Source organism: Neodiprion lecontei, chromosome 2, assembly GCF_021901455.1.
Source record: "Neodiprion lecontei isolate iyNeoLeco1 chromosome 2, iyNeoLeco1.1, whole genome shotgun sequence".
Taxonomy (NCBI): domain Eukaryota; kingdom Metazoa; phylum Arthropoda; class Insecta; order Hymenoptera; family Diprionidae; genus Neodiprion; species Neodiprion lecontei.
The window spans coordinates 3,865,142-4,108,934 of record NC_060261.1 but is presented as its reverse complement, the minus strand read 5'-3'; the positions used below and the strand labels follow the sequence as shown (position 1 = coordinate 4,108,934).

Below are 243,793 nucleotides of genomic sequence, written 5' to 3'. Positions count from 1 at the left end.
AATGATATCGTAAAGTAGAAATCAGTCGCATTTCTTTGAAGCAAATTTATCAAATCGTAAAATGCTATGTGCTGTAGATAAATATATATTTCATAAGTGACGAATATCAATCCAAAAGAGTTTAGAGCAAGAACCTCAGTCTTCAAATATATAATTTTCACTTGTACGTATTTAATTATTGGTTTCAACAATTCGATGATGAATCAGAAATAAATTTTACTTCATGTATCCAGTGAAAACTTCTACGACTGCACTGCACATCTAGAAGAGAACGAGGTTCCAGAACGCAACGCATTCAAAATCGGTTCAATCCTCAGCGTTGTGAAAAACTTGACATTCCTTAAAACGTAAAGAAGCCGCCGATATCGGATCACGATCCACGTCTACCATGAAAAGCATGGTCAGCAAAACAACCAGCAGTGTTGACCAGAAACAATAAACCAATTATATTATATACCAATCATGATGACTTCAACCACATAATTTCAATGCTTGCTTCAGCTGAAACGCATATTTGAAATTTTCATCAATATTTCTACGAACAATGATAGAATTTTATTGAAAACGGAGTTCAACCTTCACCAATGAATGGCATTCGTAATCGGATGAAGACCCAATGAATTCTACGATAATTACGCTCCTGATGGATGACTTGCAGTAATTCATCTTTGTGGACCAATCGAAGAGACTAACTCAATGCAATATCATCACAGATCCGTGTTTCACGAAGCACCAAATCAATTGACGAATCTCAACATCAAGACGCCGAAATTTTTATGGAAAAAAGAAACTCTTGAGACTGATAATATTGTCCATTATTGAAGGAGTGTCCGTTGTTCAGAACAACATTAACGTGTAAATTGTACCGGTGGAGATTTTTAGACTGTCCGTTGTAAAGTGGAATCCATTATTGGGAGGTGTCGAGAGTTAAGAGAAGTTTCACCGTAAACGTGCGTACAACATTTTAAACTAATGGAATCAAGAAGTGTCATTTTCCTATATTCAATGTTTTCGCTTTCATTACCCAATTTCTATTTCTTTTATCGATTTTGGATTGATATTCACTTAATTCTACATTCTATCATTATAAATTAATCTTTTCTAATACCTTGTGTGTTTTCGTTAAGTTGTCTTTTTGTATCGTGAGTTATCCAGTCGAGTTCAATGTGCTGCAATAAGGGCTACATTTTATTAGTGAAACGATGAGGAAATTCAAAAATTTCCAGTTTTTGCGAATTTATCTTCTAACTTATTATCACGTGACGTTGTCTAATGGACCCGTCCAAGTTATTGAACTTTACCTTCTCAATTTTCTATTGAGAAATACTTGATTTTCTTGCGACTATATAGTCTATAATGCATCGCTGTTTATTAGAGTTTGCGTTTTATTTCATTAATTTTGAATTGAAGCGAGCAAGCAAATTGAGCAAATAACAGAATAAATTCTTCAATTCCTTACTTATTCGGCATATCCGGTCTATACTGCTTATTTTGATTGGTTGCATACCATCAATTACGTTCTGCTTATATCGCCTGTTTCGCATATATGTTACAAATTTCGCTTGCTGTACATTTTCTTTTTCTATATATCTAGTCGTTAGTACAGTATCTTCTTTTTATGGATTACGCATCTCACTTGAATAGAAAAATAAGGTCTTCATCAATGGAAGGTTTCTGTACATTTAATATTGCCGCAGTAATATCACTTCGGATATCACAGGGAACACTAATATTTTCTAAGAGAGTTTCCAATGCGGGGTTGCTAAGTTAGTTTTAATATTACTTATAATATCGTCTTTTTTTTTAAGGATATTACGAATGATTTTCGCAACTAGCGTACCGAAATGTTTAGATTATCTGTACTTTACCTTACTTTCGTTCTGTGACTGTTTTAATTTATGTAATTTATGGTATTTTAATTTTCTTTATTTGTTATTGTTACTTGTACTATTCTTTTTGCACTGTCACGGCCGTTCAAACGATGCGAGACGTGTTGAAGACATTCTTTTCTTTCATTACGTTAATCAAACCGGAGAATTAAAAAAGACTGTGATTGCTATTTGAAAAAATTCCAGAAATAAGTTACTATCTGGTGAAGAACAAACAGTTTTTCTTTTTTTTTTTTTTACTTTTGGTCGCAGGCAATTAGAGCATTTTTTAATTCTCTTTAATTTCTTGTTTCGAATATGCCTTACTCTTATTATTTATCTTGCCTAGTGTTCTACGATCTTTTTCTGTTATTTATTTTCTTTGTCTTATGTTAACTATCGCCTTTCTCTTGCTTTTGTGAATTTCGTTGTTTAGCTTTAAACTTTTTTTATTGTATCGAGTCGCTCAACTGAGTTTTGTTTGTTTTGTTTATTGATAATAATAGAATTTGCTGTGGTATTTAGTGTTTTGTCTTATTAAGATACATTATACTGTGTTATATCATACATCGTTTTCATACACATTAGATGCGTTATTGTGAAATATTTTATTGGTTGTTAAAATTTTAATCTTTTATCGTTGTATCTTGAAATGTCATGTCAAAATATCGTCAGAAATTCTCATTATAAATTGCGCAAGGTTCAAATATACGGATTAATATTCGCTAAAGGAAATAATTTGTCTGATTACTTAATCTATTGTTTTATAATCCCCTAAATCCCTCTTGTCTGCCATAAAGCAACGTTATCGCGTTAGCCGAATCGGCCCGTCATGAATTTTCTGAATTATCTATTTTTACTTTTTGTATCGTTAATGTATGCTGCATCTAGTTCCCCAAAAATCGAGTAGTTTTATTTTGTAGCAAATTCTATCGCTAGAAATTGCAGGTCAACAGTGATAATATTTACGACCTTTTTCAATTAAAATTTCAAAGCAACTGTCATCGGGGTAGTTAAGTTTTGTTCATTTAGCCAGATACAATAATTGTGAGTCGAACATTTTAACCGTTTTATTAAGAATCGTTTTTCAATAGAATGAAATATTATTACAATTCGATTCGTATTGATATATTGATGGTTAACACGCCTTCAAATGGACTTAGGATCAGTTACCGGCCGAGTACTAGTTGCAAGCTATTCACTATGGTAAGTATACTCTGTATTATCCACCACTTTTGGGGAGTTTGCACAGAAGGATACCAGTCGGTAATCGATCTGCAATTACCGTCCGGCGTGTCTCGAAAATTAATTTCTAAAACTCACACCTTCCCAGGCAGCGCTATCAAATGAGAGGGACACGTTAGTATAGTTGTATAGAGGTCAGTGTTAGCGGCGCGTCGTTTTGTTGATTCCAGGGTGTCCGAAGGTTATGTGTGTTGACGTTTTGCGCGAAAACTTGTTATATTTCCATCTATTTATGTGTTATTTTTATTCCGTTTATACCAAGGGTTAGCGTATAGTGATATGACAAAATGGTGTACTTACACTTTCCGTCGAATTTAACTGAAGAGGAATTAATGCTGCAGGCTAAATACAACAAACTCAAACGGAAGGTAATTTTTCCCTCGCTTTGCTAGTCCGTACGCAGTACCTAATTTATATTCATGAAAACTTCACTTGCGACTTTTCGTTCTCACGGCTTAATATCAATTAGCTCTTAGACATCGAAGTTACTTAACCTAACTCTAAACTTACCGCTTTTGACGCGGTCCGTGTCGTCTTTTCCAACCTCAAAACTTACGTCAAGGAAGTCAGTTCTTGCAGTCTGTACCTATCTTAATTATATCATTCGCGAGTTGAATATATTTCTGGAAAACTATCTACCCAATGTATCTTTTACTTCTTATGCGAGAAATTAGTTTTGATATCTTAATTCATATAATTATCTTAAACTCTAACCCTGTCTGCTTTCTTTATCAAGAAAAAAGCCTTGCAAGCTCTGAAGACACCTAAACCGGAGCCGGAGCGCATACCTCAGTTACCAAAGAGGCCTACAGAAGCCAGGGATGCTCGGGAAGTTGCTAAAAAATTAATCAAGTCAGGAATCATCCCTGCCATTACGAAGACGCAAAAGCGTCCGGAGCAGTCATTTAAGAGGCCGAGAGGATTGGAAAGGAAACTTAATAGTACAGAAAAAACTATTTGTTCTTATCAACCATTTTCGGCGACGCAACCAGAGGAAGACGATACCGAGGCGTCGAGACCAAGAGTAAAAGACCTATATGATAGTTTTGTCAGTGCTCGAGACCACGAGGAAAGAGGGCTGCCTGACAAACAATTAGGTACGAGGACCGAAGCCAAACCTCGTGCTGGTAACACGATATTTGTTTGCGGACATAAAATATCAGAAGATTTTCTGAAGAAACACTTCCAAACGTTTGGACCGATTGTAAATATTTCTATGGAAACAGAGAAAAAGTAAGCAATACCATTTTTAATACGAATATTCACCTTAATTTGATGGATAGCATAAATATCTTGGATAATTTTGAAAGTGGTTACATTTCCAAGCTTAAAAGTTAAATTTTAAACTTTATGTACCTTTCTTTTTATAAAATTGACAAGTTTTAATGTGAATGCTTGTGGTCGGAAATCTGGATTCGATACAATCATTTTTAGTTTTGTGTTTACATTTTTTGTAACTAAATTCTCAGGGGGTTCTAGATTTTTTAGGTAATAGGTATCTGGCAAATACAAATATATATTATATTTTGAATTCTTATTATTTTAGCCGAGGATTCATAACCTTTGACAAAGCTGAGGTAGCGGAAAGAGCCATCAGTGAAATGGATGGCAGCATGGTATCGTCGATACAGCTGAAAGTGTCTTTAGCGCGAAGGCAGCCTGTGATAGATCCTATTAACGACACGACATCGAGTTCGATGTGGTCATCAGTAGCAGCTAGCTACTCCCAAAAAAGTTCGCATAAGGACAGACGAGATTTAAAGGTTTACGATGAAGATCTCTTTGGATAAATGGACTAAGAAGCTTGATGGGAGTTGTAATAGGACTTTTATAATTGTGCGTTTTACCTGTGAAAATTGAGTGGAGCTGATACCTGGACTTGTGGTGTACAGGTACTCTAGAGAAACGAAGGTAAATTTTTAAATAGCAAAGCTAAATATCGTCAAGTCTACTTGGATATTTACGGAAAAGGAGATTGTTAAGTTTGCCTAAAGTGTAAATAATTTACAGATTTATTAAAACGTAGGTAACCATCAACAATATAATTAATAAACAATAATAATTTGATAAATCAAACTATAGGGTTGCGTACAAATCCACTATCATCATTATATCAAAATAATAGTGCATTAATCTGTTTCGAGGGATACGTGTGGCGTATATATACGAAGCCGTTTTTGTCACATTTTAAATGTTCATGTGCTCTGATAGATTTCTTCATAAATTCGTGCACTGATGATCTCAGCCTCATTGCGGAGGGTTGAAGTAATCCCAATGATGATGATGCGTCACGGTTCTCGGTGACCCAAAACATAAAATGAGGAGGCCAGCTATCAATAGCAGCAGCGCGCATATCGCAAGTTCAATTTCCTTGATCTTTTCGCCACGGTCTTCAGTGCTTACTCTGGAGGCGACATAGCCAACGAAATGCCTCATTGCTCTGGTACCAGCCAATCTAAGAGCCCTCAGTAGCTGCTGGGTCATGTCCATTATACTCGGTTCAGACTCATACCTTGAGTCGATCGGGGATGCTAGGGAGAAGAAGTTTGCTGGAATTTGGGATGTTGGGAACGCCACGAACTGTGTGACTCCGGCAACCTGCTGCCTCAGAGAGACCTCCTCGTCTATGCTTTGAGTGTAAGACACAGTTGCGCGCTGCGGCTGTGCCTGGACTTCTGGTACTGGGCTAGGAACTGGATCGGGTGTGTCAGGTGTCACCGAGATCAACGGCGGTAGCGATTTCACTGGAGAAGCTGTCTGCCTCACAGCTTTTTTTCCGTCTATCGTCGGGGAGGACGACCTCGATCTCGGACACTTACGTTTTTCACATTTGCTCTCGTCTCTGAGAGAGGATTGGCCTTGAATCCGAATCTCTTCTTGGTCAGTGTTCAAGCTGGATACTGTATTAGGTTCGGAAATATTCGGTGGTGCGGAAGCCTTGGCCAGTTCAAGATTTTCGATAATCGGTGGTGACAGAGCTGATTCAACACTTGCAGTTTTTACTGTAGATACCGAGTCGCTGGTGCTTTCAACTTCGGGGACTTTTTCGGGAGTCTTATCGGGTTTTACCGCCATGATATCTACGGATGCGGGTGATTTGTTGAAAACCTTGGTGTCTTCTGTAACCTCTGTCTTTCTCTCGTCTCGCTGACTAACTTCCTGAACAGTTTCAGTTTTACTTATCGACTGATCCTCCTCAATGGGTTTAAGCGCTTCGAATAATGTTTTTTCATCATTAGTTTCAACCTGTTCATCAATTCTCTCACTCTCTTCCATGATTTCAGTTCCCTCATCGCTGCGGTCAGACTTCTTCAATGCCTCAATGAGTTCGTCGACTGCGGACAAAGGCTGGTCTTTTACCTTCTCGTCGATAGTCTGGACCCGCGAACTTTCAGGAGTCGGCTCGCGTCCCTGACGAGCCAAAGCGGCTTGTTCGAGGTGACTCCTGATCGCAATCAACTCCCTGAGTAGCGACGGATGGATTCCACCGTCCTCCGCGTTGGACGTATTCGAATTATTCGACATCTCCGAGGCGGAAATAACGATCGCATCTACTTCAGATGCCGATATCTTGTGGGCCTCAAGCTGACTTACATTCAGCCGTTCCACCTTAAGGTCTCCTACCTCCAGACTTGCGATCCTGATCCTGTCGTCGTGCTGAAGAAGGAGCGAACTCGCGGGTCTAGCCGGAGTAACCGGTCTGTCCGGTCGCTCCTCGGATCCGCGAGGATCCGGCGTTCCGGTCTCGGCCTCTTGAGACGGCTCGACGAACCTCTCGGAGTGAACTGACTGTGGCAATGGTGGCACAGCAGGTGAATTTCTCCCGAAAGTCGGTGTCGCGACACGCTCGGTGGAAACCAAGATCTGAGATCCAGCCCGCGACGGTGTCATAACGAGTCTCGCCCTGGTCACCTCTTCCTCTATCACCACGTCGTCGGGCAGCGGGTCTGTCTGGGTGGACGCGGCAACCTCGCCGAGGCCATTCGAGATTGTGCTGGCCTGATCCGGAGCATCGCGACGCGATCTGGGCGGTCTTGGCGGAGCGGGAAGTGGCCGGCCTTGAATCTTGTTCAGGACTTGACCGCTCTGCAGCTCGTTGCAGTCCGGGTCGTCGGAGTCGAGCTCTGTGTACGGCGTAACGTCCATCTGGTTCACCGACCTGTCCTCGGAGGGCGACCGCCGTCTCGCTGCGGGTCCCAAAGTGCTGTAGGCACGGGTGGGCCTCACTGGGACTGTTGGAATCGCCGTTGTCGGTGGGGTTCTGGGCGACGTTGCGAACTTTTCGCGACGTCTTCTCGGCGGCGGTGGTCTCGGGGGCTTTTCCCGTTTATCGACAACAGCGTAACCCGGAAGATCACGCGAGTCCGTCTCCTGACCCGCTGCGTCCTCCTCGTCGAGGTAGCTCACCTCTGGTAGCGACTCAGCTCCTCTCGATGTTCTGTCGTCGTCTGCCACCGAGGTTCCCCGCGACCTTGACCTACGCTTTGGCGCGATCGGAGCTGGCTCTATGTACTCGTGATCCAGACGGTTCACCAAGGTCTGCAATTGTTCGCGGTTCAAGTTTTCGGGCTCGTTAGAAACCTGGAAAATTTAAATGTAAAGACGTTGCGTACAGGGTTGTTGTGAAAATGTGGCAAGATTGGAGAATAGAATATAATAGAAGTCCTATTAAAAGTATGGAAAGGTAGAGTATAGAAGACCAAAATATCGTAGTGTCAGAATTCTGACGGCTCTACGTTTTGGCCTCTCTATATTTTAATTTCCTACATTTTTACCCCAGCTATAGAATTTGCACATGATGGGGCGAGATTCTTTTCTACCAATTTGATATGTTCGGACGTTTTATATTAATTCTTGCTTTATTTTGCTTTATCAACTACAATTTACTTGATCCAGAAAATTGGTGTAAAATTGAAAAATAATCTTTCTCTCACCTCAGGGGGATAGTCGATTCCCTCCGACCACTCGACGTCCCGACGATGTCCGTTGCAGATGGTGGTTGTTGGTCCGTGCCCGTTAAGGTAGGGCCCGTTTCCATTGGCGCCGAAATTACGACGGCCGCGTTTCCGGCGCCTGGGTGCAACAGGGGGCGTGGGGGGCGTAGGAAGTGGCGGAAGAGCGTCAGATCCTAAATCCGAGCAGCTCCTGGCGACGGACCTGGACTTTCTGCGAGCCGGCTTGACGACCACGATATCATCCAGAGGTTCAGCGGCTCGGGGAACAGCTTCAGTCTGATACATGACGCGGTGTCGAGACCCGGAAACGCTCCCAGCTTTCTCTGGCAAATAGCTCTCGTATTCCTCGACCCTGACGGAGTCCTCGCTGCGTCGTCTGTCCCTCTTTGGACGGGCCGGTGGCGTTGCGTTGTGCGATTCCGGGGGTGGCGTTTCGTCCCACCGTTTCTTCCTGAGGGACCGGGTTCGGACGGGACGCGTCGGCGGACGGAGGTCCAGTTCCTGATCTGCAAGGGCGTTTGGCGTCGGCCTGAATGCGTCGCGGATTTCGTTAGCCAGAAACCGGCCCAGGTTCATGTCGTCCTGACTTATCCCCTTGGCGCGGAGGAAGAACTCGTCCGAGTCTATTTCTTCGAGGACACCGCGGCGTCGACGGTCACACGAACTTCCACTGGACTGCTGTTCCCGGTCCGACCTCATGCTCGAATCCTCCGGCGTTTGCTCCCGCTCCAAAACGTACTTCATCGGTGGATCAATCGGCATAAACCCACGGCCGTAACTGTCTCCCGGTATCATTTCCCCGGAGTATTCATCGTGCCCGTAAGGATCCCGTTCCCCGACCACCTCTTTCTCCGCTCGCTCCCCAGTCATCTCCTCGTCCGATTCGTGTTGCCACTTTTCCTTCGCCCCCCGCCTTCGCATCTCCTCATCCAAAGAGTCGCCACGCAGTCCACGAGGATAGAGCCTCGGGTCCGGAACATCCTCGACGACGTGAGCTGCCAGCTCCTCTTCGGGACTAGGCAGCAAGCCGTGGCCCAGCGGAAGTGCGACTATTATTCGCCGGTTCTCGATGTCCGCGGAGTCCTCCTCGTAGTCGACGTCCTCGTCCTCTTCTCGGTCCCGGTTGGCGCGTTCTTCGCGGGATTCTTCGTCCGCTATTTCGTCGGGAAGTGGAAGCGGCGGTGCCGGCGGCTCGATCGAACGGTCGTCGGATTCCTCCCAGGGCAGTCGCTCTCTGGATTCGGTCGCCTCGCGTCGAAAAGCGACTTGAGGTTCTTCTATCGAGGGATGGCGCCAGGGCTTCGAACGCTCAACCGCACTCTCCGGTTCATCGTCCGCGAATTTTAGGTCCGAGAATTTTTGCACCCATCTTGCGCCGATCGGGGCCTTCTTCTTGACCCGGGGAACGGTCGCGACTTCGGGCGATTGGCCGCGTGACGCCTTCGGCGATGACGTCGCGTACTCGCCGCGGTTCTTCGACTTCTTGTCGAAGAGTCTTGGATACGTTGAAAAGTCGAATATGTTGCGTTTTGCGCTGGAGTTTGACTCGCTCGAGTTCTGTCGCTCCTTCAGTGGTTTCCGGACGCGGCCCAGAGTTGGCAGGTTTATATTTGGCCGTTTTATGTTGAACTTTGGCCGCTCGGGCATCGAGAATTTCGCCCGGTCTGGAAAGTTGAATTTCGGCCGTTCCGGCATCGAGAACTTTGGTCTGTCCGGTAGCGAGAACCGCGATTTTTCACTCTTCGGCTTCGCCACCTTCGGCTTTTCAACTTTTGTCGTTTTCGTCTTGTTATCTGTTTTTTGTCGTTCCGGCAACGAGAAACTCGGCCGCTGTATTCCTCGCAGACGGGAGCGCAGCTTTCCTGCCTGAGAACGCAACCGCTGGGGAAATCCCCGAGCGCCGCGACGGAGCGGAAGCTCCTCCAGGGCCGATGAGTCCACCTGAAAGTAAAGCGGATTCTCATTTTTTGCCTTGCCTTATCTACCCTTCCCTGTTCAAGCATCTCCGTTTCACTCCGGAATTTCACAAAAACGCAATCCACCGCGTATTCCCGATTCTGTGATTTTTCACAAAAATCCCAGCAATCCGACGAGTTTATTTATACATGTAATACAGAGGCGGCTTACTACAGGTATACAACTCGCGTTTATTAAGCAGTTCGTAAACCGCACACCGACGTAGTGTGGCTTTTGGTTGTGGGCGCGGCCTATTTTCCACACGAAATGCTAATATTACCTCCGTGGTTCTTGAATAAGTTAGGTAACAGAGAGCGGAGACGACGGAGTTCTCGAGTCGAGGGCGGATGGTAAGGCGAACGATGCTGCCGCGGGTAACGTTTTTTTACCTCGCCAAGTTTACAAGAGTTTCATTTAGGTCAGAGATTAGCCTTCCTGCAGTGCAAAATACATTATTCTTAATTTTTGCCAGGACATTATCTACATTTAGAATACGCAATGTATAATTAAAGAGGAGACTTAAAAAAGGTCGAAAATTCCGTTCATTTATTTATATTTCTTCCCTTCAGAAAGTAGGTATGTATATCCCAAGGCCAATGTTGTCTAAACATATTTTTTTTTCTTTTTTTTTTCACGGCACCAACAGGGTTTTTTTATTTCTCCTCTTCGATTAATCAGATGCGAAAATTCGTACCACCGATCAGATTTTTCTCTCCTATCTTTGGAATTTGTTGCATTGGCACTACATAGCCAGATTAATTATTCTCGGCAGGTGTCAGCAACATCTAATTCGTATTGAAAATTTATCGATTGTTTACTGCGAATTTAACCCTCGCTCTTTGTTCTTTTCTATTTTAGATCTAGATACCGAATCGATTTGCGCATCGACGCGACTGCATTTCTAAGTGCACATTTTTACGTCAGCATTCTATATCTAACAATAAGCCTGTTTGTTGAGATGATTTATTTTCATACTTGAACGTGTCGCGCGAGTCTTAAATCGACCGGGCACAGAGACAAACATTTGTTTGCGCTCGGTTCCGGACTGTTTTAGAATCCTTTGCGTCATAGTCTCGTTGAATCACGGCTACTTCAAGTCTTCGCTGTACAGATACGAAAAAAAAAAAGAAACAACTACACGCACACACATACCGATAACTAAACATTCGCTCGTGCGCAATTAGCGTTTAATTTCTTTTTGGAAATTCGATAGTTTCAAGTGCGTTTGTACCAGTTCAAATTCAATTGTTCCGTGTTCGATAATTAATCGCTTCTACCTCGATATTGCGGAAAATTAGGAACTTCAGAATCCGATGATTCGAACTTCTAATCATACGAATAGATACGAACTTGAATTCGATTATTTTGCATCCATATACGTGTATATACCGTACTTGGTATGTATATTCCTCGTGTTCGGATTTAAATTCTGATTTAAATTCATACCGTATCATTGGTCGTGAAACGGCAACGATATGGGAAATAAATTACCGCCTATGATTTCATGTTATAATTACACGAGATTTTAGAGTCGGGAAATATTGCCGCGTAGTATATTCGCCGATAACAGCTGGGCAGAAACGCCAAACAACGCAACTTAAATTCCCCCGACTTATTAAGACTCAACGTCGTTTCAAGCCCACTTTACCAGGATTAAAGTCACAAAAGCTTCTCGTACAATTTCAAACTTTCTACACAACTTTTAAATACTCAAACGAAACAGTGTGCGTTTTGCGATTGCGTTAACAATACAACCTTACACAAGACTCGGAGTATTCGTGGGAATAAAAAAAAAAAAACAACGAATGATATTATTCCACATCTATCTATGTTTCGGACCAAGTATACCTCTAGTTCCGGATCTGAAGGTATATTAAAGAAATGTAATTAAACGCTTTGAAAATAATTAATATCGTATAATTTCAGTTATCGGAACTACATTTTTTGGCAAAAAATAAAAATTATTATTCAGGTGTATATATTTTTGTAAAGAGTTGGGATGCTCGACGATGCGAGTAAAAATTGTGCACCCCGCGCAGCCGTGATGAAAAAGTGCATTTCTCCCGTAATTGCGGTGCGAGAATGAGAGAGAAAGTACGTACCTATCAAGAGAATCGAGGAACGAGTGAGTGAGAAGTAAAATGAAGGTGCATAGTGGGTGCGCTACCTGACTCGTATTGATCTCAGCATCCGTTCTGGACTCGGTGCAGGGTGTTGCTGCGTTTAGGAAACGCTCCTCGAGACGATCCTGGAGCTGTTGGGGTGTCTCCTGGTCCTCGGACGTGTCGCCGTTGTCGCCGAGTTCTCGTGCCTGCATCGCGTTGTCCTCGATTTCGCCGTCGAGCGGCACGACGACGTCCCCGTCGAGGACCAGCTTGTTCGAGGTGTAAAGTCTTCGTTCCTGGGCGTCGATGCTCTCGTCGCTATCAGCGACGTGTACGACGTCCGTGTCGTTGATCCGCACCACCGGTGCAGTGGTTCCAGGTGTGCTGGCGTTGCTCCGGGCCATCACCAACGCCGGAGTCCCGATCGGCTCGTATTCGTGCTCGCTGAGGGCAGACGACATCTTGGTATATGCAGGAGGAGACCGGGCAGCACCCTCGGATCGTGATGGGGGTGAAAAGGGAGTACTCGAATCGAAACGAACGATTTCAAAATCGAAAGTACAATATATTTATAACGGGATGGATCGTGTCTTTACCGATACCAAAAGAGAACTTCGCGGGCAATTGGCCTGACGAAAAATGTTAAAAAGGAACACTAGCCTTCGGTTTATCTTTTCCCCGGCACAATTGAAGCTCCGTTTTCCACGGTTCACGGTTTCGGTCCCGATCAGTTGTTGTTGTTTTTTTTTTTTTTTTTTTTTTCTTTTTTCGCTTTACAATCGAAATTTTTCCCTTTACACCTGCACCGCCCCGGTATAAGGTCCCTGGTGTTTTCTGGTTCGTTTTTTCATGGCTGTGCAGAATTGGCGCGTATAGAGGAGATTCGGAGGAAGGTGAGAGATGGAGATGCCTCGTCGCCGCTGGACGAGGTACTGCGAGCTGACCGATGATTCTATCTATAGCCAGCCGGGCGGACCCTAAATAGCTCGGACACTAAGCGAGAACGCGATGGCGATGGTGTCCCGCGATGACGAAATCGCGGTTCTCCAATCCGCGATTGAAATGACCGAGGATAGGATACGGCGAGATTCTCTCTTCTTACACACCATCCGCGCTTTATACCCCAATCAAAACAAAACGTCGTCGGATACTCACCATCTGGCTCCCTGGACCGTATGACCGGAAACCATCGGCGGTGGTGTCTGCATCGCTGTCCTCGAGGACGGTCGGCCTATCATCGCCTTCCGTTCAGGGAGCAAAGAATCGCTCTGGTAAAACTGACAGCCGCAACGCACTTCGCGGCCCAAACTCGAGGTCGACGAGGCCCTCGAGGCGCGGCCCTTCTCCCCACCGCGGTCAGCCATTTCCGATTCCGGGTATCGCGAACCCTGAACACCAAGCTCTTCACCGTCTCTTCGGCCAGGCCGATCTCAAGGCGTCACGCCATGGCGAGGAGCCGTTAACGCGGCCTGACCCCTGCAGTTTAACTGCAACTTTCGAACGGACCGGACCCGGTCAGTGTCGCGTCGCGGCGCGCACACCTCTGCAGGGTCGAACCTGATTACATCGGACTCGGCCAAGAAACGCTCGGGGATCTCTCTTTCGGCGCCATTATTTATAGCCTTTTCTATTCTCTTCGGCGAGACTGATCTTGCCGGCAAAGAGTGGATTGACCGGACCATCAACCGGCGATGACCCTAACGAGTTACGCAACCTGCACCGGGTTCGAGGCCCCAGCGATCAGCGAAGGGTCCCTGCACCCGGGATTACGGATCGGCGAAAAAACCGACGTTTAGTTTTGCCCTACGCGGCCCACTCTTCCTACTGTCCCAGCTACATAAATAGGAATCAGTGTCCACCGAGCGACGCTGATGCACCGCTGACGTCACGCGGTGCCAAACAGCGTGGGCGTATGTCGAGGAAATCTATAGCTAATGTCAACCGAGCCAGTGTGCCTATTTCTCCCAAATTCTTATGTGTGTGTATCCAAACCGCCTGGTATCTTCTTTGCTATCATGTCGTATTATACGAACGTTCGTTTATTTTAAGATGTACACAGGCTGCCTCTTCTTCTTCTTCTTCTTCTTCAGTTACGAATGCGTCTGTTTAATAACGGACATACAAGTCCTGATTTAATACCGAAAACGTAAATAACGCGTGGCGAACCCGTGTCTCTGTTCGAAGGTACGATCCGCCGAATCTTTGTTTATTTATAAACGTGAATTTCGTGGGTATACCTACGCACGAGAGTGAACCGTTTTGTGTATTACAGTGTGTATACCTAATATTTCTCATGTTTTTTTTTTTGAACTCTTGTATATATGCATGTGTGTCTGTGTTTTATTTATTTATTTATTTATTCATTCATTCATTCATTTAGATTTTTCAACTTCCTCATATTTTGCTTTACTTTTCATGCATTTCCACCATCATCACATCCCTCCCGTGTATACACTTGCGCGCGTTACTTTTAAGCTTTTCTAAATAATTTACTACCTAGAGATGCAAAGACGAAGTTCGGCCAAAAACACAACGTCATAAATTATGTACAGAAAAACGGCCATCATCGGTGACGGGAGGCCGTTGTCAGTAATGAGGGTACCATGTACTGGACGATAACAAACCGTCGAAACTGTCCAACTGGTCAGTCTCTGCATATCGGTCAAATTTGACCGAAAAATTCAATTCAGGATGGGATCTGACGGTCGAGTTGACGAGGGTTTCTGTATGAAGGATGCGGACTGAATGGAATATGCATTATCGCGGAATCTAATCACGGCTCACATATCCCTCTAGACATTGTCGAGTAAGCTGCTTGCCGTGGCTTCTGCACTTATTACCGAGTTAAACTGACTCATTAATCTTTCTTATGCCGGTTATCATCATCATTCGTTTCCAAAGATGCTCACCGGATTTAAATTGACTAAAACCTCACTTCGCATTAACGATCACCGAATGATTGACTGATACTTGGTATCCATTTCCCAAGTCGCGTTTCTCTATAATAAATATCCTCGCGAGTTTTTTCGTTCACTGAGCTATGTATTTTGATTGAGGACACGTTTTTTGGAGCTTCGAGTGGCCTTACCTATAAATTCAGAGGATCAAATAGAAACTTGACCTACGAAATGGATATATAGGCTTCACATCGTGCAGTAGCATGTATTTCTTCTCTTCGTCAACTTGACAGTCAGTTTACTTGAGAAACAATGTTTATGCTACAGCTTGATTGGTTGATAAGATTTTCGATCATTCGTCAGTTATATAACCCCCGTTCAATTTCGAATGGTGTATTGACCTTTGGAAAAAGAACTTATCTACTGCAACCCGTGACGTGACCATGCCTCGTGTTAAGCTTATAACATAAAACTGATAACCGAAAAAAATCTCGCATTCTGAATTATGAACTATATAATCAGTATATGCGTATGTAAGTATATATATATATATATATGTATGGATGTATATATATATATATATATATACGTATTATATATATATACGTATTATGGCACACTGAACAGACACAAGTCCGAGACGCGTTTTAATGAGGTCTCAATGTAACGATTTTATTGTAGTTGTAATTGTAATTGCAATAGTTATAATGATCGTGGTAGGGAGGCAAGGAGGTGGTTGTGTTGATGGCCGGGTAGGAGGGACGCCGGGGTCAGGCGAGTTCGCTGCTGTCGGGGAAATGGTCGCGAGCATCGATGCAGGCCGCTAGGTCTAGAACAAAGTGGTGCAGGGTTGGATGCTCGAGGACTTCCGCTTCCGGAAGGGGTGGATGACACCGGGGCCGTTGTTGGCGTCCTCGGAAGGACCTGTGCAGGTGCAGGACCACGTCGCAGAACACATAGCGGACAAGGAGCAGCCTCAGAAAATCATCACCGAAGAATTGCAGGACGCTGGTTTCTGGAATATAACAATTAATTATTGCCGATAGCGAAGGGAATTGGACAACGTGTCTTTTTACGTATCGAGACGTTACGGGACATTGGCATTTCTGGTTAGGCGCTGCTGAGAACGTGACGTTGGGACTGCGGGGTTTAAGGATTTATCGAACTAGCGGGTTCGTTCCGAATAATTATAATTCATGTTTCTCGGTTGAATGGCTGGGAAATTATTCCCTCTCAATCTGTCAGTTAGCTACTACTTGGTACAGTTCTTACGAGCCAAGTTTATGTGGTGGTAGACAGGCGACGTTATGCAATAATGAGTTCTCGTGTCTGGAAACGATTTCCGTTTGGTCGTAATTAATCCTAGTCGAGTTAGTCCTGCTTCGACTCAGTTTTCGTGATATTGTGCTTGTTTGACTGGCAAGTATATGGATATTGTATACGGTAGTCGCGTTCTTCGAAATATTTATACGAATAAAATACGTCGCGGTGTGTTATAAAGGTACACGATCGTGTTTTACCGTTCACAACGAGCTGTTTTTACCTTGTTTTACCCACGTGCAATTTCCATTTTCGAATTTATCAAACTACGATACCTAATCGCTTTGAATACACGCTTGATGGGACGGATGATTCGACCTTTTCCATTCTTGGTCAGCTGTGCTCGTGTGATATTCAAAGGCAAAAGCAAAGACGCGGTTACGGATTATAGACATTGTGTTCGGTTGACTGGCATGTTGGATCCGTATCAAGACTTGGCAGACGGTCAAGTTTTGAAAATGGGTCGAAAATTCGTTGAACCCAAGTTTGGCGAGGGGGAAAGTGAAAAAAGAGAAGACGAGAAAAAGAAGGATAGTGGGGAAAAAAGGCAATGTGAAATCCGGACGATCATAACTCATCGGAGTAAGGAGAGACGCAGGATCTTACCGCATCGCGAACGCGTAACCAGGCGGCTAGCCTCGACCAGGAAACGCTCTACGTAGGTCTGGCATCGATCCCAATGGTGAATGGGAAGGCTACCCACGTTGCAAATAAGGCAGAATGCGGCGAGAGGCGCGTGGAGGAATAGAGTGAACAGGCTTCCCCCGTGGCGAAGGTCCCTCAAGGTCGGCGGTGTGTCTTGAGGCGACATCAGGACCATCAGCGGTTGTCCAAAGTACCGAGGTATCTGTTGGAACACGAAACTGTTGTCCGAGTCTACGACGACGAAAAGAGGTTTCCGTGTGAAGGGGTAGAGGTCACCGGGGTAAAGACAGTGGGGCTCCTTGCCCCCCGTTGGCCTCTTCCCGTGTTCCGGATCGCGTTTACTGCTCGTAGAAACTCCCCCCAGGTCGTACCCCACTGCAAGCAAAAGGCGAACAAAGTTTATTAGGCTTAGAGGAGGGGGGCTGGAAGTACGTAAAGTCTTTTTTCATCATGGGGGAGTTAATGCTGCATGTGCTTTTTTCGCCTATACACCTTTATGCGCTCTTTGGAACTCGCGATAAAGGTGCAAAAGAAAATAGAACTTCAACTATCTGTCCGATATTAACAACATGCCTGCAGGTGAAACTTTAGCGTGCATATCGATCGAAGTCTCGTACAGTGCAACAAATAATTACGATTAAATCGATCAAAGAGTGTTCAAACTGAGATTCGTTGTATTATAAGTATAATGCGGTGGGCTTTCGATTCTCTTACATTTTCACCCTGCGTGCACGTTCAGTGAGTGGCGCATGGAAGATGTCGTGGAGCATCTTAAAAGAGGCTATAGCTCACCGCGTATACGATTGCTACAAGTAGCTTGTCGGAGCACGGTCAGGCTATCGAACCCCTATTTTGTCGTGAAAGGGCGGATGAAGCAAAATCGCGATCACACTATAGGAGGAAGCAGGGTAGATCAGACCACCAAGCGAATTGGATGGCTTTACACGAAGTACATCTCAGTCCAATTTGCTTGGTGATCCTACGCATCTCACTTTGCAAGGTGCCATGCTACCAAAAAGTCCCACGTCAAGCGAAGAGGGTGTTGAAGCAACTTACTCTCTTCCGGCTGTTTGACGGTCGAGAAGCAGCCGTCTGCCGAGAGGTAAAGAAGCAGGGCCCCGTTCGCGGGCAGCTCCTTGAACCCGCTCGCCAGGAATACCTGGACCTGGCTGTAGGTTGGCTTGTAGAGTAGATACTTGTGGGGGTTGTCGCGGCGCGGGGCCCCGTTTTCGGCGGGGTAGGGTCCCGGCCTGAAAGGCAGCCTTCCGGCGGGCGAGGCGTCGTGGAGGTGGGTCGGATCCTCCCTGGGTTCCCTCTCGAGGGTCTGCAGCATCCTGAACATGTCCATTGACAATTCGCTGAACTTAACTTGGTCGGAACAGTTGCCGACGATCAGGATCTCCTGCAGAGATAGGCACATGGGTGGTGAACGTTCTACGGGCGGCGAGGTCAGGGGGCCGAGTCGGTGGGTCAGGACGACGGGGTTCGCGTCCGCGTGGAGAACCCCGACCGCCGCCTCCGCCTTGACGAAGGCCTTTATCTCGTCGAGTACGAGGTTCCACTCGACTTGGTCTTCGGGCTCGTAGGTGCTGGTGTAGTCCGCTATCTGGGCGTCGAGTTCCTGCACCAATTCCCGGACCAGCTTCATCTTGTTTAGCAATAAGCACACGACGATGAACCTTGCGTAGTACCGCAGCTTCTTTACCATCAGGTCGGACCTGTCCTCCTTGGCAGCCCGACTGTAGTAAGCGCGGCCCCTTATGGCCGCGTAAAACGAGTAAGCCTCGTGGAGGTAGCTGGTCTCGCTGGTCCTCAGATAGTAGTGGTAGTACAGCTGTCCGATCTTGCTCGCTATCTCCCCGATCTGCCAACGCTTCAATCCGTACTTCGTGTCGAGAATTATCCTACAACAACGATCAGCTATTGGTCACATGGTCATGGTGGCATCCGCATGGTGGCCGCCGATCACCCTCATGCATCTACAAAAACTCGCAGGGCCGCGTTTTCCTCATTAAAAATACCGTCGTTACCACCGAGCTGAGCTTTCGAGTCCTCACCGAGCGACTCGTACTTAGGGGGACGAATTAACGGGCCAAATTACTAACCTGTGCTGCTGCTGGAACTTCCATAGTTTCGTGTAGATGTCGAAGGTGCGCCCGAAGTAGGCCTGCCATTGCTTGTGACCGTATTGGGGCAGGTCGCGGAGCCCGTTGAACAACTGTTTGCTCTTCTCGAGGAGGTGGCAGAACTCGACGACTACTTTCCGCTCGTGATCGTCCATTCCAGCCATCATGACCATCTTTTCGGTGTTCGCGGAAAACCTACGGTTACGTCGGCCCTGATGCGGTGGCCCGCGGGATGGCGCCTGACTCCCCGCTGCCCCCAATCAATACTGGCGCTCTCCCCCGCATTACGGGGGCGAACAACGCCGTCGCGACGTCCTCTCGAACTCGACCGCTGATTTCCCCCTCCACTCCTCTTTTCGGTCGGCAACTTCAGCTTTAATCGATGAGGAACCGCGTTGATAATCCACCGTGGAGCTTTTCCAGCAACCCCACTTTACTTTCATCTACCCTACCGCCAGATGGAAGCACCAGCTCAAACCACTTCATCCCTTAGGACGGGGTGCAAAATTCTCGAACTAAAAAATCGATCCTCTGCAATGTTTTTTCCGGGGCTGACTGCACATGCCAACGCAGAGGAGTCGAGAGGATTCATCTTTGTCAGGGATGATTATGGCCAAACATTTCAACTAGGGATAAATGTCGTATATGTCGTTTGTTCGTTATTAGTAGAAGCTAGAAAAGACTCGGACTTTTGACGAAAGTTAGAGTTTCACTGTTTTTTCACAGTCGAAATAATAATAATTGTCATAGTAAAAATTTGAAAACAAAGTTTTGTCTCAAGTTTGAGTTTGTATAGGATTAAATTGGCAATGAAAATACACACTGCATAGATTCAACAGCTGCAAGGTGATATTGAGCATAATTCTTGTGTTTCTTTTTGCATTTGAATCTATGTCGGAAGGTACAAACTGTTAAATTTACAACAGATATACAAGCCACGAAACCCAAATGGGACTCTCTTTTCTCTGCCCGTAATCATTATACCCATTGCAACATAACGTAGGTTTTGTTAAACCAGAACATTTCGAAGATCTTTCAAAATTCACCTTACAGACTATAGTGGAAAGTCCTGGATCCGAGTTCCATTGAAATTACATGGCGAAGAACAACGAGAAAAGCCTACACGTTGAATATAGGTATAGGTATATATATATATATATTTATTTATTTCCATTTCCATACACAGATCGCTGCTCACCATGGCACGAGTTGAGTTATGAGCTAGAAAAACTTATACTTTTTTACATTCGTTTGTTTCTACGTTTGCGCATGTGTGTGTCTTGTATGGTATAGTGTATGCTTTGCCGGATCGAGAGACAAATGTATCCAATCGCATCCCTCCCCCGAACGTCAAAAAGGCTTATATAAATTCGTTCTCGCTGATATTAATCAGCCCCCACCTGATGGAAAATTTTTTTTTCTTGCCAATACACGTAAATCGATCGACAAATTCATACGCGGCTGATGGTGAAACGAGAGATTAATTCTGGTCGAAAAAACAACAAAATTTTTGCTCATCGAATAGGACTTATACTTTTGCAAATCATTTCCAATCTACCTGTGAAAATGGAATTCAAATATGTAACAGTCCGTGCTAGTATATAACGATGATCTGATCAATTTCAATTCATTAATTGAAATGAAATATTCTCTCACAAGTAGTCAACTACGTGGGGTTGACAAATCAAAGACAATTTACTATGTCACTTTTAATTGGCACAGATGGAGTAATTTTATTGAATAAAATCATGCAATATCATCTCCAGGAATTTTCCCATCATTGTCATCATTGTCTGATACGCAAATGCGGATAAAAGTGGTTCTTCTTCAGTCAAATGATCAAAGCCAAAGATCTAAAAAGTTCATGAAAGAATTTTCCTGGACCGGAGAAACTGGTCGAGTCAATTACCGTCAAGTTGTTACTGGGAACGTGTGTGTTTTAGTTCGTCGATGAACCGAGCTGCCGATCATCTCAGAGCAAATCTCGCGGCGTCACAGACCGGAACGGCACCTGGAACTGGATCACCGATATTAAGCAGAGAAGTGATTAAAATCTGAAGCCTTTTACCGCCCGAAGGTACGATCAGCAGAAGTTGAACCCCGTTAGTTGCGGGGGCTGGCAGCCGTCGTCCTTCATTACGGAGTTTGTACAGGCCCCGTTCAACCCCCGGGTTCCAAACCCTCTCCTCTCTCCTCTCTCCTCTGGCACTCGGCAGCCGCCACCGCCGGCGAAGATTAATTAACTAGATTACGGGTGGTAATACAGCGTCGGCTAGAGACGGTGGCGGTTCTCCGCTAGCCGGCTAGATGACATACAGCTGCGTGGGCGTTTCGCTAGGGTGGTGGTCGCGGTGCAGCTCCGGTTGTATCGACGCTCGTCGCAGCTCTCTCGCCTCATCTACAAGTCAATCAGGTTCGCGTGCCGTGAGACCGTCAGGTCCGTTCGCGGGGCCCACGCCGTACGCCCCAAGCCCCAATCCAGAATTCCATCCACTTCCACACCCCGAGCTGGTTCTCCTTGGTAATAACCCTACAGACGTTCCTACCGAACGCTCGAGTGAATATATGAATGCTTATGGAAATCTTCGTGCAATCCTCAACCGATCGACTACCGCTTCTGCAGGAATAAGATAAAAGATACCCTGGCACCCCGACGCCCATCTCCTATCGCCCCGATCGCCAACCCCCGTCATTCCTCCCCGTATTATACAATAATCCATTCACCGCGTCTTTCATCGATTCTTTGATACAAGATTCAGGCATCGATCCCACGTCGTTCTTTCCTCGTGGTTTATCGCTTAGTCTGACCTCGATGCGTCCTTTTTGGTACCACTGAAAAAAAGAGACTTGTACGTGCAGAGGATGACCAATGGTCAACGTCTTCAAGGATATCCTCGCATCGCACGCGTGCTTATTAGTGTTGTTGATTGAGGTAGGTACCTGCGACGATTTTCGGAATTGGGTGAAACGACCGTTTGGACAAAGTGAAACCCTTGAAACGAGGCACACTGCACTGTAGCCTGGAATACCCAATAATCCAGCGTGGGTAGTTTGAATCGTCGATGATTCGAGGAAATTATCGACATCGCGTGATTTAATTTGTTACAATTAAGGCAAAGGCTGCAACGGTCTACATGCTGGGAGGGGGGTTTGACCGAGGGGGCGCGAGAGCCGAGTTTCTATACCGCGCCCTGCTATTAATATCAGTTAACAAGCTGATATGATCGCATCGCTTATTCGTCTACCACTCGCACACCCATTGCCCCTGCACGCGGCCTCTACACGGTTTATCCTACACTCTCAAAGCGTGGATCGACCCCCTCAAAATGCCCAAACCGCCACCCGGGGCTCCACGAAACTTTACTCGCAGCTGAGTCACTCTGGAAACTCTTCAGACAGACAAATTTGACTGGTGATCTTGTCGAAAGTGAATCCAGAAAAGTGAAAATCATACATCGAGTTTCCAGACCCGTATCGATCCTGATTGGGAACCAAGAGTGTACAACACGTGGATAAACTATTCCGCCAGTTGGCCTTTCATCCGAGCCGAATGTCCTTTCGACTTTTTCCCATTATATCCACTGGCGGCTGGTAATGTCGTAATAAAACCTGTTGAGCGCGTTGCCTTCGTGACAACTGGTAATTATAATATGAATATACATATACACTTATAGTTTATTATTTTTTTTTTCATCCATTTGTCTTTTCCTCCTCTCATTCTGTTCTTGTTTCTACTCTTCCGTACCGTACCACGCATACAACCGACAAGGTACCTACTATTTATTTCCAGACATACACAGGCTCACACCGACCCTGTTATACCACATTACTTAACAACGTTACATGGTACACGATTTTCCCGTGCGTTTACACGCCAGGCTTTTGCACCCGTTTTTTTCTCCACCCTTCTCTTCGCAACCATAAATCTACCGATGCTTGCAGTTGTATTTCGCCGTGCAGTTAGGTATGCCCATAACGTGAAAGGCCGCAAGTCGGTGGAGTCGTAAAATCGACCATGGCAGTAAAGTTTGCTGGGAAATTATCCAATCTTTGAAAGTCAGAAAAAAAAAAATAAAATTGACCAACGAAAGATCGAAGTAAGCGACTTGCAGAGACTCTCAGCGTTAGAGGGGAAAACAATTGGACGCGTATTACGGTAACCGAGTGAGAATCCGCGACGCGTCTCGACGGTAATTAACCTTGAGGACGAAAAAAGAGCGTGTAAGGTCGAGTGGTCCCATTTAATTCCCGAAACACTCGGCTTTCCAAATACCACCATCATTATCACGATCATCATCATTATCATCGTTCCCAGGCGCTGGTGCAGAGCGGGAGTTTCTCTGGGGGGTAGGTACCGAGGGTTTGGAGCCGGGTACGATAGTAGCGGGATGCGGTGGGATGCGCACGCGGAGAAGAGCCGCAGGAAGTCCTAACTCACGGGGCGAGGGTAAACCGGCTCCAGACCCCCAGGGTTCACCCCAACCTCACCCCGCCTCCACCATTAACATTAACCACTGCGCGTAGGTACGGGGTGGGTGTGTTTAGCACGTTCACATATTATCAGGTTATGTACACACCCGTGCACGCACCTATACAGATCGATTCAAAAAAGAGCAACGTCAACATCACGCCTCGTGCCGAAGTCACGCGTGCATCCGCGCTCCCATCGTAGTTACGCTGCACAGACAAGTCATGCTCTTGTATATACATACATTCCGCCCAAACGTCACACCGCGATCTACAAATATTTAGTATCTAGGGGAAGGTCGATGTCGACGCACCGTGCTTCGCGTTTAAGGTTGTTTAACGGTGAAACTGTGCGATTTGATGAATTTGTTCAGTGTGTTTCGATCCAGAGAACTGCAGGAGCGATGGATAGACGTTGTTCCAACTGGGTGGTGCAGCTGAAGATATCGTTCGACATGGAGGTCACAAGGGAGAAAGTGAAGGGAGAGAAATTCTAGGAGGTTTAGTGTATCCTCTGAGTTAATTATCCTGAATTCCGTACTTTGACGACCTAGAATCAGAACATTCGTTTCGTGATCAACATCGTGGAAATGTATATATACTGTAGTGTAAAAAGCTTGACGGTCCCGACAGGACTGGTGTCTGGGTTCAAGGTGTACACCCGTTACACTCGGCTCCCCTTTTTGAGGGAGGTGATTCCTGCAGGAGGTGGATTTTCTGCACTGTATCTAGACGTCCTCCTCTCGGCTGAATCCCTGCCATAGAGGAGGAGTAGGGGTCGAGCCCATACAGCAGTCCTCGGGGGATGATCCCGCCTCTAGGTAAGGAATATCTCCTTCGCCGTTGCGGGGAGAGAGAGAAAGAGAGAGAGATAGAGAGAGAGGGAGAGAGCGAGAGAAGGAGCTGAAACCAGCGAGGGATCCTCTCGGCGCAGACTCCACGATACAGCCAATCGTTGGTCCCGGACTGATAACGGTGCCAAATGTGCGTCCGCCGTTACAAGCTGCAGAACCAAGCGGTGCCGGCGGTCCGTTTTCTCCCCCGCGAGCCTCTGACGCCCCGTCGCCATCGACGGCACCCCCGTTCCCTTCTTCATCCCCGTTTTCTTCGTCGTCTTCTTCTTCTTATTCGGTCCCGCGACTCGAGTAAACCGACGACGTGTGTCCTCCGGGACGTGTTTTCCGCCCTTCCGCCGCGCTAGTTTCTCCTCGATGATCTCTTCTCGCTGTTCACCCGAAGACCTCGATACCTGATCGCGCGCTCATCCGCCCCTCAGTTACAACCCCGGTTTACACGGCGAAAGGGTTAACTTGTTGTGAGGCATGCTTGCCTGGTGTGATTAGAAACGTGCACATCCCGTTCCTCCTGGGATCAAATCGTCCGTCGGCATCCATTTGGTATACTTCTAATCACGACACGAGGTCCAGTCTGGATCCCCGCGCAGACGGTGAGTCTTGTTTTCAATTTTTCTAATACATTCTCGACTTCTCGTGGGTATACCGACCAAACAAACCCGAAACTTGCCAAGTTATTCACCTCCACAGAGGATTTCTTCTGTTGTATCAGTTCACTCTCAAGTTCTTCGATATAAATATGTCAACAAGTCCTCGAGCTCAAGCTCCAGGTTCACTTTCGACCCTCCATCCCAACTTCCACGTACAATTCTTTGAAGAATCTTCTCTCACCGGTACAGTTAATGAAATAGATTTTCTTTCGCAAATTACATTTCACTGAGCTGCGAGCACCACTAGGTATATAAATAATCGTCAAGTACAAATGCATTCACATACACATAGAAAGTGAAAACGCGTGAATCAAATTGCGTAAACAGATACAATCAGGTACCTATATACCTCCTCCGCCTATGTGTGCTCTGGAAGTTAAAAGTGTGATTATTTTTTCTATCCACTTGCCATTTGTTCTCGATATTATTATTATTATTGTTTTTTTTTTGTATACTCTTTTTCCACGCGATCTGGATGTGCCACGGTTTTGCATCCGCGTTAACACGCGCGTGGAAATGTAGTAGTGCCAGTTTGTTGTGGCGATGTGCGATATGTGAACGTACACGCATGCAGAGGCGAAGAAGAGGACTTGTATAGACGTGCGGCGGCAAGCGGAGGGGTTTCCGGCGAGCGTTAACGGAGTAACAGAGTGATGTAATGAGGCCCGGAAGCAGTCAATTTGCTAGCCGTGCGGCGAGCGCAGTTGTAAGAGTGCCGCAACCTGGGCGGACCACCGCGCGATTGCGCTTCGTTGGTCTCAAAAGCGCCGACCGTTCTCCAGGTGAATCCTCCGCTAGCGGTGACGTTAACGCCGACGGAAATTTCGGCCTGAGACTAGAAGAGGGGACGGACAAATAATCGGCGGGAATTCCGGAACTTACCGCATCACGATTTTCGAAAGCAATGGAATTCCTTTTCCCTTGGCTTGCGATGGTGATACGAATAGGCGAAAACTGATCGATCGCACGGACACGTATTTTGCAGGACCCTGCGATCACCGAAGGATTATACCTGGATCGGTGATTAATATGTGCGCGGTGTTCTAAAAGTCAACGCGTTTTTTTTTTTTTCTAAAGTTTTTATTACCTCTTTGAAATTGAAAACATTATGGTGACGACGTTTTACCTGTGGTCGTTTGAAAGTATAAAACGGGTCGCGAAAGTGTTGGATAAAATACAAAATATTCCTCTGTATTAATATACGAATACAGATAGTACGTATAATATTTTTGTGTTAATATTATAATATTTTTTAGACCGTACAACATCGAGGACTGTGCAACGCTTAGGGTTTCTCATGTATAAGCGGTAATCGCGACGGTTGAATATGACGGGATAAAAATAACTTTGATAAGGATACAAACCGCGGTGCGGACCGGAAGCTTTAATTCCGTAATGGACATCTTTAATTTTATTCGTCGTTGACTGACCGCCAACGGTTATTGCATCATAACAGCCGACTGATAACAACGTTGCGGTCTCAGGCTGCGCGAAAATACACGCTATGCGACAAAGAGTTTAACGTCACGTTGGGAAGAAGCTTCCAGCAAGTCCTCGAACAAGGATAATTTTATTTTATAACAGTTTTCAGTGTAAGCTCGAGTGCGCTTCAAACACTTTCAACAAATGCGGTCTCGCGACTTTGGCAGTGTAATCGTGCGTTCATTTGGAGCACGAGATATCGGCCACCTTCCGTTCATCTCTGCTTAGAAAGTGGGAAAAGGACACCCTTGCAACCTACACCGGCCGACGCGACGGTGAATTGCAAAGTTCGTATAATGGGATGATTCGACGGAATATACAGTCAGGGGTTGATAATAGCTCTAAAACCGTTTATCCCATCATCGGGTTGGTTTTCAAAACTTCGGACTCGAATGGTTCACATAAAATCTAAACAAATTTCTGTGATGATTGGTGGGGTAAACTTAACACGTCTGCAGATATGTTAATTGTGACTGGTTATACGAGCGAAGGAGGAATTCAGGGCCGAGAGGAATTGTGAAAAATCAATGAATTAGTGCTACGCTGTACGTGCACAATATACAATACGCTCTTTCACTCTGGAAGGAAATACCTCCTTTGTGAGTGACTTTCGAAATTAAGACTGACTTACGCCGGCGGGGTGGCTTTAGGGTGAAAGACACGTTGTTAACCTCGGTAAATACGCTGCTTTAGCTATCAAACGTGACCTGGTCACGCGACGCTTACTTTTTACTTCATTCCGTTTTATCGTCCGCGCTCCAGTATGCGATGTAGCTCGTCTATACACGCCGACGTGATATCGTCGATCGTCCTTTTGACAAAGACGAGAAGTTATTTTCAGCGATCGTAATTCATCCCATCGTTATTGAGGAACAGCTTGTAATACACTGTATAATTAAACGGACCTTCGAAGAATCGGATCGCGAAACTGAGCCAGGATCAACGATCGAGTGGAGATTCTTCGAATGAGAAGCCAGTTCGTACAGGCTTCGTAGGTATTACTCATATCATACCGTTTTGCTAGTTGCAAAATTGACCGCCAATTTCCACCGTCTGCAGGAAGTTGTCCCTTGTATGTTGAATATGCACACAAATCCAACAACTACACTAGCAGACACGTTATAATGTTGGAACCGCGATTGTGCTTCGACTCATGAGTCATGAATTTGCGGTTGTCAGTTATAGTTCGCATGGAATTAATGAACCCAGAAGCTCCTGCAGATACATACTCGCATATAATTACTTCATTACAACAGTTTATATACGCGGCGAGTTCAGGCTATCGAGATTGAGGAACCCTCTGAAACAGAGAAACGAATTGTCATACCAATACGTGGATGCTTTTCTTCCACGTCGTATCCGAAATGACCGGTCAACTTTTTCCGGCCCATAAAAACGACGCGGATTCCTAAAAATTCACCCTCGAAGTCCACCCCTGGCGCGGAATTGACCGATTATCATGCTCTGACCGAGAGAGTCGGGTCGGGATGAGGGGTCTTGATTTACGTTCCAAGTTCAAGAAACCCGCGGTTGACCTTTGCACCGTCTTTACTTTTTACCCCGGCGTGATTTCAGGGGTGCTGTGGTGATGTACGACAGCACAAGCTGTTCGTACGCAGGGGCGCTAGATCTGAAGGGAGCTGGATCTGGCACGGCAGTCGCCACCGCCGGGTCAGGGGTCAAGCAGGAGAACTGGCCTTATCGGGGTCTCGCCTGTGGAAGCACCTTTCAGCAGCTCAAACAGAGCGTCGAAAAGGCGAAGCAAGCCTTGGCTGATCGAGGCGGTTACCTGGCCGGCGCTTTCTCACCACCACCGAGGGCTAATTCTGCTGCCATATCACCGACCACTTCCATCACCGGTAAGTCTGGAAGGAAATGTATTATCACCATTCTAACCTCAAAATCGCGATTTCGGCGTGATTTCTTGGCTTTGGTGATAAATAATACTGATCGAAACTCGTGTGGATAAGGTTTTTTGATTCGCGTGTTACGTACGTCTCGTCAAAAAGCCTCATCCATGCTCGTTACGAAATGTACTATTATTTAACGCAAGCATGTTTTACGCGTTTTTCCATGCGTGTTTTCCGTACACAAAGTACCCGTTTTTTATACAGTGAGTCTGCGAATGCGCATGCGTGGAGTGCGGAAAAGACTACTTTTTAGTTCTAGGAGTTAAAAGTGGTGTTTTCTGTACCGCGAGCATGCGCTGTCGCGAATAAATCTGTCATTACGCGACCGTAACCTCAATTTCGTGCTACATGGAAAAAACGTGTAACATACTCTTGTTATATAAAGAATAGCCTGCTAGAAGGAGGCAACGGTTTTATTGCCTCGCGTATTTGAAATATTCGTCTTCGACTCACTCACGACTTTTATTGCAAACTTACGCCCGGTCCGAAAAGACCGAGCTTGCTTCCTTGTTACGCAATATACTATTTATTTTATTTTTACTCGCTTAGAAAAATGGATGATGGAAATTGACCTCAACCTTCCTTCAGCTGTTTATAAATACTACAGCGTGTAGACTATAAAAATGTTAAAAACTACTAAATTTTGAGGATAACTGAAACCATAAATTAGGGCTGAGGCATGCGCCAAGTTTTTTTTATCTGTGTACTCGTATTCTTCATGGTATAGAGAAATATTGTTTTGCGTAGAACTCGAAGATTGTATTATAATTTATGAGTTGACTGCTCTGAAATTTGCAGGATTTAATCGCGCTGCGTGAGCTTTTTTGAAAAATTTGATTTTTCAAGATTCAGAATATACGAAGCTTTGATTTCGGTTCATTGACCATTCGCAATTGAGGAGAAATCGATGAACTATTTTCACAATTTTTAAATAGTATGAAATTTCATTTCGCAACTGTTGGGATCTCTGAAGATGACTCTTCGGAAAATAATTTTCCATTTTACGAACTGTCCGAATTTGGATAACAGAATATACTCTAATCTTAATAAAAAAAATTAATTTTTTGCAAACAGGTGTAATAAGTCTACCGAAAATATTTTCCACGAACATTACGAAATATTTTCACCAAAATTACTTCTATCCTGAAAAGTTTTGTACAAGGAGAAAAGATTGCAAATTTCGCTATTTCAAATAACAATACCAATGAAAAAAGAAACGAAGTCCTGTCAAATACTAGAATTTCGTTAGGAACAAACAAAACTCGGTGAATAATTAACCGAGATTATTGTGTTTAACCGAGATTAGCTGTATAAACGAAAGTTTATATACATAACATCCGTACAAGTTTTACCGACGAATATAAAACAGTCTCTATAAATAATATAAACGGCTCGCGACGTCTGTCGATGTAAGTTCGAACGTTCAAACTCTGCAACGATCATCACAAAAGCAGAAACAAATCGGAGGATTCGACTTTGAAAATGGGCGGGAAAATATGATGCACGTATAATATATTATATTCGATAAAATTTCTATCTCCAATCTCCATGAGCTAAACGAACTTATAAATCGGTCTGTCGTGTAGTGAAAACAAAGGGCAAATTCCGCGGAGCAATCTGCGTTTAGGTCGAGATACATTTTTTTCGATCGGTTTCTCGTCCTTTTTTTTTCCTCGCTTTTGCGGTAACGGTTATGGCAAGATGGTGGGTCGATCATGGCGGCGAGGCTGCAGGGAATGTCGGCGACGAAACGTCGGGGTGTGGTTTGGGGCTAGCTGTGCCCGTTTCCATGACAACCGACCGCCCTCCGACCCCTTCAGGGGCGAAAACCACCCCTGGGGAAGGCCGGATGCTGCCTTGAGCATCCCGCCGCGGCTATCTCTTCGCAGCTTCGCTCCGTTCTCCCTTTTAGGTATAAACCTTCCATCCCGAACCGGCCAGGGTTCTTTCAAACGAATCACGTAGTACAGCTACAGCGAAAAGTTTCGCCTCACCCTGCGCGAACCGCGTTTTTCCCTTATTATACATATTCACCAAAAACAAAACCGACCCTCTTTATTTATTTTGCAATACCTACGCATGGAATTTATTTTTACGAAGAGACGCGGTATTCGTTATTACTAGGATTGGTACAAAAGTTCTACCGCGTATTTTAGAATTGTGAAACTCTGCAGATAAGTCCAGGTAATGGTACCAGTTATTTGCCTGTCCCAATTATTGACGTCTTTTTGGTTCTCTCTGTTTCATCCTTAGTTACAAGATTACCGAAAAATAAATCTGTAGTGTTTAATCCTGAGAAATTCACAATTTGTGACGTCAATTTATAATTTTGGAAAATATTAAATATGCTATTTAAATAGTACAACCATGAAAATTTGAGACTGATCAGCTTGGAGCTTATCACAGAGATAATGCGTTCATTCATGGATCACGTTTATACACGAGGAACTGCGATATTGATTTAAAATGTAGGGCATATATATATATATATATTGAGGTTGAAGTATTTTGGCTAATTTCTATTTATCCCTTTCAAAAATGTCAATTTCAAAATCAAATTTCCTAATCGAATGAAAAGTTGACTTCGAAAAATTCAAGTGATCATTGCTTCATCTCCTACAACTTTAAGAAATAAAGAAAAGTATAGGTGAAAACGATTTGTCGTCACGCAATATTACGTCCCATCATCTGTAAACGCAGTGCCGTCGGTCAGGTTTCTCTGCATAATGTATAACTAACGTGGATCGGTCTTGTTTGCATTGGTAATTGATGTTTGACAAGAACGCGCACGGTTGTATATTCGCGTTGACTATCGTGTTTGTTCGTGGCAACGACACGTGGCCTTGTCCCCAGTAGCACGATAGATTTCAATTTTTCAAGCCAAAGTCACACGCGTATGCATGTATATTAAAGGCTCACCTCACATATCTAAATAGTACGTGTATATACGTCCTAATTTTTATCAACGTTGAGTAAAAAAGAATCCGCATTTCTCTCTACTTTTCTCATTGCTTTTAAACGCGCCTGTGTCATAAAATATATGTATAATAGGTATACGCTTTGCACAAACACGAAGGGAAAAGAAGCTTGGACCAAAGTAGATATATGTATGTACAGAGGGGATTTTCGGCCAATCTGCCTTACCATGCGAGCGGAGGCTGCAGGTGAGACACACCTTGCAACCCCTGCTCGTATGGTAAAGCAGATTGGCCCAGAACACCCCCCCCCCCCATATATCGACTAACCAATAAAATAGATTTGGTTGGAGTCCATTCACCTCAATCTAGTATCCCTTATTTGTTCCAAATACGATGACTTCAATTCAACAATTTCGATTCAGTTAGTTTGTCAAAATGATTTAGTCAAGCGAATTCCTTGATTCAAACAAAGTTTTCTTATGGGTGAAACCCACAAAAATTTGAGTGAACAGAATTATAAATGACATTATTCGGAGAATACGTTTTGTACGCTGGAATAACTCTAATGTTCAATCAATGCAAAAGAGTTTTGTACCGACAAATTTAATTATCTGATTTTAACCATTGATCTCTCGGCTCAAGGAAACATGAATCAGAAGAAGCTCAATTTGTTTTCATACAGCATTTGATATTTTTAAAACACAAAGTTTAAGGTGCGTTCGATCAATTTTCTCCTAGTCATTTCAATCACAGATTTTCTTGATACTAAATTCACATCATGGCAAGGAACTCACGCCGTGTTATCCTGATTAAATTGATAGTCAGCATGGTCATTCAAAGGCTTGATTTAGTTCTATATTAAGTTGTAACAAGTATTTTGTTCAATGAAGTAAATATTGTGTTCAGTGTATTTGACCATAGCATTTAATTGAATCAAACGAATGCGACTTGACGCAAATAATCCTTTACCACCGTGTAATTTGTTCTTCACGATCTTTGGCAGTTGCAGTAATATACAGAAAAATTCTTTTGCGGTAAGAATTTACCGGTTAAACGACGCGTGACCGCAGTAAAACTGCACAAATTGCACGAAATGCAACGATTCGGATTCTGCACCGCTTCGCCCGCAGTTAACCCCTTCGGAAGAGTTTATGCCGTTAGTTTTCGGCTCGTTGAGTCCGTTGTGAAAAACACGCGTTAACAACGGGCCGCTGTCTAGGTGCGAGATAAATTTCTTTTCGGATTAAACGAGGCGGTTATGCACTCGCGATTCAGTACCTTTTACATGTACAATACATGTAACTTAGTACGTGTGCCATGAAACAAAGCGAAGTATGAAATTCCCTCGCGTGTCGTTGATTGCCCATAAACCGAGGGTAGGGGTGTACGAAGAATATGAACCCAACGCCTGTACGGTTAGTTTTATGCCAAATTTATTTCCAGAAATTTAGCACCTCGAAGTTAAAAAAAAAAAAAAAAACCAGCTTGTTAAATGACTTTACAGAGAAAGCATATATCTTCAATTTATCAAATCACCATCAAATTCAGTTAAAGTGAATCTTTTTAAATAAAGCGAGTATCTTTTACGCATTTTTTCCATACGTGTTGTCCGTGCACAAAGTACCCGATTCTATAACGGTAGAGTGAGTCTGCGAATGCGCATGCGTGGAGTACGAAAAATACTACTTTTCGGTCCTAGGAGTTGAAAGTGGTGTCTTCTGACCGCGCGCATGCGCTGTCGCGAACAAATCTTGACATTACGCGACTCTAACCTCAATTTCGTGCTTCGTGGAAAAAACGCGTAACATACTCTTATTTTATGGAGAATCGTGTGCAAAAAGGAGGCGACGGTATTTTCACCTCGCGTGTTTGCGATAATTGTCTTCAACTCACCTAAGACTCATATTGCAAATTTACGCTCGGCCCAAAAACACCTAGTTTACCTTCTTGTTACACAACACCCTATTTTCATCTGAAGCAATGTTCCAGAACATTGATTGGGGTTGTTTCATACCGCCACATTTATTTTCGTAAACAAAACATTTCTTTTGTGCATATTTGATCGCGATACTAGGTAAATGGAATACATTTTTTTCGTTTATACGAGAATTAAATTTTCAACGCATTCGCTTGGTATAATAAGAGATGAAATATACTCATGAAAAAAAATGACTAGCATGAGGAGGGTATATTTGAGAATGATATATGCGAATAACATCATATGCATTCACATTGATATGCATTTTACATATTATATATAGTATAATAGTCAGAGGGAATAAATCCTGACGATGATTATCATTGTTATTATTATTCGTCCAGTGGCGCTTTGCGCGTTATATCTTCGCGAAATCTCTCTCTCTCTCTCTCTCTCTTTCTCTCTCGCTCGCTTTCTCTTCGCCGGGGTGTTTCATCCCTCCTCCGTGTCCCAGCGAAGGGTGCAGCAGGGTGAATCCAGGGTGACCCGGGGCAGTCGAGGGTGGCCGCGACGCGTTGATAATTGCCGGTATCGGTTAACCCGGGCCTCTGCCACCCTTCCCCCGCCCTCATTCCTCATCCGTGATACCCGCAGGTCTCGCAGAGACCCGCAACATTTTCCTTCCCCACACCGCCCCTCATCCCCTCATCATCTCACTCTCACCCTTCGCTTCCGCAACCACCGACTATCGCTCCAGGGAAACAAATTCTGTTTCTAATTCATCCTTGGATTGTGTCCAGCGGGATCAAAAACCGAGAAACGATTTTTAGATCCTCCTTTGACTGGTCTTTGTGCAGTTTTTGAAAAAAGGTTCGCGGTGCGAAGAGAAAATAATCGATCTGAAAATTAATTACTTATACAGATGCAGAATTATCGAGGTGAAAAAAAGAGACTTTGAATCTAATTGACAAATCGGGGATCGGTGTAGGCAAAAAGTTTGCAGAAATATTTCTGATGCGAATGTAAAAATGTATGGATGCGTGACCAACGGCCAAATCCTCAAAATTTGTGATTTAGAAATCAGTACAGGTTTCAAATGATCACCATTCTCAAAACTAGAATTACCAAAATTCAGACGAAACTATTTCTATCAAGATCAGTCAAAATGACTGGTCTTCAAAAAATACTTAATGATTGAAAAATTTCATAACATATTGACATAAACAATTCCGATCAATACGATTTATTCAAGACCAGTCAATTTTACTGGTCCGGTAGTTCTAGCGTTAACGAAATCCTCGATCTTGCACTCCATAAATTTGTCTCATATTAAATACATATTTTCGTTCAGAATTGTGTATATATATGTATGCACGAGTAAATTTTTATCTGCTTTGTGTGTATGAAAAAAAATTCAAATATCAAAAATTCCAAAAAACGCTTCATGCTGTATGTGTACCTACAACAAAAACAAGTGGCCAAAGATTTCACTTACATAGATCAGAGGAACGATCAAAGGACGAAGGACGTTAAACGATGCTTAAAAGTGACCCCGATCCTCTGCAGGACCCCAAGCCTGAAAATCAGATATGGGGTCTTTTGAAAAATATGATTGATTTTTGGTGGAGAGGGTTGCATATTATTCTGGGGTGTTTAACTAAAATAACTGCTCATTAGATGAGATGTGTTAAAAAAAAAAAAAAAAAATAGGAACAAACATGGTTATTCCCTGGACAAGCAGATTTCAGTATCAATACAACGATTCTAAGATAATTTGTAGCGACATTCGATATTCGGCAAGTTTAACTAAATGGGTTTGCTCGTACACTTGGAGCCAATGAATCTGAGACGGCTAATTTTTTACACTAGACAGTTACGTTGGCAACACAGAGAAACCTACAGCGCCACAGTCGGTTGAGCGCGAAACAAACTCAATCTCAATAAACATAACATAACTCGCGGGAATAATGACTTGTTGGATTGCACGTCATTTTCGACGATTCGACGGTCATGGGTTATGTTTTGTTTATTGAGATTGGGTTTGTTTCGCGCTCGGCCGACTGTGGCGCTGTAGGTTTCTCTGTGTTGCCAACATAATTGTCTAGTGTAAAAAATTATCCGTATCAGATTCATTGTCCCCTTGCTTTTACTCACAGGTGTACCAGCACGATAAAGTTTGCTGGTTGACCGAATTACTTTTTTCCGAATTTGACGCGGAGACCTTTGTACGTAACTTACAGTAGACGGTTCGAAATGCGGTGCGTCGTGGACGTAAGACGAACGTGGGGCAAAAGTAACGCGGGGGGCGGTCCGTGACTAATCATGATAGTTCCGCCCGGGAACGGCTGGGACACACGACTCTCGAGGTTCCGGTTCCGGCGCGTGCCGGTTCTCCCCCTGCCGGCCTGCGGGAGGCACACTCCCAAGCAATTATTACGCGATGCACAAAGCTCCGCCGTGCCGTGACGAAATAGCCGCTCGCGGGATCGACGCGGAATCAAAGAGCCGATCGGAGAACGAAACTCGGAGACCGGAACGCGGACCCTGTGAGTGCAGCAGCGCTATCTCTCCCGCTGATCTGACACCCCCAAACTCTCCCGCGATCATTATTCACCCGCCAACAAAATGCACCTCGTTATCCCCCGGAATATGCGCCTTGCACGTGTAAGTCAGCTATGCGTGTATATATGTATAAGGTACGTTGTACGGGGTGGTTCAGGTATTTGTATGTACACGTTAGGGTTGTTTTTGAATTTTTATCATCCCAGGGGCTTAAACATTATCAAATTGATAGAAAAAAAATTTCCTGAAAGTTTCGCTCTCTATGTCAACTCTAAGATAGTCCGCTTCGCGATCGAAGTATCTCATGGAAATAACATGGGAAGGACTTTTTTTACTCTTTGAAGTTTTATAAGCCGTTAACGAATGTACTGACGATATTGGAAAATACATATTTCTGTAGAGAATTGGACGCTCTACGCTAAAGTTCTGATGCATAAAATTCGTAAATGAAAGCGTTCGTATGTTAATTAAGGTTCAAAGTTTAATTTATATAAAACTATCATTCTGTCAAGTATAGCTTCGAATTGAACAATCGTGTTGTAAAATATATTGCATATTTCTTTTAGGTTACAAAATTTGAAAGGAGATTTATTTAATTACATTATTCTACAATAGAATCTCATTATATAATAAACGAATATCTAAAATTATTGTCTACTAATAGTATCGATCGATGTAACTCTAAAAAAATTTGAATACTTCTAGTCTTGGTTGATAATGTAACCTGGTTACAATACTTTACAAAAATGTTTATTTTGCATTATCGTCAGTGCATTCGTCAACGACTCATAAAATTTCGACGAACAAAAAACGCTTAGCCTTAAATGATCCATATTATGCTAAACTGTTTAGTTTAGCTTTAAGCATTTATAATTATGAGAAAACATGCAGTTAAGCCCTTGTCCAAATTCAAAGATATCTGAAACTTCATTTGTGCAAACATGGCGTATGATGCTTCAGAACATGTCGAAAATTCAAAATTGTCTGCAACAAGTGTACTGTACGTATCAGAATTTTCAGCCTTGCAATTCAAATCGGAAACAAAAAGAAAACGTCGTAAGTTCCAGATTTTGTGAAGAGGATCTCTGAATTCGTTGAGATTCTAGAAGCACTTTCGTATACATAATGCAAAAAACAAACGCGATAATATTTTCAACATATTTTTTCAACATCCCAAAAAGATTTTCCTAACCTAACTGGATCATTTTAGCGCTAGATCTCGGTTGATCTATTGAAAAACTCTGAACAAAAGCCTGTCTAAAAGATTCCCAAGTCAGAAGTTATCTTTAACCAGATCATTCACCCCTAACCTAAAAAAGCTGCGTTCCGTACCCTTGGCCGCTAATTATTATCACCGAAAATTAAGGCTTTATATTTAACCGGCGTTGACTCGAAAGATCACGACTTGACCGACGGCCACCCTGCTATCCGAGGGTTTGTTTTCGACACCTTCCGAGATCCAATCAATAATCCGGCATACGGCTCGTTGGCTGCAATTTACCCTTGCAGTGTTTCCGCAGCTGCGAATAGATGGCGCTTCCCGTGTTTCCACCCTTGTTTTAGTTCCCGCATCGAACACCAGATGCTCCCGCGACGCCGGCGCTGCTTCATCTTTTAGTCACACGTCTGATTGTATCGGATTTATTTTTCATACCTTGACTCTACGCTGCTTGATTGCTTTTATTCTTACTTGAAAAAGCACCATTTCAAGACCAACCTCATGTGCAAAAACAGCACTTTTAAACTATATCATTGCGAGAATAGACTTGTTCTTAATATTCCCTCGATAAATTCACCACGATTTAACCGATTCGTAAATTCTACTGTATACGATACAGTAGCTACAAAAGCTTTTTCCACTTCTCCATGTACATATAACGCCGATATAAACTAACAACTCAATTTTCCTTATTATTCTCATAAAATTGCAGTTATCAAATAATATCTGACAATTTAAATTCTTAACACATTGTCAGACGGGGAATGTTTGCCTGGAAACAAACAACGCGGCACATAAATGTCATCGATGAAACCCAGCCGCATGTTTATTTTACCAATTAATTCCTGGCCTGGGTGTATAAAAAATATCCGAAAACCCCAGAGACCTGCGAGACAAAATTTTTATTCCAAAATGTGAACCAAGGTGATGATCGAGGCCCCGTTTTAATTGCCCGGTAATCCTCCTCGTCTAGTCGTCCAGCTTTTCGACCCCCAGATCTAAAGTGCTGCACATCCGGAGTCGAAGGTGGCACTCAATTCTTATCCGTCGTGACTCGGCAAGATTTCCTCCCCGAGTGTGTACGTACGTATGTATGTATGTATAATCGCGACGTGTCGTTAGTACGTACACAGAGGATCCCTGGACGTCTCGGTAATCGATGATTTGTCGCGACGGGGGCTCGACGGCTGTAGAAAGTCATTAGCTAGTTAATCATGCGTTATCGTGTGTGCTTAATGTTGCGTCAATGAGGGAGGAGTGAGCGAATAAACTCGCCGCCGAGTTCTTTGCTCCAACTGCACAGGGGGGGGGGGGGGGGGGGGGGGGGGATGGGGGATGAAGGTTGAAGTATATACGCGGCCAGCTACCCCTGCGATGCATGCACCCGGAGCTTCTTGGCGCGCAGTCAATATTGTTGGCGTTCAATGCAGCGTGAGCAGTCAAGCAACAGATCACTGCTACAACTCCTCCTCCTCTTTCTCCTCCACCTTCACCACCGCGTTGCCAAAGGGCAATGGCGAAAAGGGAAGGGGGGGGCCCTATTCGTGAGCCGTGCAACCCTCAGCCAGAAGCTAACGCGATCACGATCAGTAGCTCTTTTCTTCGGCTATTCCTGTAACACGCGTTCGTGACCTTATACATACATGTGTTATAGGTATGTATTATTAAAAAAAAAAAAAAAGAGAGAAATTTGGTGCTTGAGAACGTAGAATTTGCGAATAAAATCATGATTATATCAGAATGGCTCTGGTTTTTATGTTATTTTAGTATCGAAAGAGGGGGTGGTTCCTAGTACAATCATGATTTCATTCGTAAATTCTAGGTTTTCGAACACCAAAATTTACGGAAAATATCAGGGCGATAGCAAAATTGTTTTTTTAACCCTTCGTGGTCGCACTGGTTTATTTTTCTCCCCAGAAACCATGTATTTATTATGGGACGACAAGTAAGTGCGACCGCGAAGGGTTGAAAGAAAACAAAAATTTTCAATGTAAATATTGCATTTTTGAGACATGTATGAAAATTTCGATAAAATAAATAACTACAGCCAATTTTGATAAACTACGTTTATTCCCCGGGTCGTTGACATCAAATCTTACTAAAATCACTCAGATATCAAGAGCAACAAAACCACTGTTGACCAGTGTAATACATGTATGCACCTATGTATGTACGACGTACGAATCTTCGATACTCTTTTCATTCCTTTATTCTGAAAGAATTGCAATACGCGTGTCGCTCGGTTTCGGCGATTTTTCTTCTGCACGATGCGTTTAAAACTTTTCTAGCAAGTTCCGAACCGAGGAATAAACTACGTCTCGGGTCGGGAGGGTTGTATAAGAGTAACGTCAAATAAGTTGTCTTTCGTTTTGGTCTCGTCTAGGCACTTATTCAACCCTCGTCTCTGACCTTGTTTATTTTTATCTTTATTCTTTATTCTCTTCGTTTCTTTATCTTTTTTTTTTTCTCCATTTCAAAGTCAAATGTCAGAAAACGATATTGACTTTCGTCAAGACTTATCTGCAGGTAGGTGTCGACGTCTTTTGACACTGGTCAGAGCTTCTCAAATTACAGTTATCGAATATCCAATACATTCGGTTCGTTGTACAGATATCGGAATACTTCGACCCTTTTCAAATTACAAGAAGATCGGAGAGTGTATACTCGTGTAAATTGTTCTCTAACCTTCGACGGATGAAAGAAGACAAAAAAAAAAAAAAAAAAATCGGAAGTTATAATCGATTAGCGAATAAGGGAAACCTCCGGATGCGATAAAACGAAGGTACGAAAATTTCAAAGAAAAACGTACATAAAACTCACGGTTCTATTTCGATTTACAAATCGCACCTATTTCTCGACTTCGAGGCGTACACGCGAGATGCACGGAGAAGGGGGGGGGGGGGGAGAGGGGTCCGTTGAAAATTTCAGCAGGGGTTCGGTTGTCGAGGGGGGCACGTGTGAGGGATTTGCCGGCGGAGGGAAGGGGAGGGAGGATAGGACCAGCGGCGACGACCGGTGTTTGCGGCGTCCGCCGCCGACAAAAAGGCGAGAGAATTTCCTGAAATCCTTTCTGAGGGGCTGATTGCCATCATTACCGTGGAGTGGGCGGGAGTCGGGAGTCCGGAGCGGCGGCAGAGCTCAGGGAGCAGTTGGGGCGCCCGGTGAGTGGAGGACAATCAGCGGTATTCAGCGCCAACGACGCCGACCGAGGCCTCCTCGACTGCGAGAGGAGAGAGGAGAGAGAGAGGGAGGGAGGGAGGGAGGGAGGGAGAGGGAGGGAGGAGAGCGGAGGAAAAAGGGAGACGGAGAGAATCGATCCATCCGCCGCACGGCTATGTACGGCCAAAGGACGACCGCGACGTAAGTCAACGTCTTCGTCGGCTCTCCCTCTCGCCCTCTTTTTTTTCCATCCCCTGTTTCATCCTAGAACCAGAGGATATGTTATACCTGTGTAACGGTACATGATATAGCTATTTATAGTGGGTAGGGGTGAAAAACTAGTGTTGCTGATTGGTAGAAGAATCGGAATGTCGAATTTTAATAGACGCGAAAATGTTAATCGTGGAATTTAAAAATTTGGAACGCTCAGGTTCGAAGAATTGAAAACATAGTTAGTTGAAGTACGGATAGATAAAGTATGGAAAGGGCAAAACATGGAACAGTGAAATTGAGAATCTTATCGAGAGGAATTCTGACGATTCTATCGTTTGGCATTCTATGTTCTGACCTTTTTCATGATTTACTACGCTATACTTTGACTTTCAAGATTTTCGGAATTCTGTATATCTAGTTTTAGCTTTTTTAAAAATTCGATACTGCGGTTTTTCGATTTTTTCATCTTTCTATATTTTTACCCACACCCATTTACAGTGGACCAGGTGAATTATCGTTGAAAACTGGATTTTTATCTTCAAATTTTTCAAACTTTTCGTACAGGATTGTTTTATTAGACATATATATATATATATATGTATACCAGTTACTATTGAATGGCAAAAGTCTGCCAAAGGTAGCGAAAATTACTCACTTTCGGAGTAAAGACTGCACAAGATATTTATTATCTGTTATACATGTTTAGTCTTTCTTTTCGTTATCTCAGCTTTCCAATCTCGAAATTTGAATATTTATGACTGACAGGTTGTTACTGTGTAATTAAGTAAAATTTTGATATCAATCACTCTCAGACAGATTCTTCCCACTTAAAAATCCTCCGAAGTTTGATTATTTCTTTCTGTATACTCCAGATTCAACCAGTTTTGTAATGTGTATCCTGTAAAATTTTTCACAGTATCAACTATCTTTATTGAAAAATACTTGTCAGATGATTTGAAAAGTACAAAATTTTCGCGTCCGTTAATTCCAACGATTTCTTTAACCGTTCCAAACAAACGAACGACAAGAATATCATTTCCGTGGTGCCAAAATTTAATGATGAATTTCGTATTTTCGAGTCGAAATAGACAAAAATTAAAGAGTGCTAAAAATTGATATTTCGATTATTTTACAAGATATTTATTACTACACAAATATTGTTATACGGCTGCCAATCTCATGATGAAAAAAGGCGTATTTCGAATTACCGTTAAAAGCGCTTTTATCTCCTTAAGGAAGACGAAACTGAAAATTTATTATTCTTCAAATTCTCATCATTTCGGTTCAAATATTAAGAACATATGGTCAAATTGCCATTTAGCTGACGATTTCAATTTTGTGGAACAAATCAGGATAGACAGATCAAATACTGCAGTTGATAAAGAAAAAACCAAAAAAAAAAAAAGGAAGAAACTAAAACATACAAAACACGCCTATCACACCCCATGATGACCCTAAATTCGGATTTGCGGGGTTGAATCGCGTCGCGACGATCAGCTTACAATACTGAGGGAGTCCTTCGGAATTCCTGCACGGCCGTGGAACGGAATGCGGATACCCTCCTCCGAGTGATAAACATGCAAGGTATTCCAGATGCAGACGCGTCGACGGTGGGCAGGTTCCAGAGTCGAATCGTCGAGGCGAGCCGGGTTTCCGCGCGGTGGCGGCGGCTGATCGATGTGTCGCCATGACGACGCTTCCGTCGGGAGTCGGCAGCCACCCCCGGGGGGCCGCTTAGGTGCCCGACGGGCCGTCGCTGATCTCTCCGGGGGTAACGAAGCACCGTGAGGAATTCGGAACTTCACCTCACTTCAGCGGACCCGCGAGGAGGAAAAAGAAGCAGGCCTATATCGCACGACGTGCCGCGAAGAGGGCCCTTCGCCTGCCTCCGCGATCTCGACGAGGAGGAGATCAAAGACCGGAAGTATCCGGTTCCTGATCGCTTCACGCTCCCGGAACCAAAGACCCGGGGGTCGCCTTCCGAGGCGTTGAAACCCGCGGCGAAGACGCCTAGCGGATCTCCGGATGGGTCTCGTCTCTTCTCCGATCAGACTTCGTCGTTTGTCATCATTTTTTTCATCAAGGCTAATTCGCGTCTTCGGTTATAGGCGGACTGCGTTTTTGATGAAACTTTATTACACTGATAATGATACTGGAGTATTGACTTCGATTTTTTATTGCTAAGATAATTCTGGGATATGCGGGTCGTTGAATAAAAAATGCGGTAGGCTACATTTCGATGTTTCGACCGCAGTTCTGGATCATCCTTAGAGGAACTGTTTATTTCTGTACACAAGGGCAAACCAATTTTTTTTGCATTCAAGTTCAACCGTAACACAGAATATAATCCAAGCCATTTTTCTCAAACGAAAGGAAAAGTAAAAATATGTATACAAGTCATGTCGTTTGTAGACTACACGAATTGAATTCCAGCGTAAAAATCAGTGCAAAGTTTATTGAACTGATATTACGGTGACTGTTGACAAGAAAAATCATTCTAGAAATGAGGATTTTGATGCATTTCAATCGGAAAAATGTCTCGTTGAACTTTTACAAATCTTTGAATTATAGTTTCTCTCAATTGATCAGAGTTCTATTCGTTTTACAACATTTATAGCATTTTTATTCTTTGGTGCCTACAATTTTTGTGGCATCATTACATAGGTTTGAAATAATTTTTTAATACCAGTAAAACTCTATTGAACTTGATAAAATTATTCACTTCCACGTTTATTGAACATGGAACGAAGTTTTCTTCGTGTAGGCAAAAGAAAATGAAACTATACTTTAGAATCAAAAGATCACGATTTTTACCATGGGATATACAAAAACCAAGAAAAGGGTAAAATAAATAATAACATGAAAAAATCACCGAAATTAAAACGAGAACAAAAATATGTAACAGCGTATCAAAATGGCGATACACATTTGTTAATTCATAAATCCAAAGTTCTGCGTATGAAAAATTTCATGTTTCACATCATTTGGTCAAAGGTAATGAAACGATTAGCGGTGAGAAAATTGGTGGACCAGATGACTGAGAAATCGAAGGTATCTTATTTAACTTTGACTTCACTTCGGAATAATCTGCGCCCTGCGGTACAATAAGCGCATGCTATGAAGAAGAAAAACAAGAAAAAAAAAAATATCGTGCTTAAAAAATGTAGTCTTGAAACGGAGTCGACACTTGTAATAAAGTGTCACGAATTTGTTGACACATCCCACCGCTGACACCATTTTCGATAAATAAGCGTACACGTGCTTGAAAAATACGGGAAAGAAAAAAAAAATTGACAACCGGCAGAGTATTTCTGCACAGCTATATACGACGAAACGAAATGAAATCAGATATTAATGAGTACACCGTATTTCATACGACATAACAGCACGCGACGTAAGCCCGTTGAATATTTGCCATGAGAGATTGAAGGAGGCGGAGGGGTTTCCCCGCGTGACGTAAATAATCATTTATTGATTAACTGTTTGGCTGCGCAAGTTGAGTTAACTATGGCTAATCTCTGATTTGCAACGCCTCCCCCTCTCCTCGCCTCCTGGGGTGGGAAGTGGCGCAGGGTGGGCCGGGGGACGGCAGCCCTTCGCGTAGTTTTCGCCCCAGCACCCTTCCACGGCGCTAACACGGAATTAATATCTCGCGAGTTAGCAGCCCCCATTCCCATCCCCGTCCCCCTCCACCCCCCCAACGACTACCGCCCGACGGCCCCAAAACGGAAATGAGCGCGCGGATGCCTCTACTGCCTCTCGTCTGTCCTCGTCCTCGGCCGCCTCCACTTCGTTCTCCTTCTCATTGCTATCCAAGGTTTCGCTCAATGCCAAAAGAATTAACTGTCATCATCAACCTGCGCACGCACACCTGAAGTTACCTCTTGGACTCGTTTTCACTATGATTCAAGAATTTTTCTTACGATGTTACGATCCCGCGAAGAGCGTTTCAACATTTCGCAAAACTGGAATTTGAACTTTGATCAAATCATTATGGTTTACGGGTACTTTGGTCAGAAGTTAGACCTTGGATGGAACGGAATAGTAAAGCTGTATCTGAAATCATTCAGAGATACTCAGAAGGTAATTATCGCTTTAATTAGAGCTTGAACTTGGAGCCGGTTCACTGACTTGAACTTATCAGGACAATTCCAGCAAGTCTTGGGAGCTTCGACGTCGAGTAAAAATTCCTGGAACGAAATTCTCTGACACGAGTACCCGTGTCATCCGTGTGCATGCTGATTTCGAGTTATCCCTTCGATATGAGAGAAGCAAAGAACAAAGGAACAAAAGGCTGGGAAAGACGGAAAATAAAACCCGGAGTAGGGGGTTGGTTATATAGCAGCGAGCAAAGCAAGTATGGGTATGCAAATTTCGGATAATTAGCGGTGTTATATGAAGCGTGGGCGATACAGGGCGACGTACAACGTTGGCGAACACACACATGTACGGCTTCGTAAAGGCAGAGCAAAGTCCTGCGTGTATTATTCAACATATTATACGTATGTAGCCCGCGCCGCGGTTGAAGTGGGCGCTGAGGCAAAGAGAGAAGAGAAGCACCTAGAGACTCGCGGAGTCCTTTGTTTGAGACAACGACTGCGTTCTTCCGTGACGTAATTAATGGCTTTCAGTCCTTTTGGGTAGTACCGCGTGAGCAGAGGGAGGGTCGCCGAGACCTCGAACCACCCACGAACCATCCATCCATTCCTCTATCTTCCTCGCCCACTTCTCCAAACTTTTATACCGCTCGCTGCACGCACCTATACACTATACCCATACCATTTACGTGACTCGCCTCATCAAAAACTGGGACCAAGAGGTCAGAGGAGTCCGAAGACTCGATCAGGAGCATTTGGATTCGGCATCACGTCGTGTCACAATGGTTGTTCCACCGTTGGACAATCCTGATCGACCAATTCTAGGCTTGGAATAAATGTTTCACGAGTGAACCAGGGGTCGGTTCATCGAACTATGATTTCTTTCTAACCCCAGTGGACCAGCCAGCTAAACGATCCCTTGGGCGTAGGGGCTGCAACGATACGTCAGATAAGCATCGGGCGATTTGAAACGGGTTCTTGGGAGTTGTCCGAAATCGTGGATAATCAGTGACCATTAGTAAGACCGCCAGCTTGGAATATGTATGTTTCGGACTTTTAATCACGGAGATTGGTTCGGAGAGGTGGACACTTTTTTGGTACACACTTTAAAATTGGCTCTTCTTCACAATTGAATTGTCATTCACTCGGTTACACCGACGGTTGACAAAGGGTTGTTGGCACTGCAGGGCAAAACCGATGCACTGTATTATGTCGGTGTCATACGCACCTCGACAAACAGTCGCGTGACGTGGTTTGGAGTAAGTAACGCGTCGTAGAATGTGTGAGCTGAACAAACAGGGTGTTTTCGTCGTTGGCAGAGAAGGAGGAGGCGACGAGGAGGAGGAGTTTAAACGGAGATTCAAATTTTTTTCGTATAACGACACGCAGAAAGAATGTGCGAGTTGTCTGGAGAAGCGAACGTGACTCGAAAAGCAATTCCGTTTCGATTACTATTACTGGCGGCTTCCAGGCTTTCTCGGGCTCTCTGTTTACGAACACCACTTGAAACAACACACGTGACAACCACGTCCCTCGTCCTCTATATACTATCTGGTAAATTAGCTGGTACAGTTAGCTGCTCAGCAACGTCCCTCTCGTCGTCATCGGATAAAACGCTTTGATTCGGGATGATGAAAGCCGAGTGAGAGGTAGATCAGCCCCACTTAAACGACGCGGTGGATACGAAGTGACTCGAGCGTCGCCAAAGTGCCATATTTTCAGGATAAAACCGTGTTTAAAGAGCGGTAAAGAAGAAGAGCATCATCGGCACGAGACAGTCGAGGGAACTCGCTCTCAAGGCACTCACGTTCCCGCCTCTTTATTATACGCATCTTTCATGTTTATGCCGGAAGACTCGAGTGCCTCGGGAGTAGCTCGAAAATACGTTAACTGTCCGTAGGTACCAACAGTCAAAAATCACGGACAAGTACATGTCGGAGATGGGAAAAGTGGTGGAAGTTTTTGGTCGTTGAAATTCTTCATCCAACGCGAGGAGATCGCTGTCAAAGAGCTCCCTTCACGAAGAAAGGGTTCTTTTTTTTTTGGGGAGGGGGTTGGCTTGAAAGATTTTCAGTCGCGGGTTATCTTCTCCGTTAGTCAATCGGCCGGGGTAAAACGAGACCAGACGATGATGATCCGGAGGATGGCTGGTGCGCCATTCTGGATTAAGCATATTGTACAAATTGAATACACCGAATAATCTGGGACTCGCGATTCGTATCGTCTCGCACACTTAACCGTCCCCTGGTGTAACAAAGTGGTTACTAGGTGCCCCCAGCGCAATGCTGCAGGCTTATCGCACAACGAACGCGCCCTCGCCTCGAGTCTCTCGACAATACGACGTCGCCCCCTTCAACCCCGTAGCGATTCGTACCCGGGATACGGACAATGTGATACCGACCCTGAACGCCGGCTGCAGGCTGCCTCGCCAATCTTGTAACTCTATATTTTCGCGCATCGAGATAATGCCGGCGACGATAGCTGCCGCCGATCGCGATCCTGACAACGCGAACTGAATTTCGACGATGTAACCAATCGGATCCCGTGTACATTGCTGCGATAACGAGTCACTGTGAAGGAGAACGCGGATCGAGTTACCGTCAGGGACTATTTTCTGTTTTCATTTACCGAGGGGGTCTTGGATCTTACGTCATAAATTTAGAGTCTTGAAGTGAAGTTGACGCTTGGAATAAAGCGTCAAGAATTTGCTCGCACATCCCACCGCTGACACCGTTTTGTGTGACCACACGCTTGGAAAACCTGAAAAACCTGAAATTGTCAGGGGATTTTTAATTTGGTCATGGAAAAGACTAAAAATATCAGTTTTATATCATGGAAATTAGAAATGATTTTTTGAGGTGAACAAATATAACTTAAACTGACTTTTTTGTACATTATATGTTTCTTCAATTCGAATCGAACTTGAATCGAATGCAGAGCTTATAAGCTGAACGATTTAGGTTTTAGTAACTTGATAGAACTAGGAAAATTTCAGAGAAACCAAGGTTTTAGGCCCCGGAAATCCTGAAAATGCCATGGAATTCTTTTCCATAAAATTTTTGGCCACCCTGAAACACGTAATTGTTCGTTTGAAAAACTTGGCTATAAGAAGTTATTCTAATCAGTGACGCTTTCAAAAAACAAATTTCCAAACAATTCGTATTTCGATACTTTACTTTCGCATGTTTAAAATTTCGATAAATCGGCCATTCGCAATATTGACCCTTCCAAGTTTCGACCCCCACCCCCATCTATCTCTCTAAAAAAAAAAGACATCTAGTTCAAAGCAAAACTCAACATTAAGCTCGGACCTACCGTGGCCCCGGTGATTCGTTCCATAGTTTCAATTAGGCCCCCCGTACAACGCACGTATGTACATCCATACGTCCATACACAGACCAAGTTATAGGTACCTTATAAGTACGTTACAAAGCCGCGTGCAGCGTTACACGCGGTATCCATATCGTTGCCAGCTCGGCGTGACCGCGACGCAGACCGGAAGGCCAGAGTAAAGAGCGCCAAGGGGGTTCAGGGGGTTCAGGGGGTTCAAGAGGGGTCCCAGAGTCGGAGGGGAAAAGGAAAGGCCCCTTTCGCGGGCTGACGGCCCAGGGCAGGAGACCACTCGAGAGCGATCGCGCGTTAAATGCGACGACGGGCGTCGACGAACGTCGGTGGTCGCGTGGCCGGCGCGTGTCTTCCTATCTGGGGGATCCCCGGGGTTCCGAATAGGCGAGAGAGAGAGAGAGAGAAAGAGAGTCTCTACTTACCTACCGTGAAGCTAGACTTCGCCGGGCATGATACAACGATACAAACTATATTTAATCGGAAATAGGAACTGGCTTCGAACTTCCTGCGTTGCGGGGAAGCCGACATATATTCAAGGATTTTCGGGACGGAAATTTGGGGTAAAAACTATTGGTACAAAAAACACGATTATACAGAGGTTCGAATTATAAGATTGACCAAAAACAATATATTATTCTTCCTTGCAATCGGTTTTTGTTTTTTTTACTACCATTAACGACGCAATATAATATCAATTTATGTCATTAAAGTATCAATTATTATCATTGTCTTACTTAGTTAGTACCTATTTGATGTAATAACTGAAAGATAAATGAATATTTTCACCTAGAATCGAAAATTATTTCAAATGAAACTAGAAAATCTTGAAAATACTTTTACCGGTATTAAGACTACCTACTGAAATTTACGAAATTTTGATTTCGAATGCGATTGAACGAGATATAGCTCATTTTATTCTTTAATGAATCATCCACAAACATAACTATGAAAAAATACTATTCAATTTCACATTTCGCATGTTCACGTTGATTTCATAACAAATCTCTTGAACAGTGAATTCCTCTTTTTTTTTTCTTACCAAACATCGCAAATTTCACCGCAATTCAAGATAGATTTCTTGAATCCAACATTAATTCTTGACCGGATCTTGCCACGTTACAAGCTCGCAATTACTTTTCGTTTCAAAAAGCGTATTTTCCGACCATTTTTATACATCGCCTTCCCCTCATTTCCCCTCAATTATAATATTTCCTTCTCCGATCGTTCGTCCACCTCTTCACGAACGTCACCTTCTTCGTTCTACGGGTATTTATTCAACCACGCAGGGGCTTTAATGAGGTTAAATGGGTTCAGTGTTATATCGTTACGGTAGCGATTGGTGTCCCCCCCCCCCCCCCCCCAAGCTCCATGCTCCTGCAGGGTATGAACTCCACGTGAATCACGGGTTAAAGGAATCGGCCACTTGCAGCCACCGGGGCGATTCGTTGGCTGCAGGCGGCCGACGGCGGCACGGCAGACAGCCTGAGTCACCCCTCGTTTCCGGATGCATTATTTTTCATTTTGAATAATGATAAATCGGACAGTAGCTGGTACATATGCATTATGCATACCTGCGTACACGTGTGAACGAGCCAAAGTGGCAACCGGCCCTTAAAACGCTCGACGATTCCATGCACCTAGCGCATATAATTTGACATTTCATTTTTTTATAGACGATTTGAAAAAAAAAAAAAAAATTTACCAGCAGGTCTGCTAATATTTTTTGGATTTATTCAATCATTTTTTCAATTCATTACTCGTCGAAAGAAAAAGTACAAATTACATGTTACATGTCGATATGACAATTCACATAAGTTAAAATTACAAAAGTTTGCGTTATATTTACTGACAGAAATGTAACAAATAACGTAATAATAATGCGGATCTGGTGGGATATTATTTTTAGTCAAATTTTTCTTATGGTGCTCGAGGTACAGCTACGCAAAAAAAACTATTGAATGCGACAAATGTGGCAAAAGATATATTTTGTCAATACAAACACCTAAATGTTGCTTCACGGAATGTCTGAAGCAAATTGTTTTTTTTTTTTTATCAATTTTTACATCAAGATAAATGAGAGTCATTTTCTTTCTTTCATTCTTTAGTTGACAGTATCGAAAAAAATTATGATATATACTATTTTTCAAGTGGCTGTATCATCTCCGTTATTCAAAATCATCGTTTTAAAATTCTCAGTACACGATGATATATTTTTTATTTCGAATTATATGAAAAACATACACATCGACCCCGACTTCAAACCAAGCTGCATTTCTTTCTATAAAAAAAAAAAAATACACACACAATGCAAACATATTGTCTAGAGAAAATGGAAAGTAGCCTAGATCACCTAATTCATAGTATAATTATATAGTTATCGTGCAACCGAGAATCAAATAGTAAAAGCTGACCTCGTGGCCGGCAAAACTTCAGTGTAGAATCTAACGCAATGATTTTAAACGTATTGAATCAGCCTGATGTTTGAGATCCGTTGAAAAGCATGAAACCGATCTCTTTGTTTCCTCGAAAAGAAAAAGTGAAGAAATTTAATGAAGACGCTTGGATCAGGGTTGAATTTAATGCGCAGTCTTTGGATTGCCGTTGTTTCAATTTACTTATCGTCAGTATTTATGCCAAATTTTCATGGATTCTCGTTGCAAAGATGAATTCATGACGAATCGCACTCGGTAAATAAAATCACGGGAATTCTGTAATTGGAGAAAAATTGATAAAAGTCAGTGATGGTCTCGGCCATGCGCAGTGAAATGAGTCGCCGTTCGCTCAGGCAGGCAGTAGAAGCTGTCGTAACGGCCAGACGAAATTTATGACCGAGGCTTGACTTACGTATTTATAGACTTTCACCCAAGTTCAGACTTGGTTTATTCGGTATTAACGAACAAAGTTATTAAAATCAATGTTTGATTTCTTTACTTTAAGTTTCGCCACCAAAACGTTCAAAATTAGGCGCTTTCGGAACTTTTCAAATTCGGAACTTCAACCTCGCCCCAAATCGAATAAAACATTCAAGGTACCTCAGATGCGACAAATTGTGATGATATAATTATGTCATTTTACCCTGTATTGTGAGATACTGTAAAAAAAATTCAGATTCAGAACTTCAACTGTTCGTAGAATTTATAAATAATCATAAAGATTTAAGAATCAAACGAAACGAATCGAACTCACCGTTTTCCGTCATCCTAGGTAAACGATTTATTGCTTTCCTAAAAATTCGAATTTCAAATAATTCTTAATCAGTAAAGTCACACTTTGCAGCTTACGGAACAATTCTCTGCATTATAGACTCGCACATGCAATGCGGAAATAATTACACGTGGCTCTAATCCAAGCGAATTGATGCTCGCTGCAAATTAACGACACGGAATTCATTACCATATAAAATTTCGCTACTCGTATACACCCCGACCTACAGCAACACTTCGTAGAAATCGATCTGTCACAGTTCCAACTGTTATTAATTCTTGCTGAAAAAAGATAATTCAAATCGCTTCATCGGCCTTTCCAGCTCTTATCGCAGCCTCCGATTTTTGAGTACATTGTACAGCTATATGAATTATTATATGAGAACCAAAATTGGGACTCATTTAAGAATATTCCGGGTTTTAGTCCTCAATTAATCCTTAAACTTTTCTTTTCTCGAATTCCATGTATTCGAGATTCTGTAATTAATTGCAACTGAGATGCGAGGATCTCGAAGTTGATTCCGATCTAAAAATTTTAAAAACTTCAAGACTGATTTGTCGAGTCAAACTAACAATGAGCTGTCAGAGGATCTTGAGGGTATAAATGAGGCCTGAATTCGAATCGGCTTAGCTGAAATACAAAGAGACGAAGAGCCAAGATCGATTCAAACTAGCTGTAAAATTTCGACGCGGGATTATAGATCCGTGATTTCTTGGTTTTATATCATGGTGTAAGCCTAGTTAAAGACCAGTATAATTATTTGAAACTCAACATCCCGTTGATAAATAAAAATAATAAAAAAAAAAAAAAAAACAAATGATCTCACCCTGTCGAATATATACTCGAAATTTACGATGAATTCTCTTTTTCGCGAATATAATATGGAATAAGGTGAAATATCGTCAAGGTATATATTATAAATGAACGAACGAAGCAATGAATATGAATATACCAGATCCGTGATTCGACTTGGGATCTAAAATGATCGTATATCTACATTACCTACCGCTGATAAGCGGTATCTCTGTAAGTTTTCCCGTACTTATTTGAGATCTCGGAGTTTTACTTTTCCCTGCATCGTCTTACTCGGATCGGAGGGGCGACACGTTGATAGGTCGCTTCGGTGACTATAGCAACTCCTCTCCCCGTCTTCCGTCCCGTCATCGGGCAGGCTGCATGGATTCGGTCCGTCTTGCTCGTGTTCCATGGGGGTTGATTAGGAAGTAGTTGGGATGCGCGCGGCCGCTTCGACGGGTGTGAAACCCCGCCTACGTTCGGCGTCGCGACGCCGAGGGGGCGGTCCGGGTTTCCGCGGCGCCAGGCAACCACGGGGTTAACTTCCAGTGTCACTAAGAGCGGGAAGCCACGATCATGTCCTCACACCTACGTTGCCGACTGGGCTCAACCTTGGCCCGCTGCAAATGAATTGTGCTGTGCACGTGAATTTTTTCTTTATCCTTATTGTACGTGTCGAAACACCCTTAATTCTCATGGTTTTTTCTCAATTCTGTGTGCTTCGGGATCATCGTACCGCGTGATTAATTATATATTATTATTATTATTATTATTATTATTATTATTATTATTATTATTATTATTGCGGGTTCGTTGATTGTTGTTGTTATTGTTATTATTATTGTTGTTGTTTTTTTTCCTGGTGCGGTGCTGCGTGACGGAAAAAAAAAAAAAATAAAAATAAAAAAATTATTATTGTGAAAATTTACACACGTACATTAAGGGGACTGTTTTGAGTATAATAAAGAGACCGTCAGGATTCCCCGAGAGGACTGCGGTTCAACTTTGACCTTCCGGTCATCGCGACCGCGATGCTGGACCTAAAAAGCAGCGGTACCACTGCTGCGGAATTGCCAAGGACCACGGCCTTCACCAATCTATCGATGTTGTTCGCAGGTGAGTATTACGGATAATCAAGGAACAACCGGGGACGAGGGTTTAAGCTTGCAAGCTTATCAGCGAATCGTAGAAATTATTAACTCAGGGTGAATTGCTGACGCTTCTTATTTTCGTGTTAAATATTTTTTTTCTTCTTGTAAGAGTTGCGTGCGAGATGAATTTCTTGATTAATTATTGAAAAGGAACGCCTGTAATAAACATCTTACAAAATATATGTTAGTAGTAGTTGTAATATACATATGTAAGTTTGAGACTAATCCAAACTACAGCGCGACTATCAGAGGTCGTCCGCTCGGCACACCTACCAAGCCAGAGACAGCGGTCGTCATGCTGATTAGTCGAAACTGCGTAATTCAAACAGAAACACGCAAAAGGCTCGTAGCGCTTGGCGCTAAAGTTTATAATCAAACAAAGTTAATAATTATAAGTACTAGTTGTTGATTCAGGTAATCCTGGGCATAATTCCATATTGTAATTATCTGAATCGTTTGAACATGTGTAAATAGTGTAAATATATTTCAGTTATTACCAGCATCAACCGCAGTACTTTATTGAAAACAAGATAGCCCTTAACTACGAAAGATAAGGGATTGACTTATACATATATATATAGAGAGAGGCTTATACACTGCACGGGGATGTTGCATTTTGATAAGTGAAATGTTACTGTCACCGGAATTTCGCAAAGCATTAAAATTTCGTGATGAAAAAAATTTGATGATTCGAAGCTCGGACTTTGGATGAATAATTTTTTATGTAAGCAGAAGAATCTGAGCTCAGAGATTTTCTTTCGTATAAGTAAGAAGAGTATATTATTTAGATATTTCTTTACTGAGGACCTATACGTAAGGACCTACAGGAGGCGTAAACATGCCCGTAAATAGGTTGGTCGTACAAAATAAAAAAATTAGAAACAATGTTTGTTATAATTAATAACAGACATAAAGTAAAGAAATTAAGATAAAAAATAAAAGACAGAATAGGCGGATATACTTCTTGAGCATTTACAAAAATTACTTAACAAAATAACAATTTTGCATAACACGATAATAGAAAGAAATGTTCACTTGACAGAATATTATTAACAGTATATTATTCAGATATTTTTCGTTCTGATAATAACGTTTAAATTCTATTTGTTTATAGGAGTATTTTACACGCTCTATATTTTGTTCTTTCTTTGCGGCAATATATTAGTAATTGAATATATCTCTTCGTACCTTGCGTCTCAAATTAAATATAAAAGTAGGATAATTTGGCTACACTTAAGTTTCTTCACCTACGGAAATATTAATATGAAACGTTGTGGTGTAAAAATGTTATCTTTTTACTCTGAATCTGCCTTATTAAAATCACGAGTAAAGAAATTTCAGACAAAACGGTTTAAGAACGGTTTTCAGTACCGTCAAGGTAAAAAAATTTCCAAGTCATCGTGACGAAGCAAAGGGTGAAAGGTAATTATTCAGTAGAATTGAATGTTTGAACTTGCTAACCGCCACACAATATTTTCAACGTGTAGTTTTAATGCAAAATAGTGTAAATCACCACATAAACTAGCACGTGTCGTCACATTTACGTTGATACATCTTCGTAACGTGAAAAAAAAAAAAAAAACTTGGGGGAGAGTTTAAAACCAATTTCAATAATAATTAATAATTATATAATATTTTTACAAATATTGGATATCATTCTATATCTTATTTAACATCTCACTCGTATTTACAGTCCCGAGTTGTAAAAAAATTGCTTAATTTTCAAGGTGTACCTACAATGTTAATGCATACAGTTTCATACTTATTCGGGTATAGTTTTGGTATTAGATACATAATTTTACGCAGCAATCCTCGTTCCCACCGGACAAGCTGCATAGATTTTAACATATTACCATACAGCCACACGTGATCGCGATTCGTATCTGACGTGAGATTTGAATTTCTAGGATAAGCTAACTGAAATTCAGTGACCGATTATTTCTGCAGATTGTTACCAAGATAGGACGAAAAAAAAAAAAAAAATTCCTTCCCTTTGATCATACCAGTGAATCAAATTACGTCGGTTCTCCAGATCGGATGGCGATAAACGGATTCCCGTATATAATACCGGTTAAAATAAAAACCTGAAAAAATATTCGTTACGGTACGTACGATTGTAATGCACACGCATAAATCTCAGAAACTTGAGTTTGAAGGTAAAGTTAAATGGAAAAAGAAGAACAGGTAAAAAAAAAACAATGAATCAATAAAAATATCAAAAATCACACGCGACCGAAGCTCCCTTCTCTGAAGACATAACTATCCAACTCGCATGGCGAAATTATTCTGCGACAGTATATATATATATTTTTTCTCAATACACTGAGAAAAATTTCATTTGTTACAGTAACCAGAAAAATTGAGTAAAACAGGTATCGTTAAAAAAACTGTTTGAATATTGTTGGAATTACAAAAAACGAGGCACGCCTAACCATTTTGCGCTATCGTCGATCCTTTTTTTGGTTATTGCAACGCTGAATCAGTTTCTTCGGTTTACTCTACTTTTTTAGTTAAACAAGGCTTTAACGTCAATTTATCGTTGCACGAGCGTTAAATTTTCGCAACAGTTACGCGAAAATATATCAACGGCGATCGTAATGATAAAGAATAGCAACGGATACCAGACTTTCCGGTAACGGCTAGAAAACTAATTATCATTTTCTATCTAAAACTATATTTTTCGATTGTGGTAAATAATGAAAATAGTCAAGGACCGAGCGGTAACCGGAACTAAAAATTCCTCTCAGTCTATGTAAAAAGGCGATCATTTGTACACATAACGCTTATTAGCACACGGTGATCGAGGCTCTGATTTTCGAATTAACCTTTTAAGGGGGTTAACGCGGATCAGTGAGTTTTCACACTGGACCAATTTATGACTTTTCCGGACGACGTAGGCAGCATAATGCATCATATGCGGCGGTGGCGGCATCGAGACCCCCAAAAAAGCTGCCCCGACACACGACCCTCTGAATTCGGTCGTTAGCCGACGCTTCATTCGCTCATAGATAGGCGCATACATATGACATCTGGAAGGTCGTTTGACCTTGGCTTGACCTCTGCAGACTCGGTCGTCTCCGTCGTCACGAATGCCAAATTAACGCTGGGTCATCTCGGCTGTAATAAAATTACGTTCGCGGAATAGTTTCTGTCCAAGGAGGAAGGGGGGAAATTTTTGCCACGTGATTTTATTTTTCACGATGGAAATCAGACGAGGCACGAAATTTCTCTCGTCAATTCATTGTTCTCCCGTCATTCTGTGACTCGTGGTCGGACAGTCGTTACCATTTTGCGATTCTTTGTACACATGTAAGGGTTGACTTTTACCGCCGGCCGAAGACAGGCCTTCGATTTTTACGACCCCATACGTGAGCCGTAAAACTGGCCTTTTGGCCTACGTGTCGAAATAAAATACGCAAACACCATGCGAGAAAACCAAACATCGCTCTTTCGGCTTTCATCTTATACGTGCAGAAGGGGAACGAAATCATCAGTCTTATCTTTCCGGTTGGTGTGTTATGCGTATCTTACACCGACTATGCAAATCGAATTTCCAAAATTATTTCTCCACTCGACGATCTCGGAGAAATTCTGCAACCGTTGAAAAAAAAATATCGAATGGTTTTTTTCAAGCAGCTGAATATTAAACAACAAACTCTTGACTCACAAGGAAGGTATCTCAGGTCGATCTCATCGATTTGATTCCCTCTTTAATATGTTTTAGTAGACTAAAAAAAGCATGTCAACGGGCTATTTGGCAGTTTCTGTTTTTTTTTTAATTGACAAAATTACCTTTTTTACTTCTCGTTATGAGAAAACTTTTCCCAGTTGGATAGGTTGAAAAAAAAAATTATATTCTTGTGGGTGAAACTGCCAAATCACCCCTCGACATGCCTTAGTTTGGAGGGTGGTTTCACCCCCTTAAAGTGTTTAATGGCGGATAAAAAAGAAATACGTGTCGCTTAATTTTTAGTCTACCTTAACATGTTGCAAAAGAAATCAAATCGGAGATATCGACCTGAAATGTCTTCCTTCTCAGAGTCCATTTCATATTGCTGATTCTAATCCTGTTCAGCGTATACCGCAACGATCATAATCCTGCATACCTTCTGCCCGAAGATTTTCCCCTGCCGTAAAAAATCTTTCATCATCGCGAAACAATCGGTCGATCATACCCTCCACTACACATATCGTAATCCCGTAAGTCCGCGAACCCATCGAGGAAAAATGTCAAGTGGACCACTCGAAAATATTATAACCGCAAGGATTACCCGGATTTTGGTATTCCCCGTAGGGAATAGACAGAAAGAGAGAGAAAGAGAGCAAAGAAGGGGAAGAAGAGGAAATTTCTTATGCCGTGGCCATGTATTGTTATAGTTGTCGAGTAACCTGCACCATCCCCCTCGTCGCGACACGTGAAATTCGAGGCTGTATTAATGGACCGAAAGAGGCGAACTCGGAGGGGGGGACGGATCGGAGCCACTGGCGGACAGTGTTTGCTCCGAAGGTCACCCTGGACTTTAGCCGGGTCTTCGGTAGCCGGGAAGAACTCGGCGTTGTCGTCCTGGCACCGCGTATGTACACACTGGGGTACGAGGGGACATCCCCGGCGCGCCAATATCTGCCAAATGAAAATATATCTGTTGGCAAACATGCCCCCCGGGCTGACGAGCTCGAACCTTGGGAAAATTCATAGATAGAAATTCCCCAGACGTCGGCACTCGCTCCTATTTTACCCATCTCGACTTATGCTCAGCTGAATTCACATACGCGGAAACAGCGATAACAATGATCTTCCAACACTTCGGAGACTCCTTAAAGTCTTGACCAAGCACACAGTCGACTGGTTGGAGAGAAGTAGAAAGGCACTTTTTAAGCCAATGGTCGGGACCTTGTGACAATCATGAGTACGCAAAGTCTGCTAGTTCGGTAACTCAAAGTAACCGATTATATGTAACATACAATCTGTCTGTAAAATGACTTCTCATTCTAGTCAACCAATGGTCAAGAGTAACTGTAATATTGGGGTAACTATGATTTCGTTGATCCTGATTTCCAATGCGCTATTTCAACTTATGCGACTACTGTACGATATCTATGTTTTATTGTGAATTTGATTTGATCTCAACGTTTTCGAGGACATTTGAGGTCGTAAAATTGACGGTACTCTGACTCCAGGCTTGCCAATCGTCGTGATTCGATCTCAATTGACTAGTCACCACTGTTGAGAAGCTTGGATCGAGCTTTTCGAATAGCAAAGGTATTCGCAAGATGTGGAAAGCGTGTCATGTCTCATGTTTGACTCCAAGATTCAGACTTCTTTTAAACATCCTTTCGACATAATCGAATGGATATATCAATTAGTCTACAAACTGATAAATTATCGTCAAGTCCAATTTTTAATTATTTACTGATCGGTCGAGAAATTCACTCTAATATTGTCAACGTAAGAATATTTTATTTTTACCTATTTTCAGACGGTTGATTTTGATACAGAAAATTTTACACTCTAGTACATTGTTTCTATTAATAATTCCATTTACTTTTACAATGTTTCAGATGCCAGCAGTTCGTACAAAGGCGGCTGGAGTCACGCCGCTTCACCAGCCCCTGGCCAGGGTGAGTTTATTTATCAACACCATTATGAGATGCATTTTAATCCCTTCAGACAGGTGATTTTAATCATAAAATTTGGTTCAACCCCAGTTCTGGTATTGTATAAACCATTCGAACTAAAAGAATGTGTTCCAAATTGGAATCACGCTCACGTCTCGACCGAGATCGTGCTCTGCGACGAACGAATTCTCCTTCCCATTTTGCCAATCTGAAAAAAAAAATCTAGTAGATTTTGAAGTTCATCATCGTCGAGAATCAGGAAAATTCGTACCATATCTTACGATTAAAAATACTCCGAAAACCATGTCACAGAGTCTTGAGGTCGAATATGAACGGTCTGGGAATTGGTTCGCGAATCGAGTTCGGGCGTCGCGACGTCGGGCGGGGGCGATAGGAGTCTCGGGGGTTTCGCCGAGTCGAGTAGGGCGTGGGCGTCGCGACGCTTTGTGGCGCGTTCAACCGCGACCTCTTTGTCGCGGAGTGCCCGAGGCATGCAAACGGGTGTGGAGAGTGACGCCTCGACGGGCGAGGAGCGCCGGAGGCAGCGCTGTGCCCTGTTGAAGGCACAACTCGCAATCACGGTGGAGAGATCAGAGCTGCAAGCCGCGGGGCAGTTTGTTATAAACAGCTTCCACACCCCCGTTCCTCCTATCCCTTTGCCGCATGCATCGGAGGAGCGAGAAAGGGCGAAATCGCGCCAAAGGACGTACCTCATCCCGTTCCCTGGCCTTGTTGTTGTCTCGCTGACTGCGTTTACACTTTGCAGAACACGCCGTTACGCCGCCCCCATCTCGCGGTCACTGAGCTTATGAAATTAGACCCGTCGCGGTTGCCCGGGGCGTTTCCATCCCCCTCCCCACGATTTTACACCCCGGTGACGGGTTCGACGGTTGGTTCAATCCAGAAAAACAATCGACTCTCAAAGACAAACACCGACGACCTTTTTGAACGCAAACGGTTTTTCAACGGAGAATTTCCTACTGAGAAATTATGTTTGATGGGGCCAAGAAGCACCTCAGACCTTCACCCTTCTGATCAAACTCGTTGACTGAACACTGTTTTCGGATTCGATGACACTTTTGGGGACGAGAACTGACCGACTTCAACAATTTGATGAATCGATTTTCCCGGTAGTCACTCAATTGGATCAGCAGCTCGGTGGTGCTCATTGGAACTAGAATATTCAGCCAGAAATCGACCACGGTTGTAGGATCACATCAAGATCGGCAGAATCATTGAGCTACCGTTTCAAGAAGTACTTAGATTCGCAGGATGTTCGTTACATGATCAAAGAAAACCTGGTGATTCTGTAAATATCCCGTACATCAGGAGGATAACACAAATATTTTTTCATTGGTCTCAGGAACGGCAAAGTGCATCGGATAATTGAATAGCAAAATCATAGTTCAAAATAATCTTCTCCATTAATGACTACGCGGAGTTGTTGAACTGCAATAACGGTATAGACAACAACTAATGCGGGTTAATTCACTGAAATTTTGGTTTGCCCATAATAACTCTGTAGAAATCTGGTACCAAAAATCAAGTTGGACCTGCTAGTTAACACGGTGAAGTTTGCGGTGTTTAAACATCGGAGGTAAATATGCACCCCAGATTGTGTGGACATCCGTATGCAGGAAGCAGGTATCCGGGTGTACAAAAGCGGGGTGTGCAAAGCGTTGAGCAGTACCTACTGCAGGTAAGAGGGCGCCTAAGGTCAGGAAGTTGGTCGAAGCAAGCTCGCCCCGAGTCAGTGGTGTAGAATGAAAAATGGTTAAGAGTGGCCGCGGAGCTGCTAGGGGTCATTCGTGGGGTCAGAATCGAGGAGGGGAAAGGGAGGTTCGACTACTAGCGTGACTTTTCGACCCAAGTCGAGGCCCCAGAGACCAAGCAAAGTCGGTTCACCGTTGTACGATAATTATACGCCCCACGTCGGCGCGTGCCTCGCTGACGGCTTACGCGCCTCATCGCGTATCGCGTGACTATCTTACCAACTCTTGGGTAACGATCGGCCCCTCCGGAGTACCACCGACACGGAGGAGAACAGCCTTCGTTGGCTAATCACGCTTTTCGACTTCTTGCGAGGCGAACGATTTGTCCCCGCTACCGTCGCTCCATGCCATGTATGGCAGACCATTGTGCCTCCGCGTGATCCTTTGCTCGGAATCAGGTGCCCGGGTCACACCTCAATTGCATCACACCATCCAGCAATAAGCTCTCCACTCGACCCGTGTTAGCTGAGATTGTTTGTCCCATTGCAGGTGTAACCCAACATGGTCACCAGATTGGCGAATCGAGAATAGGGCATGGATTTAGGGAAATGAACACAGCGTTCAGTGCTCTAGTTCCAAACGCCTTTGTGAAATATTCTTTTACACGCGTACCATGAGATAACCCGGTTTTATTCTTCTCCCGTTCTTTGCTCCTTGATGTAGCGACTTTGATCGACGCGCATGAAGTTGTTGACGAGGAGGCTGTGGATGCCTTTTTGAGAGAAAACAGATTTCTCGGCTTTTACAGAAGCATCGCAAAAAGAAGTTGAAACGACAAACGTTGTATACATATATATGGGAGGCAATTTCGAAAAGAACCCCTCTGTTCAGCCAATCGAACGAACCAACCAGGAAAGTAGGTATATATGTACGAAAGTTTCGGCTTGATTCGTTCTCGAATCGTACAACAGTCCGAAAGATTCATCGCTCTTACATGCCTCTCTGAAAGTGACACGAGTGGCGGATATGGCTGGGCTTTTTACACGCACTTAAGCACCTACGTATCGCCTCATTTTCATGATCAATCAGATGCGGAGATGGAGACCGTACCGAATCGCGATTCATGGTTTGAAACGTAATTCCAGGCTCATGACAAGTTTCATCGACAAGTATCTACTTGCTGGATGTTTCACACTCAGCGATTCCTTTACGCAAAAAACTGAAGACTGTAACTGCCGATGAGGGATGGAGGTAGCTATCCGAGTTCTTCGACCCGGGGTTGGTTGGCTGATCCTTCCAGGAGGAAGGAAATCGTCGGAGAACAACACCGTGGAGTGTAACTCGGGGGGATGACGATCAAGTCGAAACACAACCGACGATGCGTGAACGTGTCACGCATTGGCACGTGGCCGTGTGTGTACTGGTGAAGACATAATACAGTCTCTCCCCCATATGCTCACGCATTCGAGCCATTCGAATTGGGGGATGGCGACGCGTTTCCTTCGCCGTTATACGTCACGCGCGTACCGCTAGCTCTACGCACCGTTTCCCACTGACTTGTTGCCCGATCCGTGTCCCCCGACTCCCTCAGGATCGCGTCGGAGCCCGGCAGTTCGGAGCCCGCACTTCCTGCCCGAGGGATGGGAATGGGGACGGGGATTGCGGACCCTGATCGAAGGGTGCAGCGTCGCGTGCGTTTCGTCCACCCCGCCTCTATCTCCTCGTCGCGTGCGTTGAGTCTAGTTACTCACTTAGCTCTGTACTTATTGCTTATATGTACCATGCTTCTACTGCACCGTCGTGATTTGCACCCTGTAACCGGGGGTCGCTTATGGGTCCTGGTCATACAGCGTCTGCTCAGGACTCTGGGGTCGAAGGTCGCCGGCGTTTTTTTTTTTTTTTTTTTTTATTCCATACATTTAAAGTTCGGTATATCAAGTATCAAAATTTTTAACAATCGCAGTTTGTCCACGGTAATAATTATTATAAGATAGAAAAAATCCAGTGATCCTACAAGTCCTGGAAAGCTTCTGGAGAAGTTCTCCCCATTTTATACGTTAAAGGTCACTGGATGTCCTGTTCAGTTACCGTAACCTTAACAAATTAACCCACCCAATTCTTCACTTATTTTATTTTTAAACGCTCCAAGGCTCGCCTCGAACGCAGCAGCAGCAACAACCTGTTTCAGTCCGCAAGAGCAATTATACCAGCTCGGGCGTCTCTGCCTAGTAATTTTCGTTTTTCATCGCGGCTGCACAGCTAACGTTTTCACAGTATTGTTCAACGTTTATACACATTATACACTAGAGCGTCATGATTTGTACAGCGGATGGCTAGCGGGGGGTGTAAAAGCCGGAGGGTCCGCCGATCTGGAGGTCGAAGTTCATATAACTCTGGTTCCCTCCCCCCGCCCCCCCCCCCTCCTGCCCCCAGCAGTTAATTTGAAATTCTCGCTTTTTAATTAGTCGCGTTTTTCATTCTGCTCGTGACCCTCACCCTCCTTTTTCGCGCTTCGATATATTTTCATCTTGACTCTCTTTCATATTTTTACTTTTCTCAATTTCGTGCTACGGTTTTGTTGCGGGTTTTTCCTGTTTCTCTTTATACAGACGTCCGGTTATCACGTGTCTTGAATTTTTCACGTTCATTTCATCCTCCTCGTTGTATACAATCGTACCTCATACATGTACACGCCGGCTAGCCACCTCACTCACGGTCTTCGTGACTAGTTCAAAGCCCCTTTGACTCACGGAACAAAGATTTCAACTCGTCACAATAGCAATCGTAAAGCGGAATTGCGGCTCGCGTTCTAAAGGGGTTCCCTCGAAGTGGATCGCCCCCGCAAACCCGCAACCTTCCATTCCCCCAAAGTTTCGCTTCGCCACTGACGCGATGTCAAATTGAACCATGTAATAACTAAATTTTAATAGCTCTGCTTTTTGTCCAGTTTCAATGGAGACGTGATCGGTATATTCATTCCGGACCAAAATCTACAATTCTAGAAATCGCCGCTTTAATCATTGTTTCATCTCCGAGCCCGCGTGTATCACTTTTCAAATTTTGGAAAAAGCTATTCCACGTGCGGATCCGTTCATGGTATCCAATGAGTCTATATAAAAGAAGTGTCAGGTTGGATGCTTCAAGAGCGGGTTCAGAACAGGTCCGGGCTTTCGAAACACTCGAGTGACATGCTCGGCTGAATCTAAGGTGATCGAAGATGGTGATATTCTCCGATACGAGAGTGAGCCAAACGAGCTAGTTATCTCGACAAGAGAGGGAGCTTGGGTCATTGTGCTGTAGCAAGCGTCGTCTCGAAAGTCGAAGGGACGGCATTCGCGCGGAAGGACAAGGTCCTTTGATCCTGCGGCGGTAGGAGGCAAAGGACGAATTTCGGAGGAAAGAGAGGATGCAGGGCGCGGATCCGTCCGGGTCCCAGACGCGTAACCGGATTACTCCGCCCCGCGTAATTGCTCGTGAATGCACTACGAGGATCCGAACGACAATGGGAATGTCACGGGAGCTCGGGGTGTCCAGGAGTCGGTGGTGCCCTTGGAATGGGGTTCGAGGAAGCCCCGCGGCTGCCCTGATTGCGGCAGACCCCCTAGGCGCCGCTCGACCTCGAGGAAGACGACGGCGTTCCACCCGACCCCCGAATTCCCAATCACGCCCGAAATCAAATTGTTTAACATAGCGGACACCAACTGCTACTTAACCGTGACATCTGCCCGTTTCAATCCCCTCGAATAGAAACAGCGCGATTGTTTTTACGTTCGGCGTGTTATTTTCTATTCAATATATATATACATACTCAGCGCGCTGCTGTACGGAGAGAAAATAACGTTAGGTTATAGGTACAGTCCTGATAATTACCGCCCGTGTACGTATGTAGAAGCAATTTCTTGTTCGATATTCTTGTTACGATCTTCTTCCGGAGTTTCTTTTTGTCCTCCAATTCCAGCCGGTAATGCAAATCATCGTCCGGCACATCAACCTCCCCGAATCGAAATGTATTGCCTGCGTTTAACCCTACCAAGGTTCATGTAAACCTTCTTTGAAGGTAACTGCACCTAGAAATCCTACGTTGACCCTCTAAGTGCTAAAAATTTAAGAAAAAATCCTACACCGAACCTTCTATTCCGAAAAATTAAAGTACCAAATCCTACTTTCACGCTCTCAGTAGACGATTCAACCTATTTTGACGCTATTCGACCTACAGCTCTTTCATTGGACCTGTAACTCCTCCTCTATGGATATATTATTACAGTGAAATTCTAGTGCTCACAAAAAAAAACTTCTGTAGGGTTGAAGGAGGTTCTAATCAGACTCTATTTTTAGTATTAACTCGGTAAATCGGTGAATTTTGGATATTTTTAGCGTCAAAGTAGGGTCTGATACTGCATTGAAATAGAAGCTACTTTCCTATCTTTAAGCCCTACGTAGGAGCTCTTTTAAGGTAGGCGCAAAATTTCGACTCGGGTCGTCAGAAAACCGCCCGTTTCCCCTCTTTTGAATCATACCACTTCCTCGACGTTGAGAGCAAGGTCTGATCATTCGACCGTAGCGCAATCATCCTTAATTAAATTTAGCTCGTTTTCTCGTACGTGGCCAGCGGCTTACGGCAGAGTTGATTTGGTCCGACCCCGATGACTCGGCTTGACTTGAAGAGGTGCTCGGTTCCTTCGGATTCCCCAACAAAGAGAGAGAGAGAGAGAGAGAGAGACAAAGAGAGGCGGGTCGGCTTGATAAGGCAGCTGTAAGGCTGTAACTGTAGAGACTCGAGAGCAATCGGACTCCTGGTTGTATATACGTGACGTCGGAGGGTAGGAGAGAAAGAGAAAGAGAGATAGAAGCAAGGAGAAAAGCACTCAGCCGGTGTTTGCCTACACGGAAATCCTCTCCGGCAAATTCTGCCGCTCGAGTGGGTCATCTCTTCATCTTGGTCCTCACCGTTTACCTTAAATCCCCCGGCTTCTCTGATTATTCCCAGTTCCTCAGGTGCTTTTAACCCTGAAAAATATCGTCGTTACCTGAAATTTACGCGAGGCACGTTTCGATGAGTACTGATCACTGTTTCGGTGACAACACTTCGAAATCGTAAGTATCAAGATGATATTCTCAGAGTCTGGTGAAGAAAATCGAATACATTATGGTTATGAATTTTGAATTCCGTTACCTGTGTTGAGTGCGGCTATCTTATACCAGTAACATTCCATCTCAAAGTTGTTCGCATAACGTGATCACTGGGATATATCAGCCTGCGCGTATCGCCGGAAGGTACAGTTTAAACTAAATCTCGACCAAGGGTGTTGACCAAAGTTATCTCGACTGTTTCGCTCTGTCGCTTCGGTATACATACTCTAGAAACCATGCAGGCTATGTATGAGGCTACGGACTCAGCTGCTGTCAACGGATACTTACGACCGATTGCACCCAAACAAAATACATTCTTCCAACCCAATACCGCTCCAGAATTCACCTCGAAAACCCTCGTGTACTCTCTCTCCGAAGTGAACGCGACACGCTACCAGTCCCAGAATAATTCCCCCGTCGCAGATTGATCGCACTCGTTTTGTACGTGGAAATTCATTTCGCAGATTCATTCCTCTCATACATAATAAAACTGTATACATAGGTATAATCGACATTAAATTCGAGCACACGGACATTTGTGAAACTCATAGTTTGCATGGGCTTGCCGTGCATGTAATTGCCTCTTATCCTGCACCTGTAATTTTCGCTGCTCCGTGTAATTTTTTCACCGTTCATTCACGATTCATTCAAGCCGTGAAAAATTGACCGCGATCCGTTAATGTTTCGGTTCGGCATGTATTATTCGCGATGGCGGATGACGATAATCCCGAGTTGTCGAAAGAAGTCGAAAACAGCCTTGTCAATGTTCTCAACGCAAGTTTTTTTCTCTCCTTTCAGGATACGGCAGTAGTCTTTCAAAGTCTGCGCTCGACACGCATTCGCACCTCAGACAACCCGGTGAGTACACTCAAGTAGTAAGCCTGCATACACAGATTCGCATATTTCACCCAACATCCAGGGTTAGCATGAAGGGGGTGGGTAATAGCCACAAATCACAGCGGTGAAAGCAAAGTGAGGTAATAAAATTCCGTTACACAAAGATGGTCTCCTCCCGCGAAAAACGCCTCCGAATACGAAGCTCACTCGCACACGAATTCTTCGACATTAGACACGCGCAAGGGCGGGTATTGGAATCGATATATTTCACGGCTATTGCTTGTGTAAATGTGCAGCAGTCGGGCGGTAGTCGCAACTCCGAGCTCCCCGGTGCTCGAGACGATCATCCTGCAGGCCTTGTCCCTCCTCGTATCCAGCAGATAAATGGGAATGCCGCCCCTCGATCCCCGCCACCACCCCCCCGTCCATTATTAACTTGTAAGTGAATTACCGTTCGATCAAAAGGCGATCAAAAGGCGATCACTGCTCGCATTCACGGGGAACGTCGACCCGACTAGCTCGCCGTTATACGGCTAGCCGACCCTCGGCTTAATCCGTCCTTGCATCATGGACTGCAGTTTACAACAATCTCTCTAAAAACTTGCAACAGTCAATAGTTGGGCACAATGGACAAACTGGTTGTGCATAGGAACTTATTTCTCGTCTCGCAGTGTTGCCGGCTTGATGATTTTTTCCCTAGGTTTGGTGGTTTTGCAGGGTTTTTGGTGGAAAGATTCTACCGTCCAGCGGTTGGTGGGAAAACTGGTGATTTTATACTGAGTAGTACTTTAGTGCGTAAATATTGTGCATGGATCACAAAAATTGGTCTCAGTTGCTCGTGCTTGACTTGGAATAATGATTGCTGCTCTCTCTTTTTGGGGAGCGCGCGAGTTATGCTGACTTGAGGATTTTTTACTTAGGTTGGTGGTTTTGCAGGGTTTTTGGTGAAAAGATTCTATCATCTAGCGGTTGGCGGGAAATCTGGTGATTTTAGGATGACAAGTACTTTAGTGCGTGAATATTGTGCATGGATCACACTGAAAACCTGGTCTCTGTTGCTCGTGCTTAACTTGGAATTATGTTTTTTACTTTCTCGTTTTGGGGAGTGCGCGAGTTAACCTCCAACGTGGTACAAGATATAACCCAAAGATGTTTTCCTCGTCGTCTTTCCAATTGAAATTATTACGAGCCAAATGAAGTCCATTCTATTGTAGGGCTGCTATTATATCCTTTGTGTAGACTGTAGGGTGCTCGTCGAGCTCGTCGAGCCACTGCACCGCGCGCTGATGACGCATTGTAAAGCTTTTAAGGGCGATAGCCACCAACGGTGGCTCTGCGGAACTCTCTAGCTCCGAGGGGATTTCGCTCGGGTTTCGCGTGCCACGGAAATGTAAGAAATATGTCGCCGTTACGCCGAGAGAAACTTTGAATCCTAATTCGACTGAAATTCCCTAGACTCGTCGTTACAGGTTGATCGGTATAGGGAATTTTTCAAATAATCGAACTGTTTCTTACTTTCAAGCCAAACTTATAACGGGGTTGCAGTTTCTTTATTTTTTGCGTTTCCAGGAGTTTTTCTCACGGTCGACACTATGTCGGTATCGGTTCCAGATCCGTACCAAATGTTCGGAGCGACCAGCAGTCGTTTGGCGAGTTCGGGCTCGGGGCAAATTCAGCTGTGGCAATTTCTGCTCGAGCTATTGTCCGACTCGAGTAACGCTGCCTGCATCACGTGGGAGGGTACCAACGGTGAATTCAAACTGACAGATCCGGACGAGGTTGCCAGGCGGTGGGGCGAACGGAAGTCGAAGCCAAACATGAACTACGACAAGCTTTCGAGAGCGCTCAGGTGAGTGACGATCAACCGATTGAGTCTATATCAGTAACAGTGCATGCGAATCAGACGTATCGTCGTTGAAGATTTTTGTATTCGATGTCGTTGCATAAGAAAGTGAATTGAGGAGAACGGTCTAGACCTAATTTTCATTCGTCGTTGCTTCAGAATTATTAGGCACTTCAGTAATCGATAAATGCGCAGATCGATTGAGTTGACAAGAAATTGAATCGGTCGAATCGAAGAGTGCAGTGAAAGTTTTGATTACCTCAGAGGATTACGCGAGTCTCCCTCGGTCGAAAAAAATTATAGGTTTGATTGTTTCGAGTCGTGAAATATTATATTGTGTAACAAGGAGGCAAACGCGGGCGTTTCGGGCCGAACGTAAATTTGAAATATGAGTCGTAGGTGAGCCGAAGATGAATATTGAAAATACGCGAGGCGAAAAGACCGTTGCCTCCTTCTTGCACACGATTCTGCATACGACAAGAGTACGCCACGCGTTTTTTCACGAAGCACGAAATTGAGGTTAGGATCGCGCAATGTCAGATTCGTTCGCGACAGCGCATGCGTGCGGTATGGAAAAGACCATTTTTAACTCCTAGGACTGAAAAGTGGTATTTTCCGTACTCCGGGCATGCGCATTCGCAGACTCACTTTACCGCCATAGAAACAAATACCTTGTATACTGCAAACAGGAATGAAAAATCGCGTAAAACATGCTCGCGTTGTATAAAACGTTTGTTTTTCATTATTAAGGTGGTACCTGCAACTCCACTCACACCGAACAAAAAATCACTACAGCCTTAAGTATCCTCAAAGCGATTCGCCGAGTTATTGATACAATATAGGTACATACTCGAGTTAAGATTGACTTATGAATACCACCGTCGTTTAATGATTCCAGGTACTACTACGACAAGAACATAATGACGAAAGTTCACGGCAAGAGGTACGCCTACAAATTTGACTTCCAAGGTTTGGCGGCGGCGACGCAACCGGCGGCGGCTGATCCCGCGGCGTACAAGTACCAGAGCGAACTCTTCATGTCGGGTTACGGTCACGCAAAATTGAACCTGATGCCACCGCCGGCGGCCTCGGTCTCCGTATCGGTTCCCGGGGGCCTCTTCCAGTCGGCCTCGAGCTACTGGTCGAGCCCCGGGGCGAACCTCTACGCCGGCCACCACACGGCGAGCGGCCACGTACCTCCGCACCTTGGTACTTACCCCCATTACACATGACCCACCGCCGAGCATTGGGGCGCTCTTGGAGCCCCGCGCTGATTGTGAGTCGAGCCCTTGATGGCGCCGCGCCACGTGCCGCAGTGTCCTACCCTGTGCTGTGCCATACCGTGCCATTGCCGTGATAACTCATAACCGCCGGTCGAACCTGCACCCTTTCCACCCTTAGACCCTTAAACCCCCGCCCCATCCCCTCTCCTCACCGCGCTGCTCGTTTTTTCGTGCAGAAAATTTCCCCGCCCATCCAACAACCACCGAAAAAGATCCTCGAGCAGGATCTTGTGCTATGTATAACTGTTATACGTATAGTATTACATATAGTATTATAGCTATATGTATAACGTGCAGACCAAATTCGTGCGATCGTATGTGCACGCTGTATGATAACACCAGAGACTTCGGCTTCTACACGCGATTCACTCGCGGCTGTAAGGACGATACAAAGACTCGTTATATTTTACTGCGCTGTATTCCTGTACGTACGCGTGTAATGCGTTACCAGTGAGAAATTACCGACGCAACATCTTGTAAATACACAAAAAAATCTCTCCGCCGGGATCCGACGGACGTCGTCGACCGTCGCCCCGCGGGCATCGCTAGTCTTAAGTTATTATAAATATATTGTGTGTATTATAAAGTCTCTTTATTTATTTCCGTTGATCGTTTGTATACCTGAATGGGTGAACCGTCGTTTGGTGTTCTTGAATTCGGGGGCTGGTCGGTTGTTCGTAAACGGCCTGTACCGTGCACTCTAATTCCGCGGTTCGAAAATTTCGAAGCAATAATGTATGATTGAACAATTATACAGAGTCAACTTGTTGTTTTAACGAAACTTCCAAACGAATCAGATCTCTGCTCCGTCTAATTTTTCACCTTTTACACGATACGTGTATTATTTCTGTTCAAAAATCGTGTACATTTTTTTTTTATGCAGCCCGCCTGTAACTTGAACAGGGTCAGAAGCATGAAGCTTGGACCTGTGAGAACCAATATTATAAAAACAGTACAGAAAATATCAAGCGACGTGTTTACTTCAGAATGATAAGGAAGGAGAAAAAAAGAGAAAGAAGAAAAGAAGGAAGATGATTATACCTCTGTCAAAAGAAAACCAAAAAAACAACCAAAAAAAAAAAAAATCGTTAATTCTAAGTCGTATATTGTACCATATTACTACCATAAGTATAAAGTGCGTAAGCATTAGCGTAATAATTAGATACTAAAAACAAAAACAAAATAAATATATATATATATATATATGTATATATATATGTGTGTGTGTGAGTCATTTCACGTCAAATCACTCACTTTTAGAGCAAAATTTACATCGATGTTTCCAAATTTCATAAAATTTTGTGAATATGTTATTTTTTTCACGGGACAATTTCCCTAAATATTTATGTAACTTTACTATCAGTATTTTCGACTCCGTGTAATTTCGAAAATACTTAGACTAAACTTCGAAAAAATTAGGAAAATTCTCTCGAATCGGAGGCGATATATTCACATAGTTTTATAAAATTTGAATACCCGACCGTTTCGAGAGTGTGCGGTTTGACGTCAAGTGACTCATATATAAATATTTTAACGCGTTCGGGGAATTTCTCGGGCTGGACTTTTTAGACTCACGTACCAGATGTATTAATTGAAAAATTTATACTCGTACTGCGGAAATGTTCGACTTCCGATCCGGGAAATACCCGTGCGACACCAATGTAGATAGGGTGTTTTCATGTGTAGTGTATTTAAATATAAATTCTATACAATAATAGTAATAATTATTATTATTATAAGCGCGTAGCGATCCTAGTCGAGTGCGTGAGAATTTACGCTGCAAGAACGGTGAAAATAATTAATAAAAACGAGTATAAAAGTTGTGCGTGAGTAAGTTATATAGATACATATAAATACAGGTATGTATATATACACGAGAGTGTGTATGTGTGTGTGTGTGTGGATGATATACGTACGAGTGCGAGTCAGCGATTGCCCGTGGCGTTCGAAATTATAAATAGGATGAAATAATATTATACTTATTATTACTATTATCACTGTATTATTGATACGAGTATTATTTTCATTCTTCAAAATGTGTTAGTTACTATTATTACCGTTACAGTGTATACTATATACCTACATGTAAGATTACGAATCAAACCGCAATAATTATTAGACGGAGACCGTGAAATTACGACGAGAAAAGAATCTATAATGCAGTTGTATAATATACATGTTCGTTTCGTTCTTGTTATCGTTTGTTTTTCTCGACACTTCTGTCATTATTCTCAATTGTTTCTTTTCCTTTTCCTTTTTATTTTATTTCCTTTTTTTATATTATTTTTTTTTTTTTTTGTACGCCGGATGTCCGAGTTTTAAGCGTAGGATACGATACGTTAGGTAGATACGCAGCCCTCCCGAATAACCGTAATCACCGATCGAATGAATTTTCAACTGTTTATTATTTATTTATATTTTTCATAGTTTCATCAGAAAATGCGGGGAATTTCTAACGTCAGATTTCACGACGACGACGACGACGACGACGACGACGACGACGACGACGACGACGACGACGACGACGATGATGATGATGATGATAAGTGTAACTTGTGAAACGAATACGTGGTCGGGTGGGCTTGCCGTTGTTGTTCTTGTTGTCGTGCGCTTGTATTAAAGTCGCCATGTTCTAATTAAATGAGCCGATGGGGTTGTATCAGTCGTCGGCAAAATCAATGCAACCTATATCATGTCTTCTATCGCGTACCTGTTGTAATATTGTGCTGTATAAAATTCTGCGCTTTGGTACGTATGTCTATTAACGTAAAACTCGACTATTTTTTATAGTCGTTCAAAGCTTCTATCCAATGTTCTTTGTTCCAGTTACCGCTGCGTCATTTATAACCATCCACTCTGCACATTACGTGCAGCGATACCTTCGAAGAAATCATAATTTTTCGGTTCAAAAATTTGTTCCCAAAAAACCATCGTTATCTGCTCGTGTGACCTGTAATTGTTTTTCGCAGAAATCTTTGAAAAATATATTATTGCCACGGTTTGTTTCAGTATTGTGAAATTTTTACACATCTATCATTGTTTGTCGCGTACTTACGAAAGAAAAAAATTGCTGGACCAACAATTATGAACTATGAGGGTAGGATTGAATTTCAATTTGTTGGGAAAAAAATATTCTTTCAACGTACATACGTAATTAGTATGCTCCTTATTGAGGGTGGTGAGGAATTTTTTACAGACCGGCTTCCAAATCAATTTTAAATAGTTGAAAAACAATTCCAAAATTTTTTCACATTTTTGTCTTAACTCTAACCCGTGCCCCATAATATGGAAGATTTCCTCATTTAAAATACACTTGTTTCAAGCACATTCTTAGCATATATTTTATTGTGAGAGTAATAATGTTAAAAAAAATCTATAACTGCGAGGTTTTAGTGGGCATTAGTGCTACTATGTGAGAAAAAATTCACATCATCGTACCAGGTAATCTAGACAAATTGCACTTCCTCTGAATGGTAGAAAATCAGATTTCGAAGGTGTGCAATTCGTCGAGACTGCATGGTAATGGCCACTAAAGCCTCGGAGTTACAAATTTTTTTAAACATTATTATTTTTACAATAAAATATACGCCAAGTGTGTGTCCGAAACACGTGAATTTTAAATGCGGAAATCCACCCTCTTACAGGGGCACGGGTTAGAGTTGAGATGAAAATGTGAAAAAATTTGGAAATCGTTTTTGAATTATTTAAAATTGATTTCAAGAGTGGCCTGATAAAAAATCGTCCACGCCCTGAATAAGGACCATCCTAATGCGTGAATTAAAAAAACGATTAATTGAATCGGTATCTCAAGACAAAAGTTCAGTTATCAACACCTTTGACCTTATTAAACAAAGATTTACGCAAACTCATTTGAAAGGATTAATCAAAATAATGATTTACAGTAAAAACTTCCAACATCCGATTAACATATACTTAGAGATGAATTCTTCAGCCGTCAAGTTTGTTCGATAAATTTTCTACATCAACTTGGCGTATCGAATGGCTAGTGCAAAAATTGTAAAAATCGGAAATTACTCCGTCTGCATTCTCCCGTAAAAAACAACGACAAGGTATCGCGGCATCGACTGCATCATCGTCAGTGACGCAAGTTTGCACACGAGTACATGAACCGTATGCGTGTAAATTGTCCTCCTACCTGGCCACACACTCGCATGCACATTATATACCCAGGGAATATTTATGCCTAGGTATTATACACAACGTGGCCACGACCCTCATCGAGAAAAGGATTCCCATTACATGCTGTACCCGGTGACGGTGCGGGGGGAAGACATAGCGAAAGAGGCGCGCAAGCGGGGTTAAATGAGGGTTGCCATGGGAAACGCGACGGTGTGGGACGTGCACCCGGAGGACGGAGGGCTGGGGGCGGGACCAACAGGAAACCTTCGGCCGGGAAATTCGCGGCGTCGCCGAAACTCCGGCGGAGGCGGCGGAGGTGCCTCAACGGCGGCTAATCGATTCCGCTACCAATCAGAGCCTCGCTGCTGGTGCTGCTCCGCGTTCCCTCTGCCTCCATTCCATTTCCCCTGATTTCACAACCCCCGGCTCGTCCTCTCATCCTCTGTCTCTGTCAGCCGTATCCATACCGCGTCTATACCTATTTCTGCGTTGCTTTATTTTCATCCTTTTCTTTTCTCTTCCATTTTTTTCATTCGCCTCGCTTTCTGTTCTTCTGTAACCCTTCGTTTCCCTCCTCGCTATGTTATATATGTGTGTGTGTATATATATAGTAAATTCGTTTTTCCAGCAAGCAACAACGCGTAGGCGAGGCCTCAACCCCCTTATCCCATCCCTCTTATAATACCTTTGTACGCAAAAAAATTAGGCCTGGTATATCACTACATTTCGTGGAAACCATGCGCCGGCTGAAATTTCACGACTGCGTAAATGTATCGCATCTTTTTTCTTTTATTCTTTTTCAACCTTTTCTTTTATTACTTGTCTTTTTCTTACGCTTTTTCAAACGTAATATCGATCCCTTGTGCCAAGTTCCTTCGGTCTGTAATGGTAGACCGTATATTGACGCTCTGATGAAGACTATGCTATTTGAATGTTTAAAGTATAGGATAGGTGTTTACTTTTTGTGTAGGATATACATCTTCAATTTTTTTTCTTTAACATCCTATATATTTGGTTGGACATTATAGAAACAAAATAATTTTCTAATTCCAAACTCAGTCTAATCTCTAGGCGAACATATCGAAATGTAACCTGACAGGCGACAGTAAGTAGTAAACTCAGAGTATGGTCAGACGGATAGAAGAATACACGATATGGACATAGGCAAATAGATAGGAAAGAGTTTTAAGCCTGCATTTATCGATATCAATGTTTAAAATACATAAAGAATGAACCGCTACGTGAGCTACGTCATTATCAATCTTTCACACGTTACAACTTTGTTGAAATGATAATTTTTCAGGTCTTATCTTCATCGACGGTAAAATCCTGCAACGCGGTCGGTACTTTTGTGTCAGGACTTAAAAGACTTGTCAGATTTAAAAATATATTTATTATAATAATTACCTGTTGTATACTCATTTTGATAATTAATTGTTAGTTCTGCTACGTTAACAACGCAATTTTTCATAATCCTATGTACAAATTTTCATAAATAATGTTTTTGCGTTTAACTCATTTATTCAAAGTTCAATATGTACCTCAGCAGAAACTCCTGTTCCAGTTTAGAAAATGTTTTCTCTTAAAAAAATGGTTCGGAATCGACGTAGCGTGGGTACATAAATAATATGCACAATATGCACAAATCAGTTTAATTTTCTTTCTCGTTCAGTGTTCCAATCGTAACTCTGCTCATTGCAAAACCGTTTATTAGTAAAAATACCGGTCATCCTTTTGCTCCTCTTTCACGTTCTCCACTATCTACTACGACGTTATCTTGCCGTACGATACGAACTAACGATTTAGCGATGATCACTGAGCTAAAAATTAATCGAGTCAAAAAAATAATCAAACATGACTCGATTAAATCGGTAAAAATGAATCGATTAATCGATTAATTCGTATTTTTTTGAAATCGTGCATTTGAAAACAAAGTTTCGTGAATTTCAGTACGTAGTCTGAATGGTGGAAAAGTTTTTTTATAATTTAAAGTTTCATTCAAAATACTTGCAATTACAAGCAAAAATTTTCATTTATTTTTCACTTATTATATCAAATAGGTATATACTTGGTAAATAAGACAATGATAATAATTGATACTGTTAATCACATAAATTGATAACGTATTGCGTCGTTCATGGGGATAAACAACAAAAACCGATATTGAAGAGAAATAATCGAGTTAGAAAAATATATTTTTTTTGATTATTATCAACTTAATCAAAAATTGATTATTTTTGGTCATTCCAGGCAATTTGATCGCACAAAATGTTATTATTATTACCGATATAGTCTCACACCGATAATAAATCTCGTGCGACGCAAGTGAATAATTTATTTACCATTATAAAGAATTGACGTACCGCCCACGGTTTTTTTTTTTTTTTTTATGAGGTATGATTTAGATGAGTTTTCTTGAAAGGGATTAAATGCAAATTGTTGTCATAATATATATTGACAAATACATATGTATCTTTGATTCAAATTCAAATGTACAGTAAATATATTACGTCTAGTGTTGTTTAGTAAAAATTTAAAATCTACGAAACTGTTTCTTGAATCGTTCGTAATGATAATCGTCCGTTGCTTTTTCTCCATTATCTTTCCGCTTTCCTTTAGCATCGTCGTTCCGAGCTGCGAGTCTCTTTCTTTCCTCAGCGTCTCGCTTTCCCTTCTGTACTTCGGAGTCTTCAATATTGACTGTAAAAAATTAGTTTGTTTGAAAAAAAAATTATTCCTTATTGTACACCTCATTAAAAATGTATGATAGAAATCATATTCTTATACGACGATAGACGTAAAATTTCACAGGTACACGGAATATGCGTTAATTCTACTGTTCATGACTCAATTTCTTTGGAACTTGCATTCATTGCTGCTAAAATCAAATTTGCATAATTCGGCTGTTCTGTGAAAGTATATGACCTAAATTTCGAAAGTCTTTACATCGATTGTGTTGAACGAAGTTAACAGCCATGTTCGTGGGAACGAATTGAGAAGGTCCATCCTTTTTCCTGTGTCTTTCCCAGAGCAGTTTAAGTTTCGCTTCTTCGGTAGCTTCTATATTCCGTATCTTGGCTCTGAAATACATCGTTTCAGTGACATGCCAAGGTTTGCCAGAGAGAAATACTTGTAACTGTTCACAAGGCGATTGTACTTACTCTATCCCAAGGTCAACTTCTGGTATGCCAGACAGCATTTGATTCGAAAGCATTTCCTCGCTTCTATTAGTTGAACTTTGTCGCAAGTGTTCAGGTACAGCTTGTAGAGCTGCTTCTTCAGGTGAGCAATAACTACCACCGTCTCCATCACCATTGGCATCGCTTGTGCTGGGATTTTTGTTTTTACGCTTCGACAACTGTTCCTCAATGTACTTCATCCTGAATTCAGTTGAAAGTCATTTGTTGAAAATTTTTAAACATTAACTGTCAATTTTATTCGAAAGATGTCTAGCTTGACGCACATTTCTTCATCTTCGTCTCGTTTGTTTGTTTCGGCACTAAACTGTGTTCCGATTCCAGTATCATATGCATCGTCAGGCTGTTTAAGCTTCGTATTTTTCAGTGCTGCCATGTTCACCATTCCTCCATTTTTAACGTTGAAAGGATCAGACTGAAGTATCAATTAGAGTTCAAAAAATGTATGTATTGTGATGTCTGACTTATTCATTGAAACCAACCGAAATCAACTTACCGTCGAATCTGCGGTCACTTTTTCACCAAGCGCTAGTCCAGCAATATTAACACCATGGGGTCGTTGACGGAGTTTCTGGATAGTTTTCATCTCATCTAATCGACCTCTGTAATTTTTAAAGCCTAGTATTAACATCGTTATGCGATTTCTTGCATTTGAACAAACAACAGAACGTTGTTACTAAATAGCTTCGACATTGATTTTATATGTCCTCCTTAACACATCAAAAAATAAAGAACGAATTCGTACCTTACCGTCTCTCTTTCACCGTCAGAATCATCATCATCAGAAGATCCAGCTCGTTTCCTTAACGATTTAACTTTTTTCTTCTTAAATTGTATCTTGCTCGTAGACTCCTCGGTGCCTGACATTGTTTACCCCGTCTTTTTTCCTCAAACCAAACCAATGATCGTAATAGTTTGTAGCTTGTTGTTTTCGGGAATGAATTTGCTCAATGCAATCTGTAATTGATGTATTATTGTCTCTTCACCAGCATTTTCAACACAAAAACATAACCATGCACCAATGTGTCAATTTAGTGTTTCGTATTTTTGTGAGAATGCCCTGTCCCTCTAGTAGTAGCGCACGTCACTGCAAAGTAGGTTCACGAAACTAATTTTTCAACGGCAAAAGCATGTCGGTAATCCATCCACGCTTATCGTGACGGACAGCAGTAGATAATGCAGAGCGACCTAACAAGTGCTGCTATAAGAGAAATACGCCTATCGGAACGGCAATTCTGTTTAACTGCAGGCCGCGTTCCAAGAAGACTAGAGACCCTTATACTTGGGTAACGTGGTACTGCGTAATCAAATGATTTAAAATAATTTTAGTCTCCCTCTGTCCCTTGACACCACCTTGAATCCCCTGAACCTCGATTCCGCCGTTTTTAGTGCAGCCCTTGTCTTACACCCGCAGTTGATACTGCCATCTCCTTCTAGCGGTCTCGGGGTGGGGATATGTAGGATGGCACACCTGCGCCTGCCCCTCACTTGCTTTTCTCTTCCGCTCTAGCATTTGACTTCACCACTATGGGCGGTATTGAGAATGGAGTAGGGCGGAACATCCTCTTTGGGGGGAACAACCCATAAGAGAGAAAAAGACAGCACCAATAACGATAGGCCTTCAGGTGACAAAGGAAACGGCTGGCGTGCTCAGTCTATTTCATATACCTATAAGTCTATGCTTGACAAATGTATGCAGAGATGCCACGGACGTAAGAAATATAGTATACATCCGTGAAAGATGCGCAATATCGGATTGCGCGACTATTCAATGCTTAGCAGCGCCACCAAGCGGCTGCCGTGTGAATTGGCCCACTGGGTAGAAGTTCGGTGAACCAGTTATTTGTCTTTAGTCTTCTTGCTGCGTTCTGCGTATTCGCACGGTCCGAAGTTCGGAATTGTCCACGGTGTAAAAACAAGAGGTGGTCCGACAGGCCCTCGGTCGCTGTGATTATTTTGTCTTGGTATGGTGGGAATCCGCGAGCGGCCTCATGCGTCGATGCGAATGAGGTAAACAATAATGGCGGCGATTTAACCACACAGTATTTACTCTACGTAAAAAAAGCCACGTTAAATTCTAAAAATATTTTAATATAATAATAATAATATTATATATAATGCTTAATTACTTTATTATTAGCGCACACATTAATTATTGTGCATCCTTTGGATGATTGATCAGTGTGATTACCGTTTTCGTTTTATCAAGGAAGCGTACCGATGGAATTTTAATTAATCTTTGGTCTTTCGATTCATCATGCATTTCATTTTCACTAATAGATTGTCGCTATAGTCACATACATTCATCGTACAATCATTTTATTTTGTCAAATATTAATGTACCCATGTAATCTTCAGTGGCAGATTCGATGCAAACGTCACTTTCGTTAATACTGTCTGCTAGATCGCCGCCATTTTTGTTTACCTCTCCTCGCCGACGTACGAGGTCCCTGGCGGATTTTTTCCGTACTGAGACATATTTTTACACCGCGGAAGCACAGAGTAAAAAATATTTCGTAAACGCAGATTTATCACTAAATAATTATCATTCGAATTCTCAGTAATTATGATAATAACCGCCACAAATTATGGCAACAGCTAGTGAATTTGGACCGGATTCAGGTGGAAGAGTCAAGGTAGGAGCCTGGCTTCCTAACCTATATTTCATCACAGACATGACAGATCAACAACACATTGCGTGGTATACCACAGTGCAACATGCATACAAATTTGTGTCATGTTCCAAGGTCTGCGCCGTAACTTAGCTACAAAATCTGCATTTTTTTTACAGGGTCTCACCATTGTGAAGCCCATCGTCTATGGAAATGTGGCTCGATATTTTGGTAAAAAGCGAGAGGAGGATGGCCACACGCATCAGTGGACTGTTTACGTTAAGCCGTACAACAACGAGGATATGTCGACATATGTGAAAAAAGTTCACTTCAAGCTACATGAAAGTTATAATAATCCAAACAGAATCGTGACCAAGCCACCTTACGAATTGACTGAGACAGGATGGGGGGAATTTGAAATCGTCATTAAGATCTATTTCCACGACCCAAACGAGAGGCCGGTATGCTTTTCATATTACCCTATGGATGGCTGACTCTTGAAGTTTTGAAAATGATGACTTCTGTATTGTTTTTGAATCACTGTTGGCCTTGTGTCTTCATTTGCAATAGTCAGTATACTTTATGTTTATTATAGGTGACTATTTATCATATATTGAAGCTATTCCAATCGACACCAGAAATACAGTTAGGCAAAAAGAGTTTAGTTTCTGAATTTTACGAAGAAATAGTCTTTCAGGATCCAACAGCTTTAATGCAGCATTTGCTAAGTTCTTCCAGGCCTATGACACTGGGTGTTTGGCGCCATGATAATGATTGTGAGTAAAATTATTATAGAAATGAATTATGTTATATATTATGTATATTATATGAATTATATTGTTATGTAGAATATTTTGTAATACAACTATTATTTAATTTATAGTCGAAGCCAAAAAACAGTCAACCCTTCAAGAGATTGTGGAGGCCAAAAATAAAATCAGGGGAGAGGTAACAGAGCTTAAGGAAAAACTAACATTGGCTAAAGAAACCATCGCCAAGTTCAAGGAAGAGATTTCTAAGATATCAAAAACAAACGGAGGTTTAAGTATTAGTTGATATTAATAGTTATTTCAATTATCAGATTGAATAACAATTATTTGATAGTTGTGCCGTAACTAAACTAATTGACAAACTCTTCTGTTAAAATCATTTCGTACTTTCTTGTATAACAACAAAAATAAAGGTATAAAATAATATCTACAAAAAAGGTACCTAAAAGATTAAAAAATATATCAACGCCGCAGTAAAGTGCGATTGATTGATAGAAAATGTAACTAAATTTGTTGATTTTATAAAACAGCTACTTACTTGGATATCAAATTAATTGCTCTATTAACAGAATCGCGTAATACATTGTTGGAGGGGTGACGCAACCAAGTTGATCTTGCTACTTGTCTCATAGTTGCACGTCGTGTAACATCTGGTTCCAAGAGATGCCTATTCAAATAAGAAGCTAATTTAATTTAGCTATTGAGATAATTAGAACTTTTAATTAATAATAAAATGACTCACGAAATTAATTTACAGACTGTTGAGCCAGCTTGAATTTTCTCATTAAATTTAATCAGTCTGTTTGTCTGTGCTCGAATCATGCTCGGCATATGTGCATCGTCAAATGGCATTGACGCAGTCAACATAATGAACAAAATGCAACCAAGCGACCAAGAATCATACATCTTTGGATTATACATGGTTCCTTGCAAAATTTCTGGCGCGGCATAAGCTGCACTACCACAGAAAGTGTCTGATAAAATTCTGTGCCCTTTTTCGTCGCGACACCATCTTGCAAATCCGAAGTCTATAAACGCATTTAACAATTAAATGTTATAAAAAATCGACTAATACTAAGAAGAACGTTAATATCGTGTTACCAGCAATTTTCACGTGGTCCTTTGTGGTCAACAAGACATTTTCACATTTCAAATCCCTGTGAGCAATATCCAGCGAATGTAAATGTTGAACTGCAGATACTATCTGTTTGAAGAAATGTCTTGACCTAGATTCAGTCAGAGCACCTTTTGCCCGAATATAATCCAAGAGATCACCTCTCTCACAGAAGTCCATGAAAATGTAAACATGACGTGGTGTGCTCAGAACATTCAATACTGTAACTATGTTCGAATGCCTTAATCCTCGCACTACCGACAATTCTCGAGGTAGAAATTTGGTGACAAATTCATTGGATGCTTTACACTTGTCGATGATCTTGCAAGCAATCTTTTGAATGTGATTATTTCCGACCCGTTGGTATACTGTCTTAAAAATAAAAAACTGCTAATATTTTTCGTGACTCAACAATTAATTTTTTTTTTCATGTACATATGTGAGGGAACGCAGATTCTGATCTTTGTTACAACGTACATACTTTGACTTTGCAGTAGGAACCTTCTCCTATAGTCTTTCCAAATGTGTAACCCTGATCTTTTAGATGCAGGTCAATAGAATTCGAACCAACGTCTTTGAATCTGGAAGATTCTACCTGGGAACTCGATGGCCGTAAAGACATTTCGGAAAGTAATCCACTATTAGCCCTGCTCCTAATGCAGTGCAACATTATTGGTCACTGCGTACTGTTTATGAAATATAAATAATAATATCGTTGAAGTAAAATGAATATAGAGGATTTCGTTTAGAACATGTTTATTTAAAATCAGATCTCAATTATCAAATAACTTTCAATATTCGGTAGCTTATTGTTCTACCTCACCTTGTTCGGACGCTATAACATGAATGTTGTGTCCTGTGCAAGGCCAAACTACTAAAATTTTTTTTACTGAAAGGTGTCAATTGAGACAAAATCTGAGTGCTACGAGATGGTCATTCCATTAAAAGGTAGAGTAATTTCGTGTTTCTCAATAAAAGAAAGCAAAAGACTTTAACCAGAAATCATTGGAGAGAGTGCTTTTTACAAAAAATGACTCTCCATGATTAACAGTTGAATTGATTGACAGTATCGCATGATTCTAGATAGCTTCATGCATCTCAGTTTCTAATTTTTTAAAAGCATATGTGGTAAACAAGTTATAAAGAAAATTGTTAATTTAAAATAACGGATAAGGATACAATTGCAAGGCCAACGAGAAGCTTCTTATAGTATATACATAAAGGAATTATATTTTATTTTGTTATAAAATTTACTGTCAATATAATAATCTCTATAAGTCTATTAGGTTTTTCTAAATTAAAAATTAAAATACTTGATATAACTTAACTCGGTATTATTATCGTATAATATTCAATTAATTACAGCTTAGGAACTGTTAAGATTCTCCATGATTTGTTGCTGCATCCTGCGGCATGATTTAAAAGAGATATATATTATATATATATATATATTTAAATTACCCATTAATTCTCATGGTATTTTTATATGAACTTTTGAACCAGCCTTCTAAATGCGAAGTAATATCGGTGATTGATTCATGTGTCAAAAATACATTTAATAGACAATGATGGAATATCACTAACAAATTGAAAAAAAAAAAAAAATTTTTCGATTAAAAATATATGCATAATTCAACATTATGCGATGAGTAACTTTACTCATATGATTAAAAATTGATTACATTGTATTTATAACGGATTGCAACGTTCCAAACTAAATAGATTCTAAGGCAATAACAAAGACAGGATCAGTTATTTATTTTATATAAATTTGAGAGAACAATGTTATTGCCTTTCATTCGTATTCCCTGCTGTTAAGAAAGGAATTATTTCTCACATAGATTAATACAGGTAACGCAATTTCTAAGTCTAGGCTATTGGAATGGATACATTATACCCAGTATTATGTGTTTGCGTACAATGGTACGCAAGTTTAACATCAAAACTTATGTATCGAATACCGTATCGTTCATATCAGATATAAAAAATAAAACCTAATGGTGATCTGAATTATAAATTATAAAATTTATATTGTATTGCTATAAAACTTTTGTTTTACGAGTCAGAGTCGTATCGTTGATGGAAAATATCTATTAGAGATGCTTAAATAATTTGATAGTGAATTAGTGTCGCAAGAAAACAAATCAATTCCAATTTGCTAGCTAAAAATTGCTTAAATAATTATTATTAACAAAGTGGGGACAAAAGCTAAGACACCTATACTGGGAACAACATGATAGGATTGATTGATATGAATGATATGATTACAGAACATGTATCAGCAACTATTAATACAAATGTTGTCTTCAATTAAAATCTAAAAGTTACGAAAAGGTAGTCAGCGATTGCACGTAGCTAATGTAAAGTACCGTACGTACCCAGCCGTTTGCCGATATAGATGTAAAATAAAGATGACTGAGTACAGTAGCAGCAAAACGATAATTGTAAATTCAAATTGTTGTCAACCATAGTCTACGCTGAGTGCGCTGAGTCCTTTCTTCTTTATTGCTTCAGCAACTGCTCGTTCAAGAAAATCCTGTTGCTGATTATTCTCATCCCCTTTGTCTCCGACCCAGCAAGCATTTTCCTCATCCTGCTTCAAACTTCCGTATGTTTCATCGGAGGAAGCAGCAGATCCAGCCAAGGTGTCTGCTTTGTTTTGCCCAATGCTCAAAGGACACATGCATCGATCTTGTTCAATTACGCTGTCTTCCCGAACCCAATATTCGTTTACCGGATTATTGCGACGGGCGGGAGGATCTGCACTGGGTACATAATTTGCGGTCAGTTGTACCAACCCGTGATTTTGAATGGCCATCGCGACTGCTCGGTCTTCCATATCGTTGGTTCGTGTAATAAGGCGAGGATATATGTCGTTGAATGGTGGAGACATTACATAGTTTTCTAGAACACGGTTTATCGTGTTGTCTACAAAACCTTTGGCCACTTGCCTTGCCTGCCATTTCTTGAGACGTTCTCTGGCTCGTGTTTCAATCTCATTGCTTTCCTCATCCTCGTAATTTTCTTCTCTACTTGCATTCCCTGCAACAATCTCTTCAGTTTCTATCTCTTGTTGATCCTAGGGAAAATGAATACGAATGAACGACACGTGCTTGAAAAATTGTACTTCAAATTAATTATTTTTGAGACATTTTTTTACTTACCATTTGTACACGATCTTTATCGCCAACACGCAGTCGTTTAGTGGGCCGTTCATCGGTGTCCGACTCCTCGGCGTCTGTTGCCATTATTTGTTTACATATAGCCAGACAAGAGAATGTTGAGACAATAGTGGAAGATGCAAATCAGTTTATAAGATAGCAAAACACTGGGACAAAGTAACCGAATAACATTGACCAAGCCCTAGAAAGTTGGAAGAAAAGCAAACTTTCACATACGTCGACACGTTTTTCTAACGCGCTTTATCATTCTCTCGTTGAAACGCGTTTCCTGAGTCCGCTTCGCATCACTTCGTAGAACAAACTATGTAATTGAGGGTAATTAGAAACGTACGCGGTACCGACAGATTGCTGTATTATTGATATACAAGCCGAACGAACGGAACACGGGAATTGGGAAGCCCACTACCACTTTTTGACAGTTCTAAAATGGCGAATCTGGTCATACGATTAATTTATAAATTATACAATCAGGATAACATGTTTCTGTTGTACGGTCAAGGAATTACGGTATGAAAAAAATTTATTTCATGCGTAAATACTTGGCGCAATTTATTCCAAATAGAAATCAATATTCTTTAACAGTAGTTTGACGCGAGGCTATTTTTCCTCAGTCCCAAAATTCAAAATGGCGTGAACATGTGTTCGTGAGTTTGATGGTGCTACCCTTTTGTCGGTTTTTTGATATAACGTTAGAGTTAAATAATTTATTAAGACAACGCGGGGAAGAAATATAAACCGATCACCATGGCCGCTTGTGGCGATTATATCAGGACTGAATTTCCCTCTATAGATGACGATTTGTATAAGTATGTCGAAGGTATGGTTTACCAAGTTAACCTAAAAACGATTTTACATCATTTCTACTATGTACACATTCATTTAAATACGCTGAAATTTTTTAGGCATTCTTGACAGTTCTCGAGATGACTTTGAGGATGGAGACGAGGTTTACGAAGCTATTGGTGAGGTTTTGCACGAGGTAGCTGACAAGCCTGAGAAAGAGGTTAGGTCGGTAAAATATTCCGTTAAACTCGGTGCAAACCACGTCAAACTATGGGTGACTTTTGAATTTTATCGTCAGTGATTTCCAGTTATTTTTTTGTAAAAATTTCAATGTTAAATGCATATTGCATTCAAATTTCTTGACACCAATTGCTATTAGATGAAAAGCTCATCTGGACAAAAAAAAAAAGCTGAGGTCCTTTCCAATTTAGTTGTCTGAGTATCTGAGAAAAGGTTCATATCGCTGACAGTAAAATTTTGAATAAACCCTGAGACAAAATCATAATTTCGATCATCTTGCAGGAAAATATGCAGGAGACTATTGGCAATGTTGAAAGGGACTCCAGATGGGGAATTACATGTTGGAAATGACAAACGTAACAATGGCGTGAACAAAGTATTAAATGCTCCGGTTAATTTAGGAGCAATGGCTGCAACCCTTGAGGATCAAGTTGAAGATATCAAAAGTATTTGGGTTACAACCAGGGATGACGGATCGGTAATTTTTTGAAAATTACACTCAACTGTTTTTAAATTTGTCAAAAAAAGAAAATCTTTCAAATATTCTAATAGTTTTGAATGGATCTATGAATTCTTGCCAGGGCAATTTTATGAATATATACTGCATCTGGATATATTCAAACTCAGTGCTTCTTTACCAATGAATTGGAAAACATCCACATTTCCATGTTTTAGAAAGTGGATGCTAAAAAGTTGGAAAAGGCAGAAGCAAAACTGCAACAAAAACTTGAGAAACGAGTTGGTGGTGATTCAGGATCTGTAAATCGAAATGTCAACGCGACAGTTGCGTTGGAAACTGCCAGTGCTAGTCAAATGACCAGTAAAAAAGATAGTCGAATGGAGGGCAAAGGTGGGGTCAATAGAACACAGGATATCCGAATAGAGAACTTTGACGTGGCGTATGGCGACCGAGTCCTACTGCAGGGTGCTGATCTAACGCTTGCATTTGGCAGGCGATATGGTCTTGTTGGTAGGAATGGTCTCGGAAAAACAACTCTGCTTAGAATGATATCCAGGTAAAATAAAACATCTAGTGGTCCCTGATATTTTGGAAGTATCCTGAAACCCATTATTCTTTGATATAATGTGAAAACACTCATAAGATTTACTTGTCCGATTAAAATTTCTGGTACTCTATCTGATTGATTACCTTCGGAAAAGTTTGGACTTCATTAGTTACTATCAAAACAAGCTTCAAATGTTTGCTGCTAAATCTTTTCTCATTCATTTTAGTTCCTCGAATTACTAAAATCCATAGGATTACTGTTTCATGTAAGTCATAAATTACTTATCACCAACATTTTTGCCCCATTGTTCTCAGCAAACAGTTACGGATTCCTACACATGTACGAGTTCTTCATGTAGAGCAAGAGGTCGCGAGTGACGATACGTCAGCGCTACATTCCGTGTTAGAATGTGACCATGAGCGCAGTGAGCTGCTTAGCCGCGAAGCTGACCTCCAGTCAGCTCTGGATCAGGGGGGAGGAGATTCTATTGGTGAAGAATTGGCGCGCGTTTATGAAGCTATGAGGTTAGCAGAAGTAGATAAGGCTCCTGCGAAGGCAAGCGCCATTCTTTCGGGTCTCGGTTTCTCTGTTGAGAGGCAGGCATGGCCCACTAAATCTTTTTCTGGTGGATGGCGCATGCGCTTGGCCTTGGCTAGGGCTCTATTCTCAAGACCCGATCTTCTGCTCCTCGATGAACCCACCAACATGCTTGACATAAAAGCCATTCTCTGGCTTGAGAAGTATTTGCAATCCTGGCCCACAACTCTTTTGGTCGTTTCTCACGACCGAAATTTTTTGGACACAGTATGTATCAAAGGATTCAATGCACGGAACGTATTTTTATAATTATGCTAATGAACCTTTGTGACACCTTTGAATACAGGTACCGACAGATATCCTGTATCTTAAAGCACAAAAAATTGAAGCTTATAGAGGAAATTATGATCAATTTGCAAGGACAAAAGGTGAACGGGAGCGAAATCAACAGAGAGAATTTGAGGCACAACAAGCTAAAAGAGCCCATGTACAAGAATTCATTGATCGTTTTCGTTATAATGCTAATCGTGCATCCAGTGTTCAAAGCAAGATCAAGATGCTGGAGAAGTTGTATGTTTTCTTCTAACAAATGTTTGCTGTACTGTTTTTGCTTATATTTTCGTTAGTAGATCGGATATTGAATGAGGTTTCAAAAATTTTTAGACCTGAGTTGAAACCAATGGAGAAAGAGGGAGAAGTTACGCTTCGTTTCCCAGAAGTGGAGGCCCTTAGTCCTCCAATTCTCCAGTTGAACGAAGTTTCGTTCCGATACGACAGCAGCGGAAGCAATGCCGATTTCTTATTCACTGGTGTAAATCTCACAGCCACTTTGCAGTCGCGCATCTGTATAGTGGGAGAAAACGGAGCGGGAAAGACGACGCTTCTCAAAATAATTACAGGGAAATTAAGCCCGACACGTGGCACAGTACATCTTCATAGAAACTTGAAATTTGGATATTTCAGTCAACATCACGTGGACCAACTAGATATGCGTGTCTGTCCTGTCGAACTACTACAAAATCACTTCCCAGGTACGTGTTACTGAAGATTATCGTTGGAAACCTGAGTTGTAAGGTGTAAAATCCAAGTTGACCAAGGAAATTTGGTTTTTTATCAGGGAAACCAATGGAAGAATATAGACGAATGTTGGGCAGTTTTGGAGTCAGTGGAGACTTGGCATTGCAAACGATAAACTCACTGTCCGGAGGTCAGAAATCAAGAGTGGCTCTGGCTCTGATGTGCGCAGCAATGCCGAATTTCTTGGTACTTGACGAGCCCACAAATCATTTGGATATTGAGTCTATCGAAGCTCTTGGGAAAGCACTTGAGGTTTATCAAGTACGGTTTACAATGATTTGTAAAAGTGAACGAAATTGCTAGTTTTATGCGTCATAAATCAAATTTAACAACATTTATCGAAATTTCCAGGGTGGCGTTATATTGGTATCGCATGACGAACGTCTTATCCGTATGGTATGCCACGAGCTATGGGTGTGCGGTGATGGTGGTGTGCGATGCATTGAAGGTGGCTTCGATGAATACCGCAGAATTATAGAAAAAGAACTTGAGGCACAAAAGTCGTGATTGGTTGACCATTTTTACGACTAATTACTCGTGCCAACCAAAAACCAACGCACTTTTCAATCTTCGATTCCGTGATTAATCTTTCTCATTGGTTGTTGAAGTTATTTTTCATTGGTGATAAAATGAACAGAATTACAGACAACAGTTCTGCATAGAACCTGTGTAAAAAGCAACACTTGATTATGAAAATTCCGTAAATGAATTCGAAAAAAGTAATACATGGATAATTGAGAGTCATGGGTTCGTGACGTGGACAGGACAAGCAATCAGTCACATTTCATACTGAATTTGGGGTAGGTTGGCTATCGACGAGAAATATATAAAAGGAAAATATATAAAAAAAAAAGTAAATTAAAAAAGTAAACTTATTATATTATCGTTGCTGTACATCTAATTTAATAAATCAATTATTGATCACTCTGCTAAAACAGTCCGTCTAATTTAACCGCCTTACCCAAGGATTTTATAATTAAAATATTGGCAGAAAATGTTCACAATTAAAAACAGGTAAAATATTCACATTGCACGGTTTAAACTAGGAATGAAATAAACTAGAGCATCAAAGTTAACAGATCATTGATTAATCATTTGGTATTCCAAAGTTTTTTTCAATTTTTAAAACTTTACTAATGAACATGAGCTCATTCAACGTAGTGCAGATTAGTGACTAGACAACAGAGTGCATTAGTTTAGTAGTTGCTAATATTGTAGTTAATTTTTATTAAGTTGACTGAAACGTAAATAACGGCGTTTTTTTTTTTTTTTTCAAATAAATAATTTCAACAATACTAAAATAGCTGATGAATTTGTGAAAAATATCAAGATAAGTTTCGACCATTTAGCATTGATATACGTGCGATTCTAAAATTCGAATTTCCATTTAGCGCACTTACCTCTATCCCTCTATAATACAGACTTTAACTTAATATGGTCTATTATTGATTAATACATTCCGTATCTTTCTAATGACCATAACACAATATCATATCGGGAGATAAAAAATGAAAAAAAAAAATGTACATAAAGATCTTACTGTCGACTGTTAGATGAAATAGACGTATGGAAGACTATATTTAGTGAAATATTTAACAGGCGGACGAGGCTGCATCACGTGGCCACTGTCTTTCTCCATGAGTTGAATTAAGTTGAAGCATCGTGTTGGGGGTTGTTGGCGGTGGAGCAGGAGCCTGTTGTTTAGCTGCTGCAATATCCCGACATAGATTCATTGATTCATTCTTTAGATATTTTTTTCCTTATCAACCTCCAAAACACCCATTACAGCTAAATACCCATCAAATTAATTTTAACAGTATATGCAGCATGCAATTGAGTTAAATATACATATATGTGCTCTTTAAATACAGAACAGTTGTTCGGTTAGGTGCGATATAATTAAATTAGTAAAAATTATTAACACAGTTATACATTTATAATTCTTTAAAGTATTAACTACAGTCCATTGAATGAAGCCAATTTGCCGTATGCACTAGTAAATATCCGAAATAAAAATTCGAGTTCCATATACCTTGTATTAGACAAATTATTAGTCGCGTGTTATAAAATTATTTTGTTTGGATAAAGCTGCATTCGGTATTAACATCTGATTACTGATCGAAACACTTTGCAAGAAGAGGGAAGAACGCCTCGAAACGTATCGCGAGAAAAGAGAAGCGTCGCATTTCCAGGTAATTGAGAAATCAGATGTAAATACCGAATGCACTATGTATATGAGTAAAAACTAGATTAATGGAAGTGTTAATTGAATCAGATATGCCGCATGTTATGATAATAATTGGAACCCATTAGTTATTTACAACTTAACAGTGAAAACTGCAGATTCGCTACTTACTTGTAATCTTTTCTGTGGAGATGTGAAATCAGACAACGGTAGTAAAAATTAAAATAGTGATAGTATGGACTTGTTTTCCATATTCTTTCTTATCTACCGATACCAAATAATATTATATTACCATGCACAAAAACTGAAATGTATCAAAAGAAAAATCAGTCAAATACTAAACCTTGATCATTGTAACTCTAAACATGAAGAAAGTGCAGTTTTAAAAAACTCTCTCATTGTACAAGTTTTGTCTTGTTTGTAGTTTAGTGTAACGTACAGGAATGCGTGTATTAAATAGAACTGTATGGCTTCATCTAATATTTATCATTGAAAGAATCAGTAGCATAGATAATATGAACTGTTTAATACTAAGAATAGTAATGGCAACGCGAAGCTGTAAATCTTATTGTTATTTCGATAGAATAGACCAGGTTTGCTTTTCTCTCATAAAATAATATCTTAATAGTTCCCAAATCCACAAATATTTGTGACGAAAGAGGTAAGGCACGTTTAATTTTCTTTGTTTTTTTTTTCATCCTTAATCTACTCGTGGTTCTCGAAATATTTACAACATTTTTTCGAGCACAATATTTTTTCTGTTCAATAATTATCAAGACTATACATTGATCGTTCATTTACTATAGTAAACGCTAAATCTACCATATCTTCTGGCATAATTTTGCATACATGTGTAGTGCGATCGCTGGATGAAATCTTAGGAATTATTGATTGTCCCTTGGATGAAAAATTTCAATTCGGCATATTAGCAGTTTTAATAAAAAAAAAAAGAAGTATTTTCTCTGCTTTCATTAAGATCAGCGATTGAATAATGAATAGAAAATTCTGTCTCAAGCCATACGTATTTTTGTGGACCATGCATATGGACAGTTCTATTACAAATGCAATATCACAAACATTCAATTTTGAATTTTGCTATTTGATTAGTTGAGAGAGTCTAAACACTAAGAGTAGTAAATAAATTTGCCTGCCTTACCTGTCTGTGCAATAGCATGCAAAACGAAGAATAGAATACTAATGAATACATATGAAGCTGGTAGCATAAATTATATATACATATAAAGTGTTATACAAGCTCCAGTGATTAGTCAACAGCAGGGTATTGTAATTCTGATTAGCAGCCAGAGATGAAAGGACAAATCATGCATCAAACTCTGAAGAATGACGGCTAAGATTGAAGCCAAGGATAGACTGAGGACTGAAATTTCTGGGGCTGGTCTCACCGTTTCTGCTGTTGTAGACTTTTGGGAATCCCTTGAAAGGTTCTGGAGGTGGAAATGTTGAGGCAGAATGAAACGTGTCGGCGAATCTTGTCTCAAAATCCAACCAGCTTGAAGATTGGCCGTTACGCATCATCGAAGAACCTCTTGTAGGAGGCGTTGGTGGAGACGGAGGGGGTGGAGCATGTCTTTGATGCGAATTGCCAGATCGATGAATGGGTGGCGGCGGGGGAGGAGGCATGCTTGGTGCAGCTGTTATTCTAGAGGGAGGAGGTGGTGGTGGTCTAGTGATGGGTGGTCTTAAATGGCGAGGAGTTGGCCTAGGAGGTGGAGGAGGATGTGGATCGTTCAAGCAATCTTGAGATTGATGAAGGGAAGACAGGGTTGGTGCAAGAACTGGAGGAGTCCGAGGGACTCGCATGCTTTGGGCTCTTGTAACACCTCCGCTGGATGAATGAAGACTGCTTAAATTAATCTTTTTCGGAGGTGGAGACGGCTTCTGTGGGGCAGCAAATTGCGGCGGAGACGGTTTCTGTGGCGCCACAGATGAGGGTGGAGGCGGTTTTGGAACTAATGTTGGCTTTCCAAACCCTCTTGATTGCTCTGAATTCGTTAAAGCCGAATCAGATACACTCTGTAATGTGAAGGTTTGATTAATTTTAATGCCTATTGATGATAGTTTTTTGTTTCAGATAGGTCACTGAAAAATTATCTGATCAAAAAAATCTTTACTAAATTAGAATTCTACCATCCAAACAACGAACCAAAACTAAAATAGGTTATACCTGGAGAATTTGGGGTTTCTGTGTAGCTGGTGGAGGAATGGGTGGCGGACCCCTTTTGGTATTTGTGTTTGCATTACTACTGTGTGTAATATTGGTGCTGACATTATCACGTTCTGTAACATTTCCTCGTTCTGTAACGTTTCCACGCAGGCCAGTTGGTTTCAACTTGGGCATACCACCAGCGAATAATCCGCCAAGACCGATTGGACCAGTGTTACTATTATTATTAATACTACTGCCGTTAGAGCTGGAGTTGTTATTATTTCCACCAGCAGATGATGAAATGCTAGAGGACTCGCCTCGAATTTTTCCTGAAAATAAAACAACATCAAATTCTCCAAGCAAATAAATAGGATTTGGAAATATTAAACATGATTGAAATAATAACTTGTAGATTCACGAGTGATATAATAACACAAAACAAGATGTGCCATATATTTGTACAGTCACAATGCGAGAGTTTTATTTGCTACCAGATATAGAAAGAGCATCACACGAAATAGACCTGAGGTGTCTCAATGCCTTGCATTAACTGTTGTTGGTTTGCCCCCGATTAAGTGTGATGGGCGATGGAATTTACAAGATTCACTCGGAATGAATGCAAATCTGTGAGTAGTTTAGACGATACCTGCAATAGCTGGAGCACTTTTGTCGACGGTAACGGTTTTTTTTAATGGTTTGCCAGCTCGTATTGATTGTAAGAGCATATTTCTGCCTTGATCGCCACCAGAATCCGATGAGACTGGTAACTTCATCATTGGAGGCGGAGGAGGCGGCGGACCTGACATCGTTGAATTTTGTAGAGTGAACTAAAAAAAAATATGAACCTTTGTGATAAAGATTTTGAGCGGTGGTTGACCGAGAGAAATATTAAGATATCATAATGTTGACAATCTCTTGAATACCGTATGAAGCAATGTGACAGGAGTAATGATTTAATTAGGGTTGGGTCATTTTCCCCCCTACAAGGATATTTAGGTTAGAAGCGATTGAGGTTCTGTGTTTTGAATACAGTGCTTGTTGGGCGTAAATATTTAACGGGTGAATTCGAAATGATAAACTGAATTAAAGGGGAAATATATTGTTGTTGGATAATTACCGTTAATTCAAATAATATTGAACCGCTGCTCCGTCAAGTATGCATAACAATATTATGTGCTAGATAAAACAGCGATTTCTGACAAGCTACGTTGCATGTGTCATCGCCATCGGTAAGAAAGGGTAATCATTTGAATTCCATACACGGACTGACACGAGCCATTGACGCGAAACAGTGGATAGATTATGAATGCATTTTCAGCAAATCACACGTTTGTATTCCGCCCACATATTTTTATTGTTCAATCTATTCAATTATTCTGTTCCACGCGGTAAATTGGATTTATTTTTTCTCGATACAATTTAAAGTAAATTGTTAAATGCGTGTGGGCGTATGTACATTTTTTTAAAGAGACATTTCAGCGGGTACACAAAAATATACGTATATTGAGGATTGGTTTATTAAGTACACTAAGTATATGTATATTTAATTTATATATATATATATTTTTCTTTGTATTAACGTTTTTACAAAAAATAATAACAATTTAAGTGTTATTAGTGTAAAATGGATAAATACACGTAAGAAATGGACAATGCAATTTGCGTCTGTTATCCTCATATCGCAATATACCTTACGTAAAATATCGCTGTATCCTTTGCTTCTTTGCGGTAATGTTAAATAAGACGTGGATAGCGTTTCGAGTTTGTGCTCCACTGAACACTTTCAAATTGTTATTTAGAAATGTAGAAATCACTTAACTACATTGTCCATGATTATAATATTAAAGAGACAGTTTTCGCTTGAAAGGCACTCACGTTTATGCATTTCGTACGAAATACTTGTTTGGTTTACTTTCGACATTACAATAAAATGAAAATTCTGCGCAAAATAAAACCACTGTTTCTTTATACTTCTCTTTTTCGATTTAACGAATCAATGCAGAAAAATAGCAGTGCCTGTATGTATACGTACATACATACTATACATAAACGTCCACCACTGTTTCAGAAAAAATGGTGAGAGGTGTCAAAGTAATACAAAATTTAATGTACTATCATCCAGCCTTATTAGCCACAGCGTCTGACTCGTTGGGTTCTTTTTCTTTTTTTCATCATGGAATGAGATAAAGCCCAACATTTGTGTAGGTGAAAAATGGCACATTTACGGAAATATAACGTAATTGACATAGTAGATTTGTAGAAGAATATATTTCAATATTGTAATTAGTTTCGCTTTTATCCTTAGTGAATCAATTAAAAAAAAATTGTGTAATGTAGCAAAATAATTCTCCTATATTAGGTATATTGGCTATATTACATCAGATATGTATTATTCTCTGTGTGCATACAATAAAATTATAGCATTCAAGTGATTGAAAGATAGACAGTCAGTGACCCGATACATGTATTACTAATGTATTGCTTATTGGTAATACAATTGGATAAAAAGAAGTAATCATCTATAATGTGAGAGAAGAATTTGCCTAATGGCATAAAAATAACAATCGCGAGGAAATGTAGAGTTTGCAGTTTTTTGAGTCGATCATCATAATTAACACGTAACGATGCAGTTCGTTAATTGCATTTATCAAGCCCAACATCAATGTTAGTATTAGATAATAGCGCCAAATTAACGAACTCTTATTTAAAAGCCCATTAAACGAGCAGCAAGAAGGGCGACATAATGTAAAAATAAAATATGTTACTATTTTGTACGTAAAGCTACTGACCTAATTTATTTTAATTTCATATTTAATAAGCGAGGTTAGGTAACTTTTGCAAATAATTGCTTAAAAAAAAGCTGCCTTTAATATATCTATAGCAACCAAAAATAGCTTACCCAATTAGAATTGTTCAAATTCTACAACCACTTTGTATAATAATATTTAAGTGCGAATCACATATGTTCAAATTTCACTTTTTTGACTGAACGTATTTGATATATTGTTACAAGCTGCTATGAATTATACAGGGTCGCGACAATTTTGCTAGAATAAAATTGACTATTCCCGGATTTCCCGGTCAGTCGCCACCCTCTTGTAGATATGTAGCTGTGAAACAGTTCTATATGTGCTGCAAACTGCGGCAGTACTTTTAGCTACCATGCTCGGATATTTGACCTTCATGTTTTTATTTTACTCATGTTATATTATATATACCCTTTCGAAATGCAGCGATTTGAATTTCATTTTTCTTTAGATCGTTTATCTTCGATGGCGACCTAAGTATGCCTTGCACTGTGGACAGCTGTGATGAACATCCATGCATTCATCGATGCAGCACGGAATTAGACAGCAGCCTAACCAGCATCTAAAAAACAATGAGATCATCGTTAAAAAACAGGGTTTGTTACTCAGGTCTTTTGTGTTAAGCTCCATTAATGTTAGTAGCTTCTACCCATAGAACTAATATCCATGAAACGAATGCGTAATCATTGATCATAATCATGTACTATGTTAAAATTCAATTGAATTTGGATGTTGCAGATCGAGAAAACTCCAGATGTTCGTAGGTAGCAGTAACTCTTCATTATGAATACAAGAATTGTCATGACATTTAGAAACCATTTGAAGAAAAGATAACATACCCAAGCAGTGCAATAATGACTCCAGAAATATATGCAATCATTCCAGGTTCTGTTTTGGTAGCTGTATCGATCTCAGTTCCACATTGAGGGCATATCATATGGGTCGGATGTGGTCCAACCGGTACAACTGTTGTAACTATAGTTGGACCTCCTGCAACTGTGAAAGGAAAACATACCACAGGATGTTATAGCCAAGAATCAAGCGTGTTTAAACTTCTTTGTGACATTCGATCATCACAATTGATGTTTAAGTAATTTCAACATTAAAGTATTGTAAGTTTGCAAGTAGTTGAGAAGAGAGGAGAGATATGAGATATCCTATCGTTAATCCTCACAGATGAACAAGGCACGTTACTTTAGTGGCATTTGAAATGCACAGATGAAGTTATAATAATAATTTTGAGGTCATTCCTAATAGTAGCATCGAGGTTACATTATTTACTCACACGATTGTATCGGTGTATAAGGACTGGCAGGTGGCACACCTCCCACACTTTGAGAATAGGTAGGCGGTGCAGTCGGCGGTGGTTCGTATGGAGGCGGCGGCCCATTCTTATTCATTTTGGTCAATTTAGCTGCTGATAAATAAGACGTTATAGAATAATTTCCGATATTATGCTTTGTGCAGCTAGATACTAGGGCCTCGTAAGCTAGGGTCCAAATATAGATGACCTAATTAACAAATTTACATGCCATAGACCTGAACACAGTGTTAGGCTGCAGATGATGTCTGAAGCGAATCGAAGAAATATCCTATTTTTCTAGTTAGAAAATCTTCAAATATAGCGCATATGTATACATGTATCCAATACGTCACTGTTCGACCTTGATTAATTTAACACGACTATTAAATAATTCAATGTTACAAATATAAACGCGGTTATCAAGTATGTATGCGAAATTTGTATAGATTAAAATAGCAGTGTAAAAGGTTATTACTTACTTCAATTGCTTTGCAAAATCTTCAAGCAAAAGTGCAATCATACAGATCAACACGAGATTGCGTCAACTTTCCTTCTTCTTCTTGCAAGTCGTACGCGTGTTTCGCTATAATACGACTAATCGAGTGTCGTTGCGAGTGTGTGTGAGAAAATAAGTACGTCAGTGATCACCACGGTATAAGGATAAGTGGTAGTCCGATTGCCTTATACTCCCCACCACGGTCTTTTACACAGGCCTGAGAACTCCGTCTCGAAAACCGTCACCTCAAAATATTGCCGACGGCGCTAGTGAGGGGGAGGCTTTTATATATTTCTCTTTGTTGCACACCTCTGCACATCCCGGCCGCGAAGATTGCGTTCTTTGTTGCACACCGGCTTACACGCCGGTTTCTGAGATTACACGCTCTCAAAACGGTTACGCCGCGTTCTATGGCAAAGGCATGGCAAAGGGATATGAGTACCCAGACCCGCTGTGGTGATCACGAATGTAAAACACTGCCTAGCACATATTAAGGACTGTAAACGTTATCAAGTATTACATGCGCGGCGTGGTAAATAGTGCCTGCTCCATGATTCTGAGCGCAACGACATGGAAAGTCGGTAAGGCAGAATACTGCGCACGACATATATACGTATTTTTGTAAAAAATGGAGGTAAATCGGATTACAGTGTCACGTTGACAACAAACATATAAAAATTGTCAAATGCTATGCTTGGATTAAATAATGAACTCATACGAAGATTATTATTTTTAATGGGATTTTATTTTTTCGACATGTTTGAAAACCTGTAATTTTAATTACCGACTGTCTAAAAGGCCTCGATAAATTAACGTCATCCACAGTCTAAGTCAGTCTAAGGGTCCACAAGACCATCTACTATCAAGTCAACCATTGGTACACGCTACATGCCCATTGCCCAGTACTACCGGTAGGCCACGTCAAAATATATATCCACTAAAATGGTAAGAATATAATTTGGTATTATTAGGTACATTCTTGTATCGCAAAGCTAATAGTACATCTAATTTAAATATTATGTGTTTTTCTAACATTCACGATGAGAACAACTGAAAACTAAATTTTTTCCGTATGGCGACTGCGAATAACCAAGAGGTTGAACTGTCCATTAGTATTTCTAATCGCTTCTCCCGTTCTTTTGGTTATTCTTTATTTCATATTAACTCGTAAAATTTTGCAGATTGAAATCGAGTCCATGACGAGGTACGTCTCACCGATAAACCCAGCTGTGTTTCCACATTTGGCTGTAGTCCTGTTAGGAATCGGTATATTCTTTACTGCGTGGTTTTTCGTCTACGAAGTAACCAGCACCAAGTTTACCAGAGACATATTCAAGGAATTGCTGGTCTCCTTAGTAGCTGCAATATTCTCCGGTTTCGGTGTACTGTTTCTACTGCTTTGGGTCGGAATTTATGTTTAGGTAATTATTAACAGAATAATTAGGTTCTTGACCATACACAGGAAGATATGAATATTTTATTCCTGATGTGCATTTACTTTCAGTCATGGATCACAACCCATTTTGCTACACCAGACATATTCAAATTTCTACAGGTTGAACACTGACTTGCATGTGATTCTTGTAACTTCAAGGAGCCGTGCTATACATCTGGTAATATTCCGTTGAACCGAAGTCTTTTTTCTAAATATTTATAATAAATATGGTAAAATAGATTCCACTGTGTGTTATGGCACAGACTCTTAAAACCTTGTACAGTGTTCCTCAATTCTGTTTTTGACAAAAAAAAAGAGAAAGAAAATAAACTATGTAATAAAAACAAAATACAACACTGTACATATTCATACTAAATGTAAATATATAGTTTGCAAATTTTATTCTCAAATACATGTCGACTGAGAAATTGAAAGAATCATGAATCTTTGTTTGAAATGTGCGTTATGATCGTTTCGTAAGGACTTTATTTTATTACAGAGTTATTACTTATCATTTCTATTCATTCAATGGTATATCGATAATTTTTTTTTTTATTTAATATACATTGTACGTGGTAAATAAATCTTTGTTCGCATATATTGAAATAACTTGTGTAGGTATAATTAATTACATTTTAAAGCCAACTGTTCATCATCTCAGCACCAAAATCAATTTCTATTCAACCTGCCAGACCAGCCTTCTGTCTGCAACGCAACATTAGTGCTCGGAGCATAAATTGCCGACGTGAAAGCTGTCGAACTTGCTTCAAAAATGCTTCTAAATCAATGATTCCTCCGCGCAGACCTTCTCCTAGATAATAAATCGCATCTTCGATAGCAGCTTCCTCCGCAAAGGCATTCAGCATCCTTGATTAAACAAAAAATACTCATTTTAATTTGCAGCAACTGTATATGGTACATAGTCGTAAGAACAAATGAAATAACATACTGTTTGTACAAGGGAGCAATTGTCGTCACTGCTTCGTCAACATCGATAGTTTGATTGTCAGAAAGTTTACTAATTTCCCTTTCTAATTCACTCTCTTTTTCCTCGAGTATATTTATATTTTTCTCAAGTTCGGATTTCTCCCGATTCAACTTGTTGAGCAATTCCTCTAACCGTGCTGATCCGCTCGCTAGTTCTTGCTCGGTGCGACGCAGAGTTTCCAGTTCTGCTTCTCCCTGAGATAACTGTTCACGTAAACGGCGTCTCAACTTATCACCAACAGCGGATAACAGTGATTCTCTGATATGTTCTTCCGATATCGTATCTGTGTTGTTAGAATTTCCAGGCACCCTTGGCGACTGAAGTATTAAAAGTTTTGAAGTAGAGAGATATTATTTCCGAACAATTAAGCAATCAGTGTATAAATATTTGCTGATAAAACTAGCTGATGCTAATTCAACTTCAATAAGAATTCGTATAACGTACTGGCTGTGTGACTGGTGGATATGGCGGTGGGTAAGAACCAGGGTACACAGCTCCCCCGTAACTCGTGCTACCTGGATATGGACTGTACCCAGGATACGGTATTCCAGGTGTTCCAGATGTTGGGTAAGGTGGATAAACGTTACTGCCAGTTCCGTACTGTGAACCTGTAGGATAAGGTGGGAAACCACTCGCAGATGTTCCACCACCACCGGGAACTGGCATGAAAGCTACAATATCATAATAAAGATTAATAAAATTTAATGAATAGCAAAGGTCAGGTATTTCTTTTACAACCGAACAATAATACGATTGGATATTAAGTTTTTATAGTAACTTACACTGTACAGGATATGGCGTTGAAGAAGTCTGATTGTCGTTCTTCGGTTTAGCATAAACTGGTGGCTGATCTCCAAAGGTTATTCTCATCACTTGAATCAAGCTTAACAAATCTGATTTTTGCTACAACAGACAAGTTGTTTGTATTTTGCACAATTTTAGATACTCTGCTGCTAATGTGAAACAAAGAATAATTAAGTAAATACAATTTTTACTTACAGGGACCCATTCGTGAAGATAAGGAAGGTAAATTTTTCCATTGTGATCCACAAACATGCTGACCTTAATATTCATGTCTGCTGTAGGTTTGACGTAACATATTGGTGCGTTGTTGGGATGGGTATCCATCAACCATACGCAAATGGGAATGTTGTAGACATTTCCTGTGGGAAAAAATGAACAGTGACCATAAATTTGTTACGTGACAACGATAAAATAGCTTTCTATACGTAAGGATATTGTAAAATTATACCTTTGTAAGTAACTGGTATCGTTCCTTGTAAGCTGAATAATTCTTTGCGCGTCCCATCGGTGAATACTGTGAAATTGAATGATAAATGTTGAAAAATATTAATGACAATATATGGCATGTTATTAAAATGATCAAACATTAAATTATTTATTACGATTAGAGATACTCAGCAGAATTCAGAACTGTACAAATCTGCTGAAAGTCAAACTTGTTTAGCAAAATCAAAGAGATCAATTACTCAATACAATTGGAAATAAATTTGAACGTATTGGAAACTGCGTACCATACGGCTCTACTCTATACTGCAGAGCAAAATATTGGCTTAGGACACTGACGACATCGCGATAGGTGAGGTCTGGATGTTGATACTGCGAAAGACGAAGTAAAAAACAATAAATTTTCAAAGCTTAAGCATGCTGTTCAAGAATTTCTTTGTTGAATGAATTTCCACATCTTTAAATCAGATTAGCATGAGTGGTCAAGTTTATGAAACTCATGCAGTATGAGTTAACGTCTGAATCGACGCAGCATAAGGTCATGGGCCAAAACTTCAGGAATGTACTTCGAACTGTACTTCCAGATGATTTGAAAGCAATGAAAAGTTAGTGATTATTGGAGGGCGTTGATCTACGAACGATGAATGTCATTTACTTTCGTTAAGCACTGCCTTATCTTCCCTTCATTGATTTGAGTCATTTTCACCATTTAACCTGTAAATGATGAAACAATGGTGCCTGCTCGGTTTATATACGGCAATTTAATCAGTGCAACACGATATCGGAATATTTTCTTTTCAATAGTACAACCACTTGATAATTATGTTACAACTAATATCGCAGCAGTTCTTCCAATCACTCCCGTTGATATTTTTCGTGCGTAAATTGTGACTGGATTGCCTGAGTGACGTTTCAACTCCAAGGTCCATAGATGCAGTAAATGAGTCAGGTTGGGCATGAACACTCCGTCGCAATTGGTTGTTAGATCTCACTAAACAAAAGTTCACAGGCGAAAATTCAAAAATTCTTTCACTCCGATGCAACTATTATGATAAGATAAGTGACTATCTATTCGGGGGTGAAAAATTTTCGAGGCGTGAGAATGGGATGGCAAATTAAAACATTCTTCGGAGGTGTTTTTTTTTCGGATTTTGAGTTAGAAACAAATACCTGGCTTATAAATACGAATTGATTTTCGATTTCACGTCACTTGTCGTTTGTATGGTGTAGGGTACGATGAGACTGAGACAGTGAGTGGAGGAGAGACAAAGTGGAAGAGTATACATATATGAGATAATTATTATTTTAGATTGAAAGTGTTTTTTGTTCTAGCCAGCGTACAGGTGCAATGCACCACTGCAGAAAACAATATGAGTGAGATTGGATTATTACGATTTGATGTATCATGAATTGGAATGAATGAATAGAGAATCATTTTTTTGTTTTCGTCCGGCCGTCGGTTCTGGTATGATTTTAATGTCCTTCTGAATACTTTAGTGTATAATTAATCTCGTTACAAGCGCTTAACTCATTACTGACGGCAAAGGTTCTTAGCTCGAAGAGTTGCAGGAAGAGTGAGACAATACATATCAATTGTTGGTGAAAATTTGGAAGATTTTCAAAAATGCTGGAATCAGTTCATTGTTGCACTATATCGACGTAATTTTGGGAGAGACATCGATTAAGCGCAGTCCCAATGTGTTGCGATCAACTGATGACAAGTTACAGCCGAAAAACGAAGAATTTTACTCGCCATTTCTCTCCTGTTGGTCAGGAAAGAAAAATAGGCAAAAAAGTAAGGCCAACCCGCATTCTGAGGCTTTTCGTCACTCCCTGACGGTCAGAGGCGCTCGACACTGGAACTTTCTACCTACCGAACTCAGGGTCTGTCTCGACGCTTGCAGTTTTTGAACGCGATCTACATCAGCACTGATGGCGACTAGTCATCTAGTCTTCCCCACTTCCCGTTTCGCACGTTTCTTTGTTGCTGCTTTCTTAGCTTTATTCTGTTTTCTTTTCTTTTCTTTTCTGTTCTTTTCTTTTTCGCTTTTTTTCTGACATTGTCTTCGTCGTCTTTCTCTGTTCTATTCTCTGTTCTAATTTTTTATCCCTAGATCTTAAATAGTAATATAGAACTAGGCTAAGGTTTAGGAATTAAGACTTTGTTTATTTTTAACTTTGCAATGATGTTTTCCAATATTGTCATGAAAAAGATGAAATAAACCATTGAAACCATTGAACCCCTTTGTCTTTTTGGCGAAAAATTTCGAGATTTTGAAAAGTGCTGGAATAAATTCTTTGATGCACTATTCCGACGTAATTTTGCGAGAGAAATCGATTGGGCGCAGTCTCAATACGCTGCGATCAACGCATCGAAAGTTACAGCCAAAAAACGAAAACCGGAGATTTCGACATTTTTCAGCAGGTGGTTTTTCCTTCGTGATTTCAATCCTGTTGATCCCACGCTGTTTTCGCTGCGTTTTCTGAGTTCCTGGGGGCCCAATTGGTCAGAGAAGGGTCATACAAATCGAATCGGAGACTAAAAGTTTTTCGCCCAAAAAAACAGCAAGGCTAACCCCTTTGTATTTTTGGCGAAAAATTTCGCAATTTCGAAAAGTTCCGGAATAAATTCTTTGATGCACTATTCCGACGTGATTTTGCGAGAGAAATCGATTGGGCGCAGTCTCAATACGCTGCGATCAACGCATCGAAAGTTACAGCCAAAAAACGAAAACCGGAGATTTCGACATTTTTCAGCAGGTGCTTGTTCCTTCGTGATTTCAATCCTGTTGATCCCACGCTGTTTTCGCTGCGTTTTCTGAGTTCCTGGAAGTCCAATTGGTCAGAAAAGGGTCATACAAATCGAATCGGAGACTAAAAGTTTTTCGCCCTAAAAAACAGCAAGGCTAACCCCTTTGTATTTTTGGCGAAAAATTTCGCAATTTCAAAAAGTTCTGGAATAAATTCTTAGATGCGCTATTCCGAAGTAATTTTGCGAGAGAAATCGATTGGGCGCAGTCTCAATACGCTGCGATCAACGCATCAAAAGTTACAGCCAAAAAACGACAACCGGAGATTTCGACATTTTTCAGCAGGTGCTTTTTCCTTCGTGATTTCAATCCTGTTGATCCCACGCTGTTTTCGCTGCGTTTTCTGAGTTCCTGGGGGTCCAATTGGTCAGATAAGGGTCATACAAATCGAATCGGAGACTAATAGTTTTTCGCCCAAAAAAACAGCAAGGCTAACCCCTTTGTATTTTTGGCGAAAATTTTCGCGATTTTGAAAAGTGCTGAAATAAATTCTTTCACGCACTATTCCGACGTAATTTTGCGAGAGAAATCGATTGGGCGCAGTCCCAATACGCTGCGATCAACGCATCAAAAGTTACAGCCAAAAAACGACAACCGGAGATTTCGACATTTTTCAGCAGGTGCTTTTTCGTTCGTGATTTCAATCCTGTTGATCCCACGCTGTTTTCGCTGCGTTTTCTGAGTTCCTGGGGGTCCAATTGGTCAGATAAGGGTCATACAAATCGAATCGGAGACTAAAAGTTTTTCGCCCAAAAAAACAGCAAGGCTAACCCCTTTGTATTTTTGGCGAAAAATTTCGCAATTTCGAAAAGTTCTGGAATAAATTCTTTGATGCACTATTCCAACGTAATTTTGCGAGAGAAATCGATTGGGCGCAGTCTCAATACGCTGCGATCAACGCATCGAAAGTTACAGCCAAAAAACGAAAACCGGAGATTTCGACATTTTTCAGCAGGTGCTTTTTCCTTCGTGATTTCAATCCTGTTGATCCCACGCTGTTTTCGCTGCGTTTTCTGAGTTCCTGGGGGTCCAATTGGTCAGAAAAGGGTCATACAAATCGAATCGGAGACTAAAAGTTTTTCGCCCAAAAAAACAGCAAGGCTAACCCCTTTGTATTTTTGGCGAAAAATTTCGCAATTTCGAAAAGTTCTGGAATAAATTCTTAGATGCACTATTCCGACGTCATTTTGCGAGAGAAATCGATTGGGCGCAGTCTCAATACGCTGCGATCAACGCATCGAAAGTTACAGCCAAAAAACGAAAACCGGAGATTTCGACATTTTTCAGCAGGTGCTTTTTCCTTCGTGATTTCAATCCTGTTGATCCCACGCTGTTTTCGCTGCGTTTTCTGAGTTCCTGGGGGTCCAATTGGTCAGATAAGGGTCATACAAATCGAATCGGAGACTAAAAGTTTTTCGCCCAAAAAAACAGCAAGGCTAACCCCTTTGTATTTTTGGCGAAAATTTTCGCGATTTTGAAAAGTGCTGAAATAAATTCTTTCACGCACTATTCCGACGTAATTTTGCGAGAGAAATCGATTGGGCGCAGTCCCAATACGCTGCGATCAACGCATCAAAAGTTACAGCCAAAAAACGACAACCGGAGATTTCGACATTTTTCAGCAGGTGCTTTTTCGTTCGTGATTTCAATCCTGTTGATCCCACGCTGTTTTCGCTGCGTTTTCTGAGTTCCTGGGGGTCCAATTGGTCAGAAAAGGGTCATACAAATCGAATCGGAGACTAAAAGTTTTTCGCCCAAAAAAACAGCAAGGCTAACCCCTTTGTATTTTTGGCGAAAAATTTCGCAATTTCGAAAAGTTCTGGAATAAATTCTTAGATGCACTATTCCGACGTGATTTTGCGAGAGAAATCGATTGGGCGCAGTCTCAATACGCTGCGATCAACGCATCGAAAGTTACAGCCAAAAAACGAAAACCGGAGATTTCGACATTTTTCAGCAGGTGCTTTTTCCTTCGTGATTCCAATCCTGTTGATCCCACGCTGTTTTCGCTGCGTTTTCTGAGTTCCTGGGGGTCCAATTGGTCAGATAAGGGTCATACAAATCGAATCGGAGACTAAAAGTTTTTCGCCCAAAAAAACAGCAAGGCTAACCCCTTTGTATTTTTGGCGAAAAATTTCGCAATTTCGAAAAGTTCTGGAATAAATTCTTAGATGCACTATTCCGACGTAATTTTGCGAGAGAAATCGATTGGGCGCAGTCTCAATACGCTGCGATCAACGCATCGAAAGTTACAGCCAAAAAACGAAAACCGGAGATTTCGACATTTTTCAGCAGGTGCTTTTTCCTTCGTGATTCCAATCCTGTTGATCCCACGCTGTTTTCGCTGCGTTTTCTGAGTTCCTGGGGGTCCAATTGGTCAGATAAGGGTCATACAAATCGAATCGGAGACTAAAAGTTTTTCGCCCAAAAAAACAGCAAGGCTAACCCCTTTGTATTTTTGGCGAAAAATTTCGCAATTTCGAAAAGTTCTGGAATAAATTCTTTGATGCACTATTCCGACGTAATTTTGCGAGAGAAATCGATTGGGCGCAGTCTCAATACGCTGCGATCAACGCATCGAAAGTTGCAGCCAAAAAACGAAAACCGGAGATTTCGACATTTTTCAGCAGGTGCTTTTTCCTTCGTGATTTCAATCCTGTTGATCCCACGCTGTTTTCGCTGCGTTTTCTGAGTTCCTGGGGGTCCAATTGGTCAGAAAAGGGTCATACAAATCGAATCGGAGACTAAAAGTTTTTCGCCCAAAAAAACAGCAAGGCTAACCCCTTTGTATTTTTGGCAAAAATTTTCGCGATTTTGAAAAGTGCTGAAATAAATTCTTTCACGCACTATTCCGACGTAATTTTGCGAGAGAAATCGATTGGGCGCAGTCCCAATACGCTGCGATCAACGCATCAAAAGTTACAGCCAAAAAACGACAACCGGAGATTTCGACATTTTTCAGCAAGTGCTTTTTCCTTCGTGATTTCAATCCTGTTGATCCCACGCTGTTTTCGCTGCGTTTTCTGAGTTCCTGGGGGTCCAATTGGTCAGAAAAGGGTCATACAAATCGAATCGGAGACTAAAAGTTTTTCGCCCAAAAAAACAGCAAGGCTAACCCCTTTGTATTTTTGGCGAAAATTTTCGCGATTTTGAAAAGTGCTGAAATAAATTCTTTCACGCACTATTCCGACGTAATTTTGCGAGAGAAATCGATTGGGCGCAGTCCCAATACGCTGCGATCAACGCATCAAAAGTTACAGCCAAAAAACGACAACCGGAGATTTCGACATTTTTCAGCAAGTGCTTTTTCCTTCGTGATTTCAATCCTGTTGATCCCACGCTGTTTTCGCTGCGTTTTCTGAGTTCCTGGGGGTCCAATTGGTCAGAAAAGGGTCATACAAATCGAATCGGAGACTAAAAGTTTTTCGCCCAAAAAAACAGCAAGGCTAACCCCTTTGTATTTTTGGCGAAAAATTTCGCAATTTCGAAAAGTTCTGGAATAAATTCTTAGATGCACTATTCCGACGTAATTTTGCGAGAGAAATCGATTGGGCGCAGTCTCAATACGCTGCGATCAACGCATCGAAAGTTACAGCCAAAAAACGAAAACCGGAGATTTCGACATTTTTCAGCAGGTGCTTTTTCCTTCGTGATTTCAATCCTGTTGATCCCACGCTGTTTTCGCTGCGTTTTCTGAGTTCCTGGGGGTCCAATTGGTCAGAAAAGGGTCATACAAATCGAATCGGAGACTAAAAGTTTTTCGCCCAAAAAAACAGCAAGGCTAACCCCTTTGTATTTTTGGCGAAAAATTTCGCAATTTCGAAAAGTTCTGGAATAAATTCTTTGATGCACTATTCCGACGTAATTTTGCGAGAGAAATCGATTGGGCGCAGTCTCAATACGCTGCGATCAACGCATCGAAAGTTGCAGCCAAAAAACGAAAACCGGAGATTTCGACATTTTTCAGCAGGTGCTTTTTCCTTCGTGATTTCAATCCTGTTGATCCCACGCTGTTTTCGCTGCGTTTTCTGAGTTCCTGGGGGTCCAATTGGTCAGAAAAGGGTCATACAAATCGAATCGGAGACTAAAAGTTTTTCGCCCAAAAAAACAGCAAGGCTAACCCCTTTGTATTTTTGGCAAAAATTTTCGCGATTTTGAAAAGTGCTGAAATAAATTCTTTCACGCACTATTCCGACGTAATTTTGCGAGAGAAATCGATTGGGCGCAGTCCCAATACGCTGCGATCAACGCATCAAAAGTTACAGCCAAAAAACGACAACCGGAGATTTCGACATTTTTCAGCAAGTGCTTTTTCCTTCGTGATTTCAATCCTGTTGATCCCACGCTGTTTTCGCTGCGTTTTCTGAGTTCCTGGGGGTCCAATTGGTCAGAAAAGGGTCATACAAATCGAATCGGAGACTAAAAGTTTTTCGCCCAAAAAAACAGCAAGGCTAACCCCTTTGTATTTTTGGCGAAAAATTTCGCAATTTCGAAAAGTTCTGGAATAAATTCTTAGATGCACTATTCCGACGTAATTTTGCGAGAGAAATCGATTGGGCGCAGTCTCAATACGCTGCGATCAACGCATCGAAAGTTACAGCCAAAAAACGAAAACCGGAGATTTCGACATTTTTCAGCAGGTGCTTTTTCCTTCGTGATTTCAATCCTGTTGATCCCACGCTGTTTTCGCTGCGTTTTCTGAGTTCCTGGGGGTCCAATTGGTCAGAAAAGGGTCATACAAATCGAATCGGAGACTAAAAGTTTTTCGCCCAAAAAAACAGCAAGGCTAACCCCTTTGTATTTTTGGCGAAAATTTTCGCGATTTTGAAAAGTGCTGAAATAAATTCTTTCACGCACTATTCCGACGTAATTTTGCGAGAGAAATCGATTGGGCGCAGTCCCAATACGCTGCGACCAACGCATCAAAAGTTACAGCCAAAAAACGACAACCGGAGATTTCGACATTTTTCAGCAGGTGCTTTTTCCTTCGTGATTTCAATCCTGTTGATCCCACGCTGTTTTCGCTGCGTTTTCTGAGTTCCTGGGGGTCCAATTGGTCAGAAAAGGGTCATACAAATCGAATCGGAGACTAAAAGTTTTTCGCCCAAAAAAACAGCAAGGCTAACCCCTTTGTATTTTTGGCGAAAAATTTCGCAATTTCGAAAAGTTCTGGAATAAATTCTTAGATGCACTATTCCGACGTCATTTTGCGAGAGAAATCGATTGGGCGCAGTCTCAATACGCTGCGATCAACGCATCGAAAGTTACAGCCAAAAAACGAAAACCGGAGATTTCGACATTTTTCAGCAGGTGCTTTTTCCTTCGTGATTTCAATCCTGTTGATCCCACGCTGTTTTCGCTGCGTTTTCTGAGTTCCTGGGGGTCCAATTGGTCAGAAAAGGGTCATACAAATCGAATCGGAGACTAAAAGTTTTTCGCCCAAAAAAACAGCAAGGCTAACCCCTTTGTATTTTTGGCGAAAAATTTCGCAATTTCGAAAAGTTCTGGAATAAATTCTATGATGCACTATTCCGACGTAATTTTGCGAGAGAAATCGATTGGGCGCAGTCTCAATACGCTGCGATCAACGCATCGAAAGTTGCAGCCAAAAAACGAAAACCGGAGATTTCGACATTTTTCAGCAGGTGCTTTTTCCTTCGTGATTTCAATCCTGTTGATCCCACGCTGTTTTCGCTGCGTTTTCTGAGTTCCTGGGGGTCCAATTGGTCAGAAAAGGGTCATACAAATCGAATCGGAGACTAAAAGTTTTTCGCCCAAAAAAACAGCAAGGCTAACCCCTTTGTATTTTTGGCGAAAAATTTCGCAATTTCGAAAAGTTCTGGAATAAATTCTTTGATGCACTATTCCGACGTAATTTTGCGAGAGAAATCGATTGGGCGCAGTCTCAACACGCTGCGATCAACGCATCGAAAGTTGCAGCCAAAAAACGAAAACCGGAGATTTCGACATTTTTCAGCAGGTGCTTTTTCCTTCGTGATTTCAATCCTGTTGATCCCACGCTGTTTTCGCTGCGTTTTCTGAGTTCCTGGGGGTCCAATTGGTCAGAAAAGGGTCATACAAATCGAATCGGAGACTAAAAGTTTTTCGCCCAAAAAAACAGCAAGGCCAACCCCTTTGTATTTTTGGCGAAAAATTTCGCAATTTCGAAAAGTTCTGGAATAAATTCTTTGATGCACTATTCCGACGTAATTTTGCGAGAGAAATCGAATAATTGCAGTCCCAATGTGCTGCGATCAACGAATCAAGAGTTATACCGCCAAAAGTTATAAATTTCGCGCCGGGTTGCCTGAAGGAAGGGGAAGGAACATAAGAAATTCACAACTGCAAAGTTCAATCTTTAATTCAATTTTTGTTTATTTAATATTCAAGAATTCTAGTACAAGTGTTCAGGTGTCAGTGTTGAGTACTCCAACGAGTTGTTAAACGGGAAAGTGAAATGCAGGATATATTACTTCAAGCAGCTTGCGATAAATGCTATGTGATAATTATTTTTGCAGTATGTTAGTATAATATAAGTTGTGTTATGCGCACAGATGAAATGTATCTCCGCAGGATATGATATGTATGATATTATAATGTTACTATTTCATGCAGTTTGTATTAAAATGAACGAAGAAATTGATTTCCCCATATTATGCTCTTTGTTTTTTCTGAGTTGTATGACGCTATTTCAAATGCCTTACTTGCCATCCTTGGTCATTGCTTTGCTGCTGGTCTTTTACTCTCTTTGATGCCGTTTCTGCGTTCCTGAGAGTCCAATTGGTCTAGGAAGGGTCGTTCTAGGAGTTGATCTTTGCAGCTGCTGATTCGACAAAGTTGTACTTGCACAAGTCGAATTTCTGAGGGTTTAAAACCAGAGACTACAGGTTCCTCTGCCTCGATTTTGAGCCAAGATAATTACGGAACGAATTCAAATTAGGTAAAATATATGTGGCATACAATAATACAGTTATTCGTTCTCTTCTTCGTTCATCGTCAGTTAAAATTCACTGCAACATCTTATTCACTACGTTCAATAACATACGTAGGCATATCATTTCATCCCATTGCTGCGGTCAAAAAATAAAAAAACATTCGCAAAACATAATATTTATTATTATTACGTTTACTCTGATACAATATTTATCAAACATAATACATCGATTTAAGCAGAAGGAATAAAGCATTCAAATAATGTTCCACCTGTTAGCATCGTATTCTTCTCATGTTTTCGGTCGAGATTAAAATCCCGTGTTAAAATCAACACAGTCAGATGTCATAATTTCCAATAGATGCGTTTTATTTTTTTGTTATGACGGGCTGGAGCCCCGATTAACCTTTGCAATATTCATTGGCACAATATTTATTTCGCCGCACAGTTTTCTACAAATTCATAAATATGGGGGACCATCTCGATGAGGCATTTCGCAAAATCGTACGCGACATTACCGAGGATATAAAAAATTACCCAAAAGAAGGTTCGAACCTCATAACATTACAGGATCTTCGAACGCAATTATAGTCTATAAGCTAATGCGTTAACTGTTCGATCCAGATCGGAAAACGGTAGCGGGATGGCTGCAGCAGGTAGGCAAGGAGGTTCAGACGGATGCCGATCGACGTGCTAGAAATGAATACGGTCGTTATTTAAGATACGTCGTACAGTCTGGCGAGCCTTTACCCGACGAACTGAAACCGACTCTTTGTTCGCAAGATCTTTCATCGGCGGTTCCTAAGCCTGGAGTACGAACTTTTCTTATCCAAGTTCTTCATGTTTCCGGAACCTTACAATTGACTCCCCCATGATCTTTTCCCCTATAACATCGAGATACATGAGAAATCGAGGCGAATTGCTTTAAAAATTTTCGAAAACGATTATCATTACATCTCATAGGATACCCCGAGGGGTTCATCACTCGTGAAATCTGACGTACACTTTTCCGGAAATCTTGTGAATTCTCTTGCAATCTTTTGAAATCCGTGAAATCTGTTTAAATCCCTGAATTCTTTCAAAATCTTTTGAATTCCTCTGAAATCCGATGAACTCTCTTGTAGTATTTTGAAATGCTATGAAATCATCTGAAATAGTTAGAAATTTTTTAAAAATCTTTATAATCTTTTGAAATCTTTGTAATCTTGAAATCAGGTGTACATCAAATCGATGAGTGACTAATCGTAACATATATGATATAAAACAGTATGTTGATTATTCGTTTCAGAAATCAGTGTGCCCTAGAAAAGATATCATCGCGCAATTGCAGCCTGGTGTGAGTTGCACATTGTTTAATTTTCTGTCGTCCTTTCTGCACCGAAACGTTAGCCACGATTGCGCAACAGCAGCTCTCTGAATAATTACACAGGGTATAATGCATATACATGTAACATAACTCTCTACATGGCAGACTGACATGCGAGGAATAGCAAAGATTTGCGAGGATGTACGCAACGGCGAGATAACAACTGCTGCGGAATTCGTATATGCTCTTGCACCCTACGTATCTGATCGCGGGATGCTTTTTCGAGATATTTTGGACAGAGATCTCAACTTCTTTCGTCACATCGTCGACGAGACGGTTGATCGAAGGGTATTCAAACTCCATTCATTTACATTCTTTCACTGTAAACGCTTGTTGCCGAACTCTACGGTCATTTTCCCATTGATACTGGATTAGCCGGACGGTTTGGTTTGAAAATTCAATCACTGTTCGATTCGAGAGTCAGCAGCGGTTGGAATTACGGTGGAATTGCAGTTTAGGCCGAGCGAGATTATTCGTTACGAATTAATCGGTTTGATTGTGCGGTAAACGAGGAAATCGCATTTCACGTTACTGAACATTATTTCATCATAACGAAATTGCGATCTCATTATCGAACAGTAGCTGCAATCAGTGATCTCAGGTATTCTTTTGTATTAAAATTGTAACGGATATTGGAAACGAAAGTGGAACCGCTAGGTTCGTTACGCTAAATCCGCGCAATCGATTCCTCTTGTGAATCATCGCGATAAAATTGAATTGCGGAGGAGCTGTAACGGAATCTTGTCGAAATCGACTAATATCATTTTCGTTCAAAACAGGTTCAAGACGAGGCTGACGTAATGATGCACACCCAGAATGATATAAAGCAAAAATTTCACTCGTTAACAGATGCGATGGTTCACAGAACGATGAAAATCAGGCAACGCCTTTTGGAAATATCTCCGAAATTCGACTGGGCAAAACACGGGAAGAACAAGTCGAAAGTGACGAGACTCATCAAAGTTGTAAGCAGATATTAGCAAACTAGAAACAGTAATTTATTAGTTTCAATTCGAAATTTCAAAAATATCGAATTGGTAAATTAGATTTAGATTAGCAATAATGTAAAAACGCCTCTGTACATGATTAAGCCTCGTTCATTGATCATTTCCCGTTTTTTTTTCTCTTTCTTTTCATTTGTTAATTAATTAAACAGGACCAGAGACGTAAGGGAGTTCACGCGGATCCAAACATATTGGACAAGCTACTTCATCAAGTATTTATGCGGGGACAATGGCTTAAGAAAGAGTTGGCACGCCTGCAAGAAGAAAACCTAAACTTGAAAATGTTCCTTGGAAAGTTTCGCGTCCTAGCTGCTGAAAGAAAGGAGCAGGAGAGCCACGTACCCCGGATGCTCTGCAAGGAGAAAAACTTCCTAGAGCAGGAGCTCGAAAGTCTTCAGGAAGAGTATAGTAAAAATCTCGAGGTCGTAAACGCCCTTTACATCGAACATCATAGATGTGTAAAGCCATTACCAAGTCAGACTTCGGTCAGTGACTGGTGTGACTAATTTAGTCCTGAAATATTGAAACCTATTTATTACCATTACTTGATAAAGTATCATAGACGAATGGAGCTGGATTTGAATACAGAACACGACGATTTAACGATTTTAATATATTTACAGACGTAATTAGTGTACTTTCTTATTTTACAAGTAATTTATTAAAACAAAAACTTAAATTTGGAATGAAATACGCTCCCTTGTTTGAATCGATACGTATACAGTCCGCATAATACTTTAATATTTCGAACTGCTCGTATCTCATTGAACCTACTGAATCAAGAGGCGATTCTGTGCTTTCCGATCAAATACATAAACGAAAATCAATTTGATTATTTTCATTTTCGATTTATTTGCGAAAGCGGCAAACCAGCATGTATATATGTATAGCACCACCTTAATGAAGAAAATAAAATTTTTCAATCAAGGTCCAGATTGGTTAAGTACCCAAATACATGGGTCAATTATTTCAGGCAGATCCATAACTCCTAAATCAAACGTTATATGGGAATCTCCTCTTGTCTATAGTCAGTAAACTTGATTGGAACCACTTGTCATTTTATATATATATAAAAAAATATATAAATATATATAAATAAGAGGTTGCCTTGGTAATTCATTTCAAATTGCACTTTATATGGCTACAAAAGTCTTAAAAATATTTTTATATCCAATTCGTTGAGCATATTACCGATACTAAAGTACATAAGTCGAGTACCGTTACAAGTAGAATTATACATACACATATGCATAAGTAATAACAAACAATAGACTCTTAATAGTTATTACAAGTAACAAAGAATAGATTACATTTGTTTCATTTCGTTCTATTTTTTTCAAGTTTTGGCAGTGGGAAATGATTTAGAACTAATTAGGCATAATGATTGCATCTCTGTATCATACCCAAAAATTGTCTACTGTCCATTACGGCATTTGAATCAATGAGCTTTACACGAAAAAAAATACTTTCAAATAGGCATGATGCACGTTAGAAATATTCAAATATAGCCTCTAAGCTGAATACCCATACATACAGCGTCACGAGTAAACGGTATAGACGAACATTTATCGTAGTATATTATATTCAAAACTTCGATTCTGGCAATGTTGCAGGAGAATTTCTGGCAGCTGAGCTAATTTCGCTTGTATTGCTGCTCGAAGCTTTAGATTTTTTATCTGGATCCATGGCGATTGAAATAAATTCTTCAGACATTTTTTTGTCCAAGCCAGTATATGTCTGAGACAAATCAACCTGATCTGTACTTGGCATAAAAGCTTCAGCTTTTCCAACTTCTTGCTGTGACATGGGAGATACTGGCTTTGTACGATGGTTCGGTAAACTGTTCGATTCATTTTCTGGCATTGCGTATCTCTTTCGCTTGATGCGTACCTACAGAAAAATGTTTGTCAATGGTTTTCCTAAAATTACTCTCCAAATGCATGATAGAATACTTGATAAATATATATTTCAAGCACATGGAAATATGCTTACCATTTGTGGATGGTAATGAGGATTTGGTGGATAAATCGGACCTCTTGCCATTTTACAACAAGGTGCAGGCATGGAATGATACATGGAATGTGGAGGAAATGTCCCTGTTGCTGGTATAAGTGTTTGATATTTTTTAGGTATCGTCGCCATGCCGTACGGAGTCTAAAATAGAAAATCAAATAAACTTTTTAAATTGAATAAGTAAAAGTTATAACGAGTAGGTATGCAATTGAATAAAAGTGAAGGGCTCTTCTCAAATGTCAAATTACTTGGAAACACTTTCGTTATTTATATAATTAACTGAGTGCATTCTGGCATAGAAAACACGAAAAGAGAAGAAATTTCCCTCTGTAGAAATATTACACCGTGAGAGATTTCTAAATGGATTAGCTGCAGGCAAAGATATTACAAGTTTCTCCCAAGCATCATTCTCAATCTCAGGATTCATGGGATGAGCGAACTTTCTAGTGTGTCACTGACCTACCTTCCCCCATACGAAAACAAATTCTTTTCTAAACGCTTACAACGATAATTTCTTTTGAAGATTGTATAAGCTAAACCCGTATTGAACGTACATATTGATATTTGTTAGAGAAAGAACCGCACAGCTATACTCACTGGTAACACGGGTTGTACAGACATAATGGGCTGTACCAGATATATCTGCTGGGATTTGGGATGCGATGAAACCCACTGGTGTACCATGTTGTGCGTTTTCAATTGACCCTGACCTGAGACAGGCGGAGAAGATCCTTTCAAGCAGCCGCACAGGCGGGGCGCAAGCTTAACGCAGCTGTACCCAGAAATGAGTAATTCAATGAGACTCGCTATCAGAAGACCAATGCTAGCCATCAATCCTGCCCATCTGTGGTCAACACCCATTACAGAGTCATCGTCATTCTGAAAAAACAGATCTCATAATGACAAAAACTCGTATCACGATTACGAATCATTATGCGGTTGAGTTGTAAAATTGGCAATTCAAGTGATAAACGTTCCGTGCTTTTTATTATACTTTGCTTACTGCCGTAGGTGTGTACACACACGTTTTTGATTCGAATTAAAATACAGAGTAGAAAACGTAGATGCTTCATCTGTGAATCACGACTATTTACGACTATCATAATTCTAATTTGATTCCGCGGATTTTTAACATAATCGTAATAGGCATGTTTTCAATGGTAAATATGCGGACCTTGGCATTTGGCAGTGAATTAAAAGTTACTGCTTCTCCTCCTGGTGCTCAACTTTCTCTTTATCGTTTACACGTGTGTTGAAAAAAGTTTTTAGAACTCAAACCGTTCACATCTGGTTTTTATGGTGTTAACTTTAGCAATAGGCCCCTCAATATTGATTTTAATATTTCCAAGAAGCACAGAGCAAATATTAACCCGCTCCATTACCACATTTGAGATTGGTATCTCTAGAAACCCGTTACATGCTGAACAAACTTGACTGGAAGATCAATAGTTAATCCACAATGAAAGAACGCATACTACGCAGGATGAATTATAGTTTTTTCACCTAAAAATGAGCCGTGTGTGAATAGGTTTCACACTCTGATTCAATGCAACACCTAAATCTAATTTAAAATCAGGGTAAACCATCTCCTGAATATCGCATAGGTATATGAATCAGGCTCCACCAGATATTCAGGCTAATTAGAGTCAAGGCACTTTCGTTCTTAATTAATACCACAGTTTATAATCTAGAATTTAGTGTAATAAATTATTCATTATTACCACAAATGAGTAGAGTTTAAATTCCCAGGAAATATACGTTGCATGTATGTTGCGTGTGTTTCAAAAGTACCAGACTTGTTATTTTTGACATGGCAATGTGTTTACACGCGCGTTTAATTTCTTCAACAGTTGACCCAAGATTTATCACCTGGCCTAAATTATACACATAAAAACTATGCCAACAACTCGCTAATTGCTTACCGTCGTTTCTAAAAGATTTATCTCAGGATTAGACCTCTGTGAATCCCTTACGACGGAAGTGAGCGCCGTGATTGCAGCCATGTTCGAAAGAGCCAGAGCTATTAAACTAGATGCCAAATGGGCAGAGGAGAACCCCGAGTATTGAAGGCTCTCTTTATCAGCTGAAGTCGTCAAAGTGGCAACAACCCCTAAGGCACCTGCGACCAGAGCTCCAGCTCCTGCCCATAGTCCCGCTCCTGAATTTCCCAATGAAGCTCCGTGTACCAGGACCAATACGCCAAACACCACAAGAATAACACCTGACAAGTTTTGTAATTCACAGGCCTCAAATTGTCGATCATAGGTGTGGATAATTTACGAGGTTGAAGTTATTAACGTTGTCGTAGCAAAACATTGGGGAAAAAATCATTATTTTCTTAATTTTACAATGATTTTTAAGCAACTATAAGAATTCAAAATATGAGTGTCTTTTGTTTTATGACAGTTTACTGAATTTAAAATAATTTCAAAATGGTGAAATAACGGTTTTTCCTCGGCATGAATCGTTACTAACTTGAATATGATGATAATTTCATTTTGATTTATACATCTTCTCAATTGCTAAGCTGTACATAAATTTTGATAACTTACCAAGCAGCAGCTGACCGCAGGACATAAGCATCAGTAAATTCGAGTCATCCTTAGTTTCGGTTTCTTCTTGTTTTTTCGAAATTAGAACTTCTTTGGAATGTTTGGACTGCATTGTGCTGCTCGTTTTTGAATCCTTTGAATCACCGGATATTTTTGAGTCGTTTGAATTTTGACTCCTCACTGTTAAGTCTGCTTCCATTGTACTATGATTCTCCGTCATGATTATTTTATTTTACTTTACTTACTTACAAATATTCAATTATATAAAAATACAAGATTTTAAATTATGTTTTCATTGTATAATCGAAAAACATGTGTTATAACTCGATTCTCTCAGATTTTTTTACTCTTTTTAATGTGAATTGTTTTTACAAAACTTTTCTATGTAATAACAGTCAATTAAAATTATTTGTATAATTGTTTACGAGAGATAGTTTATCGGTCAAACAAAATCTGCTGACCTAATTTAGTTCTGACTAAACGACAGCCGGGCATTCAAGTTGAAGCGTTTGATATCACACTGTACTGTTGAGTCTATTGTAAGACAATCAACAAAAACTTCAATAGGTCACTGTCACTTTTCTCTTTAACTTCCTAATAGTTGACGTCAGATATTAAAGTTCCCAAGTCCTGGTTATCACGGTAGCCTGAAGATGAATAAAATTTGTAATGAGGAATTTACGAAATCAAAGTTGAAAAAAGATATAATTTATTTCCTCCCCCCCTCCCCCTCGCCCCTTAATTTCTCATTTAGAATGACCGATTGCACTGTTCACTGTTGAACACAATAAACGGATTCTATTTTGAAATAAGTTTGGCAATATATGTTATAGCTCTTTCGTTTTTATTGTTGAATTGATCCGATCGATTACCCTGATTTCAAATCTTTTCAAATATAACACTGCGCAAGAAAAAAACTCACCAACATTGTCATTTTAAATAAAAAACAACAGTCACATCACTATTAAATTGTTAAGAATAAAATTTGCGAATGATAAAATAGATTTTGTAACAAACAATTCAAATGTTTAACAGAGCGTCAGAGTTGTCTTGGATAAGAGAGAAACTTTGTCTGATTGTGAGGAGTAAGTTAAGTAGCTCGTGGTAAGCCTGGTCAGTGACTGGCAAGGCACAGGTACCAGAGAGGCATGGGCTTAATAAACTATACTTCAAGATACAGCAACAGGTACAGTTCATGCTTACGAGTCTGTAGTTTCTCTCTACCTTTCTACAGAAGCATCCAGAAGAGAAATGTAAGGAGGACCGTTTTAAGCTAAACTGTCCATCTGTAGCTAACTCAAACATTTTGTCTTATCTCAACGATTTTTTTCTCACACCCATTACGTCGAACATAAAAAATAAGACACGATTTATTATTTATTGTCTATTTTAATCATAATGCTGGATAAAAAATTGCAAACATTCTTATTGTAGAAAGTAAAATAGAATAAAATGTTCAATATAGTTGAGTAAGTAAAATTTACTAAATCTAATCGTACCAATGAATCACGAATTTGATTACTCGGTAAGATAATGGTACGAGAAAGCGGATGGAATCGATTTGATTTTAAATTCTGATGGAACAACAATTAGGTGAATTGGATGTTTAATGTACAATTGCTCTTACTTTCATTTATCAATATAAGAGCCGATGTAGATTACAGACCTGGCGTGAGTTGAAAAGGCGTGTAATTTTGCATGTATACAATTATTTGCGTCCTGTATTTTTGTTATTCAATTTTTTACATGCTGTATTTTTATTTTCTCAACGTGATACCTGCTTGGGTCACTTTCATATACGAGTGAACTGGAATTTCAGACGACATTATTTCAACTAGAATTCGTACATTAGGCTCATTTTATTCTATTTTTTAATCTTTCGTCATTCTCTCCATTGCGTAACATCAAATTATCTCATCCAGGTATTCTTTTACAAGAATTACCTGTTTTTAAAAATTCGTTATAGAAAGTAGAGGAGAATTGCGTTAAATTTACAATGTTTCGGTTTGTCGTTGCAAGACAACAGCATGAAGCATTTTAGAAGGGTCAGTGGACCATAATAATTGGAATTAAACAAAATTAACAAATACCGTAACGAAATTTTTTGTGAACTGTAATGACGATCACCTATAAATTACGATCATCAGCTGTATAAAAATATCCTAATAATCGCTAAATCGCGTGAATAATCCAGACGTATAATGAGATAATCTCTGTGTGTGAATGTGCGCTACAACCGTCTAGAAAGCTCTGGACCGTGTCTAGTTGAACATAATGACAGCGAGCTGATAGACAAGCAGGAAAGCGCGAATATGTTAAATAACACGTTGCTGACTGACAATTTCTTGATATATTTTACTACGCAGGTGGGCACTTCATTTATTTACCGATGATGAGATCACGAGAAAGTTGAGAAAAAGGAGAAGAGGTGGATGTATGCGAGTTCTACGACCTCCGCATCTCTCCATTTGGTATACATAATATATGAATATCATGTGCAAGAATATTTCATACGATTTTTGGTTGGAGGGATATTAGCATAAATATTTGCGCGGTGATTTATTGCTACCAGTATACAAAAAATGAATCACAATATAGTAGCCTGTGTTTTGTAAATTTGTCAATTCCTAAGCACAGATGAAGATGAACGGAAGAGTTTAAAAATACAGTTACGTGATTTCAACAATTTCGAAATCAACGATATCTCCACAAGTCCTTCTTCAACAGGTATTAAAATCAGGGAAAGGAATCGATTTACATAATTCACTCTTCCTGATTCCATGTTTTGGATTAAAAAGGACTGATTGAAATTGAATGAAAAAACTAAACCAAGGCATCGAAATGTCGCATTGGAATAACTGTGGGTATGCTCTGATGACGAGAGTTAAAAGACCGGTGGAAAACCATGATTGTGCGAGCCTACTTCTCGTCTCATACTTATAATATATATGTGAATACCTATACATGCGTGACAGAATCTCTGCGATGGAGATGCAATCTCAGTTCGCAATAGCGTAATTATTACAAGATGTGTAAAATTTTATAATCTCGTGTCCGACATGCTCTTACTGTTTTACGGTTGCCCACATTGCGTATTATACAGTTAGCATTACCGTTACAATAACGTATTATTTTGCAACTACGTAAAATAATTGTAATTCTCTCATTCGCTTAACTTCTCGAGTATCAATGAATCAACATCGGAATGTATACCGACGAGTTTTATCTAAGAATTCAATAGTGCACAGAAGCGAATTCGTAATTGACCGTGCGAACCTGCAGACAATTAAATGGTTGCAAGTATATTTGTTTCAAGTGAAAAAAATCTTCAACAAAATTCTTGCACTAATTTTATTCTAGCTTGGTAATTATTCAGTTTCAAAACTGGGAAGATAATATTTACTGTTAAGCATAGCAGACAAACTGTTAGGTATGCTATTAAGATTATTGACAAGACTGAAGTAGATTGCCTTGACCACGCAGCAAACGCAGGAGGCTGATCTCATCGCATAAACATAAGAGGCGACGACATAGCGTTAGAGGTTGAGCCGCTAAATTATTCGATTCTAACTTGAGGAAGCGAGAAATTCCTGCTGCTTATACCATATAGATACATTCTTTTTAACGTAACTTTTTCTTCCAAGTTATCCAGTATCATTCGATGATTTAAAGTCTTCATCAATTGCGTGCTTGTGATATTTTTAAACGAAAAATTTAATTTGTATCACTCTTGAAAATCCGACAAGAAACGGATAAATTCTCTCTACTAAGCTGTACGCTGTTCAATATATCTATACACAACAAAATAGTTTATATTCAAGGTACACGCAGGTGCTCCAAGTTAGCTATTGCCGGACCTGTTTCACTACGTGAGACTTGAATATCAATAAGCTATTGAACTCTCGAATTACAACACAGCATATTATGCTTAAGTGTAATATGGGTCAGTTTGAGATTGTTTCTCAGCGAAATATGCATGCCAAAGGAGAACTTTAAGTCCGTGGGTAATTTGTAAGGATGTATAAACGCGAGAGAATTCATTTCAAGATTGATATTTGAATTTCATTTATAAAGAAAAATTCTAAGAACCAAATGTTGATTGTTGGATCAATTGATTGTGCAATAAATAACAGGTATTGAAATTTCTAAAGTGAAATTAGCTCCTGATATGCATCGAGCTTCGATTATGATAATTCCTGCGGAGCAGAATTCTCGATTGTTGCATGTCATTAATATGCTTAACACAAATAACTCTGCAATACCACGTGAACCTATTGTTTCTCTCTACACTTCCTACATGAAAAATTTCCTGTTAGCTAACCGGTTGATCTAATTTGCTAAGTACATGGCTTTGGAATAGCTAATTCAAACCCGTAAGTACGTGCAGTGATCTACCTATGTCCATTTCTACACGTTCTCGAAACTGTTGATTCTTTAGAATGAATAATATTGCGCTGGCAGAAATGTTAAAACCATTCAAGTATCATCCTCTTACTAAATACATCGATGTAACAAACGGCATGTAAGTGCTGTTACTCAACGTTATTAAGAGGGACATTTCCCGGCTGTTTAACGATAGAAAGTATTAATTTCAGGGGTAGTAATAAGAAAAAAAAGAATGACAGCGCAAGAGACAATAAATGCTGTTCCTTTTCTTACGTTTTTCTCTACGTCTTTTTTACAATAAATTAAATGTCAGAAGGCCACAATATATGAGGTATTGTATGTCCCGTGTTCATTGACTCCACATAAACACAAGCGTATGGTCTTCCTTTCACCGCAGTGGTTCTCAAGCCTACTATTACCGTGTCTAACTTTTGTTTTATCTATTATGAGACTTGAAGTTAAATGAGAACCGAGAGCTGAAATATCGCATGATGTAATACACCTGCTATGTGTGCCTTGGTTTACATAGGCATGCAGAGTTTTTTTTTTTTTTCGTTTTATGTCGTTTTATTTTTTCTCTTTTTTCGTGTCCTCAAGCTCGAATACATTAGAATACATTATCCCGAGGTTGGCGGTCATTCGGTAAAAATGATAAAAAGGAAGACTTTATAACTCACCAGGTTGTTTGTCCTGGACAACAATTTCTCCGAGTGTTATTCGTCCTTCCTTTGATGCTGCTACTCCAATCTCTGTAATCCTTTCAAAATTCGTGATGTACAAACTGTAAAAAAATATTTAAACACATTATTGCAGTTTAAATATAATCAATCACTTTTTACACACGTACAGAAACAGAAAAGATAAATAAGTATTTCGTACTTTTTTTTCCAAGGATAGTCCAATTCCTCCGTTTGGTATTTACTTATCAACTTTAAATTCCCATCATCCCCTGCAACGAGCATCAGCTCGCATTGATCTTGTGCGCAATTCTCCATGCTGTAGACGATGCTAACTTGAATGCCGTGTGAAGAAGTGACTTGAATAAGAAATAGCCTGGAAAAATGAGGTGAATCAATGTCAAATCGTATTATTTTTTAGTAAACAACTAAAATTAATTTCAGGTAATCGCTTAAGTCTTACCTATGAAACAGGCGAGGGTTACTCGTGATTATTTCCAGACACCCTCCGCCATTGAACGAACAACTTCTGCAATACTTGAAGTAATTTAGCTCAGAGTTAAGAGTTGTGCTCGTAAAAGCAATGGATTGGCCATGTACTTTTACACAGCTTCTCTTCGTATCGTACACAATGTCTTCGACTACTTTTTTTAAATCTGATTCCGTAGTTAAAACCTGCCCTGACGCAGACTCGGTTTCATTTTTATTCAGCAGATTCGACTCTGTCACAACCTTGGGCTCTGTTATTTCTGGCTGGTTTAATATTTCAAGGTGCGGCGACGGCGTTGATACTTGAGGAGACTGGACACTCAAATTGAAGAAGGGTTTATCTTCAGAATATTTTGCAGACTGAAAAAAAAATTGCGTATTTGCTGATTTCCTTTGATCGTTTCATACATATAAGTTCCGCATGGTAACCGCTGCCTTCATGCCAGATTTCGATTATGAGAGACAAATTTTGAGTTCAATTAATATTCTAAATACGAAATATTTTCAAGATGTTCAACATATCTAAGCATACTAGACGTTAATTGAATATACTATTAGTGCTAATTCAATAGTTAATGTGATTATTAACGCTTCAACTTTACTCAAATAACACACCTGACCTAGGCGATAATTCGTTAAACCAACTCCCAAACACAATGATGTTCTAAATGTCTCATTATCGTATAAAGGTACGTGGATGTAAAGATAGGGGAAAAGTTGGGCCCAAAACAAATTCTCTGTGTCTATAAATGTTTTTGGGCCGAGATATTCGTGGGTCCATCCTGGTGCGAATATAGCCACAGACAGATGGTGTTCTCTTATCTTTCGCAATGCCTATATTGAATGAAAGCCTGTGTTAGACGAATATCTTAAATTCAATTTGAATCTAAAATAGACTAAAAATTAATTGCGGCATTCGAACAATGTATGTCAGGTGATAATTTATTTGAAAAAATTGAAGATCTTATGAGAGAAGTTCAGCTATCTTGGATTATCGGTAATTTGAAAAGTTACATTCATTCCATAGATTGTTAAATTTCATTTACATATTCAGACTGGAATCCACCTCCGCCAGGACAGCCTCGACCCCAGACATCCAGTCCTACATAAATGTCTCTAACACGATTTCCCGCAATTGCTTGATTGCGGCTACTGGCTAGGCCAGTATCAGTCCAATTATAATTTAAAAATATGCCGTCACACACCTCAAAAAAGCATCTGAAAGTACGAGTACAATAATTGTAGAAAAGAAAAGAAAGAAAAATAGTTAACGGATAGAAGCAATCGACGTGGAATGTACGCCCGATTCCTACTTGTTTAAATCGTTCAGCTCGTTCTGCCACTTGAGTTCTCCTTTCACAGTAACGCTATCATACCAAATAACTTCCGAACCTTCGAGTGCAGTGTGAATAGTGTTCGTAAGGTACTTGACAAAGAATATTAATTTGTCAATATCGTCTTCGTCAATCTTATTCTCCACATTGATCAACCACCCGTCGAATTTGTAAAATTTGGCAAGAGTTATCAGAGCGTCGGCAAACCTCTTTATTTCTGCTTCTGATCTGAATATTTCTTTCCATATTCTCTCACCGTCTGTCCACTCCGTTATAACAGTTCCGAGGACTTTGACACCGTGAGTATGTGCTGCGTTGATCCAACCATAAGGCGGTATAGTCACTAAGTAGTGGCTAAAATATACAAAGCTGTCCACTCCGCTCCAGTGGTAAAAAACGTACGAATCATGGGCGTCCGATCCAAAGATGAACCTAGAAGCAGTCGAACCGAGTTGTCATACAGCAGACGACATGGTGCTTCATTCTGAATAATCAAAGTCAATACCTGTCATCGAGATATCCACCTTTCATGTCGTGGCACACAAGGGTCCTCGGTTTCTTGTTTCGGTTCCACTTGACTAACGGTTTTGTCACATCGTTGATATCTTTTCCCGAGTAAACATAATCCGCCGATTTTCGCACATCTCGGATCTCGGGCCAGGGCGTTAAATTACTCAAGCCGGCATAAAGCTCCTCCAGAGTTTTGAACGGTTTTGAGGTTAGAACCTGACTCGTTTCGTTTTCGGCCTTACTCGACATGACTGACCTATTATTATCCTTTGTAAGGCGTTTCACGGGCTGATTTGGCTTGTGCACTGTATCAGTAGAAAGTGAACACGGAAAATCAACTTATAAAATAAGAAATATAACCTAGAACGATGAACACAAGCGACGTATGTCAAATCATGAAACAGCTGATTTATCGCGTGCTACAAACTGGCCACGCGGGTTGCAGATGTTCAGGCGTTTGAGCACGAATCGATTTAATCACTACACGTGTCGTAATTCTATTTCGTCTTCGAAATTTATATCGATTTGCGTTACACCCAATTACAAAGATGCTCTTTTCAAATCAACGCAGATTATTATATCCGATGCTTCGTTAAATCGTATTTTCGAATGTGTATGTAAAAAGTTTTCATGCATAAAGAAATGGAAATATTTGATGCTCCGGATAACGATCGGGATGTTTGAAAATATTTTAAATCCGTAACAAGCTTTTCCTGCGCTGTATCAACACAGGATTATATCTATATGGCGTATCATTTATTTACGAGTACAAAGTTTTATAATTAATTCAAGGGGGAGGTTTAATCGAGCTGAAATTTTCCCCGTCGTTATGCGATGGCCGCGTAAACGCCAGTGTAATTATTTACAATATTACTTTGGAAGTGAAATAAATAACGCGGTTATAGGGAGTGGGAATTGAAGGGTTGTTTCACGAAAGTTTTTACAAATTATAGGTAAATACGTGTATAATTCAACGATGTAGTATATAATAACACTCTCTCGAGCTGCACATTACAAAACGGAAAGCCACGAATGCTGTCCGTAATGTGCGTGAAATGCAACCATCTCAATAAGACAGGCTTACATATTTGAAACTTGCGCGCCTCTTTAAACGCATTGCACTGTAATTAACAGGCATAAATATATCCCAAGAATACTAATTTCACACATATTTTATCCTTTTGTTCGTTAATTTAAGCAAAACGAATAATGTGTGACACGTGCGTTTACAAAAAAAAAAAATTAAAGGAAATAAATACGTTGATGCTGATATAATTTACATCTTAATACGCAATGCGCAGAGCTCAGAGGTGCGAGAAATGGACGTGCAAGAGTGAGGCGAAGAGAGAAAGAGAAAAACGAAGTAGAAAAAAAAACAACAAAACTATTAGCTCATCTGTGAGTAACAGTTTAAATTGGTTCAAGCGAGCTTTAATCTACTTGAAATACTCCCGCTGTGTTATCCACTTAATGCAAATACGCTCGCGCACTTCTGTGGTTGATATTTCCATTATTTCTAGTGAAACGAATGATGAAAAAAATTGAACAAATACCGCTAGGAAAGTCTTTGTAGTCTCGTGACACGGAGCAATTACGATGATAAAAAGAAAGTGAACTCGCCGCACCGTCCACAAAAGATCTTCATGCCCGGTAAACTTTCGCATTTTCATATTTGAATGTAAGCGGTTGGAGTTAGATATTTATTCTTCTCCACGTGCACGTCGTTTTGTTTGGAATGCAATTTCAGCTTTCAGAGATTATAATTTTATACACAAATAGAAAATGTATATTAGAAGAAAAAAGAAGCAAAGGATGAATTATAGACTAGATCAGGCGTTATGAGACGGTGATTTAAGCTGTAAAAATGTGTTTTATTACATTGCAGCTTGTTTGAAAGGACATGAATTCATATAAGATATAGGACAAACGCGAGATGGAATGAAACAACACTATTAGAATGACTGGAAGACGTATGAGATCATTTATGATGCTTACTTAAATTTTATAACAACAAATTAAAATATATAACACGTGTTATGATTAATAAAAATCGGACTACGTTAATACTGCGTACTACATAACATTAATTTGTAATAATTATTCAGCCGCCAAAATGGTCCCACGATGTTTACATAGCTGCTCGAATCTACTGCGCAATATTTATAATCTTCTCTGTTAATGACCGCGCGTTTACATAAAATCGGTATAATATACATATAGAAAACATAACTTATTCAAAATCAATAAGTTAATGCATGATCACATGAGAATTAAAATTATTTATACAATATTAATATAATCATCTATATAGCTTGTACTGTTCAGTAAAATATATATAAACGTAGGATCAGCACCGACGGCAAATTAAATTTATTTCAGAGTCTAATGTGTGTGTAGCAACGGAAAGGAAGCGATTATGCGTAGGTGTATATAGTTATAGACGCTAATGATCAGATTTGTAAATTGTCAGATAAAAGTTATTCTTTTTTTTCTTCCCTTTTCGTTTTTTTTTTTTTTCTCGTGGCAAGTAGTGTGTGTATATATCACATTTGAGTCTACCTATCGAATACTTTGGTATTTTACTAGGTTTCCTGTTCTCTACAACATTCAACGTCATGTATTATAATATGTAAATGTACATATTACGATAATGTTTCATACGTGTGTATGTAACATATGTGTATGTATGATTTCTTTCATCCACGATAGTCATTTTGATATTGATGAATTATTATATAATATAGTGTATATACTTTATAACTTCCATTTTATAATGTTATTACACCTATCCATTTTTCTACACACCAAATACTATAATACTTTTCTGTGTACGTATATTTATTGAGTATATGAATATTTCGCATGAAACGGATCAGTAATGTTTTATCATATCGGTAGGCATTTCAGAGCTGTAACAATTTTCCGCCGAATAATTTATTTCCTTCTATAGTATGAAAATTCATCGAGTTAATTGCAATTAAGAATTTGGTAAAGTTGGATGGAAAAAAATACCCAGGCTGATCTACTTCATGCAACCAATAGTTAATTATCTTTCATCGTTATTACTGTTAATTTAATTATTATTATTGATAGTTGGTTCTCAGTATGTCTGTATATATTTATAATATGCTATTATATCAATATATATAATATATATATTTAACACTATATAATGAATGTAAATTTCTAATACAACTTTGTTATGTTGGTACTATAATATACTCGTAATGTTATCATTATTGTATACATATAATTATTCTTTAAATTTAATGTCTGAAGTTAACTTTCCAACGAGTATTTCGATCATAAAATGATAATGGTTATTATTACAGAGTTCATGCGGCGTTCGCAGCAACTATAAATATAATAACGAAGTTAACCATGAAACAAAATGCAGATATGTTATAAATATTCAAATCTATTCAAACTATTTTGGATCAAGTAAACACTAATTCGTAAACATAATTCAATATAATACTAGACATACCGCATAACATGTTTTTGTTACACATGTATATTATATGTATACGTAAATGCGTATTGCACACGATAGGTAAATTACGATATGGGATCATGATATGGGTAAAATTTTCATTCGCATCGATCATATTACATACGTATGTATAATATTATAATACATGCTACAGGTCTCAAAAGTCAAAAGTCAAAAGGATTTTCTAAAAATTCGATCATATTATCCTGCACTTGTCTCGTTTTTCTTTTTCGTTTCATCTTTATGTCGTTTTTTTTTCTTGTTTTTTTTCCTGATGTTAAAAAAATCTAGGCTAGACGTTTCTACACTCTACGAATTATCTATTTAGGTATTTACGTATGTATCAGTATGTGTATCGCATATTATTAGACTAGGTTTTAACATTTATTTTCATCAGATTTTTAAATACGTTTCATTATGCGTATTATACCTGTGCACACTCAATATTAGTGAAATTCAAATTCTCGTATCATTTATCCACAAATTTGTTTCAGTGGCTGCAATGTTGCTGTAATACAGTTCCTCATAATTATCGAACAGGAATGGAAAAAGGGCGTTTTTTCTCTTCCTATTTATTACTTACAATTTTCCATACAGATTTCATATTCTGCCGCATATTGAATGCTGATTTCTTCACGGTTTAAAATCTCTCATCATCATCATCAAACCGCCAAAATCCTGTCTAAAAAATCTCGTCCATTCCTCTGGATAGATCGACCCCAGCTCCTGAAGGAGGCTGCAATAGCGGGACGCAGTCCTGCGGGGAACATTCGACCCGACCAGCGGCTCCGCAGCCGCATTGCACGCAATTTCCGGTCGAATGTGGCAGCGCTTCACCTTCCTTGTACTCCACACCTGAACAATTAGAGAAAGAAAAAAAAAATGGCAAAATAAGTTGAGCACATTCGCATATCGATCAACGAGTTTAATTCGGTAATAATGCATAGCATTCTTAAAATCTCCAAATGTAGCAAAGTGAACGCTACCGCAAAATCAATAAGGCCGACCTTTATTCGTTTCAGCTTATATTTTAGCTATATGATCGTTTCTAGGCCCAACGAGTTACCAAGCGCTCTTTCACGCGAAATAAACCGACGGCAAGAATTGCTTGTCACAAATTTTACCCTCGCTGAAAGGCTAGGATTTGCGAATTTAGCTTACGAAATTTCGTCTTTAATAAGAGTGTTGAAAAGGAACACAACAAGGAACGTAGTCACAAAAGCGATGATCATCTCGCCAACTACACAAAGTATACGATTATTTAATATTGACGTTTTAAACCTACGTTTTGCAAAGAGGAAAAAAATCTTGGATTTTGTTGATTTCATAGGATATCGCGGTTTACGGTTTTTGATTTCGTCATATCGCGGACAATTATGCAGCGTTTTTGTAAATTGGATTCTCGTGCGACATAAAAACATAAGATTCCGTAAAAATAACTATTACTTGATCGATTCGCGCGTGTTTAACGGCTGTTGCAGCAATTTTCAACACGATACGGAATATATGAATAGTTAATCAGTTTATACTGTTATACATGCTATATAACGTACTAGCATGCACATAACGCGTCAGCTCAAGATTAGAAGATTTCGCGTAGATCTTCGCCCCAAGCTATGTATGTAAAACTGGAAATGCATACATTTATAACATAATGACAGGGATTATCCAGCGTTTTATTGTCTGCAATCTCAACATACCTATAATAAATTCCTTGGCGCAAACTTTCGCAAACATATATATGTATACATATATATATATGTAATACGTACGTGGGCATACAGGTATAATGTATTCTTCACTCCGACATAATCGCGCGACTCATGAATTTACTATGCAGCAGCAGTCTTATACTTTGGAACTCTCCGTTTCACAGGCACCGTTTGCATTATACATACTGCACAGCTATTACTCACGCGAAAGTTCGCTTCAAGTTATAAGCTAATGCAACGTCGCCGATTATTTCAGCCCCTTGAAGATGGGCGATTATATTTTGCCTTTTCAGTTTGACTGATATACGTTTTCGATCTGATCCCGATTGGAATTTGAGGTACGAATGATGGAATTCAAAATGGCGGATGGAATATGGCAAACACGAACGGAAATAATTAGTTTCCAGACATTTTCGGGACCCCAATTCTGAATCTGGTTTCAAAATTGTGAGCTACGAAAATACGGTTGACCAGAAATCGAAATATTCCAAGTATTTGGAAAATAGAGCTTTGTTATGGGTTTTGGTTAACCATGTTTGAATCGGCATTTTCAATTCATAATTTCGCGGTAAAATTCTAGATCTTCACTTACCCATAACGACGCAGGTCGTCGGAAGTGTGCTCTGGGTGCCAAAGTCTTGATATGTTGAATTTACATCCATGTATCCCTCTTCTTCGATGATTTGAGCCGCTAATTCCGAACTCTCAGTTGTCATTGTTTCGTTGTCATCCGCTTCTAAGGTCGCAGCAGTACCGAGGGACGAGTTTACGCTTAAAAAAGCCCCCGGAATCTCGGTGCTCTTTAAGCTTCCGTCAAAGTTCTCAAAGTCTTCCGGTTCCGAGTGGAGAAGGCAGTCCTGCCACCAGCAATAAACTTCACCGGCAACGCAGAGGCAATGCGAACACGGATCACTCGTTGGTATCTGTGCAGGCACCGACGATCAATGTTAGGCAGTTATATTTTATCGATCAAACGGTTATACTACACCCCGTTTCAAGTTATTTATAGACTCACTCACTGATATGTGGCCTTGAAACTACACGGTTGAAAAAAAAAAAAAATGTTTCACCACGTCCACAAAAATTTTCGGATTCTTGATATAACCATTTTTTACCGCATTATTAAGTAAGAAAAAAGTAAAAATTACAACGTCAATATTGAAATTCAAATGATTTGTGTCATATTTACTAACAGAAACGTAACAAATAATATAAACTTAAAGTGGACCTGCTGGGACATTATGTTTCACGAATATCGGTATGCAGAATACTGCGTGCAAGCTGTCGCAATCAAATTGTATCACGTCGAATGTATTTAGCGTAAAATATGCGATGTTTGAAGCCTTTTATTATTAAATACGACCAAGACGAAGCAGCATATTTCCGTCACAAAATGGCACCTTTGGAAAAATGTATTGCTTTATACTTTGTAAACGACAAATAAAAACGCATAATCGACTGTAGACATTTCAAACGTGCTTTGAAGACTGAAAATTTCCAGTTCCATTTCAGAAATACCGACGTGGTTGTTCGAATGTTGAATTTTTCTGATCCTGCAAGCATCGCCGGCCCGACACCGAGATAGAATTGCGTCTAAGGGGTAAGTAAGGAGTGCAAGGACCTTGCGACTGTACGTGAATGGGACGTGTATAGATATATATGGCACGGCGCAGGGGATTCCCAGGGGCCTTGGAAAGGACGCGGGCACGATGTCCTCGCGTTCCGCTCCGAGTTCATTGACCCGATATATCGCAGGCGAGCGCCAGCGCTCATGACTCTCAGAGTCCCGTCGAGTTTACGTTGGGGTTTAATCGCGTTTCCAAATTCCACGCGTACGAGATCCGCAGGGTCGGCTGAACCGCCGGCCTCCGGGTCTCGTCGGTCCTCGGATAACTAAATACCAAAGCGCGACCCGCAGCCCTAAGTGCACTACGTGCATTGAATTCGCCCCACCCTCCGAAGCTTCGCATATTTTCATTCGAGATTTCAGATTTCAGCTATAATTGCCTAGTCCCGATTACCTACTTTGCATTCTCTCTTCGTACATAGAAGTACTTTTCTGTGAAACTCGCTACTTAACGCCAACAGATAGACTATCACACCTACATTTTAAATATTTAGGAACGCCGCATTCAGCTTCGGGTTGCCTATCAACTGGCGTTGATTGGCTAGTTTGGCGATGGCCGCTAAGCGAAAAATAATCGACGCATCGATTAATCGAGTTTGATAAATAATCGATTATACTCGATTAATAGGGAAAAAATAAACGATATGATCGAGAATAGTTTATTTTTTATCATTCTTACTAGTTTCATCGAAAATTCCCGATACATTTAATTTCGTTTAGCGTGCACTGTATAATTATTACATCGTTCTCGCCTTTTGGTGCACCTTTTATATTACTGTTATTTATTATATTTTATTTTTTCATTCTCATTCTCGCCCCATTTTTTGTTCCTCTTTCGGCGAGGTGCAAAATTCGCGGGCTAATGTGAAATTCTATGTTATGTTGATATAGAGACGGTGGTCTTCGCAACGCACCGGGGGGTCTGATAAGGTGGATGAAAAATATGTTCGAACGTTAGCGGCCGTTATACAGGAGCGGTAATTTAAAAACGCGAGTGAATCCGGCGTATAACTTTCCTCTCGCTCACACTTCATTCTTTTCACAGTTTTCCGTTTGTTTTCTTTCTTTTTTTGTTTTTTGGATTTTTTTTTTAACCTTTTTTTCGACGTTTATTTTTATTCTCACCAGCGGGCTTTTCAACCGCTTCGCCGGTTGTACAATGCATTTGGCCTAGTGCCACACTCATCATTTTTCACCGCACGATAGTTTGGATGGAGAAAAGAAAAAAAAAACGCAAAACAAAACGGGCAAACAGCTAACGGCCGAACGAAAACCAATAATATCATAATAATAGTAGTAGTGATAATAATAATAATAACGATAAATATAACAACAGCAACGATAAATAACTAAAATTTATCCCGAGGTCGTGATATTTCGAATACGCAGGTGATCATCATTCGGATAGTTCAGTTTGTCCATCTATCTACAAACACACTATAGATACGTACGTATATAGGTAATGTACACACCGCAGGTACAATAATTAATATACGGGCTATATCCTCGATATATGCGCATAAAATATGAACCTATGCATATATCCATACTTTAATTATAAGCGACCGCTGCACAGCTCGGCGGGATGACATCAAGAGGTGCGAAAATGGTTTATTAGAGAAGGTAAAAGTCAAGAGGGAGTCGACTCGTTACCGCAGATAAAAATAGTCGGAATAGCTTTTACAATATAAATACATACCTGTACAGATATTACGCTGCGTTTTTATACAATGTACTATATTATACTTTCAATGTTATTGCACACCGAAAATTTCTCTGGGTTATATTCATATACAGTACGTAGAAATCAATTCCATTTTCCCTACTGTATAGTATTGTATAGTAGGATGTTTCAGAAAAAAATAATTTAAGACTTTCCATCGTAACACCCCCCCCAAATAAAAAGTTTGAAAAGATGAGCGTTCTACGTTATGTGCAATGTCGCGCTCAGTTGATTTTTCACTTCTATACATTTTTTTAAATTTATGAAGTACGGTGAATAAATTTTTCTCTTGTTGCTTAGATCAATCACAATATCAATTTACGTCACAAAGAAGATCCACACTTGTAATATCAAATCTCCAGTTGATGTTCGAGAAGTGGATATGACCACTTTTTCGTTATTAATTCAATCTCATAAAATAGTTATAATTTAATATGAACTTTTACTGTAGGAGAATAAGATTCCCGGTTGTGATATATGGTTGTGTTATGGATCGCGATCTTTGGATCAGATATAAATGTCCGGAAAGAAATAAAAATTGAAGTGCTGGAACTTGTTTCTACACAAATTCAAAATAAATGTGTACAAAAAAGTTAAAAATCAAATGAGCGTGATCTTCCACATAACGTAGAAGGCTTATTTTTTCACAAAATCTCTCTTTTAACCTAAACAAACTTTTCAGTGGATGCCGTAGTGGAAAATCGCGTATTATTTTTCTCTGAAACACCCTAATATATAATATATACATTATATATATTAATTTTTCGCCAACTTCTTAAGTTCTCCGCAGAAATTTTTCCTATGCATCACCTACTGAGAATGTTTAGTCTTGGCCAGTGGCAGAGACGTTACATAAAATTGGACAGTAATTTCACGAGATTGCGGAATGCATTTCCGAGTGCATATCTACGCGCATATAGGTACGTATATCTATATGAAGTTGAGTTCAAGGCGTGAGGTTTTGAATGAACCCTAGAATTATGTAAAAACTTTCAAGAAGATTCGCGAGCGTTCGCGCGTACGTGCCAAGTTATTTTTCTTCGAGTAAAATTATGCCGCATCTGCAGGCTGAAGAAACGGGAAATTAAGAATTATTTTTTCCCCCTATTTCGTGGCTTAGGAGATTTGATAGATGTACACGATCGATATTACTGAAAGTGCACGCCGAAATTGCGCAGCTGTACTGGTTCCGAATACTCATTCGTGAATTTAAACTTTCACCCAATGCCTGCAACGTGAACTACAAGGGAAAACTGATCTAAGGTATAACCGGGAAATCTGTATCTCATCCACGTAGAGTAAGTATATCGTCAGAGGCAGTTACCGGAGTCTTTATATTAAATTTACTCGGACTTGCTTCAGTGCTACGGAATCCCACGAGATTTGCCCCAACTCTCACGCTGCAGACTTCATCTGCACCGCAATCTATTTATCTCCAATCCGTTTATTGGGTAATACTATATGACGTGAACTGAACGAGTTCTGGGAAGCATGTACACGGAGTTTTCTGTGAAACACACCGCTTTGTGTCGGCATGCAAGCACCGAATCTACGTTTTGTATTCCTTGCACATTCGAAATGTAGCTTCGGTTGCCTATCTGCTGGCGCCAAGCGGCGAGTTTCACAGAAAACCGACTTTCACAGCTATTATAGGTATAAATTTACGAAAAATGCATCGAACAGACGCGCGGAGGTGTAATAAAAGCCTAACGTAATAGTCGAAAATATTTTCTACGATAGGAAAAGCAGTTATTATACGGGTTACTCTTGAGAAATATATTCCAAGAACTTACTCCCATTCCTGAACTATGGTATGCTGCATATACTTCGTCTTACCGAAGTCCTAGGGTACATAAAACATTCAGTATATATTCTGGGTGAAAACTCTTGAGACTGAGGTTTGCTCGGGTTTTACGACCGCGCGTGCTGTGCAGCGCGAAGACGTCGTTTGGAGTCGGTAAATTGTTACTCCTCAAGGAAGTTTTACTCCGGTTTCGGAGTTGCTGCGCATAAGATAATGCAGACTGTGCAGGAAAGTCGAGAAGCACGCTATGTCTGACCTCGAAGCCAATCATCGGGGTAGGTATCGATGTGTTCGTGAGAAAGAGAAAGAAAAAGAGAGAGAGAGAGAGCGAGAGGGCGGGGAGGGAGAGAGAGTACGGTTCTGACTCGTTTGATCGTCCCGGTGATTAACCTGACGAAAATGACGAGTTTGTGAACCATTTTCAGGACGGTAATTAATTCAACCTCGATCAGACTGCAGGTCCCCAATCAACTCTTTGATCATCTCCGAGACTTTCTCTCTTTTTATCTACAATATACACAGCTTTCAAAAATTTCATTTCCGCACCTTTTACTCTCGTTGTCTCCACGTGCCGGATCAGAATTTTTACTGTTTTTATTCCTTCGCCACAGGTATCGAAAACCGTTAAATCACGTAGGAGTTCCCGCCTGGTATACAGAATTCTAGCTGCAGATGCATGGATGTAGTCCGAAACGATGTGCCGAAACCGTTACGTTAGATGGATCGAGGCGAACTTACCGTTTGACTATGGGTGTAGGTCGTTCCCCCAAAGTAACACTTTTTTGGTACAGGTTCTTCAGTCGATATTTCAACCTCGTCGTCGGTCATTATGTCGATCTCACCCAGCAGGACAGCGTCCGTCACGCTGGCTGGTGCTGAAAGCAAATTGTCATCGGTTGAATAGCGATTGAAAAAATATATCGCAGATATAGAATGAGAGCGCAAGGACGAAACGACAGATTAAAAGTTTTTCGGTGAGACAAAAAAAAAAAACCACTCGCAGCCACGAAACACTTTGCAGCCTAGTTAACGTGACTACAAGCGAGTCCGATAAGCACTTTAACTGCAGCACACATATGTGGTTTTGAACAAATGCGGATTAGGCAAAGCCGTTTAAAGAGTGTGTGTGAGAGAGAGAGAGAGAGAAAGAAAATAAGGGGATAAAAACAGCTAATGCTACATTCGCCTTTCGGCCATCGATGGAAAACAGAGGGACGAATGAAAATACGCAGCGCGAGCGACGTGTGTAAGCAATCGAAAACTGATCGAAAAAACGACAGTAAAGGCTCAACTTTGATCTTGAATTTCGCTCAACGAAACCTGAGAATCTTTGTATTTTATTAAGATAGATAAGTCTCCGTTTTCCGGTAATACGTTCGAAATTCGAAAATTGAAACGCCTTTGTTGCTCAGCGCCGCGCTCGCACGCGCGTAATGCGAAAGGTATCGATCAGGCGTCTACGAGCGAAGATCCGGGAACGTCTTACTACGATTATTGTGCAAGGTGGGTACAATTCGTGCGACGTGAATAGCAACTGATGTAAATGCGACGCACGTGCCTGCAGCGCAGCTACGGAAGGTTGGGATGGTTGGGAATTTATGGAGAGGAAAAAAATTGGTCCGTAATTTATATTTATATATATATATATATGTATAAAAGTGAGAAAATGAAAGGATATATATGGAGCAGGTACGTACACACATAAGAACGTTATATTCTCGGGATGCGAGGTGAGGCATGAACATTTGTAAGGATTAGAATGCCCGATCATTTGTCACGCAGGATGGTTCAGGCCGGATGCTGCTGCACAGCCGGCTGTCAAGACGGCCTCATCATACGTCTTACTTCAACTACCGATCTATCATAAATCTATATTAATTATTCCTTGTGCCTCGAGTCATACGGACAACATAAGTTCATATTTTTTAAATCATCAATTATGGGCTGCACAAACGCGTTAAGTGAGATCCTTTACCTCGCGGACTATCGCAAATAATCATGTTTCAACCGCTCAATGGGGTTTCGTATTTTCTCGATTACGGTAAATCGATACCAGCGTAATTTTAGTAGCGAGTACTCTACGTGATACGTTCAGCAACGAATCCCAGCTGCAGAAAAAATTGATTTAAAAAACTCGCCTCGCTTCCCCATTCGAGTTATTCTCAACGCTGCAATTGCTAACTTCAAATATTTCCCATTCCCTGTTGCTTAAAATATAGAATCTTTTCGCAAGTATAATCGCAACACTACAAAAATTTTATAACGCAATAATCAGTGTTGATTGATTCGATGTTCGATTCATTGACTGTTTGATCCAGGGCTTACCGCCTGGTTTTATCTCTAACCGCGTTATTCGATATTCTATAGAAATTAAAATACGTGTACCAGGAATTTTCTGTGAAATTTATCGTTCAACGCCAGCAGATATGCAACCATAGCTACATAATGAATACGTATAAGGGATACGAAATGTAGCTTTGGTTGCCTATCTGGCGGCGTTGAGCGGTAAGTTGCACCAAAAAACTGCCTTGACATCGACTCGATCAACGGCATTGATATGGATATGCATTATCCAAGCGATTCGGATGAATTCTTTAGGCGCGTTGATCACGCGAATACAAAAAAAGCCCTCGGTGCACGACGTTCTTTTAATCCGCACAAAGACTATGTGACTAAATTGATTTACCTTTCGCAGTGATATACCATGTGCATGTATACGTATACCGCAGGTGCATGTGTACGCATATAGGTACGTACATATGTACAACGAGTCTGTGGATTCTCGGTGTAAAATTAGGCGATAAATCAAAGACGGTCCTTTCAATTGCTTTCACACGTACAATCCGTGTTTGAGTGTGTGGGTTGGTGAACAAACGCGCGGTATGCTCAGCTCTGCATTCGATTACAGAATCACAAGGGTGGCAATGGGGAGATTCGTGAACGGGGTTACACACCGTTATGTATACATACACTTTACATACTTTGGCGACTTATGTACACTCGCCGAAGGCTCGAACCTCTCGGTTCGGCTTAGTGCAGCCTTACTAGCCATTATATACCCTAAACTATCACCCGGTTGACTAACGACGTTAGGCTGTTGAAACCGGTGCAGCGACGACACTCCCCCACCCCCCATTGGCCGTACCAAACTGGTGCCGAACCAGTTACACACACGCAAATACCCACGTAGTTTCGACGCTAATGCCATAACGCCGCATACGTTGTACGACGCGGCTAAGCTGCCTCAAGTAGCCCCCCACCCCTGCCCCTTTGCCCCTTGATGCATGGGGGCGGGATTCGCGGGTCGCCAGTTGGGGCGAGTTGCGGGGGTGGGAATGGGACTGCAACGGACTGTACGGCTCCCGCGGACGGCGTCGAGGATCGATCCTTGCACCCACAATGCGCGGCTATGTGCGACGAAAGCCCGCGTCGTGCACAGCGGTGACCTAAGTTTTTACAACTACGTGGGAGAAAACATCCCACGCGATAGATATTTTCCTCTTAAGTATACCATATTATATAGATTTCTCGCAGCCTGTATTCAGGGAAAAAGTTATTTATTGCAACAACTTCCTATTTATTTATTTTATTTCTTTTCATCTATCGTTATCGTTGCTTATTTATAAAGCGATGATTCAATACGTTCAAAGTGTTTATAATCAATGTTTAATTTGTTTATTTTCACGAAATGGAAAATATAGACTTTTAGCGGAGACTTGGGTTCATTTGGGACAAACATTTTGCAGATTAGATTGGGCGGTTTCTTTTTTGCCACGAAATGAATGTGTTATGCAACTTTGTTAGGATCTATGTATAAGAAATAACGATTTTTATTGCTCAGACAAAAAAAACTGTTGATTTGTAATAAATGAGAAAGGATAAATTACATACGATTTTAATTAACTGTATCGCAATGCCGATATTTCTTTGGTCTTTAACAAATCTTATTGAATTTAAATATTATATGTATTTATACACAATATTTTGGAACTGCTTTTGTTTTCTTTTGGTAAATAATTTGTATTTCAGAAAGTGAAATTCCAATATTTTACGCATTTTTCACGTTTCATTGCACTATGCATATGGATATTTTATTTTGAAGCTCGACTTAGACAAATATCGGATTTCCTGCAGTAAATAATTCCGACTACAGATATAAGGCATCGTCTCGTATGATTATACAACTGTTAACGTACATTAAGGTGTTTTGTCCGGAGGCAGCATTTATTTCTCTTTGGATTCCACCTGAAAGACTTGTACATAAATATATCAGGGAAAGAATCCTTGCGAAAGGATACCTCTTAAATCCAATTTTAAGAGGCCGCTCTCGGGACTCGAAGTTTTCCCATTTAAGTGTACAAAACGGATAAGATGTAATTTTTTTTTTTTAATTCTTACATAATTTTGTTACAAGAATATTTACATAAACAGACATAACTCGTCAGCCGTTTACTGTTTTCGAAGAACTTCATTATCTACAAAATGCTTCCAGGATGATGTCTATATTATTAAATGCGGTTCAATAGTACATAGTTTGAAGAAAAAAAAAAAAAAAAACGACATTTTCCGCGTGTGATTTAAACGGGAAAACTTCGAGTTTCAAGATAGACCTTGTAAAATTAGATCAAGGATATATAGGTATATCCTTCCGTGAATATTCTTTCTTCGTTATTTACAACAATTTTTAAAGCTCAGAGCTGAAGAAAAAAAAATACAAGGCTTCTTCCAAATGAAACACTATACAAGTTGAAAAAAGAAAAAAAAAAAAATGCGGAATAATGGAGAGAAATCGACCACTTCATGCACCGCCATTAAAACTTGCAGACCTTTTAAGGTTAGCGTCGTATAACATTTGATCGGTTTTCCTCGCGTATAATACCGATATAACATATACCCCATCAGTCGGATGTGACATACGCCGAGGCGACATCGTTTTCTTATAAACCGTCCTTATATAAGTATACAGGATATATAATACGACGAAAAGGGCGCGGGAATCTAGTCAGCGAATTTTTAGACTATTGTGCAGATCGCCGGGAACCGTTTCTCACAAATACATATAATATAAAGGGTATGAGACGGAATGCGTATACAGGCCTCGGAAAAACCCTGAGGAAGCTGATTTTCATTTTTTATATTCTTCCGTATAAAGGTTCGTACGTACCGCGTTTTGGATGTGTATTATATACATATTTACCACAGGCGACGTATCGATGCCAGGTTCAGGTGTATCGGTCGAATTGAAACCTGCGTTGGTTGCGGTGCCGTTGGAATAAGAGACGATTCTTCAACGCCGTCCTCATTTTTCACTCACCGTTCTAAAGGGACGAAAAAACTCCGCAGAGTACGGCGCGTCGATGGGGAATTCATTCCAATGAATTTTTATCTCCAAAACTGAACGGTTAAAACAACGAGATTTGAAAATATTTGTAATGTCTACAACTCGTTAGTTTTGCTCGAATATCTAGAAAACTATGTTTGATTATTCTGAGAAATAATCATTCCTGCGCAATGAAATGTTTTTATAGCGATGAAAAAATATTTTATACCCATACCGGGCCTGAAGGTGAAAATAAGTCACCTCGGCGCCTGCGTATAGGCAACCGGAGTTACAATTTGCAATCTTGGGAATAAAATTGTAACGCTCGGTTGCCTATCCTTAGGCGCCAAGGTGGCTTGTTACCACGTTTAGATTCGGTTTATTCAATACATGTAATAATGCAGGTACGAAATAACTTCAGAAGGTAAAAAAAAAGCTTTGCAGCGAAATCGTCAAGAGATGTTAGCTCTGGTTTCATGTATACAAACATGCAAGGCATATAGAGCCCCGCACACCTCGTGCATAAATTATGAAAGGGTAGCGGGTGCAGCGAGTGTGTCTGTTTTAGTGCGACTCGTTTTCTCTCTCTCTCTCTTCCCTCTGTTTCACTTTTTTACGTTACCATCGTATAAATACAGCTTGACTCGTCCGTTCTCAGCTGTAGATACACATACTTCAAACGGAAAAACTTTTACAACTCGGGATAATCCCAGCGGACAATTTTTTTTATCTTCTTTCGGTAGCTCAAACATTAAATTCTGCCTCTTTCATTGTACCCACACACACGAACACACACGCACACACGTCAAAGTTCTGACAGTGTGTATGTTTGTATAATATAACATTACGTAGTATACGATTTCCGCGAAAGTTTGCGCTCACACATATTCCAAGTCGCACTGAACATGGTACGGAATAACTTATTTGCAAGTTCGAAAGCAGCGCAGCTTTTCAGCATGAAATTTCCAAAATTATGCGTCATCTCTTTTTTTTCCACATCGCCGCGGACTGACGGTATATATTATTTTTTTTTTTTTTTACACGTCATAAGAATAAACGTCGCTTGATTCATGGCGGACTTTTACGGTAGCTGCATAACTTGGTAAACGAGAAGAGGGTGAAACAAACAAAAATAATACAGAAAAAAAATAAATTGCCGTAATTGCTATATCACGCCGCTTTGTCTACTTTGAATTTATTTAATTTTCTTTTTTTTTTTTGTCGTCTTCCTTTTTTCCTTTTTTTTCAAACACCTGGCGCCGTGCCGTTTTTCCCGCAGAGATCATACCCTCTCTCCATTTTTCAACTTCCACTGTCACTGATCCTCCTCGAGCCCTTGATCTTTGAGGCCATATTTGATGTCACTAAAGCTCAGAGTGTTCGCCAGCTACGGCCCGCGTAAACTAGGATTTGCCACGGAATCTGGCTGTGCAGCCGATCCGGCGTCTCTCTTTATGATTCCCACGTCTTTTCCGGGGTTTATCGGTGAAATGACGCCGCGGTCGCTGCAGGGAAAAGGGTGGCGGCAAGGGTATCAAAACCACACATACGTACACACAGGCTCACATGTATGAATATAACGAATTCGAACGTATAATACCGCCCAGCTCCGAAGCTTTTCGAATATTACACGTGCATTTCTTCTTTGAATGTTTTTTTAGTTTTTATTTCAAATCAGCCGCTCGTCTGGGTGAAATTATTACGGAAAAGTCTCTGAGATTGCAGATTTTTGAAACAAATATAGCTATCAATGACGGAAGTATTCAAATTACACACGCAGTTTCAATTATCCTTAAATTGATGTGAATTACATTTTGCGAAATTATACCACCGTTCTTGGTAGTTGCAAAAGCACTATGAAAAAATGAAAAAATAAATAACTATAACCAGTCGCGACGGGTTATAACGAGTAAAAGTAATGCCGCCGCGACTATATGTGTAGTAAAAAAGAGAAGAATTACACAAAAAAAAAAAGTAGGAAATATAATGAAGGAGAAGAAAGGGCATCTGGTGTACCTGAATTATTATACCTGCATTCTGCAACGGGTAACAAGTATATGCGATGTTGTGTTCGTATAATGACAGAGATTTAATTATCCGCAGGGCATTGCTGAAAGTTACAATATACGTACGTGACAACTGCGTTGATCGTGATTAAACGTGAATATAGCCGGTAATACATGCATAAATGCATGAGGAGTTATTTTAATCGCAATACGTTGTGTAAAATTACATTTCATAATGCATAATGGTTGAAATTATGCGTTAAAATATGCCGAGCTACAGCTACAAATATGGTAATAAATTTGCTCGATGTATCTATTTTACCGGATTGATATATTTATTGAAATTCGTTGAATAATAACGCGAAAGAGAGCGCCAATCAAGCGGAAAAAAATTGGGTTATATGTATAATGCTGCTGTGATGTAACGTAAAATATTCCGACCATTGGCTCGAAAACCCCATCGGCTTAACTCGCCATTTCCACCCACTGAATTCGAGGTAATGTGTGTACACGTAGATGTGTTTGGGATAGTGTTACTTCCACCGAACAAGTTGTTAGAAACGTTACACTCCCGCCCCCGAAGCCGTAATTGGACCACTAAATTCGTATTTCTCGTTGGAGAAGACTATTTTTCTCAAGAATGTATGGAACATACGCAGTTGGGTCGAAAATTTATCGAAAGAAAACATAAAAAACGGAGCTTTTAAAAGTGCAACTTAAGCTTATAATTTTTAATTTGATTTATAAAAGTGCCTGTGATTGAGAAATAAAAATTTATAAATGTCACTGAATATAAAAAGGAAAAACCTAATTGTTATTAAGAGTGTCGGAGAAATTACGTTGTTCTACTATTTTTTCATCAAAAAATTGAAACCCGTTACGTTTCATTCTACCAGAACATAGTTTTATTCGGCGACAAATGAATTCTCTGTACAAGTCAAATCTGAGAAATTTTGTACTTGAGCTCGTCGGTTCGTAAAAAAAAACCTGAAATATACGATAACAGTGATAATTAACAAAAAATGATAAACTTTTATGATTTGGTAACAAATACATTATTGTTTGTTAAAATCTAACGCATAGACGACTTGTGGAGAATATTATTTTGTTAACCTATTGTCAATTATAGAATCACACAAGTAACATAGATTTTGTGCTCCAATATTCCGAATTTTTCCTTGATCAGGCATCGAATGTAACTATTAATATATTATAGCTTCAGTAAGTAAAACGCTGATATTTTCATATAATTATGTGTAATTTTTGTCACTTTCAGATAAAAGTGATGGAGAAAAAAAATTGTTTTAAAAAATAAATAAATAAATAGAAATAAAGTGTGGAGAACCGGGAAGTCTTACGAGTACCGTCTGAATCCACTTGACGAGGCTTGCGCGACTGCACAGAGTAGTGGTAGGACTACTGCAGGGCGAACCGTACACCGACGGTTTCTACTTATCGCTAAGAGTCCGCAGGTTGTCTGAGCCGGTCCGGGACGTTTCTACTCGCGTGGGTTAAAACCGAGTCGACACTGCGGTCTGACCCAGATAGCCGTTTCCACTTGAGTCGGTGGCGGCAGCCCGCCATACACGTGTGAGAAGGGGGTGGCATATCCGCAGGCGACGGCACTAGACCGAATGAGCCTTCCTAATTAAAAATCCTCACACGGCGTACTGCAGGCAGAGACAATGAAGAGTAACGAATCGGGGAGAAGAGAGCAGGGCTGAGTATCTTCGGATAAGGTGAAAACGAGCCTTTTTGGATAGGTTTCGCGGCGGATTCGAGTCCCACGGTATTTAGGGGCCATTCGAAGATCTAAATCTGAGGTTCTCGGCCGGGCGAAAGGTCGTTACAGGTGAAAAGGGAGCGAGAGGGAGGGAGGGAGGGAACAGCACATTTAGGTGGGCAAAAAGTGACGTTCTATGATGAATGTCCTTGGGGGATAAAAAGAGGCTCAATTCATAAATCTTGAGGCGTTTATATCTGTTCGGTTCGGCCGGCGTTTCTCATCCCGCCGATTTTTCGCCGTTTGCGATGTTCTCGAGTGACGAAACCAGCGCGAGGAATGTTTCGTTACGTAGTCGGGATATTCGACGGGCAACGCTTTGCAGATAGACCTATTTGTCTCGTGGACGCAGCTCATCAGTTCTGCCCGCACCGGCAGCCTTGTTGATTTCAAACCAAATATCATTTTGAAGGGGGGGGATATTTATCACTGGCTACGTCAGCTCCATTGTCTGACCAATGCTCACTCACCCGGCTCTAAACCCCTTTCATTAATCCTCAAAATTTAATTAAGCCACCAGCTGATATTCAGACCCCTGCAATCTAGGTATATCTGGCACACACAAGCAAGACACGCGGCTATATAGCATTTGCATATACTGCATACCTGTGATTCATTTTTGGCCGGTACGATTCTCCGGTACTTGAGCATAAATCCGATCCACTTAGGGAGTTTCCTTCATAGATCTTGATCACTTAGAAAAGTTTTGTAACGGATGAAGAAACCTGCTTCCTTATATGATTGTCCAAATCATTGAATGATCAGATACGCTGTAACAGTTATCGGAAAATCATGCAAAAACATCGGCACGATAAGATTTGTGCAAATTACGTGAATGCATCATCAACCTGAGAGATATAAGAGTAATAGATTTAATCGAATGATTGAGAAATGCATGAGATACAAATAAAATCGTAGTGTAGTTGTACGATTGATAGTAAAGTTAGTCTGCTAGTCTGTCAGTCTAATCGAGGATACGAGATAGTCATCGTTACGCCATATCCATTGAGGAACCCAAATCTGAAAAACTGCACCAAGGAAGACGTCAGCTTCAACTATAACGACACTTCACTTCAGTGAATCTTATATACACGAGAAGAACTTCGGGAAGGACTGATTGGATCGTTTCGAGATTTCTAAACAGTACTAAAGAAGTCTTGGATCATCCGGAATTCAAGAAGATCTATGCACGGCGCAGCGGCGAGAATTTCGACTAGATTTTGGTAAAGATTTTTTACTGGCCAGCCATTTTTGCATACGGGAAGCATTTCGATGCTACGGTAATCGGTAAGTGGCACAGTTTGATAAATAATGTTACATGATTTTTTCGTCTATATTTTTCGTCAAGATATCGCCTCTCAAGAACGGATTAATAACGCTCACTTCTCCGTTGGCAATCCCTTGACGATCTCTCACGAATCAAGTTGGAACCAGAGGCTGAAGAATATCATTGCCGTGTGGAATTTTATTTATCGTTATAATACGGAGTACCTGCAAATAAATCATGCCATCGTACGAAAATATTTAGATAGCGAAGTTTTCGAACTACATGACCTAGAAAAACATAAGTCTGATATTCGTCAACCAACAAGCGACGATTTCGTACGCAGGGCCAAATGTTGAAGAATCATTGCAATCGGTAACTTTCACCCAAACCTGAAAGTCTTCAGAAAAAAAAACCCGAATCATAATGACATCCTTCGACAATTTTTAGTACATCCATCCATAATCAAAGTCACTGTATACCTACATAGCTCTAATTCTTACCAATACACTTGGAATCAACATACTTTGGCTTGATAATAACATACTGGAATATATACGATCACGTTCCTCTGTAACATTCACGCACGAGACTCGTGTATCTTTCAATGTCAGTATCCATTTATAGAAAAAGTACGTTCGAGCTTGAGCTAAAAAATAGGATATTACTGCAATCTCGTATATTATCTGTGAAAATGAACATAACGACCTCGACGGCAGTTCATCACACCGACCACGCAGAAGAAGGGATGAATATGCCGCGTCACGTTCGTTTAAATCAACTTTCAAGTAAATGTAGTACAGCATAAATTCAGGCCTCTTGTACACGTTCCGACGTGGTCAGTTATTGCCCCAGAGTGATCTACAATTTGTGAAAATGACGGGAAAAATCATCGCACTAGCCGCACTGATTTTTTTCATGTCGATTCTGCACCGCGGAAATGCCTCGCGAATACTTTGCGTATTTCCATCAGCCTCGGTAAGTCATCAGGTAGTTTTTCGCGGATTGACCCTGGCTCTTAGGGAACGGGGCCATGATCTCGTTGTCGTGACGCCAAACCCGGTGAGGGACCCGAATCTGAAGAACTACACCGAGATAGACGTCAGTTTTCTTTACGAGGAGAACTACGAAACGGATTATATAGAACTGCGACGAAACGCGCGTTGGATTGACTGGTTCTGGAATGTTACACCTATACTACATTTGTTCGGTGAAAAAACCTTCGACCATCCAGAATTCAAGAAGATTTACGCACCGGACAGCGGTGAAGAGTTCGATTTGATGCTGACGGAGACTCTTTATTGGCCGGCATTTTTGGCTCTCGGCAAACGATTCGACGTTCCGATCATTGGTGAGCGTCTTGTTTTCTTATGTGTATAAATTAAACTGTAGCGTTATTTTTTAGTCAAATCTGATCATGGATATCGTCTAATGTTAAGGTATGACGTCTTTGGGTCTTGCTCTGAACCTTCAATACTCGGTTGGGAATCCGATACTAACTTCTCATCAATCGAACTGGGACCTTGCAATGAAGGAGGTGTCTGATTCGCCGACGCTTTTTGAGAGGCTGAAGAACTTCTACGACGTATGGAAGTTCATTTACAATTACAACACGGAGTTCATGCCTGCGCAGCATGCCATTGCAAAAAAATATTTGGGAAACGAGATCCCCGAACTTGGCGAAATCGAGAGGAACCTTAGTTTAATTTTCGCCAACCAACAGGGACCGATTTCGTATCTTAGACCGAATGTACCCAACGTTATTGAGATCGGTAACTTCCACGTGTCGAAGAAGATCAAGCCTCTGTCGAAGGTATTATAGATTTAGCGATGGAGTTTTCACCTCACAATGCACGCGACTCACATAATTCTTCTCTTACAAAGGATCTTCAGAAGACTCTCGACGAATCCAAACAAGGATTTATATACATGAGCCTTGGGTCGAACGTGAAAAGCACCATGCTGGACAAGAAATCACGGTCCGAGTTTATTGCCGCATTTTCCAAGCTTCCCTACACGGTAATTTGGAAGTTCGAGGACGAATTTCTACCCGGCAAACCGGACAACGTAATAATAATCAAGTGGGCCCCGCAGCAGGCGATTCTAGGTACCTGAATACGCAAAACACCTTTTAAACGAATTATGCGGATCAAATGAACGTCGCCTTACGCATCTTTTCAGCTCACCCAAACCTGAAAGCCTTCGTGTACCAAGGAGGACTTCAGAGCACGGAGGAAGCGATTTCTCACGGCGTCCCTGTGATCGGTTTCCCGGTGATGGCCGATCAGGACATGAATGTTAACAAAATGGTGTCTCTTGGTGTCGGAAAGAAGCTGGAAATTACTGACGTAAAAAGGGACGATCTGATTGAAGCAATACAATCCGTTGCGACGGACGGCAGGTGAAGTACAATTTTGAGCCAAGGAATCCAATACGCGACATACGTGAGTGAAGCATAAATTTCATAAAAATATGTCCGATAATTTGCAGCTACAAGCAGAGGATGCTCAACTTGCGCGAACTGCTGAAAGACAGGCCGTACGATTCACTGAAGAATGCCGTTTGGTGGACCGAGCACGTGATTCGACACAGAGACGTCCCTCATCTCCGTTCTAGTACTGCCGACGAGCCGTGGTACCAGCGTGGCGATATGGATGTAATCTTTCTCATTGCTACCGTGTTTGTAATATCTGTGATGACCGCTTCAGCTGTACTTTATCAGTTGTTAGTTTACAGTATGAAGATATTCGGTAATCAGCAGTCAGTAAACAGAAAAGAAAAACTCAAGTGACAATACATGTATATTCATTGCACATGGAAAACACTGTTTTTGTGATTGTGTTTGCAGGTATTTATAATTACTGATTCATGGAAAAATAAATAAATGAAGCCAACGTGGTAGAAATTGAAAGATATATTGTATTGCAAGTAAGACAAGTACCAGCTGAAAAAAACGCTTGATGGAATCACGTGAAATCGCACGCGTATCTTATTTAGTGACGTAATGAAAAATGATCGGAGTAAAGATGCGGTTTCGCAAATCTGTCTATTCTTCTCTGGGTTATCTAAGAACTAGAATCTTGAAGCAGAACGGTCTATGAAATTAACAACTACTCCACATTGCCTGTTCAACACAGACATTCAATCATTCAAATGAAAGTGTCTTTTCATCATGACTTGCGCGTATTTCGAATTCTCAATATCAGCGTCAAAAGACTTGAGTATGTAGAGTTAACACGATGAGATACTACACGTTAGTTGGCGACGCGGGGAACCCTCATGCTTGCACTAGTGACGAAATTTCGAGCGGTCGAACATGTCGCGACAGTTGGTGTGGCAATCAGTATCACTGATTCTTTTCGTTACTGTATGGGAATTTGGAAATGCATCGCGAATACTCGCCGTATTTCCATCAGCCTCGGTCAGTCATCAGGTAGTTTTTCGTGGATTGACCCTGGCCCTTAGGGAACGGGGCCATGAGCTCGTTGTCGTGACGCCAGACCCGGTGAGGGACCCAAATCTAAAGAACTACACCGAAATAGACGTCAGCTACATCTACGATCCCAATATAAAGTTGGACCTGATAGAACTGCGGAGAAAAATGAACTGGGCTGAATGGATTTGTACAGTGGCAGACGGGTTTCACGTGGTTAGTGAACAAATCTTTGATCATTCTGAGTTCAAAAAGATCTACGAGTTAGGCAGCGGTGAAAGGTTTGACTTGCTGTTGATGGAAACACTTTATTTTCCAGCATTTCTATCACTTGCCAAACGGTTTGACGTTCCGATAATTGGTAAGTCCTTGCACGGTTAATTGTTTTACAGGGTGTTTCCGAGTAAAAGTCAGAGTATATGTTGGGTTGCGTACCACCGGGGGGGACAAATATCGGTCAAACAGACCTCTACCGACGTACTCTTGGGGACAATGAATCTGAGACAGCTAATTTTTTACACTATACAGTTATGTTGGCAACACGGCGAAACCTACAGCGCCATAGCGGGCCGAGCGCAACAAACTCAATCTCAATAAACATAACATAACCCATGACCGTCGAATCTAACCTTAGAATACCGCGGAGATAATGACTTGTTAGATTGACACGTACGTTTCAGTTATAAATAACGTAACAACTGCTAGGCCAAATCTACGCAACTTCGCAACACGGGCATTTCCAGCTCGCTCGAGAGGACTTTAAATGCGCTATCTACCGATAACTCGTACCGATATTTGTTACTCTCGGTGGTAGGCAACCCAACATACTGTGGCATGTACTCGGAAACACCCTGTATAGTTTGAACCTGTAATGTAATTATCTGCATCGAGAGATGGCTTGTAAAGGCCAACTGTGTATATTTTCTTGAAGGAATGACGTCCCTTAGTCCGGCCCTAAACTTGCAATACTCTATCGGAAACCCGATACTATCTACACATCAATCGATTTGGGACTTGCAGAGAAACGAAATGTCTGATCCGCCGACGTTTTTCGAGAGGCTGAGGAACTTTATAAATGTGTGGAAATACATTTACTATTTCAACACGGAATTTATGCCTGCGCAGCATGCCATTGCGGAAAAATATTTGGGAATCGAGATTCCGGATCTTGGCGAAATCGAGAGAAATCTCAGTTTAATTTTCATCAACCAACAGGCGCCGATTTCCTACCCCAGACCAAATGTACCCACTGTGGTTGAAATCGGTAACTTTCACGTCTCGAAGAAGAGCGAGCCTATCTCGAAGGTATTATAGGTACTATGGATTTCTCACCTCGTAATGCTCGCGACTCATTACATAATTCTTCTCTTACAAAGGATCTTCAAAAGACCCTCGACGAATCCAAACAAGGATTTATATACATGAGCCTTGGATCTAACGTGAAAAGCACCATGCTTGACAAGAAATCACGGTCCGAGTTTATTGCCGCATTTTCCAAGCTTCCCTACACGGTAATTTGGAAGTTCGAGGACGAATTTCTACCCGGCAAACCGGACAACGTAATAATAATCAAGTGGGCCCCGCAGCAGGCGATTCTAGGTACCTGAATACGCAAAACACTTTTTAAACGAATTATGCGGATCAAATGAACGTCACCTTACGCATCTTTTCAGCTCACCCAAACCTGAAAGCCTTCGTGTACCAAGGAGGACTTCAGAGCACGGAGGAAGCGATTTCTCACGGCGTCCCTGTGATCGGTTTCCCGGTGATGGCCGATCAGGACATGAATGTTAACAAAATGGTGTCTCTTGGTGTCGGAAAGAAGCTGGAAATTACTGACGTAAAAAGAGACGATCTGATTGAAGCAATACAATCCGTTGCGACGGACGGCAGGTGAAGTACAATTTTGAGCCAAGGAATCCGATACGTGACACACGTGAGTGAAGCATGAATTTCATAAACATGTGTCCGACAATTTTTAGCTACAAGCAAAAGATGCTCAACTTGCGCGAATTGTTGAACGACAGGCCGCACGATTTACTGGAAAACGCAATTTGGTGGACCGAACACGTGATTCGTCACAGAGGCGCCTCTCATCTGCACTCCAGCACCGCCGACGAGCCGTGGTACCAGCGTCAGGATATGGACATCATTTTTGTCGTCACCGCCGTATCTCTGATAGCGTCAACTTTGTCTCTGATCATTGCGTATCATTTGTTGAGTTACAGTATTAACGCTTTCAGTCATCATCAATTACCGGTGAAAAAAAAGAAGAAAATGTGAAAAGCTAGTTATATTTTATCGGAAGTGACGTAATAAAAAATAAGGTAAATAAAATGGCAACGACAATGAAATAACCTGTTGAACGCGTCGGCGGTTCCAGTTGTTTTCCATTTCACATCAACCTCTGTGAATCAAATACTGTGAAAAGTGCAACAATAAATTGCTCGTTTTCAGTTTAAGCCATCCTTCCGAAACTGGGCGATAAATCAATGAACCCCTTGAAGCGAGTCAATCGAGCCGCTAGTCGAGTCATGGCGGTATTAAAATTCATCGCTAAATAATCCTCGCCCGCATTATATAATAATCATATTTCCAGCGCTCTGCCTTAATTCCTCAGGCGTATTTCCCGAGTGTTATTTATTCCTCGTATTATAATGTTATTACCGGTCAAATCCCCCAGAGGTTACACCCCGCGGTTAGAAACAAGCCGTAGTTGCTTTTGCCACGAAACCGTCTTAAGGAATAAGGAATCGTTATTTATTTGGAGGAATGAGGGGAGGCTTTGGAGTTTCGAACTTGCGGTGGTCTGGATTGTTTAAGGAAGGAGAAGTAAGTGCCCCGAGAAGGCACTTAACTCCCGTTCTAATTACTGCAACACTTGTAGCACCCCCTCTCATTCTCAATGCTTTCTGCCCTTCCTTAAAGTTATATGCCTTTTCATTATCATCGTTTAGCAATTGTCCACCACTCCTCCATCGATTGATTCGAAATCAGTGATTACAATTTTCAGAATTTCTTGACAACTCAATTCGTTAATACTCGATTCATTCTTGATACATATTTATTTTTATCGTCTTATCTCTAGAGCCCGGATAAATATGTATTCAAAATGTATGTCCTTATAATTATACATACTTAAAAAACTAAAATATTGAAAAAATATGGAGTAAAAAATAATCACTATTTTCGAGTAAAACACACTTTATTTTGACATAAATCATTCGACAATAGTTGTGATTTTTTACTCTATATTTTTTCCACAAGTCTGCATTATATGTACAATTGGAGACAATGAATCTGAGACAACTAATTTTTCACACTAGACAGTTATGCTGGCAGACGTGTCAATCCAACAACTATTTCAAAGTTAGATTCGACGGTCATGGTTTATGTTACGTTTATTGAGATTGAGTTTGTTTCGCGGTCGGCCCACTATGGCGCTGTAGATTTCTCTGTATTGCCAACATAACTGTCTAGTGTAAAAAATTAGCCGTCTCAGATTCATTGTTCCCAAGTGTACATATTTTGCAATTTTGAATACATATTTACCTGGGCTTTGCTCATCTCACTTTTTGATATATGTCACGGTTTATAGGTATGTGTAATATATATTTGCACTTGATGGACGAAAAAATCAATCTTCACTGATTGAGGATGAATGATTGATAAATACAAGGGTTATTTTCATGATGAAAAAGGAAGCGAAACATTATAAGTATGTATACAAGATTCGATCGGATTATAATTAATCTGCGTAATCGTTTTTCCAAAGACTTTATGGGACAGGCAGCAGACTGTAGGTGAAGTTGAGAAATGAAATACTGAAACAAGGGGATTAGGGACTCTCCTGTCACCAGCAGCTGAGTCCCCGCGCACGTAAAAGACGTTTAATTACAGAAATTACAGGGACGTCGAAAGCTCGGGTGAAAATTTATGCAACTCGTTATTCGAAGGTTACCGAAATCACGTAGGTCGCATCTATTATACCGTGTACGCAACGAGTTTGATCCGTCGACCCTTTCGAATAAGGGTTACCTACAGGACGTGTGCCGAAAATATGGCAATTAATAGAAACCAACAACCCACCCATTTTCACAAATAGCTATATGCAACAATTTAAACGATCGATGCGTGACGCTTTTTTTTCTTCTCTCGTTTCATAACCTGAATATCCAAGATAGTTAGACTAAGATCCGAGAAGAACAAGTTAGATACACACGTGTATGAGACGTCCTCTCTAAATAACTAAACTTCTATGGACGATGTTAACCGGTGCAAGCAGTTTTGCCAACCCTCAAGAAAATTCTTTATTCTTTTAAAGAATATTTGCTATATGTCGTTTTCGCCGGAAGCCCAAAAAAATCTGAAGATCTCTGAGGAAATCTTAATAGATAATGCCGAAATCTCTAAATAATAGTTGGTGAAATCGAAACAGTAGTCAACTAATTGTGTGGTTTCAGAGAAAATATGCACCAATTAGCGTCTGCAATTTTCAAACGAGCTTATTTTACAAGTTTGAGGTCCTAAATATTAATAATAAAAACATAAAAAAGTAGGAATTCCTAATATCCTTATACGTACAATTCAGATTATAGGATATAAATTTGTATGTGTTACCTCGTTCGTTAATTATCATTATATATTTCTAGGAAAATTGTCCATGTAATAAAGCGAAAACATGAAATATATTATGTATTCCTGTATTTATTGAGTTTCAATACCGTCAAACATTACTCTTGAAAATAAGAAATCTAAAGAATTGTTTTGGCGCCATTTAAAGAAATATTCGTCTGACAGGTTGACAACGTTGGGCGTCAGTTCCTAATGAGACGCGTAATGTAAAACAACGTAAGAGCGTATTATTCATTATTAAATGTTATTCGTTGTAATATGAACTCCTGTGGGATTTGATTTGGACCTGATGGACGATTAACGTCTCAAAGATATCCCAATCGGATAATTTTTTTCCTTCAGTTTTGTCTATTCGTATCGTGATATTATCGTGCAAAGGTAATATTGTCTCGAGGATAATTTGCAGGTGTACTCAATTACACCTTCGTGTCTATAAATAATGAAATTGATAAGCGAATCCGTATCGCGGACGATATTTTATTATGACGTGCAAAAGTTGCATCAGTATACCGGAAAGTATCTAAAACTGCAGAGTTACACGCGACGGATATGTATTGTATATAATATACTATAAATGCAAATGATAATCCTCTCGGTCAATATAATATCCTGGAAATCCCCTTTTCCGAAGAAATTCAATAATGTTCTCTTGCTCTTGGTTTAATCAAACCCGGGGCCATTCGTTCGTTCGTTCGTTCGTTCGTTCGTTCGTTCGTTCGTTCGTTCTTCCGACAAATTTCTTCAAGTGTATCGACTATACACGCAGCTGGCGAATCAGCCGATGCGATAGAACGAACGAATTCGAAGGACGCTGCTGCCCTCGAGCAACAAATATATCGATCTGCCCGGAGATATTGGATAGCGCAGTTGGGAACCGCAAAACAAATGAACGCGGCGGTCGGTTCAGGATTGGCCATCAACCGAGATGAAAGGATATTAACCAATCACAACTGCGGCTTACAAGGGCCGATCGAATTCCGTATACAGAATGAGCTGGCTACGGCTTTGAGCACGGTTTAACGCAATTCCCAAAGCCTGAGTAAACCTAATACCGGATGGCCGCACTAAAAGCCACGTCTACGGTGAAATTAAGGCGTTTGAAACAGCTTGATTAAAAACCGTGACGCCTTTGCTCTGTGAACTCGACGGAATATAATTCACTCTTCAGCGTAAAAGCAACACTTGAACAAACTTTAAGAACGATTCATTAGATTCCCCTTATATACCCATCCATCAGTAAAAAAAAACGGTCAGTTCAATTTGACTTTGGTGAGGCAGTGATTCTCTTCACAAGACATAACATGCGATTGTTGCCCAATAATAGGTTGTTTAAAAAGTGTTTATTGCTCATAATAAAACAGTAATCGTCCCGCTAACGCACCCTTCGAAATTCCCACAATTTATGGTACATATACGTATTCGAGAGAATATTAAATACTTAGATCTTGTAGGTACTGCAGTAATCTGCAGTTTTCGCGACATAATGCTTCCTTTAAAGAAACAATTCTCTTCCGTTAGAGGATTGAAAAAATGTTTACCTCCGGCAAAACGCCGAGGCGTCGGTAAACCTAAACGTGACAACGGAAGGGCAAAGAGAGGGAGAGAGAGAGAGAGATAGGGAGAGAGAAAGAGAAAGAGAGAGAGATAGAGAGAGAAGCTGTTAATGAAATACTTTCGGGTAACGGCGGGTCTTTGTACAGCTCGCTTTGAGGTTAAGCGAAAACATTTCTTCCCGCTGTTACGTATAAGCTGCAGTAACGTAAACGTCACGGTAAAGAGGAACGATTCCCCTTTTTGTCAGAGCAATGGAAAGGCGGAAGGGTTTCAGCTGGGCAGCTATGTACTTTCGATTCGCTTCATTCCACCAGCCCATGATGGATTGCTCAGGGTATCTATATCGGTCAGTAACTGGGGATGCGGAACGTTTAGCGTGTCCGAAATCGTTTTGCAATTCTCACCCCTCGACTCTGCACGTATACTGCGTACATTGTTGTCGTTACGTGTTTAAAACCGAACAGTTATGCGAGGGTCGCTCGCGTTGAAGTTACAGGTCAGAGGCGAAACGTGCAGGACCGACCATGGCGAGTTGTAATCTTTGCGATTTACGATCGTGACGCGTATAATTAATTAATGCACGCCCAGAATTATCCGTAATTCCCTACTTCGCCACAATCATCTTCTCGACATAATGGACCGAGGGGATTAACAATAAGACGTTAACGCATTAGCACGCGGCGAGATAACAATCGGAGGATCGCGGAAGGAAATTACCACGGTTCAAGGAAGAGGCTTATCTGCTTAACCTGCAGGGCGAGGGTTGCGTTTCTGTTACGATCTCCGCTCCTGATGCAGATTCGGGATTTTCGGATAAACGTGGTTACAGAGGGTACGAATTATGCGTACATCGTCCTCTACGCACACTGATAAATTCATTTCATGACGTATGAAATGATTTTCGGATAACGGGAGCAGGGGAAAAAACTAATTAGATCAATTCAGATCCATTGAATTTTCCGATAATGGCTTCTTCCCCCTTCTTTTTATTCTTCTTATTCTACTTATTCTTATATCCCTTGTGTCACATGGCAAGGACCGCCGGCAAAATCGATTTGAGAATTTAATTACGAGGCCGAATATATACGCTCTTCAGGCAATATCGCTACACGAAACCTGTACAGTACTTGTATATGTACAAGGAGCTCGTTTTTTCTCGGATAAAACTGATGAGAATGAAAAAAAAAAATAATGAAAAAAAGACAAGAGCGGGTATCCAAGGCTGCAATGATGCCGTGGTGACACCCTCGCTTCGAATTCGGGGTGACGCTAAATGGAATCTTTGATATTCCGTACATTTTACCATATAAATCGATATCCTATAAAGTGCCTATGAAGAAACTATACTCCAAATCCATGTACATGCCGGTATAAATTATTATACGCACACTATATATACATACATATTACTCGAGAATTAACAACGTTTTTCCTCTGTATTTTATATGTAAATGAAAATCAGCATTCTAGTATTTATTATTACATCAGCCTCCCGAATGATTTCCGGCACTTCGATACACGCATCAGAAAAACATGAATAGCAGACTTTCGCTGGGTGATTGGAGTTTCCTTATAATATAAATCCGCAGTTTTTTCTGATCCCACTAACGCTTTGCTCCCTTTTACTATGTACCCTGCATAAAACGAAATCCCCGAAGTGTGGGATCGATGGACGGATGGATTATTATTGGCGTGCACTCGAGGCTGGATGTAAAAACCTGGGAGAAGTAAAACTGGGAACAGAGCAGAGGACGACGTAGTGCGCGTAACGTTACGGAAACAATTTTCATTTCAGCACCTGGCACCGCACCAGGATTTTACTGAAGATCCAAAATCTTACGCGGAACTTGCGCAGACACTTCACCTTTCGGTGTGCACCTGACCCCAGGGATGAAGGCAGGTATGGGGCATTCCGCGACAAATGAGCAGCCTATGTACATTCTTTAGTATGATGTTGATAGCGACCCAAAAAGGGCTCGGAATATTTTTCAGACTCTTTAGCCACCGGTAAAATTTGAAAAGAATCGAAATCAAATTCCAAAAACGCCGTTTTTAAAAATCTGTAACATTCACACAGATTGTTTGATTTGAAATGTGATTTTTATGCACCACCATCGATAATAGGATCTCAATATTAGCTATTCTTACTTCTTCGTAAGATTTTAGTTTATTCATAACGGAATTGAAGTTTTTTTTTTTTGTTATTCCTCTTACATTCCCCGATCTAAATAGATCACGTAATAATGAAAATAATTTGATTCTGCAATTCATTTAGATCGAGGGATATAAAAAAAAAAAAGAAATGAAAAGAAAAAAAACAATTCCAACGTGGAAAAGCTATAAGAACTTGCAAGAAAGAAAAAAGAGTAAATATTGAAATCCCCTTTACCGTGTGGTGCTCAAAAATCTAATTTTGAATCGTAGAATCGGTGTGAATTTTTTCAGATTTTCAAAAACGACGTTCTCGTAATTGGTTTTTACGATTTTGTAGACGTAAATTTCACCAGTGGCTAGAGAAAATCTGTTAAAGATTTACGAGACCCTTTTTGGTTCGGTAAGAACATAATACTAAAAACAAAAAAAATTACCAAAATCGCGTAACCAGTTTCGCGTAAAAAATCACCGCAATTGTCGACGAAATTGGAGAACATGGGGCAAGGATTTGTAGGAATTTTTGAAAAAATGTTGTGTTTTGAGAGTAGGCGAGTTCTTTCCCTCGTTTTGACTTGACGGTTTTTTAGAGTGGCTGGACAGCACTTGCAGGAGGGTCTAATGGATTGGTTTGATATTTTAAGAATCGCCTCTCTTCGCGCCGTTCGCCGGTCTATTGGACCACGGGAACGAGTAAAAGCTACAGGCTGGAAGAAAACATAGAAGGTGCGAGCACCGCCGGGGGTCGTCGAAAGATAAATTACTTCAACAACGGAGCTGCCGCGGCGGCCTTCTCGCCCATTAAATTACCCTTAAACCAGGGCGCCATTTATTCGCCTGGGTCAATCTTAAAACGAACGTCAGGCGTCTGCCGAATGGCCGGTTGTCTAGGTTGGCAGATTTTTTTTATCTATTTTTTTTTTTTTTTGTTATTCTTCGTCACACGAAACAAATGGCTGAACGTACCATAACTCGAGATTTTCCGCGGAGTTTTAGTGATGAGAAAAGAAATGGATAAACGGCTGAAAGTTCGTCAAGGTATATAAACAAGGAACGAAAAGCGTCTCCCGGGGGATTTAATTAAGCTCCTTTCTGAAAATGCACCAGGTGCACGTCTCTCGCGACGAGGACTCAATATTTACGTCAACCGCGTACCGTAATCACCACTTTCCTGCAGTGCTCCAGGATTCCGTATATCATGTTATATAACATAAACCGTGTGCCGCGGACCGATCGTTAGTGTAATTACTATTGATTAACGTTTACTGCCTAATTTCGTGGACAGGTGAATAATTATAAGACGGTTGTACAGCAGGGTACTCGAGAATGGAGTACCGGGGGCAGAAGAAAGCTTTCGGGAAGAAACCGTGAGGTAAGAAAAGTCTCGGACTGACAAGGAAGTTATCCCAGGACGATGTCTGCGATTTGATTTCTTTTGTAACATGTTGTAGTAGACTTAAAACTAAGGGACGCGTATTTTTTTTTTTTATATCCCATTAAACACTTTGAGGTGGTGAAGACATCCTTCAAAGTAAGTCAAGGGGCGGCTTGGCAGTTTTTTTTTTGTAATTGAGAAAATTACATTTTTCATTTCTCGTTACGAAAAAACTTTTCCAATTAGATTTTTTTAAAAATATTATGTTCTCGTGGGTAAAAATGCCAAATCGTCCCTCGACATACCTTACTTTGGAGGGTGGTTTCCACCACCTTAAAGAGTTTAAGTTTTTAGTCTACTGTAAGATATCGCAACGGAAATCGAAGGTATCGACCTGGAATACCTTCCTAGATACACGTGTAATATCTGTAAATTCGCTGAAGGAGGTGTGTGCACAGAATAAAATATACCTGCGTAGATGCAAGATGAAAAATGTCTTCGTCGTGGAGCAAGTCAAAGGATAGAGGAAAGAATCTCAGCGACAAAATCAGGCCGCAGGAAGAGGAATTACGATCGGGAAACACTCGCCCTTATCTCGAATCCTGCAGCAGCAACGCGTTCACTCTCGTGGAATGAATATCCATCCTCGCTCAGCTGGCTTAGGTATTTGCGATCATTCGAAATAACGCTATCGAGGCACTACCGACATATTTTCCGCCCCGCGGAATGATTGACGTCACGGATCCATAACCGTCACAGGGTAGGTACGATATCCTTTCTGTCTTCTGGTGTATGTAATACACATACAGAGTAATTTTGCGCGCACGCGGTGCGTAAGTTTGTCAGAGAAAACTTGAGGGCCCGACCTTTCGGGTTTCTTCGTTTGTTACCTACTGTGTATAGGAGTTAACAAACTAAGTTCCGGAACCTTGTTCGCTTAATCCAGTTCAAACTTTCCCGCTCAGTCACGGTATAGACCTCACACACATTCTGTTTTTAGACGAGAAAATGGCGAGCCTTCGCGAGGGAAAAGTATGTAATCGAATTAATTTACGGTCCTGATGCATCGGTCCGGATTATTCCGAAACAGGCGGAGTTAAGGGGGGAGATACAGCTTGGACGGTCTAAAATCATACCTATTTTTAGAAGTTGTTTTTTTTACAAGAAATTGTAAAGAGTTGAAGCAATTTGAGCTTGAGGGATTTATTATTTATAGTTTCAAGAACATTTTAGAATTGTTTTTATTCAAATTATTAATAAAATGGTGGCATGACGCATTTAAGTAGCGAACGACCACGTTTGCAATCCCAGTGGCGGAGATTCCTCGGTCAATTTTTATACAATCGACTTGAAATTTTGACACAAAATTAAACCTTGTTTATCGATCCGAGCCCGTGGATAAATTTTTCAATTTCAATCCCTAAATTTTTATATAAAAATGAAATTTTTAGTTCATAATCGTATATATTTTACATTTTTTTACATCTAGGCTACGAGGTCGAACCCGAAAAAGTATTTTTAACTGAAAAAACTTTTCCCATCTGTTACAAGTTGGACAGTGATGTCAGGAGATGGGCCACCAAAAAATCCCTCGAGTTCGGATTCGTTTGATACTTATATGCGCCATGCCGCCATTTTGTTATCAATTTCAATGAAAAAATTCCAAAATGTTTTTGAAACTATAAATAATAAAGCCCTCAAACTCAAATTGCTCCCAGGGTTTTAATTTACTTTAAAAAAAAATCCCAATAACAGTTATGATTTTAGACCGTCCCAGCTGAAACCCCCCCTCCTTAACTTTGACGAATGGAAATGAAAAAAGGGTCATTTTCCGACAGTAATTTGTCTTTACAGGAAACTCTGTGACGTTACGAGATGATGATGGGTCTGTGCCACAGCCTATCCGAGGCTCGAAATTTTCACTTTGGAAATTACCCAGAAATAAAAATGGCTGAGTTTTCACCGGGCTTATATTTTTGTGTTGATTTTGATTTCCAGAGTGTTAGAATCGACGTTTCAGATTCCAACAAGAGTCGCGCTGTCCTTGAGTATGAAAATCGGTCGATTCCCGTAGCGAGAGGGGTTTTAAAAAACAGCAAAGCGATTTTAATCAGCACACTTGATGCACAAACTGGGTCCGAACACGGCGACGTAATCCACACATGAGTGCGGCGAGGTTGTTAAAGCGATTCGATTTATCCCTGTTGAGTTTTGGGGGATTCCCATGGGAGCGGGAGGCTGCTCGGGGGTTTTGCGTTTTGATTCCGTGAGCCGAAAAGCCCGGGTATATATGATATTTCGGCTTTCCTGGTGAGTCGAGATTCCCGGACGAAGCTTATTGTGTGCACGGGCGTGTATGCGAACCTTACACAATAAAGTCCTCGCGGGGATTTGGAATTAAGGAGGAGCAGCCGCTCTCGAGATGATCGGCTCATAACCATAATCCTGGATTAAACGAGATTCGAGTCGGACTCATCCCTGTATCACCGAACATCCACCAGTCTCCCCTGATTTACCCCGCCACTTGCAGGCAGCCTCGCGCGCCTTTAATGTTAATCGCGTTATAATTTTCAATGTGTAATTCAATCTGGTCTCATCCTCTTGAACACCCGCACACACGTCTCTTCTACTTGGCACAATACAGTTTCGGGGAAACTTATCAACTCCGTGCTCCAAATTTGACCCTACTCCTCTCCTCCTTCCCATCCTCGAAACATCAAACTACGCCTTCGCCTCGAGCTCTTCGAGGATTTCTCGCCCTTACCGTCACGTGTCAAAATTTTGACACGTACCTTATCGTCTATGTACATTCCGCGGTACCGGTTACAACGGATCGCGGTACACCGAGTGACGCGATTTTCTCTTCAACATTTGTACTCCAGGTCTTCTGTGAAACTGGTCGTTAAACGCCAACAGATAGGCAACCGAAGCTGCGCGTTTTGTATTGCTATGTAATAAAAATGTAGCTTGGGTTGCCTATCCGCCGGCGTTGAGTGACAAGTTTCACAGAAAACTCCCGTTAGTGCAATAAATTACGATTTCGGACTTTTATGCCACGAGTTAAAGATTCAAAATTATTCAAACACAATTTACTGTACTAATTAAATTCTTGCTTCAATAATTTTCATTTTTTTTTTTATTTCAACACATTTCGTTAGAATTTTTAATCGACTGTCGATCATTAATACAACCGCATAGTAATTTTGCTATATATAGTGGTGCAGGGTGTTGTAACAGGGTGACGAGAGTGAAAAGAGGGCGGAAAAAAGAGTGAAGCCAGGTGCGCGGAATTTGTATATAACGAAGGAAAACTATTTGAGAGTTTGAGGGGGTGGAGGCAATGGAGTGGAAAAATTTTAAACGGGAACTAACGAGGTGGGTGGCGGGCGGGCATTGCTCAGGTCTTTATCGCCGCTTTATACATACCAACGGCCTCATTGGAAGAGCTGCATACACCGTAGGAGGGGAAATGAATTTTCACGGGGCGGTGGGAGGTAAAATAGCGAGTCAAGGAATAAAAGTTACATAAGACAGGCCCGCAACCGGTTCTCACTCTCGCGAGTCGTGTTGCGGTACTTCAGGTGTTCGGAGATAAATTCAGCCGATTGAGAAACGGGGAGAAGAAGAAGAATACAAGTCCTTTCGCGTCCTCTTTGTTCTGCACCGCGTGAATCTGAATGGCTTCTCGAAGTACTTCCATCGGATCGGCGCGGTGAACTTTAAGAGTGACTTTAACGCGACCTGATTTCTTGAGTGCTCGAAAGAGGGGCGGAGAGAGGCGCGCTGGGCACCTTTTAACATTTAAAACTGCCCAAGGACCGTTTAACGGAGGAAAAGTTGAACTTTTCACTTATCGTTAGGCGTTTCGGGGGCAGTGACGCGACGCGACGTGACGTCGACGGCTGCGCAAATTGGAAATCAGAAAATTGACTGATCCGTCGGTGCCAGCGCGCTTTCAGCACGGAATTTCACTTCATCGAGGATTCTATTTCTCCTCTGCGGGGGGTGTCCGAGGGTCGTTAGAATTTCTACTCAAATCATTATCATCATCAGCATCACCGTCATCATTATCATCATCGTCGTCATCGTTATTATTATCATGATAATTTTTCAGCCACGAAAAGCCCAGCCGATGAAAATTGCGGGCGCAATTTCGACGATACTCTCGAGGATTTCGCAGGGGTTCCACGATTCGAACGCGGGCTTCGCTTCCTTCGATATATTTCACGTTTTAATATCGCTGCGTTAGTATGGGTATAGGTACAGACACGAGTCTGCAGCTCGCGAGCACGAACCACTCAGACGGTAACTCCTCACTCGCAACGGAGACAAAGAGAACCGAGAGCTATGTAGAAGAGTTTGGATGTTCGAGGGTGTGTTTATCGCGAATGAGGGATGGAGGAGATTTAAAACGAGTCTCTATATGTCGCGGTAAAAGCGAGGCGTTCGACGACATCGCGGTGGATCTCCGCATTCGAAATTCAAATTCGAATTCGATCTTTAGCTCACGGGGCGTAAACTCGATTGTTTGTAAATGATCTGTGCAAGCGTTTAGAGTCCCTTTCAGGCGTTGAGCGAGTTTCATCGCGGTGCGATGGCGTTAAGCGAATGGAGATGGAAAATTAGCGGACAATCGAACATCAGCGCGGCACAGCGAATATCGGAAACCGTTTTAATTGAATGGACGTAATCGGGGGGTGAGAGACATTCATTTGATAAGTCTGCACAGACGTATGTTCCACACAGTCATCGCCGCCCTCCCGATGTGCCAATTCCATTTTGCGATTGCCTTCACGCGTTGCAACCGGCACAACCATCACGCGACTATGCGCTCGCATTTAACGTCGCTGAACGGAATCACGTCACGTCACTTCTTCTCCGACACTCGTGACTGATAGAAGTAGGTACATACCTACCGAGAAAAACGAAAAAAGGAAAGAAATATCTAAAAAAAAAAAAAAATTACCCGAGCATAATAGAGATATAGAGGAGTGGGAAAAAATCAAATGATTTCGAAAGTATTGTTCTCACCTGCACAACAACGAATTTTCTTTCCTAACAATTGTTATACATGGTAAATTATATACTGAGGCGATTAAAATATTGCAATTATTATTATTAATGCGAAAGTTCGAAGAAACTTTTTTCCAATTTTAATTTAAACCACACGATATCGCCATTACGCACGTATCATTATTCTTCGTTTAAATTCATACATAACATACAATAGGTCGTTGAAGTATCGTGGAAACTTTCCTCATATTCCAGCGTAAATGATTGATCTCATTCGGGCGTAAATCTACGAAATTACATCGTCCCGGCTATGCCAGCGAGGAATGATGGGAATGAGAAAAAACGGTGAATAAAAAAAGAAATTGACCCTGGCTGAGTTTGAACATGACGTATGACGAGTTAAATGATGGCGAGAGGCTCGTACATGCAGGATAATCCGTCCCTTCGAATTTTTTTTTACGAAATGAACCTCTCTCACTTATTCGTCATTGGTTACAAACCTTTGAAATACCGCAAGTCTCGCGGGTACGTAATTAATTTCACATGTGTATCGGTATTATTCGGGTAAAGAGTATCTGCATAAAAAAAACAAAAAAAAACGATACGAACTTTATCATTTTCCTCTTTTTCGAAAGATAAGTATAATTATACAACAGCCTAGAAATTTTTTCGTATATTATAGACAGAGCGAAATGCAATAACAATATGGATCTTTTTATTTCATCTTTTAAATCCTGCGAGAACTCTCGCAATTCCCACAGTTCAGCCCCTTCGTCGTTCGGGCTCAATCTGCCGCGGGATATAAGGTAAACATATATACAATCCATACACATACATACTGATAGATAGGTATACGAATTTCTACCCTTCTCCATTACCGTCATTATTCTATACTCCCCTAGACTGGAGATTGTTTCCAACTATAATACGCAGGCATCGGTATACATAGATATTATATCATATATACCTATATATATATATATATATATATATATATATATATATATATATATGTGCGGGTATACCAGATACGTCGAGTATTATCTCTGAGCGGAAAGAGTTTTCTATAAAGGTATAAAGGTAAAAGAATCCTATGTAACCAAAGAGAGGAATTTTCTGAGTAAAAATTCTATAACTTGCAAATTTTTCGAAATTTACATATACACATATATATATATATATATATATATATATATATATTTGGGGTAGTCCAAACGAACGTTAACATGGTTTGACCCCGACCCCCACCGAATTGGTCACCGATTAATTTCCTACTCCTACTCCACCAAATATAAGTTTTCTAATTTTTTCAGATTTTTTCCAACTGTCGTTTAGGAGTAAATAATTTTTTCAGAATTTTCTGTAAATCGTAAGTCATTGTATTCAACGAAAAACGCAAAAAATCGGTTTTCTCAAAAATCGCGTTCTCCAAAAAATTCTAAACATTTTGTGAATTTTCTTTGACTTAAAAAAAAAACAACCTTTTTTACATTTGACGTAAAAAAGGCCCGGCCCCCGTTTGGGAGCTACGGTTCTTTTTACACATCAATGTGCGCGTTATCGGATGAAAAATGGATTAAAAAAAAGTTGCAGCCAAATGTTACAATAAGATAACATGCACATATAGATGTGCAAAAAGAAGCGTAGCTCCCAAATGACAGCCGGACCCATTTTGCGTCAAATGTGAAAAAGTTAATTTTTTTCTAGTCAAAGAAAGTTCGCAAAAAGTTCAACATTTTTTGAGATTGATAAGATTTAAAATACCAACTCCTGAACGGCAGGTGGAAATTTTCTGAAAAAATTAGAAAATGTATGTTTGGTAGATTAGAAGTGGGAAATGAATCGGCGTTAAACCTTGTTCACGTTCATTTGGACTACCCCATAAATTACAAATTCACCAATAGGAAACACGCGATAACGATTGCAAAATATTTTACAAGTGTAGAGAGGAAGAATGTTGGTATCATAAAAAGAGAAAAACAAAGCAGCATTAAATTATTCATTGCGTAATACATGTATACGGTATGAATAAAGAAAGAGGACGCATAATAGGGTGAGACAAACGGCTTTGCTCCGCGAGAATGAACGCTGCAGAAGAAGCCGCAGTTTTTCGTGTTGATTATAGCGCATGGTGCTGTTGAAAATTCATGTGCGGTCGCTTCTAAAACTGAAAGTTAATTTTCCACGATCCTGATATACAGTAAGCGATATAAAGCTGTGATATATATAATGCGGCTGCATAAATTCTGTACGATGGTTGTGATAATAAATTTGGCAATGCGCCGGTGAATTTTCGAGGGTCTTTAGAAAAACCGATTACAAAGATAACACAGGCCTGTGATGGTTTTCCCGTGACAAAACTGATTAATAATTTGGTTAGGTATTAGGAACGAAACGATGAAAAATAATTTCTTAAAATTCTATCACATAAATGTTCGTAGAATTTTTTTTACTCTTTTCTTAGTAATACTCGAGTTAACTTCCAATTTCTGTGGTAATTATATGTATTAATTTTAGTGATAATATTTGAATATTCATATACCCTCGCTAGTTGTTGTTTATGGTGATTTTAATCATATTTAGAGTACGTAAGTACAAGAGAAAAATATTGAACAGGAGTTTTGAATGAAATAGAAAAATATATCATAAGTATTTTTGACTTATCTAGACTCTTAAGTCTTCTTTAAAACTAACGCTCTTCATTTGATAACTACGCATTCACTTTTATATTCGTTATATTTTTTCTTTTTTCATAAAAATTGTTCAAAAATCTGCGTAAATATGTATATCTTGGATAAAAATGAATTTCAATGTGCTGCAAAAAAAGCTAGCGCTATATTTTAATTCAACATACCTGATACCTAAAAAAAAGCATTATTATTTTAAGGGTAAATTAAAAGTTATATGTCGCAGGCTTGTGTTATTATTACACGCGTGCAGAATAAGTCACTGCGTGTTGCCACCTGGCAGGCGTTACAACACGCGTGTTCAAAGAACACAAAATTCAAGCTACAATTGCTTCGTCGGTAAATGTACGTACATACGCTGTTATTTTATTAAAAAATATTTCTTCAACTCACCTCCATAGCAACGGTTTCCCGCCAGCCCAACAACCATCAGTAAAAACTTCACGGTCATAATCATATTTGCACAAAATATGAGCCGAAAAACGAAAATAAATATTGGACACAAAAATAAAAAGAAACTACGTCTTGTTCGGTTTTCGTTTCTTTTGTTTTCAAACGAACAACTTTTCCCGCCGTAAGTTTGAACAGATTTATCCGTACAACGTCAAACAGCACAGATTTCTTTATAATACCGTTTTCAAATCACTCGAATTTATCCATTATCGAATTACGTTCGTAAACCTGTACGTCGAATGGCTAATATTATTCATTTGTTTACTACGTTTTTTAAATAATCGTGCACGCTTAGAAGGGGATTCGCCCACAAGCTCCCCTGACGCGAGTCTAAGCCCGACTGCGGAGACGAGAGCTCGAATCTTTCGGTTCTGCAATACATGTTTCGTCCAGTGTGTTTGTGTGCGAATTCGATCACGTGACTACACAATTGCGCCGCGCAGGCGCTTTCAACCCCCGGTAACGCTGCCTGCTTTACGTTCTCGTCTCCAGAGGCGGCAACAACTTTTTTTTCTCACTTTTTCTCACAGATCGTAGTTGATATGCCGTTTCTCTATAATATGATTTTCGTCCTTTTAACAATATCGGTTGAGATAATATTTTCATCTGATTAAACTAATTTATACCATCCAACGTTGATTAACAAGGACGAAGGCTGATCATGTCGATTTAGAGTTAATTGCAGCATGAGTGGAATTACAATTTTTTTTTTTTGTTTTCACCGTCTTTTGGCAATTTCAATTTACAAATTGCTGACACAGAGCCGCATAGCTTCAAATACAACAGATATCGGCGATGCCTGTGTAGCGTTTCTAAGAAAATAAAAAAAAATAAAAAAAAACCGACAAATTTTGCCGTATATTACAGCAGGGCGAAGAGAATTTGCGGAGACGCGGGGTAAATAAAATTTTTGCACGCTGCTGCACGCGCAGCTCAGCCCAGCGTGAAAATAACTGACTGACCAGGTTATACTTTTCGTGTTTTATAACCGTAAGCCTGGACGAAATTTTTTTTTTTTTTTGTTCTCTTTCGTTACTCAAAACTCGACAATTACTCACGGTAGAATCATTTCGACCCGCAATTGCAGAACAACGTTCACGATTTAATCTGAAAATTGGATCAGCGACCACTCGGCGAAAATGATTGTTTCACAGCGTTGACGGTGTTGGGTGGTTTTTTTTTCTTTTGCTGTTTTTTTTTTTGTTTCATTCCGTACCGTTTTCCGCTTTACGCTTTGATTGTTGAAATTGCGTTCTCGAAATATTCCTATAAGCCCGCTGTCACGCACTTGTAAACTGTGTCGTTTATAACGAAAGCTGCGATTAAATATTCACCGAGTCAATACACCGTGCGTATGTTGTTCTATGCGGTACAAAGCCTCTCGCACCGCATTTATTCCCACGCGACTGCGGAGTTTGCTCAGCAGTTCAATTTCGCTGTTCAATATTTTTGTCGCCGACAATTTTACGGGAAGAGGATTAATTAAATTTTTAAAAAGTGTCGCCACAGTGGTCCCGGCGTCTTAAGCAAACCTCTCACTTGTCGTTTTTTTTTTCTTTTATTTTTTCTTTCTTCTTTTTCTTCCAAACATTTTGTCATTTTCTATTCACTCTCCACCGATTCTCACCTCGTTTTCTTTAAACATCCTGAAGAAGTAGAACGAGAAGAAGAAGAAGAAGAAGAAGAAGAAGAAGAAGAAGAAGAAAAAGACAACGAAAAAAAGATGGTATGGACCCGCGTAAAATGGAAAAGGACTTAGGTAGGAAAATATTATTCCTTCGACGATATGGTGTGAAAAAGTAAAACGCTCCGTAGCATCGGAACGAAATAATTTCTGTAATAAAATAGGTGTGCGAGGGAATAATTTTTCATCGATTTACGAATTACGATTTTTCAATTTACGATACATGAAGTATATTTTTTATGACCGTTAATTAACGCTGGGTCTCAGATTCACCCAAGTTATCAGCGAGCGCGAAACTCATGTATAAAATTTGCACGTGTATCGGTGTGTTTTAATTAATATGAAGAACCTCGCAAAGAGTTTCTATCGGCGTGAAGTCAGCCACCCCCCTCTGCATATATTTCTGCAATCTGCTGATACAAATATATATCCTCTTTATCTAGAACATTGAGATTTAATTAAAATAGCTTGCTTTCAGTTACGCATCGATGCCTGATTCGCGATCGGATGCCACGTTTCGCGGCGCTAATTAGATTTCGTTATTATTCTACTTCGTGTTTTACTTCGACGATTAGGCAGACTTTTGGAATATTTTTTCTCCCGTAAAAATGAATAGTCATAAAAAATGACTATTGCGTGTAAATCATTTTTACTGGCGGTGATAAGAATCCATAGAACGATTCGACAGGTCATTATAGCAGATGTAGAATGACGCGTATGAATTCTTTGGATTCTCCGGCGTATGCAGTGTACGGTATATTCGCTTAATTTATATCCCAAATAACCCCGAAACCTAGTTCATTTCTCGTCTAATTTCTTGCAAATAAAGTTTCCCCGTACAGTCCTTCGAAATGAAGAACATTCTTCACTGGCCCGCGGGATATCAATGTCACCGTAATTTTCCGGCCATTCAAATTAAACCCGTTTTCACGCTGACTCGCATTTCAACCCTTGAAATTTTAGAGGCGAGGGGAACCGGAAAAATGATAGGCTTATATTCTCATGTCTTGAGTGAAATCTCTTTAATGCGAACTGCACATGTACGTACATTTTCTCTGTAGTAAATGAAATAGAACTTTTTAATTCTATTTTTAAAGATACATCGGACTGAATAAAATTAAGGAGAACATCTACCCTCGAGTGAATTCTTTCATTTACCTTCCGATCCTAATTTTTTTCGTTATTTTCGTATTATTCATACTATGGACGGTTGTAAATGCGCAAAAAAATCATTTACAATCATCTGCAAGATTGATATTGCATGCAATCGTTTAAAGACCGTCCCTGATCAACCTTATAAGTAATACTTCTTGCACAATTGCAACGTCATTCATCATTCTAGCGAAAAAATACCAAAGATATTTAGAAGATAATTCCAAATCTTTTTTTTAAATATTCTTACACGTACTGAATGCCTTGAAGAACTAGGCATACATTTTTCTAGGATATAACAAACGACTGCAACGCTATCATTTAATTCTTTAAAAACAGTCTTGCGTTAGTCATTTTCAAAGTGCTGTAACACCTTCCTAAATGAATACAAATAATTGTTTAAGGATTCTGAATAATCGCCTATAAAATGCTTGTAAAGTTTGAAGAAAAAATCCGAAAGTATACAAGTCCATTTTCTAAATTTTTTTTTGTTTTTACGGATTGGGGCTCCTGCAGGCAGACAACTGGTATTACTGTCCGCGTTAATGTATATATGGTTGCTAGGTTCCAGGGGTAGCGACCAACTTCGAACTTTCATAATTCTAATCTGGTAAACTTTTTCTCATTAAATCCAGACCTGATCGTGTGTACACGAGTACCATAAACCGGAGCAGAAAATTACCGGAACAAGTTCGCCTTGGGATGCATTATAATCATTGCAGATTCGTTATTTAAAAATGTCACGTTCGAAAACAGCCGAGTCGCACAAAGAGGCTGCCCTGACAGCGTCCTTTCGCGTTGTGTGTGCGCGTCGCGATCTGCGTTTTACTACCGGTTAAAAAATAAAAGACATAGAAGTTGCAGTGTGGGGCGTCAAGTTTGGATAGAAATTTCATGGTCGGTCCATGAAAGCGTCGTCGTTGCACTTCGCAGTTGCAGGGAGGACTGGCGGCCATGATTTCCTGGCCAAAGACCCTGAAGTCTGAACTTGGCTGCGTATCGCGTCGAGTCGAGTCGAGTCGTCAGTCAGTCGGTCAGATCGTTTCGATTATTACCACCGACTACGGGCTTCAAGAATAAGAGACAAGATAGTAAACGTCTACGAGCGTCAAGACGGCGAAGCATCGTGTGCGAGAGGCCGTTGCGTCTCCACAACGAGGAATCGGCGCCGAAAAATACAAAAAAACTTCCAGTAAACTTAACTCTCGTCATTGTGCGTTGATATTTAGTGCGCGCTTTACGGCGACAGCGTGCGTTTCATATCAACACGTTAAAATATAAATGATGGCGAATTTGAGGCAGACACCGTTAACCTGTAGCGGGCATACGAGACCCGTCGTTCATCTAGCCTTTTCCGATGTTACGGAGTCCGGCTACTACCTAATTTCGGCGTGCAAAGGTAAGGATAAATAACGCCTCGATTACGCGCTTATGCGCTTCCGAATCCACTCATTTCTCCCGTCAATCTGGAATTGAATTATTTCTTCATCGTCATATTTCGCCTTTTCGTTAGACACTCTTAGGTTTTACCTGTCATTTATGCCTGTTTTTTCGCAAAATTCCTCTTCTTCCTCAATTCCTTACCCCTCCTCTTCTCCTCCTCTTCAAACAATGTTTTATTTTTTTTTCCCTCTTTCACGCTTTGGCTGTCCATTCCATTCTGGTTCGCCTTGGCCTAGTTTCAAACGATATGCCCAAGGCCCAGGCTACACTCGTGTACAGAGGCACATGCACAAGGTGCACATGGACGCTGCACGCTTTATGCTACAAGCTTTATCAGCGTGTCGGCGAATTCTTGTTGCCAATGAGAAAAAATCAATAAATTAGAAATAAGTTCGATAGAAAAATTTTACAGCCTCATAGCTGAGCGTACCGATTCCTACCTACCTATTGTCGCCAGACGTGTCGCATGCGGGATCATCCCTCACATCTACGGTGTCTGACCCCGAACTAAACCTTAGAAATGCATGCCTAATAATCCCACTCCCCCACCTCTCTCAACGTCGTCTCTATTTTGTATAGAAGAAATTACCACTATATGGCTAAAATCTAGGATATATCATCGTAGTACACATTGACAAACATTCTAGTGAGCCGAATATTTGTAAAATGGGAAGAAAAATGAGTATATGAATATGTCAGCGGTAACAAAATATGAATAATTATTTACAGATGGAAAGCCGATGCTGCGGCAGGGCGACACTGGGGATTGGATCGGCACGTTTGAGGGGCACAAAGGGGCAGTGTGGGGTGTCGCTTTGAACCCACAGGCCACCAGAGCAGCTACAGGCGCTGCGGACTTCAATGCCAAGGTGTGGGACGCGATAAAGGGTGAAGAAATTCACTCCTTTCAGCACAAGCATATAGTTAAGTCTGTCAACTTCAGTTCTGACTCAAATTACCTGTGTACTGGTTCCAATGAAAAGCTAGTCAAAATCTACGATCTAAACAAGCCGGAAGCAACGCCGCAAGTGAGTATAAATTTGTTTGGAATATAAAAATCCAAAGACAATTGGGAAAGTATAACTTGACTACTAATTACGTATTTTATTACCCTGCAGATATTTTCCGGTCACACTAGTGGCATAAGGCATGTAACTTTTTTCAAAAATGATACCGCTTTGGTTACCTGTGCCGATGACAAAAGCCTGCGTTTGTGGGATAGAAACAGCGGGCAAGAAGTGAAAAGACTCGATTTTCCAGCTACACCCAGCTCGATGGAAGTCTCCAGAGATGGCAACATCATTACGACAACTCATTCTAACGTCGTCACGTTTTGGGATAGCAAAGAGTGAGTATTAACCCTCTCTCCGCCCGACTTGGATTCCAAGTTCAATTATAATTCTGCATCGCCGATTGTCGTATGAAAAAAAGTAAATAATCTCTGAGGCAGTCAACAACGCAAGAAATTCCGATTTGCAGCCGTTGAATATTGTAGATTTCATCGGCTCAGAAAAGATTAGAGGTAACGGTACATACCTAACATGAACTTTCATTGCGCTGTATCGAGTGCAACAGGAACAGAGGTATTTGCCATGAAAGATATCCAGCCATTTATGGATGTACAAGGTCTGGTTCCGTGCCAGAGTGGACAGTTTTTACTTTCAAATAATGAAGACCATTTTACTTCCTGATCAGCAATGTCCCTGGCTTGAACAGCCATGGCCTAGAAGGAAGTTGGGCTCTTGTACATTTATTTTCATCTCCTGGTAAAGAGAACTACTTGCAATTGGCACAGGCAACTTGTTTACAACACGAGGAAGGAGAATAATGCATCGGCATTACTCGTTTTCTTTTTTTTTTTCATCTGCCATTTCTTCCAGAATTAGCAGAAAAAATATTGCTGCATTGAAAAGTTTGTATCCTACTCACCTGACTCGATTTGTTGATTGCAGGTTGACCAAGATCCGAGAGTTTATTGTTCCTACTCAAGTGAACAGCGCAAGTTTACATCCAGACTGCAGCATATTTGTATGCGGAGGAGAAGATCTGAAAATGTACAAATTCGATTACAGCACTGGAGCAGAAATCGGTACGGTATTTAACATTTATCAATGTTCCTACTTTACTTCATAAAATTCTTCCCTAAGCGTATAAGTACATTTTCTGTTTACCTACACTCATTATTCATTCTCGCAGCAGCAAACCGCAATTAGTAATTCTCTCATCAGCCAACAACGGAATGACAATACAGAACTGAGGTCACAGCATGCAGCATGCCTGGGCGTTTATAATATAAGGCCATTCTTAAGAGGCTTCAATCCTGTGCCTTATTTCCCCTTGAACTTCGTGCATTTAACTGATTTTTAGAAAAATTCTTCATAGTTTATAGTGACGAAATTTTTCCTCACGATGTGGTGTTTTTTATTTTTTTATGTTTACAGAATCTTTCAAGGGACATTTTGGGCCTGTTCACTGCGTTCGGTTTTCTCCGGATGGTGAATTATACGCGAGCGGATCTGAGGATGGGACGCTGAGGCTTTGGCAAACTACCGTTGGAAAAACCTACGGCCTATGGCGTTGTATCGAACAAACTCCAATGATTCCAGAAAATGCTGTACTCAATAACAAGCAAGAGGTCTCGGCAAGCTAAACGCCATATCTCAATTCATACCTCAGATGATAGTCTTGACCGTTAGATTATTCCAGGATGAATTTTGACGCGGGGATAAACGTCTGGCAACAATAAAAATTCCAAATTCCGTGATAACAGACGCGCGAAATCCTTCAAAATAAATTTTAGAAGAAAACCAAATTATATATCTAATTAATTTGAAGGTTGGTGTCTTCGGAATTGAAAATTTGCTCGTCATCATCAAGCATAAAAGTGTGAAATAGGAGAATATGAAAAATGAACGTTGAGAAACTTGTATTTGTTGGAATAAGTTTCATAATATTCCAAAGCTCTTGGTTGCGTTTGAATATGTTCTCAAGATTTACAGTTATCGCAATCTTAAAAGTTTATTGAACAACCATCAAGCTTCTTTTCAGATTTTACTCATCTCGATATCGTTTCTATTAGAACGGCTTTTCCTAAAGAGCTGAGCGGAAAAGCGATTAAGAAGCAAAAGTGACCTTACGTTAATTCGTGTCATATCGGTGACTCTGTATGAGAAGCTTTTGAACTACGAGTTTGTATTTATTAATTTTTTTCACTTGAATGAGACATGCAGTATAGTTATAATGCCATATAAACTATATTGTACACCTTTTTTTTCAAAAGCAGAAAAATAAAAGAAAATTAAAAAAATTTCCCGTATCGAAGGATAATTCAAACTGTATTTTCGCTTGGGGAAGCTTATGAAGAAATCTTCTGTACATAATATTCATGCTCATATTTATAAGGTCCCGAAAATATAGTTGTAATAATCGTTCGTCTGTACGTTTTTTTTTCTTAAGCACCTCAATGATCTATAAAAAGATGTGAAATAAAAAAGTCTAATAAACAACTGAATCAGCTAAATCATCCTAATCATTGAATTATATTCGTCGTTATGCGTTCGTTAGGGATCTGAATTTTTTTTTTTCATTATCAAGAATACTGTACGAGAATAACATTACTTCCGAATCGTATACGTCCAAAATACAATATGTTACAGTCGAATGAAATCGTATTACATGATGATGAACCGAATAAAGACGAAACTATTACCTGTGTATTTTAGAAAAAAATAATAATTAAAATTTATTATTAATATACACATACACGTGATATCATATCTATGTGTATAGTGTTACTATGAGAATTTGTAGCGGCTTATAGCTATGCGTGTGTATATGTATATATATATTATCTATTTTTATTTAGAAAAACAAAACAATAATTAGGTACAAATTAAAATCTATACAAACAGCGTTCGTTAGTACAATAGAAAACGCTGTAAATAACATTATTATACATACTTTTAATAACATATATTATATAAATTCTAGCACGTGTAACAATGTCCTTATTATAATTTTTATAAGGATATGATATTCCGGATTTTTTTTTTCTCAACCGGATTAAAAGATTGTTGAAAAATAATGAAACATCATTCTGTGGCAGTATTCTGTAGTAGATGCAGCTTTCCTAACAAGCCGTCACGGCGTCTTTCTATCGTTTCTAAAATAATCACCAAAAATTTAACTGTGGATACAACACTCGCACATGAAAAATTATTGTATCCACAATTTAGCGTGATTATTGCAGAAACAAAATATAATTATTATGCGTAACCACGCGGGGCCGATTTTATACCTACCGTCGATATCGTAATTGATTTATACACAGAAGTATAACATAGGTATTAATTTTCTATAATAACTAAATACCGCGGGATTATCTTCTATATTTACATTTTTCGTACAGGCAACTTTTTTATAGGTATAATATAATATATAGTATGTATATCTATTCATACAGAAATAATCGATCCTCATATCGAGTTGCTTTGCTGTGGATTTTTTTCAGGGCGATGACCGGATTATGAGGGACCAAAATAAAAACATAAAATAAAAAATACACAGCAATATATACGGTAGATATACAAGTCACAGTATCTTCAAATTATCAACGGTTTCCCCAAATTATAACATACTTCTATGTGTCAGTTCTATTGTGAAATGAACAAGTTTCAGGATTGATTGATTTTCAAACATTCCCGTTCTAATGTCAGTGGATAATAATAACGAAATATGGTATAACGATAACGGGCTCACAATCAGTTATATTTGTACTCTACCTTTTCTTTCCGACGTCAAGCAGATGACCCGAACTTTTCGCAATCCACGTCACTGCGTATTGCCGATCTAGATCCTGACATAATCTAACTCGGAATGACGATTCCGTCCGAAGAACAGTATCAATTTGGGACCTACAGCGATTACTACGGTGATGATACCTAACGGACTGAATATTTCCGCGATGATAATAACACAGGAAACAGAATGAATTGTCGCATAAATTCTGAGCTTTTACACGCGTTACGAATCTCCTTTTTCCCGCCTTTGAGTATTCTAGCCTTTGCAGATCCATGATCATATCCCCAAGCATTGTCCGATGCGATTGGTTGCGTTTTTCGCTCCTCACCTTCACCATGCTTGATCTTAAAAATTAATTGAACAAATGCGCGACCTGGTCGCGGCGTATATTTAACCGATAAACTGCGAGAGATCCGGCAGTTTGAAACCGTTGAACGTTGCTGCTGTTGGAAGGTTTCTCAAATTGTTCCCCGGCGAGGGGAAACCCCGGAACGCATTTGAATTCGGGAATTGCAACCTCGCTGATGCTTCCGATGCGGCCAAAACGAAACCGCACTGAGCCGTGCAGACATCGTCTCGAAGAATGGCTTCGCGAGAGGCTTCTCTGAGAAGCTGATTGCAGTCTGTAACACGGAGCGATGCGCACTGGGTCTGAAATCGAACAATTGCACATCGTTAGCAAAGAGGATATTGCTTAGAGAAAAGTGTTTTAAATATCCCGGGCTTAAAAGTACCCGAATCTATTAGGGTGGGTTCACATAGACGCGGTCAGGCGGTAACCAATCAAATTGCTTCAAATCTGGTGAACAATATATGTATTTTAGGCATTGTGATTGGTTAGCACATATGTGAATCGGGTTCCCAACCAGAATCTCTTTTTTCAAAATCCCCCGGACAAAATCCCCCCTTCCCCAATATTATTATACGTTTATTAATGTTCGTACAGTTATTTATTTATTTGTTTGGGGAAATTTTATCCAGAGGAATTTTCTCCTCGAGAATTTATCGAGGATATTTTGTCCGGGGAGATTTCGTAGGTAAGAACTGGCTTATACTCACTCCTTCGGCAGTGCATACACAGCTGGTGCAAGGCGTTGGGAATCCGGATTCACCAACGGCGACATTGCGACTGCCGATTTGGCATCCGTGGCTGGTTTCTCGCCAGGCGGAAAAGTCCATGTGCGGCATAGACGAGCAGGGTACCCTGGGGTTGAGGAAATTGCTCGGAAGATCGAACGCGGCGCGTTGCATATCCTGGTGTTGATCCATGTTCTCGCATATCACCTTGGACAGCGTCGTCTTCCTTATCTCGGCCAATTGGTGCTCCGTGAACCGAATGTTGGGGTCGTCGGTCTCGTACCAGAACCTGTCGCACTTACGGGACTGTCTGAACTGTATGGCTATGATGCATGCGAAGGTGGGTCCGACCAAACCGCCTTGAAGGGGTCGCTCGCTCATACCGCCAGGGAACAGATCGATGTCGTCGACCGAGGCATAGATCCGCTTAAGCCGGGCGATAACTTCCGGCGCCATTTCTCTCGAAAGGTCCTCGAAGGTCGTAGCACGTTTCAGATTGCAGAGTGCTCTGTAGTTGTTGTATGATGGGATACCGTGGTCCCTAGCTCTCTGTACGTTGAGGGCGATCAAATCAACACCCGAGTGGGGGATCCTCCTGTTTTCGAAAAGATGATTGGTCACCTCGCCGGTTATAAACTGATCGAGAGTCTCCATAGGCGTAGAAACAAGGCCTCTTATCATCTCGTCAACCATTCCCGGGTCGTAGAGCATGTCCGGATTGAAGAAACCGTCACGAAGCAAAATGGGCGGATCGATGTTCTGGAAGTTTGAATCCATCCTGGGCAAGTGAGGTCTGAGAAGCGAGTGTCCGATCCTGAAAGCCGCGGCTGCAAATTCGTTCAGTACACTGGGGTTACACGTGGGCGAGTACTCCTTGTAGTATCCCTGTGGCAGTAGTTTCAGACCGTACAGACTAACCGCGTTCCAGCCGAGTATCCTCGGCAGAAACTCGTTGTAAACCAAGTGCTGAAGCATGGCGGAAATGATCCTTCGCGAGTGTTGGAAAAGCTTTTCACCGTCCCAATGCGGGTTCACCTGTCTGAGACCCTCCATGATTCGGTTGTGCTCGCGTACCCAAAGAGTGTGCATAACGGCGAGTGCGGGCTGCTCGGAGACGCGGCCATCACCGCCGATGAAACAGTACCCGGATCTCGTTTTGCATTCCGGATGAGTCGCCGTTTGCGGCAAAAGATCTTTCCCGCGGTTCGGATGACGTGTGATATTCATTCGGCCGTTGAACGTGCGAAGAACCTGGCAAACGCAGTCGTTTTCACCGTATATAACAGAGCCGTCGAGGAAGGCCGTGTTCTGGTTGATCTGTTCACGCGGTCCGAGCTGTTGCTGACCGGGCAGCGACCTCATCGAAGGTATGCAGAGTCTCGCCCCGGAGGAGACGTTCACCGTTGGATAGAAATGATCGCCGGGTGGTATGGGGAACGGATTACACTCAGGATGCACGGTGCGGGCCGAGTCGCAAGATCTGCAGCTCGGTATCGACTCGTGGAAACCCTTGTGGATCGGAGTCATGGTCATATCGTGATCGACGAACTGTGCGAACTGCATTACCATCAGAGTGTATCGATTGTGAAGATTTGATATATCGGGGTGAATAACGGTCGAGATGACTCTGGGGTTGGGCAGAGGTATGCCCGTTATGGAGTTCATTCGCGGTTTCGATACACCGTCCTCGTAAATGGGAGGCAGGAGTCTCGCGAAGGTGGTGAGCGCGGTACCCAGTTTTGGATTGCGAAGATTGTTGCAGTGCCCGCTGAGGGTTCTGAACGGGGAGCTTGGATCGCAGGGACTGTCGTCGGGTGGACAGTCGAGCTCGTCTGGGGTGGTCTGGCTCTGAAGGAAGCTGGATATGTCGACGGTTTGCAATATGTCGCTGAACTCGTTGTTGGGAAAGCCGAGAACGTTGTCGGATGAGTCGAAAATCTGTCGTTTTCGTCTACGTAGACCATGTGCCCCGTTTATAATCTCGTTAGTCGCGAGCTCGAAGAGTATCGAGGAGTTTGCTAGAAGTAGGGCGTCTTTACTGGCCTTCGAAAAGCTGGCCGCGGTACCGATGGGTGATTTGGGATCAGCGGTCTTCTGCTCGAGCCAGGCGTTGTACTCCAGCTGTTTTCGCACCACGAGGTCCTGCTCGGCCTTCCTGACCGCGTTGGCGATCACCTCGGGGGTCAACTCGGAGGTGACCTCCTTGGCAACAACGGAGGCCATCGAATTGTCGGATATCATGTCCGGCGTGGGATGTTCCCGCCACGCAGCGAGGTCGGCTATACCGTGCTGGTCGCAATTTATCTTGACATTCAGGTACGGGTCCTGCTGAATGAAAGCCATCGGTTGAATTTTCGCTATTCCGGTGTTCTTGCAGATGATACCAGCAAGCGATACTCGCCTGACCTCGGCCAGCTGTTCGGCGGTAAGACCGGACGGCGGCAGATCATTTTCGTACCAAAACCTGTCCGAGTTTCTCAGCTTTACGAATTGCTCTCTGAGCAAGCATCCGAAAGTCGGTCCAACGGCAGCTGCTTCGGTTGGTTTTTCGAAGGTCCCTCCGACGAGTAAATCGACATCCTCGGCGGTCGCGTAGAGCCCACGAAGTCCCTCGACGTCATCCTCGCTCATCGTGTACTCGAAGTCGGTGAAATTGATCATGCGATCGTTGCCCGAACAGTAAGAAACGAAGTGCGGGTAACCAGGCACTCCGTGATCCCTGGCCGCGTGGATGGCTCTCTCGGCTTCGTCCCAATCTCCGTTATCTACGCCGGGAATCCTGAGGCTAACCTGCCTTGCCGGCCTGGCGAGAAGCTCCTCGAGACTGACGGATCCGTTGTTGAGGGAGAGAAGCGCGCGCAGAGCGCCAAGCGCGACGGAGTCAAAAACGCCGCCGCGATTGGTCGACGAGTACCCGGAGTAAAACCCGCTCCTTACCGGTTTCAGGTCGGCGTTGACGAAGGCCGCCTCACCTAGAATGCTTGGTACGAATTCGTTGATCGTGACGTGCTGCAGTTCGGAAATGACTATGCGCCGTGCCTCCAGGAAGACCTTCGCATCCTCCCAGTGATCGTTTACCTCGGCGAGGCCATCGGCCAGGCGATTGTGCTCGAGGAAGAGGGTGCGGTAAAGGGCACCGAGGGCCGTGCCGTCTTCGCACTTCTTGCAGGCGGCCAAGCTAACCCTTCCATGGGAGTAGGTTCTAATGGCGTGAAGGTCCTGGTCGGTGTTCCCGTAGAGATCGGAACCGTCGAGGTACCCGGACACGGCGTTCATCTGCTCCCTGGTCTCGAATTTGCAGCTGGTCGCGGTAAGGGTCGGCAGCGAACGGGTGTAGTTTCTGCAAACTTCACTCCCCCCGTTTTCGCTCCAGGTCGAATAGCACTCGGCGTGATTTGGGCCGTTCACACCGCAGCAATCAATCCCTTTCGGATTCATCGTCTCGGCTATGTCCCGCAACAATAATTCCGCCCACACCCCGGCCAAGCTGGCAAGTCCTTCGTGATGTGCAGAGTCTCGACGAAGCGACGATACAACATCGAAGGGTAGCGGCAATGCGTGAGTCCCTACCGATTGTCTCGGTTTGCTGATTCCTGAAAAACAAATCGTGCTCGGTCAAATGATTGCTTGAATAATTCTAGGGAATCTAAATGCTATCGCGTTATTCTTGTTGCGATAATTCAGGGGTTGCAGGTACGCCTTGTTGCATGCAACACGTTACGCAGTAATACGGTAGAAGAGATATGGCGTAAAATACCGCCTCATTTTATACAATTCAACGTGCATTTATGCGGATATAGAAGAGAATATGTAGGCGGCAAATTGAAGCGAGATTCTCTCGAAAGATACAATTGGCAAATTATAGTTGATTAACGATAAGAATGAATCGACACGATTTAGAGGATGACGGTATTTTATTTGAAAAAGGCGAACGACAGGTCGATGATCTCGTATTATATACACCCAGGTTTTTTAACTTGTATTCTTCGTTTCTACGCTAGTAAATCAACCGCTGGTGAATGGTTAATCTGTGCACTATGATAATTGGGCTCGTTAAAAGGATCAGATAAAACAATTAAGAACCAAACATCGCACAGTGTTTTGATACAGCGTTTCAAACTCGTTGAGTAATAGTCACGGGTTTGGCTGGCCTGCAGTTAAAATGAAAGTTTGGAACATCTTTCGCACGAATTATAATCACCACCACGGCATTGCTTTTGCTCTTGCCAAAGTTACGCAATAAGTATCGGTTTTCAAATCCTGGCAGTAGCAGCAGCAGTAGCGGCAGTAGAATTAACAGTAGCAGGCTGTGACTATCTCATTATCGCTAAAAAGTGTTTCGTAAAAACTATGTACCAGACTAATATAGTGTGAAACAGAATTGCTCAATACGCGTCCTCGCAATAAATACCAGAAAAAGAGGTGGAAAAAGAAACCGAAAAACGAAGCGAAATAAAGAAATATCCGAGGTATCATAAAAATGGTCAGACAGCTTGGCACATGCAAGATTCGTATATTACATCCTTGTCATTCATATTCAAAATTATTATATAAGCATATACCTCGGTTCTGTTTAAAAATCTTGCGAAATCATCAAGTGATAAGAATTAAGAAGCAACGCAGAGAGAAAGAGAGAGAGAGAGAGAGAGAGAGAGAGAGAGAGAGAGAGAGAGAGAGAGAGAGAGAGAGAGAAAGAGAGAAAGAATATATAAGAAATAAAAGTGTGGAAAAGAAGAAAAAATGATCAAAATAAAAAAAAAAAAGAAGAAAAAAAGAAACGAAACAACTTGTTACGAAATATTTTATGAACATTCGTTGGACGTTATATATAACGCCTCGCGTGAAACTTGATTATTGAAAAATAAGAAAAAATAAGGCCTCACGTCCCATTTGCACAGATTTTCAGGAGGCACATGACGAGAACTTTATAACAGCCGGTTAATTATAAATTATAAATTACAAAGTGAGAGGTAAAATTATGCAAAACACATCCGAGGCGACGGCAATTGCAACTCTGTAAGAGGTCCTAATGGCAAGCCGTGGAATGAAGATGAGTTTAAGTTGCGAAACAAGTGGACGTAAAACAACAACAACAACAACAACAACGTTTCTAATTATCATTCTCAAGCTAGCAGTAGTATTTATTTCACACCGAGTTGTGTGGTAATGAATTTAATTCGGAAACAACGCCGCTATATAGAGTGGTGTAAAATAAAAACGTTCCCTTTTTTTCCCCCGAATCGAATTAAACCGCTATCGATCAATGCCACGTGCCAAAGTGAACGTGTGGAAATTTTCGTCTCTTTCAATCGAACTCTACACATTAACGTTAGAATAATTTAGAACTCCAGGTTAAGGCTACACCGACATTATACGGTCTTTATAATGTATCATGTACTAGGAATTTCAATCTCCTGTACTTTCCTAAATTCGTATTATACACGTATAAGAATTCTATTGTAAATCTATACTAATACCATTGAATGACGCTGCTGTTATATAGTTGCTTCAGTGAAAGTTTACATAAATTCGATTAGAGAACGTGTATCGCGCGCGGCACGTTTCAGCTTGTAATAGGACCTTACGAAAATATTCTGAAAATTTTTCCACTCTCTTCTATTCTCATCATCTGTCGCATTTGTACACATTATACGCTTTGAGAACGAGGAAGAAAAATTAATAAAGATGCATGAATCGAATCGATGAAATTAATCGTAATCCCCCCCCCCCAATACGATCTTGCAACAGCGAGTTTGCTGCACCGCGTATATAAAGTAAAAACCATCTATCAAAAGCCTGTTTACTTTACAATATAATTACTGTCCCGCATAATCGTGTTTTTTTTTGGTATCTTTTGTTTTTGTTTTTTTTTCTCATTCTCACCACAATCATTATATTCTTGGACAGTCGGTGTAATAACAATCTTGCCTCGAGTTTCACGGGGTTATTAGGAAATTCTATTCACACGCCGCCCGTGACGTGTGGTGCCGTGTACCGAGCTCATATATCATCGTTACCGAATCTTCCATAATAATCCCTACACGCATCTCTCGATACCTTTTACATCTACACCTGTATAAATGTTATAGATATACGAATTACGAGAAATATTTAATTTCTTCCGCTAATGGCCGATGCAATTCACTTTCGTCGCCTCATTTTATACATACATACCTATTATATGTACCATGTATAAAGGTATCTACAATAAGATATCCGATCGTATCGATGCACGGCCGTATCCCGTAGTATTTAACCCTTTCGGTAACAATGGGATGCTCAGCGTTTATTTGGAACTTCAAATGATCTTTGTTACTTCGTATAACCCCAAAAACCCCCCGAGTAACAAGTTTCAACCAGAATTATCGAGTTTTTATAGTTTTTTCGATTTTACGCCCGCTATATTGAATCCGCCATCTTCGATTTAGAAATCATCCAATTCTGACTTCAGATTCCTGATCAGCGACTGCGAAAAAAATCCCCGACTGACAAAATTCAGGCCAAAATATTGAGTTTAGAAATGTGGGACTGAAAGGGTTAATTTTTTCCTCCTTTTCGTCCGCATCGGCGACTTTTCGCACGCGTTTTATCCTCCTCGTCTCTTTCAGCCGGCCACATTGAATTAAAAATTGCTAAATTGTAACCGAAACACAGCCGAGGTTTTCACCGATTTTATACAGATCATGGTACACTGGTAAGGTTCAAATTTATATCCCACAGCCCAACGCCTTCAGTACGTTTACGAAAGAATTAATGAAACTCGAAAGTTCTTCACAGTTCTATACGCGCGGCTCTGCATTGCCGATTATTCAACGTTACACCCGGTTGCAGGTGTAACGTACAATTTGTCCATCCATTTTCTTGGTCTTTTTTCATTTTATACCAAGATTATTGCCTGATTTACGTAATCCACGCATAATTCTTCATTCGCCAAATTTTAATTCAGTTAATCGGTTCAACAGCTGCGGTATAATATTTGGCAACGACTAAAAATTCGCAACAAATTTCTTCATTGGGAGAGAATTAAAGACATCGGATGAATTGAGATGAGATACTGAAATTGTATTAGACGTTGAAAATAAAAAAGAAAGAAAAAAGAAAAAAAGAAAAGAGGTAACGAGAATGAGAGTAGACAAAAGATACCGGTGTGTTCCTGTTTAGCTCGTTGAACCACTCGCGAATGGAGAAAGTTTGCGATCGTGATGGTACGCGAGAGAGAAAGAGAGAGAGAGAGAGAGAGAGAGAGAGAGATAGAGAGAGAGAGAGAGAGAAAAGCACCGGCACGACAGCTCAACGAATATGTATAAAGAATTTCACACATTCTCGCGGTACAAAAAAACACACTGCACGTAAAATATTAACGATGATCAAAGGAAGGAGTGAGAAAAAAAAAAATAAGTAAATAAACCACCGGGGTCAAGTGGCATATATTTATCGTATTGCAAACAGTTATTTTTGTCAAAAGAAGTTAATTATTTCTTTTCTTTTTTTTCCTTTTTTTTTTATAATTATTGGCGAGCCATTAAGCGAAATTAAACGATTCGAGAATTTTCTGCTGTAAGAATAGAAATGAGTGTGTGTGTTTTTTTCCCCTCATCTCGATATTCACAAAAACTGTTTGCGGAATGATATATATATATATATATATATATATATATATATATATGTATATATATTTGTACAATTGTACAATTTCATCTGAAATACTCGTATCAACGGATCTGTAGCATAATTTTTTTTTTTTTTTGAATTCCGATATCCAAAAATCGAACAATTGTTTTGAAATTTTTCAACAGTTAACAAATTCTCTGCGACGAAGTAAATATAGGTAATATTAGTTTCATATTTTAGAGCAGTTTTGAAAAAAAATTAACCTTCTTTTTTTTACTGCTCTAAGATAAGAATGAAGAAAGTAAAGGATCGTTCTGGACAAAAAAAAGGAAAAAAAAAAAGAAAAGAAAACGTTGCAATTTGTGTATATAATAAATAATTGATCGAAAAATTCGTGAGAAATTGTTACTACCATTAAATTACAGTACAGCTTGTGAAAATCGTGCAGACGAGGTTTTAATTGGAGTAACTGTGTATGTATGTATGTATGTATGTATGTATGTAATGTAATGTAAATACGTAGTTACACTTAGGTATAAATGCAGCCTGCATACACAATTCCCGGAAGTATTTTGAGGATCTTTACTTTCAGTGCAACACTAATTGTAAGAAAGGTGCAGTGCGCGCATGTGATACAATGTAATCTGTACAAAGCTCTTCAACAACGACCCACTTTCCACAAATTTTATATCCACATACATGCATACAGGCACTGTATGTGTATTATTAATGTAACAATTTTTAAACAAAATGAACATTAGATATTTTCTGATCTCTCTTTCTCTCAATGTCGGGCAAAATCGGAAACGCGGATTATAAAATTTGTTAGTTGACTTCTTTCCTCCTTAAGTTATACAATGGAATAAAATATTGTCCACAAATTTTCAAAATAATAGTGCGTTCTACCTTGACGAATTAGGATGAAATATATTACATAAAATATAATATACTTTCACAATTATACACATATATATTGGTATATATCTGCGATGCTGTTTTTCGTTTTTTTTTTTTTTTTTTCTTTTAAATGTTTATTACCAAAAGCTATACCTCACGTAATATTATGTATTAAATAAACGATTCGTTCCGTAATTAGTTATAAATTTTTTCATTCTTTTTCCCCAATTTCATGTAACACCTGTTTCCTTCATCTTTCTATTTTTTATTACCAATTGAAATTCAAATATATAGCGTAAATTTTCTGAAATTTATATATATACATACATGGAAGAATAATATTGAAAAACTCTCTCACGGCGAATTACAAAATCGTTTTCGTTATTGTATCTATGTACATTCAGGTAAGGTTATTATTACACACACCGGTATTTGTAACACGTATGCCGGGATAATCTCTTGAAACTTGAAAATGAACCGCGCATGCGCCAAATAATTAAATCTCATTGGTCGGCGAAATCTTCCCGCAGCGATATTCTTGTCCGCGACGCAGGCGGGCCAACTTACGCAAAATGTGGACGTTTCGAATTTTCAAAGAGCGTAAGCGTTGAATTCCGACCGTTTTTTGAAGAATCAACTTTCCGACACGATAACAAATGCTTCCCAAACCTTTCCGAGTCACCGCCTCGATTATCCGAGATTCTAACCTCGAAAATTCGTATCAACCACATCGCCGGCAGAAAGAGTTTGACAGCTGAAAATTCGGGTTGGCCAGCCTGCACGAACAGCCGATAAAACTCACGCATGCGCGGTTCATTTTCAAGTTTCAAGAGATTGTCCCGGTACATACATACACACAACGCATCGCTTCTTGCCTGCATTTTTATGAATGAACGACCTTTCGTCTGCAGGATAAATAATAATTGCACACTGCAGCAGGTGTGCACTTCAAGGTCTATAATACGTCGTCTTTCTTCTCGAGTATAAGGTTGTTAATAGTATAAAAAAAAATGGATGTACAAAGTACTGCACAAAGTATAACGTACGCATACATTAAGCCTGTGCGATTAATCAAAATTCACAAAGGTCCAGAAAGGAAGAGGAAGGAGGAAAGCGAGTGAAAAAAAAAAAAGAAAAAAAAAGAAAGAAATCTTTCCCAACCTTAAAAGCGTATCGCGAAAGACATTTCACTTATATTTTGAGGTCAGCACACGCGGACTCGCGAGTCTCGTGACCGCTGTTATTGGCCTGTGTATATGTACATAATACAGGTACAGGTATGCCGTCGAGGCGAGTCGCTTACTTACTTTCTTTGACGTTCTTACTTTCATACCTACTTTCGTTTCGTATCGCGCGTTCGAAAATAAAATCGATGTCGAACGGGGTATCACGATGCTCTTGCACTGCAACGAACAAGCCTTGCCCGTCATCCTTCGATATATATATATATATATGTATGTATGATAATTAATTTATAAACATTGTTGTAACGATCGATTTATTTTCTCATCTCTGTTTGTCGTTTTTTTTTTTTTTTTTACAAACATCTAATATTTTCGTCGACGATTATACGCGATATGATTCTCGTGAAGAACGATTTTTGTTTTGCTTTATTTCATCAAACGATAATTCTTCACAATCGGCACGGATTCAAAACGATGGATATTTGTTTTTTTGTTTTTTTTTTTTAATTTTTTTGTTTTCATCACCAAGAATTTTGTACAAAGGCGATTTTAGGGAAAGCATCGAGTATAGGGGACAAATTGATGTACACGGTGGTATTTGAAGTTAGTGTTTTAAGATCTTTGAAATTAGGCGATAAGCGGCTAGGAGAAACGATTCTATCCGATGAAACGAATGAAACGGCGCGTGGTTGAAGTTCCGAATTGGAAAAGTTTCAGAAGTCCGTAATTTTCAGAATTTTTGACGTTTCGTCAAAGTTTCATTTCTTCACTTCAAGTTTCACCAACGAAAAATTCGGAATTAGGCGCTTGAAGCTTTTCAAATTTTAAATTTCAACCCCGTCTCAAGAAAAAAAAAAAAATTAAAAAAAGAACAAGGAAGATATAAGTAAAAATAAATACATATAAATAATATCGTAACGGATGAAGAAGAAGAAGAAGAAGAAATCGGAATTGGAATAGTCTAATTGGCATTGCTAAATTGCATAATCACCTGATGCCTAAGAAATCCGTGTTATTTATGTAGCATAATAATTGAATTTGTGCGAATATATTTTGTACCTACGCCGAATTTCAAATGTCTCCGATGAACCGTAAAGGGTGAAAATCACTTTTACTTCGACTGCATACATATAATTGTATTATTTTATATACGTATTATGTATTTGTAAGACGTTATATTGTTTTTCGTCGCTGTCTCGTTGTGTTAAAGATATTATTTTACCGATCTACTTTTACCAACTCGGGATCACTGCACCAATGCACGCGTTTCAAATAAAGCAACAAAGAAAAGTCTTTTGTATATTCGATAAGAAAGAAACGATCAATAACTATTCGTCTATCGATTTCTAAACACAGCGTCGGAGCTTCGTCTCAACTAAAATCTATTGAAAGTAAATCGTGAGAATGAAGATAAAAAAAAAATAAATAAAAAATTTTTTTTTCCAACCACAAGATGATAAGTTGAGATATTGATGCTTAACCTCATTCTAGTCAGAAGATTATTTATTACAAATACAATGTACAACTTTATTTTCATCATTTTGGGATTGTCGAATTTATTCAATTTAATACTACATTGAAATCGATGGTGATGAGAAAAAAGAACTAGCAATACTGAATTGACTATAAAAGAAAAAAGAAAACCAACTTCAGTAAATTATATATGGATAATAATGAAAATGTTTTTTTTTTTTTTTAAATACTCATCTGAATAAAACGAACCATCGTAAAATGAAATCGAACGAATCTACTAGATTTTTAACAATTTTGAAACGATTTGAAACAAAGCATCGATGTGAAAGTTTTTTTTTTTCTCAAATTCCAGTACTATCTACTTTTGTATCTTAAAAGATATCTCTTCGTAGCTTATAAGAAATATCTTAAAAACTATTTGACGGTAAACTTTGAAATTTTTATGATATATTTCACGAACTATGATGAAAATTTGAATCCGCGAAAAAATGATTTTAGAGAGGTTGATATTTTTTTTTTTTTTTGTAAATACTATTTTTCTTTCAAAGAAATCGCATCTTCGTTGTACACAACAAACAAAGAATTTTTTTCTCATTTATTCCTACAAGCAAAGTTTGCACGATTATGGATCATATCTTTTTTTTTTTTTTTAATTGAAATTGTTTGCGATCTAGAAACATTGGAATTTTTCCGACTCCGAAACGTCGAAATTAATTCATAAATTAAAAATTTTACAAACCATGTCGAAATAAAAAAACACATGCAAATTATTTCCGTATTAAATATATCAGACAAATTTATTCGTCAATTGTAAATATTATATGGAATGACCCATATATTTCATACATTTATACCCTGCAACGGCAATTCATTCACTCTCTATTTTCCCGAGTAGTATTATCGGCATTCAGGCGATGCGCCGATTTGAACGTCCGCTTGTATTTTATACACACACGCACACATGCATACATACATATATATATATATATACATATGTAAAATATAAAAGCCCGCACGCACATCCTAATCGAAAATAATCGAAGAAGTGTGTGGACAGAGGTTATAAAATAATGTTATTCTTAGCCGGTGCGCGTACCTGCCTATCCGCCTTGTGCAATTCACATACATACCGAAATGCGCGCTTAGGCATTGGCTCTGTAATATAAATTCCTACGACGATTTACGATTAGGCATTATAAGGTAGGATGCACGCACGCGCTTGTATTTTCACTTTCCCTTCTTGACCCACTGTTCGCATGCCTGCCCCATTATATCGCACTCGACATTCATTTCCAATTGTAAGATATGCACGAACTATGATTAGCATTTCCGATCGAACCGGCATCCACTTAATTCGTTTCTTTTTTCCCGCGTTATTTCAAATCAAACATCCTACTTCCGGCTTCTCTTAATGTTATTCCTTATCTGTCGCAACGATTATATTATCAGAATTGTTTCAATCAATCGATCGATCAACTGTCAGGTTGACGATATTTCAGAAGATAGATTTACAAATCGCTATCATAGAGGTAATTTCTTAATCGTTGATTCAAAAAATTCAAAATGGCGGATCAAATATGGCCGACGAAAATATCAAACTCGATCGAATCGGGGAAAAAAACTCTGTCCAGGGGTTTTCGGGGTCGCTGATTGCGAATCTGTGATCAGATTTAGCAAATTCGGGATGGCGAGACCGATCTGTGACCCCGAAAATCACTGCGTGAGAGTTTTTTGACCGTATTCGATGAAGTTTGAAATTATCCTCCGCCATATGCGATCCGCCATTTTGAATATTTCAAATCTGATTTCAGATTCGTCATCAACGACCCCAAAATACACAGAATACTATCTTATTCCGACGATTGATTCAGCGCAATAATGTCTGACCCTAATTAGGGTTAAAATAAAGAGTGTTACAGACTCGTGGCTTGACTTCAACTTCCAGTAGCAAATGGGGAAAAGAAAAGGAAAGGAGAGACTCACCATCGGCATAGGCAGGTCCGATGAGCCTGAGCATAGGCGACCCTCTCGCACCCCAAGCGGGATGTCGAACGTTATTGCAAGCTCCCGATGGCGCTCGATACATGCTTGGTGGGCAAGGTCTTTCCGGCCGAACTCGACACGGCGATCCATCGGGTCCGATTCTGTCCTCGAGCCTGACGATAAGAAAGAAAATGATGAAAAACAATTTCACGAACAATTGTTTACAAGAAAAAAAAGAAAAAAAAAGAAGAAGAACACGAAACGAAATAAAATTAATAAAATAAACGATCTGTGACTTGTTACTATATTATGATTAATACGTGTAGCACAGAGAGTTATCGGTCTGCTTTTTGTTTTTTTTTTTTTTGCTCAATTAATTTTATTTCTTCAAATTTTTCGTTTCGAATGAAAAGTACGAGGAAATGAAATCGAAATTCACAGCTCAAGTGCAACGCTGTAGTTCAGGTATAATGTTAATGTGTAACATCGTATTGTATAATAACAAAGCTTGCAATGTGTGTTGTATGGATAGATTTTTCATTAAAAAGGATCGTTGAATGGAGAAAACGATGACGATAGTATTTCTAATTCGTCTGCTATCCAGGTGCGTTCTATAAGCAGCAACAACAACAACAACAACAACAACAACGCCAACAAGAGAGCTGATGTTATAATTATTCGTACCAACTACGGTAAAGAAAAATTTTACACCGCACATGCACGACAAGACAAAGACTCGCGATGTTATACGTACGTACGTACCTATCTATAATGAATTTTTAATACAAAACAAGCCATTACGTACCTAAATTTACACATGATATTGTTGAAATTTACTGAAAAACTCGACTTTCACAGATCATAAAACCTCCTGATATTACAAAGTGTCATGATAATTGCAGAAAAAAGAAAATAAATAAATAAAATAATCAACACACGCGCACAATAACATGTTAATATTGTATATATCCTCGATATCGCCTCATTCTTTCTTTAAACTTCTGTTATAACAATACAATATAACAATAATAATAGTTATCATTATTATTTTTATCACTATATATTTTTTCTTTCCACCGCCTCCTCCTCTTTCATTTTTGTTATTTTTTTACGCCACGCGAACGAAAGATTTATATAGGCATGTACACATATGCATGTGTTCATAGGCCTAAGTGGAAGTATATATCCTATGTATATATATATATATGTGTGTGTATTAGATTGTCACGTTCATTGCCGATGAAATCGAATAGCTAGAAACGATTAACAATTAACGACGCTACCGTTGTACACAATATTATTTCAATTATTACTATTATTATACATACACACACACACACATGTATATATATTATCCTATTAAGCGAATAACCGAGCATTTTCATTTAAGTCAATTCTTGACTTTCCATTCATTTGACCTCCGACACCGAGAATCTCTACGCATATATTACTGAAGATAAGATAGAGAAATCATTCAACATTTTCATTATTTAACCCGTCGGGACTTGACGTACAATATAGGTATAATATTATTGACGTTGTATGCTCGTTCATGTTTATCAAAATGATGAATATATAAACGCTGAACTGTGCGCAGGTGATGGAAAATATTTTTTTCTCTTATTATATTATAAATATATATATATATATATATATATATATTTTTTTTTTTTCATAGAGAGCAAAACAAAATTTTGTTTTCGATTTCGACACATGTATCATATAATTATGTATATCGTACATATATATACGGAAAAATTGATTCTCTTTCAATTTTTTCCCATATAAATATTATACATATTGTACATTACAAATATGTACTAGAGTCAATGCGCATGCGCCAGAATTCGTGAGCGGCTGTTTGTCACGGTGACCAACTGTCTACAACCTGAAAATTAATTTGACAACTTGTCGATGGGGGTAAATTATTCTATTCGCGACTGTCAAAATAATTTTGAGGTTAGAGACAGTTGGTCAGCCTGTCAAACAGCCGCTCTCGAATTCTGGCGCACGCGCATTCAATTTTATGGGTATATATGTACGTGTGTAATGTTTATTCTGCTGTTTAGAATTCCAGTACAGACTACGTAGATAAAAACGAGAGAAACGAGAGGAAGAAAAAAAAAAAAAAAAAAAACAAGTCGCCATAACACGAAAAACCGCGAATATAAATATATACATATATATACATATTCTAGAAAGTTCTCTCCGTAATTACAGGGTAGTAAAAAAATGCGGATTTAGGCATAATCTAGATGAACGTGTATCCAAGGCAAGTACGAGATTTTCAAGTTTATCAACTCACCAAGTACGGGATTGGTAGGCATGTTTTTCAGCTTCCAGCGCTGCGACAGCCCTCGCCTGTAGATCGATGTCAATATTCGCGACGTATTCTGAAATTTGCGATATAAAAATTTATAAACATAATACACGTGTTGTATTATACAAGCAAGAATAAATCCGGAGAGTTATAAAATTAATATCCATAAATTTGTCGTCTATCGACTTAAGATTTTCATTCTACGTTGTGCAAAAAAGAAAAAAAAAAACATGTAAAACAATATTTAAAGAAAAATTTTCGTTTCGGGTCAACAATATTAACGAGACGTAAAACTCGTTATGTGTAATATAACGAGTATAATATAATGTTGCACGTTTTTGGTGTAAGAAAATGTGAACATGCATATATATATATATACATATATACGATTACGTTATAACCGGTACAAAAGTTAAACAATGGGATCCTTACGCTAATTTCCATCATCCAAGTACGTATTAGTTTTTATCATATATATCTGTACAAGTTATGACCTCTCGTGGGATTCGTCCCACACTATTATGCATGTTTCTGTGCACAGTAGTCGCAATGGGAACATTCGCCTGAATTTTTCTAATTTCTTTCTTTTTTTTTTTTTTTTTGCTTCTCATCTCATCAGCTCGTTTATACGTCTATGTATGTCATACAAACCACGCAATTTGCGATAAAAATTTGATCAATGCCATTCCCAGAATATATATATATATATATGTATATATATATAGAACGTGAGAATTGTAACATATTACATATTATTGTGTGTATTTGTATACGGAAACCTTGTGTACACGTTAGAGAATAAATGATTTTTAACAACGGCGATATTACATGATTAAAATTATTTTAGCGAGAGAAGATCTTTTGATATATTGGAAAATAAAATTTGAGAAAAAAAACAAAAAACCAAAGAAAGAACGAAAGAACATTTTTCTTGCACGCATATTTAATTTATTTCCATTGCAATTATTATTTGACTCTTGTTCATTTATTTTGCGTCAAATGCGAGACCGAATTTCTCTGTAGATTATGCATGTATCTTTTTTTTTTTTGCTTCTTCTCTCGTGTATTATAATATCATCTCGACCGTTCGTGATTTAAACGATATAAACCAGTTTTCTCATTATACACACGTAATAATATATTTTTACCGATTTGGGAATTTTATTATTCTAGTCTAGTACGATTTCTGAGATTATTATTAATATATATATATCACCACTATTATCATTATCATTATTATTATTATTATTATTATTATTATTATTATTAATGAAAAGATGAAAACAGGTACGACATACAAAAATAATGTCGCGTCCTACTTAGACTTTCATTATTACTACAGGTATAAATAAATTTTTATATAAATATTGCACCGAAGTTGTGAGTCATTGAAAAAGTGCAGAAAAGAAAGATGTAAAAAAACACACACACACACACATACACACGTGACGATAAAAACGATTTTAAATATTCGGAAAGTCATGATAAATATATAACCTATTTTAATAACGCATAAAAATAATATAATAGATTTTAATTCACGCACAAGCTGACAAAAATTTCGATATAAAGACCAAAGCATATATATATATATATAATATATATAAAGGCAGCGATTATTATGAGATTGTGTATTTATAGAAATTTTGAATCGATAAAGAATAGGCGAAAAAAAAAAAAAAAACCTTTAAATTCCATTATTTATCATCTATATCTGTGATATATATATATATATATATATATAATAAAATCGTTTACGTTTACGGCACAATTGACGAAATAAATATTATTAATAGTTTATTTATCGTTGGTAAACTTACCGGAAACATTGTATTGAACGACAGCCGGTGAAATAGCAGCAGCGATGTAGAATAGCGCAGAAATGAGGCCGGCTATCGCCCTGTAATCAAGAACAATAAACAAAAATTAAACATATACACGAGTGAATAGTAACAAGCGGAGTGAATAATCGAATGAATAAATATAAGTGCGAATGTCTGGAAATCGAGAGACGTGTTATTATTTACCGTAAGATGCAAATCGCGTACACAATGTGTATAAAAATTAATATACGTGCGAAAATTTTGGTCAGATTAATTATCATCGTCTGGTTTATTCCGATTGACCTATTATAAACAAACACCGCTGCGTATTTGGCGCGATTGTTGTATACGGCTGTATAAAAAACGAAATAAAAATCGTTAAAAATAAGAAAAAAAAATTCATCCGTGCTTATACAGGTAATTATAATTGGCATGGCGGATTTAAATCGCGGTGATGGAAGCGTTGACACGCTTTCGAACTGATTACCGATCATCCCGAGATCCTTGCGCTAGAATTTGACTAGTCAAAAAAACTTTCATCGATGATCCGAATCGACTCGTCCGCTGTACGCCTAGCCTCCAGTATTTATAATTATTCAACTGATATAAATATAATCTTATCCGTGTTCTTCTCACGGAATTTAAAGCTGTCGAGCAGTAGTTGAAATATACGTAAATTAAGTCGGTGGGGAGTGAAATCGAAATTCTTTTCCAATTGCTGTATGAAAAAAAAAACCGATATTTTTTTTGATTTTAAAAATTTGATTCGATGATATTGTTCGGAATGACGGTAAAAAGAATATTTTCCAAGTTTGAACTCCTAATATTAATATTTCGAGACGTCTCATCGCGATTTTCCATTTCCCATTTAAATAAGATCGGATAAAATTTGTTCCAAAGTTTGGAATTTTATAACTCGTCAACGCGTTAGGATAACGATAAGACCAGGAAGTATTTTTTAGGGAATTGAACGCTCTACAAAAAAGGTCTCTTATCATTTTCTGATAAATCTACTCTTTCAAAAGTTATTCGAGCTCAAAGATCAACAAAGGGCCTTAAATAACTTTTGAAATAGTAGATTTATCAGAAAATAATAAAGAGAACTTTTTTGTAGAGCGTTCAATTCCCTAAAAAAATATCTCCTGGTCTTAGCGGTACACTGACGCGTTGACGAATTATAAAATTCCAAAGTTTGAGAAAAAAACTAAAAAATTCCCACGTTATTTAAACGGGAAATAGAAGATCTCGGATTAGATACCTATATATATCAATATGAAGAGCTCAAACTTGTACGGCATTATTTTGTCGTAATTTCGAACAATATTTTCGACACAAATTTTGAAAAACAAATCGTCAAATTTTTTTAATACAGTCTACCGTCAAAGTACGATCCTCATTTTGGGTATGTATTTTAATACGTTTTAATTTTCTAACGTCATCTCCTCCAAATTGAAAGCAACTATTCCGCAGCTTGTATTAGTATGAGGTTATTCGATCGTTAGCGCGAAGGTGATAAATACAAGCCGCGTCGTCTAACTGGTTGAAAATCGAAAGTAGACGTGTAGGTATGTGGGTAGGTGAACATACTTGGAACTCTGCACATAAGGTACAAGTTAGAACGGACAAATCCGGACGTTGGTATGTACTTGAGGTTGGGACGGAAAAAAAACGCTGAAACAAATACGCGATGAAACGTATACATTTGAGTTTGAAAAAGCGTGCAAACTGAAACCAATCGATAAGTGTATTATAGTTATGAATTGAAAGGAAAAAAAAAACGTTTCGGTTATTTCAAAGAGGAATTAAACAAAAAAAATAACAATATAAAACATTGAATTTTACCAACATAATATCGTAATAATACGCGTCTCCTTGTACAATTGTTTAAAAATCAGGTAAATCCTATACAGTTGTGTTAGATATTATTTAAGATTCTGATGAAGAATAACGCGTTTTTGTAGCTACAATTAAATCGCGACTTCGTTAGCTGTAAATTATTGTACATACGACTCTGCACGTTGGATTTTACTTTCATCGTCTCTGTAACCGTAATCGATAACCTGAAGAAAAAAAAAAACGAAACAAAGCGATTCTCAGACGAGATTTGCGAAGAGAAATTGATTTGAGAGAGAAAAACTGCAGCAATTTTACAGTGTTAGAAAGAAAATACAAAGCTAGGTTTCAAGTTCATAGTGAGAGAAAAGAAAATAACAATATCCAATTCGAGCTTCGAACTGCAATTCAGATCCGTGATTAATGATTTTGAAACCCTCGATTACGGTATTGCACGAAAATATGAAGATTTTTTTATTTTTAAACACTATGATGCATCCACAATTACAAATTTTGGAAATCTGAACTTGGATTCCTTATCGGTGACCCAAAAAATCTTCGTTTCCGCCACATTGGATCGCCATTTTGGATTCCGCAATTTCACTTCGGATTCGTGATCAGCCAACCAACAAACCGACGCGTACCAATTTTCATCTAAATCCAAATGTTTTTAGTTTTTTTTTCCAGCTTATTGAACACATCAAATATAAATTTTGCAAATCTGACCTTAGATTCGTGATTAGCGACTCGAAAAACCTCGCGATACAAATTTTCATTCAAATCCATTTATTCATTCCCAAGATGTCATCATTTTTATTTGTTTTTTTTTTTTGAATTTTATTATTTGAATAATTGAAGAAATACCGAACCGATCAACGCCAAAATCGAATCAGATCTAAGTTTGGAAAATCCGCATTGACTGAGACCAAAATCATTGAAATCCGGTAACTCGTTCTCGAAATATCGTCGGTCAAAAAAATTGATCACATACGCACACAGCCGTCCATCTTAAAATGATTGGAGATGATTCTCGAAACTTCGAAACACGGAGATTTATTGAAAACTCCACTTTTCACTTTCGAAATGATTACAACAACTTTCTTTTTGTTTCTGAAAACAGAGGAACGGTAAGTTGAAGAGAAAAAAAAAAAACATTTCTTAGAATATCTGTAACAAACATGATTTTATCGGTAAAATTTATCAAAAACAAGTTGCTTTTCATTTCGAAATACTCGCGTTGTTTTCAAAAAATAATTTTCCTGCCGTCGGGTGTTTTTCAACTAATCGACTCAACCTTGTCGTGAGAGGTTGAGTCCCGACTTTCAAACCTATCACAGGTTCGATCGCCTTTTTCCTTCACCGTCAAATTACCCACCCAACGTCATTCTGCTGCGCCTATCACCTTTTTGTCATCAATACGCCGTTTATCCCAAATAATAAACAACTCGCCCGACGATCTCTCCCAAGCATCTAACGATCGGTGCGAGAAGAGCGAGAGGCGCCGGCGGTCTATCTCCTCTACTTCCTGCTCCGATCCGTTCATGGAATGATCACAGCCGCGGGCGATTTGAAACAAGAGACAAGACAAGACAAGTCCATGGTCCCGGGCCCGGAGGCAAGACACTCGAGTCACGTACGGACTATTTCGCTCCGAGTCCATTTGAAGAAGGAACAACACCAAGGTGTCTCTGTGTCTGTCTGTGAATTATATACCTTTCATTTCACGTTGTTATATTCACGGTTAAAAACCGGTAGCCGTTCTCCGCGCAAAATTAATGTGTGCTTACGTATATATGTATAACGAGTATATATATGTATATATATATGTATACAAACGCACTTCGTGCAACGACACCTGAAGACTACGTACTTGTAGACCAGGTAAGTCCAATGCCAAGGTGCAACACCGATACGTACGTATGCTCCTAGCTGTAGGTATGTATAAACACTTGGGAACAATGAATATGAGACGGGTAATTTTTTACACTAGACAGTTACGTTGGCAACACGGAGAAACCTACAGCGCTACAGTCGGTTGAGCGCGAAACAAACTGAATCTTAATAAACGTAACATAACCCATGACCGTCGAATCTAACCTTAGAATACGTGTCAATCCAACAAGTCATTATTCCCGCGGTATTCTAAGGTTAGATTCGACGGTCATGGGTTATGTTACGTTTATTGAGATTGAGTTTGTTTCTCGCTCGGCCGACCGTGGCGCTGTAGGTTTCTCCGTGTTGCCAACGTAACTGTCTAGTGTAAAAAATTAGGCGTGTCAGATTCATTGTCCCCAAGTGTACGTACATACATGACATGTGGATCGTCGTCACTCTCTTTCGTTTCGCCTCCGGGACACTGATCAACAAACAGGGACTTGGTAATGAATCTAAGGTGTCGCGCGCATTGTCGATGGAGATGTATTTTCGTATGTATACTGTGTGGGTGGGTTTTAGAAAGAAATTAATTTACGATTTTCCACCGTGGCAGCACCTAAAATGTTTGTTGTTCAGGTTAAAAGAAAGATTCTGCGATTAGACGATAGTTCTATGACGTTACGTGAGATAAGATCGCGCTCGTTTGATTTTTCGCTTTTATTATCACGTTTGTTGTTTTTGAATTTGTGAAAAAACACGTTGCGACATTTCGATTGTTATTTCTTTCCCGACTTGTTCGCATTCGACCCAAAGATCACGATCCGTAACGCGACGATACAGCACAACCGGTAATCTTATTCTCCTAAATAAAAATTTCATATTGAATTACAACCGTTTTATGAGATTGAATTAATAACGAAAAAGTCGTCGGATACGCTTCTCGAACATCGACCGGAGACTTGACATTACAAGCGTGGGTCTTCTTTGTGACGTAAATTGATATCGTGATTGATGTAAGTGATAAAAAAAATTTTATTCGCGATACTTCGTAAGTTGCAAAAATAAAAATTGTATCAAAATGAAAAATCAACTGAGCGCGATCTTCAACGTAACGTAGAACGCTCATCTTTCGAAAGAACCTTTCTTTTAACCTGAACAAACTTTTTAGGGAGTACTGTGGTGGAAAATCGCTAATTATTTTTTTTTCAAACACCCTGACTAAGAATTACATACAATCCATCTTGTATGTGTATCCATGTAATGGATTTTTCTTAATACCACTTCGATATCTTCTTCGTTCAAGAACGTAGGTTTCAAGCTTACTGCAACTTATTAAATAACGTTGAAAGAAAAACTGACCACTACATCATCTTCCAATCTTAGAATATAATAACCCCTAAAACTACAGCGTTCAGTTTTCAATTACTCAATTCTAACAGTGCTCAAACAATTTTCACAAAAATTCATCCATCTTCGAATTCAATTATTAAACCTCATTTTCATTCGCTGCTTTAGGCTATTCTACGTGTAATTTAAAAGGCATTTTTGAGTCGATGGATTCGTGCAAGATTTTTCAAGATTTCAAATAGTTTAATATGTGTAATAAAATTATATGCAGTAAATTTATATACATGTATACATATAAAATTGCGAATTTAGTGGATAACGTATCATCGAAGTGGGTATAATTAATCAGAAGCTTGAGTAATGTATGTTTGAATTCGAGTAACTAAATAAATCGTCACACGTCCTCATTTTAGTTACACTTAAGCCGAAGGTGGATTTCAAGCGGAGTTTCGACACGTTTTAAAATTATAATAAATCGATTTCGAAGTACCAAGTATACGAATATATTTTTTCATTTCACGATCGCCTGCATACATCATACCTTCATATATATATATATATATATATATATATATATATATTATACAATAACTTTCGCAACGCGATTTTATTTTCAAGTCAAAATTCACCCGGTCATCCTTACATTCGATATTCGGTCTGAACTTCTCTCCAACAGTCGCGACAAACTAAATCTTCTCCAGCGAAGAAAGCGAAGAGAAAGAAAAAGAAAAAAGAAAGATTAAAAAGAAAGCCCGTTAGATCGTCGAGCGTGTATTAAATATCTATAATAAGGCATTGCTCATGAATTCCTCTCGACGCGCCGGCCAGAATGCGATACCTTACAACACGACCATACCGTACAGATATTTAATGCGAAAGTATTGAACCGTGTACCGATGCAGAGATCCGCATACCAAGAAAGCCAGGGTCACGGTTTACCGCCAAGATTTTCGGCCGAAAGGTAGGTATAAGAATTTAATCGGTCCGTGCCCGAATGATATTTCGAGACTTTGTATGTACACGCACATATATGTGTGTGTATGTGTGTGTGCGTCTTCGATGCATATGCATACGTGCACAGAGTTTCGAGTTTTTGGTATACAGTGTCAGTGGGTCAGTTGGTGGGCCGTGAGGTATATATAATGTATGTATGTACATACATAGCGGGCCATCGGAACCGTGGAGAAATCTTTTGACACAAGGACCATCACCACCGCCACCACCGCCGTCGTCATCGCCATCTTTCAATTTTTTTTTTTTTGTTTGTTTTATGTTTGTCTTGAAAGGAGCAAAAACAAAAAAAAAAAAAAAAAAAACAAAAAAAAACGAAATGGAAACAAGAAAGGAAAGTCTCAAAGACGGGGGGAAAAACCTACGGTAACGCAAAAAGACGATGTATTATGTTAAAATGCTGCACGGGAATGAGATGTATTTGTATCCGTGTATATGAGTAGTTTTCTTTGTACTTGTCTTATCGATACAAGTTTAACGTTAATTAAAGCGATATATTCTCTAATAAAGCGAAGAGAGAGAAAGAAGCATGTAATACGAGTATAAAAATGGTATGTATATATATATATATACATATATACACGCGCGCATAAAGAAGGAAAATGAAACAAACAAGAATAAGGAATGAAAAACATGAATGAGAAATAAATTTCTGAACATTATTGCCTGAGGCAACTGAGTCTCGAGCATATGTATACACACACACACACATAGTCTTTTTTCAATGTATTATACATATATTAGACATACATATCTCTAATGCGAGGAAATCCTCAGCAGCAGGTGAAAGTAGTCTGGTGATCCCGATCGTTACGGGAGATCCGTTCGCTCGCGGCTTGTAACAAACTTCGTTTCGTTAGAGTTCGTTATACAGGTAAATACCGGGACAATATCTTGAAAGATGAAAATCAACCGCGCATGCGCCAAACAATTAAATCTCATTGCTCGGCGAAATCTTCCCGCAGCGATATTCTTGTCCGCGATGCAGGCGGGCCAACTTACGCAAAATGTGGACGTTTCGAATTTTCAAAGAGCGTAAGCGTTGAATTCCGACCGTTCTTTGAAGAATCAACTTTCCGACACGATAACAAATGCTTCCCAAACCTTTCCGAGTCACCGCCTCGATTATTCGAGATTCTAACCTCGAAAATTCGTATCGATCACATCGCCGGCAGAAATAGATTAACCGCTGAAACTTGGGATGGCCAGCCTGCACGAACAGCCGATAAAACTCACGCATGCGCGGTTCATTTTCAAGTTTCAACAGATTGTCCCGGTATATATATACGTATACGTATTTGTGTGATACACAGTTATTAAAACGAATCGTTTGATATGATATGAATGAAAATAATAAGATTAAGAAGGATTTGATAAATTTAAAATTTCGAATTCCCTTTGTCACTGTAAATTTATTCGAATACAGTAAAAAATGATTCATGTATTATTGTTATGTATATTTTTTCACGATATTTAATCCCGAATCAAATGACGACTCGAGGTCGACCAGCGATTCGCCGCTGCACTTATGACGTCACGAGCGCACGCGGCGCCATCTTGAGATCATTTCGGAACGTTCAAAGCGCACGTTGCGTTCCTAAAGTCACCAAGTCTCTGCCTCGTTCAGTTAAAAACTTGACTTTGATTGTTATCTTTGGTCGTTTAATTACTGGCAATGAGTTATCGAAGAATTAATTGAATATAAAGAATGAAAAGAAAAGAATGTAGAGAAAATATAGCGTTGAAACTTGGACTCGAGCATCGCGGAGAAATAGAAATGATTTATGAGTCTCGTTTTTCTTCCGTGTTCGCGAAGAACCATTAAATCCATGGAACGAAATACAAGAAATAAAAGAAAGAAAGAAAGAAAGAAAGAAAAAAACTAAGCCTAAAGGCACGTTGAAAGGAAGGCGACGAAGTGTTCGGGAGAAAAATATGTACGCAGTCTTGCTTTACTACATTGAAATCTGTTAATTCGTTTCAATGGTAAAAAACTAAAATCTCAGCGGCGAGACCCTTCTCGATAAAATTTCTTCCTCGCTGTAATAACCTCACTTTTCTATGTATCCGTGCGTCTGCCCGACAATGAGTGAGTGATCGACTCTCTCTCTCTCTCCCTCTCTCGCTCTCTCTATCTTTCACCATCTTTCTCTCGCAGCATAATAAATACCACGCACTTGCTGCACATATTACTCCACTGTATTCAACCGCCTCAACTCGTACATCAAGTATTTATATAATGAAGGACGATTAATGTCGCCACGTTTGTGCGGCAAGATCATCATAAAGTCAGAGTGGAATGATACGTCCGAAGATGAGCTGTTAATTCCACAGGCATGACTGCGGTGACGAAACGGTTTGAAGAGGATGATGATGATGATGATGATGATGACGACGACGATGATGATGAAGAAATAAAAAAGAAATAGAAAACGAAAAAAAACGAACAAACAAATCGAAACAAGAAAGTTAAAATAACGTGTAAAGGTGGTTCAAAAAATTTCGAACGATCTTCGATATGTCGCCGCGAGTCGTTCGCCTTGACTCCATATTTATAAATCCATTCTGCTGATACCTTGACGCGATCGTCGTCGTTTTCTTTATATCATACGTATACCAGTAAACCGTAAATGCGCACCGTCAATTACCTAATAATTGGTAAAGCGCGGTCTGTGCAGGTAATTGTGCATCTCCTTAAATCGAGTCGAAGTTTCGAGGTCTCTTTTAGCATCTCTGCAGTTTTGAGGTCATTTCCATTTTTATTTCATCTTTCTTTCGTTTTTTCATATTTCGTTTCTTTCTTTCGATTGTGATTTTTTAATTTCTTTATTTTTTTTTTTTAAAACTCTCTTCTTTTCAACGTCCATTTATAACTTCGCGTCGCGTGCCGAGAGGCAATAACATTATACGCACAAACGCATTATAAGTATATACATGATGAAATATGACGACAATGGAGACCGACTTTTCCGGAGCGAGGTTCGAAAATAAAAAAAAAAATTAAAACCAATTGAAAGAAACAGAAATAGGACTAAAGCGCATACGATTGGAGACAAAAAAATAAAAAAATAAATAAATAAATAAAATATCGACAGAATAAAAGACTTTGTTACATCGCTGGAATGGCAAAGTTATTCGATGATCGCCGATTTATTACACGCGTGTATTTTCTAGCCCGAAACAATAATTTAAAGTCGTGATAGGTCAGGCACAAGAGCTATACCTATACGTATATTGTAATACCTTATATGAATATAGAAAAGGAGAAGGTGGATGGATTTATCGTGTTTGTCTAGTTGGTACCTCGTGCACAGACGATATTCGTACCGGATTGAAATTAGTGACGTTATCGTAGTAACGAAACGTTGGGAGCAACAAATAAAAAAAAAAACACCATTTTCCTAATCTTACAAAATGAGTTTCAACGAACTAAGATTTCGAAATATGAGTGTATTTTGTTTTATCACGGTTTGCCGAATTTCGGACAATTCAAAAATTTCGAAAAAACGATTCTTCAGCGGCACGAATCGTTGCGATAACGTTACCAACATCAATTATGATCTATTCGTTGTAAATTTTTTTTATTTTTTTTTTATTTGTACACGTTATCCCAACGCCGTGAATAAAAATGAGTTTTTACTTTCGCTGTGAAATAATCATCGTCGTGTTGTTATTATTGTTATTATTATTGTGCAATAGAAAATGTCAACAAGACCCCGCCTTATAATTTTACAAATCCGTGCGTGAAAGTATTTATCGACCGGTTGTTTTCCTTTCGTTTCTCTTTTCTTTTCTTTTTTTTCATTCTTCTTCCTTCTCTCTTTCGTTATTTCTTTCTACGGAAACGTATTTAATAATCGAAAAGCTACTTCGATGTCACAAATAGTCATCGTCAAACTCGCGTCATGTTCGCAGAAGCAAATTTCCTTCGTCACACCGTTTAATCATTGCGTGCTGTAACATGTAATGCATTTTTTTCTTTCTCCGGTTTTCCTTCAAGTTTACACACCGCGACGAATCGGTGTAATTTTCGTCGACGTTAAATTCGCCACGTCCCAAATTTCTCACCTCCGTTTCTGTTGTTAACATTGCCATTATCATTATTATATTGTTCATATTTTCCGTACAAAAATACAAAAATATATCGTTGCACGTCAGGTCAGGCATTTAAGATGTACAACTGTTAATCGATAAAGAAGTTTTTTTATCCACGTGTTCAACGCGCATACGTACTTTTATTACAATATACACTATTATAAATTTGCGCGAAAATATCCTCGGGGCAGGTTTTTAATCGCCCTTGCGCTTTCTTGCAAACATACGCGAGAAGATTAAAATTCACAAGCTGTTCCAGCGGCTGCAGAAACGGCGTATAAATCATGAATTGTAATATAGATAGGTATGTATAATGTTATTGTCTCGTAGGACGGGTTATACAATTATTGTAGGCACCTTTGGCCTCTGACAATATTTTACCGTTTTATTATACAGTTTGAGCGATCTTCAATCATTGCACGCATATCTATATACACACCTAGGAAAAGATTATCGTTTTGAATAACAATTTGTACGCAATGTTGAAAAAAAATGTTCCTTTTTTTGTATCTACATTTTTTTTTTTTTTTTTTTTCTTCATTCATATCTTTAAACCTGTTTCATATTATTTGATAATTTACATGTTCATTGGACTGTATCAAAAAAAATTGACGGTTTTTTTATTTTCAAAAATGTTGATCTTTGATATTGAATAACTTTTGAAAGAGTAAATATATGAAAAAATGAAATAGAAAATCCCGACGAGACACCTCTAAATATTAATATTAAGAAGCTGAAACTTGTACAGCATTCCTTTTTCGTCATTTCGAACAATATTTTCGACTCGAATTTTGAAAAAATAAAAAATATTTCATTTTTTTTTTAACAATAAACGTATCATATACGTTTATACAGGCATAGAATTCTACAAAAATTCAGGCTTCACGAACAATATATAAATAATATGTATAATATATAAACAGTGATGCACATAGTACGGATCAATATACTTTTGGACTTGGTGTCGGTAGTTTGTCGGCAGTTTGTTATAATAAATACAGGTCTAAGTATCTCTGTGCGTGTATGTGTGTGTGTGTATGTGTGTGTGTATAATCCCTGTACAAACTTAATATTATAACTCTCGAATTCGATTTCACCGTTAGAGGCGTATTATAATAATAAATGGATTTTACAAACCGAGCTCTCTATCATTTACAATCCCGATATTTTCACTAAATCCAACTGCAGTTCCGTCACGCCCGGTGCTAATTGATTCGACGAAATCTGTTTTATACACCGCGTAACAAGCAACCTATATACATACATATATAAATATATATACTCGTCACTTTCGCGTTGGATTTTCACTCACATAACATAATACGTATCTGCATACATAACAATAATAATCTATCGAACGAAACTGTGACGGAAATGAAAAATCGAGCCAAAAAACGCAAAAAAAAAAAAAAACAATCAATAAATTTGTAAAAAACAAACACGATCGATTTCTGGATATACGGATAAACAAAAGTGTTATCGATATAATAAAAATTTTAATGAATCCCATATTGCGTTACGTCCAACCGCGCATAATCATACCGCTCTTGGAATTTCTTTGGAAAGTGATTCGGTTTCAGGAAGGTGATTATCGACAGTGAGATCTGTTTCAGCAGCTCAAAACGCACTCGGACTTTAATTATTATAGATCAGACTAGTCTGGACCGGTATACATGTTAAGTCTGATCGTGAGCGAGTGCCATATTATTATATTACACACAGAGCCGGCACGCACCGCTGATCGCGAAAGGGAATTTCAGTTTCGTTTTCATCTCGCGAATTTCTTTTCGCATTACGAAAACGTTCAGTACTGTTTCCGCTACTGTATATACATATATATATACACACATATATATACATACACACATAACATTTTTATACATGCATAACAATGTGTATCAATTATCAATGATTCTTAGCTATTTCAATCTGTAGACTCTATTACAGGACTAATTGTCTTCTATTTATGTATATCCAGGGACGAAAATGAGACAGTTATTATTGCACATATATAATACACTAAATATGAATATCGTTACGAATGCAAAATGATAAACGGATCGATGAAGAAGAAACTGTACGTAATATTGAGCAATACAAGAAATAAAGTATAATTAATAATCCGTCTGTTATATGTTTTCAAATCTTTTATTCTACGTACAACACACAGAATTCAACTCACCAAATATGTGTTATCCTGTTCATTCCGTTGTAACGCTCGTGCAACATGATGCTTCGTTGATTGGTTAAGTTTTTTGTTTTTTTTTTTCTACACTAAAAACATTTGGCGCCGTTATTTGTTGATTTGTTTATTTAGAAGAAGAAAAAAAAAAAAACTTGGCCGATACTTATTTCTTTGATCCTTCTCCCTTTTCTCTTTTATTTCTTTTTACAACAAATTTAATTTCTCACCACGATTTGTATATTATGTGATCCAATTTTAATTCGCAGTTGTTCTTACGATTATCGTTATTATTGCAATTATGTTTAGAATTTCACCGATCGGCGTACGTGTGTAATAATGTAATCGTTAACGCCGAGTCAGATCGTGTCATTGGACGAAAGTAAGAAAAAAACAAAAAAAAAAAAAACCCCAGCTACAGTTCCGCACTCGCGTCTCCGAAATTTTTCAACAACTTTGTACGAACGAAGAAGGTACAGTTCGAAATGGAACTTTGTCGGCGGAGGCGGGGGTCGGGGGCGGGGTATAATAAAACAAAAAAAATAATAAATTAATCCTAAACGAAAAAAAACCTTGCTCTGGTGTCTGTTTTTTTTTTTTTTTTTTCTTTTCTTTTCAACGTTTTTTTCGTCGGATTCTTTTCCCTTCCTTTTCGTTTACCGATCAATGTCAGTCTGCGAGGGTGTAATAAAACCGCACTCTCTCTCTCTCTCTCTCTCTCTCTCGATCGACGCACCACAACTAACCGCGAACAGAGTCCGGTATGAGCCTCTCCTGTCTCGAGTCCTCGTATTTACCGAGTCCGCGACACCTTCTCCTCTGTGGTTTCTGACGGCCAAACGACCTAGTGGGGGGATGATGCACGGACCTCGCGATTCCGGAATGATAGAACGCCGTGCGCGTGAGGCGTTTAAACGCGTTCACAGTCTCGGATTCGAATGCGGGTGTGAATTCTTCTTTTTAATTTTTTTTATTTTGGGAGGTGTTATTTTTTTTTATACATATACATATATATATATATATATTTTTTCTTTTTTTTTGTTTATCGTTTATTTTTTTGGCAGAGCTAGCCGACCGAATCTCGATCCGTTCAAATTGTCGTCGCAAATATCCCCGAAATATCATTTCAAACATGGCGCCCCGACAGCGATCAGCTGACGCTCGGACGCCATGTTGCTTTCCGGGTGATAATTTCACGTTTCCGATGATTTGGTAAGGAACGATCGACTTTTCACGACGAGTGATCGGCCGAGGCTCGTCTATCAGTGAGCGGGAATTTTTCAGGATTTGAAAGGCGGGATTATTGACTCGGGGAAAGCCTAAAATCTATTGGAAAAATTCGAGGTGAGATCCGGGGATTTAGTAGGTCGAGTATTTCTGTAACATTCGTTCTTATATATATATATATATATATATATATATATATATATATATATATATATATATATATATATATACGAGTATATATATATGTATATCAATTGAAGCAGAAACTTGTACTTGTATATTTACTGTACGATAATTCATAATTCTATTCATTAATCGAGTCTCGTAGCGTGTGATAAATTTTGTACCTTTGTTGCAAAGTAATTTTTTCCACTTACAAGGAAAACACGATAATTAAACGATTCGAGCTTTGAAGAAACCCATTCGAATAATTAACGCCTTGCATATTATCTTCTGTCCTTCTTTATTTCTGTGAATCTTTATGCCTCTGTGGTAGATACCGCAGGCTTCGAACTGGGTATTAACGATCACAAGAATACGAAAGAAATACTATTATTTTTCTCTATTTTACGTTCCGTACAAGCATCGCGATGGAAACTTTTTTTTTTTTTTTTTTTATTTTTTATACATACTTTACACGTGATCACGTCATTCAAAGGGAATCGGTTATGAAGTTTTCGTTATTATTCTATCTCTGTTTTCGATTAGTTAATCACGGACGACAAACATCACCTTGACTCTAAGTGCAGGTGTTATTACTTTATACACCGAAATAATTTTCCTAGAATCCTCGGTCCGGATAATTTTTCATTTATTTCTTCCCCCCAACACATGTATACATATAATAATAATAATAATAATAATAATAATAATAATAATAATAATACATATGCGATTCAAGCACTTATTTTTCTGTATACAAATTTACACTCACACAATATCGTACAATGTTTATCTTTCCAATTATCGATCTTACATAATATTAACGACTTTTCACAGATAAGAGCCATCTTCATCTACGTATTAAACATATGCACGTGTATAGACCATAGACGCGTATCCGTCTACTTGTTTACTTTTGGTGCCTAATACCTGATCGTTAAACAAAATTTCAATAAACAATCGTATCGACTCCGAAAAATCCCACCGTTATTATTATTATTATTTTTTTTCCCCTCTTTCATTCATCAAACTTTAACAAATTCATCAAGCTTTAACAAACATCGCAAGATAATTTTCATCGATGAACATACAGCAGGTATATGATAATTTCAATCAGCGTCGGACATTGTTCGCGATTAAAAATTAGAAGAGAAAAAAAAAAGTAAGTAAATATACATCAAGAGAGCAGCCCGGACATCTCATCCTTGAGATTTTAAATTATGCAGAGACGCCGTCGCCGAATGTGGGTGCACAGATTTGTTGTCTCCCATGCCAATTATATTACATAGAGCTTCGTTAAAAATTTATTACTCTTCTTCGTTCTACTTACTTTTTGTTATTTATTTATTTTCACACACACACATATACATATATATATATTTTTTTCTCTTTCTCTTTTACTTCTCTAGCTTGACCGATTTCGTCGCTTGTTTGTTTGTCATTTCGCAGAGAGCGAAACTGCAGCGTGCAGGACCGTTTCGCAAATTCGTTACATTACATACCTCCGCGATATTACACAGTGATATCATCGGCGCGTATCTACACATGTATACATTTTTTTTAAAACGCGTCGAAAAGGGAACAAGAAACGAAGAATAACAAAAAGATGTAAAAATGTTTTACTTCAATTAGACGCGTCGTTTAAACTGTCGGTAAAAAAGTTTTCTCCCTTCATCCGTTCATCTTCTAAATTTACTCGTTCAACCAGTGTTTTCTGTTTTCTTTTTCTTTTTTTCTTTCTCTCTTTTTGCCGAACGACTAATTGGATGATAATAATATTACGCTGGCCGTGCAGAGACGCGATATTCACTACTTTTTTTGGTACCTCGCCGGCGTGTAAGTTTAGATTTATCGACGCAAAACGGAATAATCAGGATTTCGTCACAAAGATACGTCCGTCTGCGGACGATAGTCGGCCAATGTAATCATCCGACTACGAGGATGACGCCGACGTAAGCTTTCGCAGTTTGTTTTCTATTCAAATTATCACCGCTTATACTACTCGGTTGTTGTATACAGAGTTTATCTTATAACCGACCAAGTTACTTACTTACTTACTTGCTCGTGGATATTGCAGTGCGACATTCCGTTCCCTTTCCCTGAACACCACGAGTCCCGTGATCGTTGGTCAATGCCGTTAACGACGAACGATTAGCAAACCTCCTAAAACAACCTCGAAACCATGTCATTATTACGACGAATTAGGCCAGCGTTGAGAGTTTCCATAATATTGGCCGTGTGATTTTATATCTAAGGAAAAAAGAGAAAAAAAAAAAAACAAACAAACTTTGAACTGGGTGGTAATAAAATGTATATATGTATATATGAGAAATATCGAAACATCGGGAAGAAATTTATTATTTTGAAATATTTTTACAATCAATTTTGAGAAGTTCGTTTTTTTTTTTTTTTTTTTTGAAAAATATGGATATTTATTGGTTCCGTATGGATTAATAAATTTCATACAAATTGTTGTGACGCGTAGCGGCGATTTGATAATTTCTTTCATAAATGAAGATTAAAAATTTTTTAAGTCGAAAAATTAGAAAGTCCCGGATTATGCTAGAATTCCAAACTGTCGAATCGTGAGAATTCCTCTCGATAACACAGAATCGTGTACAGATTCTCGATTTTACCGCAGTTCTACATTGTCTTTTAAACTCTCTGTGTTTCGACTTTTCACGCATCTTCAATTTTCTGTACCTACTCGAACTTTCCACATTTTCGCGTCTATGAAAATCTAGTTTGTTCGTTTTTTTTTTTTTTTTGGTTTTGTTTTTGTTCTTTACCTCAAACCATTTTACACCCGGTATACACCGTGTATACATATGTTTAACGCGTTCGTTGAACATAAGCGATTGATCGAATAAAAAATATATGTAATAATTTTCCTCGGAGGAATTTTCCTCCACATATCAAGACGGCTTCAGCCGCATAATAATGGTCACTAATCAATCTCTTTCCTTGCCTCGCACAGATCTACGCAGCCCTCTGGGGACATACTCAAACGGGTACATAACTGGCGGTAAAAAATAAAAAAAATAAAAAAATAAAAAATATATATATATAATATATATATTCCTGCAATTTATATTATTGGTATTATTATTGTTGTTACTGTTATACTGATCATTCATAATTTGGTAAATCCCAGATACTTGTTACATATATAAACATTGTTTATTTCTCGATATTAATATGCAGTCCTCGAATATCCTCGAATCCTTCTCAACGAATAATCGATTTCGTAGTATTTTACGAAATATTTTTCCTCGAACAAAAAAATTCATTTATACGCATATTTGCATCCGATCATCCGATGCTTGCATCGTTTCAATGTCAAGGAAAAATTTTTTATAAAATACGACGAAATCGACGATTTATTGAGGAGGAAGTTCAATCGAGGATTTTTCATACAATTTTTCACACTCGGGAGTCAATTTTTTTTTTTTTTTCTGACACACTTGTACGAATATAAAATTTTATACGTATGTTTTTTTGGCTCGCCCCAATATATATATACATATATATATATATATTTAATGCCCCGCAAGAATATGCCTTGAAATTTTTTTTGATTAAAACGGTTCAATAGTTGCAGCATTTTTAATGAAAAAAATTATTTTCGCGTCGTTATTTAAATGGGAAATTTCAAACGGCCAGCGACAACTTTTAAAATTGAGCTCTGTAAAATTTTTTGCCAAACGGTAGAATTTTCTTTCTCAGTAAATAGATCCCTTTAAGACCATAGATTCGATAGGTCAGTTTTTTCGGCTCACCCTCTATATATATGTATTGTACGGTGAATTATCAAACAGAAAATTTTATTATCCAATTTCGACTATTGCTTTGCGCGTTTAATCGTTACATGTATGTGCAGAGATACTCACCATAGACGTTGGTCTAGGACTGATCCTAGATACAAGGTGGATATGTACATTTATGTTATTGTAGAGACGCCAAGGCGAACGGATGCCCGAGGGCTGCAGCCTCGTTCTCGGTCCATAACTTCCTGTTTTCTGCATCAGAGCTTTGAACTCGGGCAAGCAAGTATTACAAATATCCATACACATACCTGTAACAGAAAACATGTAGAAAACAATTACATGCAGTACTTATACGTATACGTGTATAATATTCACCGTGATTTAATCATCGATATATTTATAATAATCTATTATACAGGCATACGGGTGTGTTTAATTAATACTGACGCTAATTAATCGCGATGCATATCTATGGGGCATTCCGGGCCAACTCGGTAACACGGTTGACCATGATATTTTTACACTTCACCAAGGATTTTTCCTATCAGATGATAGGACTTGATTATTTAATTGATCAAGTGATTTTAACCCTAAAAACCTTCTGGAAAAATATTTCCAATTTTCTTCCATCGCTCGTTTTTACTGTATTGATTTTTTAAACCCGTCTCAAAAACGTTCAGATTGATTTTTATGAATCAAGAAGAGAAGAAAGACACATTTTTTTCTCCGAAATGAAACATCTTCTCGAAAGATTCAGAGTTTAACCGCGTTGTTTCTATTCTTATTTAATCGTTTTCTACTATTTTCATACCTGTCGGCAAATTTGTTGTGAAATTTTGAAAAAAATCTTTAATGTATTTTAGAACCGGAGAAGCGATAAAAAAAAAAATCAGCGATCAAATCGGAGATGCGGTATTTATTGTAATAGATTTCTAACAGGTATGAAAATTTAAAAAACGATAAAAAAAAAAAAAAAAACAGGACAAAGATCCGACTCTAAATCTTACGTGAAAATGTTTCATTTTGGTAACCGGATTTTGTTTTGTTCTTTCTTGTTTCATGAAAAATCTATTTTGGTGTCTTTGAGAAGAGTTTGAAAAATCAAAAGGCCAAGTACGAGAGATTGAACGAAATTTGAAGAGATTTTTTTCGCATGCTTTTCCAGTCGTCGTACTAACGTAGGAAAAATCCTTGGTGAGATAAAAAGAAAATTTCACGATCAACCGTTCACCGAGTTCGCGTGGAATGCCCCATATATCGAGGTTTACGTACGAAGAAAATTATGTAAGCCGATAGATTTTCTCATGGCTTTGCGTGCAAGCGGCGTTTGTTGTTTTTTTTTTTTTTTGTTTTTTGCTTTTTGTTTTTTTTTCAATTCTCATATAATATACCATGCAAGTCGATCTATCAGCCGTGATCTCGGTATCCGACTGATTCTAAGTTTCATTGGAATCCGGGTGATATTAATCCTTTCATTATCTACAATCCTTCGTCCCGATTTTTATATCCTTGCGATTAATTCCGCGGCTTGTCTGTAATTTCTTTTCTGATGCAATGTGTGTGTGTGTGTTTTTTTTTTCCCCCCCTTCGTCTATGATAACAAATTACACTTCCGTGTTTATAACTGTGAATGCAGCGCTGTGCGGAGGATTTTTCAAATAATAAAAAAAGAGCGAAAGTATAAATAACGAAAAAATACTCGTACACAAATCCAGAAAAATCGAAGAAAGAATGAAAAAATGAAAGGAAAAAATTAATCTTTGTAACGATTATGCGGTTACACCGATGTAACAAAAGAAAGAAAAAAAAAGTGCTTTCAGTTTTTTAAATCTAATGCCAAAGAGTTGCTGCGACATCTTTTTAACGTTAGTTTAAAAATTGAGCATATCCTGCATATGAGTATATTTATTATATTATATGCCGATGTGTTATTCTCAATAATTTGATTAAGTATATAAATAAGTCGATTAATAGTCACACTATCATTATTGGTTTGAACAGTTTTCGTCGTCACGATGAGATGCAAGCGTCTTTTACAGTCAGCTTTACTACAAAGAATTGGAGTCGTTGAGGTTGAACCACGATTTTTTATCGTTAGTGTGAAATAATATCCATATATGTATATATATATAGTAATATTACAAAAAATTAAAAATAAAAATAAAATAAACAGATTCCGCTTACGCGAACAATAAAAAGTAAGACACACCGCAGACCGCGAAATATCCGCATTACCGACCATCGCCACTAAATCTGTACAACAAACACATCGAATCTCATGCGTGTATGATTATACAAAGCTTTCGATTCGCCGATTCTCGAATGACCTTGCAACGCGAAATTTCGCGACCGAGAAAATTGAAATCTGCAACGGTAGCTGAAACTGAAAAATTTGATACAAAGAATCAAGCGCAAAATGTTGTTTATACATTATTCAGAATGTATGATGTATGTATATTTATATACAACAAGTATATATACAGTCATGTGTATATATACGGGGAAAATCTGTTGATACTTGAAAATGAACCGCGCATGCGCGAGTTGTATCGGCCGTTCGTGCAGGCTGGCCAACCCGAATTTTCAGCTGTCAAACTCTTTCTGCCGGCGATGCGGTTGATACGAATTTTCGAGGTTAGAATCTCGGATAATCGAGGCGGTGATTCGGAAAGGTTTTGGAAGCATTTGTTATCGGGTCGGAAAGTTGATTCTTCAAAGATCGTTCAAAATTCAACGCTTACGCTCTTTGGAGATTCGAAACGTCCACATTTTGCGCAAGTTGGCTCGCCTGCATCGCGGACAAGAATATCGCTGCGGGAAGATTTCGCCGGCCAATGAGATTTGATTATTTGGCGCATGCGCGGTTGATTTTCAAGTTTCAAAAGATTGTCCCGGAAATTCTGTGATTTTAATTGATGGATGATTATATAATTGCGAAAAGAAGAAGAAAGAGAGAGATAGAAATGGAGAGAGAGAGAAAAAAAAGAAAACTAATTTGAGGTTTCAAAATTAAAATTAAAATCGAAATAAAATTGAGGGATCCGGGGGAGTTCTTACGATGGGCTAATTACCTGCTCGATTCTATTTTCGGATACCTCCAAAATTTCGTTAGTTTTGCCGTATCTGTCACCGTTCTCGAGATATTCGCGATTTTAGATTTCTGTCATCGAAATTCTGTGAATTAATTGGAGTTGCTAATGGATTTAGATAATATCGAACCCGCGGATCCCGAATTATTGCTATTTTTGCGCTATCTATCACCGTTCTCGAGATATTCGCGATTCAACAGAGAATGAATTAGAATATCTCGAGAGAACTTTCGTTATTAAAATTGAGATATCGATGAATCCGATAAATCTATACAGCCAAGTATTTAATAGGATCGTAAATGAGTGAGTGTGATCTTGCATCGTCGATATTTTTCTTCATTCCTTTACAAAGAGAGAAAAAGAGAGACGGAGAGAGATAAAGAGAGAGAGACAGAGACAGATAGAGAGAGACAGATCGCTCACAACCACCACCACCACCACGACACGTATAATAATTAGTCTATATCGCATCGCTTCTCTCACAATCAGGAAAGTTAAGAATCTTTATTGACCGAAACCTTTTCACGTATATATCCGATATTCCGAGCCGCCAATAGTTGATCAGCGACGATGTAAATCGAGAGGAGGCCAAGAGACTCTCAGTGAAAGTGTCCGTACGACGTCGAGAGAGAGAGAGAGAGAGAGAGAGAGAGAGATGCATACACACGTACAGCCGGCCTCTCGAATCGGTTTGTAACCAACTCGTCGCCTTCGATCCTCGAGACTTTGAATGTCTGTGTAAAGTTTTCTGTCTGCACAGTGCAACGCAGGATTTCTGTGATATCACCTTAACACACAGACAAACCAAACTGAAACATCGATGTACAAAGTCACATGAAAAGTTGTTGCCGTTCCTTTTTTTCTTTTTTTTTTATCTTCATCTTCTTCCTCGATTCTTACTTTTTACTCCATCTCCGTTTAACGAGTCCTTTTTTGTACATATATTATTATATGTAATATATATCGTTTCATTACCGATTTTTAATCCACGGTTTGTTTACATTATATATCTTCTATGTTACAAGTATATTTTTTTATATTTATAGAACTTTGAAAATATATTTATTTGCGGTTTTTTGCTGTTTCCGATAGTATGCTAACGGGATTTCGATATACTCGAGAGTAATTATTGCGATGTGATATAAATTATTACTGTTAGAAACAAATTGATTGGAAAAGAATCGTGAATAATTCATTTTCGAGAAAGTTATCCCTCTACACGTATGCATGTTCAACATAAATTATAAGTTTTTGGGATCGCTGATTGCGAATCTGAAATGAGATTTAATAATTCAAAATGGCGGATCGAATATGGCCGAAGAAAATTTCAAACCAGATCGAATCCCGTGTAAAAAAAACTCTGTCCAAGGATTTTTGGAGTCGCTGATTACGAATCTGAAGTCAAACTTGGAAAATTCAGCATGTCGAATCCAATTAGGGACACCGAAGATCCCCGCGTAGAGTTTTTTCACCGTATTCGATGAAATTTAAATTTTTCCTCCGCCATATTGGATTCGCCGTATCAGATCCGGCATCTCAAATTTTTCAATATTATTTTTTCGTATTTTTTCAGACGCGGAGACCGCGAACGAGCCAATTTTGTTCCGATTGATCAACCGACTCGAATTATTTTTCCTCAACATCGGTTTTTGTTTTTTGCTCTTTCGAATGAAACTATAAAATATATGAAAAAACTTTTCCGCTATTAAGACTAGGTACTAAAATTTACGAAAATTTAGTTTCAGATGCACAGTTTCAAAGAAGTACGAAATAATCGATCGATCGATTAAATTCAACCGATCCAACCGAGTAGCGTTTGGTTATTTTTTTCGAACCGATTATTTTCAGCTTAGCGGCCATCGCGGAGCGCAAGCAACGCTTTTACAATAATTCACATGTGAATCGTACGATTGTTATTTAAAATCCGTATCATTGCGACAACGCAAGATAGAAAAATCCGCTATTCAAGGTATAATTTGAAGCATAAAAGCGTACCGTTTTCGGCGGCAATTCCTCCCGAGTAACAAAACTCGCTTTGCTCGCGTTACACACGTCACGAGGCTTTCCATTGGAAACCTTCGGTTTCATTCCTCGGCGATGATCCGCCCGGAAATGAGGCCTTCGATTTCGCTCTTTAATGCCCAAAGCATCTCGATTCGGCGCATCTCTGTTAATACCTGTAAAGAAATTTCGCATGAAAAACATTTCTGACAAACAAACGAACAAAGAGAAAGGAAAGCGAGTTAATGTAAAAAAATTAAAGTATATCTTTAAAACTAGATAATTATTTAGACAAAATTATTGTAAAATGGATTAACCGAATATTTCACAATACTGTGTATATATATTAAAAATAATTAATTTATACATAAAAATATCAAATAATTATATAAATCCTGAAATATTTTTTTAACTTCACATTTCTTCTATCTTGACGTACAATCTGCACACATTCTACTTTGTTTCAAGAAATCTTGACGATGAAACGAGGTTGAGAAAAAAAAAATAATAATAATAATAATAATAATAATAATTCGTTTCAAACAGCGTATAAAAAAACATATATGTAACGTTCGATGTATCGCGCGTGCAAAATAATCTTTAAGAGAAAGAAGGAATAAAAAATTTTACACGTATAAAAGTTGATTTTGAGAAGATGTAAAAAATTTTTTTCTACGGTCCCTTTTTCTCATTAAAAGTTTGCGCAATTTCGTTGAAAAATATAATTGAACAATGGCATAATTTGATGCACGCATGGATGCGTGAAAATTGCGCACGCAGTTTTATAATATTATATACGCTCATGTGCGTACATAAATACATATCTAAATAAGTATTACAATACATACGCATATAAATACATACATATATATATATATATATATATATATATGTGTATATTTACACAGTGTGAAGTGACGATATTGTTGTCGGTGTAATTAGAAATTATTATAAAGTAACGAACCGAGTCTTGCGTACAAATTTGTCGTATTGCGTGTATACACATATAAATGTGTATACTAATATAGCGTCGGTTCTTCTTGTAACGTGACGTCACAACAACGTTCAACAACTTTGAGTCTCGACCGTCTTCGTTATACCTACCTTAGGTGGAAAATTTAGTTCAAGGATTTCGGTGTCCGTTTGATTTTATACACGCACGTAAGGGTATAACACCTGCATATATTTATATGTCTAATAAACAAATATATATATATATATATATATATGTATATATATACATATATATAAAGCGACGGAAAGATCAGCGACAATACAATTATTACATTATATTTCAATAAACGATTTCGTAATACATGTGTACAAAAATCGTTATCGATTAAACGTCATGTTATATAGCTAATTTTTATTTTATAGCAAAAAATAAATAAATAAAAAAATTTAAAAAAAAATAATTGCTTCTGCACGTAAACTTGTATTCTATATATATATATGATAATAATAAAACAACGACAAAGATTTTATTTTCATTCAGCGAGATATATTCGTCGTTAAGGAATTTGCAATCTGTATTTACGCTTTCCCTTAATTTGTTGACGTTTTCTTGGAAAAAAAAGAAATGAATAAATAAATAAATACATGAATAGTAATAACGTCACTCAATAACGCGAGCATCTGAATCATTGAAAATCTGTCGTATGAATAAATAAGGTAAAAAAAAAAAAGAAGAAAGAAAAAGAAAATACTTCAAGGCACGTCGTAATGTTCCCTGTTTTCACTCTCCGCGGGTTTTGCTGACTTTAAAATGCTGCGCGTGTATCCCACGTAACGTAAAGAAGAGTACTACAGAGGTATGTATACCTGTACCACCGATATATAAAGAATGAAATTTGAGAGCTCGAGATGAAGCCGACACTCGCCCTGCTTTCCCTTTAAAACACGGTACTTACCCGTCCTACGGTGTACGCAGGTTTTCTTTCTCTTCTCTCTCTCTCTCTCTCTCTCTCTCTCTCTCTCTCTCTTTTTCTATCTAATTATTATCGTTAAATTTTAAAAGATATTACGCGTATACAATCAGTATACAACGTATAGAGAAATACAAATTTCTATATAACATTCAAGTTTTTTTAATTTATTCTGCACACACAACGCGTCATCGGCAAAGAATATTATATAGGCGTTTGGTAGAAAGTGCGGAAAAGAAATGAACTTTTTGGAATTATACATACGTAGATAATGTAAGATATATTATATAGGTAATTAGAAAACTTGTTTTAACGTGACTGGTTTTCTCTTGTTTTTTCTAATTTATTTATAGGCATGTGTAATATTTGTTGTTGTTGAAAAAATATACAACAAACTTGTTACAGGCATCGAAGTGCATATAAACTGCAGTTTGGATGTATAATGAAATAGAAAATTTGGCGTTTTTTTAATTCTATAATATGATACATGGGGTGGGTTTTAGAAAGAAATTAATTTACGATTTTCCACCGTGGCAGCACCTAAAATGTTTGTTGTTCAGGTTAAAAGAAAGATTCTGCGATTAGACGATAGTTCTATGACGTTACGTGAGATAAGATCGCGCTCGTTTGATTTTTCGCTTTTATTATCACGTCTGTTGTTTTTGAATTTGTGAAAAAACACGTTGCGACATTTCGATTGTTATTTCTTTCCCGACTTGTTTGCATTCGACCCAAAGATCACGATCCGTAACGCGACGATACAGCACAACCGGTAATCTTGTTCTCCTAAATAAAAATTTCATATTGAATTACAACCGTTTTATAAGATTGAATTAATAACGAAAAAGTCGTCGGATACGCTTCTCGAACATCGACCGGAGACTTGACATTACAAGCTTGGGTCTTCTTTGTGACGTAAATTGATATCGTGATTGATATAAGTGATAAAAAAAATTTTATTCGCGATACTTCGTAAGTTGCAAAAATAAAAATTGTATCAAAATGAAAAATCAACTGAGCGCGATCTTCAACGTAACGTAGAACGCTCATCTTTCGAAAGAACCTTTCTTTTAACCTGAACAAACTTTTTCGGGAGTACTGTGGTGGAAAATCGCTAATTATTTTTTTTCCCAAACACCCCAATACACGCGATGTAACAATTTCGAAAACATCGAAGCACGTTGTTCCATTAATAGAAAAAGCGCAGGCGTCTCCAGGTGATTTCATATATCGATGAATATCTCTTTAAACATAATAATAACTTGCCGGCTAACGACGTATGAATGAATTTCCGAACGTCGGGATCAAAGAGCCACAACCGAACGTCATTCGTTCTCTTTTTTCAACCGGGTCTCTCTCTCCCTCTCTCTTTCTATTTCTAAACGTAAATCGCATCCGGGTCTCACGTTCCGCCTGTCGAACAAACCGTGCAACGAACGTTCTTTTCCACGGATTCGTTCGATCGTTTTTCACAAATACTCAATTGATTTTCACCTCTTGATTATTCATGGGAGAAAAATTGTTTTCCCGAAATCGATCGCACGCGCACCGCAAATAATCCAACTTAGAGCTTGGGTGTGATTCAGGAAAAATTACGGAATCAAAAAGGTTAAACTGTGCATCGAAATGGGACAAGTTTTCGATAATTTGACAATATATATTTATATATATATATACTGAGCACTGAGAAGAATTTCATTTGTTACAGTAACTAGAAAAATTCAGTAAAAACAGATATCGTTAAAAAAAACTGTTTCAATATTGTTGGAATAACGAAAAACGAGGCACGCCCAACCATTTTGCGCTATCGTCGATACTTTTTTGGTTATCGCAGCGCTGAATCAGTTTCTTCGGTTTACTCTACTTTTTTAGTCAAACAAGGCTTTAACGTCAATTTATTATTGCGCGAAAATATATCAACGGCGATCGTAATGATAAAGAATAGCAACGGACACCAGACTTTCCGGTAACGGCTGGAAAACTAATTTTCATTTTCTACCCGGAACTGTATTTTGTCGATTTTGGTAAAAAATGAAAATAACCAAGGACCGAGAGGTAACCGAAACTAAAAAATTTCTCTCGGTGTCGATGAATGCGAGCATTAACGGGATTCGCATGACGGTGACCCGGTTTTGCGGCAAAGACATCCTCGTTTCGTAATATTCCTAACCCGATACAATGATACATAAACGTAATACATACATGTATATATATATATATATATATATATATATATATATATATATTTACATTGTACAATTGTACATAGAGCAAGGCTTCCCGCATTTCACAATATCTATAAATGTACACCCACATAAAATGTGCATCATTTTATACATGCCTCGATATTCGCGTGAAATTCCCGTTCGCATATTTTACATAGGTTATATTACTATGTGGTCCGTATTTGATAATAATAATAATAACAACAACAACAACAACAACAACAACAACAACAACAACAACAATAATAATAATAATAATATAGTAGACAAGCTTCGATTTCAGTTTCGTCGATTCGCGACCAGAACGTTCGTTCGTTTATTCTCAATCGTTGATTTCGCGATATTTGTAGTAAATAAGTATTATTATACATTTGTTACAATATCGACAATAATTTACATCCGGAATGCGACGAGTGACGCGGTGAACTGAAAAACCCGGTGACGAGGCGAGCTTATAATTAGATGATGACGCGTAACAAGGGAGGAAAAAATGTTTGCGATTCGTTTGCAAAAATTCGGAATTATTGTTGTATGTACGGGGCATTCACGTGTCAAAACAATGGTACACGGACCTCGATCCCTCGGATTTTCACGTCCGATAAATTTTTTGCTCTGTTTCGGTAGTAAATGAAAAAAAAAACCTCTTGATTTTTCGAAAATTTTCCAGGATTTTGGAAAAGCGCGGTGACTCGAAATGACATTTACACGAAGATGGACGATTTTAAAATCGATGAAACGTTTTTTTTTTTTTTTTTTTAAACACATCTTTTCGTCACAATTAGAAAATGTGATAAGAATGCGCTAAATATGTATGCTAAATATATATATATATATATATATATATTCTTTTAAACTTTTGTTTCGGAGTATCCGATTTGAGAAAAAAAAAACAAGGTTTCATACGATTTAAAAACGTCCGTCTTCGTCCAAAGGTTATTTCGTATCGTCGCGCTTTTCCGAAACGGCGGAAGTATTTCGAAAAATTATAACCATCGTTATCGACGAAAACTAACCAAAAAAAAAAAAAACACAAAAATCCATTGGGTGTATGAAAATCCAAGAGAGTGAGGTCCGTGTGACCCGTTGGCTTGACGCGGAATGCCCCATACGTATATTATTTAACGTATTCTATTTACAGATGAACTAATTATAGTTACTTGTCGCACATTTCACGCGTCATATGCGTAACAAATGCAGATATAGTACGTATGCAATACGTATGCACAGGCTGTACAATTTTTCATCGGCATGCCTGCATGTAATATCATGACGTTAAGGTTACGTCAGGAGAAATCGATAACCCGATTATATATATATATATAATATATATGTATATATGAATATATATATACATACATAAATATCAGTTTATAGCCGTATTGATTTACGTGCAGATAACATCTCATGGATACGTATAAATTGTTCGTCATTTTCTTAATTAAAATAATAGGCGATCAGATTAAATCATTCACATTTATACACTGAGAGAAATTTTTAGTTCCGGTTGACGCTCGGTCCTTAATTATTATCATTTTTTTTTTCCAACAATATTCAAACAGTTTTTTTAACGATACCTGTTTATCCTGATAATCTTGGAAATAGAACCGCGATTTAACGAGTATTTAATATCCGCTATACGGAATTGAATGAATAGGGAAAAACCTGATGAATTCTTTGGCGAGCAGCGGTTAATGAAAACGGTTGTCGTCAATTAGAGTGAAAATTTTTTTATGTAATACACGGACACACACACGCGCAGGCAGGCTGATAAGAAAAATGAGGCTGAAGTTGGCTAACGTTATTGCGATGATTAAATTAATCAACGTTTCGGAAAATCGTTGTTTCGCAAAATTGATTGCGGAAATTTATTCAATATTCAGTGAATCGCAACGAAGAGAAATGTATTTATATTCAGATATTTTCCGCGTACTTCAAATTCACCGTCAAGTTGCAAGATAGTAATTTTCTCCCCTCACACACACACACACACGATGTTTCGTTTCGTCAGCGTTACCGACTTCAGACTCATTAGGAAAACGGTCATTATCATTATCCGCCATGCAGGATCCGGTAAAGTATAATATCGGTCATTCATCGATCGTCGTTGTCTGGTTAAATTTTTGTCTTTTCATCACCTTTGACGATGTAAAGAAAATCTATTTCTTTTTCTAAATTTAAACTTGAATCAATTTTTTCTAATTCAAACGAAACTTCTTCACCTTTTCCAACGACTAGAATCTGAAAAATAGGTTTTCAGAAAAATCGTATAACTTAATAAATCTCACAAACGAAACGATGGACATGAAAAATCGCCGCGTCTCGTTTCATTTGAATTTCAACGTTCAACCGACAAACGTATACAAAATTTTTATGAATAAATTATCATGTTTTTCCTAGATTACAGATTATTTAAAACAAAAAAAAAAAAAAAAAAGAAATGGCACAAATTTTTTTTCTTCTTCGCAAAGTTTTTTTCTTTCTTGCACTTTCGTTTTGTTTTTTCTTGTTTTTAATTTTCTCTCCACATTTCTCTTCGCACTAACGTTCGTTCTTCGATATTATATTCATTTTCGTACGCGTGTCGTTTGTTTTTTTTTTTTTTTTTTTTTGCATTTTTTCCTTCATATTTTGTGATTTTTTCTCGTAATGTATGAATAATTTTACAAAAAATAAACAGCGGCAATCGTTTCGTCGGAAAATTTTACCCCTGTTTTTACATACTTGACAATTATTTGATATGCCGGTACACGCATGTCTCGAGAAAATCGAAAAAAAAAAAAAAAAAATCAAAACTACACTACGGTGTAACAAAGAATGGATAATTTTCTGATTAAAAATTTTTATCATTTAAAGTCAAACCAAATTTTATCGAACGATCGATTAAATACATCGTAACTCATAAATTCTTTACACGTGTTTATAAATGACGCACGAAATTTTTATTTTTATTTTCTTTCCATCTTCTCTCTTCATGACGAATTTATTTATTGCAATCGCGATTATTGCCAGGTAGACTGCGGAGGGAAAGAGATAAAAAAAAAAAAAAAAAAGAAAGAAAGAAGAATAAGAAGAAGAAGAAGAAAATAACATACTTTGGACACTAATCTCGATGTATATATATTATATGCGATTTATGGAACTTTCGAGTTATTGGCGTATAATAAATATAGCAAAAATGGTAGTGTAGATATTTATGTAATACTATAATTATACATCAATATCTATATAATATATATATATATATATATATATATATATATATATATATATATATATATATATATTTATTTATTTATTTTATATGTTAGAGGATACGAAAATATGCTGTATACAGAGATGAAATATTGACAAAGGGATGTGATATATTTATAGTATATGATGATATTAATACATCGTTTGTGAATATCTCTAATTGTCGTTTTTCATTCGTTAGTGTCATGTATAATATCATAAGACACTCGAGTGTATTGTACATAATGTACGCCTATATACGTTGCCTATATATATATATATTATATACCTACCTTTCTCTCAATTATGTACGTACAACGTTATACTTTTACCTTTCTTTCTTACCTTGTACATAAAATATATATATATATATATATATATATATATATATATATGTATATATATCGTATGTAAGTAAATGAGGTATAATATAAAATATATCGCGGTATAAAGAACGAAGGTGTACGGTGTAAAAGCATCCGACGTTAGAAAGTTCATTATTAATTTATATAAAAGCTCCATTCATCAAATTGGTACAACAGATATATTATTCTTCCGATTCTCCTACGTATGTTTATACACACACACACACACACACATATATATATATATATATATATACACAAGTTTCAGTAACTGATATTTTCTCTCCCGATTAAACTATTTTTGCATACAGTGGAACTTCCACAGCGGAGATATTGATAAATTAATAAATTTTCCGAAATATTCAATTCCGTGCTTTACTATATTAAAAGATTATATATAATATTAAACACAGCGGCCGCGAGTTTCCCGATACGTGGCAACATAAAAATTCTCGAATCATCGTTCAGGAATTTTAATCGGACTGATAAATTATACATGATATATACCTGTGCGAAGATGGAATATTTTATACGGCGGTTATACCTTTACACGTAATATATACATCTTCGCGGTATCGTATGTGTGTATATATATATATATATATATATATATATATATATATATATATAATACAAGCGACTTTTTAAACTTTTCAATAAAAAAAAAAGAGAAGGTCTAGAACGATGCAGTCACGTGTCGTTGACCTGTAGAAATGTGCGCTTCGATATTACGTTGAGGCGGTAGAAATAAAATCAAATTAAACTGTGGTGGGAAAAAACGATGAAAGGGGAAGAAGAACATATAATTCGACGTTAGATTGCTGTCGAAAAAAAAAAAAAAAAAAAAATTAGAGGTACATGCGTACAGAGCCTCCAGTTTTTTTCTCTCGCGACGGAAAGAGAAAAAAAAAAAAAAAATACTACTTGTCTGTATAAATACTGTGACGACAATTTGTACCCGAAAGAGTCGATAATCGGAACGAAGATAGAAAAATAAAACAAAAGAAAAGAAAAACAAGAAGTTTGAAAAAAAAAAAAAAATAAATAAAAAATAAAACAATGATTAGATATCGCTCATCGATATCGTATAAATTATTGGTGTATAATACCGTATAATATATGCCGACGATATGTGAAATTATCCGCAGTCGTAAAAGTAAATCGATTGGAAACGCGACGACGATGCTGATCGTAATACTCTTGCAATGCTTCCTGGTTTATATTACCGCAGATCGAAGCCCATAGCCATCCTTATACGTACATATATGATATTATACGCCTAATCGCAGAAAATTTATAATTATTAATACATCGTTGTATTATTTATACATACGTACATCCACATTGCGAGGTGATAAAATAAAAATAAAATTCGTTACGTGTATAAATTTACTTATGTATGTATATATATATGTATATTTTGGAAGGTTTTTAAAAAAAGACGAAGAATAATAAACGATATATGTATATATAAGGCATTCCATCTCAAACCAACCTACATGTGACACTCGTCGTCGGTTTGCTTTTGTTCTTTGTTTCGTGTTGTTTTTTTTTTTTTTTTTTATTTTGAATTTTTAAATATGCTTCAGAGTCCGGAGAAAAATGTCTTTCACTGCTGATTTTTACTGCTTTGAAAAACACGAAAACCCAATTTTAGAACGAAGAGTCCGAATCGATTGATTTCAAATTGTTATCCCGAATTCTTTGCTGAAGAACGAAAATTTTGAGACCAAGACGCAACTGGATAAGCTTTTGGTTCGGACGATACAGGCGAAACGAGCAATGAAAAAGTGGTAAGGATCGAATTAAATATGGATTTGAAAAAAAACGAAAATTTTTTATTCTATTCGTTTTTTTTTTCTCAATTTTTAATTAGTCGTTTCGCCCGTAGATTCTAAACCAAAAACTTGCCCGCATTCATCTTGGCCTCGAAATTCTCGTTTTTCAACAGAGATTTCGCGAGAATTCTTCTTCGGCTGTTCGTTCGAAAATTGCAGGGTTTTCAGGTTCTTAAAAATAAATAAATCAATAAATAAACGCCTATTGTGAGGGTCAGACGCAGGTTGATTTGGGATGGAATACCTCGTATGTATTTCGAAGGTTTTTCCAAAAATCGTGCCACGCGATTTCTATACCCATAAGAAACCGCCAAAAACGCGACGATAGAAATAACGAAGTCGTGTCATAATGACGTCGTCATCTATTGACTTGAGAGAGAGAGAGAGAGAGAGAGAGAGAGAGAGAGAGAGAGAGAGAGAGAGAGAGAGAGAGAGAGAGAGAACCGGATCTATCTTGAAGATGGTCTTCTTCGAACGGTAGAATTATACTATACATTTATATGGGGCATTCCACCTCAAATCAACAGCCCATGTACCTCACCCCCTTCGATTTTGATTATTTTTTAGTACGATGTTTATAACAATCCAAAGGGATCTCGGAATTGTTTTTCAGATTGCTTTAACCACCGGTGAAATTTTGACAAAAAAAAATCAAAAAACCTATTCCGAAAAGGCCAGTTTAAAAAATCTGAAAAGTTTTACAATGATTCTATGATTTACAACGTCACTTTTAAGCATCGCTTTCGATAATGGGATCTCAACATTTGCTATTTTTTTTTTTTTTTAACGAAGAAAAAACAAAAAACTCCAACTGTGACATGGAAAAACCCAAAACTTGCGAAATAAAAAAAAAAAAAATAAATAAATATTGAGATCCCATCGTATCGTAGAATGAGTATGATTTCTTTCAAATTTATAAAAACGACATTTTAGGAATTAATTTTCCATTTTTTATATATTTCACCAGCGGTTGAAGTAAATCTGGAAAAAATTCCCTAGGCAGCTTTGAGTTGGTAGAAACATCGTACTGAGAAATGATAAAAATCTAAAGGGATGAGGTAGATGGGCTGCTAATTTAACGTGGAACGCCTTATATACAAGAGTATCAGGATCAGCGCGGGCTTTTTTTAAATCCCACATCATGTGCACGATGCAGGCTTCCAGCCTTCCTCTAAAGTCCATCACGTGATTATAAATTCGCGATTTGTAGAAACGGCCTTGGCTGTACGTTGTACGTATACATGTAATACCAACCTATAACTATAATGCCGTAGCAGAAAGGTGAGAGGCGGCGAACTTCACGTTTCTCTCACAAGTCGGCACACCGTTCATTTCTACCCACCTTATTTTTTACGTATACGTCGATATGTGGATGACTTAACGAACAAAATCCATAGAGGAAAGGCGAATAGATGGAATATGATAAAGGTACGTCTGTACGTATTATACACATGTATGAGTATATATTACATAATGTATGTAATTCGATGTACCGAGACAATCTTTTGAAACTTGAATCAACCGCGCATGCGCCAAACAATTAAATCTCATTGGTCGGCGAAATCTTCCCGCAGCGATATTCTTGTCCGCGACGCAGGCGGGCCAACTTACGCAAAATGTGGACGTTTCGAATTTTCAAAGGGCGTAAGCGTTGAATTCCGACCGTTCTTTGAAGAATCAACTTTCCGACCCGATAACAAATGCTTCCCAAACCTTTCCGAGTCACCGCCTCGATTATCCGAGATTCTAACCTCGAAAATTCGTATCAACCACATCGCCGGCAGAAAGAGTTTGACAGCTGAAAATTCGGGTTGGCCAGCCTGCACGAACAGCCGATAAAACTCGCGCATGCGCGGTTCATTTTCAAGTTTCAAGAGACTGTCCCGGTGTTATCAAGACTTCCACGAAACGTAACGAAGGTACGACGATTATAATAAATTACGATTATGTTACGTGCTTGATTAGAAAAATATTACGATAATTGGTAGCGACCTCTAAATATTTTCCTACCTCCTCCAGTTCTTACGACAATTTTTTTTCAGTAGCGGTCAAAAATTTTTCGAGAACGATTTATCTCTCGTCTTCTCACTCACTCTCTCTCTCTCTAGTAGGGAGAGACTTCCACTTTTACGAGAGCCTGTAGCTCCCATATTCTATACTTTATACCTCTGCGAGTTTCCTTCCTGGTGTCTGCATGCGGATAAAGGTCGAATGGCATCGGTCAATTATCCGGCTGTGCAGCAAGCTTGAGCGAAAAAATGACGGACGGTGATTCCGGAAGCGGAATCGATCGTTCATCACGCTTCTTGCGCAAGTTTGATCAGCACATTCCGTAAGCCGATCTGTCTATACAAAGACCTTTCAAACCTACGTTATAGTGTCTATATAATGACTGTCCATCAGCGGATCCGCGAAAAATTCGCTTCGGGCTTTCTGCAATCGCTATTTATGTATGTACAATATTCGATATGTAGTGTTCTTTTTTCCCCGTTTTTTTTTTTTTTTGTTTTTTTTCATATTGTTTGCAATAAACAACCTTCGACGAAAATTTATTTTGGCATGAGAATTGTTTCATCTATATGGGGCATTCCACGTCAATTTCACTAGGATCTAACTCTCACCTTCTTGGATCTGGTCTGCAATTTTTTATGTGGTTGTTTCAGCTCTGAAAAGCTTTACCGTTTTCGTCAGATTTCTCGTATCCTCCCTCAAGGCTCCTTAACTAATAATATGTTGACAGTGATTGCGACATTTTTGAAAATTATGAAAAAAAAATCACATAAATTCTGTGGCCAAAACCAAAAATATTCCAACTAAAATTGAAGTGTGGGGCAAGCAAACCGGTAATTTGTTATCAATTTTTGAACTTATTTATACATTTTTTTTTAATGATTATGATTTTTTTTTACCTAAAAAAAAATGTATTGACTGGTTAAATAAATCAATGAAAAAAATTATCGTTTTCCCTGCCCACTTCGATTTTGTTTGAATAATTTTTGCTTTCGGCCACAGAATTTATGTATTTTTTTTCATAATTTTCAAAAATTCAGCGATCATTATCGAATCATCATCATTTAAGGAGCTCTGGATAAATCGGGGAGGGTTGAAAAAATCTTTGAAAAAAAAAAAAAAATGATACGCTTTTTAGAATTAAAACAACTCTACAAAAATGACTTGATTTTCGATTTTAGAACGACATTGAATCAACAGTTAAATATTCGAAATTATACGAGCATACTTATCTCGTTGTATTGCGGTTTAATAAATTTCAGACAATTCGCGAGTTGCACGGAGGTAAAAAAAAAAAAAAAAAAAAAATACCTGGAAACGCGTGAATCCTTGCGATTAAACGTTACGCTAACTTAAACATGATCGGCATTGAGCGATCTGCGTGGCCGATTGCCGAGCATTCTGAGAAATGCACTTTTGCGCAATCCTGGAACAATAGGATGAGGATGAGGATGAATCTCGAATGCCGATGAGGCAATATCGCGAAGAGGCAAAGGTGAGTTGAGAAGAGGAGACTATCCGCCAGCTATTAGAGTCAACGATCTGTCCCGGCTTCTTTCTCCTCCACTACATATAGCTGGTTTTATAAGGTCAAGGAGAATGATTATTCACCGAAAATCGATCACTTCTACGAATTTCTAATCGTAAAATATTCCTCAGAAAGATTTTTAAAGTAATCTTTCAATTATCGGCGGGGGAAACAACTCGAGATACGAATGAAACGATAAATTTTTTAGTTGAATTAAATTGAATTTATTCATGAATGTGATTCGACTTAATTTGTTTTTTTTTTGATTCAAATGAATATTTTTCGTTCGGATAAATTTCTTCGATTCAATTTGATTCATTTTAATTTATGAATTTCAATTTTTTCTAGATAATTCTCTACAGCTCATTCTAATTTAAGTGAGTTTCAGAAAAATTGCAACTCGTTCCTGTGTATATATCCTGTTGTTTACGAATAAATTTTTTTTTTTCTATAACTCTATTAAATTTTTTATCCTCTCTGTAAACAGATAATTCTAATTCAAATAAACTTGACTCAACCTTCCATATTTCAGTTATTTCTCATTTAATTCGCATTATTTCCGATAATCTTGAATATATCAGTTAATTCTCATTAATTCAGGTGAATCGTAATTAATTCACAAACCTATTGACACATCAATTCAACGAGTTAATTCCCCCACGCAAGTATCGTCACGTACATACATACAAATATGTATAATATTCTTCGAACCAAGTTCTCAGATCTCCCATCTTATTTAATTTTCATCTCTCTTCGATTAAAAATAAATTTATAAAATTATGTCGTCGTTGCGAAGATCGGTCATTAAAGGCGCGCATTTTTGGTTATCGTATTTTTCTTTTTATTCTATTTTCAATTTTTGTCCAACTTCACAGACATTTATTATTATTATTATTATTATTATTATTATTCATATAGCGCGTGTGATTTATGACTAGGCATAATATCAGGTAAGCAGATGGATCGCCATATATATCCAGGATATGTATTGGTTAATAATGTTAGCCTGAAATTGCGTGCCTGCTCTTTGTCACGTGCCGAATGACGACACCCGGATCAAAATACGTGTAACTATGAAGACGACGGAGTTGGAGGTGATGACATTCGTTACTAATGCATCATCGACACTGTCTAATAATCACACATCTATACCGGGACGATCTGTCGATACTTGAAAATGAACCGCGCATGCGCGAGTTTTATCGGCTGTTCGTGCAGGCTGGCCAACCCGAATTTTCAGCTGTCAAACTCTTTCTGCCGGCGATGTGGTTGATACGAATTTTCGAGGTTAGAATCTCGGATAATCGAGGCGGTGACTCGGAAAGGTTTGGGAAGCATTTGTTATCGTGTCGGAAAGTTGATTCTTCAAGGAACGGTCGGAATTCAACGCTTACGCTCTTTGAAAATTCGAAACGTCCACATTTTGCGTAGGTTGGCCCGCCTGCGTCGCGGACAAGGATATCGCTGCGGGAAGATTTCGCCGACCAATGAGATTTAATTATCTGGCGCATGCGCGGTTGATTTTCAAGTTTCAAGATATTGTCCCGGTCCTTACTCTTGCCACAAAACTATTATTGTAACGTTACGTTCACTTTACATATGTACAATAAATATATCTACTATGTACAGGGATCTTCTGTGCAGTAATTACGTGAAAAAAAAAATGCAATTTTTTTTAACTTCTGAGATAATAACAAAGTTACATATATTATAGTGTAGGTGTATATAGGTATATATAATATATATATATGTATCGATGTATGCATTCGTAATTTGTATGGTATATGCAGAGATGAGGAGGTATAAGGAAAGAAAGCGAATAATAAAATTTACACGCACGAGGCCGTGACCCACCTCGGCAAGAATCACATGACGACCGTCGCATATATTATACATATATGTGTATATATAGGTATGTATAAATGTATGATAATATCTATAATCTCATGAACGCTCCGAGCGCACGCGTTTAGCGACTTATTGTTATAACAGTACGATTAAATAATAGAAAAAAAAAAGAAATTTTTCATCGAAAAACATAAGAATTTGTAAACGAAGAAGAAGAAAAAAGAATCCACGTATTATAAATGCCACAATGCGGGAAGGATGAAAAATTTCCGGAAATGATGAATTTTCAGAAAGTGCGATAGAAGAAAAAAAGAAAATAATGTTAATAAAACTTGAAACTGCATTACATATCGTCGTAGACTTTGGGTAATTGAAAAATTTATTATTATTTTTCAGTTTACCTGATTCTTACGCAATAAATTCGATCGTTTTCACTAAAGCGATTAAAGTTATGGTAAGTATGTACGATACGCACGTTGTACAATAAAAATTGAACAAAACGGTGATCGAATTTCAATGAGAAATTTTCGCTTTCTCTTGCAAACGGTTTATCATTTGTGACGGAAAAGGAAAACGAGAGAAGAGTCTGTTTTATTCAAATTTTTTTTTCCCCACTTCTACTTTCGTTCATAGAAAGTGTAATTCTTTCCACACAATAATGATAATTATTATTATTACAATAACAGTCAACGAATACTGTACAAAGAAATATACAAACAATAATAAACTTCAATTTATACAGTATATAAATACGAGTGTTTTCTGCGAAGTTGAAATTGCAGGATTTATACGCAACGTAACTAACAACATCCTAGTTGGTCGATAGGTAATGATGCTGATGAAGATGATGACGCATGTATTTATCTTTGACATATAACAATTATTTTTCTTCATTTCTCACAAGGTATTCCCCAGCATTTCAAACTCCGCATCGCCTCGAAACAATATTTAAATATAGATCGAAGATATTAACTATTAAATATTTATATATGTATATATATATATTATTAAATATTAAAATATTAATACTTACTCTCCTGATACGAGAACGATAAATCAAGGTTCCCTGACGCGTCACAAAAATATTCAGATCTGTCCTTTCTAATCGGTTTATTATAATACTATACACACAATACATGATACACAGAACTCATAGCACGAGGAAGGAATTAATCAATCACAGCTCGAAAGCGCGTTTCAACGACCCGAAAAATTCTTCTCTGCAGTTATTTTACACGATACCTATACGTATCCGCTATACCTCTGTCGAAGTTTACAAGTCTACGTCTATATACATTAATCTGTAAGTTGTAACGAAAAAAGGTATAACCTTGATAATCTCTCCGTACGATAAGCTGGACAAATTTTAAATTTTTCTAGTTACTGTAACAAATGAAATTTTTCTCAGTGTAGATTTGTATTTGTATCTCGGTATCACGTATATTGTAACGTGTAAGTGTAATTGTAAGAAATGATACCTCATGAATATTCATTCACTTCCGCGGATTGTTCCGTCACCAGTATAATACGTATAAATAATACGACGCTCACCGTGACGTCATATAATAAACCTGTGCTCGGTATTGTAACGGTTACAATTATCGTGCGGCTGGAAGTTATATGCGCGAAAAGATAGAGAGAAGAAAAAAAATACCCCAGGCCCGATAATTATCGTGAGAGGTTTAGATTGGAAAGTAAAACTTGGGGGAGGAGGGAGGGAGGGAGGGATACAACGGACATTTTTTTATACATTAACTTGAGTAAATTGTGTCTCTTTGTTGCGATAAAACGAATAAATGAATTTGACGAATGAGCAGAGAAAATAAAATAAAAAAAAACAAAAAGTTCATCGATAAGCGAATCGAATATCGCCAGATATATTTTTTCTTCTTTTCTTTTTCATACTTTTAACTTTGTTCGTCGTTCGAATCATTCGTTCCACCTTCGTTCCCTCCCCCCCCCCCCCCCCCCCCCCCCCGCCCTGCCGACATTTTTGTGTGTGTGTGTTTCTTTTTTTTTTACCATTTTTTCTCCATTATTTCTGTATTTTTGTTGTTTTTACGACTGGCAATGCGGGATTCGTTTATAACTATAATAACGCGTGTCCTTGAATTAAACCGAATCAAGGAACAAAATATCGTGAATGGATTATTGGCTCCTGCACAGATAATCCGTCTAATTGTTGTAGCGACCTAGAATTCGCAATCTCTGCGAAGATACGGTTTTTCTTCTTCTCTCTCTCTCTCTCTCTCTCTCTCTCTCTCTCTCTCTCTGGCTCTCTTGAGCCAGGATGGAACGTGACAAAGCAAAGCAAAGCAGAACAAAGATGTCACAATTTTGAGTAAAAGGGGTTACCCAGTTTCATTGCGTCTCATCTTCTTCGCTCGTGATGTTTGTTCAATGATTTGAAAGAAAATCGTTAACTCTCTGTTCCAATAGACGATGATAATGTCTAAGCCTAACCCCGCGGCATGTACGAACTAGTTTTGGAAGTCGGGCATGTTTGCTCAGTAATGAAACACATGCAGGATAGTTAAATGGAACGCATGGTTAGTTAAGTTTAGTTTGGCTTAGTTTAGTTTGGTTTCTTCGTCGTTTCTTTTGCCCGTTTTAAAATCCCTCGGGCTTGAACGTAGGTTATTACCTATACATTATTAGAATATAAAATTTATGTCGATATTTGAAGGACGGTATCGGAATTTGAGACCTTGCGTCACGATAATCAACCGCGATCGAAAAAAAAAACAAAAAAAGAACAAGACATAATAACTATTATTTATTAATAAAGCGATCTTTTCATCTTCCTAACTCACGTGATATTTCGTTTATGATAATTATGATAATGATGATAATAACGGGAGTTTTAATTGTTACCTTTGAAACATTAATTGCTATAGTACCTACGGTCAGAGGAAATTAGAAGGTTGGTGGTGCTGCAGTAGAGAGTTTCGATCCACATCTCTCGAGTCGTGGAAGCGCGTGATACTCTCTTAAAGACGAATCCACCGGGACCGTCCCGGTCAAAAGTTAGGGAAAAGAGCAAAAACCGTTTGAATAATACCCGGAAATGGTGAGGCAACATCCTTACTGTTGCGATACGGAATTTCAATGAATATGAAGAAATTCGAACAACGTAAGCAAAGATATCAACAACAATTCGAAGGGGTGGGAGGGGAGGGATGAAATTCCGAAAAGTCAAAGTTACGAAAGTGCGAGAATGAGAAAATTGAAAAATCTGAAACATCGAAATTCCGAATGATCGAAGATTTTCAGTTCCGTAAATTTCTGGCTCGGTGAAATTTCACCATTTTGATCTTTCTTTGTTTTTGATTAAGGTGCAGAATCCTGGTCATTCTGATTTTCGGTTTTTATCTCATTTTTTACACCCACTCGTTGTGTATGTATACTATGCGGTCCGAGTATATTTTAATTTTCGGAATTTTACTCCATCGAAACTTTATTTTTCAGAATTTTTCTACATCGTAACTTTGAGCCGTCGGGTTTCCAACCGTTCGAAACTTTTTTGCTTCGTAAAAGAATGAAGAGTTTCCGGAAGTTGAATCCCGCCCGAATTTAAAAAAAGAAATTCCAATTAAAACATTCAGAATAATCAAACTCTGACGTTTCCTATCCAATTCTAATGTTCCTCGGCTCATCTTACTCGAAAAAAAATTTCCTGAAAATCATTTAAAAAATCCAGCATTACGGTTTGTCTCTGATTTCGTTTATCGCTCGGGCTTTTTTCAAACTATTTTATACGTTTCCTCCCAATTTTTGACTAGGACAGTCCGACCGATTCATTCTTAATTGTGCCGTACGAGAAGGGAAGCACGTTGTACGTGAGTATATCAGCGAATAATACACGCGTGCACGTCGTACGTGCAGACGGACAGGCTTCTGGCTGAAAACGGCGTATAATCGAGCCTGTGTTTCTGTTTCTCACGAGTTAGGCCGGCAGTCACGCGCGCGTGCCTCAAGTTCTTGTGTAACGCAAAATATCCAGGTGGCGGATATTCGCGTCTATAACGTACTGTCTTCGAAATATTCAAGACTCGTGCGTTTCAACCGCCGAGGTACTTTCTTCCGTAAATTACGAAAACTCAACTTTGAACTACACAATAATACTTTCTTCTCAACACGTGGGCCAAAGTTCTGCTGCTGCACCAGGTTTTACGAATTCGAAAGGGGAGACATTTATCAACTAGGTTAAATAGCCACGGTCCGTTAGAAAACGCGAATGATACATAATTTATTGCCCGGTGTAGAGAAAGAAATCAAAAAATGAATAAATAACGTCAGAGATTTATTAATTCGTTTAAAACGGTCAAATTTACCTGTATATAACTTTGTTCGCGTATATTTTCTAGAAAGTTGATTACGGTATCTCGATAATCAATCGCTCGCCAATCGCGATGGCATTTTTGTACCGTAATACGAAGTTACTGTTTACCCAAACGATGTGAAAAGTGGGCAAAGAGCTCACGTCTCCGTATGACGAAGAACTGTAAATTGTTGCGTGGGGCGTATGCCGGAAGTACTTTAAACGACTGCTTAAAGAGTAAAAGTATATACGAAGGCGAGGGGAGTTTCACTTTTTCTTCCATCAAGACGTCTTGCGTCGATGTTGTTTTACTGACGAGTATGTAAGAATTTTCCGTCCGTTCGTGATCTGTCTGCCACAATCTAAAAAACGAACTTCGCAAGGATATTTACACGACTTAACGTAATCTTGTGCAATATCTCGTGACCGACTCCGCTGCTGTAGTAACCACGATATCACGATATATGCCTGCGTAATTTCAACGAGCGAGAAACGTGAAAGCTGGTTTTTAAATTTGAATGTCGAATCGATCCTCGATAATATCGAAGGCGTGACCGGCGATGCTCGGCTGTCGCGGTTAAAGCGCGGGAGGAATGTTGCAGGTTTACCAACTTCGCATATTTATCCCCAGATTCAGCGGTTTTCAATTGTTGCAAGTCGCGATTCTACGATAGAATCCGAATGTGTGGCTTAGAATTCTTAAAAACAAACCTTGAGGAGTGATCGGGTTTATCTAGCCAATGATCCTACGCTTGTGCGAACAAAAATGCCAACCTTTGCAGATTTTCCAACACTTCAGTTGGGAAACTGTTCCGTTGATTCACTTCAATGTTTCAGATTTTCCAGGCATGCAGCGTGATGGATTATGGCACGAATTACAATGAAGAACTCACCTGGTAAATTGAAATTCTGATCTCCACGTTGAAATCTCCCCTCCTTCTTCTTCTTTTTCTTCTTATTCGCCGCATGCCTGATTCTTTTCTGTCAATTCACACAGTCACTGCACAGCACTGAGCACGTTCTAAGTTCGACGTTCTCGATTTCACGCTCATTTTCAACACGGTGAGCAGGGTCTTTATCAAACGCGAGGTTGGCGGCCGTTTCTGTTTATTTGTTAGTACCAAAAACTTCCGCTCGACGTATCAGGCAGCACAACCTGCGCGGGGTGATCAGGTATTATAAATATTACCTTGGAGGTGAAGGGAGTTGCATTAAACTTGATTAATATATTTATAGGTATATTATTTATCGAAACATCGGATTAAAATACGAAGATGAATTTCATCGCTAGGCAATGCGTAAAGGTGATAAAAAACGAAATAACAAATCAAACTCACGTGGGCGGCCTCGGAAGAACGTTGTCCTACAAAAGTGCCTACTCGCTGGATAACCTCTATCCGAAAAGCAGCCTAAAGCTTTACACGCCCGATTTTGTGAGTAATTTGTGTTGATATTTCTCTATTTCGTTTAATTTTTCCAATAGCAATCACTTCGAAATTCTCGCATGGCCGCTTTTACATGCCGGCTAAAAACATAACCTGAACTAGCACATCATATTTGATACTTCAAGGCACCCGAAGACCCGAATGTGAAATTCAACGGGTTCATACCGATGGATCAACTCCAGATATCCTACAGCAGAAGCAGCGGACCTGGAGGGCAAAACGTAAATCGAGTAAACACCAAAGTTGACCTGAGATTCAACGTCAAGAATGCTCGATGGTTGAACGACGAGCTGAAGCCAAAGTTGTTAGAAAAGGTGAGTTAAGAATACCGAAGCCTGGAACAGGAGCACGACGATACCATTTCCGCAAAGTTTTATGACCACCTTTTTTACAAACCTTTATTTTCTAGTATAGCACGAAAATAAGCAAGGATGGAGACCTGATTATTAAATCGGACGTGACTAGATCACAGCAGCTAAACCTAGCCGACGCTTTAGAGAAGCTGAGAACCATGATCAGAGAAGTCGCTAAACCTCCGCCTCAAATTACAGAAGAAACAGAGGAGAAGTTGCGAAAAAGACACCTCAAGGCAGCCAGAGAACGCCTGATAACTAAGAGAATGCGATCAGACATAAAGAGGAGCAGACAAAATTCGGATTCCGATTTTTAAATTCTTCAATGTCTTCAGTTTTACACCGTAAACTCTTCGTCAATTGAACAGTAAAAATTGATTTTCCCTTAACAATAAACTCTGGCTTGCACAAAATCTACTGTGAAATTAGATCCAGAGCCAATTGCGGTGTATTTCGTGCTAAGTCTGTTATCGTAAGTGTAAATCAATCGTGTTGATCAATAAAGCTGAAGAAAAGTAGTTTTAACCTGAACGCATTCGCTAAACCGAACCTACCAGCCGGCGCGACACTTACTCAATAACTTTATTCCGGATCAGTGTTTCTATTCGTCACAAATTCCGATAGGCACGCCACTGCTCGGCTGAAATTTTTATTTTACACGACTGCCGATTTGACTTACCAACAGAGGCTCGAGTCTCCGAAGTCGGTAATTCAGCAACACATCGACCGCACTGCGTTCCAGATTCCGTCTTTATCGGCAAGAGTGACCGCCTAGAGACGAAGCGTATAGTGCTATTTGCGTCAGAAACGGTATTTCATACCGAAAAATAAACTCAATACGTCGCGAAGAAAATGACAAAATTTTCAAGACAAAATACGTATGCTGCGAAGCCACTGAGGACCCGATCGAATCACTCACAGGTCGAACATGTTGAATCATGAATACGCAATCAAAAATCGCCATGGACTGCGAATCAGTCACGCAATCAACGCACAATACGAGCCCACATAACGTGTGTACGAAACGTTGCCGAGCAACCGCGGCGAGTCTCTAAACGTAAACATTGGACGTTCTGTCGTTCAGTCCGGCTTCCCGAGGTTCACAGAGTTATAAACACGGAGAAATGTCGTTCCGGGATATGCGGAGTAAGTACGAAACCTTATTGAACCTGAACAGTGAAATGAAGGATAAAAATAACGCACAGATACGCATACCTCTAACTTGTTTGTCCATTTTCAACGAAACTTCCGTCCTCAGATTTCACCGAGATGATGCGAGTTCTCGGTTACCCGAGGCTGATTTCTCTAACGAACTTTCGGGTGCCGAATTTCCCCCTTGTCGCCGAAATACTCATCTGGCTTGTCAAGAGGTTTGATCCCGACGCGGATATTCCAAGTGAACACAACGCGGAGCAAGAACGCGTGGCACTTGTTCGAAGAACAGCTGAGTTTATGGTGGGAGGATTTGAATTTTTTGGGATTATTGCGCAAAGGACCTCGTGAAATCCTTATGAAAGATGGCTCGCGGTAAAATTGGCTAGATTTTCAGTATGTAGTATAGTACATATCCTCCCGGTCAAAAGTTTTCATAGCCATAAGTTCCAAGAATCAGTAATTTCCGAGAGTTCGTGGATGGAATCAATCACAGCTTTCGGCCTATTTTTTCAGAATCAACTATGCAGTTTTTTGACGATTTATTTTATCTCAAGTCCCCTTGAAGCTTTATGATTCATGAAAATCACGAAATCGATAGATATCAAAAAATCTTAACACCCCTCTTCCGATGCCTGTATCTCGGAAACTACTGATTTTTGAGACTTGTGTTCATAAGAACTTTTGACTCGAAGGATATGTACTATAATTTATTGAAAATCCAGCCAATTTGACCGGGAGCCAATTTTCATAAGGATTCTGCAGGGTCCTTTGCGGGAAAAAGTTGCATTCTTCTACTTTTACGCTCTTATTTGCTTGTTGCAGGCGGTGAAGGCAAACGTGAAACTGAACACGAAGAAGCTCTACCAAGCTGATGGATACGCGGTGAAGGAGTTACTGAAGATGACGACACTGCTGTACGACGCCCAAAATCGTAGCACGGAAAAGGCGATCCTGATGGGCGATAGCATGGAGATAAGCGGGGCTAACTTCGACATCTCGAACAGGATAAGCGAGCTAAAAACTACGAGGCAGCTGGCTAGCCAGCTGACGATAAACGGGGCGACGCTGTTCGACCTCCTGGGGCGGGAAGTCGAGCTGCGGGAGGCGAGGAACAGCAAAATTTCGCGGCAGTTCGACACTTCGGAGATCGAAGTGGCGATGAAACACGTGATAGAGAGCATAGGACAGGAGATAACTGACACGAGGAAGCAGATCGAGAACATAAAGGACACCGAGCAGACTCTGGATGCGAAGATCGAACGGCGGCGAACGGAGCTCAGCCGGAACGAGAAGCGTCTTCAAACCCTGAGGAAAGTGCGCCCCGCCTTTATGGAGGAGTTTGAGAAACTCGAGGTCGAGCTTAAGGCCCTCTACGAGGATTACCTCCAGAAGTTTCGCTACCTCGCTTACCTCGAACACCTCCACGAAGACGCCGCCAAGGCCGAGCAGGAGAGGTTCGAACGAAGGCAAGTATCCCCGTGAATTTATTCCTCTAGTCCGAGACCGAATTTTATTTTCACCTTCAAATTGTACGCAGGCAAGCCGCGACGAAGAAACAGCTCGAACAACTGAGAGGGGAAGACGTTACGCTGGAGGGACTCCTCGACGGAAGTGACTCGATATTCAATTCGAACCAGGAAACGATCGGCCACAATTTGGCCGACGCCGAGAAGCAGCTTCAGGAACGAATCGGCCAGGGGGTGCGGATCAAGACCGGTAAGAATTGGCCGGAAGCGACGGAGAACCATCTGTATGATTTCAAGTCCGAATCACTCTTGACTGAACTGCAAACCAGTAGGTCCCCCCTTTCGCACTGACAACTTCTCAACGTCCCTCCCAGTGAACGATGAACATATTGAAATATTGAAATTCATGAAAACAGATTCGTTTTGAAGTTTGTCAATTCGAGGTTTAGAAGAAATCTGCCGATTACATGAAACGAGAACTTCCTTCGACTTCTTTCGATTAGAATTGTAAAGCAATTTCAATCCGATCCAATCTGTAACCATACACAATTCCATCCTATTCGATTCGTTTTTTTACAAATTCTAATTGACCCAGAATATTCCCTGTCAATTTATCACAATTCAAGAATATAAAAAAATAAATAAAAAAAAAATGAGATGGCAAAACCGATTTTCGCATAATGCAAAATTATTGCCGATTTCTTGTCTGTAAAATATTGCGGATCAGCAGAGCGAATTTGTTTCAATAAGTATTGCAATATTTCTTCGCTTACTGGGCTCCTATCGCAAAACATCTTCCATTATTATCGCTTCTAACTCTTTTCAATCTCCCGATTTTGTTCAGGCATGGACGGCGGATCATCCCGAGGAAACGCTCAAGCGTTGCAGCGTCGCGTTTACGGAAGCATGTCAGGACGACAGCGCGCGGGAGTTGGAACGGCCCTGGATTTGAACGATAGCGTCGGCTCGTTGGACAGCGACAGCGATCTCTTCATCGACGGAGACTTGGAAGACGACGACGACCTCCTGAACTCGGAGGGGGACCTTGAGCTGGGAGTATTGCACCCGAAAAGCAAACAGGAAAAGAGATCGGTCAGCAAGATAGATCATTCGGACGAAGATTTTTGAGCGAAGAATGATTAAACGAGAATAATTCTTTCGGTTGTATCGAAGCGGATGGGATGTTTACTCGATACGGTTGAAATCTGACCGAAAATCCGGGTGGGTAATTGAAACTAGTTTTTACGCTATTTCGTACAATGCGAGGCTTAATTGGATTGTAAGTACTTTTTGCTCGCCGTTTCGTTTCTTCCTCATTTCTTTTTAATTCGACTTGTTTTCCTTGTCACGATATACAGTTGTTATTCGGTGTACGGATCGGGGATTCCTGTCATCACTCGCAACGTCAGTCAAGGCTGAATTGGAGTTTTTTGAATCGCGGGAAATACGCATAACACAAACCGCGGGCATTCTCTGAACTCGAATCTGATTCATCGATCTTAATTAGCTGCAAAACGCGATTCGCAACGCCGTGAGTGATTCGCGCTTTCGCAATTATATGCTCGATAATGATGATAACGCCGAGTGGAGACTTCCGTTTCAGATATATTTTGTATAAGGATATATACCTATATGTATATACACACCTAATTCTGTTTTTGTCACACGGAGATTGAATCCAAGTGAAAAAAGTTTCGGGACCAATTGATCCAGCGATATTTCAGATCGAAGATTCTGGTGTTTTTTCCTTCCTCATATCTGAGCAGATACCAAGGGATAACAACCGAACTGAATTTAAAAATATTGGATCTAAATAATTACGACTTATCGTAATATACTGATTTATTTTTCGATATAAGTATCCTTTGGCATTGACGCTATCGCGAAAATGCGTACCTAGTTGGTAGAATACAATGTTACGTATGTGTTTTATTGTTACACGCATAATTCGTACTCGTGTCGGCATTGTGTGCGTAAACTTGTGTACCTATGACGTGTAAGTTATACGCGAAACGGATGAACGTTACTTTCGATAAAGAAAAATGAAAAATTTTTTATTCGTAGATTCGACTTATACGTTGTATTGTGTAATAATAATATACAAATCTATATATATACACCTGCCTAGATGCACATATATACATGTAATATTGATTATTATGTAATTAGGTACTTTTATATATATATTCTATAATATATGTATACATAGTATTGTGGTAAGACTAAAATCACACAAAAATAAATTGTACAAGTTTAAAGATGTATTATATATATACAACCGGGTGTCTTAAGAACTAGAAAAACAAGATCCCGAGTTATTATTATTATCATTATTATTATATTACATACAATATAATAATAATAATTACATCGTTATCGGAATTTTTTCATTCACCTAAACATTTGTCATCACTTTTTCTTAAACAACAATCATTGGTAACATAAGGCAAACCTCGAAATGTGTGCCTGGAAGGGAAGAAAATTTTTTAACCAATCACTAACAAATATTATCCATAATAATAAATATTATTCATTTGAAAGTTGAATAATTAGGAAAAAACAGCTCACATTTTTCGTTACTATTAACTATTTAATGATGTATTTTTTCAATTTTCCATGTTATGTAGATATGCGTCCGTGTTGCTTACCTCGTATTGGCTTTACTTAAAAACATGTAATAATTTACATTCGTCTATTTGTTTTTTCATTTATGCGAAAAAAAAATTGTCCCACCTATTAGTCAACTACAAACAATAACCACTATACTCTGCTTACACGCATACAAATTTGTGCACTTAGACCGGAATTAGGCTATGCTCGTTTCGTTTTTTATCATTAGGCTGCAATTCTTGTACGGGTGTGCAGGACTTTGTTTTTAATTTTCCTCTATACAGTACGATTACGATCTTTGGTTTTCACGAATATTCGATTGACTTTGCGTTATCAGTTCGAAAGACGTTCGAACTTTCTAAATTCAATGCTGCGTGACATACGTACATAATATAGATAGGTACGTATGTTTCTATCCCCTAATTACACGTATAAATATGTATAATGTATATGTATACGTGACGCGGTAAATAAAAATCAATATATATAAAATTTCATATTATTATAAAATTGCAAACAAGCACCAGATCCAAACTAATTCGAGGCAAGGCCTTTTTTAAAT

At 39.4% G+C, this 243,793-nt stretch overlaps 22 protein-coding genes and 2 long non-coding RNA genes across 58 annotated transcripts in view; 10 read left to right on the top strand and 14 right to left on the bottom strand.

Annotated features, from left to right (window-relative positions):
* The first annotated feature begins 3,230 nt into the window (after positions 1–3,230).
* LOC107223897 (negative elongation factor E) lies at positions 3,231–5,411 on the top strand. The gene is made up of 3 exons (XM_015663742.2): positions 3,231–3,481; positions 3,850–4,346; positions 4,660–5,411. Exons 1-3 carry the CDS (start codon positions 3,401–3,403, stop codon positions 4,901–4,903), a joined length of 822 nt encoding a protein of 273 aa, XP_015519228.1. The 5' UTR covers positions 3,231–3,400; the 3' UTR covers positions 4,904–5,411.
* On the bottom strand, positions 5,108–13,684 carry LOC107223896. Of its 3 annotated transcripts, none has more exons than XM_015663741.2 (4): positions 13,285–13,684; positions 12,192–12,573; positions 8,048–10,009; positions 5,108–7,694 (listed from the first exon to the last, which is right to left on the bottom strand). In XM_015663741.2, exons 1-4 carry the CDS (start codon positions 13,491–13,493, stop codon positions 5,361–5,363), a joined length of 4,887 nt encoding a protein of 1,628 aa, XP_015519227.2. In that variant the 5' UTR covers positions 13,494–13,684; the 3' UTR covers positions 5,108–5,360. The 3 variants fall into 3 exon arrangements, with proteins under 3 accessions (XP_015519227.2, XP_046588885.1, XP_046588886.1); XM_046732929.1 differs by lacking the exon at positions 13,285–13,684 and adding an exon at positions 12,790–13,083; XM_046732930.1 differs by lacking the exon at positions 12,192–12,573 and having other exon boundaries at positions 13,285–13,418.
* Positions 13,685–14,487: 803 nt separating this feature from the next.
* LOC107223891 (protein SCAI) lies at positions 14,488–19,394 on the bottom strand. Of its 2 annotated transcripts, none has more exons than XM_046732932.1 (4): positions 19,097–19,394; positions 18,048–18,895; positions 16,953–17,363; positions 14,488–16,041 (listed from the first exon to the last, which is right to left on the bottom strand). In XM_046732932.1, the coding sequence occupies exons 1-4, from the start codon at positions 19,288–19,290 to the stop codon at positions 15,797–15,799; spliced, it is 1,698 nt and encodes a 565-aa protein (XP_046588888.1). In that variant the 5' UTR covers positions 19,291–19,394; the 3' UTR covers positions 14,488–15,796. The 2 variants fall into 2 exon arrangements, with proteins under 2 accessions (XP_046588888.1, XP_015519217.1); XM_015663731.2 differs by having other exon boundaries at positions 14,489–16,041; positions 16,953–17,366.
* Positions 19,395–27,230: 7,836 nt separating this feature from the next.
* On the top strand, positions 27,231–72,161 carry LOC107223892 (transcriptional regulator ERG homolog). Of its 3 annotated transcripts, XM_046732933.1 has the most exons (6): positions 27,231–27,561; positions 28,146–28,429; positions 58,621–58,680; positions 66,318–66,377; positions 67,968–68,205; positions 69,098–72,161. In XM_046732933.1, exons 1-6 carry the CDS (start codon positions 27,536–27,538, stop codon positions 69,429–69,431), a joined length of 1,002 nt encoding a protein of 333 aa, XP_046588889.1. In that variant the 5' UTR covers positions 27,231–27,535; the 3' UTR covers positions 69,432–72,161. The 3 variants fall into 3 exon arrangements, with proteins under 3 accessions (XP_046588889.1, XP_046588891.1, XP_046588890.1); XM_046732935.1 differs by lacking the exons at positions 27,231–27,561; positions 28,146–28,429 and adding an exon at positions 52,819–53,026 and having other exon boundaries at positions 67,926–68,205; XM_046732934.1 differs by lacking the exons at positions 27,231–27,561; positions 28,146–28,429 and adding an exon at positions 52,819–53,026 and having other exon boundaries at positions 67,902–68,205.
* A 3,808-nt stretch (positions 72,162–75,969) lies between these two features.
* On the bottom strand, positions 75,970–77,896 carry LOC107223893 (telomere length and silencing protein 1 homolog). 2 transcript variants are annotated; one of them, XM_015663734.2, is made up of 6 exons: positions 77,565–77,896; positions 77,316–77,421; positions 77,086–77,234; positions 76,784–77,002; positions 76,569–76,702; positions 75,970–76,322 (listed from the first exon to the last, which is right to left on the bottom strand). In XM_015663734.2, exons 1-6 carry the CDS (start codon positions 77,684–77,686, stop codon positions 76,156–76,158), a joined length of 897 nt encoding a protein of 298 aa, XP_015519220.1. In that variant the 5' UTR covers positions 77,687–77,896; the 3' UTR covers positions 75,970–76,155. The 2 variants fall into 2 exon arrangements, with proteins under 2 accessions (XP_015519220.1, XP_015519221.1); XM_015663735.2 differs by having other exon boundaries at positions 77,570–77,896.
* A 743-nt stretch (positions 77,897–78,639) lies between these two features.
* On the top strand, positions 78,640–82,898 carry LOC107223890 (YEATS domain-containing protein 4). Of its 5 annotated transcripts, none has more exons than XM_015663730.2 (5): positions 78,640–78,829; positions 79,178–79,455; positions 79,611–79,892; positions 80,129–80,207; positions 80,315–82,898. In XM_015663730.2, exons 2-5 carry the CDS (start codon positions 79,408–79,410, stop codon positions 80,485–80,487), a joined length of 582 nt encoding a protein of 193 aa, XP_015519216.1. In that variant the 5' UTR covers positions 78,640–78,829; positions 79,178–79,407; the 3' UTR covers positions 80,488–82,898. The 5 variants fall into 5 exon arrangements, with proteins under 5 accessions (XP_015519216.1, XP_046588729.1, XP_046588727.1 ...); XM_046732773.1 differs by having other exon boundaries at positions 78,644–78,783; positions 79,346–79,455; positions 80,027–80,207; XM_046732771.1 differs by having other exon boundaries at positions 78,644–78,829; positions 80,027–80,207.
* LOC107223889 (testis-specific serine/threonine-protein kinase 1) lies at positions 80,828–81,937 on the bottom strand. Its single transcript, XM_015663727.2, has 4 exons — positions 81,797–81,937; positions 81,303–81,702; positions 80,957–81,229; positions 80,828–80,868 (listed from the first exon to the last, which is right to left on the bottom strand). Exons 1-4 carry the CDS (start codon positions 81,935–81,937, stop codon positions 80,828–80,830), a joined length of 855 nt encoding a protein of 284 aa, XP_015519213.1.
* Positions 82,055–84,893, bottom strand: LOC107223899. 2 transcript variants are annotated; one of them, XR_006903049.1, is made up of 3 exons: positions 84,480–84,893; positions 83,694–84,394; positions 82,055–82,721 (listed from the first exon to the last, which is right to left on the bottom strand). XR_006903049.1 is itself a non-coding variant. In XM_015663744.2 (2 exons), exons 1-2 carry the CDS (start codon positions 84,561–84,563, stop codon positions 83,777–83,779), a joined length of 702 nt encoding a protein of 233 aa, XP_015519230.1. In that variant the 5' UTR covers positions 84,564–84,893; the 3' UTR covers positions 82,055–83,776. The 2 variants fall into 2 exon arrangements, 1 of the variants encoding a protein (XP_015519230.1); XM_015663744.2 differs by having other exon boundaries at positions 82,055–84,394.
* A 213-nt stretch (positions 84,894–85,106) lies between these two features.
* On the top strand, positions 85,107–89,025 carry LOC107223898 (ATP-binding cassette sub-family F member 3). Of its 2 annotated transcripts, XM_015663743.2 has the most exons (9): positions 85,107–85,314; positions 85,400–85,505; positions 85,803–85,998; positions 86,196–86,536; positions 86,842–87,331; positions 87,411–87,634; positions 87,728–88,095; positions 88,182–88,402; positions 88,493–89,025. In XM_015663743.2, the coding sequence occupies exons 1-9, from the start codon at positions 85,242–85,244 to the stop codon at positions 88,646–88,648; spliced, it is 2,175 nt and encodes a 724-aa protein (XP_015519229.1). In that variant the 5' UTR covers positions 85,107–85,241; the 3' UTR covers positions 88,649–89,025. The 2 variants fall into 2 exon arrangements, with proteins under 2 accessions (XP_015519229.1, XP_046588725.1); XM_046732769.1 differs by lacking the exon at positions 85,107–85,314 and having other exon boundaries at positions 85,400–85,500.
* On the bottom strand, positions 89,000–93,768 carry LOC107223901 (formin-like protein 3). 3 transcript variants are annotated; one of them, XM_015663745.2, is made up of 5 exons: positions 93,611–93,768; positions 93,140–93,320; positions 92,512–92,822; positions 91,730–92,360; positions 89,000–89,849 (listed from the first exon to the last, which is right to left on the bottom strand). In XM_015663745.2, the coding sequence occupies exons 2-5, from the start codon at positions 93,297–93,299 to the stop codon at positions 89,734–89,736; spliced, it is 1,218 nt and encodes a 405-aa protein (XP_015519231.1). In that variant the 5' UTR covers positions 93,300–93,320; positions 93,611–93,768; the 3' UTR covers positions 89,000–89,733. The 3 variants fall into 3 exon arrangements, with proteins under 3 accessions (XP_015519231.1, XP_015519232.1, XP_046588726.1); XM_015663746.2 differs by having other exon boundaries at positions 89,000–89,846; XM_046732770.1 differs by lacking the exon at positions 93,611–93,768 and adding an exon at positions 93,417–93,506.
* Positions 93,769–94,035: 267 nt separating this feature from the next.
* On the bottom strand, positions 94,036–97,267 carry LOC107223894 (LITAF domain-containing protein). 2 transcript variants are annotated; one of them, XM_015663738.2, is made up of 4 exons: positions 97,083–97,267; positions 96,586–96,714; positions 96,140–96,296; positions 94,036–95,862 (listed from the first exon to the last, which is right to left on the bottom strand). In XM_015663738.2, the coding sequence occupies exons 2-4, from the start codon at positions 96,698–96,700 to the stop codon at positions 95,757–95,759; spliced, it is 378 nt and encodes a 125-aa protein (XP_015519224.1). In that variant the 5' UTR covers positions 96,701–96,714; positions 97,083–97,267; the 3' UTR covers positions 94,036–95,756. The 2 variants fall into 2 exon arrangements, with proteins under 2 accessions (XP_015519224.1, XP_015519223.1); XM_015663737.2 differs by having other exon boundaries at positions 96,586–96,717; positions 97,083–97,266.
* Positions 97,268–97,897: 630 nt separating this feature from the next.
* On the top strand, positions 97,898–99,294 carry LOC107223895 (transmembrane protein 258). 2 transcript variants are annotated; one of them, XM_015663740.2, is made up of 3 exons: positions 97,898–98,044; positions 98,281–98,520; positions 98,655–99,294. In XM_015663740.2, the coding sequence occupies exons 1-2, from the start codon at positions 98,042–98,044 to the stop codon at positions 98,518–98,520; spliced, it is 243 nt and encodes an 80-aa protein (XP_015519226.1). In that variant the 5' UTR covers positions 97,898–98,041; the 3' UTR covers positions 98,655–99,294. The 2 variants fall into 2 exon arrangements, with proteins under 2 accessions (XP_015519226.1, XP_015519225.1); XM_015663739.2 differs by having other exon boundaries at positions 97,899–98,044; positions 98,604–99,294.
* LOC107223902 (tumor susceptibility gene 101 protein) lies at positions 99,003–101,700 on the bottom strand. Its single transcript, XM_015663747.2, has 8 exons — positions 101,426–101,700; positions 101,058–101,142; positions 100,775–100,840; positions 100,522–100,685; positions 100,305–100,425; positions 99,967–100,193; positions 99,484–99,839; positions 99,003–99,401 (listed from the first exon to the last, which is right to left on the bottom strand). The coding sequence occupies exons 1-8, from the start codon at positions 101,477–101,479 to the stop codon at positions 99,215–99,217; spliced, it is 1,260 nt and encodes a 419-aa protein (XP_015519233.1). The 5' UTR covers positions 101,480–101,700; the 3' UTR covers positions 99,003–99,214.
* A 12,296-nt stretch (positions 101,701–113,996) lies between these two features.
* On the bottom strand, positions 113,997–125,252 carry LOC107218125 (cytosolic endo-beta-N-acetylglucosaminidase). 4 transcript variants are annotated; one of them, XR_006902708.1, is made up of 9 exons: positions 124,838–125,252; positions 124,312–124,764; positions 124,045–124,216; positions 123,614–123,832; positions 122,973–123,358; positions 122,712–122,885; positions 122,510–122,613; positions 118,671–118,783; positions 118,032–118,093 (listed from the first exon to the last, which is right to left on the bottom strand). XR_006902708.1 is itself a non-coding variant. In XM_015655893.2 (8 exons), the coding sequence occupies exons 1-8, from the start codon at positions 125,089–125,091 to the stop codon at positions 118,041–118,043; spliced, it is 1,815 nt and encodes a 604-aa protein (XP_015511379.1). In that variant the 5' UTR covers positions 125,092–125,252; the 3' UTR covers positions 118,032–118,040. The 4 variants fall into 4 exon arrangements, 3 of the variants coding, with proteins under 3 accessions (XP_046586669.1, XP_015511379.1, XP_046586668.1); XM_015655893.2 differs by lacking the exon at positions 118,671–118,783; XM_046730712.1 differs by lacking the exons at positions 118,671–118,783; positions 123,614–123,832.
* Positions 125,253–127,260: 2,008 nt separating this feature from the next.
* On the bottom strand, positions 127,261–167,206 carry LOC107218098. Of its 5 annotated transcripts, XR_006902710.1 has the most exons (5): positions 138,172–138,375; positions 135,940–136,076; positions 130,640–130,970; positions 128,919–129,190; positions 127,261–128,843 (listed from the first exon to the last, which is right to left on the bottom strand). XR_006902710.1 is itself a non-coding variant. In XM_046730716.1 (4 exons), exons 1-4 carry the CDS (start codon positions 166,877–166,879, stop codon positions 129,018–129,020), a joined length of 705 nt encoding a protein of 234 aa, XP_046586672.1. In that variant the 5' UTR covers positions 166,880–167,206; the 3' UTR covers positions 127,261–129,017. The 5 variants fall into 5 exon arrangements, 4 of the variants coding, with proteins under 4 accessions (XP_046586672.1, XP_046586671.1, XP_046586674.1 ...); XM_046730716.1 differs by lacking the exon at positions 138,172–138,375 and adding an exon at positions 166,816–167,206 and having other exon boundaries at positions 127,261–129,190; XM_046730715.1 differs by having other exon boundaries at positions 127,261–129,190.
* Positions 146,307–148,473, top strand: LOC107218099 (UDP-glycosyltransferase UGT5-like). Its single transcript, XM_015655851.2, has 5 exons — positions 146,307–146,925; positions 147,014–147,387; positions 147,459–147,681; positions 147,756–147,975; positions 148,065–148,473. Exons 1-5 carry the CDS (start codon positions 146,451–146,453, stop codon positions 148,363–148,365), a joined length of 1,593 nt encoding a protein of 530 aa, XP_015511337.2. The 5' UTR covers positions 146,307–146,450; the 3' UTR covers positions 148,366–148,473.
* LOC107218100 (UDP-glycosyltransferase UGT5) lies at positions 148,763–152,073 on the top strand. 2 transcript variants are annotated; one of them, XM_046730714.1, is made up of 5 exons: positions 148,763–149,368; positions 149,939–150,312; positions 150,384–150,606; positions 150,681–150,900; positions 151,035–152,073. In XM_046730714.1, exons 1-5 carry the CDS (start codon positions 148,891–148,893, stop codon positions 151,288–151,290), a joined length of 1,551 nt encoding a protein of 516 aa, XP_046586670.1. In that variant the 5' UTR covers positions 148,763–148,890; the 3' UTR covers positions 151,291–152,073. The 2 variants fall into 2 exon arrangements, with proteins under 2 accessions (XP_046586670.1, XP_015511338.2); XM_015655852.2 differs by having other exon boundaries at positions 148,767–149,368; positions 150,990–152,071.
* Positions 167,207–170,503: 3,297 nt separating the features above from the next.
* On the top strand, positions 170,504–174,436 carry LOC107218105 (serine-threonine kinase receptor-associated protein). The gene is made up of 5 exons (XM_015655856.2): positions 170,504–171,110; positions 171,884–172,182; positions 172,273–172,502; positions 173,107–173,243; positions 173,596–174,436. Exons 1-5 carry the CDS (start codon positions 170,993–170,995, stop codon positions 173,802–173,804), a joined length of 993 nt encoding a protein of 330 aa, XP_015511342.1. The 5' UTR covers positions 170,504–170,992; the 3' UTR covers positions 173,805–174,436.
* On the bottom strand, positions 171,104–171,646 carry LOC124292944. The gene is made up of 3 exons (XR_006902903.1): positions 171,599–171,646; positions 171,242–171,505; positions 171,104–171,177 (listed from the first exon to the last, which is right to left on the bottom strand). It is a non-coding gene; the product is annotated as an uncharacterized LOC124292944 (long non-coding RNA).
* Positions 172,326–173,197, bottom strand: LOC124292943. Its single transcript, XR_006902902.1, has 3 exons — positions 173,084–173,197; positions 172,691–172,877; positions 172,326–172,555 (listed from the first exon to the last, which is right to left on the bottom strand). It is a non-coding gene; the product is annotated as an uncharacterized LOC124292943 (long non-coding RNA).
* Positions 174,435–212,102, bottom strand: LOC107218115 (peroxidasin homolog pxn-2). Of its 2 annotated transcripts, XM_046731760.1 has the most exons (7): positions 211,945–212,102; positions 210,113–210,217; positions 194,320–194,399; positions 192,485–192,572; positions 190,180–190,352; positions 177,014–180,624; positions 174,435–176,605 (listed from the first exon to the last, which is right to left on the bottom strand). In XM_046731760.1, the coding sequence occupies exons 1-7, from the start codon at positions 211,992–211,994 to the stop codon at positions 176,345–176,347; spliced, it is 4,368 nt and encodes a 1,455-aa protein (XP_046587716.1). In that variant the 5' UTR covers positions 211,995–212,102; the 3' UTR covers positions 174,435–176,344. The 2 variants fall into 2 exon arrangements, with proteins under 2 accessions (XP_046587716.1, XP_015511362.2); XM_015655876.2 differs by lacking the exons at positions 210,113–210,217; positions 211,945–212,102 and adding an exon at positions 206,666–207,446.
* A 25,278-nt stretch (positions 212,103–237,380) lies between these two features.
* Positions 237,381–238,525, top strand: LOC107218109 (peptidyl-tRNA hydrolase ICT1, mitochondrial). The gene is made up of 3 exons (XM_015655861.2): positions 237,381–237,635; positions 237,773–237,961; positions 238,057–238,525. The coding sequence occupies exons 1-3, from the start codon at positions 237,477–237,479 to the stop codon at positions 238,315–238,317; spliced, it is 609 nt and encodes a 202-aa protein (XP_015511347.2). The 5' UTR covers positions 237,381–237,476; the 3' UTR covers positions 238,318–238,525.
* Positions 238,526–238,653: 128 nt separating this feature from the next.
* On the top strand, positions 238,654–243,335 carry LOC107218110 (clusterin-associated protein 1). 3 transcript variants are annotated; one of them, XR_006902901.1, is made up of 6 exons: positions 238,654–239,146; positions 239,259–239,455; positions 239,978–240,621; positions 240,693–240,949; positions 241,466–241,842; positions 241,980–243,335. XR_006902901.1 is itself a non-coding variant. In XM_015655862.2 (5 exons), exons 1-5 carry the CDS (start codon positions 239,125–239,127, stop codon positions 241,747–241,749), a joined length of 1,326 nt encoding a protein of 441 aa, XP_015511348.2. In that variant the 5' UTR covers positions 238,654–239,124; the 3' UTR covers positions 241,750–243,335. The 3 variants fall into 3 exon arrangements, 2 of the variants coding, with proteins under 2 accessions (XP_015511348.2, XP_046587722.1); XM_015655862.2 differs by having other exon boundaries at positions 240,693–240,871; positions 241,466–243,335; XM_046731766.1 differs by having other exon boundaries at positions 241,466–243,335.
* Positions 242,784–243,793, bottom strand: part of LOC107218122 — a 19,011-nt gene continuing 18,001 nt past the window's right edge. For all 8 annotated transcript variants that reach the window (XM_046731761.1, XM_015655889.2, XM_046731763.1 and 5 more), the window contains one exon: positions 242,784–243,793. This exon is cut by the window's right edge and continues 1,524 nt beyond it. The gene's annotated coding sequence lies outside the window, so the exon portion shown is untranslated.

Bases quoted from the DNA above. Each gene is read 5' to 3' on its own strand.
- LOC107223897 (XM_015663742.2), top strand. From the start codon at position 3,401: ATGGTGTACTTACACTTTCCGTCGAATTTAACTGAAGAGGAATTAATG. The intron at 3,482-3,849 runs GTAATTTTTCCC...TTCTTTATCAAG, and splicing joins ACAACAAACTCAAACGGAAG to AAAAAAGCCTTGCAAGCTCT. The intron at 4,347-4,659 runs GTAAGCAATACC...TTATTATTTTAG, and splicing joins TCTATGGAAACAGAGAAAAA to CCGAGGATTCATAACCTTTG.
- LOC107223896 (XM_015663741.2), bottom strand. From the start codon at position 13,493: ATGGCTGACCGCGGTGGGGAGAAGGGCCGCGCCTCGAGGGCCTCGTCG. The intron at 12,574-13,284 runs GTGAGTATCCGA...GTCTGCCCTCAG, and splicing joins ACGGTCCAGGGAGCCAGATG to CGAGCACGAATACGAGCCGA. The intron at 10,010-12,191 runs GTAGCGCACCCA...CTTTACTTTCAG, and splicing joins CTGAGATCAATACGAGTCAG to GTGGACTCATCGGCCCTGGA.
- LOC107223891 (XM_015663731.2), bottom strand. From the start codon at position 19,290: ATGGTCATGATGGCTGGAATGGACGATCACGAGCGGAAAGTAGTCGTC. The intron at 17,367-18,047 runs GTAAGTTGCTTC...TTTTGCTTGCAG, and splicing joins CGTCAAACAGCCGGAAGAGA to TGGGGTACGACCTGGGGGGA. The intron at 16,042-16,952 runs GTAAGATCCTGC...GTTATATTCCAG, and splicing joins GGTTACGCGTTCGCGATGCG to AAACCAGCGTCCTGCAATTC.
- LOC107223892 (XM_046732933.1), top strand. From the start codon at position 27,536: ATGAGAAGCCAGTTCGTACAGGCTTC. The intron at 27,562-28,145 runs GTAGGTATTACT...GCGTGATTTCAG, and splicing joins AGCCAGTTCGTACAGGCTTC to GGGTGCTGTGGTGATGTACG. The intron at 28,430-58,620 runs GTAAGTCTGGAA...ACAATGTTTCAG, and splicing joins ACCGACCACTTCCATCACCG to ATGCCAGCAGTTCGTACAAA.
- LOC107223893 (XM_015663734.2), bottom strand. From the start codon at position 77,686: ATGTCAGGCACCGAGGAGTCTACGAGCAAGATACAATTTAAGAAGAAA. The intron at 77,422-77,564 runs GTACGAATTCGT...TAAAAATTACAG, and splicing joins GGTGAAAGAGAGACGGTAAG to AGGTCGATTAGATGAGATGA. The intron at 76,323-76,568 runs GTAAAGACTTTC...AATTTTTTACAG, and splicing joins CTTCGTTCAACACAATCGAT to TCAATATTGAAGACTCCGAA.
- LOC107223890 (XM_046732773.1), top strand. From the start codon at position 79,408: ATGGCAACAGCTAGTGAATTTGGACCGGATTCAGGTGGAAGAGTCAAG. The intron at 79,893-80,026 runs GTATGCTTTTCA...TGTTTATTATAG, and splicing joins ACGACCCAAACGAGAGGCCG to GTGACTATTTATCATATATT. The intron at 80,208-80,314 runs GTGAGTAAAATT...TTTAATTTATAG, and splicing joins TTGGCGCCATGATAATGATT to TCGAAGCCAAAAAACAGTCA.
- LOC107223889 (XM_015663727.2), bottom strand. From the start codon at position 81,937: ATGTCTTTACGGCCATCGAGTTCCCAGGTAGAATCTTCCAGATTCAAA. The intron at 81,230-81,302 runs GTAACACGATAT...ATGCGTTTATAG, and splicing joins GGACCACGTGAAAATTGCTG to ACTTCGGATTTGCAAGATGG. The intron at 80,869-80,956 runs GTAAATTAATTT...TTATTTGAATAG, and splicing joins TCAAGCTGGCTCAACAGTCT to GCATCTCTTGGAACCAGATG.
- LOC107223899 (XM_015663744.2), bottom strand. From the start codon at position 84,563: ATGGCAACAGACGCCGAGGAGTCGGACACCGATGAACGGCCCACTAAA. The intron at 84,395-84,479 runs GTAAGTAAAAAA...CATTTTCCCTAG, and splicing joins ATAAAGATCGTGTACAAATG to GATCAACAAGAGATAGAAAC.
- LOC107223898 (XM_015663743.2), top strand. From the start codon at position 85,242: ATGGCCGCTTGTGGCGATTATATCAGGACTGAATTTCCCTCTATAGAT. The intron at 87,332-87,410 runs GTATGTATCAAA...CTTTGAATACAG, and splicing joins ACCGAAATTTTTTGGACACA to GTACCGACAGATATCCTGTA. The intron at 88,403-88,492 runs GTACGGTTTACA...CGAAATTTCCAG, and splicing joins AAGCACTTGAGGTTTATCAA to GGTGGCGTTATATTGGTATC.
- LOC107223901 (XM_015663745.2), bottom strand. From the start codon at position 93,299: ATGTCAGGTCCGCCGCCTCCTCCGCCTCCAATGATGAAGTTACCAGTC. The intron at 92,361-92,511 runs GTATAACCTATT...TTCACATTACAG, and splicing joins AGAAACCCCAAATTCTCCAG to AGTGTATCTGATTCGGCTTT. The intron at 89,850-91,729 runs GTGAGACCAGCC...GGGATATTGCAG, and splicing joins AGTCTACAACAGCAGAAACG to CAGCTAAACAACAGGCTCCT.
- LOC107223894 (XM_015663738.2), bottom strand. From the start codon at position 96,700: ATGAATAAGAATGGGCCGCCGCCTCCATACGAACCACCGCCGACTGCA. The intron at 96,297-96,585 runs GTGAGTAAATAA...TTCCTTTCACAG, and splicing joins TTATACACCGATACAATCGT to TTGCAGGAGGTCCAACTATA. The intron at 95,863-96,139 runs GTATGTTATCTT...ATTGTTTTTTAG, and splicing joins GTCATTATTGCACTGCTTGG to ATGCTGGTTAGGCTGCTGTC.
- LOC107223902 (XM_015663747.2), bottom strand. From the start codon at position 101,479: ATGGTGAAAATGACTCAAATCAATGAAGGGAAGATAAGGCAGTGCTTA. The intron at 101,143-101,425 runs GTAAATGACATT...CGTCTTTCGCAG, and splicing joins TAAGGCAGTGCTTAACGAAA to TATCAACATCCAGACCTCAC. The intron at 99,840-99,966 runs GTACGTTATACG...TTAATACTTCAG, and splicing joins ATCCACCAGTCACACAGCCA to TCGCCAAGGGTGCCTGGAAA.
- LOC107218125 (XM_015655893.2), bottom strand. From the start codon at position 125,091: ATGTCGAGTAAGGCCGAAAACGAAACGAGTCAGGTTCTAACCTCAAAA. The intron at 122,886-122,972 runs GTAAGACTTAAG...TCATTTTTCCAG, and splicing joins AACCCTCGCCTGTTTCATAG to GCTATTTCTTATTCAAGTCA. The intron at 122,614-122,711 runs GTACGAAATACT...ATTTTTTTACAG, and splicing joins GACTATCCTTGGAAAAAAAA to TTTGTACATCACGAATTTTG.
- LOC107218098 (XM_046730715.1), bottom strand. From the start codon at position 138,337: ATGGGGGGTGGGGGAGTGTCGTCGCTGCACCGGTTTCAACAGCCTAAC. The intron at 136,077-138,171 runs GTATGTATACAT...ATTTGCTTTCAG, and splicing joins GTCGCCAAAGTATGTAAAGT to CACCAGCCAGCGTGACGGAC. The intron at 130,971-135,939 runs GTAAGTTCGCCT...GTGCCTGCACAG, and splicing joins CCTACACCCATAGTCAAACG to ATACCAACGAGTGATCCGTG.
- LOC107218099 (XM_015655851.2), top strand. From the start codon at position 146,451: ATGACGGGAAAAATCATCGCACTAGCCGCACTGATTTTTTTCATGTCG. The intron at 146,926-147,013 runs GTGAGCGTCTTG...TCTAATGTTAAG, and splicing joins ATTCGACGTTCCGATCATTG to GTATGACGTCTTTGGGTCTT. The intron at 147,682-147,755 runs GTACCTGAATAC...GCATCTTTTCAG, and splicing joins CCCGCAGCAGGCGATTCTAG to CTCACCCAAACCTGAAAGCC.
- LOC107218100 (XM_015655852.2), top strand. From the start codon at position 148,891: ATGTCGCGACAGTTGGTGTGGCAATCAGTATCACTGATTCTTTTCGTT. The intron at 150,607-150,680 runs GTACCTGAATAC...GCATCTTTTCAG, and splicing joins CCCGCAGCAGGCGATTCTAG to CTCACCCAAACCTGAAAGCC. The intron at 150,901-150,989 runs GTGAAGTACAAT...GACAATTTTTAG, and splicing joins TCCGTTGCGACGGACGGCAG to CTACAAGCAAAAGATGCTCA.
- LOC107218105 (XM_015655856.2), top strand. From the start codon at position 170,993: ATGATGGCGAATTTGAGGCAGACACCGTTAACCTGTAGCGGGCATACG. The intron at 171,111-171,883 runs GTAAGGATAAAT...AATTATTTACAG, and splicing joins CCTAATTTCGGCGTGCAAAG to ATGGAAAGCCGATGCTGCGG. The intron at 172,183-172,272 runs GTGAGTATAAAT...ATTACCCTGCAG, and splicing joins AGCCGGAAGCAACGCCGCAA to ATATTTTCCGGTCACACTAG.
- LOC107218115 (XM_046731760.1), bottom strand. From the start codon at position 211,994: ATGTACATATCCACCTTGTATCTAGGATCAGTCCTAGACCAACGTCTA. The intron at 194,400-210,112 runs GTAAGTAAGTAA...TCTTGATTACAG, and splicing joins ACTGCAATATCCACGAGCAA to GGCGATAGCCGGCCTCATTT. The intron at 190,353-192,484 runs GTGAGTTGATAA...TCTTATCGTCAG, and splicing joins GCCTACCAATCCCGTACTTG to GCTCGAGGACAGAATCGGAC.
- LOC107218109 (XM_015655861.2), top strand. From the start codon at position 237,477: ATGAATTTCATCGCTAGGCAATGCGTAAAGGTGATAAAAAACGAAATA. The intron at 237,636-237,772 runs GTGAGTAATTTG...TGATACTTCAAG, and splicing joins AGCTTTACACGCCCGATTTT to GCACCCGAAGACCCGAATGT. The intron at 237,962-238,056 runs GTGAGTTAAGAA...TTTATTTTCTAG, and splicing joins AGCCAAAGTTGTTAGAAAAG to TATAGCACGAAAATAAGCAA.
- LOC107218110 (XM_046731766.1), top strand. From the start codon at position 239,125: ATGTCGTTCCGGGATATGCGGA. The intron at 239,456-239,977 runs GTGGGAGGATTT...TGCTTGTTGCAG, and splicing joins GAAGAACAGCTGAGTTTATG to GCGGTGAAGGCAAACGTGAA. The intron at 240,950-241,465 runs GTAGGTCCCCCC...GATTTTGTTCAG, and splicing joins CTTGACTGAACTGCAAACCA to GCATGGACGGCGGATCATCC.